This window comes from Numenius arquata, chromosome 2 (assembly GCF_964106895.1).
Source record: "Numenius arquata chromosome 2, bNumArq3.hap1.1, whole genome shotgun sequence".
NCBI classification, from domain to species: domain Eukaryota; kingdom Metazoa; phylum Chordata; class Aves; order Charadriiformes; family Scolopacidae; genus Numenius; species Numenius arquata.
The window spans coordinates 41,767,647-42,056,004 of record NC_133577.1 but is presented as its reverse complement, the minus strand read 5'-3'; the positions used below and the strand labels follow the sequence as shown (position 1 = coordinate 42,056,004).

Here is a 288,358-nt window from a genome sequence, read left to right as displayed (position 1 = left end):
AATGTTTATACAGTCTCGGAAGAGTACCTGCAGTCTTACACACCTAGGTAGCTAGATCTGTGTCCGGTGGAAGTTTTCAGCCCTTTTATGTCTTTATTCTGAAGAAAGTGGTATTGCTTGCTGGGAGAAGTAGAATATAGGACTAGAGAAACTATTCCTTTGATGCAGTTTGGCGAACTTCCTGACTCTAGAAAAGCCTAAGCATTAGACCCTGAAATTGCTTCAAACTTGGGACACTGTTCAAACTATCCAGATTTTGGAGAATTTTCCTTTAATGGTGTGATATATTTACATAATATGAACAGTTTTGAAAGAGAACAAGGCTACATTATAGCAAGTGATAAAGGCCTGAAAGCAACTGCAGTACCCTTCTCACCTGGTGCACAGTGACAATTTTACAGGCACTGAAGGCGGAATCCTACTGACCATTGCTCTTCTAGGGAGTCTGGGAGCTCCTGGCTCTCAGCTCCAGTAGGAGTACTGGGTAGTTCTGAGCTTCTGTGATTTGCATTGTCACTACAGGCTGTAGGCCCCAATGTGGCAGCTTAAATCAAAAGCATATTTTTCTTTCTTTTATGTCTGTCTTCACAGTGAGGATTTGCTCAGGCCCTGCAGAATCAGGCTCTTTAATCCATTGCCCTCATGTTAACTTTTGATGCCGTGTCCTGATTGGGCTGCTGCCAGGAGTAGCCTTTTGGTAATTCCAGCTGCAACCATTATTTGTGCCACCCCTTCCCCGGGGGCTAATGGAAGGGAGCAACAAGGCACGTAACTGTGCTCTGTGAAGAAACAGATGCTGTTTTGCTCCTGTTCAGGTCCCTAGTGCCTGCTTTGGACTTCATTGTGTTTAAATACAAATACAATAGTTAATAACTTTGTTCCATGCATTGTCCTCTTGATGTGAGTACATGAAGGGATTGGCTGGGTGGGGAGTTAATTCCATTTTTGCTGGCTGATTCGTGCAGTTTGTTCTGCCTTCTAAGTGCTGGGTAACTCCCCAGCAGCAGAAACCTCTCACTTCGAAGTAATAACAATTTAAACCTTGGTATGCTGTCACTTCCCTCAGCTCAGCCTTGGCGCTGGTGGTAGTGTCTAGGGTGTGCTCTTCCTGCTTAGCTGATAGTTGGACTTCGGTTTGTGGAAGATGGTGTAGCCTCTCCGTCTGCATCCAACACCAATTTTGCTAAATAATGATTAAGTCTCTGCCTGGCCTTCTAGTTAATGTAACTGTTGCTCCTGCCAGTACTATCTAACTGTATCTAACTGTACTGCCAGTACAGATGAGTTCCACCACTTATATGACAGCAGCAGCAAACCTATGCAGGTCACCTATCCTGCCCTCCCCCTGGAGGATCCCCTGCTGGCTAGCACGTGGCTCCCAGAAATAGTTTGACTCCATGTGCTGAGTTTTTGCATGTAGGGTGCTGCAAGGTCATGCCCTCCCATGAAGGTTCAGACAGGCGAGCCCAAGTCCCAGCTCTTCCGTGTGGGCAGGAGAATTCTTCCCCAGCCTAACCCGGAGGGAGTGAGGTATCTTTATAACTTGACTTCAGATGTAAGAATGTGACTGTCATTTTAATTACATGGTGACTGGAAGTTCAAGGGAAACTGTGCCTCTTCACCCTTTGTCTCGTCTTCCACACAAGTTGGCTGCTATGGGTGAGATTTCTGAAGGTGCTCAGCACCAACTAGTTCTAAATGGCTAATCCAGTAATGCTTTCAGGTGAAGAACAGACTCGAGGGGTGTGTGTGGGAGAATGTTCTCAGCTGAGGTGTTGATGATGGCACTGTTCTTTTTCTCTCCCTCCCTACCCTCAACCCACTCCCAATGAAGACACACAGAGCACTATGTCACTGGCATCCTGGTTCAGGTGGAATGAGGCCCCAAACCGCATTTCCCAGAGGAACCCCACAGAAATGGTCGTTGAGACGCTGATGATGGAGCTGAGCTGGCAAACCAAGCAGGCAGAGAAGCAGCAGCGAGAGCGGGAGAATGAGTATCGCAAGATCAAGACTGGGGTGGACTACGGCTGGCTGGTCAGCTACCCAAAGCAGAGCTATGATATCAGCCCAGGAGAACGGTTGCAGCTGGAGGATATGTGTACCAAAATACATCCTTCCTACTGTGGGCCTGTCATACTCAGGTACAGTAAAAGATGGGATGATACACACCTTTCCTTTCCCCCTCCCTATGATATGTGAGGGAGGAATGAGAGTTGTTAGGACCAACAGAACAAAAACTTGACATCCTGTATCATAAGTCATGGGACAGTGTCTATGTGGAAGAAGGAAATACAATGTTTTAAGTCAGTTTAACATGGTATCATTGTCTCCAAAAAGTTACTAAAATGCCTTTGTGCTCTGAGACTGACTTGAGTACTTCACGCGCTGAGCAGCCAGAGAAGCTTTATCTTGTCTGATGAACAGTTACTATTTCAGTATTGTGATGGCTTTTGCTTCAGCCTTTAGCATCTTCGAATAATTGAGGTTTAAAGGGACCTCTGGAGGTACGTACTTCAATCTCCTACTCAGAGTAGGGCCAGTTTCAAAGGTCGATGAGGTTGCTCAGGGCCTTGTCCTATCCGTTGTTGAGTATCTCCAAGGGTGGAAACAGCACAGCCTCTGAACAACCTGGTTTGGTGTTTATCCACTCTCATTGGAGCCTGCCTTCCTTAATTTAAGCTGTGCAGCAGATCTACTGAGGCACTTGTCCCCAGCGTCCAGGCTATCCGAAAGGTGTTACTGTGTTTTTCAGCCTGTGAGCTGGGTATTCCCAGAGAAAGGAGCAATTGCATGCTTCTCCCTGCCCTCCCTCCACAGACTTGACATGGAGTAGGATGCAGGTGGGGTATGCAGATGGCTTGAACAGCTAGATGCTGCTTCTGCCTTGTGCAGCATAAATGTAGACATAACCTCCTGGATTTGCTGTTGAGCCTTTCAAGTGCCAGTTGAGTAACTTTCTGTGAGAATGCCTTCAGAAATATATCTGAGCCTGCTGTATCATCCAAGCTGGAAGGAAGGGGGGTTGATTCCTTCTCTGAGAGGGTGGTTCTTCCAAGTTAAACCCGCTCACTTAGCACAGTGCAAGTGAGGAGTAGTGACTCTAAGTCCACCTAAGCCAAAGCAAAGTTGTGAAAAAGGCCTTTATAATCCACTTCCCTTGTTCCAACATGTTCTTCAGTTGGGATTAGAAAGAAGACGGTGTTGGCAGGCCATATACAGTAGGGTGCTCAGCAGCCTGCAGTGGTTCACTGCATACACTGGCACCTGTTTTCCCTTGAACAAATGAATCTACAGTTCTTCAACTACAACCATAAGCGGTTGGAAATAGCTGGTCTTACATTGGGGGTGGTCGGGAAAGGATGCCAAAGCTATCTCTCTAGCTCCCATTTTAGCCAGGGCTGAACCTTGGAAGCAAGCTGGCGTAGGACTTTGACTTTTGCAGATGTTGCCATGGTGGCAGAATCAGAGATTTGGGATCATTCAGTGGCCAGCTTCTCTCCAGTGGAAGTTTGCTGGAAACAGCACCTGCTTTGTATTTGTCTAACTCTGAGCTATGCTGTAAACAAGTCACTACAAACCCCTTGGGGTTCAGAGTTATTTTCACCATCCCCAGGGCCACTGAGTAAGGCTTGTCTGGCAAATACGTTATTTCCATGAGAGCAGGTTTCAGTTGGTGGAGCTGAGAGGCCCCAAGGTTCATCATCTCCTTCAGAAGAGAGTATTAAGCTGAGCTTTATGCAACTTGCTGCTGCTCTGCTTCTTTTTTTTTTTTTTTTTTTAAACTGAGATCATGCAAGATGTGTGATTCAGTGCAGCTTGTAGTGGTTGTTCACTGCTCAGTACTCAGCATACTGTTGACAGTAGATAAACATATTCGGCAACATTGGTGGGCTCTATGTGGGCAGAACTGAAAAAGGATAAAACCATCCTCTTAAAAATCCTCTTATAAATTGCTATTATAGGCCATCTAAATTGTATTACAGTGAGATTCAAGAAGTGGCATGTTTTTGTTTGTTCCATACTATGCAGTTTGCATGGTTAGCAGAGCCACATTAAACAAATGAGAGTTGCATAACCTTTGCTGGTTCAATTCCGTGATTGAGAAGGGAATGTCATAGCCACAAAAATGGCAGAATTGGATTGGGTTAAAGGTCTGTTTGATCTGATGTGCAACCTGTATAACAGCGTAAGGAAAAAAGAACAAGGCAAGCAAATACAACGGTATGGACAGTTACAGGATCTTGTGTACAGCCTCCAACTTACTGTGCCTTGTAACTTGGAGACTTTTGGAGCCAGAAGTGGTCCTTCTGTCCGTAATTGCCCTACGTGGCTTTTTCAGTAGTTTGTTTAGATTGTGGGCTTTTGCTTTTCTTTTACAAACTCACGTAAACTTTTGGCATTTGTGGCACCCCATGGCAGAGTTCCACATCTCAGCTACAACTCTGCTGTAGAAAACTGTATTTTGCATGTCTTAAACTAACATGTACTAGTTAATTTGATAATACCTTCTTGTGTTGCAAATGTGAACAGTTGACCCCTCTTCTTTTCTGTCTTCTAACCGAGAGCCCTATGGTTCAGAAATCTTCATTGACGATGTGGAAAGAATGGAAAAGAATGGGGCTTGCCACGCTAGGAGCTGAAAATGTACAGAGAAATAAGGAGCATGCAATCTAACTAAAAGACAGCCAAAATTGGATAAATGCTCCTCTCAGAAAGTGAGATAACATGGAAACTTCCCCTAAATTGCACAAGATGAGTATAACAGATATTCAACTGAAATCTTCACATTTCCACTGAAGTACTTTAATCACAAGATCATTGTGCTGCTTCCTGAATACCCTGTGACTTTCTAATCTATAGTAACTTCTAGAAAAAGCTTCCACCAAAAAAAAAAAAGTCTACAAGCTTGCAGTTGGAAATTCAAATGCAGAGCACGTACCTTACTGAAGCCCTTGGTTCTGTCTGAAATATTAAGCTTGGTCCTTCCCCTTCCATCTTAGGCATCTGAAAAGCTGAAGTCCTTTTTGATGTACTCGACAAGCATGTCATATTTAAATAACACAAGTAGAATGCATCTTGCAAGACTGCAGAGTTTGTTTTGTTTGTGTCATGCAAGGTCTCCTTCTTTGTGAGATTCTAAGCTCAGAGTCAAAGCCAGAACAAAACATTTTTGTATGAGTTGTCAGAGATGTCACTTCATTCTCCAAAGGTCTAAATGATTATCAGAATTTTTCTGTAGCTAGTCACATCTGTTGAGAGGCAGAGTTTCTACAGATTTGTTTCTTTAGATGTGGAGGAGGCTGGAAAGCATGCTGGAGCATTTCTTAAATGGGAGGGTTTTTTTCAGATCCAGTTTGCCTGTTTTGTATTTTGGATCAATAGAAACTTTTCTTTGAGTCTCTTGAAATTCTGAAGGATTCAAGTATACTGCAAATACCATCAGATATGATTCACCTCATACAAATAGAGCTATTGTATTCAGGTGTAACTCAGCTTTAGGTTACTGGGTTGGAGATCACTGACTATATTTAAAATTAAATCCTGGAGCCATTTGAACGAAATGACAGTGATTTTAGTGAGGTCGTTAGTACCTAACTGCCATGGTTAAACTGAACAAGTAGACTAGTAGCTTGCTAATACAAAATGCCAGTTTTACTCAGAGCTTTAGCTCTAAGCAGAGCTAGTTATGGTCTGTGTCATTTCTTTCAGTTTCAGCAAAAGCGAAACAGTGGGTTTATGTCCTTCTCTGCCCAGAGAGAAACAAACAAAAAACCTAATATGGAAACGTAAACCTACATTTTGGTCTTGCGTTGTTAATACCACAGGCTAAGGACTGTAATTTTCTAGGGATTGCGCATCGCTGATGTGGACTTCCTAGTATGCTTGAATGTAAGACAAATGACTAAAATCGGAAATGGGTTAATTTACAATTATGAGCTTAAGTTTAAGGTGATGTGACGTGAGTGTTGCAGTTAGTGTGAACTCCTTTGGAAGCCAAGTAGCCTTCTCTAGCAAAGCTGTACAATATAGACAGAATTCCTGCTCAAAATATAGATTCAGGAGTCAGCAGTTAATTATTAACACTAAGCACCCCACATTTTCTTCAGATGACTAAAGCTACTTAGAGCTCCCAGTTCAGACAGGCACTCAGGAATACAGTGAACTATAAGCATATTGTTTAAGTCCATGAACTTCCATTGGATTTAACAGGTCTTTAAAGTTCAGGCTGTACTTAGGAAACCTGCTGAACTGGGGACCTACAGAGTAACAGGCAGGTGACAGCACTTTAAAAAAAGCAGTGCCACTATGAACCAAGCGCAGCCAGATTCTTAAAATCTAATGGCCATATGAGGAAACTGAAGGGTCACAATTTAAAGAACAGATTTGTTTGAACTGCGATTAAAACACCGCCTGGATTGGGGAATGTGCTTTTCCCTGTGTGTGCATATACATGCTTCCCAGGCTTCTGTGCTGGCTCAAGGTGAGTTTTGTTGACAGTCACGTCTAAGACTGCGTGACTTGCATGATATACCTGGTTATACATGATATACATGATACAGGTTAGCTACCAGTAGCATCACAACTTCTTTCACAAATAAGATAGATAGGTATACTTTTCTGATGAGTAAGGAAGCCCTGCTGAGGGATTTCTAGATATAGCTGTGCAGTTGCCTAGTTTGAAATTATTCCATGCAAAAGTGTAAGGGCGTTCACCTGTGTTAGAAGATAGGTGAGCTTTGTGCAAGTTTGTGCTTAATTCCACTGAGCAGCTTTGTGTGGAGTTTGTTTCGCAGGATACAAGCCCATATTCCTTGATTACAGTGGTTTTACTGTTTCTATATGTTGCGTGTTTTGTGCAGAGAGCAGCCTGCTGGATCATCCAGCACATCAGCTGTTTTCATTGATAGCTGGGGAAAATGGCTTCAGTTATGTGTAGGTGGCTGTAGAAAACATCATCTATTTTGCAAGACAGACTGGATTAACTAGACCTCAGCCCCTGATAACCTGTCCATCCTTTCTGCCGAGAAATATTTGTGGCATGCACACCTTTTGGTGTGCATACGTAGGCTGTCCCTTATATGAACGTGCTGGTACCGAAGTTATGTGGGCATTAATAAAGGGGCAAAGTTAGTTCATCCTACTGGGGGAGAGGAAAAGCCCCACTTTCCCTTCTCCATCTGAATGAAAGCGCCTTTTCTTGGGGTGACAGGCAGACAGTCTGTTGAATTGCTTTCCCTTTGTTTCTTAGACCTGCTCAAATCCATATGAAGTAGTTATTGTGTTGGTCCTGAAAAGTCAGAGATAAATCTTAGGAGCAAAAGCAGACTTCACAAAACAATTCTTGCTGCCATACCTAAGGAGAGTGCAAACTGGTAGACAGCTATGAAGGTGGAAATTTACAATGATTTTAGAAAACTATTTCAGCTAGATTAGTTGGGAGTGTTATTTGCAGCACAGGACATTAGCATTAGAGCTCTGTGCTCGGGTGGAAAATTTGCCATCGTACCACTCATCTTCCCTCTTGTTTCTGGAGCCAGTCACTGGTCCAGTCTGACACATGCTGCTCTGGAGCCACAATCCAGCAGTGTGACACACACCCTCTAAAAGTGGAGGCAGTGATGAAGCCTTTTGAGTGCACAATTTCCAATACAAAAGAAGAGGATAGATATATATAGATATATATAATATGCCAGCATCTCTTTAAAATACACATGGAGATAAAAAACTGGAATGAGTCATTCGGTTCACCTCTGCAATAAAAATCCTTTGAAGGTGCTTTCCCTGGTATAATAATAATAATGTTACGAAGACTTGGGTTTTGATGGACTCATCTGTCTCTCTTTCTGACTAGGATAAAGGGAAAGACATATTTATTGTGAAAACTGTATTTTTGGCTCTTTGATAATGCAATTGAAGTGCCTCCTCAGAAGGGAGAATGGATGTTTGCAATGTACAGCAAATCTGTTACCACTGTTACGTGCTAAACCTCAGCAAGACCTAGTCTCTTGCTCTTGCAGGCTCTGCACAATTCAGTTTAGCATCATTGTCTAAGTACTTATGACCAGTGTGAACTACAGTGCCTCAGAGGCTTTTTGCACCCAAATGTTTAAAGTTTAGAGGGGTTTTTTTTTGGGTGGGGGGAGGGAGAGGTGGGGTGGAGGAAGGAGATCAGGAATTCATCCAAAGCAATTGAAATGGTTAAGGAACATCTCAGTGACTTTGGCCGGTTTTGTGTCAAACTCCTCTAGCTTTACCCTGAAAATGACCAGTGCTGATACTGAGTTCCCTCAGTGTGCAGTACTGCTGTCACCACAGCTGCACACAAAGCTGCCAATGCGTGCTGTGAGAGAAGCACACTAAAATATCTGGCACCAAGCATGATGTTAAGGTGTATGTCTAATACCAGGCCTCCACAGTAAAAGTCAAAAGGCATAAATGTACAGAGTCTTTTTGGTTTATCTCTGTCTTTCTTTCTGTCCTTACTATCTTGGGTACCCCTTGGTACATAATTAAGCAGTACAATTCCATAGTGCACTAAACTTCTTGTTACCTTCCTAGGGGTTATCAAAAAAACCAAGAGGCGGAATCTTATTCTACCAGCTTCTGCTGTGTTAGGCTCATTTACAAGCAATCCTACTGTTTTCCATCCTTGGCCAGTTCTGTTGCAGAAAAATATCAAAATGCTTACAGATCTTATATGCTTTAGCTTCAATTAAGTAAAAATACCTGGATTTTCGTGAAGTACTAGTTTAGCTCTGTGTCTGCTTGTAGATATAATTTCTATGTTAAGAACTTCATATTCATTAGAAGAGTAGCTATATTACTATCTGTCATAAACACATACTATTATGGAACAGCTAGAATCTCTATGTGACCAGTGTGTGAGCCTTGGGAGTGGATCCCATGCTCTCCAGACTGGAGACCAAATCATTCAACCAGGTGTCAGGAATGCTATGTTCTATTCTTGGCCCAGACAGTGACCCACTCAGTGACTTCAAGAAAACTATCCTGCTCTGCATCTCATCTTCCTCACCTGCAAAATAAATAGTGGTAATTCTTCACTTCCCTGGTGTTAAGCTAGCTTAAAATATGTCAAAAAAACATTTTGAGCTCTCTGCTGAGAAGGCACTGGAGTAATTCACAGTTGTCTAGCTACCGCATCATGCTGCCAATCAAGGTGTTATCAGCTGACCCAGTCCATTACCTTACAGAAACCCATAGAAGGATGAAATAGCACTTCACTGAAATTTAAGTACTGATGGACTATCGAACATATAACAAAGGACAATTTTACAGGATTTTTGTTTGTCTAGCGGCCATTGGGTAATGCTATGGGGAACGAGTACCGGAAACAGGGGAAATCTAGTGGGACTTTCCCTGGTTTATCCTCAGGTTCTGGAAAGCAGCAGTTCAGGGACTACTTGAACAAGGATTTGGACGATCACATTTAATCAGCAGTGATGAGGGTATTTCCCGCAAACTTGGCTAATCATTTTGTTTCTTAAGCTATTGATAGCACTGAGTTCTGATTTAATAGGTGTTGTGTGAAAAAAGCACTTCCTTCAGTTTCAAACTTGCCACCTTTTAGCTTTGTTTGCTGCTCCCTATTATTTCATATGCTTATGAGAAGCAGTGATTCATTGCTTCCTTACATTCTCAGGCTTGCTTGTGATTTTAGAGACCTTGAGCGTATCTTCATGGCCCCTCCCTGTTGTTGTTCCCTGCAGTCCAGGGAGTTCCATTTTGCAGGAGAGTGCAAGTTCCAAGCCTAGCACAGTGACTTGGCAGCAATCCCTAATTTGATGTTTTTAATCAACGTTGTGCCTTGGCTGTGCTTTCAGATTCCGGCAACTCATTGCTGAATATGAACCAGAAGTGCAGGAAGTATCCCGGCTTTTCCGCTCTGTCCTGCAGGAAGCTGCAGAAAAGATCAAAGAGGAGGAAGAAGCCAAGAAGCTTGCCAGGCAATGGAACACAAAGAACAAAACCAGCCTCTCCTTAACAACATTTAAATCCCGGTCCAGGATTTCCCCCTTCATCAGTGACATCAAGACCATCTCTGAGGATGTGGAACGGGGTACCCAGCCCACCAGAAGGGTTTGGAGCATGCCAGAATTTCGGAATGCCAAGGATTACTGACTCTATACTGAACAAGGTTTTTAGACAGTGATCTTTCAAAATCCCTGTTAACCCTTTTTTTAGCTCTACTGTCTCTTCTTTGTTGCAACTCTCTCTTCCTGCCTGTCTCTCTCTTGGAAGTTATGTCCATAGTAACTGCTACTGATGCCCGCGGTGTGTGACATGATTTATTACCAAACATGCTAGCCTTTCCTTTAATTTAGTAGCTATTCAGTAACCTTAAGGGCAAGGCTCACTTACTATCTCATTTTTATTACTGCTTTCTTGTGGAAAATGAATTAGTTTTGTGATGTCTGTCTTTTCCTTTCACCCTCCCCCCCAGCCTGGATGTAGTTATCTATAAAAGCTTTTGGCCCAAGCTAGTGAGAGCTGCTGGCTGGAGCAATCTTGCTGAAAGCAAGATAGCCACTTACATAAGTAAGGCTTGCAGGATTAGGCCTGTAAGTTAAAGCTAGTATCTGATTTGGAACCGAACTTCCTTTTCCAACTAATAACCCTCCTCACTGCTACAGGAAACTTCACAGGTAACCTCAGCACTGCTCTTGATCAGCTTTTTGCTGGCAATTTGCAACCCAACCTGAATAGAAACAGACCCAAGCTTTTTGAGATGAAAGACCAATATTATTCCACAGCAACCAGTTTATGCATGCTCAGGTTTCTTGGGTATTTTTTCTTTTGTGCAGGCAGAACCCCCTGAACCTTGCACCTGCAGAGTAGATAGAAACTTAACAACCTGCTGTATAGATATACAGGTGGATACATCAGTGCTGTGTCAAATGCTGTTCGTGGTCCTCAGTGTTCTGTGTTGCTGAGGTAAGTGCTCCACCCCGCATCCCAGTAATAATTCAGTGGGCTGAAATGAATGTTTATGGCTAAGCCTGAAAGAGTACCGAAGTATAGTATCAATGTGTAGAGAAAGTACAGAGAAGGGAATCAGCACTCATCTACAGGGCTCTTTGTACAGTTGCAATAGTTGAGATCATTTTAACAAGCCGCTGCTTTGAGTGACTGAAGGGCTCTGGCAGATTAAGTTTTGTTCCTTCAGTCTTCTCTCACGAGTGCTCAAAGGAGAGCTTTCCAGTCCCTCTCACAGGCTGATACTGTTGGCCAGTGAGCTGATACTATTACAAAAGAATCTTTAATGCAAACTGAGTAGCTTGTAGGCCAGCATGGCTCTGCTGAGACCTTGAAGAAACAGGAAAATGCCACTGAGGAAAAGCTACTGGGGCCCTAACTCAGCATCTGTAGGGAGAGCTCTCACCAGCAAAGGAAAGCAAATGGCATGCTGTGAAAATTACGGGTCCTGTAGAGAAGTCAAGAGCTAGGATGCTTTGTGGTCACCAACAGGAGATGGGGAAGGAAGAGAGGGATTTCCCTGGATGACTAGCTTGTGGGGAATCATCCCAGTGGGGTATAGCCTCCTGCAGGACCCTGTAGCTTTGTTGTTCCTTTGCCTGTTTCCGACTCTTTTCCCTGGGGAACTTTGCAGCAGCATGTGGGTACTACAGCCAAGATAAAACCCTTTGAAGCTGTGCCAATTCTGGGAAGAATTCCAGCACATGAAATCCATCCTAGAGTAGAAATGTGCAGTTTCTTCCAGAGATGGGGGAGAGCAGCATAAAACAAAGATCAAGATCAAACCTGTAAGAGCTCTCTAAGACTGTGAAATTCTGGCTCTTCCTCTCTCCCCTCTGGGCTATCTAAGATTGAACACAAGGTTTTCTTACTAGTACCAGGCTGTAGTTTCTAGTCCTTTGGTAAACTCTCCTGCCAGCAACCCCCCAAGGGACAGAAAGCAGAAGCTCACCTTTAATCAAAAACTCAGGGCTTCCAATTACAGCATCCAGTTTGGGACGGGCTGTTTCAACTCTAGGTCAATGAGGGAGAGTTTAAAGCCTTCTGACAATCAGGTTGGTGTTTTTCAGCTGTATGTCCTTGTGAAGTAATGTGATTGTGTATATGAAGTAAAAACATAGGCTTGACATATTTAGCATAGCCTTAGCTGCCTAGAAGATGTGGGATCTCTAGCAAGGGATCACCACAATTTGCAGAAAAATCCTTCTTTGGAAAAAAATTAACCATCTTTTTTAAAATATATTTCCAAGCCACTGTATGGTACTGAATGCTGAATGGATTTCATGCTATAGCTCTGTAATAATTTTATTTGCACTCACATTCTATTTTGACACCTTCAGTATTGACTGTATTGATGCAATATTTGATGGACTGCTGGGAGAGACAGGACATTCTGACACACTGACATAAAGCTCTTTGTTACAGCACAGTGTGTGTAATGTGCTTGCTCTTTCTTAAGGAGAATCCAGAGGAACTCGCTTCCCTACCCCAACGTACAAAGCCAAGGAAATCACTTAAAGGCTGTTCATGCTGTCACAGCATCCTGTGATCACACTGTGTCCTTCATTAACCATCTCCAGCCAGCAGATACCATTCTTGTTTAACAGCCAGGAAAGGGAGACAAATCTGACCTTTGGTCAAAGCCATGTATGTTATGGAGGCCAGGCTGCAGCAGTGCCTGCGACAGCTGTTGTGCCTCAACTTACCTATAAATTCTATTTCCAGAATAAAATGTATTCCAAACTTTTAAATGGTATTATTCTCCATGTACCTCTTCAGCAAGTTACACTTGGCTCACGGTAGTGTCTAATGATAAAGGGCTATTCAGATACCAAGCTAATAAGGTTTCTATTCTTACTACATGCTATCTGTTACTCTTAAAGGTATAGCAGTAGTCTCATGTTTGCCTGTAGCCAGCTGCCTGGAGACTGACTGTGATCTTCTGCATTGTGTGTGCACCGGCAGGTACTGAAGCAGAGCTGGGGAGGTGATTAGGATGCATGACTGATGCACTCTGCTTGTGGTGCTCATTCTTCTTCGGAATGCTGTAGACAACCATAAATGATCCTTTGGTCACAGAACATGGCAACAACTACGCACCCATGTTTGCCTTGTCCTAATTCCACATTTTGTGTGGCTAAGTTAGCATTTTAGTTGAAATCAGGAGCATGCAACTCATGACTGCCACCACCTACTGTGCTACGGGCCGTGGCACTGGGCAGGCAGTGGGAAAACTAGATTGCTTTTGGATGAAGCTAACCCAAATGATCCACTGCAGCTGGATCACAGACCATAAAGCTGGGCTAATACTGGTCTGAAATAAATCCTCATGAAACTTGTACTGTGTGAACACCAGGTCCTCACTGACAACGGCCTGACTCTACAGCTCTGCTCTTCCTGGGCTGCGCTATTTGCTTGTGTAGAAGAACCCCCCACATTTCTACACAGCCCTGATGAGACTCTGATCTGTTCTTAGCCCTTCCTGAGAGCTAGTCCAGTGTCTTCATTCTTTAAGAAGAACAACAAGTGAAATAGCAGCACAATATCACAAACAAACAAACAACTGAATAAGGATCATTCTAAATCCTCAATCCTTCTCTTAAAACTGCAGGTTTTGGTATCAGCCCAGAGCATCACTGTTGCCCTGTTGCTGAGAGTGCTATGCTGTCTAAAGGATATCGTTACACCCAAGAAAAAGCAGTCCTAGACTTACTATACATTCTAAAAAGTAATGGCAACACCTCTACAGCAGCTCAGCTGCACTGCTCAGCTTCAAGGGGCTAACGCTCCTCAGAGTCACTACTCACCTGGGAGAGACTGTGCAGCCCTGCTTCTGTGACTTCTACAGACGAGCCTGGCCCACAGGCTGAGGTAGCCAGCAAAGGTGTGCAGGAGGTGAGGTTCCTCACCCATATCAGCATATAGCTCAGACAGCTATCACGCCGTGGGGAACTGGAGTAAGCTTCACAGGAAATACCTGTCTGCTGAGATTACACTGTTTATACATTTCATCACAGAACCTCAGAAAATTAAAGCAAAGCTGTGAAATACAAAACAATTTTTTGTACTTCTTGTCTTTAATTAAAGATCTCCTGAAATATAATCTGTCCACATCTAGCCAAACACAACAGCTGGTCCACTGCCCTACTGTACACTGTGTAGGTATCAAAGGAGGAAGACAAGAATAGTAAAGGCACTTGATATAAACAAAAAAACCCCATCCTCTCTCTACTGGCTACAAATGCAGCTGCCTACCTTCTATCTTGCTACCTCTACAAAGAGATCCCAAGATTTAAGGTGATAAATAACCAGGATTAAACAACTGCAAAGGTCTGAAATTCTCTGAAACTAAGTGGTTTACAAATACAACCTTGAATTGAAGTCTGCATCAACATGCTTCCAAGCACATCTTACATTGAAATGAGAAGATATAAGCAACAAAATGGATGTTTTATCTCCAGATACTTTTCAGTCACTTCTATTGATTCTGTACCTGATCCTGGGTACTAGAACACCTTAATATTAGTAGATGGCCCCAGATGGCTCAGGGATCCCTGTTATAAGCATCATATATGCAAAGCATGCATATGTTAAACAAAAGGAAGTAATTTTTTTTCACCACACAAAGTATTACTGAAGTATGGATTGCCTCACTCAGCGTATTCTGGAGATCAGACAGACGAGTGGTTCCAAAAGGGGACTACACAAGTTCAGAGGGTTAGTAAACCACAGTAGCCAGGATGCAGCCTACAGCACTTGCCAGAAGCCGCCAGCACTTGACAAGCAAATCTCTCTGTGTTGTTGCTTACGCTGCTTCCCCAAAACATTGCTATAGGCCTCTCCAAGGAGGAAGACTATGGACAGCTAGGCCTTGACTGCATGGCCATTCTGATATTCCTGTGTTCTGCTGACCTCCCTGAAAAAGGATTGTAGTTTTGCCCCAAAAGCACTCTGAGAAGCACTAGACTGCATGAGTAAAACCTTTTTTGGTTGTGCCCTGCAATACAGGCAGGGCTATTAAACCTCCCTCAGTTCTACCCACCTGTGCCAGGCAGAGACATCGTAATTTCGGCGCCTGCCTTCCCCTGATACTGCTGTCTGTGCCATGGGCTGTCAGCACAAGGGATCTCTTGTTCCCTTTGTATGATCAGACAAGCCACGTTTCAAGCCGGCTTATATCAGAAAGATACTGTGCTGGCCCTGAGAGTTAGGTCTCAGGCCCAGGTCTCCCAATGACTGCCATGTATTTTCTGTGCAGTTGCTGCACAAAGATACGCTCAAACTAAGGGAAAATAATCTTTGCAGAATTAGATTTTAATAAACGTGACAGAAATGCGAGGAAAAGGGCTACAAGATGCACAGTGAATTATGTGGTGAGTTATGGTCACCTGTGTATACTGTACACTTCATAAAATTATAAATTCCTAGGGTCTTGACTGGGTAACTGGATTATAGCATCTGATCTCTATATTTTTGTCACAATTACATTTTGCCTCTACCAAATAAATCTAACCTGACCCAGTAGGTCAATACTGTAGAAGTGTGGGAAAGACCATGTGTGTTTTCTACGTCACAGTATCTACTCTCAGAATGTAATTACTGCTACACCTGTGTAGTGATCATACTGCCACATTCTCAGAGGCCTCTATCAGGTCATAGTCCACGTGCAGTACCTTTTCCAGCGTTATTCTCTGCAGTGCCAGATTGCCTAAACCAACAGATCACACCCGATTTAGTCTGAAGACATTTAAATAACCAGATGTGGTATGAAGCAGTGGCAGTGAAATACTCCTCAGATATTTTGTCTATTTTTTTTCCTATATTCTGGCACTGGAGGTCTGAAATTATTTCAGAGATGGAGAAGAGCAGGGTGCAGTTTCTGAAGAACCCAGCAGCCCCAAGTAGGGATGGTGCAAGAACATCTGGTCCTTCCAGGTCCCTTCCTGCTCTCAGCAACTTGCTCCTGTTGCATTCAGCTGCTTAGAAGTTAAAGGCTTCCTTCTGCCTTCAGCACACAAGAAGCATCAGGAGAGACTATTGTCTGTCCACAACACAGCCAAGAGCAAGAAATGAACAAAGACTAGATTAAATTCATAGGACAGCAGTAACAAATGTTCCCCATAAACACCACATAATTAGGTCTTTGCAGGCTAATTACAGGGTTTCAGAATAAGAAAGTGCAAAGCCACTGTCCAAAGGTAAAATAAGTAAATAAATAATAAAAAAAAAATCCATGACAGTCCAGCTGGACAGCAATGCCACCTGCTGGCAGACTTCCCACCAGTAATTAACCAAGAAACACGCAGCAACTTTCTAACCAGGCCTCTCCTGACAAATAGAGATTCCTGACTCTCCCGCTTCCTTTGCCTCCCACCACGGTCACTGCAGAGCGGCTCACCAACAGAGAGCAAAATGAACACAACTGATGATAGCTGTAGTGTTTAGGACCTTATTGGAAGACAGCACCAGTGGGCAGCATGCTGGTATCAGAACAGTTGTCATCTTAAATATTGTGTCTCTGCCATCAAAATATACTTATCAGACTGTATATTAATGATGATCTTCACGCTGCTTGAACAGGCTCAAAACACGCTTTCTTAGAGCTCTCAGCACCATCTCCTGCTCTCCCTCAGAAAACACCAGATGTTTCATACTCCTTGTGAATCACAATTTAAGACTGAAATTGAACAGGCAGGAAAAAATACCTGCTGTCAACCGCCAAATAAATCATGCTCTGTACAGTAATTTTGATGATTCGTTTTGTCCAGAGATGGAAACAGAAGGCTGGGTGTTTGGCAATAATTTAAAAAAGCAGCTCAAAAGCTTCTCACCCTACAGCTTCAAATATAACCAAGTAGAAGACTGGAGAATTTTCAGGTGTGCCCAGGACCCCATATCCTTCAGGAGGTCTCACTACCAGTTAAAATCCAGCCATTTCATAGAGTGCCCAAATGAGAGTGGAGCTCCCAAGGTTGAGAGCTGAGCAGGAACTTTGGAAACTTGTTTCTAAATGTGCAAAGACCAGGAGGAGTATGTTTAACACGTACAACAAAGCGTACCAGAGCTCCATCCACTGGTCAAGGCCTCCACCTGCACCTCACCAGGGCAAGTTCAGCAGGAGATCTCAGGGCAAGTTACTTCAGCCTCTCTGACCCCTGCTTTTCCCCTGCATATAGGGCTCACTCAGTTTTCCCTGCTGCAGGGGATGACTGGGAAGCTCTTATATTCCTGTAGCATGAAACATCCAGGTATATCAAAACAGCACAACTTGCCCAAGTTTAACCAGAGACAATAGTGAACAGGTATCAAAATTGCAGGCCCTACTCAAAACTGCAGGATGGTAAGTCTAAGTTCAACGGAACAAAGTACTTCCAAGACAAAGTGGTATTCAATAAGTATTTTCTCATCTTGATCTCTTGTAGATTTTTGCATGGGCAAAGGAGTCAAGCTCAGGCAAATCATAAAGGAAACGAGTAACAAAGAATTGCATTGCCCATGAGAACTATCTGAATCACTTAATTACTTGCATCAAACCACTCTTTCATGTTTGGGTTTTTCATTATTTTCCCTGCATAAGAAAAGAAACTTAAGTAACTGCATACCATCCCCTTCCAATAACTTTTGAGGCTATTACCAGTTGTATCAATTGTGGATGTATCTTTAGAAATACCTGGTTCTTTTCCCGCATCATGACAATTACTCACTAGATCCACAAGGTCCACATGAACACCCTCCACCATAAGCCCAATGAAAAACACTCAGCCATTTTACATTTATGCCTGTCTAACTAAAGCACACAAGCAGGAGGTAGGACCAGTGTGGTAGCAAGGGCTTAAACAGCAACAGGCACAAATCCCAACGGACCAAGTCTTATCAATTCTGCTGCTTGTGAAACATCATCTTGTAAACGGTATAGAATACTCAGAAAATACAATGTCAAGGAGGATGGGCATGGTGGCAGCAGCTCAGTGAATATATCTTTCCCCTCCTTCCTACCCCAGTGACTTCTGTTTCTGGAATTTCTGTTGTTAAAAAAAACATCAAGTTCTGTGTGATTCCCAGAATGGAAGATGGTGCAGGGACACAGAAAGTAGATGTGATAGGGAAGACTGTCACACACACACAAAAAAGTAGGTTTCACATCTGAAAGACTTCTATCACTCAGCATTTTAGCAAAAATCTCAACTTGTCCATCCAGCTAAGCTTCTGCAGCCCCTTATCACCTCACCTCTGCGCCATTCCGTGACCTCTGACAGCAGCAATCTCCCTCCATCCCTACCTCATACCTTTTCTATTGTTCTATTGTTCCAGCCTTCATCTTCCCCCACAATATACACCTTTTTAAGACCTAGTAGCAAGGCTATCAGTCATTTGCGTATCAGGTCGGCATCCCACACCACCTCACAGTTCCCTTGTGCAAATTTCTCGAGCTGTATTTCATCACATTCCTCTCCATCTCTTACCTTACTGTCATAACCTTCACATCTGGTTCAGCTGCCACACTAGTAAGCTGAAGCAGTACTAAGAAGCTATGCTTTAGTGAAAAGGTCAACAGAATTAACTTCTTTCCTGAGGCAGCAAGGCATGGACAATTATTCTTGCTGTGTGGGCCTTTGCTCACTAGGGAGTCTGGAACCTGTTGGCCAGCTCCAAACAGCAGTCTGAAAGACACAGTCCTGAGAAGATGACAGAGATCTCAGTGCTCGTGGGGAAAGATGGGGGAGGGAAGGATGCAACATGAACTCAAACCTCTTTAAAAACCTGGGAATCTACATGGAGATGGGCAGGAAAGTAAAGGAGGCTTGTAACAGCAGCAACTGCTGGGAAGTTTCAGACAGCACTTACAACTAACTGGACAGAAGAGAATAAAACTTAATCACTGCCACAGTACTTAAGCAGCGTGGCTCTCTAAAAGAAATGATAGCTTAGAAGTTAAAGTATTTATGTGCTGGCATTTAGGTGTCACCAAAGCATATCTAGTGTGTCAAAACCGAAGAAGAAAAATTCCTCTGTCCTGAAACAGCAAAAAAAAGTTGGTTGTTTTGTGGGGTTTTTTTAAAAGAAAAAGTGATCTGACTCATTTTTGTACAGTCAAGAGTTGGCAACTACAGTTTAGTTGGCAACCAAACCATAACAGGAACGGACCACATCATTTATTAATAAAAGTTCTTTACCTTTTCCATATTAGCATGGAACAGTGAAGGAGTTTTTATGATCATAGCCGATCTTGAATAAGGTAGCAAAAAGCAAATTATTTCAATCAAGTCTGAATCTTCCAACCAATGCAGTTCTTTACAAGTGATATCTCTGGCCTTTTCATTCCTATTTGCTTTCTAACTTCCAAATTTCTCCTTTTTTTTTCCCCCTCCTAAATTTTCAGGAAATGATACTGTCTTTACATAAAGTATAACCTAGGGAATGGCAAGGATGTTAGTGTCTTCTAAGAGTGTGTTTGGGATTAACCTTCTTAAGAGAAGTCCAGAGATAAAAGCTGCTTATCTTGGCAAGATGCTTTGGCATCTCTAGCTATAGATACCAAAGTAGCACAAATCAAAGCATTATCCCCATGAAACGAATGAGAAGGGGTTGGTTTGTTTTTTTCCTTACTGACATTTCAGAACAGCACTTCCAAAAAGCTTCCATCACCATGTTAGAAGTCAAGGAAACTCCAGTTCTTACCTATGTGTTTTCATGTTTTACATTCAAAAGGGTTTAAGGGCTTGTTCTTCTGGATCTGGGCTTTAGCCTCTAAAGAGTTAAATCTCTGCAACAATTGCAAAATATTTCACAAAAGAAAAAAACAACCTAGAGAAAAGACAGGATTCTAGCATCTTCAGGAGGTTTCACACATCAAAATAGTTTTAAAATTATCCCTTAAGAAACGGTACAAATCTTCAGATTTACTTAGAAAACCACGGCAGACACAGACACAAAGAGTTTTCCGTTAGTTTGCTCTTTAATGACCTCCCCACACCTGTACCCACTGTACACCTGATATTCTTGTCAAAGTCAACTACCCTTGGCTCCTTTTTTCAGGCATTCCTAAACTGTGGTTCCCAAGGAGCACCTGCTACACAGGGGATTCAAGCAGAACTCCCACATCAGGGTTACGAACACAGGGGCCTGCTGGGCAATCAGGAGCCAAAGCTCTGGAAGGAAGCAAGCATTGAGCAAACTACTACTGCTATCACACACACACATGCTTGAGTTATGCTGGGTTGAGTTATGAGACCTGTCGCATCTCCCAGTGAACTGTCAACACACCTGAAGGATCACTGTCACTGCCTGCCTCGGCATTGTTCCTATGGCTCTTTCCATTAGACTCAGATATGGGGTATGTGCCTTGTAGAGGAAGATTTGATCAACAGCTCACAGGATCACAAAGACAAGTCAGAACTCTAGAGTTTTTAGGTCTAGGAACAGCAGCTCCAGATGTGGGGGTAAACTATATATTTTGAGCTGCCTTTCAACAGCTGATCCAGATAAACAAACAAACCCAGAGATCCTTCCTGCTTCTATTTTGGGATAAAAATCATTCAGCTTCCATTATTGCTCTAGAGTATTTTATTGTTACACCTTCTAGTGAGAGAGAGTAATAAACTTTCCAAAGATCACCTTATAGCAGCCTTCCAGTACCTAAAGGGGGCCTACAGGAGAGATGGGGAGGGACTCTTTATCAGGGAATGTAGTAATAGGACGAAGAGTAACAGTTTTAAACTGAAAGAGGGGAAATTTAGATTAGCTATTAAGAAGAAATTCTTTACTGTGAGGGTGGTGAGGCACTGGAACAGGTTGCCCAGGGAAGTGGTGGATGCCTCATCCCTGGAAGTGTTCAAGACCAGGCTGGATGGGGCTTTGAGCAACCTGGTCTAGTAGGAGGTGTCCCTGCCCAGCGCCGGGGGGCTGGAACTAGATCATCTTTAGGGTCCCTTCCAAACCAAACCATTCTATGATATCTCAAACTCTGAAAGAAAATAATATATTAATGAATGAACTTTCAAAAAATCATTTATGTAAAAGCATGTTCTATTTACAAAGGTCAACTTGCTCTTTAGGACAAGTAAAACCACTACTGGAAAAAATATTCATATAGAAACGCCTCATCTTTCAAATAGACATTTACAAATACTCTGCTTTGTTTAAACTACTAGAAACATTAAGACAATTGAAATTAGGAGTGCGTTCTGCATGCAGTTAGGATAGAAATTACATTATTGGACTTCAGTGTGTCAGTTCTTGTCATTGGCAACGACACACTCTTAGGCTCTTCTAAAACACCACAGCCTGGCTATTACCTCAGGATCTCAAAAGGAGGACATGGATCTTCATTAACAAGTTATCAGTTACTCTTCGTTTTGCCATTAAAAAAGGACATCCCGATTGTCTTCACAGCAAGAGAGTCTGGTCTTGTCAAACTTGGCGTCCTTTTCCCTGAGTTTCCCTTTAGTGTTTTGCTAGGCATGATGATCGTTGGCTTGGTATATTTACAAGTCCTTGGTTAGCACTCTTCCCATTATAAGGCAGAGTTCAGAAATTCAAGGAGTTCTGCACGGTTCCGGTCTCTCTGTAGAGCAGAAAAGCAGAGGCAGTGGTTTAACACACCTGTACTCAGTGGACAGAGGCAGCACAACCTTGCTTTCTGTGGGGCTTTCACATCTCAGCACACTGCTTGACAAACACTACCACATTCAAACAGCTGGATGTGACCAGCTACCACTTAGGTGTGAGCGCCTGCAGGAAGCGCAAGGCAGTGGGTCCTCAAGAGAGATGCTAGAGGAGACAAGCTGTCACGGTCACTATTTCACGATGCATTTTCTAAGTGGCTCCCTGTGGAGGCTCCACTGGGTTGTCATCATGTAGCTCAAAGCTTGCTCAGGAGGGAACTCGCAAGCAGAACAGATGCAATTCTCTGGTGTCTGAGGCACCGTATGCACAGCAAGTCCTGCGCTCTGGGAAGTATTTTTTTCTATGCATAAGCAGCAGCTTGCAGCATAATAGAAAGGGAACCATGAATTTAGCTTCTTTGTTTACATAGGAGACAGCTCAAGCAGTCAAAACACTTGTTAACAGTGTTTTTAAAATGAGAATTTATAAAAAAATCATCGAATCTTAAAATATTGTGAAGAGTGGATGTAGTTCAATTGGGTGTGTTCATGACCACGGACACCAATCAAAAAAGGACCAACATCAAATATTTGACATCAAATATTGTAACACACAGGTTACCAGGATAAGGCTAGAAGCACTCAACATAATTTAACACAAACTTCAGTGCCACAGAAAGAAGAAAATGTATTTTTCATCAAATTTAACTTGGAAGGCTCAGGTCTGCTTTGGTAACTATAGAATGAACTGTTAGGGCTGAATCAGAATCCACCAAACTGGGTGCTTAGTAAAGTAAGACTTTTAACACATACTGCCTAGTACCAGAAGCCCTCTACAGATCACCCTGAGGTGTGGAAACTGCTGAAAAGAGTGAACATATTATTTAAGCGCCGAGTCCAAACAGCCATAGCAATAGCACAAAAATGCTGTTCATGATGTATGTTTCTCTGGATATCTCAGCAAAAGCATTTGGCTGCTTTGAGAGAATGCATGAGCACGTGGTCCTAATACTATGATCATCTTTTTTTAATTCCTCTCTAATGGCTAGTCTTGCATGTGTTAGAAAAACACAGTAAAGCAGCAATTACCACAATTGATCACAAGAAGATGAGGACAATTAAAACCAGTGCAAATTAAATCAACAGAGAAAGCCACAAATCAGCTAAACATTACGGACTGAAATTCTAAGAACCTGTATAAGCATCCTTTGGCTTATCTACTCACTCCTGAGTATTCCAAGCCCACTCATAACACAAAACCCACCAAAAGAATGAATTAAAATTTCTCAGATAGCATTATAGCCACATTAAAAGCTACTATCAATTTACAACTCCTAACTGTAAGATCTGCTCTCCTCCAAAAGACTACTATTAGGAAAATATTAAAAGATACATTATTTTCCCTTAGGGATATATAGAGTATTTTAACTCTTACCTCTTTATCCTTCTTAGTCTTCTTTATTTTCATCTTAATTTTCTTCCCAGTTATCATGCTGTAGTTTTCATTTTTCTTTTTGTTTTTAAAGAACTAAAATGAGATCACACATTACAAAGACATAAGCTTTGCTTTATTTTGTAATGTCACGAATGCTAAATAAAATTACAGGCAATGATCTTTTATGCTTCCTAACTATCCAAAACAATAGATACAGGTTTCTATTTGCTGCTGACAAAAGTGGTGGTGTTATAAACATTTTTATGACAGGACAGATTAAGTGTTCAGATGAGAAATATAACGAGAGTTCAGACTCACACAAGCATACCTTGGAAAGCTGGACAGGTCCTGTTTTCTCTTTCTTTTTCTTCTTTTCTTTCTTTTTCTTCATTTTGTTCTCTTTGGTCCTTTTCTACAAGTATAAGACACGTACTCTTATGCTTACAGATTCACAAGGGCAAAAAAGGGAAACCTACAAGTAGCTCTTAACACCCCGGCTAGTCCAGACGGCCACTACTGCTTGCCCTTGCCACTGCTGAATAGGCACTATCTGAAGCACAGAGAAAGTAATGCAGCAGGGTTAAGAACCCTTGAGATCCTGAGAATCAGAAACGGTCTGATCCCTGATTCTCTCTCTTTTAATGTAACCCCAGTTTATAAAAATCATTGACCAGAAGGTCCTAATAAAATGAAGAAGAAAAATTACAATGGCAAGAATCTACTACTCTCTCTCACTGACTACAAATAATTTCTTCTATCAGAAAGAATATAAACTTATTCCTCACTTCTTTCTTCTTCAGAGACCACTCTAAATTCTAGCTGGACCAGTAATGACTGGTATACAGTCAAGTATATGTCAACCTGTCAGCTCACCTGCTGTAACCCTGAAAAGCATGATTCGGATTTACATAGCGATAGACAAAAACGTTACGTCTTAAATGACATTGAAGGTTATTGAAATATGAAGAACTATTTTCTGTTTGTTAACTACTTATTCCTCTTAGTAAATATTTACCTTTTTGTTGTGTTTTTCTTTTTTCTTTTTCTTTGATTTAGACTTAGGAGAATCTAAAACAAAACAAAACCAAACCCTGTAAGTTCAGCATTCTGAAAAAGGCACTTAGTTTCACAGAGAGGGTATACAAAAATGCAAATATGCAAAACATAAAGAAGAAAATGGTTTAATTCAGCTATATATATTAATTCTGGTTGAAACTAACCCAGAGAAAAGCAACACATTAACTTACTGCCACTTACTGGTCTAATGTGGAAACTGAAAATACCTGATTTACTCCAGGTACTTACTTTATTTATACCAATATATTATATTAGTAGAGACAATATTTCTCTCTTCTTTCTGCAGCTGTGCTCACCAGAGTGCAAATATCTCTTTTATAAACTCACATAGAAGGCAAAAAAAAGTACAGCTGGGACTGACAAACCACTGAAAATATTATCCCTGTTCAAGGCAAATGAAAACCTTTTCCTACTTACTCAACTCACCTTCCAATTTCAAGGTTTTTAGTAAATTTTGTAAATCAGAAACTCACAAGTTCTATAAGCCTATTGTAGATTTTAAAGAAAACATTGTAACTGGTATGTGAGGAAGTTGATTTTGAAGCACCAACTTTGACCATGTGACTGTAAACCTAGAGAGATTGTGCAACATCTTACTAGTCTTCCAATAGATTGCCTTCAAGCTATCAGCTCTGTGGTTTCTTTACAATAAATTCCAAATAATTTAAAACAAAAGAGAACATCATTATCATTAAAATAAAACATAACATTATCGGAATATACCAGAGCACAGCCAGACTTAAAAGTTAGAAAAGTCTAAGGTAAGGCTGCCCAAGCAATCTTCTTTTGGCCTTCTGATGTCAAATGCAGCACAAGGATGTCAGAAGAAATGGTAATTCTATCACCATATTCAGTCTCTGGCTAACAGCAGACTGGACTAAGCACCCACAGGGGGTACACCTGGCCAGAGGGCTTTTACAAATACTTGCCAGCATCAGGAAAGGGGTACATTCAAGAACAGTGGGTTTCCTTCCAGACTCTGAAAATCAGTACACTATGATGAACAGACACTTGCCCAGTTTTATCCCTTTGCCCATATCTCTTCCAGGCTCAGTTTTTATCTCCCACCATCCTAACCACAGTTCTTGTGACCACAAACCCTAGAAGAACTTCTCTAGACTTCTGCACTGATCTGTTGACTTCCTAGGCCAAGCCAGGCCACCTTTTCCTCCTCTTCACTCTTCCCGAGTTGCCATCCCTCCACCATCTGGCCTCCTCACTGGCTCAATCTGTTTCAATACTCAGCCACCCTACCTCCCCAGTCTGAGTACTCATTCGCCTCCTTGTCTCCTGCCTGAGGGGAACCCCGTTCCCAGCTCCACCTAACAAGCTCAGTCCCAGTTTCTATATCCCAATGCCTCTTTTTCCACAGAACAGTGTGTCCTTTCTGCACTCAAGTTGGTGTCATTTTCCATATAACCTATGTTACCAGCAAGGCTGGAGAAGGGGGTGGGGGATACAACTCAGAGAGCAGAAGATAGTTTCCCCTCGACTCTCCTCTCGGTTTTGCCAGCCACTGCCCAGTGTCTAACAGCCAGAGTTACAGCTGCACTCGCTAAATAAGAGAAACACAGATTAAAAAATGCCAGCAGGAATCTCCATTTTGCTATCCCCCAGGAATGTTAACTCCACTGCTGCTATAATCGACACATCAGACCAGGGCAACCTTCATCATTCAAGGTCTTTAGCTGGTGGTTAGGAAAGCTATTCCACTGTTCTGCTTCTAGGATGTACTTTTGCTAGATCTAATTCAAATCCCTCCTGCTGCAATTTAAGGTCATTCTTCCTTACTCTGAAAGTCACAGAGATTTTTTTTTTACTCCCTTTCTAGAACAGCCACTACCTACACCTATCTGTCTTAGTTCAACTACCTCACATCTTTTCTTCTCTAGATGGGAGTAAATTGAGCTGTTTAAACGTGCCCATGTAGGACATTTTTGCTAGCTCTTCTGCTCTCCCCTGTGAACGGGAAAGCTTAGGGAATTTTTAGCTGTAAAGTTTTCCAAAATCTCTGAGCGTGCAGACTGACAACTTGGGCCTAATTCAGAATGATTTTTCCTCAGATACAAGTTTCTTGACACAAGATGATCAGAATCCAGAAAGATGAATCAGAAATCACGCCGGGGATGTTCACACAGTCAGTGTCTGACACAACAAATTAATTCTTTTTAGAAATGTTAAGAGTGTATCACACAGGATAAAATTAATTCAAGAAGAAAGGAAAAGCCCCCCAACCAAATTTAGAAGTTCATAGATTTGAACATTTTCAGAATATATTTATGTCAGATACATTGAATCAAGCCACTTAAGTATAAGAACAAGTAATATTTCCATACAGATATAAACCCACTTCAAGAGAAGCGGAACTATGTCTTTGTTAAACTGTGGGATACACAGTCCCGAACATGAGGTCCTGCACCAGATACTGAAACTTCACCCGACTCTGAAGTTAGAGAGTTTTCATCAGAACTCTGTTTCCTCTGGAAAAATATCCAATATCTCTCCACGTTCTAGCTCACATGAGAGTTCTTCCCAATCATAGTAATAAAAAGATAAAATACATTTCAGTGTTTAGCCTAATGCATTATATTAAAAATAAAATGGCAATTTTGCCATTTTGCCTGCAATAATACCAAATATTTTGACAGAGAATATCAAAGTAATGCAGTCTTGATATCATCAGCAATACATTCCCCTTGAGATCACAAGCTATACCCATAGAAAAAAAAATCTGTGCTTACTCCCAGATAGTAACTTGTTAAAAAAACTACCTCAAGTCCTCTTAGTAAGCAGCAGTGTAGTATGGAGTGTCTTAATCCCACATATTTTCATATATGTTCCCATTGAACTCAGTCATTGGTATTAAAAAACTTCATGAGAGTCCTCCAAGTTAAATGCCTGGAACTTTAAAATCAAAGTAAGACTAAATCAAAAACCTCAACACTGATCTAAATGGATGGGTAAATTAGAAAAAGATCTGTATTCGCTGTACTTTCAAAACACAGGATTTTAAATATATGCAGCATTTTGTTACAAAGTAACATTTCTTTGAATGGTAATTTCTATTTTGAAGTTATTTAAATTTAACAGGAGTGTTGCATACTGTGTGTAAAGAGGTACCTTAATACAGCAATAGGAAAGGGTTATGAGAGAAACACTCTGAACTCGCTGTATTGGTATTCTACACTGTCCCTTTGTGGTGATTCAGCCACCCTTAAAATAACCTTTAAATGTTTCCAGGAGTGCTATCAAAACTGGTAAACAACACGTGTGTGCATGGAGGTAGCTTACCTCTGCTACTTGAAGAAGATGACCTTGATGATGAGCGTGATGAGGAGGAAGATGTGGACGTAGCACTGGAAGACGATGTGGATGAAACGGATGATGATCTGCTTCTACTGCGTTTTCGTTTCCTTTTTTCTTTTCCTGAGGGTAACACAAAGCAACAGTGATAAGCCTGCTGAACAACTATGGTCTACAAAAATGACACTTCACAGAACTTAAGCACAACGAACCCCTTTTTTGAGGAAGCTTAGGGGTTTTTCTCCTCTTTTCCAGCATCCCACAGCTTATTACCATTAGCAAGTGCCAACGCTCAACATCAGTGTCAAACATGGTAACTGACATAAAGGAGAATACATCCAACGCCACAGCCACTGAAACTGATTAGCAATGCCTACCTCGGCCTTTCAGATCTTCTTGTGAAGTTGCGCAGAGCTTCCTACTTTTTTCATCCTTCACGTTATCCATATCTAGAGAGAGACAACAGTACATTCAACATAATTTCCAAAATACTTTGGGAGAAAACAAAAAAAAATAGTGCAGAGAGAGAGGAAAACGGCAAGAGCGCAGCCCCACCGCCGCTCCTATCAAACCGCATCGCGCCGTGGTGAGGTGCACGTTTAGACGCTCATCCTCTTGCACCCGGAATCTGAGGCCAAACCCCTCTTTTCCTGTCATCTCCGAGGAACGCGCCGCTAGTGCGGGCGCATGGGGTGGCTTTGCCGCAGCGGCCGCACCGCAGCCCGTCGGCGGGTGACAGGGTCCCGCCTGGCGCGGCCTGTAGCGTCCGGGAGGGCCCCGACCTGCCCTACACCCCCGCACCGGCACTCGCCCACCCGTTCGCCACCCTACACCAGCCCTGCCGGCAGCCCGCGGCCCGGGCGGGGCTCCCCCGCCGGGCCGGGCCGGGCCGAGCCGCTGGCCGGCACACGGGCACGGACAGGCCGCACCGCCATTTCCTAAGGGAAGACCGGCTCCTACTCTGCTCCCCGCGGCCGGCCCCGGCGCAGCGGCTCGCAGGACCCCCCTCTCTGCCCGACCCACCCTGGGAGCGGGACGGTTGCTCCCGCTCCGACCGGCGACCGCCCTTACCGAGGGGCGGCCCGGGCCCCGCCGCTGCCGGGCTGCCGACCCGGAAGTGGTAGCCGCTTCCTGCCCGGGGAGCCGGCGGCGGAGGGCGGGCGGATGAGCGGCCTGCAACCTGCCCTCCGCCGGCACCTCGCCTCGGGGCAGGGGGCTGCCAGGGCCTCGGCCTTCCCCACGCTCAGGTGGGCGCCGGGCAGAGCTTGAGGCCAGAGGGGCCCTACCAGCCCCTCGCCCGCCACCTCAAGGGCCCGCGGACGGCGGGGCCAGGCACCTCCTGCGAGGGAGGGAAGACACCTGGACTCCTGCCGTACCCCGAGCTCAAACGGGTGTTTTGAAGCTCCTGCTGAACCTGGCCCGCAACTGAAGCAGAAGTTGGTTATTCCATGTACCCTCTCAGAAAATCCACGGCTCCTGCCACCAGGCGTCCTCCCTTTCTCGCCACGCAGCCCAGCCTGCAGTTCAGCTCTGCCATTAGCCCTAATGGGCTGCAGCCCAGTGCATGGGCTTCCCACAGCTCCCAAGGAGCAGCCCTGGGCAAGCCATGTCCAGCTGTGGCTCTGGCAATGGAGAGCCCCCTCCAGCCCAAGCACCTCCCGCCATCTTCTTGCTGCACACCAGTATGCAGGCACGGCCTTTCTGCATGTCTTCATCTCCAAAAATGCAGATGCGAGTCAAGCAAAGCTGGCTGTACATCAGTTAAGGGAGCTGGAGTCCTGTCCTGGGACCTCGTTTCCCACTCCCTCTCACAGCGTGGAGGCTGCTCTCAGGCTGCCCGCAGCAGCACGGTGCTAAGGCTGCCCATCTCGTCCTCCCGACGCATGGGAGTTACAGAGCTGGGACACCCCGTGGCACTTTGGGTGTTTGAGCTCTCACAAAACGTCCTGGTTTGAGGTAAAACATTACCAATTTTTTTTCCAGTAATTTTACTTTTCAGCTAAGCCTCTTCTAAACTCTCTGAATGGGAGTCAGATGCTAATGTTTTCCCAGGATGATTTCCAACACTTTGGGCTTAACCCTGCCAAATTTTCCATTCCCATTTTTAGAATGCCATGTTCTCAAGCATGAAGTAACCATGGCATACTGAAACAATTCCTCTGTTACTGGCCTGAACTGAAACAAATCCAACCTCAGCTGAACCCAAACCTGCTCGAAACAGAAATAATGTCCCGTTTTGATTCTGATGGATCCTCAGACCTCATGGATCTTCGTCTGATCTAGCTTAGCTTAGAATTTACTGAACTTCTACGTGCAGCTGCTTTACGATACTCAAGAATAAACCAAAATATCTGTGAAGCACATTGATTCTTAATCTAAAGCAGTGTAAGGGTTTGGTTTTTCTGACTGTAAAACAAGCATCCTGTACCCCACATCCTTCTAAAAAGTCTGCTTAAATCCAGCCAAAAGGAATATATGCCACACTCACACCAGAAGGATGGTAAAATTATTTATTCTTACATTAATTTACATACACAGTGAATGACATTTGGCTAGAAAAATGCCTGTGTCATAGTAAGAGATATTCAAACAACTACAAACTGTCAATAAATACATTAAAAACATACTGTATGCTGATGTAGAAATACCCTATGCTCTTTTGGTTACTTACCCAGTACAGTATTATTGAAAAGTTTTTTGGTGGTTTTCATGCAACATCAAAATTCTTTTTGACAATTCATGCTATACAACATCTTTTTCTTTATTAGGAATGGGATGAAATTTAAAATCCTGTTTACAAGTAATAAAAATTGCTGAAAACTTCAACATAAACCTCTCAATTGTTGTATTAAAAAGAACCAATTTAAAGAAGGTTGCCTTAAAAAAAAATATTTTTTCAACTAATTTTTTATAAAACAGGCAGTATTTCAAAAGGGATGTTTCCATCCCCCATAATGAATCATTTGTGCTTCGAAATTTTAAAAGGAATATTCGTGGCAAAAAAATAAATCCAACTGGTAGGTAGACGAGAGATTGCAGTACAGACTGGCTGAAACTGAACATGCTTTCAACATCTGTCCAGGAACACACGAAACACTTATCCACGTCACTACGCCATCACCTACTATAACGATTAGAAATGGAGTTTTAATAATACTTAGCTCTTTTCATGCTCAAAATTCTTCACAAACATTTACACAGTCCTAACGCTTCTGCAAGTATTATTATCCCCATGGGGTGGTGGAGGTGGAGAGGGCTGGGAATTTGCCAGGATACAGACCACATCCTTTCCCTCTTGCCTCCCTTGATTCTCTTAGTTCTTTCTGTATTTTCCACTCAACGTACTGGGAGTCCCAGGAAACATGGGTGGTACGTTTCTGTCAGTTATTAGTGGTTATTATGCAAGTTGTGCCACTTTGAAAGTTACATGACAAATTTTAAAGTAATAATTGACACAAAGTCCACATCCGAGGCTTGGGACATCCCAAAATGCCACATCATTGTCAAACCAAGCTTGCTCTTCCTGTAACGAAGTGTTAGGGACACGAGGCCTAATTCTCTCTGCTGTACAGCCAAATTGACTCTTAAAGTTAGTCATGGCTGTGTAAAAGAATAAAATCTGGCCCTCACGATCTGTCCCTGAGAACACGGAAAGCCCCTACAGTGGCCCAGTACATCCTGACATAATACAACAAAAAGGACATCTAGATCAAAACGAAGGTTTCGGATGTAGCTAACTCACCATAGGGTACAGATAACAAAGGTCCCTTCCCTCCCGCCCCTGAATTTGAAAATATTTGTGTCTGAATTACGTCCTAGAAACTGTGTGGCAAAGTAAATGCCTAGCAACGAGATTGCAGATACAAAATGTGGTATTCTGCCTTCATCTTAGTATCAATCCTCACATCGTATTGTTTCAGTTCATATCAACATTCCGCACAGAAAGGGCATTTTTGGATTTTGTCACATTTGCCCTCTTGAATTTTCTACCTTATACCTTGCAGTCTGTGCCCTGTTTTGATTTTCATCCTGCCTAATTTACTCTTACTCTAAACCCGGCTTGGTTTCTTGCTGCCTCTTGGCCAGCTGCGGGTTTGCCCTGCCAGTGGACTGCAGGAGCAACGGGCAACGTTGCGGTGTTTCACTACCTGATCTGTGAGAGATGAGAGACACAAAATTCTGTCACTTGTAATAACAAAATGACCGAGTGTGCAAAATTACATCCCTCTTACAGGCACCCAAAAGGCTTTAAAAAGGCACATGTGTTCTTTGTCACTTGTTCCTCAGTGCCTGATCTTGGTGGTTTTAGTGCGTCTCCAACAAACCCCGTACAATGCACACGTTCCCTTGCAGTATGGAAGGAACTTGGAATAAAAATTAAGATCTTCAGATGTAGTTCATAGTCAGCAGTTGTTACACAGCAGCTGCCTCACCCTTTTACAAGGACCAGAGCTGCGCCACCTGGGAGAACTGCGTTCTTACAGCAACCTCACTCCCTAATCCATTTTCCCAAACATCCAGATTTCTAGCAGAGGGGAACAGTGCATGTTACATGGGCTTTTTCCCGAGCGGATATTCAAAGCTCTTCCTGCCTTCTGTAGAGCTGATAGGCCAGAAAACATCTCTTTTGTGCAGATGTGGGAGCAAAAGTACAGGAATTTTGCCCCTCTTCTTCCAGCAGCGCAGCCAAGAGCCGGCAGGCTGGCTGGGTACCCTGCTTCTGGCTGTGTCCTGAGAGGTGAGAAGCACCTGCAGCTTCTTTTGACTTCAGATGGGGACTGTGGATGTTTATCACCAGTGGAAATCAGTCCCAAGGCACTAGGCAGGAACGGAAAGGACGTAACAAAGCTATTGTGACTTGGGGGTACCCTGTACAGCTGAAATACCAGGCTAGAAAAGTAAGAGGCACTGTCATTTTCCTCTGGGTTTTCTGGAAAAAACAATTAAACATTAAAAAAAGATGCAAGATCCCTGCCTAACTGAAGCCATTCTTCCCACTTTAAAAATCCAGGAGACGGAGGGATCAAGATACATTGATTAAAATGTGCTAAGGTTGAAATGTTTCCATTTCAGACAGGTGAAATGCACTCGCACGCTTGGGCATGGCTTCAGTTCTGTGTGAGGGAGGGGAGCCCACAGGCCTGCTTGGGCTCCGGGGGGGCTTACTGGAGGAGTCTCATCACCAAATGCCAGTCCAACGATGGGAGCCAAGCATTCCCCCCAGCCTGGACTGAGCCAAGTCTGGATCGAATGCACGTTCGCATCAAATTGGACTTCTAGCTGCCTTAAAAACGCAGTCTTGGAAAAAAGGTTAAAAAAGGGAAGGCTGATGCTTTGGCAATTCATTGTCTGTTATGCTGTCCAAAAGCCTCGAGACATTATCAGTAGTAGCTTGACTAATGGCAATTTACTATTGCATGGCTGGTAGTCACCAAGAAAGCATTTCTTAATGGTTAAAGCAGTCCCATTGATAGGTTACGTTTTTCACAATTCCTCCAGATCTGTTAAATCCACAACCACTTTCAAAAACAGAGTGTCATCTCTGATGTAAGTGTTCTTTGTGTTCTCTAGGACCGTGTGCGGCACAAAGCGTGGACATCCAGAGGCAATATTCATTTCTCCGTCCGGCCTTTTGAAACTGCTGCTATTGGGGTCAGCTCTAAAGACTTCCACGATGTGATTTTTTTTCCCACTTTGGTCCAAAAGCATAAGTGTAACTTTTTGCTTGAAAGGCCACAGTAGCAGCGAGTCAAACTCCCCCCTCATCACTACAAAGTAGAGAGAGACGTGTGTTCCCTTTCCTGAGCCGTCCCCGTTCAGGTAGGCTCTTGCACATAACCTGTACCCACAGCGGCTGGTGTAAAAAGGCTGGCTGAATATGGAGAGGACACGGCCTTCCACTGCCTCTTTTTTCTTCATCTTGTAGTCTGTGATTTTCCAGATTAACTTCCCATTGTAGCACGTGCCTTCCAAAAGCTTAAATCGTTCTTCGTTTTTATTGAGCTGCGCTTTGTGAATATTGATCTGGAGATCGTGTTTGCTGGACTGACCTTCCAAAACAACTGGAAGAAAAAAAAAAAGCAGACACACACACTTGGTAAAACAAAACTGTCAGAGCTTTGGACATGAAGAGCAACCAGACTCGAACTGGCAACACTGAGCTACTCAAGTCCGAGTACAGGCCATTAACTAGTGTTACTACACTTGTTAACTTTTTTTTTTTTATTGTAATTGCAGCTTGTAGTTTAACAAGGAAAACTGGTAACTACAAACCAGATTAATGCCCGATGATGGATAGTACCACTGCCTCCATCGCAGTGCACCAGCCTGACAAAGGCCCACTCTCTGGACCTGCAGTGCCACAGGAATCCTGGAGACATTGCGGAGTAGGGGAAGGCTGGAGGATGCAGCACACACCGCCGTGGCTTGGTCTTAGAAAGCAAGAAGAAAGCCCTTCCTGGCTAATAGCTGCAACTCACTGACTATAGGACCAGAGGCTCTACTTAGCCCCTAGTGAATCAGCAAAACTCCCACACCCCTGCAGAAAAGAAACGAAAAGCCCCAACCCACCCAAGCGCTGATCGTATGTCTCCATCAGGGCAATCTTCTGTTTTACATTTTCGATTGTGTCAAACAGGGGTCGCAAGTCTAATTTGCTTTGCTGCTGGTTTGCCATCTGTATTAGCTGTTTCACTTGTGATTCCAGGCGTGCAGACTTATCCAGATGACTGGCCAGAGCCTTCCCAGTTCATGCCATTGGAAGAGGGTACACACCGAGACAAAAGACATTCATAAAATCAGCCATTTCATTTGAAATAAGATAAAGAAGACTTTAGCATGTCAGCAATATCAACTATATGGTGCATTCAAAAGTACTCCACTGGCTTAGGAACATACCCAAATGCTCCTTCACAATTAATTCAGCATTTAGTGACTGAGAAGTCGTCCCTTACTCAGATCCATTCGTACTGCATCGCTTCACTCAACTGATTATTCAGATTTACACCTGCATATTTGCCATGGGGATATGGCCAAGAGGATTTATACAGTGCTTTTTGCCCAGATCAGATACCCAAACTTCTTTATTGGTTAAAATAAAAAGACAATACTGTATTGTGAAAAACCAAGAAGGGCTTGTGAAGTGTCTGGGAGACAGTATTTTTTTATTGCCTTGCTATTAATAACAACTATTACTGGACAAACACATTTAAGGATACAAGAAAGCAATTGGCCAAAAAAGATAAAATTAATGTCTCACCTGTGTGCTTACCATCAAGTTGCTATTTTTACCAAACAGTTGTGTAAACTGTCTGAATTCTTTCTCACACTTTTTAATGGCCTCTGCTAGCTGCTGGATTTTAATCTCCTTACATTCCAGGCTCTTACACAGGTCAGATATCTACAGATGGAAAAAAACAGAGTAAAGACACTAAGGCACACCAAAATATACAATGATCAAATTAAAACATATGTGACTATATAGGAGACAGTGGTAAAGTTTACAATGCAAAGCCTTTAACTTAGCTAGATATAGCACCACTTAATTCACAATTTGTGGATAAGCACCAGCAAGAGTGGAACATAAGGTAATCATATTCTTTAATAGATCTGTGTGGCAACGTGTAAAAAGACTCATATCTCTCATCCCCACCGTGAAGATCCACTCGGAGGATAATACATACTTAAGTTCACACATGTTCATGTGTTTCTGTGTGTATGTATATACTACTACATTCTTCCCCTATACTAGGATCTAACCAGTAAAAGAGATGAGTCAGTGAGTAGTACTAACTCCAAAACCGAACTGTGGGACTTCGGGGCACTTATTTTTAGCATAAACAAGCAGAAGAGTAAGTCAATCATCAGTCTGGATGGATTCACCTCAGCAGCATTGGGCACACACCCAGTGTCACCTGCTGGGAGCTGCAGAAGCCATCACGAGTGGAAAAGTGCTTGCAACTGGCTCTGTACTACTACGTGCTGCCTCTACAGAGGGGGTGACTTGGGCGTGTAAAGTCTCCTTTCTGGAGCAGTCTGAGCAGCCACTGAAACATTAAAATGCTTTGTCTCCAAACCTTGTATCCACAGTAACCAGAGACCAAAAGCAAATGAGGTGAGCGATGGCAACAAACCTCCCACCATGCTTGGTGGAGACTATACGTGCCTGAGCATAGAGAGGTTTCCATCTAATTGACTGACTTTGCTAGAAGAGCTTATTCTGACTTTCAAGTGCAAAGATGATAAAAACAGTCTTTTAAAATGTAGCTGAGCTAAACCAGGCAACAAATGCAGAATCTCGTATCATCCTCCAACCAGCCAAGCACCGCTGAAGAGTGCTCGTTAAATATGACTTAGACTTACCTGTTCTTCCAGCCGGGAGTTCTTGTCTAAAATCTGCAGCATGTGTTCCCTCAAGGCGCCGTTTTCATGTTCGGCAAGTTTCCCTCTTTTAATCTTAGTGAGGCAGAGGGGGAAGTGAAAGAATAAAATAATAAGATACGCAGATTTTTGAAGCTGTTAGTAAAAAATTTATTGATTTTTTTTAAAAGACATTTAAAATGTCTTTTCTGTGCTTTGAAAGTGAGGGAATGGAAGTCCTGATTCTCTCATACAGCATCTTAGCCAATACTAGAAATGGTTGTGAAAGAACAAAAAAAGTGTCTTTTTTTTTTATTATTATTATTAATTACTTTGGTTTGGGAGACAAATTCCAGTCCCAGTACAGACAAAGGTCTATAAAACGATACCTTTACAAGACAGCCGTACTGCTTATATGGGCAGTCCACTTCTGCCTCAGGACACACAGCGTGGTGCTTCTCAATCTGCAGGTAGTAACAAAGAAACTTGCAATGAAATGAACATTAAGTAACTTGCCACACGAATAAAATCTCAGTGCCTGCATAAAAGGTGAATAAAAGCCAATGTCAAGACACCACCAATCACATAAATAGGAAAATGAGTATTCAGAGTCAATAAGCAAGCCAGATGTTTTTCCATACTGCAAAATGCCAAGGGTTTGCAGTGACCCTCACTTGTAAGATGGGCCGTATATCCCTTTTGGGACCAAAGAAAATACTTAGAGCAATGAAGTTTTATTGGCACAGACCAATGTGGTCTACAACATAACTTTCAGTTTTCATAAATGTCTGCGACCTGCTGAATGACAGTATATGAAAAAAATAATAGTACCTCCTTTTTCAGAATTATTTGTGAACAGTTTTGTAGACAAGGCACAGGATAATCAGGGCAGTCATTTTTCTCATGATTCTGGAGGGAAAAAAAAAAACCAAACCAAAACAAGGCAATGGTTTGTATTTTTGCAAAGTAGTATACAAAGAGGAAGATATGCAAAAAGTAATCCCAAACATACACGTGCAAGCCCCATATCACATTGTTGTTCATAAGTGAGCAACAGTAATTGGTATTACTTAAAGCACATTTATTATACTTTCTCCTTCAGCTACTCAGCCAAATTGTTTCAGGAGTTGTTATGCCCATTGCAATGCTGGAAACTTTTCACTCAGCAACATTAAGAGGAAACACGTGCTATGGATTCAGAGGGAATGTTTTATAATCTTACCTTTATGTTAATTAACAGCACGTATTTATTACAGTACTGACACATTTCTTCTCGAAATTTACAGTGTCGGCTCAAATGCTCTTTCAAGTCTTTCCGAAGAATTTGATCACAACATCCATCATTAGTGCACTGCACATTTTCAAACAAACACTGCTGAAGATGCTCCTGCAACACGCAAAAGCAAATTAAACCTTAAAGTATTTCATCGCATCTCCAGTTGCCCAACAGACCCACAGAAACATTCAGCAGTTAGGTAAAAAACAAAACTCCATACACTCTTTCCTCTGTAAACCTTCTCCTTTTCCAATCTCAAAACTATAGCGAATGTGAAAATTTGGAGAGTCCTTTGTATGACTTCCACTTTTCAATCAATTGACATCCCAAAAAAAGGGCCAAATGACCAGTATGGCTTGGCGAGACTTCTTGAATCAACCATCACTTGGTGCCTAAGCAAAGAGAAGGTATGTATAGACACTATGGATATACTAAAGCTACATAAAGCAAATGGTTCTTATTAAACAAATAACCTAAGGCAAAGCTGGAACAACCTTACAGCCATAATATTCTTGAACTTGTTACCTACAGTGTATAGCAAAGTCATAATCTATGTACTAAACCACATTGCTACAATAACTCTGAAGTTTGAAGACAATCGTTGGAATTTGGCTTATAATAAATACACAGAGTTTGCATGAAAATCAAAGGCTTCAAAATTTGATCAAGCAAACTAACCTGATATCGTCCCAGAATGATTTTTGAATTGCAGTCAGGAATGTTTTTGCAGAACACATGCAAGTTGAGAACTTCTCTTTTACAGCAGTTGTCTTTGAATACCTGTAAAGGAAGCAAACCAGCCCTCATATGCAGTCACATAGGATGTAATAATATAAAAAAGCAAAACACCACAACAAATCTTTTAAGCACACAAGTGTAGACTCCATAATTATGAGTATGGTTCTTGATAATTCATATTGAAAATTTATACTAAAAATATAAATTAAAACATATATGAATTTTACAATAAACATAGGGTTTCCCCCCCATATGATTATTCCACAGATGCTGATGCATCCCACAGCCAGCAGGATTAGTAGCTCAGGAGCTACAAAACTGCTGCCAGAGCCTGCCTGGATCTGGAAGGAAGCAGCTGGAGCTAACAGGCCCCAAAGGCCAAACCAGCTCTGTGCATGCAGCTCCGACGCTCAAGCACACAGTACGCCTTTGGGATGGAGACGATGCTGAGACACCCCTTCTATAGACTCTGAGAAACAGGAACATTCCCAGTCATGTATGCAGAAACAAATTAAGCCCCCAGAGCAAACTTTCATCCTTATTTAGAGATCTTCCTATAATGGGCGTCATAAAGCTGCTCACTGTTGCACTACTGCCGTCAAAATTTACACAAAGTAGAAGACAGTGAATGAAAAACAAAAGTCACGTGGACAGCCTGATTACAATTTCCATTTCCTATAGGAGCAGGAGAGAGAGGAAGGAGACATTTGATTTCACTAGAAAATTCATTCTGGCAGGACCAAGTATGTAGCATATTTATATGCCAAGACTTGAAAGTAATGATAAATGAATCTATTACCAAAAAAAAAAAATCAGTTTGCAAAATAGGAACCGTGAACATATCTTTTCCTCTAAAAAGTTATCCAAAAGTAAATTAAGTCTGCAGGGTTAATGAGATACAATGGAAATAGTTAAGGCAGCAAATTATAACCAAGTCAAAACAAAGACAATCAAATAAACAAGATTCCCCAGCAAGATGGGCCATTAAAAAGACAAGTCAATAAACTCTCCACTAAAAAAGACATCTGATGACTAGGGAAGATTTAAAACTTCATGAAACTCTTTGACAGTTTACTGGAAATATAAAGACTAAAATGAAATAAGTTCAGAAAATGAAGTATAAAATAAAGCTTTAGGTATACACCCATACTTCCTTTCTGGGAGAGCACCACTGAATACACTGCTTCCCTTAAACTGCTCTTCCCCTGAGGACTAACAGACTACGAGCTTCCTTGTTCTCAGCTCTCTTGCTTTTTCCAAGCAGATGTTGGCTGCTGAAGCAACTGCAACTATAGCCACTTACCTCGTGCATTTTTATTGTTTCTTTGTCGACAGGACAGGTGGGTACTGCGCTCAACTCTCTAGATCAAAAGAAGAGTCATGTTAACCCACAGAAAACTTCATTTATTTTACAAAATTGGGCTACGCTAGAATCTGACTCTGGCAGAAGTCGGGACTAGATACCATAAAAACCAAAAAAAGTTCTACGAAAACACTTTCATCTGGCAGCTACACACCCAAATTCTGCCTACAGCTCTAAGAGGATATTAAGCTGCGACAGTGAATATGTAACAGAAAGCAGAGTTTGTCCTACTAGTGTTAATAAGATGTTTTTTAATTAAGAGGACTTTGTCATTCTCTGGCCATCTCCTGCTCACAAATGTCATATCTGAAAAAATCCCATCGTGTGCACTAAACCCAGCCTTTGCCTAGCACAAGCAGCGCACTCCTTGCTACGCCAGTAAAAAAAGAGCTCGCGGCTCCTGTCTTAAAAGGACGATAAAGGACAATAAAATACTTATTGAGGCAGTGCAAAAGGGAGGCAACTCGGAGAGAGAAAGCGGCAAACACAACACATATAAAAACCATGAAAGGTAAATGGCGACATCCATCCACATAATCAGGCTCCCCTGCAGCCTCTCTGGGCCAAATCCTGCCCTTGGATACACCAAGCAGTATGTCATGTATCTCCAGACACCTCTGCAAGGTAAACTCATTTGTACCTGCAGGGTAAATCCCACGTGGATGGATGCCAGCAGCCTTGTGATCTGACTGTAGTATCAGGTAAAGCTAGCATCAGTTTTATAACTCCACTAAAATCTAAGAAATTATAGAGAAGCAAGTGCAAACAGCTTAATCTAACCACCAGTGCCGATACCGTGAGACATTAATGCAACAAATCCATCGGAACAGCACAATGTGAGACAAACAGACCAAAATAGCATCTCACGCAGTACTGCTTTAGTTTATATCAACAATGTCTTCACGCTGACTTCCCTGCAGTTACCAAAGTACTCCTCACCAGCAGCGGGTAAGGTCTTTAAAGCACCTTTAAAACACTGAGATCACAGTCACTGAGTTCAATAGAGTCTTTCCATTGACTGCTTTGGCGCTTTATCAGATCGGTACCAATATTATGGCACTCACTGCTGATTCACAGAAGGTGTTGACTTCTTTTTAGGAAGGGGAGGAGGGGGACCTTGCACTGACCTCAAAGAAAGAATGCACTGCTGGCAAAATCGGTGGCCACATCCCGTCTGGTGGGGATTGCGAAGGACGAGGTGGCAGTAGGCGCACTTGTACCGGTCTTCTAAGGTTTCGACAAACTTGTAGTCGGCGTCAGGCTCAAAGTCCAGAGAGATGGCGCTGGCAGAGTTCTGGCGCGTGAAGATGCCCGAGAGACCAGCGGGTTCGTCACAGGCCATGGGAGCTGCACTGGGAACCAGACACAGGGAGAATCCTTTCAAATATTGACCGGCAGTCACACCGCCTCAGCTACCCCCTGCAGAGGCTGCTGCTGGCAGGAGGGGTTTCATTTGCAGCAGGGTGTGATGGATTTTGGAGGGAAATGTGGTGCCAGCTATGGAAGAACAACAAAATGCTCAGAGAGACACAAAATGATGGTTATACAACAAGCACCAAAGCACACTTCTTTGGAAATGAGCTCCACAATCTCAAAATTATTCCCCAGAATAGAGATTTTTATGTTTTTTTAAATTTTCTCACAGCAGCTCTTAGTCTCAAAAAATGATAAGAGTCACAGACACAGTAGGGGAAAGCAGAGGCCAAGTCTTGGCCCTAATGTCCGCCAGGAAAGTCTATACTTGATGTAGAGGCCACCCACAGGACTTCATGAGTTCACTCCACTGGTTCAAGCGAGAGACAGCTTTGTGGTTTATAGCAAGGTGGTTTATATAAATAAAAAAAAAAAAGGCAGCAAGGGGATTTTACCTTCAGTTTAGTTGTTACAGGAGTCAAAGCCTCTTAACTTGACATCTTTCTTTTCCCAGTTGGTCACTCATTTATAGCAGTAAACTCTAATCCTATTTTTTCAAAGTTTATTTCATTACATGCAAGTTCTTGGCTGTATTAATCCTGCCTGAAAGAAACAGGGGGGAGAAAAAAAAAAAAAAAAAAAAAGGAAAAATTACAGTCAGAAGCGTGACATAAGTTTTTCCTCTCAACCTACCAAAGCTCATACACAGCACAGAACACAATCTTAGTTTTCCAATAGGAAAAATCAGCAATATTTGTTTCCAGCTCTAAGTCATAAACCTTGAGATTTACCACCAGTCCCTCAACCTTGCAGTAGTTTTTTTTTGCAAGTAGCTCAAGACCTAGAGCCACTCTGGTTTTCATTTCTTGCGGCTTTGCACTCAGAAGACATTTTTTCCTTACAGGATGTGTACAAAAGCACAATGCAGCTGAGCTCTCAGATCATTTCACGGGGGAAGTGCTCGATTTTATAGCTGTGCTGTGGGACTCTATTTCTCCTCTGTGTGCATCACCTTCCCTGTCAGTCACCCGTGTCACTCTTACTGGCATCAGCACCTCTCCGAGAGCTCTGACTCAGCTCCTGTAAGGTCACCGAGGGTATCTGCTGCTTTGGTAGGGAAGCAGGGCCAACACATCACCACTAATAACCTTACACCGGCATGAATCAGTATGCCAAGTGCTGATATACCGCCCTACATCCCTTCTGCAATGGATTCCTGGCCCACAAAAGCAGGGATTAGGGCTGTGCTACGCAGAGCCCAAGCACTGCCACAGACCTCCCGGCCTTCAGAAAGACACGTGCGTTTTCCTTGCTACTTTAAAATCTCATACTGGGCAAGGAAATCCTGCTGACAGGTAAACTACCCAATTCAAAATCAAGCCAAAGCACTTAACCAGCAAAAGGGTATTTCACAACAAACGCTTACGTGCTACTGTAACTCAGAGCCCTTGTTCATGGTTCTACACGGTATTTACCTGCCCAGCTTGCAAGAGCCTCCCTGCCCTCCACCAGGCTGAATGTCAGACTTGCTTCAGCACAACTGATCATCTAACACCGGTAACCCACAGGAATACGAGCCTGAATCATATCCCCAAGCATAAAGACTTACTATTCCAACTGGAGTTTGCAAATTACCCTGTTCGGTCCTTCTAAATGAACAGCCTTCTGCTTTAAACCAGAGATGCTTGGCCATGTTGCTCCTTTCATTTTTAAACAGCTCACCTTTTCTCCTCTGAAAAGGGGGCTCCTGGTTCTCTGAAGCTTAATCAGGAGCAATTCTATTTTCCTCACATCAACCAGAGACGCTCAAATGCAGCCTGAGGGATTACCAGCCTTGTGCCTGGGCTGCCTCGGTAGCAGATGCCAGCAACAAAGCCTGCCTGCTGCTTCAAAGGCAGATGGAGAGCTGCCACCGTTAACTTCCACGGCACAGACTACCTACAGGACAAATTTCCAACAAACTCATTCTGTTCGGTGAGAACCCCAATACACGTTTCCTTCCTCTCTTTTATTAGTGTGCTCTCCCGTTTACATGGCATCCAATTTCCCGAGTCCTGTTATACTCCAAGACTTGCATCATCTGATGGTATGGTTTAACAAGTAAATGCTGCACTGTGTAAAAACATGCAAAAAAAGAAATCTGTGTTTTACCCATTTTTGCCTTTAAGGGTCTACCTTAACTCCTGAAGTACTTCCAACAGGGTGAACAACCCTACAAATGTTTCAGGCAACAAAGTTATGGCATGTGTTAAGAAGAAATGCAGTCACCAGCCCAAAATCCCATCCAGAAATGCCTTCAGAGCTCTCGCCACTAATTAAATCGCCCACGTTCATTCCCATCTCCTTCCGCAAGGAGCACTCTGCTGTGGTACAATCCCTTCCAGCTCTCCTGCTGAAATGAGAGCCTTTATCTCCTTAAACGCCCTCGTGCCACACCAACATCCCCAACCCAGATCCCATTCCTAAAAAAAGAGACTCTCGACATCTCCATGAAAGCGCCTCCTCCCCCTCAGCCTCGCTCAGGAGCTCGTTGCATGGCTGAGGGCACCTCAGGACACAGGAAAGGGCACTCGAGGCGAGAGGCGAGCCTGCCTGCTCAGAATGGAAACCTCTGGGTTCCCAGAAGACGGGGGACGTTTGCCACAGCTGCCCACCTTGTAGGGGGTTTGCAGCTGTTCTGCTGGCCCCAGGAGAGGGCCTGAGCACGGCAACGCTTCCCCCGAGCTGGAGAGGCGCCCGTGTGAATCAGCCGGGGAGACGGGCTCAGAGGAGCCGAGAAACCGCAGCCCTGTGCCAGACCTACCGCCGGCCGGCGCTGGGCGGGATGCCATCCAAACCATCGCAGGCGGCACGGAGTTCCCGGCCCAGCGCCCACCGGTGACTCAGGGTGGATTGCAGCAGCTCTTCTTCCACTTGGGGCTTCCAGCGCCCGCGCCCGTGCTCTCTGAACTGAAACCAAAGGGAAACCGTCAGGGGAAAAAAGTGCTTTTTTGTGACAGCAAGAGCACCCGCCGATGCTTAACCGAATCAATTTCCTGCTTACGCTAATGCCCAGCCGGCGTAGGAGCCAAGGTATGCTTTCACTTCTGCCTGTTCACGGCTAAGAGCAATGGGAAGGCATCCCTTCTTTGTGTTCACTGTGATTTTCAGCACATGTATGAACTCTAACGCTCTTTTAAAATATTAGAGCATGGCGGGCTCACGCGGCATAACGAGGTTCTTGTGGCAGATGCACAACGCACACGGCGAAGGGATTTTCACTGCAACTCCACCGCAACAGCACACACACACAAAACCCCCAGTCTCTAGTCACTGAAAATCTACACATCAAAAAAAAATGGATTTCCATATACTGAAATAAATGGAATTAATTCTGACCACACATAGAAAAGTAGGACGAATCACTAGAAGCTAAGCCCAGGCCCTATAAACAGCCACCAAGGGGTGGGAGCTCAATGGCAGCACAGGACAAAGAGCTCCCAGCTGCCCCTTCCCACCATCTCCGCATCCCAGCCCTGCCTGCACCACCAGCAGCACACGCAAAAGGCTGCAGGGGCAACTCTTTATATGCCTGCGCTGTAGGCAAATGCTTTAACCTTGCTGGAAATAATCCAAAGGGGAGAATTTTCATAACAAAAATAAACTTTCCTGAATGTGGGCTAGCCTGTTTTAATTACCTCCACACCAAACTAAGCCCCAACGTCTTCCATTAAAATGCTCCACACGTAGTGTATCTTACTGTTCAGAAACCGAGTAAGAGACAAGCAGAACATGATAACAAGGAGAAAAATCAGCACAGGCACGACTTACTATGGTATAGAAGTTACATTAACATTTTCAAAGCCATGTTCAAACAGTTCCCCTCCAGCAGCGCCACCTCTGTGCCACCAGCAGTCAGAACGGAGAGAAGTGGCGTGCAATGCCGATTTCACATTGAACAACTGTGGACAGATTAACTTTTTTTAGCCACAAAAACATACTTACTGCACACAGAGAAAACCGTCCCTATAATGTGGTTGCTCTTTTGAAAGAGAATATGTTTGTCCTGTTTTCTCTCACATGAACCTAAGTCCCCCTGAAAGGTCAGCAGATTCGTTACCCCATGAGCTACGAGTGCACCATCACAGCAGGCTGCAGCACCAAAACCCCCAGGATGGCAGATCTGAGACACGAGCACTGAACACCACCACGTCTTTTAGACTCACAGGGGCAAATATGTGAATTGTTATCACAGGTTTGGTCATCATATATGGACAAGTCCGGATTCTTAGTCCTGCTGCCCAGCAAATAGGTGCTGAGAGCATGGCTTCTGCCAGGTTCACTGTGTGAGGGAAGGGTAATGCTCAGCTGCCCTCCAGGATTGGGGTATTGATCAGTAAAAAGCACTGTGATCACTTCCTTACTTATCATGCTTCCATGAAAGACATAGAACAGAGCATAGAAAAAAAGTCACATGTCTATCTTCCTATACACCTAGCTCTAGTGCAGCTCTATTGCTTTGCCCTTAGGCACCTGGTAGGGACAAGTCTTAGAAGATGCGCTGTCCCTCCCTCTGAAAATTATCTACTTTTTACAATACATCATAACTGGAAGCCCATCTTAGTCACGGTGGGGAAAGTTTTGTCAAATTTAGAAGTCTAAGATCAGTTCACTCCATTGGGAGCCGACAAGCAGAAATATGATGGAGGGAACATACCTTGCATTAAAATGAGCCTCTCCAAGCTGCCTTATAAACTAGGAAGATTAGCTGCCTTCAGTATTTTTGAATTAAAATAACAAAGTTATATGATTTACTACTAATATAAGCTCATCCACAAATACACTGCATTTTGGGGACAAGAAATATATGCCCCAACTCTTAACACAAGGAGCAGAACAGGTAACAGTCTCTTCTAAAGAATGACTAAAAATATCTATACAAATTGAAATACATATTTAAGATATAGCAGATTATACGGAGTCATGAGAAATCAGCAGACGATGACGTGTAACATCACTGAGGGATCATCCTTGTCTCTTCCAACCCAGGAAGAGTGACAACACTTTGCTGATAACGAAACGCACTTGCAGAGTCCCCATGGGGGAGAAGGACCCCAGCTGCATCATTTGTGCCCCCCGAAACCAGAGGCTGCAGAGGGAAAGGATGCCCTATTGCCCCAACACAGACCCACCACTGAGACTCAGGGCTCACTCCTGCTTCACCTGGCAGCAAGTCAGCCTGGGGAGCTGCTCCGCTGTTCTCCTACTCACTTAAAAACTGCAGCGCGGTGACCAGCTGGTACCCAGGAGACATTATTTCTAACAGCAATAATTTCCTATTGGAGATGTGCCTGAGGCCCCACAGGGGACGTTGCTGCTGAGGGCAGCAGAACAAATTTGTTTTCTTTTGTATACAGACAATGTTATCCCATTCAAATTCTAGTATTACCTTATTCTCAAAGCACAGTAAAGCCTTACTAAGCAAGCATCAATTTGCTAATTTCCATAGGCAAATTTTCACTAAGCAGAGTAAGACGGTAGGGTTTCCTTTGCATAGAGTTACAGTCAAGCATTACAATAAATCCCCATAAGACTAGATGACTTCATTGGTTTTTTAAAGCATAGATTACAACACAGATAGCATTTTAAAAAGATAAATTAAAAAATACACTCTTACAACTAACAAAGTGTGCCTGGTGCTGACGTACCTTTGATTTTATGGACAACTTGCTTATTGGCTACATCTGCTATTTTCCCTGGATCTCCCAATCATTAATTACTTTTGTATTATCAAGAAATCCCTCTGCACCTAATCAACACAATATTGTTACAGTAATACAGAAAACTTTTGTCTTAAAATAATCCCATTCGCAGCTGGAAAATAATTTTTGTTCCCATCACTTCTGTAGCAATACCTGGTTGTTTTACTGTCTTCCTGAGCACCAACAGAAATTTCGGTACGAATGCACCATCACTCACCCCTGCAGCCCCCCGGCACCGCTTTACCGGTTCAGGGGGTGAACTCAGTTCCTGGGATGTTTCAGAGTCTGCAGCCTTCCCCCCTTCAGAGCTGATAAATAATTCTAGCAAAGTTAGGCTCCTGCCGGCATTAACAAGACACGTTTTGGTAAAGCCGTATCTGAAAACCGTAGTGGGTCCTCAATGAGGAGAAAATGAGAGAGCGAAGGAGAGAGAGAGTGCGCCAGCGTAAGCTTTGTGGTTAAAACAACAGTACGAGCGTTTTAAAGCAGCAAGGGAGTGGAAATCCCCCAGCGTAGCTTTGAAAAGATCATGTCTAAAAACGTTTTAAAAGTGTTAGGACAAAAGGCAAGTCATTGAAAAGTATTTTCCCTTCCTGTGCTGAGGTAGGGACTGCAGATTTTACCATTTGGAGCAACACAAGGTTACCAAGAACTTTTCTCACAGTTTTCATCCAAGATACAGACGAATTTTCACCTTTCACAAAACCGGTGAGTGATGTGACCGAAGAAAAAATACATGGGCAGCAGGAGACACATAAGCAAAACCCAGGTCCAGCCCTGTGAAACCCTCCACAGCAGTCTGGGTGGACCTGCTCGTTGCAGGAAGCGAAGGGATGGCTCACAGAGGAAACAGCATGGGCTCGGTCACAGAGCGACGGCATCAGCACACGCTACAGGCTGCACGGGCATTTCGCATTCAAACCAGAACCCTCCAACTGAGATAAAATCCATTTTAAGAAAATAAATGTTTATATTTGGGTTTGTAATAATTTAAGTGGCCATAAACCCCAATGCTTTTGTAGCTTAATCGCGCACCCAGGATTCCTGCCAGCCTTCACCTCCACTGACCCTGTCTCAGCCTCCTTCCCCAGACCAAAGCGTGCTGCCCTCGCGCAGTGCCATGGGCTCCATCTCTAACCCCACTCTTTCCTAATTCTCCTCTACCCTTTCCCCTGGCTTTCTAGTCTCTTCCCCCGCTCCTTTAAAGTAAGGTATCTTATTTTCTATAAAAGTGGTAATTTTTAAGTCCCCTGTTAGTTAAAATACTAGTTTTCCAAAGAAAGCTTCTATTCTATCTTGTAGTAAAAGCAACACGTTTAGCCTTTTCTCTTTAACTGAGCCTGCTCCTATTTCTGAACTATTTCAATTTCCACCTGACCTCCCAGGAGGCATCTCAACCTACTGCATGTTTTCGTGAACCTTCCCTGAAGCTCTGGAACAGATAACTTATTGCTAAAGTCAGCGGCAAAGGGAAAGGCATCGATTCCATGCTGCTTCTTCATGGGATCAATTAAATCGATCCAAGTTGTATTTCTAGACACAGCCTAAGCTCACTTCTACAGTCAAGCTTTTTAAACTAGAAGATATTCTTTTGTCCTTGCCATGAACTCATGCCCTCAGGGTGCATCCTAGTCATGCTGTTGACTATACACAACCCTTGCACAGGCTGACATCAGAAAAGCAAAATAGCTCGTACGTGGCCTTTCCTTGAGCCTGGCAGCTCTGGAGGAATCATAGAATCATAGAATTGTCTAGGTTGGAAGAGACCTTTAAGATCACCTAGTCCAACCATCAACCTAACTCTGATAAAAAACCATCTCTAAATCATGTCACTCAGCGCTATGTCAACCTGTCTTTTAAATACCTCCAGGGATGGTGCCTCAACCACTTCCCTGGGCAGCCCATTCCAATGCTTAATAACCCTTTCACTGTAAAAATTTTTCCTAATATCCAATCTGAACCTCCCCTGGCGCAACTTGAGGCCATTTCCTCTTGTCCTATCGCCTGTGACTTGGGAGAAGAGACCGACCCCCGCCTCTCTATAACCTCCTTTCAGGTAGTTGTAGAGAGCAAGAAGGTCTCCCCTCAGCCTCCTTTTCTCCAGGCTGAACAACCCCAGCTCCCTCAGCCGCTCCTCATAGGACTTGTTCTCCAGACCCCTCATCAGCGTCATTGCCCTTCTCTGGACCCCATCCGGAAGGATAGATCCAGCTGGTTTCGTCGGGAGGAGGCAGCGCTGCAGAAAGCATAGTGCTCTGCGAGCACAGCTCCAGGAAGCACCATCTGCTTCTGGGAAGCTTTGGGGAAAACCCCAAATGGAGAAGTTGAGTAGGAGCAGGATCTTAATTTTAAACAATTTCACTCTGCAGATGAGTAGAGAGCAATAGGCTGGTGTTACTGTTCGTGGGCAGCCCTTGATCTCCTCCAGCACCAACTGCAGTGCTGAAACCCTGACCAAGTTTCAAGCAGGCTCAAGGGAATGAAGGTGAGTGAAAAGACAGGCAGCAACAGCATTTAGGAAACAGAATGAAGGAAAAGAAAGAAAGACACAAGAACAACATAAAGAAACAGAAGTTACTGAAAAGAAGTAACAATAAGGAATGGAGAGCAAGACAACTAACGGGGGTTGTTGGGTTTTTTTAGTGTATTGGAGCCAAAGTGAAGTCCTCACTTTTCCTAACAAATAACAAGTCATTAAACATTTTGCAAAACTAGGTCTTTTGGGGCTTTTACATCTCCTTCCCTGCCCCAAGGGAACACGCTATCCAGGACTCGGATCAGTTGCTTTGACCATTCAGTCAGTTTAGCCATGAATACCTACTCAAGGCATAAGAGACTCTTGCCACACCCCTGACCCTTTGACTTAGTCTTAATGAGGAATTTAATCAGCATGTATATAGGAACTTATGAATCAGCTCACTGGTTATTTATTCGAATTAGTTGGATGAACTCAAATTTTGCTAGGGCTGGCCACCCCCTTCTTCTGACGTGTTCCCTTGTTCCAGGGGTAAATGATTCCCCCTGCTGTGGCCCCAGGAATTCATGAGTTCAGTGGATTTTGCCCTAACACACACACATGTATTTGACAACATACAGACACATATTTTTCTAGTCACACTCCTCACCGAAAAGGTAACTGCTAATGTCAAAACCCCAAGGCTATCAGGAAACCCATGAACTTGTTCCTGGGAAAGCAGTGAGAGCAATGATTGCCACTGTTTTCTTTTCCTATAAAAACAGGGGAAAGGATGTATTCTTAAGAAGTCCTTCCCACGAGATCAAGCAGGACAGGCTGGAGATTTACAGAGGTATGAATGGGGAGGGGTGCCTTCACACGGCCCCTTCTCTATGTGCAATCTGCAGTCAAGAGCTGTGCTGCCACCCATCCGTGTGTGCAGCCGCAGCCGGACAGAAGCCCAGTGGCACAGCGATCCCCACCAGTGCCATGGGCCTGCATGAATGCCAGGAGCAAGGCACAGGGACCTGCCAGGAGGGAAAAAAAGGCAGAACTGTCCCTTTATGCATCAGGCAAGATGCCGTGTAAGAAGGATGCTAAACATGCCATGGGCAGCATCCAACCCTGCTCTCGCTGTTGGCATCAGTTTTAGCTTTATTGCTCCCAGCAGTTAACAACGTTGCTGCTTTTAGTGACCTCAAGGTGCATCTCAAGCATCACCAAGGTCCACATTCATAATTCCTCAGTAAAAAACTGCCATGAGACAAGGTTTAAAGTTGATGACAGTGAGACAGACAAATGGACAAGATTTTCTTTATGGATAATGCCCAGTAGCCTTCCATAGTATCTCTCATGGCATTTGTTATCTGGCAACTGTTTGAACCTGCTGTGTCTACGGCAATATTAAGAAATTAAATGCTTGATGTTTGTTTCTTTCATAGGTAGTAGGGGCCACATTCCAGTTTCAAGCGCATGGATATAGCAGACAAGACTGAAAACCGTATGCCTTAGCGCAGGTCTGATCATTGCGCATCTCACAGAGACTACTTCATGAAAAATCGCTTTGCAGATTGTTCCTTTCCTTAAGGTTTGGTTAGTCACTGGGTGGTTTTGTGTAATAATAGTAATAAAAACTAACTTTTACATTTCAATATTATCTTCTGCAAAATAAGCACACAGCAATATACTTACCCTGAGAGAATCCCTGTATGCAAATGTCAGTATACTACATACAAAAACTTGCTTTATCAGTCTCCCTTTCAGAGACAAATGTTCTTAACTACAGAGCGCTCTGGGCAGTCCCATATCAAAACCTCTGTGGTTTAGGGTGCAGACAGTTTCTCACACACATGTTTATTTGTCGCAAGACTGAGCTGGGGAGACTATGGAAATTTTTGCAACATTTTTATTAACAGCAGGCATGACTCAAGTTTCCTCACCTTCCCGAGCCCAACCACGCACCAAGGTAAAGAGGTTAGCCTCTTTTCTGGCCTGAGGGAAGAGGGTGGAACAACTGCAAATTGCAGGCCAAACTGTCCAGATAAGGGACTGACATCTAACAGTGTGAATATTAACTCTTCACAGTCATTTGCCAAGAAATGTGGACAGAAAAGGACCAGAAAGCAAAAGAAGAGGTTCTGAAATCCTCACCGCAACCCTGGCCCCAGACCCCAGGGCAGGCTGGCGGTAAGGCTGCGGAGTGGGCTGGGGTCCTGCAGCAGCACCCTGGGGCTGGGATGCTGCTCCCGGCAGGCTGCCCACCGCTGCTGGGAACCGCACCTCTGCCCGGTGAAAGAAACTACCTGTAGCACTGCAGGCACCACCAACTGTCTCAGGAAGATCAGGAGCCCAAGAAAAGTTACAACTCACACAGACCCCCTGGAGGGCCCGAGAGAGGAACACCTCTCCACAGTCAGGTATTTATTGATGATAAGTAACATCTATTTATGTAAAATCAAAGGGTCAGACACATAATTGAAGAAGATAGAGGGCTATAGGTTAACTTAAAAGACGGCACACAAATAAAGCCCAGGAGTAGTTCAAACACCCTACAAGCCTGGAGCTGCCCGCTGAAGGGATCGGGCAAAGTGACCCAAATAATACACAGCACAGAATGAAGAGCTCCTGACATGGACCGCAGCTCTGCGCTTTGGTGGCTACACAAAAACTATGCTCCTGTCTTAGGGAGCCTGTGGGGTGAAATAAAGAGCTATCTCATTTCTGCTCTTTGCACTCATTTGGAATTCCTTTTGTCAAAGTCTCCAACAGCAGCTTTCTAGCTTTAAAATCTTTCTCCCCCCTGGATGTCATTCCTCATCCTCTCTAAACTCCCAGTTACTCCTTTGGTGTATCCTCCTGTGCCCTCTGCTGTTTCTATGAGCGCCACAAGCTTTTCTTTTCATGCTTCCTTCCCGATGTTACTCTGAATTTTATCTTTCAGCAGCTTGCACCTCTTCAGCCAAAGTTTCCTGCCAAGTATCTGCTCACAGATGTGCCCTGTCACTGCAGACCATCTTCCTGCATAGGCTGAACTCTTGGCCTCTCCTCCGGTATCCAGGCTGTGGGTGACTACCAGCTTGGAGGTAGCTTGCTGCCCACAGCCTTCCCCAACAGGCCTTCTCATGCACAGCTCCTTGGTGTCCAAACCTGGCACAGCCAGCCCGTATTCCACGTAAGTCCATAACCTTCATCTCTCCCTCAGGCTTGAAGTGATAGATCTTCACAATGTCTCACCAACTTCTCCTGCTTCATTCGTATAAATGATACAGTATTTCTTGTTCACTTACACAAATAAAACTCTTGTCCATCATCATCCTCTGGTTTTCCAAACACTCATTTCTCTTGAAATGCAACCTTTTACTTATTTATCCACCCAGGGTGCTGCCGCAGGGATCATTTTTCTAAGCCACAGCTAAAACCACATCACCTCTCTGTCCATCCCTCCACTTCCCCACTGCATCAAAACCTCTTGACTTTCAAAGCCTGTGCTAGTCTCCCTCCACTTGCCCCTGCATCCCCTCCAGTGATTTAAAAGGGTTTCATCTCTGGTCAAATGATGATACCAGGCCCCAATGCCTGCTTGCTTTTGAGCAAGTGCGTCCTGGGAGGGCAGCCTTTTTGGAGGGATATTAGCAGGCTGTTCTATTTCAAATCTCTTCTGTAAAACCTCCTTTGCCAAGCAGCTGGCAACAGCTGGCTTCTGCCTATCGCACTGGTCTGGAGGGTCACACTGTCCCCTATTGCTCTCGCAGGCAGGCACGTCCCTCCCCCCTGCATTGAGCTATAAACCCCCTTTCAGCCAAGGGCTGCGGTTTTGCCCTCCGCTCGCACAGCTCCCGGCAAACCGGGATCCTCACCCACGGCAAACACTTCTCCACGTGACAGAAGTAAAAAAGGTAATCAAGGCTAACAGCAAAGGAAGTTACTCTGGGTGGTTTTAGGCTGAGCGTAACACGCGACCACCATGGCTCACACTAAAATCAAAAGCAAGAATGCAATGCAGTCCTTGGAAAAAACAAGATGAAGTGCAACACTAGCCAGGCCGGTACTTCTGCAAGAGAGCATCCCGGAATGCCCCAATTTTGTGTTTGTTGTTAAACCTTCGTTCTCTGCCTACAAGCAGCTGGGGTGGTTTAAGAATATGACCGTGTTAGAGCTGCCAGTCTGGAGACACGCCTGACCTGAATACACCCGGCTATTTTTAGCACATCGCTGTGCTCCCTTCAGCCATCCCGTATTTATAAAACGGAAGTTATGAGGAAAGTTGTTCTTGGCTGGCACTGGGAAGGCACAGCCAAGATACCAACAGGCAAAGCAATTCAAGAAGCGCAACAACAGGAGCTCTCCATTTTTCCTTCTAAATCTGAAGAGTGTTGAAAGTATTTGCTCAAAGCCTCCGTACGCTCCCTGAGTGCTGTTAATCAGGGAAAATCAGAGGACTGGCTGGGTCTCCCTGCACACACACGCACGGAGGGGAAACCCCCTCGCCGCAGCAGCATTCAGTTGACACCAGCGGGGATGCCTGGTACAGCTCCCTGCGACTTACAAAGCCCAGAGCGGCTGCAAAGGCATTCATTCACCCCAGCAGCCCCTTGCTTCTTTGTTTCCCCCCTCTCAGCCTCCAAAATTTCAGCCCTGCCACCTCCGAGGCGCACACCGGGCCTTCCCTTCCCTTCCCTTCCCTTCCCCCGGGAGAGGAGCGGGGAGCCCCCGCTGCCAGCCCGCCCCGCAGCCCGCCAGGCAGGGGCCGGGCTCGGCTCTGTGGACCAGAGGAAACCCCCCAGCGCCATGGAGGGGGGGGGGGGAGGGGGGGTTCTTCCACACCAACACCCGGGCAGCACCAAGTTCAGCTTTTCTCCACGGCCCTCCTTTTTTTAAGAGAAAAAGCGCCGTAAAAAGAAAAGACCTCCCCCCTCCGAGCCGGGGGGGGGGGCAGGAAGAGCCCTTCAGAGAGGCTGTCACCCGCCGCCCGGGGCCTCCCGCCCACCGCCACCACCGCCACCCGGCGCCGCGCCCGGCCAGCACCCACCGCCGCCCCCGGCCCCCGCTCCCCGACGCCCCGCGGCCGCGGCCCCGGCCCCGGCGTGACCCCCGCACCCGCGGCACCGCCCGCCCGTCCCCCCCACGCCGCACCTGCGCCGGTGCTCGCTGCCCGTCGGGCGGGGACCGTGGCGGGGCCGCGGTGGCCACCGCCGCCGCCGCCGCCGGCGGGGCGCGGGGGGTGCGGGGCCGCCCCTGGTTGCGCGGGGCGCGGCTCCGTGCGGGGAGGGGTGGGGGAAGAAGCGCTAGTGCCGCCGCCCCCGGCTGCTGCTGCCGCCGCCGCCGCCGCCGCCGGGAGCCGCTTTCGGTTTCATGGCAACCCCCGGGCGGGGAGACCCCGGCGGCGGCGGCGGCGCGGCCCCGCCCGCAGAGCCTGGGAACGGCACCACCCCGCTCCGGGCGCCGCCGGTGTTACCTCCGCGCCCCGGGAAACGGCGCTTAGCTTGAATGGAAGAGATGAGCTGCGGGCCGCCGTGGTTCGGGGAGGACGCCCCCCCCGCAGCCCCGCCGCCTGCTCCGAGTTCACCACGGGGCTCTGCAGCCTCCCCAGCGCTCCGGAGGATTTGGTAGAGGCAGGACGAAAGTCCTCCGCAGGCTACGAAGTTGGTTTTCCAGGACGAGCTCCCGAGAGCCCATGGCGAGGAGCGCCGCTGCGGTGGCGAGGAGCAGCAGGCTTGATCCAGCTCCTCCTTTGGGCCATACACCCCCCTCGCACCTCCCTGCCCGCCTGGCATGCAGCTACTCTTCTCCCTTATTGACATCTACGGTACTGAAATAGCAAAACAAACCCCGCGCTAAATCTATAAAGAACACAAGACATTAGCTGTTACCACTTGCCAGTAATATTGGCTAATTACTCAGGACACACCAAAGAATTTTTTACAAAGGCAGACAGCGCAGCCATCCTCCAGCCAACAGTAGCGATGCGACTGTTCTACCGCTCGATCCCCAGCGCCGGCTCCTGCACTTTGTTCTGTCCTTCACATGAAACCACTTCTGGGAAAACAAGTCTCTAAGGAAAATACCATGCTGACCCATCCACGAAAGCACTAAGGCTCATGAAAAAGAAACAATTGGAAAAAAACAATTAGGCTGCATTATCTGGGTTATCACAAGATGGACTCTAAAAATGATAGGAGTAAAATGGTTTCAGAGTCTTCTTTTGCTAAAATAACTCAGACTTGCCACTCCCAAGGGTGTCAGTCCATATGGCATTAAGATTCTAGGAGCCCAGCAAAGGTGTCGAGGTAGTTACTACAACAAAGACCTTTTGAAAACACTCCCTCTTGCAAAAATTTAGGACTTAACTGTTTTTCTTCTTAGCTTTTAGGAATGTCCTGATTAGTCAGGGTACTACTTGTCTGGGAAGTTCACAAGAACATCTATCACAACAACAGGCATTATGTTTCTGTAAGTAAATACTTATAAACACAAATGAAGAGTTTCTTTGGCGATGGGATCAGGTTCCCAAGACAGACGTTTTCTGCGCTCATGATCATCCTCCTGCAGAACGTTACAATCCCCAGAGCAGAGCTTGGTGGTTACAAAGATCCGTCAAACAGATTATCAAATATCAGGGTGCAGGCATTACTTTTAAAATCACAACTCTTAAGATGCAGCGAGCATAACAGGAGACCTGGTTTGCATTAAGACACAGTCATATCTCTGAAGCAGCAGTAGAGATCACAATCCCTGAATCTCAGTGCTTCCTTTTGCGCCAGTCCAAGGGAAATCTTCCATGTCAGTAACAGCAATTAGAATTTATTTTGTTAAAGTTCTACTTTAATATCAATTTTAAGGATGTCTGTTATAAAAAATGTTATTAAATAGTCCAGATAGCTACTTATACATTTCGTCTCTCTTCCCTACCTCGGTATAGATTTTTGATGCCCAATTCATCAGTAACAGACTAAAAGTGGCATTGAAAAAGTTCATATTTGCCTTTTGTATCTCACACAACTTCCTGTGATCTTAAAGCAGATGTGTGTTGCGACGGTGCCTGCTTTCAACTCGCTGAGAGAAAGGCAAACTCTGAGGTTTAGCTATTTCAACCTCAGGAAAAGCTGGAGGTTCACCACATTTATTAAAACTACGAAGTGGTACTCAGCGTAATTTTCAGTGCACCGTTATGCACCGGAGCTGTGGCAGCTGCTGACTCCTCTACAGCTTCCTTTGCCTTTTGAAGTGCACCTCTAAGCAAACGGCTCCGAGATGTTTGTCTTTGCCCCGGCTTTGTTTTTGCCCGACAACCACATTTCTGCCTGGCCGCAGCTGTAACTTCAGTCTATTCCCTTCTTTTGCTAGCAAGCGGCACAGCAGAGGTCTAGGATCCTTCATCCTAAACTCTTCCCTAGACTCTGCAGTTCTGCTCTATTCAGACACAAACTCCCACACGTATAAGCTACTGTTTTCTATGAACTGTGAAGTTTCCAGAGTAGACACTGTATGGTTTAAGAAAAATACCAACAATACAAAGACAAACAAAAACCTAAGGACAGAGGCAACTATAATTCCTTTTGCTCACAACCAACTGTAAGACAAATTAAACTGCTTTACTATGATGTGCAATGTTTAGTGATTGTTTTATTAATGCAGAAATACCTGCTTAACTTCATACCCATTCTGATTTAAAGTGCAACATTTAAATTTGATAGTTCTTGTACATCCATATTTTCCAAGTGTTGTTCCTAGAAGACATGTTGTTCAGACTATGCCTTGCATTTGTAAAATCTGTCATTTTTTAGTACCGTTTTGCTTTATTAACTAAAATAAACTGTACAAAAAGCTGTAGAGTTACATTAGCTTTGAACAATGTAGGATACACGTTCTCTGGCGAACTTTAGTGTGCAAACATTTTACATTTTTTTTAAAGTGACAAAATTAAGCCAACCTTGAAGTCAGAGTTCATTACTACATTACAAAACAGGAGACTAGACATGGCAAAAGAAATTCCCCACTGAAATCAACACCATTGTATAATTTTATTTCTAATTCTTAAAAAAATATAAATGAATTTAGAAGAGAATCACAGTATAAGGGCCCTAACATATTAGACCATTACAAGGTACATAAAAATAGAAGACACAGATTTCTTTGAAACTTTAATCCTTTGATTAAGCAGCAAGCATATCACTCTCCAGGCAAACACTGCTTAAAACAAACCCTACCCCCCAAAACAGGACGTGCAAACTGTATGCACATATTCTGCAAAGCACACAATAAAGACATTTTGCTATGTACATACTTATTTAGTACTACAAATGCTAGGAGTTCCCTACTGTGTGCTACAGTGTATGTAAATTAAGAAATACTACCTATCTCTGACCCTCCCTCCCCCCTTCAAATACAGCACCTTTGCCCAGTTATAGAATACTTAAACAAGATTAAACGGAATTACAATGTACTGAACAGTTTTATAGCAGTTGGTGGCGGCCAACTGTACTGCAACACCCAACATTCTGCATACTGAAGTCTATCGACAAGAGACAAGACAAAAATTAGCAAAGGTACAATCAATACACACACCTGGGAGATTCAATGCTAAAAGAAAAAAAAAAAGAAAAAAGAAAAGAAATCCTGAAGATGTATCTTATCACTGTTAACAATTACACTGTGATATTTAGGATGTCAGAATGTACTAGATCGGTTTTGTATCGGTTTTAAATTCTGGAGAGCAGCCAGATTTGTGTGTAGCTGGTGGGGGGACACTTATGACTCCCAGAACACAAGTTTCAGTGACCATGAATTCCTCGGTGCTCATTTTACAATGCTGCTTTTTCTTAGACAAGAGGTCATCTGATGCTCACGTAGTGGCTAAACATCTGCTTTGATGCAAAAGAAAATCTGTAAGAAGGACCTTTTGTACGAGACCTCAGCACACCAGGGAAAGCCGCCTGGAAAGAGAAATCTCTCAAGCTTGATCTGAAAATATTTTTAAATGAAGGTCAAAGCCTTAACTGCAATTCAGGCCACAGCTATCAAACTTTAATACTAAATTTACAAACGAAGTAGGACTTGATGCTGTAAAAACTTCCCTTTGCACATAAAAAAAAAAAAAAAAAAAAAAAAAAATCTTCGCCAGCTGCTAAACTGACTGTTAGACCATCCAATTTATCTGTGAAAAAGCCTAGGAAGAGCACATTCCATTTTCAAATAAAGTCTCATTTTAGTCAAGGGTAAATCTAGTTAATAACAGAATGGATTTAAAAGGATTTTCAAACACCATTTCAGCTATACGCAAAAATAATTTTCTAAATAGTATGGCAGTCAACATGAATGTTGTTACATAGTCAAGAATGCAGTATTGTTCAATAGCTTGATTCAATCACACAGCACAATCAAACAGTGCTACTCAAATTTGCAGCCTGGTTTACTTGGGGCGTAGAGGCATCTATATTTAAAAAAAAAAAACAAACAAAAAAACACACAAATGGAAAAACCACACCCACCCCTAAAACACTGCTGGGCATAAATCAAGGTTTCAGACAAGAATGCAGTGGAAAGAGAACCTTTCTCTCTCCTAAAACTTGGAAGCAATAATTAATACCCAAATGCAATTTTACTTAGTCAATAAACCAAACCAAAACAAAAAAAACTCACAACAGCCTCAGCTCAGGTAATCAACTCTGCCAGAAATAGCAGAAATCAGAGACAATCATTTAACTCTAAGACTGGGCTGGCAGCAGGTAACTCTACTGCCACAATGTTCTACTACCACCATCAGCCTCTATACTTCCCTTGTGAATTCTTAGGCAAGATATCAATGATCTAACACATACATGAACTCTAGACAGCCGTTCTCAGAGGAATGAAATTCTACTGTACTTAAATTAGAAGAATTAGTGGAATAACAAATTAAATTAATGGTTCTCGCTATATGGTTCCTCTCCTGTCATCCCCCTGGGTGGTGGAAATCGCTGCTTCTCTCTCCACCGCAGCCCACAAGAAATATTGCAGCAGGAAACTGGACTCCTGTTTTCAGGTAACTTCTGTGAGTAGAACACGCGTGAGATCTAGTAAGTTTGGTACAATAGCTCACTGAGTCTTCAGAATACTCTTTCAGAGGAGTATTTAATAAGACAGTACCTTTTTAAACAAAAAAATGTGTTCTGGGAAAAAACATGAAGAGAAGAAACACCTACATTTTACAAGTGCATGAAATGCTTCTACTGTTATCTAAACAGGGCCAAAAATTCTGAACCTAAGGCCATTATTTTTTTGCACTAAAAAGTAAAAAACAAAAAATAAATCCACACACAAAAAAACTCAACGCTACATTTAAATCTCCTACAATATTATCTATTCCTAGGATTTGCCAGACTACTTTCCTGTAGTTAGATGCTTGACTACAAAGAACAGTAATAAAATAAATAGAGTAAAAATCAGTTAAACAAAATCTTGGTGTGTTGAACATTTATTCATTTAAGAAGTTAGCTTCCTTCAACAGTCATTCTTATAGAGGAGGGCTGTATTGTAGGCATTGTTCTGCTGTACAAGTCTTCGACATAAAAATATTTTTATACAGATGGTCTTTCACGTGGTTCTGTTTCTAGTTATTAGCTTGCTCCTCTGTAAAACTGGTCTGACGCCTGTGAAGGCTTGCTCTTTTTCTCCCCTTCATTATTTGGAAAAAAAAAAAAAAGTACATTGGTACTATTTTTCAAATGTAGGAGTTAGCATAATTCTGCTTTATTTCTTCAGTGCAGAGTGGACTGAGATTCTGTCTGAATTCCGATAAGCGAGGGTGGCTGCTGGCCGCTAACCGTGGTTAACACTGGCCTTGGGTTTAGACGAGGAGGCATGGAATTAGCTGGGCGGATGAGCGGTGGGGGAGGCTGATTTAGAGTCGGCCTTGGCTGAATAAATCGCGCCTGCTGTTGGAGCGGCGGAGGCTGCCGGTGGAGAGCAGGAGCAGCAGGAAGCGCTGGACGCAGTAACGGGGGCGGCTGGTTTAAAGTTGCCATGGGAGTGGTAGGTGCTGGAGCAGATGCCTGTGCTGGAGGTGAAGGGCCTAAACACTGAGTGGCCGGAGTGCTTTGTGCCTGCACAAAGGACAAAGACAAGACCGCGTGAACAGCCGTCCCAGCCGGAACGCCGTGCAGTTGGGCTGCCACTGTCCACTACACAGGAAACAGCATTTAAAAAATAAAACCAAAAAACTGAGAAGTTACTGAAAAGAAATCACCAACCAAAACATTATAGACAGCAGAACTAAAAATATTTACGAAGCAAGAGTCTTCTTCTAGAACAAGAACTGTATTTTAACAATAAAACAGTAACGTGATCGTCACTATGAAAGGTGCAGTCCTGCTCCCAGCTGGTTAACGACATTGGCTGAAGTTCTATGCAAGCTCATCATCATTCTTTAGAATGCGGTTTGCCACTCCACACCAGTTAACCTTACATTATATCACTAAATAAAATGCTGTTCCTCAACCCATGCTTACTTATTTCTGGTACACAAAACACACCTCATCTTCTTCATCAGTGCTCTTTCCTGATGGCACATTAGAAGTATTTTTTGTGTCCTCCCCTAAAGCAGAAGCATCACCATTAGAAGCCAGGGTTCCTTGTTCCGCTTCCCATTCCTGCAATACCTCCTCTAAGTTAAACCGACGCCTGTAGTTTACAAAGAAGTTCTTCACTTGGCCAACAGTCTTGTTGCCAATTACATCTGCAATAGCTTGAAAATCTTTACCGTATTTTCGGACACCTGGAAGGCAAAGTAAATAACATAGCTGTGAAGAATCAGTCAGACACAGCTACGTGTGATGTATTTATAGAGAGAACCTATGGGACCTGCAAACCAAGGACTTGCTAATTAGGAGGACTTCTCAATTAGGAGAAGACCTCGATTTCCATTAAAACAAAATAATTTTAAATTGCACAGCTATCAACATACAAATCAAGAATTTTATTAAAAGGTCATTACCCGCTCTTCTTAAAGATCCTGGCTTACTCACCAAGCCTCCCAACTTAAAACCACAGAGATCTGGCCTCTGACAAATAAAGTAAATCCTTCAGTGTGCTTGCAGTAAGGGCAGAAGCCCAAGACAAGTTCAAGACGGGAGAGGGAGTGTGACCGAGCATGTGTGTATGGTTGTAAACAGGGTATATAACAGTGGAAAAGTCAAGTGACAAACACTGACAGCTTCTATAGGTTCCCTCCATGCCAGCTGCACACAGGTATTTCTTTGCCCATGACCTGTGCAGCAGGAGTGGTGGAGGGCAGCAGCTACAGGACCAAACACAGGGCAGAACAGGGGGGAGCACAGTTCCGTAAGTCACGATATACTGCTCATTCCTCCTCTTGTGACATGCTCTACTGAGGCTACGAAGAGCAACTGGCAAGCATTCACCTGACAAAGTCTTTTAAAGCTTTCATTCACCATTTGAACTGTTCAGGGTAGAACAACCTGAGGTTTTGGGAAAACCACCTTGGGGAATTGGTGTCTGTTTACAAGACAGCCCAGCACAAACCTCCAGGATCAAATCATCCAGCCAGAAGCAGCATGACAGAAGATCTTTGCATCATTCATTTTCATATTGACATCAGTAGGTCACACTTGTTTACACGCACTTCACAAGAAAATCCCAACATGTACTTTTTAAAGTTCTAAAACTACATTTGCATATAACACAACCCCCTCCCTCCACCCCCCCTTGACTACAACACTCCATAGCTTTTAACCTAAAATTAGAATTATAACCTAAAGTTTATTGATCTTCTCTCAGTTGTATTTAGGGTATGTGTCTAGTTCCTCCTCTCTCCTACTTAAGAAAAAAAACCTCAAACTTTCCATCCAGCATCCTGGAACACAGCTTTTAGCTCCACAAAGCAGATTTTTAATCACAAGTGCCCAAAAGTTTGGAGACTAAAAGAAATAAAACAGAGTTTTATTCCAGACTGAGCAAACAGAAGACTCATTTTTTGCTCTCAGCTATGCATGAGTGAATTACAATTTGACTTCTTCTGTGAAGCTCCTGATAACTAAACTCATTTGGAACATATTACAGTGCTTAGAGGACAGGCTGTCTCATTACTGAAGAAATGTATGCCTGATTTAATGCCTCACTTCAGAAAGTGAAGCAAAGGATTCAGAAAGTGAGAGTTGTTTCAAATCTGAAAGCTATGTTCCTTTTCAACTTAATTGTGAAGAGTATGACCTTCAGCTTGTTCTGCTCTTTTCTACTTTCTTCATTGATAGGCACTTCTGATGTGGTAATGTACACTCACTGCAATTTAAGAGAAAAGTTCAACTCCAGGATAGTAACTATTCCTGTAGCCGAAGCTGATGTTTCAACTGTCAAGAGCCCAGCTACATTATTTAACATCTTTTCTGAGGCATACAAAAGAATCCAACCATCCTGACTGCAAGAACCTTGGAAAGAAAACAAAGGGACCTATCAGCGCCACGTGGGAGGGCAGTATCTAGGCAAAGCAGAGACAGGGATTTGGCTCTGCGCTTTATCAGTTGTACAAGGTATCAGCTATACTCCTTAAAAGCCATGTGTGCCCACAGAGCACTCCCTCCAGCATCTTAATAATTCTTTGATTGCCCTACCATTAGCACCCTTACTAATTTACAATGATCATTACATGTCCACTGGAATATATCTAACATCCTGTACAATTAATCAAGTGAACAAAGTGCCCAGCAGAACAAAGCACATTTTTGTTTGAAACCTAATTCAGACTTTAAGTGACTTCAGCCTTTTCTGTTATTATGCTGTCTATACTTCTTCCTCCCCCTTAATCTACAAAACGACTGAGCTTGTTGGCTAACTTCAACTAAAGTTGTCAAAAATAAGGTGTTAAAGCATATTTCCAAGCAAACAGCTTGAAAACAGCGTACCTTGCCTTCACTCAGAGCCCAGTTATAAGAAATATCTAAAGAAGATAAAGTGTCCTTAGTTTAGCTACCAACAGCACTACTCATTTTGGATTATTTTCAGAATGTACTGCTCTAGTATCACTATGGTGACTTCTACACAATGATGTAGTAAAATCCTTTTAAGGTGCACCAGAAACAGAGGACATTCAATACATGTTTATGAAAGTTTTAAGCATAAGGTGCTGGCATATCTATAAGAGCTGAGGCCAACCCATCATCCCTTTTCAAGCTGGTGCACGCTACTTATACATCCTTATACAAATTCTGTGCTAAACACCACCCAAATTATTTCTGAAGTGTTTAATCTGTTATTCAATATGAATAATTTTATTAGGCTGCTGAAAGTGAAGCTCAAACAAGATGACTGCATAGCCTCACTTCACATACATGAATATCTTTTTCCCACCTCATTTGAAAATAGCCCTGATCGTGGGAATCCTTCAGGCTCTTCAAAACTTTGCCCAGCTGCAAAGCTGCACTTGAACACGTGCGTGCTCACTATTGTGGTGTTTCATCTTGACTGTCTAACTCAGAGAAACCCACAAATCCAAGTTTGATGCCATCTATGCTGCTAAATGTTGTGCAACACAGCAAACACTGAGAGGGACACAAAACATTAGCTTGGGTCCAAAGCAATATAGTAACAGGACCACAGAAATAGTTAACGGCAACTTCTGGGTTACGAGAGCTGCAGTTTCACTGTGATGGGATTACACTGCTCCTGGCAACTACCTTACGCGGAGTTAGATCCTGGTTGATACCATTGCAGTGGAAAACAGTTGGGACAAAGTCACACACTGCTTTTCAATTCAAATTTTGTTGTTTTGAACAAGTCTTAAAACATTTTTGCTATTGCAATTTTCATATGGCTGAGATCTTAGTTTGGAAAGGTGATGGTGCTCATACGTTTCTATACATAAATAAAGTTTGTAACTTAAGAACACCACAAGTGATGAACTGGCCCATTACATTCAATAACTATTCAAAGTTGAATAGTAACCTGATAAATTATACTGCAAAAGATCAGCTCAGAGGCTGTAAATCTGAGTACACAACCCCATTGCAGGCAGCCACGCTGCTTTTAAGATTACACACTCAGCGCTATTTTAAGGTGCGTTTTTCCCACCTTAACTTACTTCCCACCTTAATTACCTCCTCTTTAGTTACTGCCAATCTCCCAAGACAAGTTTTTTCATGTTTCAAAATTACATTATTTTACTGCAGATTATTTTCATTATTTCCATGGTTGGATTTAACGTCTGAATTCAAGTGAACAAATCACAGAAGTGTCACCTACCTGCTTAATGCTTACGACTTCTGTAAAATTATTAAAAGCACATGCCAAAATGTATCAATACATTTGATGAAATAAATCTACTTTAAATGTACAAACTAAGTGTCCCCATGCTCAAGTCAACTTCCAAGTTCAAGCCTAACACGCATTACGGTAGGTTTTAGTACAGCAACCATGGCTCCTAGGGCGAGGGCAAAAGACTGTGGCTCCTTCATGCATAAGCCTACTAGCTCAAGCAATTATTTTGAAGCAAGAGATCAGGGTCCTTAGGCTGAGGGACAGGAGGTTAATACCTACAGCACTCTCATTTCAGGAGTGCGACTCTATTACTGCGTAGTAGGCAAGGGAGGCGTAATAATACTTTGTTCCTTGCATCAAGGTTCTCTCTCACCTCCATTTTATCCAGTGGGAAAGGGAAAAAAAAAAAACCAAAATCCAAAACCAATTCATGTAAGAAGCACATGTAAATCCAATGAAAACAGGTTTCTTCCAGAAGACCTGATTTCTCAACCCACCCTTAAGTAGTGAGGCTGACTACCTTTATAAAACACAATATATTCTCTAGAGAAGAGACCAGAAGAATAGAACTCCTCTCCAGGGAGTCATCACCAATCCTCATTCTCTTTTGCCATGCTCCAGATTTATTATTTACCTTGTCGGTCACATAGTGCCATAGTTTAACAAAAGCTAAATGCATTCTTATTATTTCCCAAACTGATACTTAGTGAGCGCTCCGATAACTAAACTATGAAAATGCAAGACGGTTTGAATCCTTTCATGCTAAGGCAGGCACAATGAACCTGGATTTTTCCCTCTTCTCCAGCAAGCAATCTACTTACTAGACTATCATATTAAAGACAGGCATCTCTTTCAGTTGCATTTGGGAACAAAATAAAAAAAGTGAGCTTGTTAGCAATACTGAGAGGATGAACTTAGGACAGAAAATGGTTTGAAGATGCAAATCCCAGTCTGAGGCATATAAATTGAGAGGCATGACTTCAGACACACCATGCTCTTCAGTATTTCCATTCACACTTTAAAATAAACCTAACTTTACGTTCAGTCATTTGGCTAATAACTACCAGGTATGGCACATCTGACAACTTCACGCTTTTATCCTGATCCAACTGAAGGTTTTATAATAAAATTCAATCTTTCATTTTAAAGGTGAAGAATACAGATAAATAAAGCAGATGTGTATAACTGAGGTGATTATATTATCTTAAAAAAAGATGCTCCGCAGAAGTGAGTGTCTTCAAGACAGTGTTAGGCTCTCCAGATATTTCCCTTGCATGTTCCTTGATTAGGCAGTGCATGTTAAAGCAAGACAAGAGTCAATTTTCCTTCGTATAAATGAAACAAATTCAAATTAGCTCTATCAATAGCCTACTAGATAACGTTTTTTCTCCAATAAGACTGTTAGTCAAGTATCCGTATCCCGATTCAAGCTCTTAAAAGGCCTGCACTGGGTAGATATCTGCTCTTTTATTCCCTCATGAACAGAGAAAAGTAAAGTAACTGTAAAGCAATTTTACTTCTGCTTTTCCCTACTTTAATAAAATGGAAAGATGTCTTAATAAGTTTTTGCTTCAAATTTTATTACTTCAACTATTACTTCAGTCTTCCACTTCAGAGAAATTCATGTAAGGTGATTTAGATGATGATTGAAGGGACTTTTTGGTACTACTACAGTTGTTAAACCCAGATTTCATGATTTAATATGGGTAACTGAAAGACCAGTGTCATGTTGCTTGAATGAATGCCCTAAATATTCTCACTATTTTGCTGCTTTCCCAGTGGCTTTCTCATAGCACCAGATAAAATTTAGCTTTTCATTAGAGGTAAATACAAATATAAGCCTGAGTACTTCTTCAAATCCTTTGCATCAGATTTCAAGTCACTACTACTATTAACATACCTTGTACTGCAAGAAGCTGCTCTTCTGTGGTCCAACGGGCATTGATTTTCTGATTAGACTATTAAAATTAGAAGAATGGCACAAAGATCATTAAAATGTTTCAACAGCTGCAAAATATCTGAGCATCAGAATGTGTTTTCCTTGCACTACATTTTGTAACATAGGTAAAAAAATCTTGCTTATAAGCCATAAATTTATAGTTTAAGATTGCTTTCATGAAGAGGAAGTAGCATTTAAGGATTTGAGCTTAGAACTACACCAACAGTTTTTCCTCTGTTTTATTGCAGTTCTTAATATCAGCTCTATCATAACTTACGCACAAGCTAATGATCTTTATGCAGACAGAATCTGAATTTATATTTATATTTATCTAAAGTATTAGGACTTGGTGTCCGGACTGTTTTGCATTCATGTTATGTTTCATATCCAAGCCTTTAAAACAAGCAAAAAGAGGACTTCAGGAGTAAAAAAAATCATTCACTTCAGATGCCTAAATGTATATATAGTCATGATTTCACACAGAACATAGAATTTACTGCTAACGATCTACATTATCTACTTTTAATCAGAAAAAAAGACCATATATCAGGGCTTGATTTCAGCTCCCTATTGTCATGAACAGACATGACATTTCACTTTTTTTCTGCTTCTTTATTCAGCCAGTTGCCATGAAAAAGCCTACCACTAATTTCCTGTAAAGCAGCCAGACTCACCCCTGCATGTAATTCAATGGATCCTGTTTAAGTTGCTGTTGAAATGCAAACACTATACTGCAGCAAAACACATTTCTGTAGCTTCCCGCTAATGTAAGTGCAAGGCCACAAGTTCTAATATTTATTCTGATTTACCTCAGGAGGTTTGAATTCTTCAATCCCGCCTTCCATTTTCTGTTTAAGTGCACTGTTTACTTGCTTAGCATTTTGAACCTTGGTCAAAAACAACAAAGTTAATCAGCTCCACAAAGAAAGTTGGTCACTTTACACATATATCTTCACTAGGATTGCCACAAGTGTACCTCCTAAGTTAGAAAGAGAAATATTATGGTTTAAGGCTTCACTATTTTTAACTGTTTTTTTCTTAAAAAATAATATTAAAAAACACAGCAGTTTACTATGGAGAAAAAAATATTTAAGCCAGTCTTTCAAAAGAACAGTTTGTCTGCAGGAATATTAAAAGTAGGACATAACAAGCAAGTTTTGATAATGATGCATATGTTCTTGAAGAAGAATGCAGAATATTCTAGACACAAACTTCATTCTTAGAAATCTAAGGAAGATGTACTGTATACATTAACTTCTCTTCCAAAAAAACACTTAAAAAAAAAAAAAAGGTTTATGAGATGTTTCCAGTCGGTTCCTTCTGACAGACTGTTTTTTATTGACCTTAGATCACCATGATTTCCTTTAAGGGTGATTCTTGAAAAGATTTAAAATATTTAAATAAAATAAATAAATAGCAGAGAGCTTCGAAATCATACATATACATATCTATTAACCATTTAAACCTGACAGCGATGCACATAAGGTAACATAGGTAAGAAAATAGTTTTGCATACTATGGTGCACAGCTATTACAAGTGTTCTTAAGTTTGGACACAAAAGCAGACAACTCAGTGGGAGATTCCAAAGGCTGCATCTCTGAGATAACTGCAAGAAAAAAAGAGAAACACAACCTCAAGGCTGTAACTCACCTACACTTAGGCTAAAGAGTGAAACCCACCTATGCTATTTAGCCCCAGAGTCCTGCTGTGACAGAAAGAAGCATATTTCTCCTGTAAAAGAATACAAGGGAGCAAAAACTCCATGAAACCCTTCATTCACTCCATCATTTTGCAACATGGCAGCTCTTAGTGGTCTATAAGGAGGCAGAAATTCCTGGAGATAAGCCTTGACTTTGTAGCCCCATGGATCCTAGAAAGCAAGCATGCACATACTGCTGTACCCTTAGAAGCTGAACAGATCCTGTGTTTCAACTTTAAGTGCCAAAAGTTAATTTCTTCATGCAAAAGACGCAGGCAACTGTCCTCTTAAAGGTGAAGACTACAAATCTTCTCTAAATTTAATAAGAAGTAGAAAGCTCATCAATTCAAACAGAGAAATAACAAGGCCCGCGATTTCCCCCCCATCTATACTTTCATAGTATGTGGGGAAGGTCATCCAGAAAAACAGTTACAATTTTAAGCATAACAAATGTAACTTCCTCTGCTTCATTGGTCTTATTCTCACTTGTCGCAGAAATTTAACAAAGTTAAAAAAAAATAAAATCAAATGTGACTTCAGCTTTTTCCTGCCCCCAAATCTGTAACATTGCTTTCATGCCATACTCCCCCCTCTTGCCTCCACCCCCCCCCCCTTTTTTTTTTTTTAAAGGAAGTTAACTTGTTTCATGTTATCTACAAGAGCGGATGAACTTAAAAAACAAAACCAATGAAAAGCTAGTCAGACAGTGTCCAGCATTTCTGGTGATAACTGTGGAACAAAATTAGGAAGACTCACATTAAAGAAGTTTCAGAATCTTCACAGATACTCTTCAAAATCATTACAATCAGAACAATCTGAGATGAAAACAAAACAAGACCAATAACCCATGGTACCTGTCGCTTTAATGAGATTAGTTCCATATCCAGCTGTCTAAGAATTGTGTTGGCTGCATTGGGACTACAGGAAACAGCTATCACATCTTCCTGGGTCAGGTACATGCCTTTTGGCGGACGGCATTTGGAACGCTGAGAGTGGTGGCGGTGCTGCAAGCTCTGATATTCTCTTCTACCCAGACCTATTTTGCTGGTCTGAACAGGCTGCTCATTATTGCCCTTTAATTTACAAGAAACAAATCATTAAAGAATAACAGTATCTTGTATACAACTTTATTCAAGAATAAAGTATCACAGTGTTGTAATGTCATATTTATGACAAAGAAAACCTAAACTAACATCCTCCTCTGCATGTAGTATCTGAACTAAGTCTTGCAGATGAACTGATGGAGCACACCAGTCATTTATCGGATAAGCCTGCATCAGTCTTACAGAGGTCAGTTTTCAAAATTTTTTTTGACATGGCTCAAAATACAATAAATAGTACAGAAATTCCAGTCTGAATACTGTGTGAAAGGCCAAAAATCAAGAACCCCTTATGTATGCAGAAGGTAAAGAATATGTAAAGAATATATATATATTACATGTTTAAATCAAGTACTCAGTGAATTTATACATTTATTTCTGGTCAGGTATGAAGAGCTCAGGTGAAGATCAAGGGAAAAGAATGAGATAAAGTCAGTAAAGGCAGGCAAGAAAGCAGGATGACCCTTCTCCCTGCTGCAAGTGCTCTATGGAAAGCGATAGCACTATTTGCTTTGGGAGGGGATCTGAGATTTAGAAGAGAGAGGATGGATGTACTTTCGCAGTCATTATAAAAACCCATGTAAGTTAGTAAACTTAAGCCTTTGTTGTTTGCTTTTTTGAAGTGAAAAGGGGTAGCAACGAGGTGATTAAGTCTTTGTAGCTGCTGTTTTGGTATGTTTGGGCACCTAAACATTTCAGCTTTGTCTTCAACAGGCATTGCTGCAGTACAGCTAGTCTGCATGTATGCGACTCCCATAGAGCAACCAGGAAGGTTTCCTACAGACCAGGAGTAGAGAAGCAAAAATTACTTTCCCTACAAGCATTTTCCAATTCCAAACGCTTAGTGCCAGAACAGAGACAGGATTCAGGGTTTTTGCTACTTCAAGCAGCTCCCTACTGCTCCTCCCTGCTGGCATCCATGCAGGTTAAGAGGAGGTGGCCATCCGATCACAGTGAAGAGAAAACAAATTGCAGCAGCCATTATTATTATGTTCTGAAGCATTAGTACAGATCAGCAAACAGCATTTTGCTCCGCTATGCTTGACCTTCTGCCACATCCTCTTCCCAGCTAACGTATCATCTTAATCCAGTCCACAGATTTCATAGAGGCCATCTTACAAGCACTTAAGATATTAGCTCTTCCTTGGAAAGCTGATATAGAGCCCCACATCTTTGACACCTAAAAATTCTAAGGTTAAGTTTACTTCTGGCCCATTAGTACCATTTGTTTTTTTGGTTCTGCATTGCTCTTTCAGTATGAAATTGCAGTTCCTAACTGTTCAATCTGGATGTAAAGCGAAAATAGTCTCTCAAGCTTTTGTCTGGCCAAGCTAGAGTGTTTGGCTTATTTTAGTTTTCTCTGGTAACAGAAAGTTTCCATTACTCTGTGGATTCAAGCAGCCTCCTGGGTTTATATTTTGTTTAGGACATGAAAGTATGCAAATCCTACCAGAAATATTAGATGACAAAATTATCTTACGTAAATACAAATAGCTCATCAGAAAACGAAAACCTATTTGTCCTGTTCCTAGAAGTCTATGAACATACTACTTTCATTCTGGACTGCATGTAGTGATTCAAACAATAACCAAGGAAAGTAAATTGAACAAAATAGCTCTTATTTAGAAGTGGCTTAGGCAGCAACTCAAATCAGCAGAGTGCAAGGACATTGTTACAACAGCAGAATAAATTTTAAAAGTTCATTATTAGACCGTGTGCCATTTCAAGTTCTAAAAAACATATCCTGGCATGTTAAAAAAAAATTAAAATCTCAAACTTTTTTTTACAGAAAAGGGTAATTGTAATTGTCCTCCCCCCGCCCCAAGACAGTTAGGTAAAGCAATACATTGAAGGTCACTGCAAAGTTTAGATTCCATTCTCAGCTTATCAGTCTCTAACTCAACATAATTTTTATTAGAACTGCAAAGTTTTATTAATAGTCGTAGATACCACTTCACAGGAATGTTGAGGTTTTGCACTACCTCTCCTCTCATGTTCTCAAGAAGCATGAACTGTCCCATTTTATGAAAACCAAAAATGCATTAAGCTGACCAAGGAAATAATCAAACATTTACAAACTTAACTGTGTTTTTCTAGTCTTGTTCATAAATAACTTTATGTTGACCAAAAGAACCCCCAAAAAACCCCAAAACGTGAACATACTCCAAACACAGCACTTATCTGTAAAGCTAACAGTAAGTGCTCATTAGAGGAGACAAAAATGTTTTTTGCTACACTTATTAGTAGAAAACATCTCAGTAAAGCCATATATTAGTTGAAATGCATAACCTCACTGTGGCTTTGAAAGAACAAAAAAAGTTATTCTTGGAAAAATGTCATTTAATTTTAAAATGCAAAGAAAACATTTCGATTCCAGTGATTCACAACAAGTAGAACTCTAATCATATTAACAAGACAGAGGCAGGGGGAATGTTGTTTTGCCAGGCAGTGACAGCATACATCTCTTATAAAACTTGAAGATCTCTCAGAAGATAGTGAAGGTAAGAAGGATAGTGAAGAGATGCATTTATGTCCACAGAACAGCAAAAATGTACAATTAAATTTTGTTTTAATCAGAAGTTGTCAAGATCACCTAAACCCCCTGTGATTTCAGCAGGCTGCAAGCTAAACCTCTTTACTACAAGTCATATTCTTCACAGTAACACATTCACAGAAAAACAAACAAACTGACATTCACCATTAAGCTATCTGTTACCTCCTTTTTGGCTTCTTTTTTTGGATCATAATCACTATCATTTCCATCCATTGGATGAGCTTCTTCTACGTCATCATCACTGAGGACAGATTATAAGAAGTTGGTCATTTTATCTGTTTTTTAACCCCAAACATAAATATGTATCAGGGTGAGACAGAATTATCTACTCTAGGTACATGGCATCTCAAAGTTATTTGTAGTTTTCAAAAGAAAGCTGTTACAAACACATTTCCTTTATTGAATTCCAATAATTATTATAAACAAGCAATCCTAAACTGTAGTTTAAAAATGACTTTAAGCAGCATTGGTACTGATGCCAAAAAATTCGGTGTCACCTTTCTTCAATTCAACCACTTGTGCCAGTATGAACACTTACATGGTCAACTATACCAAGCCTAGAAATAACCTTTCATTTGTCACATCAGTTTGAATAGATCCATTTTCAAACTACTGCACGAGGTGCATGAATAAACCCTAACTGAAGTCTGCAGGGAGCAAAACTGGACAATATTAGACGGGAAACCACAGGACTGCTTTTGCACCAAAGTGCTCAAGATCTAGTAGTTTGGGGGAGGAAAGGGGTGGGGAGTGAAATGAAATCTGCTGAATTAAATCAAAGAGAAAAGGTTGAAAGGTTAACAGTTAGTTTAGTCAAGTCCAACTGAGTCGTTCACACAATATAACTTCTGAATAAATGAACGTAAAAACACCACAAAAATTTCTAGGTATTAAAAAAAAAACCCTCCCAAAATGCTGTATTAGAAGCAAACTGATTTTCTTCTGTAATTTTTCAGCTATAGGGACACTACGTAAGCCTATGAATTTTTGATTTCAGGAGTTCTTTTCAATAATATATAAATAGACCCTTTTGCCCTAGTTAGGCATTTTTTCCATAGACGTAAAATCATACTTTCCAATACAAATATGATTATTTACTTATACATTCAACATACTAATTCACTTTTTTAAAAGTGCAAGTTAATACTCAAGTATACTAAGTGCAATACAATTTTAATTTCATAGTAACATTCTCTAGGCAATCCTGCTTCAGCAGGGGAGTTGGACTAGATGATCTCTATGGTCCCTTTCAACTCTAAAAAATTCAGTGAAATTCAGTTCCGTGAAATTCAGTAACTAGGGAAAATGTCATTCCCTTCTATCCAAGACAATTTAAAACTATTTTGAGCTTTAATTCTCTTTGACTGATAGCGGTTCCAAGTCTCTTAAAATAAGATTTTTATATAAAGTTTTGTTATAAAACTGTACTTGGGCATTCTAATTGCTACAGCTCTTTATTGTGGATGATCTTTCAGTTTTAGTTCCATTCTAGTTAAAGCATTATTTCTAAACTACATTTCCAGACTTCATTTTTTTTAAACACTCGTTTTTACAGTTATTCATTAAAGCACTTAAGTATGTTATTAGAACTCACACTGACTGGAGTGATATAGTTCTCAAGCACAGGTACCAAACCCCTTGCTAAAAGCAGAAACATCACCACAAATGCTAGGTTTGCCTAAAAATATGTTTGATGCTGAAACAATGGCTGGAAATTATTCCGACACCTCTAATAGAAAGACTTCAGTCCCTGGTTAGCTACTTAAGAATATAAAACTTACCTGTCACCTTGATTATTTCTATTAGCTAGTTTTCGAGCCTGCCGATCCATCAAACTTGTTCTAGAGCGAGTTTTTTTCCAAGAATAATAATATTTTACAAGGCTTGCAATAGTTTTGTCTGGAAGCTAGAAGAATTCATTAACATATTAATACTTTTTAAAATTAAAATTCCCCCCAAGATTATAATTCTGCTCTATTTACAACCACCTTTACTCAAGTATTTTAAATACATGGATGAGATGGAAAGGAGTGATGTATTTTACATACATTTTTTAAAAGGGAGGAGAGGAAGGAGAGGCTTTTTTTATTAGACTGAAAAAGCTACAGGTCTAAGAGACACAATGAAATTAACTTAAATCTTATATTCAAGGTTGTTCCTGAAGCTTTTACACAGAAATCAACATGTAATTTAGCCCAACAGCCCCTTTGTTCTTAGTGCGTCTGAACTGTTTAATGATTTTGATTAAAATATTACTTTACCATTTGCTGGATCCTGTGAAAGCTCTTTCCATGGAAGCTAAAAGCTTGTTCAAATAGGACTTTATCTTCAACTGTCCATTCATCAGGGAAAGGAGTGAAGTTAGGGAGATCCGCAAGGGACTTCTCAATATTATGCTTATGCCAGAACAACATGCCGAGAGCCTTTGAAAAGAAATAGTCCCTTTTTGGATTTAGTCAACTTTCTAAAATGTTGAGACAAGTAAGTAAAAAAAGGCAATTTATTTATTTAAAATAAAAATTGATTATCAGAACCCCTTCTCAAAATGTATTTACAATTTTATTTGCTATATACTATAGGTTACAAAATTTTATTTGGAGATGATATGAAGAGTGAGCACATCTCTACTTTCTTAAAGGTAAGAAAGCTAGACAATTTAAGGTTGGCATGGCAGCAGTAATTCTGAAGTAGCAGGAACTAGGCTGATGGACTCAAATCGACCTGCTTTCTTCCTTTACAAGCATGTACCACATACACAGTTCCTTATAGGTCTTCAGGCCTTTATCACCGGACCACTCAAGAAAGAAAACAAAAATACTTTTCATCAGCCAGAGGATCATCCAAAATGCAAGTCTGAAAATTCAAAGTGAGAGTGGTCTTTCTACAACTCTTCAATCCACAAATAATGCACAGCTACTTCCACGTCATGTGCACCTAACAAGGAATGGAAATTTAATATACTTTCTTACATAGTTTTATTTCTTGATACTCTTTAAGAATTTTATGCTGATTAGACTTTCTGCCAGAGAATCAATGACAGATTTGGTGCCAAGTCTGGCATGGGAATTGGGAAATGTAATCCACTCGGTTTCAACCACACAGTGCAGACATGATCACCAGTTGTTCATCAGCTCTCCAAACCCCTGATTTCACATCTTCTAATAACCTGTTCATAGCAAACCTCCTTTCTTGTTAAAGTGGCAAGTGACAAGCACCTCTTGCAAAGATAGTTTTATTCCACTGTGGATGGGCTACAAATGTTTCGTACCAGAAGTTGTTTTGGAAATTAGTCTTTTTTGAAGACTTATTTTGAGATCCCTCATTTCCCTCTCTCCCCTAAAATAAGCCAAGACATAAAGAAACATCACCAAACTGTAGGTTTTCTGGACATTGTAACGTCGGTAGCCTCTTTTTTACAAAGCAGCTGACTAGCAAGTCTTTGCTGTTATGAGCTTCCATCCTCCAAAACTTGATCATACAACTTGTTTCCACTTGTACACCAAATATTTTTTTTTGGTAATAGATAATCTCACTTTTACATAAATTGGTTAATTGCAATAGAACTAAGTGCAGAGCAGCAAAGTTTTATCCTGTGTTTTTTACAGGATGGTGACTAAAGGTTATTTAAAAAAAGTGAACTTCTTTGTTACTGGCAAACTAGAATTTGATTCTGTTCTCCTGCCTCTGAAAAAACACTCACTTTAAAGTTGGTTTGTCTCTTCTTTTTTTTTTTAAATATGCAAGAAACCTTGCCAGTGCTGTCCCTATTGCAATTAATGGTTCAAAATTGTACCATATCTGAATGCTAATATTAAACATTCAATGTGAGCTGCCTTCCTAAGAAATTCTTTAGCTAAATACACACACGCAATTGCATGACATGCCCAGTGTATCAAGAAACATACCAAACCTTTCAAAAGTGCACATTACAAGCTGAGCATGTCATGAAAACAAAGAGCTCAATCTTTTGCAGAGAATCCAGACCACAACTGTATGCAGATCCAATTTAACTGCAGTGTTTGCTGCCGTGCCTGAAGAGAAACAGCGTTAATTAATGGTAACCAAGGGGGTGGGGGAAAAAAAAAAAAAAAGTTGTTATACTATTACATATATATATATATAAAATCCTTTACATGAGGACTCTCATTTCATAGCACTTACCTGTTCCACATTGTATCCATGTTTTTCCTTTGCTATTGCTATATATTCATCCACTGTAACAAAGCAATGTCAGAATTATTCTTTAGTACTTTTAGTTCTGCTATAAGGTGACACAGAATTAGCCATCTAACATGGGAAAACAGTCTTCCCATGCTTTACTACACTGCACAGGCCCAGGTCTCCCAAAACATTAAATATATTCATAGTTTTATTAATAACAAAGAAGCCCATCATCTTTCATCCAACATTTCATTTTATAAACTTTTTACACAAGCTAATTCTCAGTGAAAAAGATGCTTTACTTCACATTTTTACTACAACAAAGCCACAGAGGCTCATAATTTATTTATTTAAATCAGAGACTAGCTGTTCAGTCAAGGCTGTCTTCTTGGAACCCACTTCTAAGAAGACAGACACACTGGGGGGGTGGGGGGTGTCCAGACACCTGGGTTACTTTTAATTGAACTACTTCTACCATTCATGTTCCCAAACATGTTAAAAATTAATGTAAGAGGTCAATGATTATGCATGTCCTTTCTATTAATATAGTTTTCACTGACCAACATCAACTTTAACCATGGCATGAAGTCAGTTTTCAATAGAGAATATGAAAATTCAATAATTAGGTCATCAAATTCACCAATAACATTTTTTAAAATCATATTTGGCCACACGAGAGCCAGCTTTGAGTTGAACACTTTCTATCATCTTGCAATTAAGTCCTGCTAGTTTTGATATTCAGTGGATACTTTTATTTTTAAAGAAGCAAACTATTTTCATTCACCTCCTACAGTTCACAATTAAGTAGTAATTACATATAGTTGAAAGGAAGCATGATTGAGAAAAGGAAATAATTATATCCTCATTATTCAAATGGACCAAAGATGTCCTTGCCATGAACTACTGCAGCAAAGAGTTAATTGTACTCCAAAGGAATGAAGAAAGTGTTTAATAATCATAGTTGTAGAGGAATTTATTTCTAACTGTTTTGCAGTAGCAGAAGGTACGTTCTCTCAAATGTAGAGGGACACAAAACCCTAACTACTGGTAACAGGTAGAAATGGTCCCGAGGACCAGGTTCTCATGAATGCAACCTCAAAGTTTACTCCCCTATATTACATATGTGAAAATCTAGCATAGAAAGCAGGTCTAAACTAGATTAAACAGATAATTGATCACATTTAGTCACGACTCCTGTATTTTAGGTCACTTCTGAAGGGAAAAAATGCTCATTTTTTTTCATGATAAGACAGCAATAATAATTTCCCCTTGAGCTGGGCCTCAACACATCTTTTCTGAGTTTATCCACTGCAACTCCTGGCTTTTAGAAATTTACAGCAGCAAGTTCCTCATGTTTAGATGTTTTATTATTTTATTAATAGCTGAAACTTTCAGACACTGATGATGATACAACACAGGCAGTGTGATTTGAAACAAAGACTTAACTATAAAATAAGAGAAGGTTATCTTTCCTTTCCCCAGAGTTCTCTAAATAAGAAAAAATAAAGAGAAGCTTTGCATTTAATTTACTACCACTGTATGTAAAATAAAGAGCAAACAGGCACGACAGAAACAATTATTTAATTATACTTAAGCATCCAAATTCCTAGGCAGGAAAGGACTTACACTTGGCATCTGGAATATTATGATATGGAGACCATACAAGCATCCCTCCATTATCTTTATCAGTATATTTTGTGGCACCTGTAAGAAAACAAGTCAGTCTCAGTATTTATAAATATGATCTAGAGAACAACTATTCATGGGACAGTAAGTCAAACATATTAAGAAGTCCAGCCCAGCTACTAAGGGGAGGGGAAAAAATAAATCATTAATTGCATATTATTTCTTTAATACATCAAATGGCTACATTTGAACACTACTCTCATGAGGTTCAATCATAACTGGGTACTAGACAGGATCCTCGTTACCACAACTGGAGCATTAAAGCGCATTGCTAAAGTTGGCACAGATGCAAAATTCAGAGATACTTGTGTTGGAACATTCCTCCAGAATTTACGATTGTCTACTAGTACTCTAACATTTATCATTATCATAGCAGTATCAGGATCAACTGTGTGAAGTTAGGCTTCCTTAAAAAAACAACAACAACCAAAAAAATGAGATAGGGGTAGAATACAGTCACCATTCCTGATCCCTTCATAAAGGAACTATACTAACAACTATGCCAGAAAATTCTGTTCAACCCTCTCTAGTTTTGCTGTTCATAGCCATGTAACTATGATATTCATAGCCAACCAAATTGTGTAGCTGTAGAAAAAGTCTTTTGTTGTTGTTGGTTTCGCCGGGGTTGGGGTTTGGTGTATTTTTTCTGTGTGTGTGTTTGTGCTTCACCTCCACCTCAATGTAGCAAGGGAAGGAGTCCAAGTTACCTAAACTATCAGGAGGATAGAGCAATTTTTCCAATACTGATGCAACTTTGTACAAAGCACTAAATGACAGAGTCTTTGATTTTTGAAAACACACCATAAAAGAAAAGAAATTTCCCCAATACTGGAAAAGCATTAACTAATAGTTACTTTTCATGAATTATTTTACAAATGTATATAAAGCCTCCTGTAATCTATTTGTTTACAACAGTTTATCTTGCTAAGACATTGCTCAACAATTGAAGCATTTACACTTGTGTCAGTATGAATTCCTTGAAGAATCACCCTCAGAGGAACTTTCCTTGCATCCTTCTTGGAGAATGACAGATTTATTTTTTTTTATTCAGTGAAACAAATAGCTTTCCACACCATTTTAAGCTGTGACACTTTATATTCAGGTTCTACATCTTGTTGAAGGGAACAAAACAAATCAATGCTTTGGAAAAAGAGAACAACTTAGCACTTTCTAATTATGAACTATGTTTTGTTGCTTTTCCCTCTTTAGCTTGGCAGTGTATTGTATTTGCTATCATCTTTGCAATCTTTAGATCCATTATGACTGTGAGCTTGAGAACCAGTTAATTAGAAAAGCTAAAAAAACTTGTGAGAACTTGTGCATCTTCCAAAATGAGACATGTAAGACAGATAATCTAAATGCACCATAAACTCTGTAACAAGTTAAAAATGTACACACATTCATAAAGCACCGGTTTCAAGGCATAAGCAGTGCTAAACTCTGAAAGGGTTTTGCTATACAAGAACAAATTCTTTCATATAATATTCTACTTTAGAACAAAAAAAAAAAAAGCATGCCATTTTTAGTCATTAGGAACACACTATTTCTCGAAGAGTAATGCAGACACGTTACAGGCACAATACTTTTCTTGTCCACTCAGTTTTTATCACAAGCAAATGATCGCCACCCTGTGCTCCACTCTAAGAGTGAGCAGAAAACAGGACCACTAGACAATGCATCAGATTTTCAGGCTGTGAGCAAGAAAAGTCTAAACTTAACATGAGTATATCCTCAGTTTTTCCTTCCAAAAAAGATACCAGACACCTGCAGACAAGTGGATATGACAGACATTATCAGGTACTGAATATTCAAGTACTAAAGTGAAAAAACTTAGTTTCAGGGTCCTGTCATTTGTGCCTGCAGGAGATCATGTATACGGTGACCCTCCCATGACTAACAAGCAGCTCCCACCAGAACACCCCTTTTTGAAGCAGTGCTGTTTCTCCAGCAGGAATCAGACAAGTGTTTCCTTTCAGGTGGCACCTTCACACTGCCAAAAGGAAAGCAAAGATGAAAAAGTATGGGATGCATACAGGTAGGACTGTGCTTCAAGGAAGGCATCCTGTCCTCAACACAAGATGTCCATAGCTAGAGTACAGGGATCCCTCTATCTCCATATGCAGGACCATGATCTACCTTCATGAGATCTGCTTCTTGTCCTTTGTGCCCCAAGTATTCAAGTGAGCAGCACTCCCCCCCTCCCACACACACAAGGGCTGTGCTGTATCTCAAGGGCAACATGATCTTTATCTGCAAGATCCATTCTTATAATGGACAGCGGCTGGAAATATGAGGCAACAAGTTAACCAAAGCATGTTAGAAGAGTAGAGTTGTAAGGAAAAGAAAGACTGAGCTGCATCTCAAATATAACAAGTCTCTCCCTGTCCAAACCCCACACACAAGCTACTTAGGAAGGGGTTTCTGTACTCCTCTGCCAATACAACTCAGAAAACAGGGCTGGCTGAAGACGACCCCACAGGCACTCTCCACTGCTTCCAGAACAGAGAAACTGGAGGAGCAAACGGAGGCTTTCTAAATTCCAGCTTAGCGTTAGAAGTTAGGTAGACACAGATGAAGGTGTACTGAGAATAAAATAAAAATCTGGAGGCATACAAGACCACTAGGTCTGTATGGGGCATCATGGGACAGCATAGCAATTTAAAAGTATATCATTTTCCAGCATACAAAGTACCATCATCCACTTAAGACTAAGCTTTGAGAATAGGAACAGAAACTAACAAGAGGAAGAAATACATTTCTAGAATAAAGTATTGGAAATCTTAAAAATTAAGGGAACGGGAGGACAGATGGCATGGAATAAATGGAAAGTTTTACATACTTCACCTCACCATTTAATAATTTCAATTTAAGAAAGCCTGTTTTCATATAGGAAGATTAGAGGGAGAAAAGTTATGGATACCATTTCTGCGTACTCCCTTATAACTGACCTTAAAAGGTATAAAACATTCTTCTTGACAGCCCCCCAACTCCCTGAGAAGAGTGTAACTGGGAAATCAGTATTTCACCAATGAGTATGCAAAATTCATACTAAAGCCTTTGAGAAGTCCAAATCTGAGTAGAATAAAACTTCTCTAGCAATCAGCTCATGGGTGGATGACAACAATGTGGTGCATCTTCAGTGATGGCATTCTCCACTACCCTTTCCACAAAAATGCGAACAGCCCACAACATAATATTAGCTTTTTTAACATCCTGCTACATCTATAGATGGGTCAGAAAGTACAAGCAGAAACAATTTCACCTTAACAATATAAAGTACTGTAGGAAAACCAGCAGGAGGAGACAAAAATCTGGAGTGCAGGAGATGGTTTATTAACTCAGTAAATTAGGTAAGGAGATCTGGGATTTTTATTTTATTAAAACCATTTTTTTTTCAGTATGAAAATTTGTCTCATTGTAGCAAGATCTAGTAACAACTCAAAACATTGTTTCCCTTACAGCTTTAGCTGAAGGCTTGCTTGTAAAAAAGGGATGGTGGGGGAAGGGATAAGAAAGAATATGTCTAAATTAACTCCTAATGGTTGCTTATATCCACAATCCACTTCTTCCAAGAGACACTGAAAAACAGTTGATTCACTTTTTCTTTAAGCAACTTCTTACTTTATAAACAGGTTAAAAAAAAAAAAGTGTACTACTGACACAATTTTAATCATGAATATTTTGTTCCTCAGTGTATCAAGGTAGAGCATTGCTTACAAATATTTTTAAACACAGGCTAAGTGAGGCCAAAGGATTACTATTTATTCTACTCATTTTAGTATTCTTTCTGTGTGTGTACCAGAGGGCTGACTTTGTATCTTAGACTTTTGTCTAGTTTAATCCATCATTGATTCCCTTCTCCCACCTATTTATTTTAAGGGGGTTAAAAATAACAGCACTAAAAGTATTATAAATAAACCCACATTCTAATGTATCTGGAAAACCCTCAAAAAAAAGGGCATTAAAACAATTCCAAGAAGAAACAGCATTAAAGTTAGTAAATTAGATAGTGCCTATGTCCATATATGCAAAACTAGAAGTATGATGGAGTGTCTGTTACATCATTTGATACAAAAAATAAGCCACCTAAGTGTAGCTATGGTAAGAGCACAACTTTCTGTCCAGCATTACTTCCATCTCTAAGAAATGATGCCTCAAGAGTCATCGGAAAAAAAAACCCAACACAGATGAAAGCATAAGATCTTGCTGAAATCTCCTCAGATAACCAATCTGCTAACATGGTACGTATTGTATTTTTACATTGTATGGATCCCCGCTTTTTTTTTTTAAATTTAAATTTTATAAGACTTAGGTGTTCCAAAAAAAGTTACTGTCTTCTTGATCTAAAAATCAAAATAGACACACTGAGAAGAACAATACTATACATTATGCCTTTTACACAAGACTTATTAAAGGAAGACTTCCATCATTAAGGAAATTGATAAAGTAAAGGAGCATATATTAATCCCAGTTATTGGGGAAAGGAACATAGGTTGAATTCCATCTCCCAGGAACATTTAGGAGCTTGAAAAAGCCTGGTTATGAGAAAGGATAAAATTAGTTCTGTGGTTACAAATGCAATGATACTATTGCATATATAGTTTACAAAATTGAAACCACAGAACCTCAGTTGTCCTAAAAGAGGTGAAGAGTTCTTTTAATTAAAAGAAAAACAAACACTATGTTGTTTTTTTTTTTTTTCTAATTTAAGTGGCCTGTAGGAAAAACAAGCCCAGGCTGCAGGTTAGAAACGATCATTTTTATTTATGTTGATTTTTATGTAGGCAATGTAAAAATAAAGGGTGTAAGCGGTTAGTCTTATTAACAAAGAGCCCTAGACTACACGCTCCTTTCTAGGGGAAAGGCATTCCCTTATGCCAAGATCATGCATCCATTTAATCCCACCCTCCCCCTTTCTTTCCCCCGGCCTTTTCTTTGGCCTGTGGGGACTTGCGCCCATCAAGAGGGGCTTGCTCCAGCTTTAGGAGGCACTATATGAGCAGCTCTGGCCCAATCCTCTTCCGGTAGGAAATCATCTGACACCAATGGAGCCTGTTTGGAGAACAGGAAAGTAGATAGGCTTCATCTGAGCACTACAGCAAAACTGATAAACGCTCCCACGGTCTCACTGCTGAGGGTAGTAATGCAAGATACCATTCTAGCAATTAACTTGCTAAAACCCAGTACCAGGCTATGCGAGCGTACCCAGTATTCCTCGGGGCGGGGCTGATGGGGGGGAGTAGGGGGGTGAGGAAGGCGGAGGAGAGCAGCTCAGCCTGCAACAGCGGGGTTAGCGAGGCTACAACCGCACACAAAACCAGGGGCAGGAGTTTTCCCACCGAGCGCATCTTCCAGCCGGCGCCTCCAGCCCGCAGCCAGGTCTGCCCAGCTTCCGGATGGGCGCATCACTGCCCACCCCGCGCCCGAGGACCCCTCCATCACCCCTCGCCAAGTATTTTTAAATCACCTTGTTAATATATCATATGCGTTACGGCTTAAGGAGGTTAAAATAAAAAAAAAAAAAAAAAAAAAAAAAAAGCATCCAACCTTTTTCTGCTCCACCGCCTTCCGTCGGACACACATAATAACACGGCTGATAATTAAGTGAAAATTTCCCCCCGCGATGCCCCCCCCACCACCACCCGCGGGCGCACGGGGAGCAGACGCTGCCCCTGCCAGCCTCCCGCCGCCGCCACCGGATCGCCAACACAAAGGCTAGAAAGCAAAATAAATAGGAGCCCCGGCGCCGCCGCCGGGGGAGCGCCGACCCGAGCCCACCCCGGCCCCGAACCCATCCATCCCTCCCGCCGCGGGAACGGCGGCGGCAAGATGTCAGGTTTTACAGCCGAAAAGCGATTTACCGGGCTCGAAGTCAGGAATGCGCGCCTGGTATTCCGCTCCGACCCTCATTCCTACATCTGCAACGCAAAGAGGGGAGGGAAGGGGGTGGGGGGAAGGAAGAGAAATTAACGGCTTGGGTGTCCCCGACCGGCCAGACGCCGGGCGCCGTCCCAGGCTACCGCCGTGTGGCGGGCGGGCTGGCGGACGCGCCGCCCGGGAGCCCCCGCCGCCGCCGTGCGGAATAAGCCACCTCCCCCCTCCCGCCACCCCGCCCGCCGCCGCGGATTAAGCCCCCGCCGGCCGCCGGGGAGGAGGGGGGGGGGAGTTTATTTCAGCGGAACAATGGGGACGGCGGCGGCGGCGGCTCCCGGGAGACACTCCCCATCGTTAAGCACCGCGGGGCCGCCCGGCAGCCGCGGGGCCGCGCAGCGCGCTCCCGCGAACTCCCCCCTTTCTCCCTCCTCCCCCCCTCCCTCCCCCTCCTCCTCCTCCTCCTCCTCCTCACACGCGGCCTGGCCCGCCGCAGTACAGACGCGGCGGCGGCAGCGGCGGCGGAGTAACGGCGGCGGCCGCCCCGGCAGCGGTGCGGGGAAGGGGGAGGCAGCTGGGCTCGGCTCGCCGCCCCTCCCGCTGCCGCCGCCGCCACCCTCCCTCCCCCCGCTGGCGGGGCGGCCCGGGGCCGGCCCCAGGCTCGCACCGTGCTCGTCGCCACTGTCACCGCCGCCGCTCTCCGGCTCCGAGTAGTGCCCGTTGGAGGGGCTGCTGCTCTTGGTGCCGTTGGGGGCTGCCCGGCTCTTGCCCCCCAAGAGCTCCGCTCCCTTCTCCATCATGCCCGGCATGTCAGGGCTTGGGGTGGGGGGGGAGCGGGGGAGAGCGGCGGCAGCGCGGGCTGCCGAGGGGGGGAAGTTAATACGGAGCCGCCATGTTGCCCCCTCCCCGCCCCCCCCTCGGGCCGCCGCGGCGCCGGCACCTCCTCCCCCCTCACACCGCCCCCCCCGCCTCCCCCGGCTTCGCGCAGCCACCGGGAATCCCTCCGCGCCGGCCCGGCCGGATCTAGCCGAGGGGGCGGGGATAACCGGCAGAGCCCCGGCGGCGTGGCGGAGCAATCTTTCCTCCGCGCCGATATCGGGGCCTCTCCGGAGCGCCGCGGGGTTCCCCCGGCGGGCGAGGGCGGAGGGGAGAGGGGACTATTTCCCCCGGCGGCGCAAGGATCCTGGTCGGGAGGGGTGGTGTAGACCGCGGTGAGGGGCGGGAGGTGCCGGGCGGCCGTGGCCGCAGCCGCAGCGAAGGGGCTGCGCGGGAGAGGCGGGGGCGCGGGCGGGGGCTCGGCGGTGGGGCAGCGCCCGGGTGAGGCTGGGGTGGTGGAGCAGGGCCTGAGGGGAGCGGGGCCGGAGGGCGGTCACCTTGCGGCCGGGGCGGGGCTCTGGCTGTGGAAGGCGATGGCGGCCGCGGCCGGCGCGGTGAGCGGGCCGGCCGGCGGGGCTGCCTTCTGAGCCGCGGCCTTTGGGGAAGCGCTTCAAAGCAGGGATCAAGTCAGGCTGAGGGGATTGAGGACACAGGGAAGCCGGCATCAGAAAACGGGCGGCGTTGCAGGTGGTTCCAGGCGCTGCGGGGCGTGTGTGAAACGGTGCTGATTTGTCTTTCTAAATGCGCCAAATTATTTATTTATATGTATTTATTTAGCCTAATCCCAGTGTGTTACCAAGTGTTCAGGTGACACCATCCACTTCATATCAAAATATCCAGGTTTTAAGAGGGGAAAAAAAAAAAAAGGCTGAGATTGGCTCTGGTTAGAAGTTGAATTACAGACAGGGTAAGAGTCTTGTTACTTAATCTGGAGATGCGTTAGTCAGGTTTTGCTTCTGTCCAAATACATTTAATGTCATTGTGGCTGTACTTTAAGTATGTCTTAAGGATATGTTTAATGATGGAGTGATAGTTTGGCAATCTAGTTGCCTGATATATGGAAAAAAGTATAAACATAGCTGTTAAATTATCATTACTATATGTTGTTGTCAAGTCTCACGTTCCAGCTAAGACTGTCTGACACAATCTTTGTCACATCTCAGCCATTCTTCCCAAACTTTGCACTGGCAGCTCCCTGCCCCAAGTTGATTTAAGAGCGTTATCTAGAATGGCACAGCCGCTTTCTTATGGTGAGATTAAGGAAAGATGACTACTTGTGTCCCTCCTTGTGACTACTAAGTGTCCCTAGTGCTTTACAGTAGGATTGTAACATGATGCAGTTTACTATGTTTGCAGGGTGCTGCCACTTCAAGACATACTTGTCTTGAAGTTAGCCCAATATGGTCAAATTCTATACTTTTGAAAAAATTTCTGATTTACATGTGCTTCCTAGAATATGGCAGAAAAATACTGTCAACATTCTTTTTGCTCTGGGAATATCGTGGTCTTTGAAGAACCATCTTTGCGACAGCTTTTGGCAGCTGACCATTAAAAATGGGAGAAAACAAGCTCTGACTCCTGTATTCTTGTTGTTCTCTCTTTCCAAGAGTTGGAAAGAAAGTCTAGTAAGGCAAAGGTAGAAGCAAAGGTGGTTGGCTACCTGCAAGTGCCTCAACAATTGAGGGGAAAAAAAGCTGCAATGCGATCTCACATTTTAATGTACACAAAAGAATTCACATAAGAGAAAGCACTCAAAAAAACCAGAAACACAGGAAGATCTTCAACCAATGTTTGCAATTCTCTGACACAAAATCAATAAGAAAACTTGCAGGAAATTGGGCTTTGTTATTTTAGTTCTCCTAAAACTGAATATTTGAGGCTTTTTAGCTTTATTTTCTAAGGATGTGAGGTTTGGGCGTACGTGCAGCATTATGACTGCATATGTCTGTCAGTTCTCTAAACTGATAAAGCCACTGAAAATTTTAGTAAGCTATAACAGCTTTTGGGAATGCTAAACTGTTACAAGTGCTGTGAAGGTGATCCCCTGGAAGGAAGAAAGATTTATTGTCAGTATGGTTGGAAGGAGAATTGTCTGAAGAGCTTGCCCCTTTTTGCTTCTGTTATTCGTGTGGCTACTGTTAAAACTGCATTTCAGAGGTTACATTAAAAGAACATAGGTTCACTAAGTCAAGCACTGAAATAGTAGCAACTGGGTGCAGTGAGGTTCCTCAGTCACATTGAGTATCTGGGTGCTCCTGAATTAGATGTTGTACACTAAAGTAGACTGTTTCTCAGGTTGGTCCTGCATTTGTTATAGAAACTACATATAAGGAATTAGCTTATAATAATACCATATATATCCTTATTCTCAATTTTTCTTTCTAAACATAAACATAAACCCCAGAGGACAGCAAAGTAACCAGTATATTCAGAAGGTACGATTTGGGCCAGTCTAAAGATTTTTTTTTTTTATGAGCCCGGCAGTTTTTCGTTCTTGGAGGCAATGCATTTCTTCTTAAAAATTACTTCCCAAAGTCATAGATTCAGGGGGGAAATTTGTGTTTGGGCAGGAGGGGAGGGATTGCTGGAGTGCAAAGTGGATTGCAACAGAGAGGAAGGGAATTAAGGGATGGAGAGGTTGCAAACAGGTGAGGTGGAGCATTTGCTTCTTTTTTTTTAACAGAGTTGCTAAAAGGCTTTAGTAGAAATAGAAGCTCAAAGGGAAAGAGCTTCCACTATCCACGAATTAAATGAGCTTCAAACTCACATGGCTTCTGAGGTTGTTCCATGCAGATTTGAGGCCTCTTGCAGTTATCTTTCTTAGAACAGGTTCTTGGAATTCATTGCTTAAAATCAGGCTCTTAGACTGTGGACTCTTGCAATTTATTATTATGACCTTGCAGTGAGGGATAATGATAGTATTAACTCTCGGGTGGTGAGCTATGGGAAAGCAAAGACTGTTTATTCAGAACAAAATAATTTCTTAAAACACTAGATGTTTTCATATGCCCATATTACTATAGAATTGTTTAGGTCGGAAAAGACCCTTAAAATCATCAAGTCCAACTGTTAACCTAGCACTGCCAATTTCACCACTAAACCATGTCCTAAGCACAATATCTACCTGCCTTTTAAATACCTCCAGAGATGGTGACTCAACCACTTCTCTGAGTGGCCTGTTCCAGTGCTTGACAAACCTTTCTGAGAATAAATTTTTCCTAGTTTCCAATTTAAACCTCCCCTGGTGCAACTTGAGGCCATTTCCTCTTGTCCTATGGCCTGTTACTTGGGAGAAGAGATTGAGACCCCCAACTCGCTACAGCCTTCTTTCAGGTAGTTGCAAAGGGCGATAAGGTCTCCCCTCAGCTTCCTTTTCTCCAGGCTGAACAACCCCAGTTCCCTCAGCTGCTCCTCATAAGACTTGTGCTCTAGACCCCTCACCAGCTTTGTTGCACTTCTTTGGATGAGCTTCAGCACCTCAATGTCTTTCTTGTATATAATGTCCATCTCACCTATGACATTTCTAGCTCATAAAAGTGCTGCAGATCACATGCTTGGGCTTTTTATCTTATGGTGAAAGTTGTGTTTGGTTGTTGGTTTTTTTTGAAAGAGCATTTTGGCAGTTCCCAGGCTTGGGAATGTCACTTTATACCATTTAAAGTTTGTGTCTTTTTAGAAACAGTTCAAATGAATTCTTGTTGCTTCTTCAGAAAAATTACAAATGTATAACATGTTTTGTGTGAAACACAGAGAAAATGGGATGACCATGAGCCCCTTTAGCAATATCCAGCCTGGAAACTTGTGCTTCAATGTGGAGATTTATAATTTCCTTTGGTATGAATGTTTCATAAAGAAAAGTATGCTCTTTGTCTTCATAAACACATTAAGAAAAACATGTCTGGAATCAAGGTAATTTAAGATAAATTACACTGCTTGGAGTCTGTTCACTCCTTTGCTGGAAAATATATAGGTGTCATCTGTCAAGTAGTGTGTTTCGTTTATATTAAACACAACTTGGCCTGCTGGATGGTAAGTGGGAGGCTTAGAGTGGACAGGGTGAGATTTATTAGTTCTTTCAGACTGATGGTGCTTGCTGTGGTCCATTCAATATTCTTGAATTTTCCAAAGACTCCATGTTTTAGTGGAACCAGTAGAAGATGAGCACAGTCATGGATTTTCTACAGCTCTGGAAGGTCAGACCATTGGTCTCAAGCTGGGCACTTATTAGTATTTCTGAATTCTAGTATTAATGTTGTGTTAAGGTAGAAAATTTGTTCTATAACTGGTCTGTGAAATGCAACAATAAAACATTTGCTAAGTGACTTGCTGCTGTTAATATTCCCCACTTGAGACTTGAGATTTTTTTTCTTTGTTTGCTTTATTTTTGTAGTACTGTTTTCCAGTTGTAGGCTTTAAGAATTATCTGCTGTCCAAATCCCTATGGAATTCTTTTGCAGTTTAGTTAGCATCATAGAGTGCAGACTGTATAAGGACAGTCAGTAACTTATTCTTGGGAAATGGAGAAAATCATGTTGTATTTTCTTTGAGAAGTCTAAGAACTTCAGCAGTTGTAAACACTTTTCTGTCGTTGTTTCACCTCCCACCAGCTGATCAAATCATGCTCTTCTGAAACCTTTGCCAGAACTTGACTTAGGCTGTTTTATACAGTGTTGGTGGTTGATACGTTGAATGAAGCTGGGAATTTTAGGACTTGGTACTCTGTTAAAAATAGTATTTTGAAATGGTTTGTTGCACTGTAGGAAGGCTTATCCCAAAAGTAGCGTAATGGGTTAGTACTAACATCCATCTTGCTCAGCACTTTGATCCTGACAGTTACGAACAGCAAAGTCTACAGAGGAACTCATTTTCGGGCAGATGCCATAATCTCCATTCTGTCTTGGCAAGAAGCTATTCTTGGTCTTGTAAAGATTTATTGAAGTTCTGAAGTGTAAAGCTTATTATAATTTTGATTCCTTTAGATGTGTTATGAAAATATCTGTTCCATCCTTACGTATTTATAGGTTCTTGATTCAGTAACTTTCTATAGCAGTGAGTTCCGCTGACACTGTATGACAATTTTTTGTTTCTTCTAAAAGAAAATGGAAGATTTTAAAATATCCTCTTTTTCTTGACAGAAGGGACAGGTGTTCCTGAGCAGCCCTTTCAATCTCATTATTTAATTTCTCTACACTTAACCTAAATATTTGGCAAGCTGTACCATTTGCAGAATTTCAACAAAGAGCCCTCTTTAGGGCTCTGTGTCCAGTTGATTATTATGACACACTGTGGGAAAAGCTTGAGTTTAGCTGTTTTAGCCTTATGTTACGTAGGCAACTTGGGACAACAGGTCATTTCAGAAAGTCAGTTTACAGACATCATTTGACTACTTATGTTTGTCCCTATCTACTTCAAAGTAAATTTTGGTAACAGCTGGCAGTATGTCTTTGAATCATAACACTTGCATTCAGTATTGTCAGTGAAGTATCTCAATCTGTATATGAATAGCTCGTGTATGTGGCTGAAGTGGTGGCATCTCTTTACAAATAATTTGGGTTTAGGGCCAGTTATTTCCCACAGGAAAGAAAAAAAAAGGCATTATAATTGTTTTGTTAAGCTACTGTGCTTTTACTTTGTCCTGTCTTCCGCATATAGTTACCTAACCTACTTTTCATAGGACTGTTCAGTGGAAAGCAGAGCTCACCTAATTGATACTTAAAGCTGTTGGACTTCCGCAAGAAATGTAATTTTACTTCTCCTACATGGCATTTGGATTTTCTGTGTTAGTTTGGTTATTTAAAATGTAAAGCAAAACAACTGCTTTGATTTCATGCACTCAGTGAAATGTGTGCTAAACTTGTGCTTTATTCTTTCTCGTCAGGTTGTCCATTGCTGTTGTACCTGAAGAGGTGACCATTTGCTGTGAGTTAATGATGTTTATCTGCCCTCCTATTATGAAAGGAACATACTGTGCAAAATTTTCTTGCAGTTAATAGTACCAAACACTCACTTCCTTGAGAGAAATGTCCTTTAACACATACCAGAATAAAAAAAAAAAAAAAAACAAACAAAATGCTCTTGTACGTTACTATGTTTTGTGCCTAATCCTGAAAAGAGATAACCTTGCCCCAACAGTTTACTGTTTAATGAGGGTCCAGTCTGTGTGTAACCAACATTAGGAAAACCAAGGGAGAATAAGGGAAACAACAGTAATATGTTAATGTGAACAAACCAGGTCAAATTACTATAACCCTGTACTTCCCATCCATTTAAGTGACACAGTGTCATTGTAGGAGTAATCTTGAGGGATTTGAAAGAATTAAAGGTAGTAGTATTAAGCATCTCCTTTGAGGAAGGTGATACATCTTTGCATGTGAAAAAAAGGATAAAGAGTGGTGTAGTAACCAGTAGCGGCAGCTTGTTTTGCTGCATGTCTTGGGCCTTGCACTGTAATAACACTTTATGCTTCGACATACTGGCACCTGCTAAATTTTGTTCTCTATAGTTTATCATACCTGACTTCTTGTGGTTTAAGGGCAGGGGAGGTGTAAAGTGGAAAGTAACACTGACTGTGTATGACCAAAAGAAGGTTCCTGAGGTATTAGAAGAGTTTGTATTTTTGTTTTCCATCTCATGATTTCTATAGAAAAGTATATACTGTTTCTTAGAAATTCCTGTGTTAGGGAACTATGCTGGATTTTGGAGGTCTGTGTGGCTGAACTGTGCAGATACCAGAACATTATTGCTGTTCAAGTGTCATATCTTTTCCTACTGTAACTATTGTTTGGCTGATGTAATGATCCACAGTTCAAGTATGCAGTTTAGGAAGGATCAGTAGAAGTTCTGTTTTGAGAATATCTCTAAGATGGAGTTGCAAGCAATAAAAATATAATTGTTAATTTTTCTGAAAAGTGTTTAAGATTTATTTTCCCACATGGAAATTGTTATTATAATACCATTTCACTGGATTTTTCTATGTGTACAAATGGTTCTCTTAAGTCTGTTCTGTTAAAAAGCCCCAACTCAATGAACAAATCAATGTGTCTGGCTCTTCAGGTTGTGTTATGTAATGCTTTCAGGAGTGATAAGTCTCTCTTCTCCTGTCTGAGGCAGATAAAAACTACATAAATATAAAACTGAAATCCACAATCTTGCATTTGAGGGTATGGACATAAAGGGTCAGTCTACACTAGGAAAATTCTCCTTGGGAAGATTCAGCAGTTCACAGTATTTCTGCCAGAGTATTTTCACCAGGAGTGAAAACCAAAACTCAACCAATGTATTAAATACTCTTATACTGAAGGTGAGGTTTCAGGTTGCGCTCCAAGCCTGATGCTGGAGCTCCACTCCCTACTGATACTGCAGAACTGCCAAAGGTGTCTTTGATAGATGATGCTTCTGCTGGTGTTTCATGCATAAACGTTCACTTCTGACAAGCCTGTGTCCCACCGCAACCAAGCCTTCCCTAACTTCGTCTTCCTTTGTGCTATACACTGTATTTTGGTTGGGTGGCTGGAGATAGGTTTGGATATTATGGTGCATCTTTTTTAAAGAATGTCCTGATATTTCACTGTTCTGTGTGACTTTACATAGAAACTTTTGTGTCAATTAACTGGCAGCAGTTTTTTGCTTCACAGTAGTCAATGGAAGCACAAAAAGGAATCCTCTTCTATTTTTTTAAACACTTTGAGTTTCATAGAGCATCTATATTCATAACTGAACATCTTGTGAGCTCCTTATAAACGTGTAAAATGTGAGCTCCTTATAAACATTGTAACTAGCAGTGCCTGAGCTGAATATATTGTAAAAAAAATTAACCAAAATTAGAAAAGGCATAAAAAGCCCTCAGCAGGTATTCAAGTGTTTACAAAAATCAGTGGCCTGTCAGACTTTAGGGTCATGTGATATTTGTCACTAGGACTAGATATGAGACCACTGCCCACGAAGGTCCTGAGAAAAATGCTATTAAGGTAAGATCAAACTTCGAAAATGAGGGGTTTTGCTCAGTGCAACTGCGGAAGATAACAGTAAGAGGTGTTAGAATGAGAAAATCGGTGATCACTATATTTACATTTTAAATTTTAAAAAATGTCAGTACTAAGCTAGTTACAAAGTGGTTGGTGTTTTTTCCTTTTTTCTTTTTCTTTCTTTCTAGATTTGTGCTCATGAGTTTTTTGGCTACTTCTGCGTATCCCTCCCACTGTCAAAGAATGCAACAAAGTTCTGTCTGCAGAGAAAGCAAATACTGCAAGTAATCCAGCGTGTTGACAGGAAGATCAGTAAGTGGGAAATACACGATGAAATGTTAGACTCAGTAAAACTTTGAAATGAAGTGAGAAGAGTTTGGTTTGCTTTTTTTCCCCCTTCCCTGTTTTAGTTTTTTTTTTTTTTTTTTTTTTTTAAGAACAGGGTCGTGTTTTCTGTCTGTTGACAAACCTAAAATTGAAATCATACAAGCAGCAGATATGGTCAGTGAAGTTGTGAGGTAAGAGATCAACTTTATAAAATACGTAACTCCAAAACAGGAATTCTGAGCACGTGTAAGGCAAAAGCTATGAAATACAAACCCTGTGCAAGAAACTTATTCCCTGTGTTGAGTGTAGTTTTATACTGGGTACTTTTTGAGGTATGTTTCTTGGAGAGGTTACTGTGAAAGAGGCACTAGAGCTGTCATCACTGCTGTCAACTTTACAGGTAGGATGCTTCTGTCCAGAGAACAAGCAATGAGGTTTTTAGGACTGTTCTGCTTTTTAAATTAAACTAGAGAGTTAGGCTATACATTATAATTCGGGAAGTCTGACTCCATGTTATTTAGGGATTCTTCTTTGTATTATTTCATTCTTGGAAACTGCTGTACAGTAGAATCCAAGGTTTGTTCAGCAAGCTAATCACATGGTTTACATCAATGGCAGTGGCTAAAAAGGGGTGTTTTAGGGCCAAAGTAGGAAGAAAAAAAAAAAAAGAGATGGAAGACCTACTAGCTAGCGCAAGCATATTCCTAACTAGGAGTTACTTTTCTGACTCTGGGCCTAAACCAGCTAGTTTTTGTTCTTTGTACAGCATATTATGAAAATGTAGGATTAAAAGTAGCTTTTTCATATTGTTAAATCAGTGACTACTGGACCACAGTTGAGAGAGGAAAATGCAGTCAGTAACTTAACACAGTAATACAGCCTGCAGTGCTCCTTGCTGCTTAACAAAAACTGTCACCCAGAACTATGGGTTCCTAGGCTTGCTCTGGACAGGGCACAGATATAAAAATACTTATTAAAATTACTTAGTGGGGTCCCCTGCATTCTGTTAGAATTAGAGCAAGCTGCACCCAAGTTGCTTCAGTTTGCCTTGTTTTATATTGACCCAGACACAGGAGAAATGAAGCCAACTGAAGTACACAATAAAAATGTTAACAAAAAACCTACCAGACCTGGAACCAAAGAAACTGTGGTTAATTTCTTTTCCTCCTCTGGGTAATAACACTTCAGTGGGTCACTGCCTCTGCTTTGGGACTGAGAGACACCATGGGCAGGGCAGGGTTGAATCGAGAGGGCTGAATAGAGATGCCTGCAGTGAGGAAAATGGTGATAGTAGCTGATGTCCTAATTGGGGTCTGTGGGGACTTTTTTGTGTTGAGTTGTGGTTTTTTTGTGGGTTTTTTTGTTTGTTTTTGGTTTTTTTTTTGTATTTTTTTCTTTTTTTTTTTTTCTTTTCTAAATCTGGAAGGCCAGCATGCCACCTCTTGTTGAAATAAATGGAGATGGACATGCTGTCCAAATGGGGAATTTTTTTTTTCTATGCCCTTTTGAGCTGTTCTAAGAAGGAACAGTTCTTCCCTGTTAGCCCACACTCCAAATGTTAGATGTATAAATAAAAGTCTGGCTGTGTACTCTCATCAGTTTTATTTTGAGATTCTTTTTCTTCCATTCAGAACATAGGATTTTTTATTTTTCCATATTTGTTACCCATAAAAAGTCTGGAGAAAATTCAGTAGTTCCAAAACTGGAAAAATGTCTATGTATATTTTTTGACAAATTTGTTATGGCTAGTTGGAAATACTAAAATTTCTCAACTCTACAATCTACATCTACATCTACAATCTGCTGTGCAACTGGATATTTCTTTGAGTTAAAAGTTTCATTTGACTTTAGGCTGCAGAAATAATTGGACCTTTAGGAACTCAGGCTGAACTTTGCCAACATCTGGAGCATTTTGGTTAAAATTAGTTGTAGTAATAAATTGAACGGTTTCAGGAATATGCACAAGTGTTTTCCCAAATTCTTTCCTTTTGATAGACATGCACGTACTTGTTCATCTATGGACTTGCCTTAGTTTTAAGGTCTAACTTTTGTTTCTTTCTCATTGCTTTTTCCGTAAGACAACAAATAATGTTAATCACAAGCAACTAAGTATTCATGTATGTGTGTACTCAGATGGCGGCCTTAGCCTGCAGACTTCTGGGGATAAGAATTTCTAGAATAATAACTGCTTTATTGATTTCAATGTAAAAAAACCAATATAAATAAAATTATCATTGTTTTTTCCATCTTAATTTGGATTCAGAATTTCCTTTTGTGTTTAGCGTCTGTATGGCAAAGTAACTTCTGCATTACCTTCTTTAATTTGTTATGCTATAAATGAATGTATTTTATTTTGACAGGTTAGCAAAAACCATATGTTAGTATACAAATGGAACTCACTTTAAAGATTGCTTGTTCTTTTTATTTTCAGGCTTGGTGGTAGTTTGTTATAACTCTATTTTTTGACAGTTTACTTTTTCAACAAAGAACAAAAGGCAGTGTGAAAAACGGGTAGAAATCAAAAAGGCCTTGAAGAACAACGGTACTTTTCAATAGAAATTAATTAAATTTTAAGCATATGAGGCTTCCCTACCTACTGCGTTTCTTTACCGATGGGATGGTGTGAAAGTGAGAAGCCCCAAAGCACTGAGAGAGTCTAACAGCAAGTCTTGTGCAGCTTGGGAAGAGCTGGGTGTGTTCAGACCAAAAGGCGGCGAGAGCGAGCGGACAGAGGGCATCGCAGTAGCCCTGCCCCAAGTTTTCAAGTGCGTGAAGGGTTGGCGATTTTTGTGCCTGCAGAAGAAAGAGTTTTTACTAGCTTTAAAGACCAGCTGCAGATGACTTGGCAGTATTTTAGGGAAAGCTCTCTTATGAGATTTGTTGGATGTTGGAACAGATTACCTAGAGACGCTGTGTGGCTGACTACGGGGGAGTTTTTGAGGGAAGTTACAGTAGTATCTCTCAGGGGGGAACCTTGTGACAAGATGAAAGAAATGAGCTCTGTCCTGTTCCAACATTTTTATTTCATAGATGCCATGGGGTTTAATGACATTCCCACAAATTAGTGTCTGGAACTAATGTTTTTATTGATGATAGAGTTTTCAACATGTTTGTGTGTATCAACACTGGAAGTCACGGTCATGCTAGTAAATGGGTTGGCGTAAATACAGACTGCTGCCAAAAAGGGAGGTGTTTCAGCTGCCTTTCCTCATTCACCACCAGTGCTGGGTTTCTTTTCAGGCTGGTTTTCAATTCAAGTGGGGTGACAAATATGCACAGCTTAGATGAAGGCAAATCTGTCCTTTTTGCAGCAGCAGCTGCTGCTCAGAGTGACTGTGGAACAGTAGGTTAAGGCTCTGCAGACAAGGGACGGTCACTGGGGTGCTACTACAAGTCCTGACCTAGGGCCTGTTCTAGGGAAAAACAACAGGCTGAAAGAGCAGCATAATAGAATACAGTTGAATATCCTCTGTAGCAAACTATGACCTTTTATGGCCTTAAGTGGAAGTGTTGGGTATTAAGTTCTGTCCGTGAGGCTTTAGCAATCAAGCAAATGAAGAAATTCCAGTTTTCAACTTTCCAAAAAATTGATAGCTGGAGAGAGGCAACCATCTAATAATGAAGTCAGACAGTGTACGTGCGCTGCTTCAAGTGGGCCTTTGCTTCCAGCTTTCTATCATTTGGAAAATTTACCAGTAATGGCAAGAAAATGAGTATAGAATTCAAAATAACCACAGTGAAACGTTAACACAGTGTCCCCCTGCAGTAGTGGTGAAAAACTCCTATCACCAGCAGGGCAGTGGGGAAAAAGTCTAAAGGAAGTAGGAAAAAAAAAGGAGAAATCTTTAATCTGCTATAACATTTTATTCATTTGCAATGTTACAAGATAGGTGTAAACCCAGCCTAGCTAAAATGGAATCTTTGACATGGAGCTTGTATGATTAAGCATGATGCCCTGAAAAATCAGATAATCAGAGTTAGATAATTGGAGACTGGACCACACAATGCAACGCTAACTGCAGCCAGCCCACACTTCATGGAGTTCCAGAAGAAATACAGATTTTCTTTCTTATTCTGTGTCCCCTTGCTCCCACTTCTGTGTACTTGCTGATTCCGTTTAAAATCTTTTTTTTATTCTTTAAAAGCCTCGAAGTTTCTGCAATGTCTGCCAGCTGCCAGATGTCTCCAACTCACAGATATTCCTGCAGAGCCCAGCAGAAGCTCGGACAGCCGGCACTTACCTAGCCCTCTGGCACAGTGGCTTAGAGGAATAATGAAACAGTCTTCCAGACCCTGTTTTTTCAAAACCTCACTCCTGGTTGTTAGCAGTTGTATAAATTCAGTGTCAAAGGTTACAGTTACAATTTTTCTGGGGAAATTGCCAGAGAGTTTAAGATCTCTTCAGGTCTGGTCTGTGCTGCTGAAGCTAGCAGGAGCTAAACAACCTGAGCCCTTTCCTATACACAGTTGTTGGGGATAGATTTAGATGTGTAAAGGCGCACGTAAATGCTTCCATGGGATTTTTTTTCACAATCCAACAACATTTCGGGGAGAATCAGTGGCCTTTTTGCAACTTCAGGTGCTTGATTGTTCTCTCCTGGCCTGCCTCTCTTTGGCAGCAAAGCCAGGGACGGCCGGAATATGGTTCACAATGGGTTTAAAAGTGGCTCCCATGGCATTACCTGGGCGAGGGTTAGCTGGGCAGTGGCAGAATTCCATGAAAAATGCTTGAAAAGCCGGAGTGACGTTGCCCATCGTCTTTGTCGTGTCATATTCACTTGTGTTGTGGGACACGGCTTTTGCCCCGATGTATGGAAGCACGCTCGTGTCTTGAACATACCCTGAGATGCGGGGGGCCTCAATGCGCTGTGCTTAACGAGGCGTTACAGCAAGTAAGTGCCAACGCCAGCAAGAAAATCTGCCTTTTAAATTAAGAAGATCTGAGTATTTTCCATTTCCTGATAGAGTGGTAAGGGGGGAAGAGCAAAGTCGTTTTATCCCCCAATGAAAACCCGCTGCAAATTAAATATTTCAAAGAGCGCGAGGCCTGTCAAAGGTTATATTTAAACAGTTTATCTCGCCGCTTCCACTGAGCTGTTAATCAGTTTGGCCACATAGTACTAAGTAGCTAATGATCACAGCGAAGCGTGAGACACCGGCCGGGGCGGTAGCACCGGGGGAGCCCCGGCAGCCGCCCGGGGCTGGGGGCTCAGCGCGAAGCCTCCGGTGTCTGGCGGCGTCGTCCCGCCCGGGGCGGGAGGCAGCGGCCCCTCCCGGCAGACGAAGGTAACTCCCGCCGCCCCGGCCAGTCTGTGTGCGGTTTGAAACCGCTCCGAGTTTCTCAACACCCCCGGGACCACCAGTGAGGGCCCGCCGGGTGGGTGAAGGGGAGCGGGCAGAGCCCTCTCAGGCTCGGCCGCCGTTGGGCCCGCCGGCCCCTCGCTCGCCCCCCTCCGCCCGCTCGCCCGCCGCAAGGTTTCCCGCTGAGGCGCAGCCGTGAGCGGTGCCGGTGCCGGCTCGCCGCCCTGAGCTCCCGGGGCGGGCTCCGTTGCCCCGCCGCGAGCGCCCGGGCCGGCCTCCCCTCAGCGAGCACCGCGCCGCGCCCAGACGATGGCGCTGCAGCACCGGCCTTGCGGCGCGGCGGCGCGGGGCGGCGGCGGCCGGCAGGGGGCGCTGCGGGGCGGTCCGGCGGCGGCGCGGCGGTGGCCGCGGTGCGCGGGAGGCGGCGGGAGGGCTGATGCCGCACAGCCCTGCCGGTCCCGGCGGAGGCATGGGGCGGGCGGGGAGCGGCGCGGCAGAGCCCTGAGCGAAGCCTCCGGGTCCGCACTGCCGCGAAGAGGCCGCTATGGCCGGGGGAAGGCGAGGGCTGGTGGCGCCTCAGAACACGTTTCTGGAGAACATCGTGCGAAGGTCTAACGGTAAGCGGGGGACCGGGGCGGCGGGGAGGCGCCGCCGCCCGCGCCCTGGGGCTGAAGGCGAGCCCTCACCGGGGCGAAGCAGCCTGCCGCTTCCTTAGCGGGGGCAGCCCCGGGCGATGTGCCCCGGCCGCTCCCAGGCGGTTCCGCCGAAGCGGCGCATCCAGGTGGCGGGGCCGAAGCCGGTGCCGCCGGCCGGCTGCGCCGCCCAAGTCCTGCGGAGAGTCCCCGGCCCGGGCGGCGGGGCGGCCGGCTCCCGGCGGGGCTCCGGCTGCAGGTGCGCCGGCACGGCGGGGCGCCTGGGGAGAGCCGGGCTGTGCCCGGTGCGGGGCGGGATCCGCGCCCCAGGGGCGAACCGGGGGCAGCGCCGGGGCCTGACCCGGGGGGTGCCGGGGAGGTTAAGGGGGGGTCGGGCCACCGGTGGGGTCCCGCCATCGGCGGGGGCTGCGTGCCCCGGGGGGAAGGCGGCTTGGGCCGGGGAGGCGGTGCGGGGATTCAAGATGGTCTCTGGAAAGGGGAAAAGCCCGGTGCTGGGGGATCGGCGAGGGCTGCGAGTCTGAGTGGAAAGGGAAGGTTTGTCATAAGTGAGGAGAGAGTTTGCCGTTTTGGGGGCTGAGGGAAGACAATTATTTTTTTTCCTAGTGCACTGTAACCAGGTCTTTCTCTTGGAAAACTGTGGAGTGGAAAATGCCTCGAATTTCACAATTGCATGCAAATATGCATTAATGTTATCCAGATTCTTTCACTTAGGGACTTACCAAAAGCTGCTCCCTCAGTAAGTGTGAGACCATGCAAACGTTTATGTATTTGTTTAAACCTAGGCATGTGCATTTTTTTAAAGCTAAGAACCTAAGTTCTGCCATTTTTTGTGCTTCCATTGACTTCAATGGGGTTACTTATGGGACTAAGAACTTCTAGTATGATTGAGAATATGCAGGATCAAGCTCCTTTTGAAGACAAGATGTGTTAATTAAAAATATAGTCAGCTTGTTCTGATAAGGCAAAGACAATTAGCCCTCTTGATAAGCAGCTAAAAACTCAAATTATCCAAAGAATGACTTTTTTTTTTTTTTCTTTTCAATTAGGCACTATTATTGAAGAAATAGCCTTTGATAAGACCATATTTTCACATAAAATTTTGAGGCTCTTTTTATGGGTTGTTTCCCTCTGCAACTTTCCTATAGAAGGGAAGGGATTGGAAGCTGCATTCCTGAAAAAATACTCGCCATTCTTACAGTGAATCTCGCCCTCTTTTTTAAAAAATGAAATGTTTCATCACATTCAGGCTGCTTCTCTAATCTTCCAATACCAGTTATCTAAGGCTTTTCTCAAAACTGCCTTGAGTTTGTAGATTATTTTCTTCATTAAAAAACAATTTTCTCTTTTGACTTTCAGTGCCAAAACCTTGATGCAGTAAATCAGTTGAGCTTTGGAGATGGGGGGAGTCATGCTGCAGAAGCTATGCTCTGTTTCTTCCTCTCTTCCCCCATTATTAAGAAGGTGTTAACGGAGTGTGGTGCTAGACAGAGCAGGTAAAATGACAGCACTCCATTTCCAAATGCTCAGCAAGTCCCGAGGGCTGTAATCAATACAAGTTTTTAGATTAAGCCTGGTAGGAAGTGATGCACAGTTCAGACATGTTAGAGAAGCTTAGGGAAGTGACTCAGGTTTAGAAGACCATTTCTTCTGTAATGTGCTTTCTAGTTTTTGCTGCACCCAGTCCAGCTTTGCTGTAAATGTGATGCTGTCACATACGAATGCCATATGAATCAGTGCTAATGTGGGACCATCAGCCTCTTCTAACTTCCATCTTGTTCAGGAGACAAGGATAGTCTTCTTTTTCTCTTCTCATCTGGCAGGGCTATGCTGGCCAGCGTGGAGGCAGCATAGAAACATGCCGGTTCCTTGTTGCCTGTCTCGTCTTGGCCTGCCTACTTGGCCTTTGAGATGATTTGGGATGCCCACAGGATGAATGCTTAAATGGGCGCATAAAGCTTGAGGTTTGGCTCTCCCTTCTTGGTTTCATTTGACTGGGTAGTAACATGACCCGCAATGAAACTATCTAGGCCATTTGGGATTTGCCAAATAAACACTGGGCTTGTTGTCAAACTGTGTTGGCTGGCGCATGCAAGCAAGTTAAGTAGTGCCAACAGGTATTGAGTTGATACAGATATAGGAATTTTCCTAATTTGGTCAGGATTCCCTCTGAAAGGAGAGGAATTTGGTCATAGAACAGAAACAGATACTGAATAAGTGCTTCACTTAAAGGTACTTGTATAAGACATGCATCCACAGTCACAGGTGCACTGAGGAAAGCACATTCTCGCTACGTGTTATATTTCGGGGCAGGGGACGCTAACTCAGTGAAAGAGGCCGTATGGTAATAACAAAGTAATTGGCATGTAACCACTTTTGGAATCCTTGCTCTGAGGACACCGCTAATTATACCGTTTTTTTTACCAGCAGTTTAACAAGTAGTTGTTTGAACAGCCTTTCATATTAGATGTGGGATTCGTAAACTGATGCACCTTCAGTGGCTAAAGGTAATAGCAGTGTGCATAGGCATGCAAGTTCAGCGTTTTTCCTTTAGGGCTAGTATTTTGCTTATGTTTATATCACACCATCTGCAGCAAGAATCACTTCAAACTCCATTGGTCTGAATCATCTCCTTTAGAGTTATTAGAGACAAGAGCTTCTTCTTAGGTTGCACTTCAACTGAGACAGGTTCTCATGCACTAAGTGCCAGCCAAAAGCTGCACAGTATTTCTTCTCCACATGTTGGAGTAAAAAAGGAATTGAGAATTTCTCGCCCCACTCTGGGATAGGATGGCCTTACAATAGCACACGCAGGAAAGAATCCACTCATCTACTCTTGTCCACTGAGATCCATAGACCTCATCTGGTCCTCTGATTTCTTCTCACAAGAAGACCTTTTGGATGAAGTGTGAACTTAAGGCTCTTCTTTGAAATGAGGGACACCATAATCCTGCTTGTCTTGTGTTTAATGTTTAAAAGCTGTGTTTCTATACTAGCCACAGTGCTAGAAAAATAAATGTTGTATGTAGTGCTTGGTTGGCAAAAAATTGTTTGAAGCATTGAAATATTTAAAGAGCAGAACACCCAATGGGACAGAAAATGAGCCCGTGCTGTAAAACAGTGCAGTATGTAAAGAATCACTAGCCCCTGATGGTTACTGCTAATGTGATATTAATGTTTTTTCTCGGGTAATGTAATACACCCACAGTATACAAGGACTATAACAATAACAGTTATAATCTTGGTTCATGGCCAAGGCACCCAATTCAAATGGTGGAGTATGTTATAGAGATTCTTTGATTCTTTGTGATTTTCCAATGCTTTATCAATGAATGGAGGCAAAAATAATTTTCAGTTTACATAAATGCCAGATGGGTTCTGCAGTCCTCCTTTGGTCAAAATTCTAACTGAGGTACGTGATAGTTGTGCTTGTGTAAGGATGGCGAACATGAGCCCTGCATTTACATGGCTTTGTAATTTCAGTGGAAGTCACAGATGCTTTTCTGATTTATTGACAAAACAAGGAGATTGAAAGAAGGGGAGGTTAGAGGGCATAAAGCTTGCGTGAATTTAATCTTGCTTTCACTAAGTCCCGTGGCAACACCCTAAGGAGACACTAGGCATGGCAGCAAACCTGCACCCTTTGATGGAGAATGCAGCAAGTTCCCTGTAGGTGGAAAGAAAAAGCACCTTCAGACACAAGTCCTGAGAATAACAGACATTTCCATGATGTATGGCATTACTTCCATTGGAGACCATAAGGTCCCAGTACAATAAACATTCTGCAACCTGGGCATGCTAACCTTATACCATTGCCTGAGACCTAGGAGAGAAATTAACTCCATTATAAACAGCTCTGAAATGGAAAAGCCTGGTTTTGTGTTCAGCCAGAGAGAAATGTGGAGGAAACTAACAGAGAATGAAGAAGAAAACCCAGTTTTATTTTCATACTTTTGCTCTTGAATAAAATGTTCATTTGAACAAAATGCTTGCAAACAGTGGTTGCAGACAGTGCTGTGTCTGCTGCAACCTGCCCCTGCCTGCTTTCCCTTCAAAACCTAAAGCAGTGAGCATGGTATAGAGATGCAGACCTGGCTGCTGCTAATGCCATTTGGGTCCAGAAACAGTATAGACGTGCTTCCCTGAAGGTAGGGTTTACTATTCTTAAGTGTTGTGCATGTAATCACTTCCAGACTGCTGAGCTGTTATGTTGGTAGGGAATGCATACATGAATGCAAGCTCTGTGTCACTCCTCCATATGTGATGTGCCGTGGGCAGTCAGGTCCTGGGCATCACTGGGGTACCTCACACTAGTGCAACAACTTTCGGTAAATAGCATCCATCATCAACAAAGTATTTTCATACTGAGAACAGGACTGCTTTTGTTGAAATTAGCAAGCACGCTTTTTGGGTAGAGTATACTTTTCTGTTTCCTTTTGATAGAATATGTTTGATTTCCTGACAGTTCATAAATTTCCATAATTTTCAATGAATCTTCAAGCAACACTGGGTAAAATTCATTATTTGCAGACGATGAGCTCGGAAGCCTTGTGCTGCTGGTAAACACACATCCTGGTGTGATCTAGTGAGGCTTTATTGAATAGGGAAGTGCATTTTAGTGACTGTTTTAGACATGAAAGTATTGAAAAGCACAAAGTTAAGTGCGCACAGGGAGAAGCAATATTGAGGTATTCCTTATGAGGTGCAATGTCTAAGTTAAACTATCCTAGTTCTTAAAGCTCCCAAGTGGGCTGACTTGGAAGGCTGTAGCAAATATGCAGGGGGTTTTCTGCTCCATGCTGTCAATTTAAAGTCTCATCCACCTTCCAGACTTCAGTGGGTTAATCTCAGTATAAAAAAAAACAACATAATGGAATAGAGGGGTCTGGCCTGGAGAATGCTTCTCTTCCCTTGTATGGAAGGCTCTTTGCCAGAGTCACACCTTGCAAAAAACACATGGAAAACTGCTGGATCAATAATAAGATGGTGCTATATGTATAGAGTGCCTTTAGCTGAAGATTTTGTTTCCCTTGCCATTAGTATGGCTTGCCCTGTGCAAGGCAGAGTGAATGTTATCATCCACAAATCTGGCATCCAGTGGTTGAACCTGAGTCTGTACCCTTTTGTATCTAATCCTGCAAGACCCAGTTGATTCAAGATTTCCTGTAAAATCACTTCTGGCTGAGTAAAGTCCAGGAGTGCAGGTCTGTCTGTTGGCACTGATTAAAACAAGGCATTTAGCCATGAAAGCAGCAGACCTTCAAAACCCACAAGGGGATAACTTTTAGGTTCCGTGTTATGGACGTCTTCTTAAACTGAGAATGAAACAAAGAAAAGGGTTTTGTTTCTTCCTTCTTTTCTAAGTTAAAAACTGCAGAGACGCTTTTATTTTCATCCAGGTTTTTTATGCAATTGGTCAGTAGATCAAGATATCTATTCAGTATTGACTTTTTTTTTTTCTCAGTATCACCTGAATTAAGTACAAAATTTTTTTTTGGCTAGATTTTACTAGGCCATAAGCTTCTAGTTTTGTCTGTTCATCTTTATGCGTTTAGAAATGTATGACCTGATTTCCTTAAAATGACTTTTATAGATAGTAAGAAAAAAACCTGTACAACACAGAAATGATAGATAATGTGTTTTAAAATTAATGTTCTGAAAGCTCAAGAAGTTCTACTGTGATAATTCAATATATCAATCCATTTCTACATTAAATCCTAGAACAAGATCATAAAACAAATCTTAATGAAACCCATTCATTGGAGAATTTGTTAATGCATTTTTGTAACTCATATAGCTAAAAGTGAGCAGGGAGTTAGGTCTTGTCAAATGCTTTTAAGGCTTTTGATGGCTGTGGCTATAATCAGTAAATCAAATGGTTTCTTTAAACTGATGGAAGACCCATATAATCAATGCAACTAAAACATGCTTTTTCCTGGATTTCTTTTAAGATCAGATGGGGGAAAAAAATCCCAACCAATGAAATTGTGAAGTCTCACTGCTAAACAGTATTTTTGTCCCTTATTAAGAATGGTGCAATATGTGACTCTTACAACTGATGAACTTTCTAATTTATGGCATTTGTCTAAATGGCTTGTCTCTTTATTTTTAATTTCTCAGTATGGACAGTACTTCAGGGATAGGTGAAGAATGATGCTATGCATAAAATACATATGACAGCTTTTGTGCACTTTCCATTTCAACTATTCTTGTCTGTTATTCTGCACTATTTTTTTTATTTTTAAAATATACAGAAAATTATCAAGATTTTACTGGTGTTGGAGTGATGTATTCTTTTCAATTTAAACTTTTCTCATGGTAGAGGCCTACTGTGAAATATTTGCTATAACAATGCAAAACAACAAATGTTGAGATGAAACCAGTAGTTTTTATCTATATTGCTGGCTGAAATTAGCATTCATTTTCTGTAATGATTCAAAGTGAGTCACTTGAAGTTGTTGTTTTAGTTAGTGTCTCTTTTGTTACTTGTGGTAAGAATGATGAAATAAATTTTTAAATAATTCTTTTCAGCCGTTACTTGCACTATGCTCTGGAGTACACATGACAATGTAAGTCATGTTTGACTGCTGCTGTAGCAGCCAAGGAACTTTTAAATCCATTTTTGTTTCTGTAAAATAGATAGTTATACAAAACTTTTATAAAATACCTAAGTTCAAATAAACCTTTCTATAGGGTTTCATAATATGTTGAGGCTACAGCTTAAAATAATTTGTCTCTATATTAAGGATGTGCAATTTTGAGATCACTATATCATGATTCTATAGAGAGATCAAGTTGTTCAGTGGGATATTTAAACATTGACATACTCCCACTCTCGGAATGAATACAAGGAGATACTGAGTGGATATGTGTATCCATGTAACACCATTGACATCTACAGGAGACTGTGGGTGGAAAAGCAGAATTTTGTCCTGTTACTTTTATTCTACTATGTGAATAGTCTTTCAGTGCTTTGAGCAGCTCTGTACTTGCTTTGAATACAGTTACAGTACTTCTGTTAAGATGAAAATCTGGTCTTTCCTGTCTTTCCTCCCTGAAGTGTGAGCCTTGAATCCCATGTATGCAAAGAAAGGATTGAATAGATGCTTGAAATTCAGTTTGACTTATTTGTACTGATTTAGGGCTGTATTTTGATCTCAGAAGTTACATTTGAACAATGTAACTAATCAGTGTGACTAAATGCTGCTGTTTTACTTTTTTCAAAGGTAAGACTAAACATGAGCAAAAATTCATACATACCTTTCCTTTGCATTGTTATAGCAAAAGCACAGTATGAGCTGTGTGACTGTAGCAATTTTGACGGCCTACTTATAAACAATGTTCTATTTCCATTTGTTGTGTTCCTGACCAAAAATGAAACCATCTCTTTTTTCCCCATATCCAAATGATGCTTCTTGTGATGCAAAGTCACAAGTTTGTAAATACCAGAATTGTTTAGAAACTCATCTGTCCCTTGTACTTAAGCTCTCTGATACAGTCTTTAATCATATGACAGTTGCATGTGATTTTTGCCTACTGCACATTTCTATGCTGCTTTATGCCCAGCTAACAGAACAGCAGCTAAGGAGGCCGTATCCCCCACCCCTATCCCCAGTGACTATGGGTACCATAAGAAACCTATTTACTAAGCAGTTCTTTTAGTTCTGCTGTAGTAGTGGTTTGTGCTTTGTAATGCTAGAGGTCTAGCTTTGCTCCACTGAAGGTCCGTGGGAGGAGTTTGAGACATGATAAAAAAGACATGCTTGTCTCCATAAACCAGGGTTATGTCCTCACCCAACATGATGAAGGCTGTTGTCTAGAATGAGGAGCGGAATTTCTGTTCTGTTGGAGGCTGATGGGAGAAGTAGCAAGTTTGGTGTAGGAGTAGATCTTCCCATCACAGTGAGCCTGATTCTCCTTCCACTGACAGGGGAGTAAATTCGGAGCAACTCTTTTGAGTTTTGTATTTTTGTGATGACTGTGGGAAAAGATATTAACATATTTAAATGACATTTAACCTGAGCACACTTGCTTTGACAGACCTGCATACATATTTGAAAGTGCAGTGGGCACCAGCCTCTGTTGTTACCAAGGTCTGCACCACAACACGCTGAGCAGAGGTTTCCTCTTGGTTGCCTCTGTGTGCCTCCTCTGTGCAGACAGCAATGTGGGAATGTGTCTGGCAGTATTCTGGGAATGTGTCTGACGTTCTGCCAATGCGTCCCCAAAAAGGGCCTGTGCATCACTTGAAGGGACAGGGAAGGCAGAACTGGTGTGCTGGCCTCTGGAAAGAGTTGGGGGGCTCAGCTTGGCAAGGTCCACCTTACAGGAGCGGCTGGGATGCTATGGGTGCAAATGTGCAGCATTGCAGGGGAATGGTAGGGAGGAAGGATTTCAGTAACTTGCTCCATGCTCTTTGCAAAGGAGGAGACCTCTCCTCAGACAGCTGGTCCTGACCAGCTACGTGTCTGTGAGGTGGTGCTTCTTGGCAGGCATTTTGGTGGTTTGAGCAACAAAATTTAGTAGATACGGTAGCTTTGGTGAGGGTGGATGTTCCTAGAGACATGCTGCTGTTAGAGGATTGCTGTTATTCGGAAAAACATTTTCTGATTCTTCTGTGATGAGGTATTTTGTGATTGGAGGAAAGTATTGGTTTCAGCGGCTGAGCAAAATCCAGTCTTACCTTTTGGAGGGAATTAAAATGTTTTTCTTGTTGCTTTAAAGCCACCGTGACTAGTTTAAAGTGATAATCCAAAGCGGGTCTGACATTTGAGTGTGTAAAGGCTGATGTGTGGATATACTGCAGTGAACAGAACTGACTTGTGGAAAATGCAAGCTAGAAAATATGAAGTGGGGCTCTTCACAAAGTAACCAGTGCTGCAGACCCTCATCATAGAAGCCTGCCCTACTCATGCAAGTAATTTTGCTGCCTTTGAGATGCTACAGTTCTCACTTCTGTTTCTATAACATGAGGTGCTCTGTGCTGCACTTTACATACTTCTGTGGCTCCCAATGATCTTGCTCAGGCTGTGCCAAATGCAGCACAATCCAGAACCCCAACTCTTCTTTTATATGAGCCCCTCCTCTCCAGTTCCTAGCTCAATTCTTCTTGGAGCTGATAAGGTGGGCAGATGATACTTACAGCTTCTCCTTGGGCCAGGCAATACCACTAACCCAATTGACATTGTGATAGAAATTGATTTCCTGGTAAGGGAGTCCTTTGAGTCCTTTTGAAGAGGTGCCTCAAGTCACTAAACAGTTTGAGTACTGCAGCTATTATGTGTACATTTTACCCCAAGTCTTTGAAGAGAATTTAGCAGTGGATTTTTTCATGGTCTTCCTCTGACCAACTCCTTTCCCAGACTTGTTGACCCACTTGTGAGTCCCCAAGAGGCTTTGCCCTGTGATACTCAAAGAGTTCACTAGAGCATCCCTTGTGCTTGTTGTGCAACAAAGCCACAGCTGTTTCCTGGCCTCTGGGACCCTGTGTCCCTACAGATGGAGAGGCAATATTTGCCTCAGTGGATGTTATTTAATATTTTCTTATGTTAGGAACAATTGTTTAACAGATTATGAGTTGTCTCCAAGCAGCACATTGTCAGGGATGTCAATGCAATTGAATGTAAAAGCAATGAGAACAGCCCTTCTACCTCCGGGTTCTTTGTCAGAATAAACTATGCAGGGGAGTTATAAGTGGGAGTCCTTATTTTATGCTGTGTCTTGCCAGTGTTTGCCCAGGCAAAACACTGTTGTCGGAGACACTCCTGAAGAATTGTAGGCACAGAACCACCGTTGTGTCATTGTTTTGTCTTTAAAGAGATCTGGGAAGAGGAGTGAGTAACTGGAAAGAAATTCCTATTTGTCTCTGAGACCCTTTCTTTGCAGATCCTGAGGCTCTCACTCTGTGGGCTGTTAAGCCATAGCGAGTTAAAAAAAAGGAAAAGTGGGTACAGGAAGTCTGGAAACCACCAATGCAGATTGCTCTCCCTTTGCAACAAAATCGGGAACAAAGGAATTGATCATCCTGAGCCTGGTAGCCTCCCAAGGAAATCTGGCAGGGAGTGGTGGGTTTGAAACCTCTTTTCTGGCCTAGCGGTTTGGATGGTGCTACACTACAGATTCTCTTGGCTGCCTGGCTGCTGTGATCACAGGGGACAACAGCTTCTCTGCAGGTTTTCAGCTACATGGGGAGTTCCCAAGCACTGGCCCCTGCAGGGCATTTTTTTGGATCTAGGGATCAGCCCAGGGCAAGCACTAAAAAAGTGTGGCAGTGAAGCTGCAGGAGCAAGCTCAAAGATGAGTCAGGAATGTGGTGTTGGCTCCTGAGGTTGGGTCCAACTTCAGTTTTTACTTATAAGCTATGTAAAGCCTGGATGAAAGAAAGGTGAAGGTGCATGTGAAGTGGGAACTAGCTAGAAGTGAGACACTTCTAGCTAGAAGTGTCTTCACTAGAAGTGATCCCACACAGTGGGATCATCAAAACCCCTGTCTTGCTCTTTGAATTGATAGGTGCACAAGTTACTGCCTTTAAAGCTTTGTAGGTACGTAAAGAACACTCAGTCAACACTCAACTAAACCCAGCCTGGACTTCTCAATGAAGCATTCTACCTCCACCTCATGGAGAGGCTCACCCAGTGTAGCCTAACAGGATTGCCTAATAGGGATGCATAAAATACAGCGGCCGAGTTACACTGACTTAAAAACTCATATGGTGAGGATACTGGCATCTGTTCTCTACGATAGCTCGATAATTGTAACAGTTATTCAGGAGTTGAAATGAAGGCTGAGCTTTCGCTGCCCTCAGGTAGGGCAACAAAGACGATTAAGGGATTGGAGCATCTCCCTTATGAGGAAAGGCTGAGAGAGCTGGGACTCTTTAGCCCGGAGAAGAGAAGGCTGAGGGGAGACCTTATTAACGCTTATAAGTATCTAAAGGGCGGTTTGAGGGAGGATGGAGCCGGACTCTTTTCAGTGATTCCCAGTGACAGGATGAGGGGCAATGGGCACAAGCTGGAACATAGGAAGTTCCAGTAAAATATGAAGAAGAACTTCTTTACAATGAGGGTGACAGAGCACTGGAACAGGCTGCCCAGGGAGGTTGTGAAGTCCCTTTCTCTGGAGATTTTCAAGACCCGCTTGGATGCAATCCTGAGTAATGTGCTCTAGGCAATCCTGCTTTGGCGGGGGAGTTGGACTAGATGATCTCTAGAAGGTCCCTTCCAACTCCAACAATTCCGTGATTCTGTAGGCCCACATCTTGTAGGAGAGCACCCAAACTGCTAGGCTGTCAGTGGGGAGGGAAATATTTGCATGTTCTCTAAGCATCCTTTTGGAAACTGCCAGTCCAAAAAAATCAGGCTTACCTCAGAAGGTAAGCAAGTGGGAATGTCATTCTTTAGAATGTAAAGAATCTTGAGTATTAGCTGTGAGAACTATGGTTATGTTAAATATTAGGTATTGTAAATAATATAGGAAAGGGAAGAAAAACCCTTAAAATACCCCCCTTTTTCATTGTTTTTCATAGTTTAGCTTGAATCATAGAATTGTTAGAGTTGGAATGGACCTTAAAGATCATCTAGTTCCACTTAGGCAGGTTTCTATTTGTTGTGCTAACGTTTTTCAGTTCTATCTCACCCATGCACAGAGCTTCCAGCTCCCAAGTCTTTAAGAGCTCTGTATCTAAGGGCTAGACTGTAGCAGTCTTGCCTTTTGGTGCTTAAATCCCCTTGTGGACTTAATGATTTGTTTTTACCTGTAAAAAGGGGGTAAGAGCACTGTTGTACCTCACAGAGGCGTTGCAAGGTTAGTTAAAAGCAGGATTAGGACAGTAATGGTCATCCAAAAAGTGCCCTATATAGCTTTTAATTAAAAAAAAAGATTATTTATCCGAAGACAATGTTGAGGTTTAAGTGTGAAAGGAAGGCCACTGCTTAAGTTAATAGAAGCTCTTCAAGGAGCTCTTGAGGAAATGGAGAGAAGGGAAGATGGTGAGAAGGAACACATGCATGAAATAACACCATTCAGACTAGGGCAGGGCCTGGCTTAACATTTGTATTTGCATATTTTTTTGTCATTTTTTTGTACTTCCTGATGAAAATTTAAAAATATCCTAACAGTGCAATGCAGTGTTTATAACAGACACCCAAAAGCACTTGCTTTAGCAATGAGAAATGACTTGGCTTCCTTATTCATAGGAAAGGGTAAAAGACGTGTATTGTTTTTGGAACAGAGTGCTTCAACCAAGCAAAACCCATGGTATTTAAAAGAGACTGTGAGAAACAAAGCAGTTAAAGTGTCTTGAAATTATACTACTGGTATATTTCATTCTAAAGAGTGTATAAAGATACACTTAATCATGCTCATGGGATTGGGCAATGGATTTAGCTGCAGGAAAGTTTTATTTAAACCCACTTGAAGTTTGCAACAGGACAAAAGATTTTGAAAGGAAAAGTTAAAATAAATAAAACTCTTTGCAATTAATAGGTAAAATGTCTTGGTTTTGTCTCTTGGTAGCAGGAAGTATTAATGACAGCTATGTGTGTTTGAGCAGTTGGAGTTAGATCCTGAAAAGTAGACAGCATAGACTCCCTTAAAGGCTCTCCTTATATATGGATGCTTCTTAATCTTAGGCACCTGCTCAGCCTGTCTTTCAAAAGTCAGGGGGTCTTTGCAGCTGTGAAAGGAGTCACCTCCTCCTCCTGCCTGCCAGCGCCCAAGCACCAGTGCCGCTGTCTGTCTTGGCACAGGTGTAGTTTGTTAACTGCACAAGAGCCAAAGCAGCAGAGAAAAGCAAGGTCTGGGCCCAGCATTGAACATGTTCATAATTTGAATGAGAGATCAATCATAAAAAAAGTAGCATGCACAGATCCAGTGAGAATGTAGGTGTGAATCCCACTCCGCTTTTCTTACTGGCTTGTACAGCAAACCAAAAGTTCTTTCTACTGGTGTAAGTACTACCCCTAGTAGTCCGGTGTCTAGTTTGGAGCACTGTGCCGCACACGTCACACAAGAAGTATTTGAGCTTGTGTGGCTGGCAGTGAAGGCTCTATTGAGAGGAGCCACTCTGTCTATGTTCAGAAAGGAGAAATATTACTCAAGTGCTCTTTTGGCTGTGTGTAAGAGGTTTCACGTTCAAACTGAGTGTTGTGGTGGATCAGTGCGTGTGGCACAGAGGGAAACAGTTTGGTGAATCTGTCCTCAGTCAAGGGGTGAATTTTACCTGCTTAACCATGATGTGTTTTCCTTGCATAAAACCATCCTCTTAAGCTTTGCATGAGTAACTAATATTTTTTTAAAATAAGAATGTACATAAAATTTAAACTGGAAATAATCCTGTTGACTGCAATGGGAATAGTATCTGGGAAAAACTGTGCAGGGACTGAGTCAGTCAGGATTGGGTCCTGAAATGAGTATTTTCTCTAATGCAAGCATAGCCTTGTCTGATGTCTAACTGATGTGCTTTTTCTAACAGATACTAATTTTGTCTTGGGTAATGCCCAGATAGTGGATTGGCCCATTGTCTACAGCAACGATGGATTTTGCAAGCTATCAGGATATCACAGAGCAGAAGTTATGCAAAAAAGCAGCACCTGCAGGTATTTGGGAAGAGGTTTATTTTCGGTTAAATAGCTTGTAGTATTGTGCTTGTTGTTTGAGGAGAAAAGTAATCTGTTCATTCCAGTTTTGTCTTTTATCTCCTGGGGCTGCATCTGTCAAATACGCTTTCCAGGTGAAACAAAATCAAAGAAGGGCTATTTCTAAATAGGTCCTTTTCACACTGTAAACAAATGGCTTTGTGTCTTTATCTAGAATCTGACTCAAATTTCTTGTTTATTTATAGTTTTATGTATGGAGAGCTGACAGACAAAGATACAATTGACAAGGTCCGGCAAACATTTGAGAACTATGAGATGAACTCCTTTGAAATCTTGATGTACAAGAAGAACAGTAAGTAGTTGATTGGTTTGTTCGTTAACATAGGTATGTAAAGTTGTTTTAAATTATAGTGTAAGCTGCAAGTCTGTCAGCCTGAAGGACTATGCTTTTTCTAGGGCTAAATAAGCCCCGTACAAGGAAGAAATGAGAACATTAAGGATGAAAGTCAACTCAGGGAGGCAGATGAAGCTCTCTAATTTGTTCTGACGTTTAGAGCAATTTGTGTGTGATGCTTTAAGACAACACTCGAGATTCCATCAGCAATGATAATACACAAGCTAGGTTTGTGCAAATGGTTTCTGTTACAGAGAACATACTTTTTCAATTTTAAAAATTTGACATAGTAAAGCCAGTATTTAGATGCTGTTTCAGAATAAAAAGAACGCGTCTTTTGTTTTAGAAGCTGAACTACTTATGTCTTTCAATTAAACTGTCTTTTGTTTTGGACAAAAATTCCTTAATATGATTTTTGCCTAGGAATTTTAGTCTGTAACTGCATATGTCAGGAAATGAACTGCTTGCCCAAAATGTGTTGCCACATCTAGTGTTGACTGCGTCATGGCACAGTTACTGTCATCTACTTAAAGCCACTTGAAGTGTAAATGCACTGAGGTCTTTAGCCTGGCCAAATGTTAAGCTGAAAGTCTTCATTCTGTAACTAATTTCACTATTAACAATTTTGCCTTCTAATCATGAAACTGCTAGTGTCTGTGTACAGGGGAGGGTACCTTGCAGAAGCATCCCACTGGCAGCTCCTTCCTATTACAGCTGTGATGATCAATTTGAACATCAGTGGGCATGGAGGACTTTAACAACAAAATATAACATAAACTGCTATGATGTAATTTTTGACAGTTAATGTTGTTCCTGCTTTGTTTCTTGTTAGAAAGGCCAGTATTCTGGGGAAAGGTTATCCAATCTATCTATGTGTGTGAACTGTTGGTATTTCTCTTGAAATGACCAGCTAGTACTGATGGAGGTTGGTGAGAGAATCACAGGCACATCACAAAAGCTAAAAGATAATGCTTACGTATGCTAGTGCTGATCTGTGGATGTGTGGAGCTGCTTGTTTTCTATTAGAATTAATCTGTTCTTCTAAGAAGCGGTAGTGCCAAAGTACACGGAATTGGTTTTTGTCATTTTTTTAGAGAGGGAAAAAAACAACAACCCTTGAGAGGTTTTTGCTTCATCTCTCTTCTGGACTTTTTCTTCTCTTTTTAGCCTGTTCAAAGCATCATGACTTCTCACACCGTGCTGTTAACCAGGGCTCTTCTGGAGCACAACTTTGCTGGTCCAACTCATTTGAAAAGCTATATGTGCTGAGTGGTCTTGCTTTGTGCTTCTTTCCTTCTGGTGTTATCTGCCTCTAGTGTTTACCTATTTCTTAAAGCTGATTTCTGTTCCTAGCTCAGTTAGTGGCCATAGGGACATATGCAGCTCACATCTATGCATCCAAAGCCAAGTAAATAAGCTGCAGTCATGGGATCTAGGAGGGTCTGGAATTCTCTCTTAGTGAACAGTGATTTGGCACCAAGAGGCTCTGCAGCTACTCTTCTGTCATTGCTGCAGCATATGGCCTGTAGTAGAGCCTGGGGCCTCTCTGTCTTTTATGCAGATTAAAAGAAAGGTAACTGTGGAGTGAGGAATATTTCCTGCCCTGCTGTGCACTTCCCTGAGGAGAGGCGGCCTAGAACAAAGTCCAGCTGTGCAGAGGCTGTGTTGTGTGACACGCCAAAAAGCAGAGCTGCGATGGTTCTGCCATGTGCGCAGAGGGTCACAGGCATGGGAAAAAGGAAAGCATAGCACTTGCTTTTAAGTTTAACAAAACGCAGTGCTCTTATGTTTGTTAGATTCATAGCTTTAGAGGTACATTAACTACTGTTGCAGAGACTGACTAATAACACTGGAGAGTTGTAACTTAAAAATACTGAAAAGGGGACATCTTGGAGCTTTTTCTCAGAATCAGCCGCATCATAGAAGAATGTTGTCTTGTTTACAAGTCACTTAGCACCCAGACTGCTAGGTGGTCTTGCCGTCGTGGTCACCTTACCTTTCCCTGCAACTAGGCAGCTGCCTGCTTGGGCAATGAATGTGATTGCTTTCCACCTACTTTCAGTTTGAAGGTTTTGGAAAGGACCCTGAATTTTGTTAGACATCTTTTTTCCTGCTCTTTGTTTCTTTTTATTTGACTCTCTATTCTTCTCTTATTCTATTTTTCTTCTTCAAATTAGCCAGTAAATTAGACAGGAAATAGATTTTTGTTGTTCTTTACCTGTCCACTTCCTCCCTATAAACTAACAGTCATGATATATAGCAAGTTTTTCTTCCATTTTTGTGTTGTTGAATAATTGGTACATTTTTCACAGCCTGCACGTTTCATGTACTTCTAGCTGTTTTAACAATACGATCTCTCTCTTTTTGCGGGGGGCGGTGGGGGTGGAAGGAAAACAAAGCAGGAGTTTCAGGTTAACTATGATGTTGCTAGCGCGGGTCTATCTTCATCTTGTATCTTTATGTGCAGCAGTCATCTCTCTCTTTATTTGAGTAGCAATTATGTCCTGATCTTGTACTGGACATGTCAACAATGGATGGAGACATTTAATAATGCTACTAGAAGTGATCAGCTTTTTTTTTTGACACTGCACTCTCCATGGTGGTGACCCAGTGCTAGTCTTTACTTGGTTGTCTGATAAAAATACCCCATCCAGATGATGATAGGTACAGTGTATTCAGCAGCTACATTGCAATTCACAATATCAACTCTAGAAACAGCACAGGCTGTAGTATTCAGAAGAATGATACAATTTTCTGCCTTCATCATGTTTGTATTAATGGATACTGCCCCTACCCTGGCCTCCCCTTTCTCTGTCCAGCCCTCCTCCCATCCAAAATTGAATATCCTCCCTCTTTTCAGACTTGAAGTTAAGATGCAGTAGAGATTTGATGGTTGCTTGGGCTAGGCCCTTGATTCCTTAGCAAATGTGTGACGATCATTGTTATTCTGGAAGAATTGCTTCCTAGAAATGCAAAGCTCCTTCATCCTCCAGGATAATTGGAAGCAATTGGAGTGAGCAGGTGCACAGCCACCAGATTTTTGTCATTGAGGCTGTGATGCCACCCTGTTGCATTCAGTAGAGATTCATGGTCATACCTGGAAGGAGACAAAGTGAAAGCTTTCTTTAATCTGGACTGCAAAATGACAACAGACAGGTTGACAGTAATTTCATGTGAGAGCTTCAGTTCCATTGCTTGATTAGATGTGAGTGTTCAGTGATGCTGGATGTACTGTTTATTTTTATATGGGAACACCAAAACATTGCTAAGTCTCGCTGAAATCGCTTGAGTTATGTTAATTTACACCAAGAAAGAATATGGCCTAATGTATTAGAAAATATTTTGTATCTAGTCCTATTCGTATCTTAGCTTATCTGAACTGATGCAGCTTAAACATCTAGCTTCTTATGAGACTTTGACAGCCATTTGTTAGGCTTTTATACTTTATAGCCAGCCTCATAAATTAAAATGGCTGAGTAAATTAACCTTGGACTTTTCATTGCCTGTTTTTCCATCTACAACATAGGTCTGGGTTAAAAGCAGTGCAAAAGCAGGCTTCTTCTAGATGCACTTGCTTCCATTATTGCTGAAGTAAATTTTTGTAAGAGTATAAGTTTACTTGTTTATGTCTGCCTCTGAAGAGGTGGTGCCCATTTGAAATCTAACCCCCTTTTCTATGCAATGCTTGATCTGCTTGAGTGGAAGAATATCAGAAGTGGGCTGGACTCTTCAGAACTAAAATGGGTGAAGAGTTGCAAGGGGTCTTCAAGTGTTCCCTGTCTGAGCAAAGACCTTCCCATTGCTCCCCGTGCTGTGGAGAGTGGTGACACCTTTTTTTCTTAATTTATTTTTTATTTTTTCAGAGGTTTTCTATGGGTGAGGTCAGTGGAATGGCAGCAGCCAAAGGGTTGGCTCTGGGTAATTATTTTGCACACTGCAAAGTGCTTTGGATAAGCAGTAGCTCTTCTCTGAGCACCTATATTATGGTGAGAGTCCCAAAGGCTGGACTTCACTTTCAATTTATGCTGGGGTTCGCTTCCCTGGTTTTCTGGGTGCTTGAATGTTTAACAAATTTAATACTATGAATATTTGTGTGTTTTTTCTTTTTTGTTTGTTGGATATTTTTTTATCACATGCACCATCCTCCCACAATATATTAGAAGGCTTTTAGATGTCAAAGAATGACAAATAAGCCCAAGACAGTGATTTGGTAGATTCTATTTGCGCTTACCCCTGGGACCAGTGCTTTGCACAGAAGTTAAAAAACAGACAAACAACCCCATCCTAATTTATAGAGAGCAGAATTCACTTCAGGCTGGTAGACCTCTGATTGCCCACCACTAGGGAGAGTTTCTTATGATTGTTATTGGTTAAAACCATTTATATTTGTGTGTCCTGTGCCTCTAGTGTCTCCAGATGGAAACCTTTGCTAAACCAAACCATTGCATAGGACCAGAAGCAGGAAAGAGTGAAGGTGTTGGAGTGAAGTGGCACGTATCCTCCTGAGCCTCCCACTAAAATCTATCTCTGTATTTGTCAAGCAGTATGCACACCTGCATCTCCTCTTCTGTGAAATCCATCTCCATGAGTTCAGTTACCTTCAGCAAGGTCAAATCTAAGTATTTTGGATTCATAAAACTGATAATTCCCACTGATCTTGTCAGCTTCAAATGTGTTGGCAAACAAGACCTGCTGTCATTTCCTCAAACATATACAGAACAGTAAGACTTTCCAGTAGTAATCCTTAAGTATTTTATCTGGGGTAAATGGAAAGAAGATATCAAGACTTCCCTGTGTCTTCCCCTTCCTTATACTCACTTTCTGTTCTTCAGAGAACTCAGAATCGGCAAAACCATATCAACACCACTGCAGTACAAGTGTGTGTGTGCTGAACCTTTTTCTTACTATGTTGTTTCAGTATCACAGGATAACCCCTGTGCATAGCGATTCCACCTTTGGGGACTGAAATTGATTTTCCTTATCTTAGCATGTAAAGATCTGACCTTTAGAAGCATTAGCTGCCAGAGCATAGCAGCACCAGATGTGGAAAACATGAACGTAACAGCTTTTAAAGAGCTGGAAATGTATTTTAAGGTCTATTAGTATTGACACAGAGTGGTGAGCTACATACTGAGTTGGTTTGTTCTCATTCAGTGCACCCTTGCTGCTAGAAGGTAGAGTCTATAGGAAGACTTTTGCTCTTTGTCTTGCATGGTCAAATGTCAGAGGCTCCTCTGTGCTCTCACTTATAATCTGTGTGGATATAGTGGCTTGTCTAGCTTTCTGATCGCACGTCATCAGCTGGTTTGCTAATTTGATATTGGACAAACCATGTGGTCTGCATGGGATAGAGATAAACAATCTCCTGCTGGGTACCTGGCCATGAGTGAAACTCCAAAAGGGGTGACTGTAATGGTCAGCCGTGCTGTTTATATAACTAAAGTCCTGCTGTCTACATCGCTGCATGTAGGAGTTGGCGGAGACAGCACAAGCTTCTATCCTTTTCATTTCCATACTGTTTGACTGTTTACCTTCAGGGCAATACCTGTCTGATGCCTGTTTGACTGAAACATTATCAAGTAATGCAGAAGTTGTGCTGCTTTGAGGAAACTTGTCCCATTCAGTAAGGGCACCGAAGACATCAGCTGAATTGTCAAAACTTGTTTTTTTCATTATATTTATAAACTAATTTTGGTTTACTTTGTGGAAAGAAAAATTGCTTATTGCAGTTTTATTTAAGCAATGTGCTTTCTGTAATTTTGAAAAACAGCTGGTAAATTGACCTCTGATTAAATGGTTCAAAGTATGGGGAAAGAGCATATTTAGACAGTGATTTTTATATTCATTGTAGCCTATTTTTGTTTGACAGGAGGGAAAACTGAAGGAGAGGTCATCAGTATGCTTAGGGGGAGAAGCCAGAATATACCTTTAATGTCTCGTTCACTTTGATACTAGGAAAGTTTCTGAAGGACCTCAACCAAAGTTAAACAGCACGTTAAATGCTGGCGTTCCAGCTCAGCAAGGGGCTGAACATCATATCACTATTGAAATACACAGGACTGGAAAAGGGGAGAGGGACGAGACAGTAGTATTTGTGTTACAGATGGGAAATTATAAGGTGTAGAGACATTTACTGTGTTAGTCTGAAGAAGACTTGGGACCTGAATCGCAGCTGTTAAAATTGTCTTGCCTTTAAGGCACCACTGTAAGTACTGTGCTTAGGCCAGTGAAAACTATTAAGAGCTGCATCTTTTAATTCTGGAATTAGCTACATAATATTTGTTCCATGAGACGGACTGGTCCTATGGCTAGTCAGAAGTTCAGGGTAAATTTTGATTTCTTTCCAGTTGTTCATACTGCTTCTCCACCAGCTTTGATGTGACATTCCCTTTTCTAGCAGGATTGGTCCTATGCCATTAGGCAAACTCTGGATTCTTTCACTGTTGATTGCAAATCTAACAGAAGCCAGCGTGGCTCACGAGTGTTTATTTCTTTGTTTGCACGTTGGCATTACCATTGAACTTCGCCAGTGAGAGAGTTTGCCAGGACTGAACACAAAATGTAAATGAAAGTAGATGTATTGTTGGAAACACTGGTAAACAGTTTCTGCGCGGCTGTATGTCAATGCAGACGGGGGGCATATGATGAAATTACTCTTGTTTTGCTATAAGAGCTCTGAAACACGCTGCAGTTTCACTCCCTGAATAACCCATAGGCTGAATCTAAAAATCACATTTTTCATTAAAATGGCCTTGTTTGTGCCTCTTGCCAGTCATGATTGTCTGGCTGAGCAGGGACATTGGCTTTGACACCAAGTGTATGAGGGCTGCCTGTAGGAGGTTGAAATTCTAGTTTCCGACCTGATTTATAAGTGGTTTATACTTTAAGCTTTCCTGTTTAATAGTTAAATAAACTGTTTAATGTTTAAAAAGTAAAATTCTTCTGATAATTAAACCAGTATGTAGGAAAAAAGCTGAGCACAGCCACATCTTGGCTGAGCCTTTCAGTGTGTTCCCACAGTTCTGATCCCAGTCCTGCTATGAATGAGCTCCTGGTGGCAGAGCACTGTGGAAAGCCCATGCAACCCAGCGCTGTGAGCACTCACCTCATGATTGTATTTTTATATCCACTTGTCTCCTGTTCACACAAGAGACTGACAAGATGGTGGGGAGCACGCTGCAGGGAAAAATACTGAATAGTGTTGGGGAGGCAGATACACGGCCTGGCAGAATTTTTGATCTGCTTTTTTCTGCTATTGCTGTGTTACTGTGTAAATCCAAAACTGGAAGATGATTTACACAGACCACATGTGTCACCTTGACTTCATGTTCTGCCCTGGAATACACCCTGTTCATGGCACTCTGACACTCTGGAAATTATAAGGGTACTCAAATAGTGACAGTAATCAAAATAACCTACTTTTAGCTATCAAGGATATCTGGCTCTTTCATATTGCCTGTGGGTCACATCACTAAGATCTACACTTGGTTCTAGGTAAAACAGTGTTTTGTTTTCCTTTTTACTACAAATAATGCAGCACAGGAGTGGGAGTCAAGGGAGTCAGAAAGTAAGAACCCTGCTGACAGAAGCTCCTTGCCCTGCAGCAGCCTTCTACAGGTTATCGGGAAAAGTCTTTTCCTCTTGCTGCATTCAGAACATCTTAGAAAAATCTTGCAACAACATATCATAGGGTAATCATAAAGAGAAGATGACAGCATGTATCTGGCAAATAGCCAGAATAAGAGGGTGAATTGCATACTTTCTGTTTGTTTCTGTGATGTGTACAGCATCTTCAAAAGCAGGGTAATAAGTTCTTATAGCTGTGAGAGGCAGAGGTGAAGTTGAGTGTGTAATTCAGCCTCAATGCTATCAAGGTGAATATTATGAGCAGCCCATAGCAGAACGGCTGCAGCTTGAAGTAGCAAAACAATACAAAGTGTTTTTGGGGAGGGGAAAAAATCCCTAATCAAAAAAGCAAGTGCGTGTGGATGGAGATCAAAAAGCAAGGCTGTAGATGGAGATCCTGGCTGATTAAAAAGTTGCAGTGTTAGTCAAGGGTGTTGAAGTGGGCAAAATAAAAAACCATTAGTCACCAAGTACCAAAAGCAAGGTACGGATTTGATCAGCCTCAGGATAGTTCACATGTGAAGATGGGAAAAACAAGTAGGCAAGAAGAAATGGAGATAGGCAATTTTAGGAGCTCCTGAGAAAGGGTGAGGGATGTTACTGTCTTGAAAATTGCTGGTGGCTGCTTTGTGACAGTGTCTTCTAAGCTCATTAGCAAATTAATGATGATTTTACTGGCACTTTGCTGAATCTTTTCTTGCATTTAGCATTTTTGTTTACTCCCACTTTATTGGAAGGGGTTGTTCAGGAATGCTAATTCTTTAAAAAAAGTAAATAAAAAATAAAAAAATATATAGACCCCTGAATACTTTCTGCCATGCAGCCATGATCCAGAAATGACCATCAGTGATTCCATCTGGATTTCTCTGCTTTTTGAGCAGAGGCCTCCATGCATCATATACCCTGCTGTTTATAGAGGTGGCTGTACATATGGCATGGAATCTCGGCCAGGGTTTGAAACTGCCTGTACTATGCAGGCACAGTGGGAGCCTTAGGAATTGAACTTCGTTTATGGAAGTTTTCCATGGGTCTTGGAGATGCCCTGGCTTTCTGTGGCCAGAAAAGACGGCTAAGCACAGAGGCTGGGAAACAGCCAGGTGAGGTACTGGTAGCAAACAACCTCTTTTTTTATTAACATAGTTGATTAAAAAAAGCTGCCTTTTCTTGCTTTGCTGAACAGTACGTTGTGAAATACCTGAGGTTTCCCTGTGACCCTTTGACAGTCAGGAAGCACATGTAGCCCTAGTTATAATTAACTATTGCATGAAATATATCATGTAGTACTCATGTTAAAATAGTGAGCAATTCAGGTGAAAGAGAATCTGATCTCTAGCCTAGAGGAGGATCCTGTGATCGAGAAAGAAAAGAAACAGTCTTCTAAGATCACCCTTTCTAGAATAGGCTTTCCTGCATGAGTGACAATAATTACGTGTGGTGGTGTTTATTCTGGCTTTCCTAGATGGTTAAAATCCTGCTGGTTTTTACATCTTCTATTGGCCCCTAGTAGGTAGACCCTTCTCTCCAAGCATAGTTTGCAGGGGATACTCAAGATAAAAGTTGCTCCCAAGAAGCAAGCCTGAATCCTCTCTTTGGCTCTTATATGTTATGCCCGGAAAAGCAACCGTGAGGTTGTTTTTGTCATCGTTGAGGGTGTAGGGACAGTCCGAAAATTCATGTGCAAGCTCCCTGCAGGCCCGGGCCTGGTGACTCTGGAGTCTTCTGATTGCCATGTACCTCACAGCTGGAGCAGGAGTCATCTTTTTATGACCAAGGTTAAGACTGCAGACAGAAAAATGGTGCCTTCGAGGTGGATGTGTTATGACATGCAGGAGCCAACTGCTTTGTTCTGAGCCCTCCCATTGGCTTATACTCAAATGTCACTAACATTGGTGTGTTGACTCCTGTGAAACGAGGGTGGTAGATGCTGTCTTGTTACATGGAACTTCATTACTATCACTATGGTCTTTTCAGCAGCCTCAGCAGAACTGCCAAAAATATAGAAAGGCAGGGCTGACTGACAGCTTTTGCTCCTCAAGGTGATCTGTGTGGATAGATGTCAGGGAAAATTGACAGCAACATCTGAAGGGTCATTATCTCAGATCATCTTCTTCTGTGATGTGCAGGCTCTACTCTCTCAAGCAGTTTTCATTAGTAGTTTATCTACTGCAGTAATTAAAAAGTACAGTTCTATACAGTACAACTTACTGCTATCCACAGCTGATGGCCTGGTCCTGATGGCTTGTTCTTTCCTGAATTCAGTGGTGTCTTGCTTCACACTAGGGTGATTGTGAGCAGGCTCAGGATGACGCAAACTGAAAGGCAGCTTGTAAAGGATTTCCCTGGCATGGGAAGATTTGCAGGCTCGACCAGACCTCCCAGAGCCTGGCTCTTGAAGCCGGGCAGAGGCTGATGTAGTTGTTGGGGGATGGTGCTGCCTGTCTGCAAAGAAGGTTAAGGTCAACCAAAATGGTCTTGCTCTTGAGTTGGGGGTCTGTATTATGGTCTCGGTGTAGACACAGTTGGCCTGTTCTCAAGTCTTACACAGAACCAGCAAGACTGTTGTGTGCACCCTTTGTACATACATGGAGCTCTTCTTTCAGAAGGTCACAAAGAACTTTATATGTTCAAGTACACACTTTGTAGATGAAGCCCAGAAATAGTGATCCCTGAAGATTAAAAAGCTAATCAGAGACAGAGCAGAGAACTTAACTAACACTCTTATCAGCTCCTTTGTCATTTTTCCTAATGGGTGTCTGCGAAAAAAACAACATTAAAGTAACATTTACAGATGGCTGATTTTGAAGTGTAAACATCTAAACTCACACATTAACTTTCTGCCTACCATTGACCAACTTTTTGATATGTTTGTTTCCAGGAACACCTGTCTGGTTCTTTGTGAAAATTGCTCCAATTCGAAATGAGCAGGATAAAGTGGTTTTATTTCTTTGCACTTTCAATGACATAACGGCTTTCAAGCAGCCCATTGAGGATGATTCATGTAAAGGTTTGTCTTTTTCACAATTATCTATTAATGCTGCTTCTGTTTGTTTGCTCTGGTCTTGAAAGAGCTGAAGTCCTTTAAATACCAAAACCGAAGAATTAGATGTTAAAATAGCCTGTAGCTATGCCACTGGGGACTGCATTTGTGCAAGGAATGGTTGCTGGTTTCTTAAGCGAATTGGCTCTGGCCTGCACCAGAAAGGGTCATTGCTAATGAAACCCCCAAGTGCTTCAGGAAGCAGAGTTTACTTAGCAAATAGGTGCTGCTCTTCCTTTTAAATTCATTATTAATCCACACTCCAGCATAGCCTTCAAGTAGTCACAGTGTTGCTAAACAACCTCTTTGATGTCAGAGGGAACTGAAGGGTCTTGGGCCCTGCACAAATTGTGCGTGACACTGTATGCAAAAACTGAGAAATTAACCCTGTCTGAGTCTAGGAAAGTTCTCAATAATTTCATTTTGCCTGACTTCCTGTTATTTACTATTATTATGGGGTTCTTTAATATAAAATTCTGGACTAATTTCCTGTAATGTATGTGAAGAGATTCCCATTGTCTTAAGTTGGATCGGGTTTAAGCTGTCCTGGTGAGTGCAGTAGCATTGCTGTGTCTTGCTGTTAACCCTTTGCTGAGTTACACCCTGGAAACCTGAAAGCAAACTCAGTTGTGCCAGCACAAACTTGCGCTCAGGTTCAGATCCTATCAGAAACAGACCTTTTGTACCCATATGGAGAATCACAGAGACTTGCGTCCTCTGGGGTAAAAAAAGACGTAAGTTCTCCTGTTGTTTGCATTTTTGTAGTATTTAATAATATTTGTAGTATTAAATTAAACAGGAAACTTACTGTGAAGGTGAACTGATTTACATTTTTTCTCAAAATGTTATTCTTTAAAAACGTAGTTTCTCAAAGTGGAAACACCTGTTACCATAAAAAAGGAAGTACAACCTTGAGAAACTTAGCCTCTTCCAGGCTATGTGGATTATTTTTTTCTCTTTTTAATGCTATTTGTTTGGTTCTTCATTGCTTTAATAAAACTAAAAAATGTATCTTGTCGGAAAGGTTGGGTCTACAATATCTTTTTCCCTGCATAGTGGACTTCATTGTATCCTGATGAGGACTGACAGCAGAGATAAATCAGCATGATGCAGTAAAGCTGGCTTTCGTTTATTTGCTGGGAGTGAAGGCCCTTGCTGCATTTAGTCAGTTGATAAATAGTACTTTCAGTTGGGGGGGTTGCTGTGCCTTTTCTCCTTTTCTCTTTGCTTTCACACAAGAGCTTTAATGTGATAGTGATATGCACTCTTGTGAAAAGAGTTTGTGCTTTGCTTTCAACACAGGGAAACACTGTAACTTTTTTGTTTTCAAGAGAATATGTTGAAGGAAAAGTACCCCAATTTTTTTTTTTTTTTTTTAAATCTCCTTTGGATCTTGAATTTATGCTGTTCTTACAGTGATGATGGTAATTTTTAGCAGTTCCATATCTAAAGTAATATAAGCACTGAAGCTACACATAAATGCACCAAGTTGCAGAGGAGTTAAGATGATAATCAAAATTTCTTCATCTGGCCCACGGAAACTGACTAAGTGACTTCCAAAAGTTGCAGACAGAGCAGAAGAACTGGGCATATTATTTAAAGGCCACTGACTCCTTCTCCGAATGCTATGACTTTATAGTCATAGAAGAGTTCATGCACTGAGTCTTCCAAATATTGTTTCTCAATATCCTAAAATTAATGAAGTTGCACCAGTTTCATGCTGGTAAAGCAACTCTGTTGCTGTGTACACAAAACAAACATGATAAACAGAACATGCAGTTTCCTTTATATCTGTTTATCCCCTATGCCAGCCTTTGTTCCATAAGTTACTTGCTGTAGGCTAGCTTTGGAATTTTGATGCATGCATCTCAGCAAGTGGTATTGTATCAGTCACTTAATGATTAGATGGGCAATTTCTTGGAAAAGAAGAGCTGATTTGTCAAACAATTAAAGAATTTTACATGCATGACCATGTCTTTAATATTAGATCTCATTGCACAATTGTATACTGTGAGGGGGCGGGGAAAGGCAGGTATGGTGTGTCAGACAATTGTCTGCAGTGGACTCTAGGATTCATGGAAGGGAAAAACATTTCTAGAAGATCTAAAAAAGGTAAAATTGTATCAGCTTCCTCTTAGAATTATTGCTTTTAGAGACCTGAGCTTTGCAGAGGCATATTCTTTGTACCATGTACAACTTTACATAGGAATCTTGTAGCATGCTTTTGAAGGATAGCAATTTTCATAGGAATATTTCTCGTATTCTAAAACCAAATGAACTCCTAATCTGAAAACCTAAAACTGTGAATTTAGAGATTTATTGTTTAATTGAAACAACTGAAAACTGATTGTTAGATCAATTATTTTTCCTTCTTTCACCTTCAATCAGCCTTTATCAACTAGTTTTCTTTTACAGTGTTTGGATGTAAAATAATTTTCCTGTGCATATGACCACTTAATATGCAATATAATATGCAACAGACTGCCTGCAAATGCAGATATTATATTAACATATGTGCATAGTTGCAGACTGGCATAGCATAAAGTATTTGAGTTTTTCAAAATCAATGCCTGTATGTCTATGTAAAGACAAATTTTACGTAGTACAAGAACATGGTCAATTTAAAGAGCAACTACTCTGTCAGACTAAACCTGCTTAGCTGTGGTGTATCTTAGTTTTCTATCACCTGCTGGCAATTTCAAGCATTATTGTTCAGCTGCAAAAGATGTAGTGACTCCTTGAGTGAAAAGTGTTGAGCTCTAATGACAGTTGTTTGACTTGTACACAAAGGTGAATAGGCATTTTTTTTCCTGACGGTGACTCAGAGAAATAGAAGGTGGCAGTACCATTTTTCATTCTTAGTGATTTTTTTTTAATTATAATTTCAGACATGGGAATAGATGAAACAAAAAAATACTTCTAAAATAATATAAAAAATAGACTTCTAGCTGTAGCTTCTTTGTTATTTGATTCAGGTAATTTACTAGGTGTTTATTTTATGACTGACATAGAAGTTAAGTAAATTTGCTTTTAAATACAGCAGCTTTAAAAATAGTGCATTCTAAATAAAACAACTTAAAAATAGTGTGTCAGTGATGATATGATACAATATTTTTAAACAGCCTCTTTCCACTCTTCCCCGTATGCTTGCCCCTTTAAACAATCAGGAAAAAATAGGTTTACTAGAATAGAAGTAGGCAAAATCAAGCTATAGCATAGCTAAATTTGGCTTATGAAGTGGTAGGTCACCTTCTCAGCTGAATTTTAAAGTATATGCTATATTTAGAATTCATGCATTTTGACTGTATATGTCTTTTTTGGTTGAGATCTAACACCAAGTATGAAATGTTAGAGAATAGTGTGGAATGTATAACTTTACGAAAACATTACTTTGTGCAGACAAATAGAATCTGTGCATGTTCTCTGAGTAGCTACTAAGAAGTTTGCCTGAGCAGGTTTTGCATGTATGAATACAATGTGAACATATTCAGATGCAGCTATGCTGCTTTGTAAAAGTTTGGAAATTATGCTTTGGATCCTATTTTTTGTTTTTATACAAAAAGGTGATCAAATTTCTCAGGTGATCAACACTGAATCATATGGCAGAATGATTGTTAGCCTCCTACCTATTGTAACATCCTGTGTTTTGTAGCAATCATTAGTTATCATCTCCTCTGCAGAAGAAGCTTTATTTCATGTTGCAGCTAAGCTGTCCTTTATATCACAAGTGGGACTACACAAAAAATAATATTTTGATTGCCTCCTTCATCTTAATTCAGGGAAAACTCCAAGTGTTTCCTTTTTTCCTTTTTGTTTTTTGTGGGTTTTTTTGTTGCTGTCTAATTTTTTGTTCTGTTTTTAAAGATGTATTTATATGAGCAGAGCCAGTGTTTGAAATATTTTGATTAAGTTACACTCTACTTTCATCTGGATGAAATGTTTTCTTAAAAAAGGAAACAAATGAAAGGGAAGTGGTGAGTATATTAAAAAACTTTGGTATGCTTTTCCAGTCCAGATGGAAAAATAAGACAGTTTTAGTCATGAAGTTTCAAAGAGAAGGAGCATTAAGACTGCAGAGAGGCATATGGCTGTAAGCAGGAATCTTTGATATGCAAGAAAACAAAGGTGGTTTGAGTGTAGGTGAGAACTGCTAGAATCCTGATTTACACACATTTACACAGTTCTGTCTGAACGATAAACTCGTCACCAAATGAACTTATTCTCTAGCACCTTGTTCTAACTCTAGGGGTTGTGTAAATCATGGATCAGCAACTTGATAACAAGAATTCTGTAACTGCCACACTTCCTAATGTTTGAATTTACAATTCATCATTATCAAATTGAGAAGAGTGGTAGGAAACAAATAGCTACCTACAAATAAATAATGAATGTTGTTGTGGATTGAGTATAAGCAGATCATGCTCACCTCAAAGTACAGAAAATTGGTTTATTCAGCTTAAGAGCAGTGTTAAATGAAGCTTCAGTGTCTCAATGAGTTAAACGTCCCATCAAAAAGATGTATTTCAATGCCATGTTTCTTCATGAAACAAAGCTCAGGGGACAGTTTTTGTCCCTGTTGTAGGCATCTTGTCTTCTTGGGTGTTTCCAGAAGCAGTTTCTATTCAGCTTTTTGCAATGAAGTGTTGGGAAACTGAAAGAGCCTCATGGAATGCAGAACAGATGAAATCAGTGCTGGAAATCTTGAAGGCTCTTCATCCTTTTGAAGCTGGAGATGTTTTAGTGCCATCTCATTGCTTTTGCATGATGTTTTCTGCAGAACTGGAGAAGGAGACCAAACAATGACAGAGACACAGGCAAGCACAACCATGGGGCTGTCATCCAGCTACATGTTTTGTTCCTGAGTTCGAGCTCTCTTCTCTGCAACGTGAACTTCTGTCTAATTGAGGAATATATATGCCTATATGAAAATTAACTAGGGCCATTAGATTTCAATTTAATTTATATCTTCTCTATTTCAAGAGGAAAAAAATGGATGTAGGGATATACCAATTGCTTGTGTTGAAAGAGAACTTCTAAGCCATATCATCTGCCCCCCCGTCCTAGCAGGACTAGCATCATTATATTCCTACACCACTTTGAAACCTAGTTTCTTGTCTTGTAAAACTCCATCTCCTTCCTGTAATCAGCTCCATGACCCTTAGAATTTAATGTTTATGTTCTCTCCTGTGGCATTATTTTACCCATCTTCACTGGATAAATATCTGACTTACTCTAGGCTATATCTGTCCTTAGGCTTCTGGAGGAAAAGTTACAATAAATTCAACAGGTACTGCTGTCTTTTCAACCTGTATTGGATAAGTTATCATTCAATAGGATTAGTACTGGCATTCTCTCTCATTTTCATTTTCTTTTTCCTATGCCACAATCTGCAGGTCCACTGTAATTATACTTAAAAGTTCCCACATTTTTCTCTTCCTTTCACGAACACACAAAAGGCAATACGAGATGGAGAGTGTTCTGTCCTAAAGATGAGATCCATACACCTGGGACATTTGCACAGTGATTCAATGCCTGGTTTTAGGCATGCGTAACTCCAAGCTGAGCTCCCATGTGTTGTATTCAATGTGTGGAGAAAGTTAGAGTATATACTCCCAGCCTGCCATTTTCTGATCAGCACCGATTCGAAAAGCCCAGCTAAAAAGCCCGGCCTCTTGAGACAGTCTCTTGCCTGTACAGTTAGGTTGTTTTTAAATTGGAGTTTGGACTATGTTGTAAGAGATCTCATGGTCATGGGAAAAGTTCATTCATGTACCATTTATGCACCCAGAAATGAGATTAGCAACATGTAGGGCAGGGGGGTTGCTTACAAGGGATACCGGGGACAGAGGAATGGGTTAAGCTGTACCTTTCAAAAGGACATGACAGTTGGGGAGAGGGGGAGGTACCTGAAGGTGCTCGGCATTCATAGCCACAAACCAAGCCACAGAGATGTCTGGCAGTGCTTTTGTGCAACAAAGCTCAGGCGAGGTGCTTCCTTTTCCTCCTCTCTCACTTTGTCTGAATAGCACAATTCTTAGAAAACTCCATGGCAGGAAGAAAATAGACACTGAAAGTTTGTCCTCATGTTTTGAAGCTTATTTTGAAGCATGAAAATGCCCTACCTGTTTTGAATTAACGAAAGGGGATGCCTATATTAGCTGGCATTAAAAACATTACGTGTCTGGTAAGGGAAGCAGATTCCAACTTCTGTCATGTGAAGCTCCAACTCTGTCGTCTTTTGTCGCCAGGGCTGCCGTTTGCAAGCAAGCCCTGTCGGGCTGCCGCCGGCGCGGCGGCCTCGCTTCAGCACCACGGCCAGCACCGCGGGCGCTGCGCCGCCGCACCCCTCTCCCGGGGCCGGGAAACGGGGCGAGCGCTTCAATCCTCTTGGAACATATCCCCCCTCGGGCCTCCTCCGTCGGGACTTACATCGCTGGAATATATATCGATGCTTGTAGCCTTCTCCCATGGTCCTGTAAAACAGGAAGAAAATGTACTAGTGCTCACATAAGTTTGCGAAAGCAAAGTTTCAGGTTGCTGTAGTTGTGTTGGCTTTACAAAGGCTAGTCTGATTTATATCAGCTGAAGATTAGCTATTACCAGTGGTTTCCCCACCTGATCCATTCTTTTAACCTCTACTGGCTTTACTCTGAAGATAGTAAGGTCTTCAAGCCTTAGCCTATCAATTGTATCAGGATTTCTTCATGTACAGTAGAGAAAGAACACTCTTTATAAATGTATTTAAAAAAAAAAAAACACAAAACAACAAACCCAATCCACCAAAACCCACCACCTTCCATGGAAATCTGTTGTGAGCAATCAAGTGCCTTGGACAGGTTTATAACAGATACAAACTGACTTCACTTGAGGTTCTGTCACGTTGATTTATTTCTCTGATAAATAGTCCTTTAGTATAGTAGCTAATCTTACATGGGTTTATCAGGAAAGATCTGGCTTCCTGAATGGAAATCATTCAATGTGCTTGCTGCTGAATACTGCCTGAAAATGTTGGCTAATTCTACTCAACTTACTGGTGACAGACTTGCTTTAAAATGTGCTTTAAGGCATAAGAAAATCTTCCATTTTATTCTTGATAATGGAGAGATGTGATGAATTTGGTTCTCCCCTTTAATAAATGGGGTGTTTTTGCATATTCTTACAAGAGAAAATGCTAAACTCTCTTTTCAGGTCTGCCCTGAAAAACCTTGTTCAGTACTGGATCCATGGAATTTGTTTATTTTTTGTGCTCACCTCTGAAATTACTAAATATGTTTCTGCAAAATCCATAAAAATTAGATGTCAAACAAGGATATATTCAAAGTACTGGGCATTATTTTAACTACTCATGTTCCTGTACTTGTCATCGACCACTTTTAGGTTAAACTCCAAACTGGTCTTAAAAAATAGTCATGCTAGTAGTAACATTTCGTTTGGTGACGAAGCATAATGTGAAAGGAACTTTTCCCAGAACCAGGTTCTCATTAAGAACTGAATCTGCAAAGCACTGAGCATCCTCAGTTAGAGTAGGAGGTGAGACTGCTCAATGATTCCCAGGTAGTGCTAGTATTTTTCAAGATTGAGACTAAATGGACTGATGCTTTCCTTTCAGAGTACCAAAAATATCCAGATGTATACTCTGCCTGACTTTCTGTTATGGCAAAGTACTGCTCATAAAGGTTATAGTTATAACTAGCTCTTATGACTTTTGTTTAAGGCCTTCTATTTTGAGGGGTATTTGAAATGACTGTAAAAAATACCCTGAATCAAAATTCAGCATATGACTCCACTGCCAGAAGCTGCTAAATGTTTTATTAGAGTTCAAGAAAATTTATTTGTATATTTTCCCCTTTTGTTTAGAGAGGATAAAATTAATGATTTTGTTTTGCTTTATCTGCCCTGCTTTTTATTATCTTATGTATGTTTCTCTGTATACGCCAGAGCTATGCTTAACACATCTGAGGCCAGATTCGCTTCTGCCACAGGCAACTGTAATTTTTGTTGTGCGTGATTCTAGTTTTACATCTTGATTAGTCTGAATGTCTTCTGCTGTGTTGTGAAATCCAAATCTGACCATTGGATTTAATAGAAGATTATTGTAAAGTGGACATTTATCCTTACAAAAGATGCAGTTCATGTAAGAGCACTCTTGTAGAGCCATTGCATACAAAGTCACTGCAGTCATGGGTTTTATTAATTTACCACCCTAACATCTAATTTGTGACTTGCTTTCATCTGGTACTTGGTTACATTATACTCCCTTGTGGTCAGTACTAAAGCAGATTGCTCTGGTTTAACTTTTTTTTTTTTTTTTTTAGTTATGAGAGACTTTGTGGTACGCTTGCAGATTTTTTTGGTAATGTGTATAATCTTGCATGTTTTCTCAAGGTTGGGGAAAGTTTGCTCGCTTGACACGTGCCCTCACAAGCAGCCGAGGCGTGCTGCAGCAACTTGCTCCGAGTGTGCAGAAAGGAGAGAACGTTCACAAGCATTCACGACTTGCTGAGGTAACGTTTTCTTTCCCTGAGAAACCATAAAGAAATGCTTTTAACCTTTGTGGGTACATAGTCCCTACATGAGCCAAGAACTGTCTGTCCCCCTTGGCCTGAGAATCTGAAGCTTGGTGGCACGCATGGGAACTCAGAATATGGCATGTGCTGTGAAATGTGTCCCATGACAATGGAATAGAAATAGGTGTCAAAAAACTTCATGTAACCTAATTACAGTGTTGTGTTCCATATCTCAGAATGGCATTATTATTTAAATAATAATTTCTTGCTTAGTTTCTATTCTGCTGAGGATCTCAGTGTTAGTAGGATCTTGGACTATTCACTTATGTAAAATCGAGGTGAGAAAAACTCAGGGTAGTACAGAAGGATATTCTGGAGAATCCTTGATACGGTTGTTCTCTGCATTCATTTATGTCTAGTTCTTTTTCAGTGGGATCCCAATCCTGCTTTACAAACTGGTTAAAACATACGTTTGAGTTACTGGTTTTACAGACAGAACAGCTGTGAGATGCCACAAGCAACACTGCAGACAGATTAGAAAAATGAAACACTGTGATTTAAGTAGACCCTCAAAGTTTTGAGGAAATCTCCATGTGGAGAAGGCTCCTTGAAGCACTTAGGGTTTTAGGGCTTTCACCACGAGGGGGAGAGACTGTCCCATGTTTCCTGTAGCTGCTTCCTGGGCCAGTGGCAGGGTCTCCCTGGCCTAAAAACAGTTTAGGGCAACTCTTGATATGGTGTTAATGACAGCATGGCCAATATAAGATGGCACTCTTGTATCACCTATTGAGGTGAATGCCATGGTGGCAACTGTGACTCTTGTCATTAATTCTTAATCTTCCTGTGTAGCTGGAAGTGTCTGCCATTGATGGGCTCCATGAGGTCTCCATATAGTCAGTACTCTGTTAATTTTGCCCTGTATATGTCTTAGTTTCTATGCAAAATAAAAAACTCCCACCCAGACCTGTACTATTACCACATGTCATGATGAAATTCTCACAGACAGGAGCTTACCTATTCAGTATTTAATACAGATGCTCTCAAGAATGGAAAACTGATTGCTGTTGGAAGTGCAGAAATAACATAGATCATACTAGCAGAGAGGAGGGGCAGACATTCACATGGACACTATACTGTAGGAATACCATGTGATTATCACATGTCCACCCTGAAGTTACTTTAGTGTCCTGGAATTTGTACAAGCCTCCCTCCTAATCCCACTCAAGGCTTAACATCAAATAATCCTTCCTCCCTTTAGATGTCTATCCTTGAATTTTAGTTCACACTAAAATGTAGGCAGTAGAATGTAAGGCAGAAGGTCTCAAGTGATTCTGTTTGGCTCAGTGAACCTCTGGACCTAAGTGACTATACATTACTGAAACTTCTTGCAAGCTGATATGCTCAACAGGTCTTTGCAAGTATTCTAACTGGCTCAGCTGCTTGACTCATTACAAATAATAAAGGGCAAGTGTATAGTTTACATGTCTGAAATGAGTTTCTTTAATTGCAGACTGAATATTGCAGTCATTATTTTAAAAAGAACATTAGCCCCAGCTGTGATGTTAGATACCTTGTTGTGTATCTGCCGTAATTCCACTTAAGTCAATAGAACCACACTAGAGAAAAGCAGAGTGCAGATATCATACAGACAAGCCCGCTGTTCTTCCTTTGAAGACATGTGGGGTGCCAGGCTTCTTATTCTGGAAAGATCTCTCGATAGTATTGAACATGGGATCTCTAACTGTTCCCTGTTGTATTTTCAACATTTTTTTTCTTTATCTCTGCAGTAGCTTATTTGAAATCTTAAGTTCAAATTAAAATTCATCCTTTTTCTTTTCCTACTCACTATAGCATTTCACATCAATCTTGTTTGCTTGAGAAGGCTCTTAATTTATTGGGGTATTATTCATGTTGCTCTTAGTTCTTTATCACTTATATTTTTGAATATCTGAGGAGTCAGCTGTGTCCTATAACCTGGTGTTGTACAAACACAAAACAGGAGCCTGCCACAAAAGCTTACAATTTCTTTAACTGTTTATGAAATATTAGCTTAAGAAAGGTGTTAGTGACAAACCTCTTTGTTTTATTCACAGGCTGTGGGTAATACAAGCAATGTCTGTTTAGCCACAGTCTCCAACTTTTGCCAGTATATGTAGATTTGTTTAGCCTGACTTCTCTATTACCAGTCATATGAAAACTGCTTAAACTAATTATGCAATTAATGCAAGGGTGTTAGGTAACTCTGAGAGTACGTTTTGCAAAAAGAATATAAAGTAATTGATATATTTCTGTGGCTTTATCACCAAAGAGATGATTGTATGATTGTAGGAATCATTCCTCCTGATCACTGCATAGTACACGTGTCCTCTGCATCTAAGGTGTTAGCTGATGTATTCTGTATTTACCAGGCAGTTCTGGGTAAACAAGATTGTGTCATAATTTAAAAAATGTGATAGTTATGAGACATAAAAGCAGAAAAATTGTAATGGTGCTTAGCAGCACTGCTTAATAATGGAAGTTCTGGCATTTTTTTTTTCTAAACCTTGTTTACTAGGGACTTATAACTGCCATTAAAATCTACTTCAAGTTGAGGCTTAGCACCTAGCCCTTGGCTTGGGAGCAATTTGTGTGGGTTCCTGTGAAAACAAAAGCAAGGGAGAGTGAGAGAAAGCAAATATTTGTGGTTGAAAACACAAAAGGGAGAGATTAAGCTGAAAATGAGTGATTGTGTGGGTTTTTTTTTTCCCAGTCGTGCAGTCTTAAAAATCAATAAATCATCGTAACCACTTTTTGATGCACTTCTATGAGTCCTGACTAGTGATATATTCACCATTTTTTAACAAATCTAGGATGATTTTTTTTTAATTTTGTTATGTTAAAAAAAAATGAATGCAGCCTTGTGAAACCCATGATGAAATTTGTCATTTCTGCTCTTGAAATAATATTCTCCGTCTTTAGAGAGCTATTAAAACATCATGCGTCATTACCACAAATAATAAAGGCAGATAATACAACTGTAGTGGCTGATGAATCATAAGTAATTGGAATAATACTTTCATTAATAACTTTCTGAAACAAATATTTCTTTTACTATGGTATAACTGCCTAATAGAGAAAGATCTTCCAAAACCAGGGCTGTTTCCTTCTTCTAGAAAATGATAGTAATAGAATATTTGTTCAGTGCACATGGGTTGAAGCTCAGCATATTGGTTTATATAGTTGTGTACATTTTCTTCATGGTTATTTTTATATTTGTCTCTTGGGTTTTTCTCCTCTCCAGGAGAAGTACCTTTACGAGAAGTTTGAATCTAGTGAGTTCATGTGGGGGGGTAACCACACCTGACTGCTTCAGGTTTATAGCTCCTAATATCCAGATGACTTGTGTGTGTCTAGAAGGAAGATGAAGAAATAGGCTGCGTGTGGCCCTTGGTGTGAAAAGTGGCAAAAAGAGCTCTTCTAACGTCCAGTGCAGCAACCTGACAAAATCTAGAGTTTTAGCACTAAGCGGTGTGGACCTCTTTTCGTTATTTCTGTACAGCAGTGAGCTCTATTGTTGTACTTAATGCTAAAAATGCTTGCTTGTTCTCTGAGATAATTAAGCTTCGTTATAGGGTTTTTTCTCTTCCTTCAATGAAAAGAAGAATTTGATGCCTTTGAACACTCTTGATTGGTAGTCCCAGAAGCTGCAAGATCTTTGCTAATCTGTAGAGCAAGTTGCCTTTCCCACAAGAGGTAGTGTGAGCTGGGACAATGCTCTTATTCCATCTCAAGCTGTGAAATGACAGTTCATCTCTCTATCAATGCCAGCAAGATCTTGGAGTGGTTTTACAAGGTGTGCATTAATGATGTAGTGAGAGGGAGCCAGGGCTAGAACTTGTTACCCCCACCCCACCCAAACAAAAGACTGGAGACACCCCAGGCTTGCTGCAGGTGGCTTTCTCCACTTTGGGAGTGGTTGGTATCCCTACATCATTCCCTGATGCCCATCTCCTGTCCTGTCCCTGCCCTTCTTTTCAATTCACACCCATGCTGCTGGTGCATATCCTTCTACTGGAGACCAGCTAAAGTCGTGGCCCCTGGTCATTTTAAATAGCCATTGGTAGAGCTTAACCAGAGACTCCAAGGTGGTGGTGGAAGTTCAAAAGACTTATTAATAAGGTCGGTAGCCATTTGGATAGTTTAGAGTACATTTGCTTTCTAAATAAAAACAGAAGGAGACATAGATCCTGTTATTTTCCTGTGATGTAGCCCTTTGAATCTCAAACAAGTTAGGGGAGAGTGCTTTGTACTTGGTGATGACATTTTAAAACGCTGAAGCAGCAAAGTAGTTTATTTTGTTAATGAGTTGAAACTAGAAGTCTGTTTTTCTCTGCTTTCTGTTCAGTTTTGCATCCCTGCAGTTCCACTGGCTTTACTGTAATTATTTTTGATTTACAGCAAAACAATGGACACTGTAATTTAGCCCGTTCTTTATTGACAAACAGAGATTGTTCTTACCTTTGTTCCTGCTATTCAGGTATATGGGAATACGTTATTACATTTTCCATTAACTTTAGTTTTGATGATGCAAAATTTCCATGAGTTCTTGGAGTACAAAGAAACCAGTGGTGGCCAAAATGGAGTGCGTTTTACAATTCTTAGTCTAGAATTTATGTATATATAAGAATGAGTCTGACAAGAACTAGCAAATTTTTTTTTCAGTGCTTCATGGTTGAAGCTCCTATGCTGATTAAGATGGTTACCAAAATGTTTAACTTTTTCATATCATATCAGAGGCTACAAAAATAAGCTTTAGGAGATGTGATTCCAAAAGCATCAATTATGTTTTCACCTTGCATTTCAGGGGTGATACAGTCTCCCCCCGCTAGTAAGATCTCAGCATTACAACTGAAATCCAGTTAACTGACTAAAAAATGTTACTACATGATAAAAAGTGCTTAGTTTTGCTCATTGGTTATTCCAGTGAGTGAATATTGCAGAGAAGTCTCCTTGCCCAGAGAAGATTATTTCAGGCTTGGGATCTTAAGAGCTGCTACTCATGCAAATCTTCATAAAAGCCAGTAATAGCTCAGTGCTTTCTAACTGATTCAGGTACTGCCACGACGTACAAAAGGGAGAGCAGGAGATATTTGCAATTTTGAACTTGGGCTAGAGCTTTTGTCAAGAAAAGACATCCTAATGTTCGTCGCTGGAGCTGCAGAAAAGCCCTGAAGTACACACACTGAGTGCACAATCTATGCCTCTTCCAGTCACTATCAGTGACTTCTAGGGACTTCATTGGCTGGCCAGTGCCTCCTGCAGGGAAGAAGCTGCTTCTGTCTTGTACTACTTCCAGCTCCTCTCACCACAAAGTGACTTTTACTTTTTTTTTTATTTTTTTTTTTGGTAATATGGAGAACCTGGGTGAATAAATGTGAGGAGTGGCAGAGAACTTAATACTGCAGTGGACATGTCTGAGTCCTAGTTAGGTCTGCAAGGGTTCTACTTAGGGGAAAATGTTCCTTTTCCCTCTTTACTGTCATTCTAGAAACTCAGTGAAACAAAAATACTCATTTATCTCAATTTTTTTTTTTTTTTTTTTTTCTCCAGACTGTTGATGCCTCAGTGGTAACATGCAGGTCTCTCTGAGCAGGTCGTGCTGGAGAACATACTAGACTCAAAGTCAGCAGGCTTGCAACTCCCACTGTCATTTACACATGGGCAAGGGCCTGTGATCTGACAGTGTCTCACTTCTGTTGTGCGCAACAGTACGTGATTATGTGAGGTTCAAAGCAGCAGGGAACTTGATCTGAGGCTGTTTTGTCCAAGTAGGACTCTTGTAGCTGATTGTTTTCTTTTGTCCTCTTTGGCTTAATCTCTTGGAAAAAAGCCCACCAGTTCACAAAAAAAAAAAAAAAAAAAAATAAAAAGTGCTCAGAAAGGCCTGCAGATAAAAATGCGTGTCTAAATAATTGACGTTAAAAAAGCTGAGATAAAGAGCATGAAAGGAAGTCAACCTCCTATTATAGCTCTGTTGTCTGATCTTTTCCCTGAGAAGGTGGCTGTTTAATTTCCTTCCCTGCTCCCTATTGCTCTTAACTCTGTGTAAATAAATGTGAAAAAGGAACCATGCTCCTAAATAGTTCTCCCAGGTTCTATGAGTTTGGCATTAGCAAACACATCTCACTCAAGCAAACCTTTATCTTCCTTTCAGGTTTCACCTGTAACTCATCCAGGGAAAATTTCATTTTAAAATTTAACTTATCTTTATTTAGAGACAGTTCCTTCATGTTGGTTTCACCCTCATGTATACTGATAGATGTAAGCAAACACATTCTCGTTCATAGGTATGTAAAAGAAACTTTATTTCCCAAGAATTGAATACATGATCATATGCTTTTTGCACTAGTGTGCAGAACTGGGGTGATAGTAGGCTTAAAATAGGCAGCATTGACTGAGATTGCAGTTATGCAAAACACTTGGTGCGTGTGCTGAGCTTGAGGTCCGGGGTTTAAAACACGTGCTGACAGATCATCTTTTGCTGTCGCACTTTTTTGAATTCAGACCGAACTGCATTGTAACTCGACTGTACACCATCAGGTAGTGAAGACAGTAATCTTCTCTCAGTGAAAAGTTAGAGTTCAAAATAAGTTTATTGAAGCTAATGATAGTTATCCATGGGCTTTGGTCCTGCTTAGCCCAGAGAAGAGGAACAAAAGGGCCGTGTGTTCATGACAGATTGTATGTAGTGTAAGACTATTTCAGATACAATATAGTGAAGAGTTAAACAGACAATGTTGAAAAACAGTGTGGTCCAGTGGGCCCGGTGCTGGACTGGAACTTGGAAATTGCAATATTGTTCCTGGTTTTGCCATTGATTTCTATTTGCAACTGCTTTCCTGCCCATCATTTATCTGTCTCGTGCATTTAAACTGCTGAAGGAGCTGTCTCTTCTCTAAATGTCTTGGAGACCCAGCACATCAGGCTTAGTGTCAAAAAATAATTAATGGCATTAAAAAAAACAACAACTGTTCTTAGGTTGATGCTGGTTTGTTTAACAGAATACTTATCCTGACTTGCTTTACCGTTTGGTGGTGACAAGAAGGAGTTAGTGGACATATATTTTTATCAACTGTTGTACTAAGCTTGAGAATCTATAATGTGAATAACAACATTAAAAAATTAAGCACGTCTTCTTTTTCTCCTGAAATCTCTGTGACTACAGGTATTGCAACTGGGCTCTGAAATTCTCCCGCAGTACAAACAAGAGGCACCAAAGACTCCGCCACATATAATTTTGCATTATTGTGTTTTCAAGACTACCTGGGACTGGATCATCTTGATTTTAACCTTCTACACTGCTATTTTGGTCCCTTACAACGTCTCCTTTAAAACCAAACAGAACAATGTGGCATGGCTAGTAGTCGACAGCATTGTAGATGTCATTTTTTTGGTAGACATTGTGCTTAATTTCCATACCACCTTTGTGGGGCCAGCAGGAGAGGTGATCTCTGACCCAAAGCTGATTCGCATGAATTACTTGAAGACCTGGTTCGTGATCGATCTGCTCTCATGCTTGCCATATGATGTCATCAATGCATTTGAGAACGTCGATGAGGTCAGTATACTAGTTCCACTTCCACTCATTAATCATTACATAATGGTTGGGGGGAGGTGGTGGAGAGAAGAAAGAAGTGTATGCTTTTAACTATATTGAATTAGTGTATGTATGCCTCTATTACCTGCCCTCAGCGCACATAGAAGTTTGCTTATGAGTCCTAACCAGACGGGTTCGTCTTTAGCTGCACTGGGAGAGGCTGAGGTTTTTGGTGTCAGAAATCTGTGTTTATTTTCCTTCATTCTCCATCCTCAGAGTTCAGGAGGACAGGCAGAAGCAGACAGCAGAATCTCTGTACAGCACTGAGGAAAACTGCTTGATCTGACTTGCCATGAATAGCTTGAACTGCTGGGTCAGGATCATTTCTTGGGGCAGGGTTCTCTTGCTTTCACTGTTGACCAAACAGGGTATGTCTGCTGATGGCAATTCTTCACATGAACAATTGGGAAGTATAATACACTTTTCTCAGCTGCTTCTAATACAATATAGCAGGTGGCAGAGGGACAGGCAGTGACTCACTAAATCTTAGACCGCCAGAAAGTACTGTGTGGGCATCTGGTGATCCATGCAGCATTGTTTGGCAGCAGTTGTTTCAGAGGAAGGTGAAGCAATTGAAGATGCTGTTTTGATGCTTGTTTGGTAATTCCATAGTTAGAAGAAAGGATAGGGAGAAATCTGGAAATCTAGGCTCTTTCTTAATTCTTGCTTATTTCTTTGGGAACAGGTAACAAGCCAGCAAAAGAACTAACATTCAGACACTTAAAACCACAATAATATTCTGTTTGAAATGCATGTTCTCCTATTAGATCAGGCCACCAAGAAAATATTCCTAAACTAAATATATTAAGGTTCCATGCCTAAATAGTTCAGAGAGTTAATGAATTGTTAATAAAATCTTAAAGAGGATTCCAGCAGTCCACTTTCTAATTACATGTTATAAAACCTGTACCATCAACTAATCAAGTGTCTGTATTTACCTGTGACACATACTAAACCTGTAACATACCTACACATCTCATCAGTGCTCAGTATTTAATTTTTAGCCTGAAAAATGTGATTTTTATGAATTCCTTTAAAATACACCCGTGTTATAAAGGACAACCTAGCTATTAAAAGAAAATTATGCTAAGTGAAACATACCTACACATCTCATCAGTGCTCAGTATTTAATTTTTAGCCTGAAAAATGTGATTTTTATGAATTCCTTTAAAATACGCCCGTGTTATAAAGGACAACCTAGCTATTAAAAGAAAGTTATGCTAAGTGAAACATCTGGGTAAAAACATAAAACCGCATTACTTTTGTAAAAATACACTACATAGGCTTTTATCAGATTTAAAGTATTTTTCTCAATGACTTGAGGACAAGTAGACAAACTATTGAATGTAGTTGAAAAAACATGATGTTATTTGATATTTAATTCCCTAGAGAGGTTTTCTTTTAATATAAAGCTACAGACTGAAATAACACAAATGAGATCAAGCAAGAAAGCCTTGTGAGACCTGTCCTTAAATATTTGTTTGTCGTAAAAATGACCCAGGCTGCAAAGTACTTGGCAGGGCTTTCACGTCTTACTTTGCAGTGGCGCTGATAAAGCAACAGAGGGAGTGGCCCTATGTCATTTTCTGACATTTATACTGAAAGAGTGTGAAAAAAAAATTAAAGAAAAAAATTTAAAAAAAAAGAGAGGCAAGAGACCAAAAAAAACCAGAAGGAAGCTTTTCTCACCTGCTGCAGATAGTAGCAACCTGCTGCTGATTTTGCTGGAGGAACATTTCATAACTGTAGACTGGTGATGTGACCTACAGAACATCCTCGAGGAAAATGTCTATACCAGTGGCTGTGACAGCCCTTGAGCTGAGCACAGGTGCTTTCAGATTAATGGTAGCAAGTCTTCAGAGAAATTCTTGTTGTGTGAGTTTGAATTTCTCCAGGTTCTCCATCTCAGTGTTGCCTTGTAACAATGAGAAGCTGTTTGGTACTTCAGTTTTCCTGTGGCTCTTCAACAGGCTCCTTAATCAGTATAATGGTGTTAGTCTTAGTTACTCTAGCTATCGTGCCCAAGGAAAAAACAATTTTCTTGGTGCTATCCCTTCAAGAGGGTTTGTCTCTGTTTCCCCTAGTGGGTTCTGACATTTAGCTGGTATAAATCATTGTAGGGTCACTAGAGCAGAGTTTCCACTGGTGTAAATTGCTGTACTTCTATTAAGGGCTCATAGACTGGTTTGCATGACCTGAGGGGCTTTGCCAGTAATGACAGCAGAATAACATAGTGCACATCAGGTGGGGATTTAGGACAGTATATGCTGCTTACTGTTTCATGAGCTGCCTGTAGAGAGAAAGATAGCCTTTTATTAAACAAGAGGGAAAAAAAAAAAAGGGGACATTCAAGGAATCTTGGAAGCAGAAAGGCTTTGCCTTATATCTTCTTATCTGTTGTGTAGAGCGTTCCCTTGTGGGTCAACTCCCTTTCTTTCAAACTTGCTGGTTTAAATTTTACCTGTCTCTTACCCTGGATTACACATCATATTACTTCACAGTTCGATTAAGTAAGCTGCGAGGCTGTACTGCTGAAGGAGCCAAACTGGATTGTTAGCTGTGTGTCACTTTAATTTTGCTAAAGAGCATTCTCTTGGATGCACGAGACTGGAGTTAGTAGGTGGCCATGGCTGCAGCAGGTATTTTTTTTAGTCCTAATGTGAATACTCTTAAAAAAATTGCCAGAGATTAAATAATACCCAGTGTCAACAGTGGTGATAAAATGAGATGAAGAATATGAATTGCTATTTCCCTGTTTTGGTGTTTTCCATATATGATTTTAAAAAGGAGGACATAGAATCCTGAATTTGTTGCAGTCCCTATAGTGAAGGGGGACTGGGACATGTGGAAGTTCACTTTTTTTTCCTGCCTGCTGTCATTCTCTGTTAAAAGAAACGTCACTGGAGACACTGAGGATGTCATCGAGGAACTAACTTGACAAGTCAATTTGTTTTTAAGAATGCTGTAATTACTGTGATGGAGATGATGAATTGATTTGCAGGGGACATGGGACCTGGAGCTGAGGAAGTGAAAAGCTGTGTATATAGGGTGTTGAGGCTCTTTTGGCTCTGTGTAGTTTTGAGACTGTCCCATCACTTAGCTCTTGATAGATTAATAATGAACCATTTTTGTCATCTTTAAAGTGATCCACCAATATAAGGTTAATTATAACATATGAAACTAGAGTTGATCAATATTTTTGACAAACAGATACCAATTTTTAAAAATTCTGATATTGAATTTTTTTCTGTGTTGAAGTAACTTTTTGTTTTGCAATTTACTTCATTATTCCATTACAAGATATAATGGAAAATATTTTCTTGAAACAAAATTGAGTGTGACTTCTATGTTTTTCAGACAGTTTCAAAATTCTTTGGGTTTGTTGCAGTTTGGAACATTAGTATCTTTTCAATTCACATTTTTTATATAATTGAAATTCCAGTTTCCTCTCTGTACTGTTGAGAAAATTTTTGTATGCAAAAAATACTTTGAATTCATTAACTATTAATCAATACAACTATTAATAACTACAATTAATACAAGAGGCACTTGAGTATGAATAGCTACATTCTACAGATGGAAGAGGAAAGAAAAAAACATTAATCTCTTTGTTCAAGGCCATAGAATTAAATATGAGAATATATGAAGCTTCTGATCTCAAGTGCTGTGCTCAAAGAGACAGTACAGTATCTCATATTCAGACATGAACGGAATTCTACAAATGAAGGAACAAATAGCTGTAGAGAAATTTCCATTGTTACTCAAATGAAAGAAAAGTTAAAAATGTTTCTCCTGGCTTTTTTTTATGGGAGGCTATATATGTATATATATGAGATAGGGCTTCAAGAAAAGAAAATACTCTACCAATTGATGAATCAACTTAATTCTAACCTTAGACTTTCTACTCCTAAGACAATACATCATGCTGTAGTATAGTTTGAGTAAGAAAAGAAAATATTGCTCTAAATTTACACAACCCTTAAAACATGTGGTATTAGTCTGTTTTGAATTTGAAGGATCACAATAACATTTGTCAGTAATCTTTTACAGTAATTAGTATTATCCCTCATTTAAGAAAATACCACCTACTTTGGGGGATAATGTTATCTTTTTGTGTTCAGACATCAATCAGTAGATTTAATAAGAAACAGGCTTAAAGAAAATTCCACAATTTTTGCCAAGAACAATGCAATTTAAGACTTTGAATTCCAAAGGCAAGTTGAAGCATATTTTTGCAGTGTCAGCTTGAGCAATTTTATACTGTGGTTTTCAGCAATAATATCATAAGATATATTTTATATTGGAAAAAATTTGACTTATTACATGTGACACGGTTGTTGTGAAATCTCATGGTAGGACTGGAATCCAGTCATGTCACCACCATATAAATCTCTGAAATAGGGAGTTTGTAGTAGTAATTGCTATCTGTATTTGAATGGAACACTATGATCAATTGTTGGCTGATGCCAGATTGAGAACCTTATATCGCTCTTAGTAGTTGAGGTAGAAGAGAAATAAATGCATAGTAGAAAATCATCAGGAAAGATGTATCCAATATAAATGATCTAGTGTTCACTTAAGTGGGTGAATAAGAGAGAAGCTAGCATGTAGGCAAAGAAGATACACAGCTTTGAAAGGACAAAACTTATGATGATAAAAAAAAGGCCCAGAAAAAATCTCAATAGAGAAGTAATAGAAGTAAATTAAGCTATTTAGTGCTAAGTGAGCATGGTGTAGCTGGAAAGTAAACAATGGATTGTAAGAGAGGAAAAAATGAATGTGTTGCTGGTCAGATTGTTGGCAACTCTCTGAGGCAGTACTTTTGCAATAGATTAATTTAAACCTTATTAGTGGAATAATCTCTCATGCTAATACAAATTAGCTATCTAGGAATTACTGAAGTAGGTACAGTGAAAAACATGCAACTTCCCTAGACTTGTTTTACCATTTGCTTGCAATAAGGGGAAAGGGAATAAATTATCATATTTATAGTTTTATGGAATGAACAGGGGTCAGTAAAGAAAGATTTTGGGTTAGATGGATTTTGCAAACTGGAAAATATAATTCTTAAACTGTAAACAGCTCTATAATATGAAAGCTGTTTGAAATAGTGTGTAGTTCACCTCTGTTATTTGGATCTTTCCGATTAGGCAATACTGTGTTTGGCATGTGAGTCTACTGATAAATCTGGTAATGAATGAATATTTTGCTCTGGCTAATTACAGTTAAAGTAGTCATAACGTGCTTTCTATGTAATGCTTATAACAAAACAGGTAAATGTGACAGAGTATGATCCAGGCGTAGAGGAAATGTCTGCAAATCGTGGCTCTTGGTTGTAATGAGAGTAGATGAGATGGGATTAGTGAGACCCTCCCCGGACTGGGTGACCCCTTACTGGTGCTCCTGGGGAAGAATCAAACTATTGGCTTACTGTACTCAGGTGGGGCATTGGGAGTGCTGGAGCACGCACCTTGGCTTGGGGGCTGTGGTAGTGGTGGAGGTTTATTTGGTTGGGTGTCTCTTGTGAGAGACCCCTGAGAAACAGGGAAAAGCCCAAGGAAGGTGTGTGCTCTGGGCTGTAACCTGCCAGATGCCCTTGGAGCAAAGCTAGGGGAGTTCTTGATAGTGTTGGTGGCACCTAGGTGGTGCTGGGAACTTCAGAAGGATCTTGAGGTCCTTGACCTGTGGAAGAAGGGGAGTGCAAAAGAAAGAAAAGGTGGTCATGGAGGAGGAAGGCTGCTCATCTGACTTTTGTAGGTGCCTCTGTACTGCAGCATGGAACCAAGGGGCTGTGCCAGTCAGGAATTAGTCCTAAACTGGCAGGTTAGGTGGAAGGAGTATTTGGGGAAATGCAAATGCGGTAGAGCAGATTCTTCAGTAAGTCTTCAGTAAAGTAAACTGCCAGGACATAAACCAGGGAGGCAAAGAAGCTCTTGTTCTCAGTGTCTTGAGGATTTGTTTCAGGGTGTCTCCCTTTGTTGCCTAAACGTTTTTTTCCTCTCATTTTTCAAATATGAGTTTCTCTGACTTCCCTCCTTGAAAACCTAACCTCTGTGCTACTAATTAAGTGCCTCTTTTATGCTACCCTCTCAACAGGCAGGCTGCCTTTTCCCCCCAAATCCTCTGTTTTCTGAATTGTGTTGGTGTTGTATATAGGTGCTGCAGAGCTCTTCTGCCATTTAACCCATTTAGGGTTAAATTCTATCCTCTGCTCCAAGCCTGCTTAAGGTGTTTAGTTAATTTAAGTTCCGCTTGCTTCCCTGGTCTCCCCCAGGTTCATACACTTTGGTGGCTCAGAGACATCTATGCTGTCTGCTGATGGATAGCCCCTCCCAAAAGTAAATACCAGAGAAAGATGTGCCCTGCCCAACACCTACTCTGTAGGTTCTGCTGTGGCTGTTAAGATGCCAATTACCTTCTCTTCTGCACTACTAATGTTCAGATTAGTCTTTTTGCTAAGTCACAGATAAGTAAGGGTGTTATTGGGTTTCAGGGCTACTTCTTCATAGCTTTGAAAAGCATGACATGATTTATCATACTGTTAAAGAGAGAACAGTAGTCTACATAAGCTATTCAATCTGTATAAGGCTAAAAGAATTAAAACGCTGAATTACATTTTCAGTGATAATGTATGGTGATAGCCTTTGTCCAAGGAGGAGAGCTAATTGAATATATTAGATTCTGAATTATTTCAAAAAGCTGCTGTTAGAGTGATACTTGCACTGCATATAAAGGGAAGCATGTTTCAGAGGCGGGAATCAGTTACTCTGTTCTTTTTCCCCCCATTCAGCATTCTTGTATCGATCTGAGGCAGAAAGTCAGATGAGACGGCAAAGGGTATTTATTTGAGTAGCTAAACGGTTACTTTATAGTCTATTTCATATTAGGGATTGGATTAGAATTGGAAAGATGGAGTGATATTAGATGCCAGTAACACTAAATGTTGTTTGGGTGTTTTTCCTCTTCAAGATAAGTAAAATGCTTCTGGAACTGATGGCTTCTTTGAGTCAGAAGCATGGGGAAGCAGATTGCCGTCTCTCAGGGGTAAATTTTTTATAGTGTGGAAAGTTGGATTTCTTTAGGTTACTTACGTGTTATCTTTATCCTTGTTCTTCTTTTTCAAAGTAAAAAAAAAAAAAGAGTTTGTTTCCTGGATTTGTTGATTTTCTGAGTGTGCATATGTTTGTGTAAGGCAAGCATGGACATAGTTTTATAAATGAAAAATTGGTCTTTTCCATCTCTCCTCACACCCCATGCTCTTATACATGAATTATTGCTGTTTCTCCCTCATTTCTAACCAAGCTCGCAGATGTCTGACTAAAATAAGCTTTGTGAGTCTAGAGATCTGCTTTCTTCAGTGTTGAAAACCACATCAGTAACCAGAGGCTTTAGATATTGATTTTGACCTGTGTGCATAATGTTATCTGTTGGCTGCTAAATATGGCAATCTGTAGGAAAGGTCATGTTCTCAGACCTAATTAAGAAAATCAGAAGAGGCAAATAACAGAAATGAGAAGTCCTAATAATGGCCTGACAGGGCTGCCATGTTACTGTGGAAGGGCAGAGCCAGGCTGCAGCACAGCTGACTTCAGAATCAAATGTCAAGAAAGAAGGTGGTGCTTTCTGTGGCTCTTGCCTGGCTTATGGTAGTGATAAATTCAGCTTGTTGCCCCCCCCCCCCTTTTTTTTTTGATAATTCAATTTTTTTTGTTCTCTTCCTTCTAATTCTTTTAATGGCTGTCTTTTAGTCTCCTACATCTCCCTTTAATTGAGATGAAGCCAGAACTTTAGCCGTTACTTGTGAGAAGAAAGTGCTGGAAAACAGAACAGATTTGTGCCAATTCTGAATATTTCTCTTTTTTAAAATAGATATAGGTAGGAAGTAAATTACACTTCCTTTGAGCCTAGAAAAAAAAACCTTAATGCTTGGGTTAAGTGCATTTTATTTCTGTACATGTGGAAAGTAAATAATGGCCTAAAAAGTGGGTACTGTCATGCAGATTGAATCTATTACTAAAGTGCTAGTGCTACTATAGCTGTAGGAGGTGGAATGAAGGTTGCATTTTAGTTCTTTCCTAAAGTTGTTCATCCTACATCTTGTTTGGAAGGGAAAATAAATTTTTTCTTACTATTTTTTTCCCCTGTAGTTAATTTTTATTGATTTTCTTTAAGCAATTTGTATTTTTTTTTTTCTAGGTAAAATTTTATTATTCAAGACTTGAATGTAATTTTGCTTGGCTAATGAACAGCAGCAGTTGTTTTTTATTGGTCCAGTGTCTAGCACTTTAATGTCCACTGTTACTGTTCATGGGGACCATAATGACACAAGTAATTAATAATTACTTTGCTACAGCCCCTAGGTTTTCAAAACACTTCACCAAGTACTTCATCACAGCATCTCTTCTTTATCTCTTTTTGTGGATATGAAAGTAATGGTACAAATCTTATGTTGTCTGATGAATAGTTAGAGTCAAACCATGGGTATCGTGGATCCTGTGTTTGGAGATAAGATTGCTTACATGGCTGAGATATGGGTGTGAGACGAGGGGTGCCCTGACAGTAGATCATGTCTTGCAGAAGACAAGGAGATACAGCAGCAAATCTATGTAAATCTGCACACTATCTAGTGAGTAGGTCTAATTAATGACAAATTATACGTGGAAATGTAGTTTTGACAGTATTTCATGCATAAATTTCCAAGGCATTCTCCTTGAATGTAAAATGTGGGTCCTGCTTTCCTCCAGGCATCAGGCTGATGTGTTTTTCTGTTGTGTTTGAACTGCAGTTCCTCTCTGCAAAGATGGCTCAGGAGGAGAGGAAGGGGGAGTGGTTGTATTTATTACTTCAAGGCCTTTTGACGTTCAGGTTTGCTTAATCAGTGAATACAGAGTTATTTCTTCTGGCTCACAGTGCTTTGAGCTTGCCCTTTGGTTTGGGGGGGACTTGCTACGGATTCTTCCGTTTTCACGCATCAGCCATCACTGACAATGAAACTAAAACTGCCAGCATATTAAATATTTGTCAACAACAGTATGTAGGTATCAGCAGTAGAATCTTCATTTAGTGTCATTCAGTTACTTCAATCAATTTGAAATACACGTGTGAAATTCAGCATTTTCTGCCATATTTGACTAAGTGCTGCATATTTAAGTAAGTGCTGCACACAAGTTGTCTCTGGAACAAAGCATAGTAAAAATGTACTGGTTTTCTACCCTAAACATATGACAGTTTTCTTAGCTTCTGCGTACTCCCAGGGGAAGAGATCTGCTGGATAGAATACTAATAGGTGGAAATGTGCCTGCGTAAATCAGGCCCAGGTGGGACTTTGTGGGTAATTACATGGCCTTGTCCTTTCCCTGCCTGCCACACAGAAGCTCCTTATGGTCATCCTTTCGAGGAGAACGTGTTGGGGTACCTGTTTGGGACCTGCAGCGCAATTGCTAGCTCTTTATGAACTGAGCTTCATCTATGTCCTTTGAGCCAAAGGGGCTCTGGGGGTCTCTTAATTTGCCTTTCGAAGGTTGTAGGAGTAGTAGAGCTCAGAGAGTGGGACAGGCATCAAGAGGAGTAAATTGAGTTCAGGTTCTTTTGCATGACATCTTGGAGCCATCTGTATGATAAAAGCATAAAAATAATCTGCACTGATAAGAGCATTAAAATGGACAATAATCTAAAAGTACAGTTCTATTTTGGAAAGTGGTAATCTAAAAATGTCAATTTTGAATCCAGCAGATCTATTCCTGTGAGTATTAAAATATTGCTTGCTAAATTTGGTGATAAAAAGTACTGTTTTAAAGTATTGGAGAATGATCTTTTTGTACTGTATCATCTATGAAGCAGTCTATTAAGTTTCCGTTGTTTATACCCATTTGAAATTCTGTCACTTAGAAATTTTTAAGATAGTTGTATGAATAATTATTTCCCTAGGCATTTCTTCCTCTTGATATTGATCCATTTAAGATAGACAAATCCTTTCCTCTGAGAAAATCAAATAGAAAATACTGTTAATACTGAGATAAAAATAAATTATTTTTTTTAGCTTTTTGTGAACTTTTAGAATCTTATTGGCAGTGCAGTCTGGTAAAATATTGTGGCTAACTTGAATATTAAATGCATCCTTTCAGTGCAACCAAGTCAAATATTTCTTTTCTGTAATTAAGCAAGTTATTTCTGTACAAAACCCCCTAATTCTCTCTACCTCTGGTCAGAATTTGATAGAATCACTTTTTTCCAAATTATGCAGTTCTATCACGTTTTAAATGTTTTTACAAAATTTCTTTTCGTAAATTTCAAAAGGGAAATTAGGATAAGAGTACTCTGAAAGCCAAGCAGTTTGCCTTAAATGTTTTAAACCTGATTTCAATATTTTATTTTGTATTCCCACTTCTCATATCCAATTTCTTCAAACCCCGTTCAGTGATTATTTTTTATTTTGTCCTCAACTGTTTCTAATCCTTGCCTATATTTTTTTTTTTCAATTAAGAATTTACCAATTTCCAAACTTTTAAGTCCTTCTTGAATCATTATTATTATCTTTGTCTTTGGTAGGACTGCCACTGACAAAAAGCATATTTATTTTTTTTTAAGTCCAAGTTGTGAGTATTAATTTTAAGAACAAGTTTTGTACCACTATTTTTGAGCAAAAAAAAACCCTAGTATTTAGAATGTTGGGATGGAAAAATTTCCTGCCCTTGCCTGAGACTTGTTAGCACTTTTTGATTAAAAAGTGTGGCTTTGAGACTAAAGCTGAAACCAGGTCATTACTGGAGACTTTTCCAAATGTAAAACATTATTGTTTTGCTGTTAAAGTCTATAAAGAGGAAAGGGAGAAATGAGCATTGGTCCTGAGGAAAAAGGCTGGAAGACTGTGTTGTAATGTCAGAATGCAGATATTTAGAATGTAGAGACTATACATGCTTGTCACTCAGGGACTTGTGTATCCAGTTCTAAAACACGGTTATCGTGTTAGTTTTTTGTGTTTTCTCCTTTTCTTTTCCTCTCCGTGCTGAGTGTTCAGATGTACCTGCTTTCCCTCCCCTGGAAATGAAGGCCTTATGCCTTGTGTGTTGTATTCTCTGAACTGGCATCAAGGCTTTGCTCCATTGTTTACAAAACAAATCCGGGTATGGAGTGAATAGGAAATGGAAATAAATTTTTTACTTTGTGAAGGAATTTTTGCATCAGTGACTTGAAAAGTTTGACATAGAAAATCATGAAAAGATCATTTGGTCTCTTTTAGATCTCTGCAAACATCTCTGTTTTAAAGGAAGGCTGCTTTTTTTTTTTTCTTTTTGTTCTTCCTTTTTCCTCCTCTTCCCCTGGTTGTGTTAGATCTTGTCCAAATACTTAATAGAAATTGATAGTGTGTTCCCAGGTAACAAATTACATCTGTCTCTGAAAATGAGTCAATGTAATCATGACAAATTCATGAAATAAAGGAGAAATACATTGCTGCAGTCCTGGGGAACATGAGTCAATATGCTTTATGTAATTATTTAATAAAACATCTCTTCTAGTGCATTGAACCAGCCTAAGATACCAAAGCAGTTGTATTTATGCAGGAATAAACAAACTTCCAGTAAAAGCTGGTGACCAGAAGTATGCAATTAGGCATTTCCAGAAATACTCATTAAACCAGTCTGCTTAAATTTTAATCAGACTTCTATGTATGAAACAGTCTTGATAAGAGGGAGTAGAAAAATAAGAAAGATTTTTATGAAAAGCTATTCAGATTTTCCAGTGCCCCAAATGGCTTTGAATTTTTTTATTTAACTTCCTGTGTGTGGAATTGCAAATCTGTCTAAAAGTTAATAATACAAAATCCTACGTGTTGGTTTAATTCTGTTTTAGGGGAGCCATATTGGTATCAGCACAGAAATACTATATTGATAGCAAAGCTGTCATAAAAAGAATATGATGTGAGGATTAGATGGATATTTGAAATAGTTAAGCTTTGTGTAGTCCATGTGAGAAATGTCAGAGAACTGATTATCAGTGGGTGCGTTCTTATATGAAAGTAAAGTCATAGGAAATTCACTGTTACACTGAAAAATTACAAATCACCAGGTACTACCAGTATTTTTTGGCCTTCCCTATTTATCTTCCTGGTATGTCTGAGCTAAATAATGCAAACTGTGTTATATCTGAGACATGAGAAGACATGTGTTGCCCAGGATCATAAGGAAGTCAGGAAGAGCCATAAGAGGTTCATGACTCCAGATGCTGGAGTGAATTCAATAGGTGTCTGGTTATGTTCTTTGCAACATTAAATTTGTATAGTTTAATGGTCAGTGACTTCTGCTCTTATTTCCAGTCAGCCTAAAGTAGCATCAGGATGCTCATGGGTGGTCTACATGCACAACTGGGCATGCAATAAATAGCCTGTCACTTGAAGCCTTTACAAACACGTTTGTAGACCTATTTGAATAATCTGAAAGAGGAGCTCAGAGAGCAACTCACAAAATGTTAGTGAATAAAGACAAGAGAGTGCATATATCCACCCCTGAAAAAGATCACTAGCCTTTTCATGTTTCACAATCTCTTTTCAGGTGTTATCTGATGACCATCTATTTGTGATGGATCCCCTCATGTCCTTGGAAACTGCAGTTATGAATATTGTTGCTCTCGTATTAAATTCTAATGGTCACTGTGCTTTATCCTTCCAGGGCATCAGTAGCCTCTTCAGTTCACTTAAAGTGGTCCGGCTACTTCGGCTGGGTCGCGTAGCTCGGAAGTTGGACCACTACATCGAATACGGAGCAGCAGTCTTGGTTCTGCTGGTGTGTGTGTTTGGCCTTGCAGCACACTGGCTGGCCTGCATTTGGTACAGCATAGGAGACTATGAAGTTATCGATGAGGATACAAACACGATCCGAACTGAGAGCTGGCTCTATCAGCTGGGGATGTCAATAGGAACACCTTACCGCTTCAACACATCGGGCTTTGGAAAATGGGAAGGCGGACCAAGCAAAGATTCGGTCTACATATCTTCATTGTATTTTACGATGACCAGCCTCACTAGTGTTGGATTTGGGAACATCGCTCCGACGACAGATGGGGAGAAGATCTTTGCTGTTGCTATGATGATGATTGGCTGTAAGTACTAGAGATTCTGTTTCTCACACACACAGTGCCAAATCACTGTGTGTCATGAATACTGATATCATAATAACATCTGGAATCATGTAAAATATGCAGCTTAAAATATTTTTGGTGGCAATATAGTTATTACACACTTTCTTATTGGTTAGTTTTAAAATCACCAGTTGGGAGTATTGCTGCGACTAGCAAAAATTCAGTCATTTTGGAAGCAATATTCTGTCGATATTCTTTCAATATTCTTTTGTAATTAAACTTTAAAACGTGTAAAGCCTGAAGTATTAGAAATTAATTCACCTGAGTGGGCACAGACAACCTTTGTGCCTCCATTTGGTATTTGGCAAAATCTTTGTATGTCTCAGAGTTGTATATATGGGACAAGTGGGTGGGTGAGTGGGAGGAGGTCCCAGAGCATCTCATAAGGGACAGAGAACAGTAGCTCTCTAGTGGCCACGAACTCCATTGTGGGCTTAGCGTACAGTCAGGTCCTAAAGCAACTGGGATGATACTGGCCTTGGGCACCTCTGGCTCACATTTCTTTGTTGCAAGGGATTCATATTGCCAAGCTGTCGAGTTTTCGGCCATGTTGTAGAGTCTGCACTCAAAGTGCCATGAGAGCTACTTGGAGTTAAGAACCATGCAGTGGCCACCGTTAAAATAGGTCATGTTTTTCTAGAAAAAAGTGAAATTTGAACCAAAATAAGGAAAAAAGTATCTACTTTGTACATGGAAGAGCATATTATTATATGGAGAAAGAGAGAAGCTTCTGTACATTAATATTACATCTAGAGGAGAAAAAAGTCAATCTTTGCTAAGCAGGAAATTAAAACCAAATATATAATGAAACCCAATTAGCAGCACAGTGCCTGCTATGGTAGAAATGTGAAGCTTTGATTCAGGTGTGTCATTTTAAAGCATGTGCAGTGTTAAGCAGGCTGAAGGTTAGTGAGAAGACAGCAAGCATACTTGATCTCGTCGGGACTGGGATATTTTAGCTATAAAAATTGTCAATTTTGCCCATCTAGCTTTTTCCACTGCTAAGTCCCATCATCTTAATAAACCACCCGCATAGCATAAGGGAAATGTATATAAAACTTGGAGACAATTATGCGGTTTCCTCATGAGAAGGTGCATTAGACAATGTAGCAGTGTAGTACAAAATATGCCTCCAAACATTTTGTGGTGAAGTTACCCGTTTCATAGGAAATATCCTGACCTTTGGCTTATCGTTCATTGGGCTATGATCATGATAGTAGCTAGACAACAATAGTTAGGATTATTCAGTATCGTTATTTAGTACTATGAATACTGAATTAGCATAACCTTCATAAAATCAAGAGGTACATTAGAGTTCTAAGAACGTTTGGAGTTCTACCTGCTTCAAATTCTGTATATGAAAATGTGATGGAAAGAAGCTGAATTTATGCAAGAGTAATGTTGATAGATATCTGCTCTGAATTCTAAAATGAACTTTAATTTCAGCACTTGTTTTGGCAGTTTTAAATCTCATGAATGCAATCACATTTGAGGGAAACAATTTTGTTTCTATTTGGACTTCTAGAACGTTATGTTTCTAACCCTATAACTGTTGGTGTATCTGAGCACCTTTATCCTGTGAACAACTACTTGGAAAACATCAGGACTGTTTGCAATATATGTTTGCAGGAATGGCAACTAAGTAATCCAGTCTTTGAATTTACCTCTCTGGCTTTTGTAGGGTCTTGATTGCTTTCAATGTGCTGAAGTTTTGAGCTGTGGTCATTCCTCAGGATGGGAGGAACAAAACTGATTTGTTTACTTTGCAGCTATTTAGAGCTTAATTGTTGACAGACATTCTTCCACGTCTGTCATAAAATTTTATGTTAAAATAACACTGTAGAATTAAGCTTTCAAACATTGATCTGAGTTTGAACTAGTGCTCTTTTATAAGAATTTTGTCTGATCTGTTGGGAGTCTGAAAGGTACATAGCAAATGTATGGGAGATAGCTGTGGGGAGGGAAAAAAAGTTTCCTGGCTAAAGGTTTTTTACATCACTCAGAAAAATTCATATTTGTCTTGGCCAAGTAACATGTTTGTTATGAGCTGAGCTACTCACTAATATCACAGTTGGTGGCTACAGGTTCCTGTTATGGTCCTCATTTTGCAGATGTCAGATGACATAGGTTTGCGCACGAAATGGATAGGGGCTGTGGTTGTCCAAAGCATCAGAAATAAGCAATTTCAAATCAGTTCTGCTAATGTGTTACTGCCCACTAGTAAAAGGAAAGAGTATATGATTTCTCATTTATATTTTGCCATTAACACTGCATTTATTTTAACACCCATCTAGTGATGCATTCTCAAAAGCTACTGCTATCTTTCGGTAGCACAGGGAATGCCGTTATTTTTTTTTCTGTGAAGGATGCAGACAGGGCCTAATTGTTTGACTATCTAAAATTCCAATTGAAGATAGGTGGGATTTGCTGAATCCAACCTCAAACATACCACTCCATTAACTTGTTCCCTGCTAGAGGGTATGTCTCTAAGAACTATGTGAATTTATCTTGGTTTTGAAGTGGCTGGGTATAGTCTGGGCAAAAATACATACCTGTATATTTAAATAGTCCAGTGAAATAAGTGAAGTTATTTTACAACCTTTTCTGTATTAAGTGGAAACAACACTGTTACTTTTTTTGGAGGATGTTATCATTTTTGTTTAGTTAAGACAATATGTTAACAGGGTTGGTTTTGAGATTCCAAAATGACACTATAATGTCATTAAAAAAAAAAAAGAGTATTTGGGGACAAATATATAACAGCCAGCGTTAATATTTCAAAGTGATTCCGGAAAAAATTTTCTTTAAATAGGCTGGAAATTTTTAATAGGAGGGTGATTTTTATCCCCTTGGGCCAATTAACCTCCTGTGAATAAATAGTAAAACTTCCATTAGCCTGATGGGGACAGATTTAGATGAGCGGAAAGCAAATTATAACATTTCCTTCTCTTTGTGCATTTTATCCTCCATTGTTTTTGAATAGCAATAAGCACTGTGTGAAAAAACCTAGTGGCTTGTTAAACAATACTGTGGCCAGCTAAGCCCATGGTCTCAATTTTATTAGCAAGATCACCTTTGAAATTTTGTCCTTCTCTTTATTGTAAAAGAAACTGAATTGTCTTGAGATGGAGATGGTGGTCAACATGTGAAAACAGCTGTGACCCCCACCTTCCTTGTGTTGGCTGTATGTGTATCTGCCCTACAGGAAGTTGGGGTGCAGGTCCCACTTCGGTGCAGGGTAAGCACTTGCCTCCCACTGGTGGCATGTTTTCTTCATGTTTGATAATCTAGAATTATTTTTAATAGAACGGATTTGATTTTGAAAAATTCTTATATCTCTGGGGAAGGCTGGACATGGTGTGTGCTGCCCTGAAGTGCATTACCAAGTGGGGTGCGGTTTTGCAGACTTTCTGGTCCTTGTTTCTAGCAAACTTAGTTTTTTGTTTTGTTTTGGTTTACTTGGCTGAGTATCTTGAATAGTTTCTAGGGATGAAAGTTGTGAATAGCAGCAATGCTTTGTTCCTTTGGTCTTGGAGTGTTGGCTGTTGTGCTTGTCTGTTTTAGGAGAGGAGTTAACTGTGTAAGCAAGTGATTTTAAGATGTGTATTGCTGTCTTTTCCACCGGTAAACTGACTGAAAGGCTTGTGGTCAACAGTCAACACAGGACCATTGGTGACATCCAAAGAGGATGTTTGTGTCAGAAGGGCTCAGAGTATTTGAAAGCATAAGCAGTTTATAACTAGTGTCCTTCCATATGTGTTTAGTATTCTTATGCACAGAATGATGGAATTAGTACTTTGCAATTATGTTCCATCTTCTGTAAGACAAAATTTGGTTTCCTCTGCTGCTCAGCCACTGTTATGTCCCCTTCTGCTCACTGCTTACTCCCTCTGTGAAGTTGATCCTGTGGCAGAAAAACATGTGTATTACATTAACTCTTTGTAGCCCTACTGACCACTAATAATAGTACTTTGCTACAATGTCAGATAGCTGTTTAAAAAAATAAGTAAGACCACTTCCATTTTCCTTTGTTACTCAATCTTTCATTATGATAAATAATAAATCCAGGTAACTTTTAATTAAAAATTTAGAGTTACCTTAGTGGAACTGTCCTGGGCCAGGGGGAATTTTGGCTGAGTTGAGTGCAAATGTTGGCCTTGTAAAAAAGTTAAAGGTATATGAACTTGCAGAAGGAAGGGTGGGCAAGTCATGTTAACAGTTCATAGACTCTGGGAACGGATGACTGAGGTGAATCAGCTGCGTGTGGGTATTGAGCCTGTGGGGCTGGCTGGGCTGGTTGGTTTTACACTTGGGACAAAGTACAAGAAAGTGTGGCTCGGTCTTAATAGCCCTGGTTTCTCCTTCGGGGTCATCTTCTGCGGGGAGGTGCTTTCAAATGCAATGTATGCGCATGCTGTCTTACTGACCTCATTGTGGCTGCGGTTTTCTGGTACAAAGTGTTTTACTGTTGGTTATTTTGACACAGGGAGGTGCAAGCCCTAATTAGATTTGTGAGGGACTGCGGCATACTCATTGTGTAGCCCTGGGGATGTATGGCCCATTGGTCAGCTTCACCGCAGGGGGATGTGAGTAGGTGAAAAATGCTCCTGATTCTTCACCTCAAGTAATGCACGTCTGTTTTGGAAGAACAAATTATTTTAAAATAGAGATGAAGTATCCAGTGGCTGCTCTTAGGATTTCTGTTCTGTGGAGGCTTGATGCTTCTGATAAGATAAGCAATTCAAATTAGTATGTAGCTGTTTTTCTTGAACATATGGTAAATTATAGTTTTGTAAAGCAAACTGTCTTCACATCTCTCAATGAACTGACCTGCATGGTTTTGCCTCACTTTATTTATTGAGTGTATGTGTATATATACAGAGAGGAGTATGAGTGTTACTACTGGAAGTAAAACAATTAACTCCTCAGCTTCATTTTAAAATGAATCAAAACATATTTGCTTATCCCTTTTCACAGATGATCACTAAATTGCTAATTAACAGGGAATTCGTCTACAGACAGATCTTCCAGAGAGGCTGATATTATATAAAACCAGGTTTAAAACCACTGTCTGGGTCTTTAGAAGGACATATATTTTCCATTTTTAATACTTGTTGGGAAAAAAAAAAAAGCTATTACAATTTTTAGTTTCTTCCCTGTGGAGACATATGCCTTGAAATAACAGTTCTTGTATATTTTGTTCAGTGAAGCTGTCAGGTTGGGTTGCATATTGTTTATTTTTCCTAAGCAATAGCAGAAACCCAAGGACTTCCATTTGCAGTTTTCATATCTGGGCACTGTGTCAGCAATCCCCTTGCTCTGCAGGTGGAGTAGGGATGAACAGTTCTAAAAATGCTTTGCATTTTCCACTTTCAATATACCATAGTACTGATGGATGCTTGCATATCTGGATTTTGAGCATCTGAGCAAAATCTATCATTTCAAGAGCCTTTTGTTAGTGTTCTCAGTTTCACTGAAAGATCCCAAGCTTTTGGTGCCTGTTCATGCTAAATTCTCCTTGTTAGGTAGGAACTTCCTGGAACTACAGGGCTTGACTCATCCAAAGTATGAAGTTCACTGAGGAAAAGACACATGTTTGAATACTAAACTAAATAATAAGTTCTCCTGTGAACATTATAGTTAGACCAGATAGTGAGAGGGATCATGGAAAAAGAACAAAAGTAGGTGTTAAAAGGTCAGACTCAAGGATGTGTGTGCTCACCTACTGTAATAAATTTTCAGCCACTGAGTTCGTGAATCAAAACAGACCAGAGACCAAAACCACTCATCTTCATTGATCTTGTGGAACACCAGCATCGTGCAGTCCTTCAGTACTTCACCTGTTGTCTCTCATTAAGATAGACACAGATCCCAGGAGCGGGGAGTAGCTGTCTCAGTTTTGTTCAGCTTTGTCTGTGAATAACTTCTTTCTCATTAGACATAAGAACAGGAATGAGGATAACATTAAGTAAGTTTGAAAACATAATTAGGTAGTTTTATTTACAGCACTCTTGCTGAAAGGAAAAGAAATCTGCCCTAGTAATGTGAACGTCTCTGTGAACTATGAGAAAATCTTGGTGGCTGGTATCATGACACATAGGTCAGCCAGTGTTGCTCCTTCGCAGCCCCACAGAGGAGTAGAGTGCTTTGGTGACCCCCGGCAGGGTAGAAAATGTTCAGAGGCTCTTGTGAACAAGGATAGCCAGGAGCTGATGAAAACTAGACTGTTGTTATCAAAATACGTGAACAAAATACAGATGCATTGCAGCATCATGTTTGATGGTGTTCCTGAGGCATGATTTTCCCCTTGTAATGCAGTTTATCAGTTGTTAGAGCAAATGGATGTGGCCATGCTGTGTGGGTACTTACCAAACACGCATCTAATCATAAGAGAAGCGTGTGTATCCCTAGTACCCCTTTTAGGGGATAGGGGACAGCGGTACATTGAAATTGGTTTTGCTGGAGGTTGGTGGCCTGAAATTGAGGTTTGTGGACTAGGTTGCTGAGGAGATCATTCAGAGGCTGAGCACAAAGGCTTATGAGACCTCAAACCCAAAGCAGCTTTTTCTGTATTTGTGGTTATTGCAAATGTGATGTTTTGAATTGTGGACGTGCTGGGGCAGGAAAAAGAAACCTTGCCTTGTGAAAGTGGCAGGTATCTTGGATACCTGGTCTTTTCAGTAACCCTGGCAAGATGATAAAAATCTCTTAAATGCTACAGACTTCAACTTCTTGCTAGCCGCTGAGGTTGGCATGCTTTCCATATGGCTGGTAGTTTTGCATTGCTTTTCATTCTCATCTGTCTTAGTCATCAGTAACACTACCTGAGCTAGTAATTCCTAATTTAAAGGCCTGTTTTTTAATATTTTTTTTTTCTTTTTAATAAGTAGGAACAGTCTTTTGAGATCTATTCCCTCACCTCTCTCTGCTGTGCTTTATTTCTTGTTGTTTGAAGCTAGTCATGATATTTGTAGAGCTGGTGTGTTACTGCTATAATTGTTAAGCAACTGTTTGGGATTTCTGAATGTTATTTTGCTTGGATGCTTTCTCTGTCTGAATGAACCACCAGAAGTGTCATGGATATGTTTTTCAGTTACACCAGGTTTCAACAAAGAGGAAGGGGCAGCAGAAAATCTGGATAGAATTTTGATGAAGGTTAGAAGGAGGATTTGGATATTAGGGTAGGATTTGTCCTGGTTATCTCTAAATATGAGAATACTCAAGTTTTTCTTGTTAAGAGTAAAGAATGAGTAAAGCAGTGAAATAACTAAACCAAAGCAAAAGCAAAAAAATACCCCAAAAACTCAGGCAAAAGAATCCCAACCCCCCAAAAACCAACAACAAAAAGCCTGTAACGAAATCCCCAAGTCATTGTGATAAAAAAAAATGGGTAGACAACACGATTTCAGGCTTTTTGGCTGTATAAACAATCCTTCAGGCGGTTGAGTCCTGAGGGATGCGTTTTTCAGTAAAGCACATCGCTATCTCTCATTAGTAAGCATGGAACTGCACCAGGTCATGATGGCATTTTCGGACCCATGGATGAGCTGAAGTGTCTGGCCTGTGCAGAGTTACATCATTGATATTCAGTACAGACAGGGCAAGCTGGAGAGATGCCGTCACTGCTGGCAGACTTCACAACATCGCAAGCTCCAAACTCTGACCTGTAGCTCTTAAAAGTTGCCTCCTCTTCAGATAAGGATGTCTGAGGCCTGCAGGTTTTTTAAGGATTGCTTCTATTGAAAGATAAAACTCTGGTGTCAAGGCCAGCAAAAGGGCAGGCTTTAGGTGACATGTATGTAAATAGCGAACTCCTACAAAAATCGTTTTCTCCAGGCCAAGATGGGCTGGAAAGTTTTTTCAGGTTCACAACACCAGTGTTAATGCTGTAATAAATGTCTGAGCTAAGAACCATGGCTATATGAGGAGTGCCCCATTCATATGGGGTTATCCATCTCCTTACCACAACACACTTCAAAGCAATATTTATAGAAGAAATAAAATGGTTTTTTAAGTATATTAATGTGGTAGTAATTTGTTTCCTGGCCTGCTTTGGGAAAACATAAACTAACTCTCTGTGAGATGTTATTTCTTGCTATGCAAAAGTGAGTAAGCAATATTATTTTTCTTGTTATTTTAAGTGTATATCACCAGATTAAAGCTAGATGAAATTATTGCTATTAAATTTCCCACAAAATGCAATTTGCAAATGGCAAGGGTAAGTTGCCCATGTACTTTTGGTTGTGGGGGGAAAAAAGAAGATAAAAATTCCAGAGCTATATCACATATATATGCCTGATGAATCACTCCATGATGTGTCATCTTGCCTTAATGACTTTAAAAATTTCAGGCTGTACTTCAGCCTAATGGATCTAGGGAATGACCCTACCTCAGAACATACTAGAACTTAATTGCTACAACAGTGCCAGGAAATTTTACTCCAAATCACTGTCAGTATCACGCAAATCCAATCAGAATAATTTTTAAAGTGAGACTTTTATGAATATTTTTAATTCTCAAGGTTCTTAAAATCTGTTGTCTCCTGCAGAGCTTAACCTTGGTCTCCAAGACACTGGACAACTTTTGAAAGGGCTGTAAATGCAAATGGAGAAAAAATAGTTCTGTTTGACAGGAGAGAAGATGAAAGCTGTAAAGTGCTAATGGTTTAGTTTTTTTGGGCATGTGGGGGAGACCTCACACTACAGTAATGTTATAGATAATTGCCTTTTTTCTTTGTTGCACAATGTTTCTAAATTTTTACCTTGAATTATTTAATAGTAATGAGGAGGATAAGGAAAAAAAATAGGCATCCCAGCAGTGGGTGTTTCTCACCTGATGTATTTCATATCACATGCTGTTTCATATCACATGTGTAGTATTTGGCTTTCTTTAGGCCATTTCTAACATTTCTTCCTATAAATAGGTTTAAAACACGGAAAAGTGCTAGCTCTTTCAAACTCTCATCAGCACATGCAACCAGCTTGTTCTGAATTCTGAAGGAACATCATTAACTCAAGTTAATGTTTGAAAGGGAAATGCCCGATGCCTCCAGAACATGGCCTGAAAGGGCAGAGGAACATAAAAGGAAAAAAGAATATTCCAGGCAGGTGAATCGGGATAATATACAAGAGTTTTGTTCCCTATGAAAAAAACCTTCAGAATCTGCAGGAGACATTGTGTTTTGATATGCAGTTCAGTTTGTAATTTTATTCTTAAATTACTGAGGCACACACATACAATCTCAAAGAGCATGATTTGTCTTGTTGGAATTCTATTCTGGATTCTCACCTGTGAAATTGCCTAGATAGCTATAGTGCACAGAAGGTGTGACAGATTTTTCTTTCCCTTTGCAGTCCTGGGAGCCCTTTTCCTAGGCAGCAACTCTATGTGAAAGATAGAAATCTTGGGCAAAGATTTGGCTTTACATGAGAAAAATCTGTATTTCAAAGTCAATTTCTCTCTAAGAAAAATCCAGCTAGATAGCCATGGGAAAAAATAGCAAAACAACACATCCACTCATATGACACATTGTACCACTTATCATCTAATACGTGCAATATGACAGAAGATCTGAAGCATCTTCTAAACACCTTTCACTTCTGCATCAGCCTCAAAAAGGTTATAGTTATTTTACTGTCTAATTGCTACTGGACTCAGACAGACCTGCTGTAGGTTACAAAATGTTTTGGGAGGAGGAGCTTACCTAGCTGTAGTATGTAAGCGTTTTATGGATCATGAGATGTCCCTAACCACGCAGATGAGCTATCTCATGACATCTTGAGAATGAATAAGGATTAATTATGCTTGCCAGATCACTGAGTTTTAATACATTTAGCTGTTTTTATATTTTAAAGAATGATTTGTCAGTTTATAAAAAGAGTAGTAAGCAGTGGTCTAGATGATATCGATTTGGATCATATGTGGTTTATTTCTTGGAGCTGAGAGGTCTGAAATAGTCTAGATCTGAACTTGAGTTACTGTCTGAAGACATATCATATTATAAACAGCAGCAGCCTGATGAAAGAAATTCTGATCCCCAGAGAAAATATGGAATATTTGTGAAAATGTCAGTATCTTTTATCCACAGTACAGCAACTCTTGCTGCAACTGGTGTGAAAAATGTGGAAGGAGACATGTAACTTATTAATAGGACCCCTTGCCTGGAAGGAAAGTAGAAAATTTATTCTTCCAACCAAAGGGTTTTGACAGCCAGTAGGGTCTAAATGACCCTTTGCCTTATGGTAAAGAATGAACTAGTTGAGATATTAAAGCCTGCCTGTTCTTACTCACATCAACACAAATTAGGAGTACTTTTTATTACACCTTTGAAATCAAATCAGTAAGTGTACCAGGTGGCATGGAAGTAAATTCTTCTGGTCAGATAATAGGCAAATCTTGCCCTCCCTTGCCACCATCTCAAAAGCAAAAATGGGTTGCTTAATAAACATAGGTGAGTGGGGTGATTCATGGTCATGGTTTGGTAGTTCTTCAATGTTAATGGAAAGATCCTGAGGGATTTTCACTACAAAATAAGAGGGAGCTGGAAATTGGTAACATCTTCTAAGTGTTCAGAGGCCAAATTGAAGGAGAGAAAATGGGACTTAAGACAAAGAATTAAATTCTGTCTTTGAACTTGAATGAGGTTTTTTTGAGAGTTATTTTCTGGTAAAATTAAGATTTACTACAAAAATATGGAAAATAATGCCAGTGTTTTCCATGAGGATCTTAAACAGTCTCAGAGCTTCTAGGCAGTTCATTAAGTGAATTCGGAAAACCCTAAACTTATTTATTATAGTTGTATCACTTATTGACAGTTTGTACTTTTAGTACAATTTTTGTGAAATATAAAGTAGCACACTTTCTCCCATTTTGAACCAACCCTATTTTAATTTTCCTTTTTCAAAATCTGTCACACCTTTCATATGCAGAGGCCAAATGAGTGGAATTCTACCTCCTAATGGTCAGGTCTACTGTGACACTTTGTGTTTATGGTCCTGGACAGAGTGCATCCTTTTGCATCAAACTCTGAGGTTTGGCAATGATTTTGTGTTGTTGTGTTGGAAATAACACAGTATCCACTGAGAACAGTTTGCAGAAGTGCATCTTAGCTCTGATGTGGCCATTCACCTATTTCCAGTTCTCTTTCCTATAATGGACCACCAGTTCCTTCCTCCTACTTTTCTCTCACTTCCCTGCATAAACCTTCATTTCTGGGCCTGTCACTGCTCTGAGGTTTGCCATCCCACACTAGCAGCTTCATCCTGTTTTTTTTCTGACAGAGAATTTCATAAGAAACAAGAACTGGAAAAGATATTCAGCTTGCCTTGTTCTTCCCCTTTGCTTTCAGAGAGGGAAGTTATTATCTGTAATTCCTTGAACTGTAAGCATTTGTTTGACTTTTAAGCTTCTCATTCAGTTTGGTGCATTTAAATGCAGAGGGAGGAGAAAGGAAGGTGATTTCCTGTATTGCAAATTGGCTTTGATTTCTTGATTCACTTTTAATTGCTTTTTGGTTTTAAATATTTTTGATTCTACTTATTCTTTCTTTATAAAAGCCTTTCTTCACATGACTGGAAAAACTATAAAATCCATTTTATCAGGAATTAAGTATGCCAAAACTAAAATTTCCAGGAACTGGCTTTCTCACACTCTTTGCAAATAAGTTGACTGCGGGTCAATAGTGAGGTAACAGAACAGAATTTGTGAGGGGAAAATGAGCATTTTTCTGGAAGGAAGCCTTATTCCACATAAAGTTAGCAACCTCCTGTGTAAATTGTAGAGGAATTACCAGATAGGCAAATTACTTTGAGCAAACCACTGCATCATGTAGGTGCCACACTAACTGTGGGCAGCTGAAAGGAGAAGACCTAGCTATGTGCCACGTTTGGCTTATTATGCTATTCTGACCTGCTCATTCAAAGAGAATAGTATCTAATGCTGCTTTGAACCTTCATGTGTATAACAAACTTAAGTAACAGGAAGCTGTGTGAGAAGCTGTCTGGAAGAGGCACTGGGATCCAGTTACTTGTGCCCTGTAGTGTGACACAGAGGAGCTGAGTCCTGTACCCAGCTGAGGTGTTAACCTGTGGTGTTACCTTCCATAACTTATTTTCTCTTCTTTGTCCTTCTTATGTCTTTAGACTTTTTGCAGAGAGGCAGGGAGAGACCTGCCTCTCAAAAGAGCATCAGTCTTGACTTGAGCTTGAAGTTCTGCTAAAATGCAAATAGGTGTTACTAGAGATACCCACTACAATGGCACCTGTGTTGGTTTACCCACTAATCATGACCCATAAGTTCTCAGCTGGCACCTGAACGATCCCCAGGCAGAGCTCCATGCGTTCAGCAGCTCCCTCAAGTAAAGGGGAAGTCCCCTTCCTTGCTCTCCCAGCCTGCCCTTTCTGAAGAGCCTATATCCATCTGTTGCAGGATTTCAATTGCGTGAACCACCTCACCATGTCTCCAGAACCCCAGTGAAGTCATTGCCCTGTAACTGCATGTAGTCTTCTAGCTCCTCCTATTTTTTCCCCATGCTGCCTGCAGTGGCATAAATGTTTCTGAGAGAAAAGAGTATTTCCTAAGAATGCTGATTCCCCAGTACAGGCTGAGAATTGCACTGGAATATGATGTCTGACCATGATGGGAGCTTTCTGGAAAAAAAAAAAAAAAAAGAAAAAAGGGAGAGGCAGTTGGGTCAGATTTTTTTTTTTTTCCCCTCACTGGTATAAGAGAAGACAGCGCACTCCTTGTGAAAACTTCGATAGAGAAATGAATCAAAGCTTCTCTGCTTGTGTTTAGAAGTATGGGAACAACAGTACCTGCAAGGCAGAGATCTGTATGACACTGCCAAGCATCTCCTGGGGTATGACTTGAAGCTGCCAAGTGAATGGATGTTCTTATTTTCCAGCGATGGCATCAGAAGGTTGTCCTTTCAGGGCAGTACAGCTGACCATCTGCTTTTTGGGCTCTTGCTGGTCTGTTAGTAAAAGCACTGACAGGTGTGAGATGGAAGAATGTACCTACTGAGTTTGCTTTGCTTCTTTTGCTTACATGCTGGGATGTGTGTGGGTGGACAAAAGGGGGAGCAGGCACTGAGAGAAATAGAAACTGAAGTTAAAACTAAGGTTTCTTCTTTTTCCTTTCCAAACTCATAAACTTCTTTTTTGACTGCTTGCCAAAATAAACAGAATCTTACAGGGTGCATGTTTAAGATGGTTGTTTCCTCATTCTGGTTACAGAACTGTAGTCCAACAGATGAGCAGTATGAATGGTTCAGTACCTGGAGTACTGCTATGATTGCAAGGGTCCACAGCGCAGTGAAATGGGCAATCTGGTAGTTCAGTGGCCAGTGAAATACTTGACCAGATAAGACATTCAGAAAAGCAGGGAAGATAAGAGAGCTTGAGGGCAACCACACTTCTCAAGCTGTTCTCTTTCAGTTGGGAAGGACAGCCGTCTGCTATGAAGCTTGTCTTATCCTGATGCATTGGGGGAGTAGCTGTGGTAGAACTGATCAGGAACAGAAGTAACTTTCTAGCCTTGCACACTCTGCACAGGCATGCATAAATCAGTGTTGATGACATAAGTACTGTCCTCGTAGTAGTAGTAATGCATTTTTCTTCCTACAGCTGTTTTGTGAGACGCGTCATGACTCTGATCTCTCTTCAGCAGAGATTCAATTTGAGATAGTATCAGAAGTGGAGAGCAGTGGGGAAGGAATCTGGGAAAGCATTTGGCAGCTGCGCATGAATGAGAAATGCTGTTTCCTGTAAGCTTTTGACGTTGGGTGTTGCCAGATATCCCGTACAATATGCAGCCCTAGTGTACCAACTGGGTAGGGCTTGGGAGGGGTTGGGGCAGGCCCAGGCTTCAAGGTGATACTGCAGATAAGTGAAGAGTTCAATTAGTCTTGGGTAAATGGGCAGTGAAAGAAGCTGCTTCCCAGAAGGCGCCAGTATTCTCTGGGTGGAGAAAAATAAAGAACTTACATGCACAAACATAGTGGTCTCAGATATATGTGAGCTGCTAGCATTGCTTTCCTCCTGTAATTGCTGTCTCTAACCTTATACTGCCAGAGAGTAGTGCTTTATACTTTCCAGAGGAAACTATCTGGTTTTGTACCATTTTCTATGCAGTGATGCAAAAAAAGGTTGATATGCAGTAATGTCTGCCTGAGGCCGCGCAGGCAAATTCCCCACTGCTTGCTAACAGGAAGGTTTTGTCCTTCAATAGCTACACAGTAGTACTTCTGTTTTAACAGCTTTGGAGGAGCTTGCCATTAGTCACCTGTTGCTGGTGGACCAATTGCATTCCTGTAAAGCAAGGCTACTTTCCCAAACGACCTGCTGTTTGAACAAGACAAACTCAAACACAAAAAGGAAGCCTGCAGAGGGTGGAAGCAAGGACAGGTTGTCTGGGATGAATACAAAGAAATTGTCTGAGCAGCCAGGAATCAGGTTAGGAAAGCTAAAGCCTAGATAAAGTTAAATCTGTCCAGGGACATCAAGGGCAACAATAAAAGCTTCTACAGATACATCACTGATAAAAGGAAGACTAGAGAAAATGTGGGCCCTCTCCATAAGGAAGTAGGAGATCTGGTCACCTAGGATATGGAGAAAGCTGAAGCACTCAATGACTTTTTTTGCCTCAGTTTTCACTGGCAAGTGCTCTAGCCACACTGTTCCAAGTTGCAGAAGGCAAACGCAGGGACTGGGAGAACAAGGTACTGCCCACTGTAGGAGAAGATCAGGTTTGAGACCATCTAAGGAACTCGAAGGTGGACAAGTCCATGGGACCTGATGAGATGCACCTGTGGGTCCTGAGGAAACTGGCAGGTGAAGCTCCTAAGCCACTATCCATTACATTTGAGAAGTCATGGCAGTCCAGTGAAGTTCCCACTGACTGGAAAAGGGGAAACATAAGTGCCATTTTTAAAAAAGGAATAAAGGAAGTCCTAGGGAACTACAGGCCAGTCAGTCTTGATTGCTCTGTGCCGAGCAATATCACGGAGCAGATCCTCCTGGAAACTATGTGAAGGCACATGGAAAATAAGGAGGTGATTGGTCTAGTGAGAGGTGTCCCTGCCCATGGCAGGGGGGTTGGAACTAGATTATCTTTAGGGTCCCTTTCAACTTGAACCATTCTGTGATTCTGTTAAATGCCCATTAATTGCAGGTCATTTTAGATACTACAGAATTGATTACTTCTCACAGTTCACCAGGCTGTAGATTCATCTAAAGTGCAAAAAGAGCACTTGCTGTAATTACAGCTGAAAAACAGGAAGTTTCCTCCAGAGTCTCTGCTGAGCCACATCTAGGGTGGGTAGGGAAAGCAAGATGCCCTTCTGTGCCCCAGTTCTCAATGATCAGTTCCTCTATAAGAGAGAGGGCAGCATATAAATGTGCCAACTGAAGGAAATAATCAACACACAATCCACAAAACCTTTTTCCCTAAGGAGCAGATTTTACTTTTGCACATATTTCTCCTCCACTGACTCCAGTGGTGCTGTTCTTGAAGTGTTCTGGGAGGAGTTTCAAAGGCTCTGGCCCCACAGGAGCTGCCAGTGTTTTGAGAGCTTTTGCAGTAAAGGCAGGCAAAACATCTTTCATTGAGGGGTTGGATTTCTTCTGAGGTTGACTCAGAATCTCTGCTTGTAAATATGTTTTCTCTTCCTCATATAACGTTATTGGGGCAGATTTTCAACTTATGCCACTTTTGAATGTTCAAACCAAAAATTTCCTTTTGACAGAAGTGGAGGCTATTTCGTGTGCTGTCACATCATTTTTCTGTTACCCTTGGCAAATTTTGACCAATATTTTCATGGGTGCCTGGCAATTTTTGTTTTAATTCTGATTTTCTCCACTTGGTACATAGCAAACCTGATTTTGTTGCTAAGCCTTTGAAGCAAAATAGAGCTATGAGTACTTAGTACCTATAAAAAACAATGAACCTTGAATGGCCTTAAGAATTATAACTATCTATACTGGTGACCCACTGGAAAACTCTGACTTTGAATGACAGAAGATAAGACGGGCATAAGAGTATATGATTTTTCAAGTTAACAATGTACATGCTAGATGTCAATGGCACCTATGCAGGATGTTTAGCAGAGAAAATCTAGATGGGACTGTAAAAGTTAAAATGTGACTGAAAAACATTAATAGAGAAGCCTAGGAGCATAGGCTAATTCTGCCAGCTTAAGCCTCCTAGTTATTTGTGGAAACCACTGTGCTTTCAATGCTGGTATTAATTTTTCTGGTCCTGTCAGGAAGGAGCTGCAACTTGCAGATACGCAGTCTCTCTAGTGAGAGAGATGACTGCACCTTCCCAGTATCAGCTGATAAGCTCGGCGCTGGTGTCTGTGCAACAACAAAACCGTACTGTGCTTCTGTATTCCTTGCGTGATCTCTATGCTGTTTCTGTGTTTTATCATTGTGTAGTGAATACACTGGGTATGCTGTAATTCAGACTGTGGACTTTAAAAATTACAATCAGACAAGTAAACAGAGCATAACGACTATGATCATCAATTCAAAACAGCTTGATTGGACCAGTGTTTTCCCATTAGAAAGGGAAAAAAAATCTCAGCCCTGAAACAATGAGCTTTTTTACTGATGGCTTTGTGCCTTCCACAGACTGATGATGTGTTTTATGTTGTTGCTTGTGTTCTGAGTCCTCCCTACCGTTTCTGATTTTACTGCTATTATCTGTCTGCTGCCATCATGATAGTATTAGAAACAGAGTGTAGCGACATCTATAATTAGGGTTGTCTACACATTTTCTTTCTGTTTTCCATTTGACTCATGTTCCTAACTTTCTAAATCTTTCAATTTCCAAGTTGAGATAATCAAGGTCAGCCATTTCTGAGAGCAAGGGTTTGGTTTGTCCATTTAACAAAGCAAGATTTTGATATTAATAACATATATGAGAACAGCAGGGCTGGAAATCGAAATTTGGAAGCAAGAGAATATTCATAGAGAATTCTTGAAAAAATCTGAGCATTCTTTTAAGAAAGATACTACAATGTAAGGACCTTTAATAGTAACCCATGGGAAAATGCTGACCTTGAAAGACACAAGATTATGCAATTACTGAGCTAGCCATATACATAGTTTAATTTCAGTGGAAGTGCTGAATAAACATAAAAGTGTATGTGTTGTCCTTGCTGGATGAATCACAAGAGAATGAATCATGGAAGTGACAGGGAGATACCTGACTTTAGTGTGATTCAGAAGATGGGCATGTTTAGCTCCTTAAAGCCACTGCCCTGAGAAGAAGCTAAGACATATAGGCACCCTTTAGCTGCCAGTGCCTGTAGCCGAGCTTGGCAGGCTGACCACATCTGCATGCCACAGGAATCATAGAATCATAGAATGGTTAGAGTTGGAAGGGACCTTAAAGATCATCGAGTTCCAACCCCCCTGCTATGGGCAGGGACACCTCCCACTAGACCAGGTTGCTCAAAGCCCCATCCAGCTCCCACTTCCGGGGAAGGGGCATCCACGACTTCTTTGGGCAACCTCTTCCAGTGTCTCACCATCCTCAGAGTAAAGAATATCTTCCTCATATTTAATCCAAGTCTCCCTTCTTTCAGTTTAAAACCATCACCCCTCGTCCTATAACTACATTCCCTGATAAAGAGTCCCGCCCCATCTCTCCTGTAGGCCTCCTTTAGGTATTGGAAGTCTGCTATAAGGTGTCCCCAGAGCCACCTTTTCTCCTGGCTGAATAACCCCAACTCTCTCAGCCTGTCTTCATAGGAGAGGTTCTCCAGCCCTCTGATCATCCTCGTGGCCCTCCACTGGACCCGTTCGAACCGGTCCATGTCCTTACGGTGCTTAGGACTCCAGAGCTGGACACAGTACTCCAGGTGGGAGGCACCCACTCTGGGAGAAGCAGCATGGGCTGGGCACCCGGCTGCAGTAGTGGTAACATCTGGAGAAGGAGTGGTGCTGCTGGAGCCCAGGGCACATGTGAAACTTAGGAGCATCTGGGACAAGGTGGTAGGTGATGGACAGAGCGAACTTTTAAATTTTGGACAGTATGTACCTACTGGGTTAGTTAAGCTGATCTTTTGTACCTGTATCTCTGTAAGCTTGCCTCAAAGAGCACAGACATGGTTTTCTGCACAGTCAGTTCTGTACTAGACCTCACCCAAGCAGTGTTGCTATGCACAGGTGTTCCTTAGCATGTCTGCTTGGCAGCCAAGTGTGACTTGTTGGTGTATTTTGTATTGTCTAAAGTTGGAGCCCTTTGCTCTATTTTGTTTGCTGACATCCTTAAAAGCATCCTCCTTTGTGTCTTCTATTGGGGATTGATTTTCCTTCTGCTGGGTTCCTCTCTAGCCCACTGTGCGACCAGAGAGTGCTGTGTGCACTTCATTTCAGGCACTGAGTTTTAGATGTGGGACTGGCAATTTGTGAGTTAATTGGTGAGGTCTGTATGCTGCAATTAACCTAATTATGGGTTTGGTTACATTAATTAAACCCTTGTCCTGGATAGCAGCTGTTTAATCATTGCCTTCAGGCTCCCCCTCAGTTGGGGTCACTCTGAAACCTGCTGTTTTGGGTTGGCAGAGTTGAGTAGTGAGCGTGCGATAGTGACACAAGTGTGTTGGCACCAGTGGTACCCTGCCTTTTTTCCCCTTAATCTTAAACTTTCTCTTACTAAAACCCTATTGTAAAACTTCAAATGTCATTGATCAACTTCTATACTGCTGTTCTTTGGAAGCTCTTGAAAGTGTGACTCTTTTCCACTGTGGTGGGAGAGCACCTCTTGCACCAGTTTACAAAAATTTGCCTGTTGGTGCACTTTGTGTTAGGGCTTATGGATGCTGTGCTGCATGCACAGACCCTGAGAGAAAAACTAAGTCTTGCTTTGCTGCTGTAGCAATTTTTTTTTTTCAGTACAATTAGCTGGTTTGCATCACAGCTTGTTTTGGAGAGCTGTTGACTTGTAAAGGGGCAGGATCTGGGAGCTGAGCTATAATGAACTCCATAGTCAGCTTTGGTGGAACCAGCAGTGCCATAGCATGGTAGGAAAGTGAAGGTACTGATTTGGGGCTTTATGAGATACTCCCATCTTCAGCAGCCATATTGAAATAAGAAGTGAATTTTGGCATTTCTGCTGTTTAGAAAGTCTGCAGAGGTCTGGTGCAAATCAGTAAGGATGTGGATTCTCAGTGGAAATCACTTTTAGAATTTATTTCAAGGTAGAAAAGAAATGCAGCATCTTTGACTTCTTGGAAGTGGATAATGGCAGAGACTCGCTGATTAAGTCTTGGACTCTTCAGTTTTGGTTGCTTCTTCTTTGTCTTCTGCATGGAGATATTGCAGTGGCCGTTAATTCTCATTGCAGAAGAGTCAGTGTAGTGGTTCAGTGTTTGTCAGCTGAAGGGTGCCAGGCTGATGCTCTTCTTGGAGTACCTATGAGGGAGGGAAGGACTCGGTCAGTGAAGAAATTCCTTACCTTCCTAACTCATTGTGTTGTCTAGCTGTTTCTCTGTGTGAAAGCTCCAGCCTTTGGACTGACTTTTTAGACCAGATAACAGCAATTCAAGCACAGTGCAAGTGTTGGGCTGTTGAATGGGAGCGTGGTGATAGACTATCATTTAATGACATGGTGGTTTGTGTTAGTTCTTCTTGAACTGAGTAGCCTTCATCAGGAGCACTTTGACAGTACCTTAGAGGGATAAGGAGGTGTGGATGTGTGGAGATGGTACTAGTTTTAGAAATTAGATGTATTGCACATAAAGCCAATACTAAAGGTTTGTGCCTTGAAGCTGAACATCAGAGATGGTAGCTAGGTTCAGCTCAGCCGAGCACCTGTAATCCAACCACACTTGTGTCCCCTCACAGCAATTCACTGAACACACAGCTCGGAAGGCTGGGTCAGATTGTGGCTTCCCTGAAAGCAAGGAGAAATGTAGGTCTTCTGTATGGACTATGTTAGCAGACAGAAAGCAAGGAAAAAATGGTTACTTTAGAAAGAAAAGACTGTTGTAACTCTGGTGTAGCAAGTCCTGTGGCAACATTGATGCCACTACACCTTTTTTAGGATACCTCAGATCTTTTAGGTTTGAGTACTTAACACATGCCTAGGACTGGTGTGTCCAGACCCTTGTAGCAATTGTAATAATTTATATGCTTATAAAAATTTCCATGCTGATTTTGTAAGCATGTTTTCATCCAGTCTGTGCAGAACAGTGTAAGTCACTGCAAATGAAGCGAAAAAGGAATAGGAATGTATATTATATGGAAATGTAGACTTCCCTGACGCTGCACCACTAGCTTAGCTTTTAACGGTCAGGGAATGAGCAGAAAGAACTAATGCAGGAACTATGTTGTCTTAATGGTGTATTGTTGGAATTGGTGACACACACACAAAAAGGAGGAATTTAGCTTATGTGTGTGTAGACCAAGTATTTCTTCTTGCTGATGACTTCGGTTTTCCCCTATTTTGGGGTTCTGGTCTTTTGGGGCACTCAGAAGTGCTATGTCATTTGGCTTGTTTCAGCTGAGGGTGCTCTGCAGCTTGAATTATCAAGCCTCAGGTTAGAAAGATTGCTTTTCAGAACTGAAGAAGCATTTTAAATTGATGGCACTTTTACAGTGAATACCTTTCCAGAAGACTGAACAGCAGCAAGCCTACAGAAGCCAATTCCTTTATACATTGCCTTATCCCTTGTGATTGCTGTGACGATTAAATAACTTCAGAGTAGAAAAAGTTTGAATGGCATTTGCCTTGAGCATTCTTGTGCAGTGCTTTTTTAATGAGCTCCCACACTTCCAGCTTGCAACTTCTGGTATTCAAAGCTTTCTCTGTGCTTTCGCTTTTATTTTAGTGTTGATGAGGTGTGGTTTTTTTGAAAAAAGACTTTTATTAGCAGTTTTTCTTCTTGTGTGGAGTATGAAACCACAGATTAAGGCAAGTAAAGGTTTTATATTCATTGCAACTTAATTCCTCTCTAACTTCAGTCTAGCTGGAAGTATGAGTCTATCAGAGAGTACAAGGGTAGTATAATACAGGAAGTAAAAAACCCTGACAATGACCACTCAAACATTCCAAAGTATTTTTTCAAACGCTTCACAAAATATTTATAACTGTTCATGAAACTGCTGGGACAACACATTCCCTCTGTCATACTGCTGTTGGAAACACTAAAGGGCATTGCTCATCTTCTAAGGCTGAGGAAATGGAAACTGTATGCAAGTACCAGCAGAGGGAGTCAGGACTGGGCATTAACTGCTGGAGATTTTCAGATTGTAGTGGTCATCACCTGGAAGGGGAAACATATTCTTGATGTGTGGGGTGAAGTATAAAAAGACTTCCTTTAAGAATCTTCTGCCTTCTGTGTGATACACTGATGTTTTTTCTCCCTCCTGCACTTAGGTTAGGAAAATGAAAACACATTCCAGCCAAAAATGGTTTACTGAGCATTTTCCCTCTTTCCCATGCCCTTCTCAGACCATGCTAATATGAAGCATGGAATGGGGTAGCGTTTAGAATTGTTTGGGATTTCACATCTCTGCCTTGTCAATGGTGGAAAAATAATGTCAAATAGGAAAGGCTTCTAGCAAGGTAGATCCACACAGCTGGAGAGGAAAAGATGTTGGCAGTACGCTCAGAAGAACCAGTATCTCTTCTTCTAACTGTGGAGCAGTGATCTCTAGGTGGATGGATGCTGTTCCTGATGGCACAGGGACAGGCACAGTGATGAGGATAACTTGGGCAAGTGAAAATGCTGTTAAGAGACTTGTGGCTGTGCAGAAGCTCTTGAAGTTCTTTTCTGCCAGTCTGCAGAGTAGCACAAAGGACTTTACCCCTCCCTTTCATGCCCTGCTTGTGACAACCTGTTTACTTAGGTTTTGTATGAAGGATGCTGTTAGGACCCAACATTTTTGTTCTCTTTAGTGCCCTCTGCAATAATCTCTCTGGATTTGTTGTCTAGTCCCCTTGGCTTGTTCTAAAGTGTTTATTCTTTCATCCTTCTGACTTATTGCCTAAGCTTTCAGCGTTGAAAAAAATGGAGGAAAGTAAATAAAAATCATAGAGTATTTGCTTTAAGGTATAAGAAAAATGAACAATTTATTTTCATTAGCCTCCAGCAAAGACAACATTCTCACCGTACTATTTGTTATTACAGGCATTGTGTTTCTCTGGTCTGACTTGAACAGTCTAAAGTGTCTTGCATTGCAGTCACAATGCTGACACACTCTTCAAACAAAGCTTTTGGGGATGCTTGTTAGCCACAGCTCAGCCTACTACTGCTGCATTTCACTTATTGATCTTAGTGAATGGTTTCCTAACTCAAACAGTTTCTTGACTAAGCAGCCTTTTAGTACAATTTTTTTTTTTCCTGGAGAAATGGAGATTCACCTAGAGACAGTGTTTCTCTTTTCTCCTGGGAGCTGGTTACCAAATGTTCAGAGAGAGTTGGTGCTTGTTAGCATCTGGAAGCTGCAGAAGGTTCTGGACACAGAAAATGGATGTTATGGCCTGCAAAGGAACTAAGATGATAGGCAAAGGGCAAAGCAAAAGGTGAAAAAAAAAAAACCTCAAACATGCTGCTTATCTCATCAATGCTGAAAGATATTGCAAGCACAGTGCGGGAGCCAGCAGGGGCTAGTGCATAGGGGAGATGACCTGAGCTGGCAGGTTTGAGCTGAGTTCCCAGCTCTGTCACACACTCTCCTGTGTGACCTTATCCAAACTGCTCCATGTCTCTGCTTTGCTACCCTTGCCTCTCTAACTCTTCACATCTTACTCGTACAGAATGTCTTTTACTATGCTCTGTACATACCATAGCAGTGTGTAGCTATTCCCTCCCTCTGAAGTGCTGCTGAAGTCTTTTTGACGTCGAGGATATTGGTATCAGTAAAGGCAAGCCTGTCCGGAAAACTGGATGTTTAAATTCTCTCTGTATTTTTTACCAGTTCAGCTATCGTCTGGTGCTTTGTGTTCCACATTCCTAACCTCACCTAAGTTCCTTCTCTGCTTCTTTACCCCCTCTCTTACTTAGGCTCACATCCCTGTACTTCTTCCTCCCCTCCTCCAGCCCATGAAGACTCCCTGTTCTTTTGACCATCTAGTTTAGCTTTGATACCCTCCTAGTCATTAGACTTCTCTATTGAGGCCAGGAAGGTCTGGCAGCCTCTTTGATGGGTCTGCTAAGCTGTTGATTTAAATTTTGCAGGCTCTGTGATGCAGAGAGACTGCTAAATCACTGCTCCCATGACAGGTTTCTGAAGGCTGGAGGAAGACAGAGTATTGAACAGAAAATTGGAAGAGGTGAGAGAAAACAGGAGGGCAGAACTTCTGGAAGGAAGTATGAAGAGTAATATTGGGCCAGGTAGATGACAAGAATTTGACAGTGGGAAATGGTTTAAAGAAGAGTGGGGGGGGGGGGGTAGAAGAATGGTTCAAAGAAGAGTGAGGGTAGATGGAGAAAGGCAGGATAGGTGGTTATCCATCAGAGGGACATTTGTCAGAGGGAGCTGAGACTGTAGTGACGGCATCCTGAATGCTCAACATCAGAAGGGATATTTAGGGACAGCTTCAAGAGACGCTTATCCAGAAAATCTAGCTGTGTCGTTGACAGGCTCTTTTACGTAAAAAAAAAAAAACCAAAATCCACCACCAAATAACAAAGCAACAAACCAAAAACTTAAAAAAAAAAACAACCCTACACTGAGGCTGCATGCCATTCAAAGCATGTCAAGTGAGCTTGACAGAAAAATATTTTAATAGCCTGGTGCTCATGTGCTGATTGATTACAGCAACAGATCACAGATAAGTATTCTGTCAAGAATCATTAATATCTGTCAGCCAGTAGTAGCTATATTATATAAAAAATTTGAGCTGTTGAAAAGCATTCTATCCTTGCCTTGTTCCTAAGACCAGTAAATGAATATTCATGGTAACATACACAGCTTAACGAACAGTTCTTCAGTTCACGTAGCTTTTTAAAAGATAAGCATGCAGGTTATTACCACAATTTGTTAAGTGCTAAAATGAGTTCCTGCATTTTTACTTCTTTATAATTTGATAACTTCAATGCCTGTAAATGACATGGAATATATTTACCACAATTGTTTGCCTAACTCCTACTGTTAGTCTCCAATTACTGTATGAGCTGTAAGATCTTCTTGTTGCCTCCATCAGTGGGAAGATCTGGTAGATGCTACTTAGGTGATACTGTATGTGGCAGAGAATTATTTCAGTGCTTGAGCAAGGGACAGACTTGTGATAACTGCAAAATCTCCTCTTCTGGAAGCCCTCTGATATTATGAAAGTTACCCTTGATCCACAAGAATTATCAGGCAATGCTTCCTTAGTATGAATGCCTTGGGACTGCTGCATGTTTAGGCTAGATCCAGTATTGTGTCAGCAGAGAGTAGGTATCTGAACTGTCAGGACTTTTTGTTTTGGAATCTAAAGATCAGGATTTAAGTTCAGGAGAAGCCATTGTTCTCATATTATGTGCTCTGTATCACAGTGATGAACAGTTTACTCTGAGGTTTGATGCCTGATGGTGTATTACGGCTAACTTTAACCGAGATTCTGGCTACTTCTGCCAACTATTGCAGCTACCTTGTATTGCTGTGGTCCCTAAGATTTTGTTGATACACACATGTGAAATCACTTCAACCAGTCTTAGAAATTACTTTTTTTCCTAGGGTCTTTTGGGAGTGCTAGGATAGTAGGTGTTCTTCACCTCCTGGGGCTGGCCAAGTAAAGCTTCCCTGAGCACACCTGCCAGAAAATGCATTACTCTGTGGAGAGGTAAGAGCAGAGAGGTCTCTGTGTTTATGCCCAGAGATATCTGCATCTCCCTTTCTAATCAATTACTTCACGGTTCAAAGGCTCCAGGGATAGGGAAATGTTTGGTTCATACCCCTGCTGTATTTATGGAGGCTGGAACACATCTAACAGTAAAAACTCTTTTCTTCTCCTTTCTCTTTCTCTCAAAATACCCAGTTACCTAAAGGTGAACGAACTGTCTAGGAAAATGGGAGACCTGAGTTCAGGTCTCTGTTCCTGCGGAGATTTGAAACACAGGCCTGTTGTATCCCAGATGTACACTGGTTGCAGGGAGTACAGTTGGTCTCCCCCAAGCAAGGAAAAACTTTGTGTGCCTAACTACTGGATGAGGTTTGTAGCTGCAAATTATTGACAAAGGTATTTCATTACCTTTGAGAGTCCTCTGTACTTTCTGTTGGCCAGCTTCACCTTATTAGCATCTGCAAATGCCATTCTTGTGTGTCCCACTGGTTCAGGCACTGCACAAGCAGTATAGTTCTCTAAAAAGGTCCCAATGGGATACTACTACATCATTACTTCTGACTGTATAAGCTTGTATATGTGCAAATATATTTGCATGTTGTGCTGGCTTGCTAGCAAACTCACCAAACCATAAAACTCAGCTACCTGATATTTTTTGATCTCAGATGATTTCTATGTAATGTTTACTTTAAAAAGAAATTAGGCAGTATCTCTTAAGCAGTAACATCTACCCCTGAATATAATGATGCATCTTTTTTAGAAGTTAGATATGGAGCTCCCAGCTGTATGCACGCTTACCTTTACTGCTGCTTTTAGTGCTGCTGAGTTCTAATAAAACAGCAGAGTCAGCCTGGGACACAAAGCATCTTCAAGAATGGAGCCAAAGGAACAGTAATGATTACCCATTTCTGAAAGTTAGGCTATAACTCTCTTCACTACTCCACAGAAAAGTATTCTTCTCACATGCAGTCATCTGTGGTTTCTCATTAAAAAACCAAACAGTTGCTTCAGATATTTTTGATAAGCCATATGTGTCTTCACTAACCTGTCACTTCCCTCACTAGTAAAGCAGATCCCTAGAGAAGCAACTGTCTATGAGCTTTTCCCATTTCACATTCCTGTACATACTGTATGCACCTTTTGATTTTGGTCTGCAAGCACATCTATGATTAGTGTGTGGGAGGAGCATGACTCAGGCCTAGTCATTCCAGTGACAATTACTCTTTAACCACCTCAAATTAGTCTTCATCTGTGAATGGCATCTTTATCTCAGACCTTATTGACTTACTCAACGTAATTAAAAACTTCAGTATTCTTATTTGTGTTATAAACACCATTAAATATTTGTAACTGTTTAATGACACCAGAAGAGGGAAGCTTCTGGACCAGTTTGTCTTTAGGTTTGTTAGGGAAGTGTTTGAAAACCCTGTATGGAATGCAGTCACATAACTTGTTTGTACTTGTTGCACCCAGAAATAAAAGATGCTTATGTGCTAGATGGGATTGGCAGGTCACTCAGTGTCGGCTGAAGAGCATCTTGCAGTCTTCCTTTGGTTATTGAAGTAGTAGCACTCCGGGAGCCTGGCTGACCAAGGTTATTACATCAGAAGCCTCAGAGCCCGAGCTGCAGGGAAGCGGAGCGGTCAGGTACAGCACAGTCCTTCCTGTACGGGTACAGCTTTAGGGGCTTAATTTCACAGCGAAGTTCTGTACTGAGAATTAGTTGTTGTCCTTCACTCAGGTATCCAGTCATCCTGTCAGGTGCAGGGGTGCTCTTAACTCCAGCTGGCTGGCCTCTCAACTGAACAGGCTTGACAGCTCCTTGGTCATTAACACCACCTTCCTGTGCAGCCAGTGTATAGATCACTGGTTGTTTTGCAGTGTGACTGCTTGGAGCAAAGTCAGCTTGAAGGGTGCTCATAAGTGTAAGCCAAGTAAGCTACAGAAGACCTGTGCTTTGTCTCAATTACACACTTGCTGCTGCTTTGAGGGTTTTGTTTAACTAGTTTTTAGGTTGGGGACAATGCGGTTAATCTGGAAAAGTTAGTTCTCTCTGGAATCTGTGGGACAAGGGATGTGCAATTTTTACATCAGCTGGCTGGGTGAGGCCAGCACTTTACCACCCACCTCTCGTTCACTTTACAATAAGACCATAGTACTTTCATCCCACTCTGCTTTTATATTAGGATAATTTATAGATATTAAAATTTTACCTATTCTTTTGTTCTCAGAGAAGACAGTTTAAAAAAAGACCGTGATGTACTTGCTACATAGACAACAAAAGCTTTGTAAGTCAATGGATGAGAGTTAGTGGTCGAAGAGAGCTGCTTTGTCTCAGTATTTCTCCTAAATCTGTCAACTTTAATTACAGGCCTACATGCTCACACCTGTGGAGTAGTGTTTAAGTGCATAGATGAGTTGAGGTTTTAAGCCTAATGAGCCTTGTGGAGGCCTTGGGTCCTTCCTCCTTGTCATCTTACTGGTGGATTCAGATCTGAACATACTCAGCAAGAAATGCAGCCAGGTACCAACTTCCCACATGGATGCTCTAGTGGGAGTAGAGGGAATCTACTTGAATCCATTTTTTATTGGGAACAAAGGATTACTCTAAATATCTCACTAAAATGTAAGATACCTTAATTAAATGAGTTCTGGAGCAATGACCAAAGGGAATCACACTGGAGAATGCCTCTTGGGTGGTTGTCAGCAAGTGGCTTTACCCATCAAACACTTGTGCTGCATCAATGATGGGGGGAAGCGCAGCCCAGAATTCCATATGTGTAAGTGCTGGATGATCGCTTTGGTGTGTAGAATTCAGACCCAGTGCTGAACTCTCAAAGGCCACAGGTAGGTTATTGCAAAATCAGGCTGAGGAATTACCAACAGGAATGGGCCTGAGCCAGCAGTACAAAGCCCAGCAGAACGTGCAGCATTGTAGGGAAAGGGCCAGAAAGTTTGGATAAAAGATGATCTCCCTGAGCCTCTCTAGAGTTCCCTCCTGCAAGGCTTTGTGGAAGGCATCACACAAATCTTAGAGGAAATAGGGTAAATGGAGGAACAACAAAAGCTACGAATGTAAGCAGTTTCACATGAAAAGAGAACAACTTTTAATTTTTATTCACTCCTTTCTTTAATCTTTTCCTAACTGTTTTTTTTTTTTCATGTGTAGCTTTATTTCGGTAATAGATTTAAGAAAAAAAAAAAGGGGAGTTTGCTTCTAATTGGGGATAACCATTTCAGATAAGTTCAAGGTAGACAAAAAACAGCTTTCAAAGCAAAAGCCTTCACATTGGTGCAAGTCAGTAAAAACCTAGAAGCAGTATCTGGAGATTTAATTTTAACCAAGTAATTGAAAATGGCCATGCATTACCCTGTATAAATTGTAGAAGAAAAATGATGCCTTTAAATGGCTCAGTCGTCATTTAAATGGTGATCTGTTCATTAGTGCTGGGAAATGAAATGGAAATCCATTTCAATTTTCCAGACAATTTAAATTTTATTGTCCATAAAATTCTACAAAACAGTAAAATAGTGTCCTTTCTTGCAAATTGTAGAGGACTTAATCAGATTTTGCCATTTTAATAATTGTCATCATGGTAAAACCTGCTAGTGAATACATTGAGCTGAAGTCATCCCTTGTTGATAAAAGTGTCCCACTGGTGAGTCTGGCCTTGTATGTTTGAAATACAGATGGTTTTTGCAGCTGTAATCTGTTTGTACAGTTAGTTTCCTCTTGATAATCACATTGACTTAGTCTAAAGCAAGGCTTAGCATTCACTGAAGTGCACATGCTTAAAATATAGAGCATCATCAAGATCCCACTCCACATTTAAAACATTTTATGACCCTCCTGAAGATGCTCTGATAAAAATCTTGTTCTTTACAGAAATTGTAGTTGTTTTAACTAGTTGTGAAAATCAGTACATTTCCTCTTATCTTATCAGAGATGAACCTACCTTGTGGGGGATAAAACATGGAGAGGTAACTGGGAAGTATCGTTTCTGTGGAATTATCTTTTTTTCTCTAGTCTTACTTTTGAGTAATCATGCTGACTTCCCCTTGCAAATCTTCTTGCCTGTTGCTCTTGGTCTCCCATATTGTTGTATTTTGACTGGAATAAAATTTGATTCTGCAGGAGCTTTCTGTGGACTCATTGATTAAACTGTAACAGTTCTCTGAAAGTCTTTATTGTATCAAGGGCTAAGGCCCTAATTTCAATTAAGTACTAGGCATTACTGTGTTTGCATTTAGTCATGGCTATCTGGCAGGTTTAAGAATTTGCCTGTAAGTTGAGGCAGAACATATATGTTCATATCTGGTTTATGATGCACCTTTGGATGTAAAATGATATTACCCCAACGGGACTAACCAGTCAGTGGAAGTACACGGCCTTGCAGAAACATTGATGCCTTCAGGTAATTTAAGTGAGAATAGTCAGGTGAACTAGTTGGTCTGCAGGTCCTGTTTGTTTATAGATTAAGAACATGTAGCCCTGTTTTCCTGAAAGTGAGAGAAGCTCATGATTAGGGATTTCAAAGTCTAGCAGTTTGAAGTTTCTCTGTATCCATGATGCTCTTCTCTTCAGTTCCCTTCAGTGTCATGCTCATGTTGTCTTCTGTTGGCTTCCCTTTACAGCACAAATGTAATGTATGACCAGAGTCTTACTCCTTAATTTTGCAACCAAGAACATAGCCAAGTCCTTACAGGCTAATTCTGACTTGTTGTGCATCTGATTACTTATTAATCTGCTTTTCTGCAAGCATATTGGCTGCAATGGAGTCCGTGGCTGTCATTAAATCCCCCTCTGGATGACTGTTAGTGCCTTTCAGTGTAAATATAATACTAAACTGTAACTGTCAAAACAAATGAATGATGAGTTTTGGGAACCAGAAATCTTGCCATTTTACTTGTTTGGGTACTTCCTAATTTGCCAAAATCCAGACTTTGCAGTGTTAGTTAGTGGGATTGTGTTAATTTATTCAGGTGCTGTACAGAGGTAGAAGCCTTGGCCCTGAAGGTAACAGCCACCCTTCCTTTGTATGGATTGCCAGGGGGCCCTTCATCCCCTCTTTTTATAATTAGGCTCTTGGATCCAAGATGCAGCCTTTCATAGAGTGCAAACTGGTGTTGGCCCTTCACTGTGACTGTAGAGAGTGCTGTTTGTGTTGGAGAGCTTTCTTGCAGGGCTGATGCTGAAGTTTGTTTTATTGGCTTGTATTCACTTTGGCTCTGATCGGTTTTGGTCTGTTCGCTTTCCCATGCTGCTTATCTCCGCCCAAACATGCTGAAGGCAAAAGCAAAACCTGTTAGAGATTTGTGCTGCCCACAATGCCCAGGCTTGTGAAATTCTTGTGAGCCAAAACACCTGTGATTGCTGCTACCAGCTGTGTGGGTGCTACCAGATCAAATCAAAATAAAAACCCTTGCAGTTTTAAAGCATCCTTAGGGATGCTGGAGCTCAGCATCTTTGGAAGGCTGTTTTTTTACCAACACTTACCTCTCTTCTTCCATATTAAGTCTTAAACTGGCAAAATGTAAGTGGCTTCAAGTCCCTGAGATAGCAGGAGGTTATTCGCCTCTGGGTCTGTGCTGCTGTTGCAGCAGTCTGCTTTTTTTTGGTACAGTTAGGAAAGGGTGTGAGGAGAAAAGCAGTGGGAGCTGTTTGTGATATTTGTTCCATAGCTTTCTTAACTCTTCCCTTTCTGCCCTTACACACTGCAGACAGCCTATTTTAAGATGCACAGATGTTTCTACTACTCTAGTCCTTGGTAGTTGCTTAAGTGGCTTCTTAGAGCAGCTGTTCCCTTGTTTATGTCTCTGACTTTCATTTCATTGCAGCTCTTGTTTTTTTGGGTGATGGGAAGAGGAATAAAAATCATGTCTCTGATGCTCTGTTGTTTAGCCCTTATCAACTGTGTCCTCTCTGGTGGCCTATCCTTCTCTGGGGCTCCTTCTATTGTAGCTGGAGCCCAGTGTGGTTCTTCTATGTCCCATCTGTCGTCAGCAGGGTGATTTCAGCAAATGTGATGATAACTGTGAGAAGATTTGCAGTAGGATTTGACTAAGGGTTTAATAAAATTTGCCTGTGGTCTCTCATCTTTCATCTTAGAAGTCAAGTGGTTCTGCCACATAGCTTGATGCTCATGTCCCTCATGGCCTATTCAGGCTTTCTGCTTTGCTCTTTGCCATTGAATTGATTTTCAGACTTGCTCAATTGATAGTAGTGTGCCAGTTCTTTGATTTTTCTGTTGCTACTGACTTCCTTTTACTTGTGGGGTACCTAAGCTGAGGTGCAAATTACAAGCTGGTGGAGTGAAAGAGGAGGGCGGTGGAGCAGTGTATCGGTTCAGTCTGGGAGAATAGAGAGCTGTGGGAAGAGCAGGATCTAACAGTCACTGGAGCAGCAAGGGGGAGAGCTCCTCTGGGAATTTACTTTCACTTCAAAAAATGTCTTTTTCCCCAAGTTGTGGAATTCAGGAATTGACGTACATGCTAATTTGCTTTATACCCTGTGAAAATATTATGTAAATATATTGTGAAAATTCATAAAGTGCATAATGTTAATTGCCCTATTAGATCATGGCCAAGTTGTTTACATTTATTCTTTACTAGCTAAATTAAATGATATCTCTATACATTGCATTAATAAAAAATAAAAGGTAGATAAAAGATTACAAATAGGAAACTATAATATACAAAGCTTTCCAAGAAGTAGCAAATTAAGCAGTTCTGCATCTTTCCTGATAGAAAATGGGGCAATCTATTTAAATTCTGTACTATTCTAGAAGGTTGTATAGGTACTCAGTAAGTAAATCTAACTTTAGATGCTTTGGTTTCAAGTTGCAAATAATTCTATCAAAACTAGTGCTGTAAACAGTTCATTGATAGATACCTGTTCAGTTTGGTATTTGCTTGCCGACAGAAATTAACACTTCAGTGTTTTTCTTTTAACTGCATGCTCTCTCCCCATAAGTAGGCATAATTACCACTAATCAAGACCCCTAATCTCAAGCAATTATAAGATCTTACATTGTTCTAATTTCACATTTAAAACCAATGTGGTTTTCTCATATAATTATGTTATAATTCATACAATTTTTAATTTCTACTTTTCTTTTTATCTGATCAATGTTAATTTTGTGTGACCTCACAACGTGTTATCTGAAAAATACCTTTGAGGCATGCAATTTTTGTGGTTAATTTATGGTTAAGTTTCATATTCAGCGAGAGGTGATGCAGTGCAACAGGTTTTCAAGGCTGCGCATTCTCTCAGCCATCTATGAACTCGATAATTTGTTATAAACTGGGAACTTGTTAGTGAAACAAAACTGCAGTTATACGTTTAAATCGCCTACTGTTTGTAAATCCAGGTGTTTACTCTTTAATAGTATTTAGGTTAGCACAAGCTGCTACCTAAGTATGTAAAAGGGGTTTGTTTTGGTTTTTTTTGAATTGTTAAGTGGAACTTCCATACAGACGGACAGACTGACTTTCTGGATCAGCTTTCCAGAAAGTGAAAAAGAAGGCAGTTCGGTTTTAGAATCTAGTGCAAGTCTTGGGGGCAAGATGTAAGAGGTCGTTCACTAGTTGATGTTGTTCTCACTTGTTGCTGCATAGTTCTTATGCACACATTTTGTATGCAAGGGCTTTGGATGAGTGCATTTTGAACAAATCATCATCAATCTGATGATTCATCTCAGGAACCGCATGCAGCACTTACATCTGTAATTGGGGTAATTGCAAACCTCTCATTCTTACAGATAGAAATTCTTCCTCTTATAATCTAAAATCAGATCCCAGATCTTTTACTGTGATAGCTGAGACCTACACTGACTTGTATTTATTTCTCTATTCTTATTTGTTACATCATTAAAAGTAGCAGATGATTTGGTGACCTTTCCAACCTGTATCTGACCTTCATGATTCACTTGTGCGGGTAATTGGCTATTGAAATTACTATGCTTTTATCTTTGACGTTATTTAAACACTGGTTTAAATGGGGTGACACAGACTGTATTGTAAATAGGTAGCCACATTGTTGGGGACAATGTGTTTTTCTTTATCTGTTGTCAGAAAAGAATATTAATGTTGGGGAGGGGGCTCTATCTTTTCTGAGGGATCATGACATTCATGGAGAGGAGGTGTTTGCTGTCCGCTTGATGTGCTGCAGCTTTGTGTGCAGTGTTAGACCAGGCTATTGCTTGTTTTGCAGAAAAAATTTTCTCCATGGTTGTTACAGGCATAGTTCCTCAAAAACCACTGCACAGCCTTCATCCAGCTGATGCATCCAAGGATGCTGTGGGGGTCAGATTAATTTGTGACTTTTTTGCATGGTGAACTTGTGGCCTGCCTTGAGTCGAATCCATCTCATACAGGGACATTTCCCCCTCCCACCCTTTTACACCCCTTAAAATAATTCTCCTTAATTCCTGCGATCCCCTGTACATAGGACTGCTAAGGACTTGATAGATTCTATAGAGTCTGTAGGACTACACTACTACTACACACTCTTGCCAAGGGCTCCAGGGACTTTTCGATGTCGGCATCTGACCTGCACTGTTGCTGTTACAAGGCAGTGGTCTAATGTCAGGGTTCAATCAGTCTTGAAACAAGGATTTGGAGATTTTGCTCTGTCATAAATTGCCCAACTTCCTTCCTGTAGTAGAGTATGTGTTTTTGAAATCTTTCTGGGGCTGCAGTGTACTGCAGTGAGTTCATTTCATTATTCCTTTGAAAAGAAGGAAAGGCACAGAGCTAGCTATTTCTATGCAGAAGAGGTCAATGTTTAATATGCTAATGTATCTACTCAATATTCAGCTGCAAAAATCCTTGGCTTTAATGTGTCTTTAATAGTAATAAAGTGGTTAGCTAATGATAAATTAAGGTTTGTAAGTTTGGGGATTTTTTTAAAAATAAAAAATTAATGTAGGCAGGAATAATTTTTCTTGCCAAGATAATTTTCATACTAGAGCATAGTAGCTGTATTTTGCAGTAGAAAGTGCTCTAGGACTGCTCACCTCATAATAATCAAAATGAAGAACCAAATTTCTGGGGTTTTTTTAGGCTTCATTTAGCTGGACAGTAATGGGACAGGGCGGGGACTCCATTTTACCTTTGCTGGCATAGAGTTATACATCCCAAGATACTGAACCAGCAGGTCTCACTCTCCACCAGGGAGCAAAAGATAGATGTATGTGCACAAGTATGGTTGCTCAGAAATCTACAGATAAGAATTTGCTTGTGACCCTCTTCTTAATGTGTCACCTATTTTCAGCATTATACTGGCTGGCAGAATAATGATGTTTGTGGGCACCTCGTGCTGCTGCAGTGTCCTGCCAGTGGGACTTGGCAGTTTTGGAGGGCCTGGGTTCGGTTTCTCTTAGGGAACCTGGCAAAAGTCCATATAAGTAGGGCCTAAGGTAGCATTATTGTAGGGTTGTGTTTGCATCTGCATAACAGAGAGCAAACAGATGTAGTTGGGGAAAGGTAATGCTGTTCAAATACAAAATACTCACGGATCAAGGAGTATTTATAGTAAATCTGTTTTAAAAGCATTTCTTTAGTATTCATTGCTTCGGGCTTTCTGGTATGGTTTAGCCCAGGCACAAGTTAAGGTTAAACAGAGAAATAATCTATACATTTCTGGTCACTGTATCCCTAGTCATACTGTCCAGTTTTTTAAAAACTGGATTTACACATTTATATATATATATTTTATACTCATCTGTACAGAGGGGTAGTTGGAAAAGGAGGAAAAAAAAAAAACGGTTCTCTACAGGAACTCATAAAAAGAAAAGAAGTCATGTAGTGTCAAGGAGGAATTCTGTAGAGAATCAGCTGTGTAAAGGCCTCGAGCAAGTCTAAATTTAAATTGCATCTCTTGATGATGAGGGAAAAGACAGTCCTGTAAGTTTCTTTTGCACATTATCAAAAGTGTTTTGTGGGTCATAAAACCCTAAAACATCTTATTTGGCTTAAGGGTATCTGCCTGTAACACTGACCTGAATAAATAGCTGCATTCTCAAAGGAATGAATGGGATGAGGAATTTTTTTATTTTATTTTTTTTTAAAGAGGGGGCGAGGGAGGAAATAAAGAGCAAAAAGGGGTATTTAGGTAAGGCAAAATATTATCTTATTTTTTATAAATATGATTTATCAAATATTTATTTTTATCTCGTGCTAAAGAGATACTGACAATTTGGTGCCTGTTTTGGGGGACAGGAAATGATAAAGAGGAAGAACTTCCTCAGCACGCCAGAGCATTTACTGGTGGCTATCAGCTTATCTGCCATCTGACTGTTCCTCTCCCTCTGCAGCCAGCCTTTCACTTATCACTGACCTGATTCACAACATAGGAAAGCTCCTTTTGAGGCTTCCTGTCATTCCCTTTCATTCCGGGCTGGATTGGCTGGAAGAGTCTCAGCCCCAGCCTCTGCAAGCCATCAAAACATGACCATTGAGATTTCCACCAGCCTGCTGTTCTGCCTTGGGCTTCAGCAGGCGGATCTTCTCAAATGCTGTGTGTTTTCATCTGCTTCTCTCCACACCTGGAAACATTGACTTTTTTTCTTTCTCATGTTTATTCTTAAACCCATCTTGATGAACCAGCTGGCTTCATAACTAGGCTGAATGAAGTCAGAACGGCTGTGCAGCATTTGGTCTGCGTTTGAGGGCTCTAGCTCTTGCCTCAGGCCTTGCTGTTCTTCTGCCTGAAGAGTATAAAACGTAGTGTGAGTTTTCATGTATTATTAAACTTACATCTATAAATCACTGACCCATGGTAGCTGTTTATTACATATTCCATCTTCTGCTTTGATGCATTGTTGTTGTCACACTGAGGTGGGTAATGATGACTCGGCTTACTACTGTGGTAATGCACTTAAAGCTTGGAAATCTGTCACTGATGGCATTTCAACACAGGCACTATAAACCAGAGATGAAATTTTAACGTATTTGCTGTCAAGCTATTTGTCTTAAAATTCCTGTGTCTTCTATTGTGGTTTCGTAAGGGTTTGTATACTACTGAGTTGTTTGATGGACAAAGACCAATAGTTGTATTTCAGGAACTGTGTGTTGCACGACTTGCCATCACAAAGGTAGGTGGTGGTCCTTAACTTGTAGTGCAGAAGGTGACCTATAAATTTCTTGTGCTCATCAGGCCTTCCTAACGAAGCACTGATATTACATGCGTTTCTCTAGGCCTGGCATTTCCAGTCTTAAAGCACAGTGGAACACAGGCTGATCTTCACAACTTATTATGTATTATATCTATTGTTTTTCTTCTTTTTTACAGCCCTTCTGTATGCAACCATTTTTGGTAACGTGACAACCATATTTCAGCAAATGTATGCTAATACAAACAGATATCATGAAATGCTGAACAGTGTCCGGGACTTTCTAAAGCTCTACCAGGTCCCTAAAGGACTGAGTGAACGTGTGATGGATTACATCGTTTCCACCTGGTCAATGTCCAGAGGAATAGATACTGAAAAGGTAAGTAAATTAAACTGCAAGGAAACAAGTCACATCCTGAAAGTATTTAATTAAAATAAACAGGAGGTACTTTCTTAGTAAAGACGACAAATATTCTTTAAATAGTTCCAAGTAGTAACTTCCCTTAATTTTAAACTTTCAAATACAGTATTTCACCTATTCTGTCATACTGGCATATGTTGGTGGTAAAAGTATGTATGTGTTGCTGGTGACATGTCATGAAATAGTATAACAATGAAGACAGAAAGAGCTTGTTTTTCAGTAAACAAAGAAAATGATTAAATTAAAAAACCCCCAAGTTCTAACACAACCTCAGAATTTCTTCAGATCAGATTGTTTGCAGTATTTCTGTTGTGTGAGGTTGTTTGCAGCTCTGTGGGCCTGAATACAAAGTAAAATTTGTTTTGTCTTTGTAGAAATTGAACGTAATATTCTGTGTGTAGGTTAAAGATATTAATGAAAGCTGGAAGTCATTAATGTAATAATAATGTATTGTTTGAAATCTGCCTTATGTGAAGCAAATGTTATCATCCTAATTCATTGAATTTACAAGTAAGTTCCCATTTGGTCTTTAAAAATAATAAATGGCCTTTCACCAGAACAAATGTACAAAAGCAACTTGCCACTTTCATATTAGTTGCCAGCTTTTATGGAGATAGATACTGCTTTTCTTCTGCTTGTAAAGAGATGTGTGGTGGTTCATTCAGGAAATCATACCAATGCTCTGGTCACCAGCCTTCTGGTTGGCAGCTTAATTTAGTATTCTAAACGGTAGATGATGCAGTTAAAGAGCAAACAATCTCATTTCTGTCTAGCTGTTAAAGCATCGTTATGAAAGAGTAGAACAGATGTGGCCTTGCACTGGGCTGTCTGGAGACCAGTGGGTACACAGGGCACTGTTTGCTTTCCTAAATGGTCTTCAGTATATCTGCCATTTAGATCCCAGACCATGATTCTGGGAAGTGCTGTCCGTCATACAAGCTTTCAGAAAGAAATGGTATTTTAGAACAGAACAGTGCTGATTAGAAGCTGCTCTGCCTGTTTTCTCACAAAAATATCTTTGCACAGGGCTATGGGTTTGAGGTAGGTACATTTGGGGAAGGTGGAGAGACAACATCTGAGGATGTATAGTGTAATGAATGCTGGTGCTTTCATTCACCCCCCAGTACAAGCTGCTTTCATCATTTTAACAAAGCAACAAGAAAACATTGCTATGTAAAACATGTTTGTTTTAGCTTATCTTCAAAGTTCATTCTTGGCTTACTCTGATAAGGAAAGAAATGCTTTAAGGGTGTCTTTGGAGACAGCAGGATAACCAAACCAAGCACAGCTCACTGGAGAATTATCTTTGAGAATTATCTTAATAAACAGGAAAAAAAAACCTCTCCAATTGCCAGGACATCAAAGAGCTTAATATAGTGTTGATTTCAATAACTGGTGTGTTCATAGCTGAATTGCCAGTAGTGATGATTGTAAAACCAAGAAATCAACTTTCATCTGCATAGCAAAATCTAGCAGATGTAAGACTGACTAATGGCTGTGCCAATCCATAAACTCTCAGGTCTGAGCTCCATTGGTTCGACGCCTGTATATAACTTCTAGGATGTCATGCAATGAATAAAACATGTATTGCTCCTGTGACAGAACAGTGGTAGTTGTGCTGCTGTGTAATGCAGTGCAGCTTTCTACAGATGAGGCGGATATTTAAGGATGAACTTAATGCCAAATCAATCTTCTCACTATTTTGTAGGCCACAAATTTGTCAATTCAGTGTTAACTGCAGGCATGCCAAGGAGTGAATAATCAGCTAAAAGCAGAGTCTGTAACTCTAGAAAATGCCAGTATAACAAAATTTAACCAAGAGCTGCTGAAAGATTCTAAAATTAATTCATGAAGATATGTTTCTTACTTCCCATACAAATGAAAGTCTTCTGCCATTTGTCTGTAACTCTCAAATGTCTGTAATTCCTTTAATTGTGAAGTCTGGAGGCAACTTCTGTAAATGGAGAATGGAAAATAAGTTAACTTCCTCTTACACTGGAAAACCAAGGGTTTTTTGGATGAGAGCCTCATTTTAAATATTCTCTTGTATATTCAGGTTTTCTTACTAATATTTCTGTTACAACAACCCTTTTTGTGCATGATATTCAAGTAACGGTGAAGTGTGTGTGTGTGTGTGTAATTCCAATAGCAAACTTTGGCAAGCATCTGCAAATGCAGAATGTTTTTGTTGCCAGAGTAAATGAAATAATTGCAGAGGCAGCTACTGCCGCTGCCTGTGTTCCATGTTAAATGCTGGTCTTGCTGCCCCAACCCGTTCCTGTGAGCCTGGAAAACTGAGAACTGGTGGGTTCAGCTGCTGCTCCCTGTGGGGCAGCCGAGAGATCATCCACGAGTGCCCTACGTTTAAGCACTATAGAAATTTATCTTTTTCAGAAGTAATATCTGTAATGGCAGATCTGCTTGAAGCTCAGCCAAAGATGATGGTGTCGGTGGAAAAGCCATTTGCCTTTGGAGTAGCAAGTGTAGTGTCTGGAGGCAGTGCTGTGCACAGAGTTAGGAGCTTGGTTCTCTGCTCAGATCTTGCACAGAGCCCCATTGCACGGTGTAGGCATATCCATAGTGCTTCCTACATTACCTTTATGTTTTCCAGGAGTGTTTGCATTGAAGCAGCCATCTCTTTCCATCCAGAAAAATGTGTGGGAGTGACTGTGAAGCTCACTGAGAGTGCTCCTTAATTGGATGGAATAGTTACTGCTAAGAAAAAAAATGGGACCTGTACGACTCTGTTTTTTTGGGGTTTTTTTCAAATAACATGCCCTGAGATGTACTTCATCACAGACTATTCTCCAAGGATTTTGTCATCCCCAAACCCTGTTTGTGTTATGTATTTCCAGTGTTTTTGCCAGGAACTTTTAGTCTGTACATGGAGTAGTAATTCTATATTTTTTCCACTTGGCTGTCTGTATTATGTTTAAAACCTTCAGAAATGGCCCTGACTGGTACCTGCTGTGCTAAGCATCAGTTTCTGTACCCATAGGAGCACACATCATGAATTGCTGTGAGGAACACTGCATTTGGAAGATCAAAAGTTTCCCAACACAGTAACATACCTTAAAGTCCTTTTCTTGTGTGAAGACAAAACTTGTTACTGCCACTGAGGGGTGAATTTGAATACCTTCAAATCTCAATATTATGAGTTAATGAAACTTCTAATAACTTTTTCCTTTTCTGAAGGGATATGAGATTACACTTCTCCTCTATACAATATTCTCTCACATGGAACATGTAATTTCTGCAGGCTTTTTGTGGAATCTGCCTATCATAAGTGTGACCTACCCTCTAGAAACAATGCTTCAGGAAGCTTTTCTCCACCACGTTCTGTTCTGCTGTGCTCTCAGTTTTATTGTCTTAAAAACCTGAGGCCTTATTCTGGTAATTCAATATCCAGCAGAGCATGTTGCTGAGATGAAAACATTATTTTCCTTCAGGTATTGTAAAGTTGACTAAGTTTGTATTGTGGCCTATGTGTATAAGTAATATAAAAATAAATGTACAGACTGAGATTAGAAATTTTATAAGGAGGAGGAAAGTAGTTCTTAAACTCTGTGTAGTAAATTAAGCATAATAGGCACATATAAGCCATGCATAGGAGTTGATTGCCTAATTTCCTCCTCAGGTTTTGCAGATATGCCCTAAGGACATGAGAGCAGATATCTGCGTGCATCTGAACCGCAAAGTTTTCAAGGAGCACCCAGCCTTCAGGCTGGCGAGCGACGGGTGCCTTCGAGCGCTTGCCATGGAATTTCAGACAGTGCACTGTGCCCCGGGAGACCTGATCTACCACGCCGGCGAGAGTGTTGACAGCCTTTGCTTTGTGGTTTCGGGGTCTTTGGAAGTAATCCAGGACGATGAAGTTGTTGCTATATTGGGTGAGTTTCACAGCTAATAATATGCATTGTGCTCTATACAGATGCATAGAGCATTTTTATAGCCTCTCCTACTCAAGCACTTAATGCATTCTTTAAAAAGCTTCAGTGAAGTTAGGCTTGCCACAGCCTGGTGAGGTATATTTTAATGAACCTGTCAGCTGTGTGGTGTTAGATGTTTATTGAATGGAAAAATCGAAAGAGAGAGAAAAAAAAAAAACCCAACTTGCTTAATGTCATGTAGGAGCATTGCATAGAGTCATTGACTTGTCCTTCCTGTTCCACATAGGTAAATAAGAAGGGCAATCATCTCATCTCCAGATTGCTTCAACTGTATTTCTTCTGGTCAATGGAATCTGTACTTGAGCATTGGGATCCTGGTCATTCTTGGGGTTTTCCCTGTCTCTCCACATCTCTTTTCATTAGAAATTCCACTGAGGACTTCAGAAAACTTATTTTTAAAGTACTTGGCTTCCCTGCCTCCCTCCCACCCCCCAATAATAATCCACTTCTGCTGAAAATTTTCCAAATAGCTTTATTTAAGATCTTATGTTGAAGTATTATTTATCTCTTTTACAGTCAAAGTAATATAAGAATCTAGAGCCAATTTGTGTTAACTTGGAATGACAGCTTTAGGTTGGAGGCATTAAAAAGAAGCTGATAGTGGTGTGAACAACATTCTGAAGCAAAGCTAAGAGAAGAAAGTGTGGTAATCCAATAGATGTAGATGAATCATGGGGTGGCTAAAGCATTGAGGAGGTGATACTTATAGTTTGATTTTGTCAGACCTTTATGTGATAAGGTAAATTCTCACGGTGGCTTAATCCAGTACCTGTCACTCAGAAGCCTGGAAAAAGAGAAGAAAACAGCTTGGAAATCTTACTCTTTCTGAACACATACACCCAACTGTCCAACAAGGAGTGTCTACTGGAGAATGAAAGGGCTAATAAATATGCTGAGTTTAGTTTTTCTCTACTTCTGCACAGGATTTCATATATAGCATAGGGTGAATTTAGTGTCCTGAGGAATCAAGTTCATAGTATTTTGTGCCACACAAGAAACTAAAAAGGTGGAAAGTTGGGGAATAAATGATTCTCTTTTGTTCTGGAATCACCTGTGCTCTTCAGTGCTACATGATACTATCAACTTCTGCTTTTCTAAGTTGCACATCAAGAACTTACTACCTTTAGCCATGTTGTGCTCTCATGAATTAACATGAAAAATATAGAACAAACTAAAGCCTCTCAGTTTGTGTTACCTTTTATCCCATAATGTGTCCTTCTCTGTCCATCACAAGAAGAAAGCCTCAAAATATCTATTTAATCAGTTTAGGTAAAAAGCACTGAAATAGAATTTTTTAAAATGTCCTTTAAAGATACCGATTTTCTCCTCATCTTTACCAGTAACTTATGTGTTTTATCATAATAGTCGCTTTAGAAAATACTTAGCCTAGATTCCTTGAGAAGTCAGCGTTAAGGAAACCGAAACCCCTAATCTCTGCTCCTTGAGAGTGATAGCTACAGATAAATGAGACTGATCCCTTGGTATCTGAATGAATAGAAATATTATGTTATTGCTGTTCACCTGGGACAGTAATTATTGAACCTCTTCCCTCTACACCTTCATTTTTTTTTGGAATTTGGGACCAGTTCTCTGGCTTCCACTGAAGTTGATGAGCTCTGTCATTTTCTTTGTGAATATTGTAATCAGAGAGGAAAGTCAAATGAAGTGGGATCTGTTTGTGATTCTGTGAGATTTCGTTTTGGATAAACGTGTATCAATTTGTGTGTTTCAGTTTCTGAATTAAGGAATTCCTTTCCTTCCACATTCCTTCCTTACCTTCCTGGGGTACCTTCCTCCCCCAGGCTGTGAAGCCTTCTGTTGAAGGTTTCTTTTTCCTCATAAGAAATTATGTGCTTAACTAAGTTTTTGACTATACTAAATCAGTCGGACTTTCTTCTCCTTCAGTATTGCATAATGTAACCACCACATTACTGAAGGCTGCTGCAGGAGATGGGCCAGGATTTCCTCCCTAAATTCTTTGTACTCTCAGTTTTCTTACCTGTAGAATAGCAATGAATTTTTTTTTTAATTTAATTTCACGTTCAGCCAAACTTGTCAAATTATAGATAAAAGTACAGCAGATGAAGCGAGGCACTGCAAAGGGAAAAAAAAAAGTCTATATTGTACAAGAAATGTGATTGTTGCTGATCATTCAGCCAGAAGAGCCTGTGCCGTAAGTTTTGTTTACCAATGACAACGAAGCATAGCTGTGAACATCAGGCATGCAACAGCATACCATGTGAGGAATTCTGTTGGGTAATTTAAGTTACCAGGTAAGTTTGAGAGACTGTGATCTTATCTCAGATATTCTTTAAATAAAAATAAAAAATAACTGCATAAATTATTCAAGGTGAATTATTTGCTCAGCTTTGGCTGTCACTTAATAAAGCAGCCTCTGCCATTTGCAGTGTAGCCAGTATCTTTTTTACAATGGAGAAATAAATTGCATCTCTAAATTAGTCTGTGTGACTGCTGTACAGCATTACATAAACCAAAAGCAAACTAAGCTTAATCCTTAAAGGATCCAGTTCATATGAAAGGTTTTCAAGTTCTGAAATCATTTAGCCTTGCAGACTAGCATATAAAAGTGTATTGTGTAGCCCTGGAATTTGGAGTGTATTGTGTACACTTGCATAATATCCTTCCAGATCAGTTCTGTAATAGCCAGGAGAGAGGTATATTCTCAGTTCAGGCTTCTGTTCTTATCACAAAGCACTGACTTTGATTTACTTGTATTAACATGAGGACTGAGTTGGAAGAAATTGCACACAGGCCATCAGTGAAAAACAGTACAATTTTTTTGTGTCTCCTAAGATTGCCTTCCCCATTAATTTGACTTAGAGACAAACACATAAATCCATAAATTTTAAAGAAACATTCTTTGCAATGTTTACAGTAAAAATTTAAAGAAATTGGTGCATTTTGTATGACGTTTGATTTGTTGGGATGAAAGACATATTTTTGAATTCTATCCAAAACTGCTGCTAAAATAAAGAAATTACTGATCTTTATGCAACACAGTCTTTGGATTTCATATGTCAAAGTAACAAAACTAAAAATGTAGAAAATTAAGCCAGGTGATTTATTTATTTGTGATTCGTTCCCATACAAATGGGTCAGAAAAGGAAGACAGCAAGAAAAGCTACCGTATTACTATGGTTTCCTATGTTAATGTGTAAGTATATGAGTGGGATTATGTAGAAGTGAAGACTAGCTGGTGGGAAGCTGCTTGGGTGAAATACAGTTCTGTTTTCTGTAGTTCACTCTTCGTCAATTTGCACCATTGTTATTGCGTAGGGTGAAGTGCTGACGATCGCTCAGCACCCTCTGGAAGACAGAGACAAATCACACAGTCCCTGCCCTGAGAGAATTGAGCAAAGCACGGGTTGGGCACGACTTCCATTAAGAGGCTGTTTTCAACTTGTCTTTGCTTTTAACTTTTCTAAGCCTACCCATTTGGGCTGATGCTGCTTTATCCATCTGAGAGTGACATATCTCTTTGAACTACTCTTGCTTAAAAACTTACCCATTTATCCAAATATGGTTAGAGAACATGGGTTGGTTTGTCACTGTTAAAAACAATCAGCCATTTACATTCACTTCATTTGGCAGCTCTAGTTCCTCTGCTTTGGAGCAGACCTTTCAGGCTGAGCCACTGCCCATCTGAAAATCTGACCTTATTGTGGGTCTTTGAGAAGTTAACATTTACTCATGCTCAGGAGAGATTTGCTACATTTTAATTTAACGAATATCTTCTTAAAAGATTCCTCCTGAATTAAATATATTCCAGGCAGGGACCACAAGGTCTGGCTGCAGCTTTCTTTGAAATATGCAGGGGAAAAGGGATTATAGCACAAGCATGAAGTAAGCCTGCATACCTCGTTGTTGTTTCTTAATTTAGGGAAGCCTGGAGACCTAAACTGTCTTTCAATTGACTTTTTATAGTTGTTTTTTTTACACTATGAAGGTACACATTTCCTTAGTGCAGAGTGAGAATGTACATTGTTTGGAACTGCAGTAGTCAAGAAGCTAATGTTAGAAGTGCAGCTGAGCAGATGACATGCCATTGCTGGGTCTAACAGGGTACTTCTCTACTCCTCCAGCCTTTTAGTCTGGACCTTTTTAATCCTTCCTCACCATTGCTAGAGGAAGTCCTAGTTCTTGTGTTGTGTCTGCAATTGCATGTGTGCATAGATAATTAATTGAGAATTATAGAAAATAATGGCATAGTAGCAACATTAACTTTTTGTTAGTATTTTCTGGAAATACGTATAAGGACTGGATAAGAGGCCTTGTTAAAAAAGAGATTTATATTGTGTTAATGTGTATGTAGAGATATCTGAATGACTGAGAAAACCATTTTTGATCTTACTAGACAATAATTCTAAGTTAGATATGACTGATGTAGTTGTATTCCAAGATTGAACAGAAAATCCCTCTTCTCTAGGAAATCTGAAGGAAGCAAGTGATTCTTGGACCCAGGTGGGTTCCAAACCTTTCTGCTTAAAATTGGGGTAATCTTTGAAATGTAGGAAAACATCCCAGTAAAAGACTCTAGAGAGGAAGGAAAAGACCCTTGAAATTAGGGTGGCAGGCTTTTTTGTCTAGATAGCAGTGGGGAAAGCAGTGTCTTGTCCTTAAATTTTCAGACTGCTGCAAAATTTGTCAATTAATGACTCCCCAAGGGCCTGACTGAACAGCAGATCTTCACTGAAGTGAATTGTTCAGAGTTGGTGAATGTGATGATCCCTGCAAGGGGGCCCTCTGTGTATGGATGGTAAGACTGGAGATTTTTCTTGCAGATTTGAGTTTGTCTCAGTGAGTTTGCATTTGAGTTTGCAGTGAGCCTTTAAGCCTTTTTTTAGCAATTAAAAAACAAAGCCTTGAAAACCACTGCGATCTTCAGACCTGAGCAATGGATGAGAAAAATAACATTTACTAGAAGGTTTAGTTAAAAAGAATAAAACACATCCCACCCCCCCCCAACAGTTTATCCCAAGAGTAAAGCAGTTTATCCGGTGTTGCATCCCAGCTGTTGTGCATTTATTATGTTCTTGCCATCCTTATTTGAGCTAAAAACTTTAAAAGAATAAACTTTTTTATTGACTCTTGGTTTAGCAAAGAGTATTAATCATAGAATCATAGAATATCCTGAGTTGGAAGGGTCCCACGAGAATTGTTGAGTCCAACTTCTGACTCTGCAAAAGGCAGGGAAAGGGAACGAGACAGGAAGGGAAATCAAGGCAGTAATTTATTGTGAGCAAGGAAAAATCATTGCCCTCCGCAAGGATAGTTTGCTGTTGCTATTCCTTTTGCTGCTATCAAAAGCTGAAGGGAAATAGCAGAATGTAGACATTATATAAGTATGAAAGTGTGCAGTAACAGAGTGTCAAGAATGGGAATTTATAGTCTAGACCTGGCTGCCTTCACCATCAGGGGAAAGTGGGATATATCACTTTTTTTTTTTTGGGGGGGGTGGGTGGGGGCTTAATGCACATAGATTTACTTTTAAGATCACCTGTCAGCTGAGGAACTGAAGATTGGATGTCCCTGAAATGCAGTTCTTTAACCATTATTTACAAAGCTATAACATTGACGAGATTGGAGACTGTGATTTTAACATGATATTGTAGGAGAGCTTGGTGTGCCATGTTTTGTTTCAGCAGGATATTAAATGCTCCATTTGCTTTGTGTGGAGAAATTCCTGCTGATTTAATTTGATCTAATTGCAATCTTAAAGGAATGTTAGAAGAATAATTGTTTGTTTTCTTTACAATTGCTTTAGCTCATTCATTTAGCCATAAGCATTCCATTCAAATGTAGACACAAGAGGTTTGATTCAGATTTTGGTGGGACAGATTTGCATCCAGACAGGACAGTGCAACCTGGGAGGGCAACTGCACCACAGGGATGGTTTATTTTAGAGGAGGGAAAATAGCAGTTGCAGAAGTATTGTTTGAAAAACATTGCATCTTCCACACAATCATGTGAAGATTGCTTCTCAGCAGACTTGAAGATGTCAGGTAAGTTAACTCTGCTGAGCCCAGGCTGCTATCTTTAGACTGTCCCCAGTAGCTGAGCTAACTCCGGTTTCCCTAAAGTGAAATGCTTTGTGTACAACTCCATTTTCAGAATTTAATTGTGTGTTTGGGGGCCTATTGTTATTTAATGCCAAGTTTTTCAAAAAGTCCCTTACTTCTCTACTTCATTTTTCACCTGACTTTTAAATTTAGGTACGCCTCGCTGTGTTAAAAATGCCAAGCTGTGCTCTTAGGCTTAAGAAGTGGTTGCAGGATTATGGATGGCATTAGAGTTTTCTTATTATTTTCAAACACAGTATCTAACGTCACAGCATTGTTTGTGCTATTGAATAAGAGTGTAACGTGACCAGTGGTGCTTTGAAAAAACAGTGATTGAAATTAAAATCCAGCTTTATCTTCAATAGTTCTATTGTGCTTTTTCTATTTATAGTTTAAAGCTTTTTTTTTTTTCAGATTGACATATATAGGCAGATCGGATGAGTTGTACGTTTTTGTGAAGTGATTCAGTGAACATCAACTGAAGAACGATTTCAAAAGTCTGATTTACTCAATGTGTGTTCAAGCAAACTATTAGCAAAAGAATTAGAAGTGGAGTTCAGGCTAAACATTTAAAAAGACATTGGCATAAAGCAGTTTAATGCAAAATTTTAATTTCATGGGGGATGTAGGAGCAGCACTAAAACTTTTATTGAGAAATACAGGTTTGTTCCAAGTGGTGTTTTTGGACAGAGACTATTTCTTATTCCATGCTCCAGACATCTAGAAAATGTAGTGTGAGGTGACATCAGGAGTTGCTTATTTTGAGACTTCAGCCAGACATTACTTGTTCTATGTCTATCTTCTGGTGGAGCATGAAAAGTAGGAATCACCAGAGTTCCTGTCCACTGATATCTGTAGACAGTCTAAGACTGTGCAGGATATTGGAGAAACAAGACTTTAAAACACTTGATTAATTACTTGCTGGAATAACTGGGAAAGAGGGGAATTTCCTGTGAATAGAGGTATCACAGAATCACAGAATGATTTGGGGTTGGAAGGGACCTCTGAAGATCATCTAGTCCAACCCCTCTGCCAGAGCAGGTCCACCTAGAGCAAGTGGATCAATACATTTTCTTTCTAAGCAAGGGCATCTTTCTCATCTCTATTTCCTTTGATATCCAACTATTTACTTTTCTCCTTTGATATTTCCTTTTCCTTTGCTGTAAGCACATCTCCATGCACTGCACAGCAAGTCAGTAAACTGACAGGGCAGAGATGACAGTAGTGATGTTTCTTCAAACAGTGACAACCAACCAAAAAAATTGAAAAGAACCAATTACTGCTGACTTTTAGCAAGAGAAGCTGTTATGTGAACACACAGGAAAGGTATGAACTTCTTGGCACTTCCAATTAGTTGACATTTTTTGCTACGGTTTCATGTTCTATTGTTGCAAATTTATGCAACTTTGCATAATGTGCTCTTAAGTAGTCAGATGCCACCACATGTGGAAGAAGTCCCCTTTGGAAGATGGTAACGTCTGGCAGGTTGCTGGCAGCAGTGATCCATGATGCACTGACAGCTGATATTGAGATGTGGTAGACATGAGTCTCTCTGTTCCAGCATGTTCCTTGGTATCCCTGTGTTAGGAAGGCTTGCCCATCACACTGTCTTCATACTCCAAAAAGAGATGGAAAGAGGTAGGAATTATAATTTAACAAAGAAATCAAAACTGGGCTTATAGAAAGGCCCTGATTCTTGGCAGGTGAACCACTGAATTAATTTTCTTTCTGTTTTGGGTAGGGTTTTGTTTCTGTCTCAGAATTTTGGAGGAAGAAAATTATTTGATTTCACTGAAAAGCCACATTAAAAAAAATCCAAGAAATAAATCTTCATGGAACCCTTATTTTCTTTGTTTTCTCGAAGTTTCAAATTAAAACTGTTTTCAGAGGTATGTTTCTGAAACATTATTAAATATGTTCTCAGGAGTTCCTAGAAATATTAAATAAAATGCAGTATTCTATAGCTATGAACTTTGTGAGGTTTTAAAAATATTTACTTGATGTATTTCAGAAGGCAAAACCTACTATTTTAAACCCTTTGAATGCTTTTATCTGAAATTTAAAAAAAAATAAATCAAATTTTGGGGCTTTAATGTAAGCTTCAAGCAATAGATATAACATGAAGCCAGTTTCTAAGTCACTGGGGAGTAACTCTGAGGATATTGCAATTTGAGCCTCTCCTATAGAGTTTTTGATCAGAGAACTAGCATTGTCCATGCAATGACAATACAGACTGAGCTGTGTTTTTCCTTTTACTTAACCAATACCAATAAATTCAAATACATTTGTGACTCTAGTTATTTGAGCTGGCAACTTCCATGTCTTCTGAGTTTGTAGAAACTGACCACATATTTATAACATTTTTTTTTTTTACAGTAACCATTAAAAAACAAATAAGGATAAATGATTCGGATTCTGGTGAAGCCTCCTAGCTTTTTGTGAATAAGCCTGGTAGGGCCCAGTTGTCATTTTAAAACTCTTCTTCTCATCACAGTAAGTCAAGTAGTGAAGCATAATCCACGCTCTATTCAGAGAGGCAAATAAACACATTAATTATGATAATAATAGAAATCTTAGCTGTAACTAATTCATGTTGTTGCTACTCATCCTGTGCTCTGAAATAAATGTTTTTATTTTGTCTGTACAGTAATGTGCTTCAACAGAGAAAATTGATGCAGTTGTATAGTAAACTGTCTGCAAAATGTTGCCAAGCTGTGTTTAAAACACCAACGGATACACTGTGTTTTCACTTGTGCACCAGACATATCACCGCCAGCGCAACTTCAGTTTATTGTCGCTGCAACACTTCTTTTGGTTTCTGTGGCACTGATGCTCTGGCTTTTTTTCCTTAAGGTCTTATTTTAGAGGAAAAGAGTGATTAAAACCTCTGGTTAATGAAAAATAGCGTATTCCCTGCAGTGCAGTTGGTCATTCACTTCTCATTACGTGTCTCAGTTTGCACTGAAGAAATCTGAAGAAAATCCAAAGCAGCAAATCACTTCAATGCATTATCTCCTGCCAGCTGTACTGTGTTGGAGGACCGAACTACAGCTATTCAGTGGCTGGCAAGTTGTGCAATTTATCTGTGGGACAGATACTGAATACTCTGCCTTGATACAAAACGTCCAAAACGTCAGCTCTTTTTTTTTTTTTTTTTTTTTTTTTAGTGGCTGGCAGATATTGGTTGCCTTAAAACAATGCACCAGGAGGAAAAATTTTTTTTGCTCTAGTGCCTCTACTTTCCTTGAATTTGTTTTCTCTCTGTAAAATGGGAAAATTTAAATTGCATGCCATATTTGAATATGGAGGAGATGAGGGAAAGATTTTCAATTGAAGCCAAGTAGACACGTGGTGATTCTTTGAGAAAGAGAAGGCTGGGGAGGGGCGGATCTTATAAATGTTTATAAATACTTAAAGGGTGGGTGTCAAGAGGATGAGGCCAGTCTTTTTTCAGTGGTGCCCAGGGATAGGACAAGAGGTAACAGGCACAGACTTGAACATAGGAAGTTCCATCTAAACATGAGGAGGAACTTCTTTACTTTGAGGGTGGCAGAGCACTGGAACAGGCTGCCCAGGGAGGTGGTGGAGTCTCCTTCTCTGGAGACATTCAAAACCCGCCTGGACACGTTCCTGTGCAACCTGCTCTGGGTGGATCTGCTCTGGCAGCAGGGTTGCACTGGATGATCTCCAGAGGTCCCTTCCAACCCCATATCATTCTGCGTGATCATTCTGTGATTCTGTGATAGTAGAGGGGGTTTGACCCCCTCATATCACTAGCTTTGAATACTAGGGATAAATACACCGTCCTTAATGGAATTATGCTTGAATGCAATTGGAAGGAGTCTGTGGCATGTACCTCAGATTCTCTGGTTCTGTTCAAATCTGTTCAGGATGGGGCTTAAAAAAAAAAAGAAAAATCAGGCCAAGTTTTTTGTTTATTTTTAAATTTCAGCAGCGTTTTAATGAGCAGCCATTAGAATAGAGACCAACACACAGAGAATCTGTGTTTGCCTTTACAGCAGTTGGTGTCTCCCACTGCTCAGAGGTGGAGACCAAATCCTGAGGGCTCAGACCAGTGTGGGTGCTTCAGGGGGCCGTGCTGAGAAGGTCATTGTGCAGGTGCAGCAGCTGCTGTGGATCAGCATCACAGATAACAGTATTTGCTAACACCTGATTTCCAAGATATGCCTAGTGCTGCGTTGCTGCTGAGGTACCATCAAGCAGTGTTTGGTCGTTCTAGCTTACCTTTGGGTCTGCTGAGACTGTCAGATCACAGTTCTTGTAAGGTTCAAACATGCAGATGAAAGCAGATCTGGAAGGGACCTGAGATAGATTCTGGTGTTAGAAGCTGTAACAACTACTACTATTGATTTGAGAATAATTCTAACATGAGAATTTTGTCTGATTATTGAAAATCAATGGATATGTATGAATCCCATCAAAGTCCGTACTGAACTCGGAAGACCTTCAGCACATGAATCCATGGCCTTATCTTCTCACCCAGCTGCTATCACACCAAAACCGCACCATGACTCCCAGACACCCAGAACCCAAAGGTGAACTAAGTAGGTTATCAGTCAAAATATTCCACATAGAGTCATGTTTTTTCTGAGTAGGGTGGAATATCTTCTCTCAGAGAGCTCTTCAATACTCCTTTGTTTATAGGAGTGAAAAAACTAAGGGCTATTCTGCTAGGAACACCAAGGCAATATGGCTGTAATGTGCAAGCGTGGTTTTTTTTTTTTCTCGAACAGAATCAGCAAAACACTTGGCTAAGTTGCAATAATCAGATCTTCATTACTGGTCCTGCTTTCAGGAGACAGAGTGGATGTGGCTTGACCTTTTGCCTGACTCAGTCTGAATTTGCAGTAGTAACAGCAAAATTCTCTTTTCACTTCTAAGATAAATATGAAATTTTATATGAGAAAAGATAGGGAAAGAATAAATATGGAAACAGAAGGTGCTGGTTTTATAAAATAATTCTTCAGTGTTTAAATATCTCAGGGTTTAGGGACTTGTTATTATAATTAAAACAAACAAGCAAACATAAAAGGCAGAAAACTACTTGACTTTTTAGTGCATACTGAGCTGAGAGTGGAAAAGGTCCTCAGCCCACAAATCCAGCAGGGAATATAAATGATTGATGGTAAAAGCTTAGATCATCCACTTTAAGTGTGATTGACAGATAGTGTTCCTGGCAAATGTCTGGAATTCAGTAAGCTGGGAATGAGAAATGCAAAGTACTGACAAACAAATGGCCATCTGCATTTCTCTAGCTTTTTAATCTTTCTTCAGAGATAAGGTGAAATATATAAAGCCTGGAGTTATATGTAAAAAGAGGCTTTTGACTTGGGTTCTCTAATGCAGCCACTAGACTTTGCCAACCACCTTCTGACACACTTAGAAGTCTCACCTTACTCTTCTTGCTTTCCAATTACAGATATTTTTGATAAAACAGCCATTTAATCTGCCCTCTTTCTTTTTTTCTTCCTTTTTCCTGAGTGATTGATCTTACTTTATGGAGAACATATAAACGAAGGGACATGGTATGCAGTTCCTTATCATGTATACGAGGACAATTGTTTTAATCCAGTGCAGATACTCCTGAGTGGAATTTTAATTCCTGCTTACTATAAAGACTCCCTACTCCTCCTTTTTCCCCTCATTTTTCTATGAATTTCAAACACAAGGGTTTCGTAGAATCTGACAATCTAGATTGATACTTTTGGTATGCATCATTTAGAAAATGCACTTGACAGAGACAAAGCAGTGTGATGCTTGCATGTGTGCCTCACTTTGGAAATTGAACTGTAATGTAGGATTGATTTGTCGACTAGATCACTGGCTGTTAACTCGATTAAATTAAAGGAAATTGTTAATGATAGAAAACAGTACAACTTCTTGGTTTAGCCTGGTTTGTATCTTAAAAACTGAAGCTTCTGTGATCTGACTCAGCTTGTGATTCATGTGTTGCTTTTCTCTGTTTGGTTTGGCTCTGTGGGCACCCAGCAGACGTAGCTCCTCCGTGTGCTGCTCTTGCCATGAATGGGAAGTGGCTCACTGGGGTGGCAGGAAACGGCAGGTGGGGGAGTTTTTCAGGAGTCACAAATAGCAGTGGGAAATCAGGGTTGCTGCCACAGGTGAAGGACACAGTTGTGTCTGTGTTATGTGAAAAGCAGAATTAAATTTTTAAGGGTAAGATGTAACTAACTTCTGCTGCATGTCATTTCATATGTAGGCAAAGCAGCTCCATCCTGTTTGCACTTGTACTAATAATTCTTCATCCAACTGTAGGACAGTAAAATAATTACTGTCATTTTAAGGCTGGAAAAGTTGTCTGGAAATGTTAAGAAATAGGCTTAGAAATAAACTAGAATTCTTCTCCCTTATGCTTGGACTACCAGCTTTAACTGTTGCTCATCAGTGATGGCACATTTCAATACTTGATAGATTCCGGAGCGTTAATTAAAACAGTTGTTTAGCTAATTGCCTGGAAGATTGTGAGTAAAAGCATATTTATTCCAAAGGCAAACAATCCATTTTTACCCAGTGAAGCGTATCAGTTTTTATGGTGCAGAAAAATTGTTTCACTTCAATTTTGAATATATTGTGTGTTTGTCTGTCTAAAAGCCTTGTAGATTATGATCTATTTTAAGTGCCTGGAAGCTTTTTTCTTTGGCCATTTTTAATGTAGCTACTGAAAGAGCGTATGTTTAAATAATTGAAAATGGAAAAGTCATTGCCATTAAAATGAAAAGTTGCTTACTGTACCGGGCGATTGGACTACCACCATGCTTACTGATATGCAGCCTTTGTAGTATTTCTGGGTGTTGGCACTGTCCTATGTAAAGAGACTAGACAAGGAAGAAAGGGTATCATTATGGTGCCTTTGCCTAACTTTGTGGGGGAAAAATGTCCTTATGGAACAGCTGTTTTCAGTGTATATACACATTTAAAATGGAAATATAGTCTATGCTCCTCCAAAGTGTTCGGAGACAAAACTCGTCCTGGCAGGTGGACTGCATAGGGCTGTTGTGAAAGACTGGGAGCACATCAGTGTGAACCACAGCTTATTGCGCTACCGCGTAGCTTACCATCAGGCTGACAGCTTCTCCTCAAAGAGAGAATGCTTATCATCTAGCGGAAGAGATTATGTAATGGTGGAAGTACAGCTCAAAGGCTGTGATGGGAGTTCTGGGTTTAATTTGGAAGTTTTCTTGGCCTCTTCACTCTTGATAGTTCTCTTGACTTTCATATAGGCTTTCATACATGACCATTTTTTTGGGGAAGAAATTTAAAAGGGACAATGTGAAGTCAATAAACTAATGTGTATTTTGATGCTTTGGCATTAAGAATTGCTACAGGCAAAGTATTATGTGTAAGACAAGGGACCATCTGGTCCATCCCTCCCACAACTTGATAAACATTGTGAATGTATTTCTTTGTTGTTTGTCCTAAAAGTGATATGCAGGGGTGGTATTTCACCACAGCAGAGGTTTAGAAAAAAAATACCATTCAAAACAAGAATAGTGTAGTTATTCATTATCAAGACAAGAACTGAATATTCTTGTTAGCATTATATGTTGGAAAACTGGAAAAAAAAAACTATTACTCTGTAAAGGAGCTTGTAACTTTCTTTTAAACACTCCTTTTTGTGTCCAGCCTGAGCTGGAGTATAACCAGTGAAATCCTGACTGGGGGGCACCTCCTCAGGCAGATTTTGGTGTACTTTCCTTGCGTTGTAGTGCCCAGACTGGTGCAAATTCCATCGTTTCAGTATTCCTCAGTAGGGATTTCACTGGCTGCCCCAAGCTTGTAGAGACAGGCATGGGAAGGTTGTAAGCAAATCGCCATGTTTTCTTTCTTCCAAGGTGTGACAGCTAAATATTCTTGCCTTGTCAGGATTATCTTGGTGATAACTAAGCTGTACTCTTCTTGTTTTGGATTACATGGTTACCTTAAACCTCCGCTGTATTATATAGGGGCACACATGCACAACTACTGATTTTGTTGAGACTCTTACTAGCTGAAAAGCGTTAGAGTCACCGGGATTGAAATCTACTCTTTTATACTGTTGTAAAGACAGACTTTTCTGGTGATGACCTAGCGAACTAGGGCAAACTTACTTTAATACTGATGTATAGTAGTGTTTCGTTACAGCCTGTAACTGCACTGACGTATTATACAAGATGGTTTTATTGACACAATAGCGGGTAATTGTTAGCCAGATTAAAAAAACTCAACAACATTGATCTAAGAAACAAATCGTTTGCGTGGTAATTAAAAGAAGAAAGGGAAAAAGCATTTCCTTTTAATTAATCTCTTTGAAAGGGATCAGAAGAGAACAGGAACCAAGAATGAACTGTTTTTCTTGATTTTTAGAGGAAAACCTTTACTGATATTTAAAGGAGACTTCTCACATGAAACATTCTTTGATCATGGTTTATTATACAATTTTGCTGGGTTGTTGTAATTAACAAAAAGACAGTGGAAAAGGTTATCAATGAAATATTTGAAAGTTTTTTTTTTCCAGGCAGAATTTTTTTCTGACCGCGTAAAATAAAAGAACTTTGACTGCATAAATGAGATGTATGTTCTTTTTTATTTTTGATGGAAATAGTACTGTTACTGAAAGCAATGCTGCTGCTTTTCTCTAGGCAAAGGAGACGTTTTTGGTGATGTGTTCTGGAAAGAGTCTACCCTCGCCCAGTCCTGTGCTAATGTAAGGGCTTTGACTTACTGTGATCTTCATGTGATTAAGAGAGATGCCTTGCAGAAAGTGCTGGAGTTCTATACAGCCTTTTCACACTCCTTCTCCAGAAATCTCATTTTGACCTACAACCTGAGAAAAAGGGTGAGTAGCTTTGATTTTAATATACACCATATAAATGATCACTTTTAAGGACTCTCTGTGTGAAAAAAACTGAATTGCTTGAATTCTGGCATTCTTCATAGCCTCTTTTATAAGAAGGATTTTCAGAGCTTGCCTAAGAGACACTGTTAGCATGTAGAGTCAAAAGGCCATAAGTATTTATTCCAGTGGTAGTTTCATGGGGAGCTGGACTGTGTATATGTGAAAGTATTTTACATTTCTATGAAGTGGACAGATTTCAACATATTTGCAAACTGTCATGCACTTGTGACAAACAATGTCTGCTACTTCCTGCAACTTTTGTTTGCAAAGCAGCTAAAAAGATGCTAGGGGTGTTGCCTAAAGTTACAAGGAAAATAGAAGGAAAGGTATGAAATCTAATATATGGAACAAAAGTCAACAACAGTAATCACAATGGAAAAGTAATATGAACATGACTCATTCTACCAAGAGTTGTTTCTTTTAGTATCAGTCACATTTTGGAATTACTTTGCGTATCTATAATGTTTCCATTTTCTCACCCTTGATTTTTTGGCTCTTTTCATTTCTTCCTGTGTGCCAGTTCAAGTTATCCTGTCAAATGTGAATCATCATAAACTAATATCCCATTTTAAATTCTCCATGTAATCTTCAGTGAACCACTGTAGTTCTCCCTGGTAACTTCCAGGTGCCAAGTAAGTCCTAGATAATTACACCTGAAAAACTAGAAACCTTTTCATCTTTGAAGTCTGTTTTGTAAAATCAGACTTTAAGACTAGTGTATTGATTTATTTATTTATTTATTTATTTTGTACCTGGGGTTGGCATACTGAAACTAAAGCCGTATGATGTTTTCTTTCTGCATATGTTATCAATATCAAAGACTTCAACCCATTCTTCTTTGCCCTATACTGAAAATCTATCCACAGTTTGGTGAAATTAATTGAAGCTCTGGTAGAAAATTGGTGTAATTAAAAACTAAGAAGGAAATTTATACTTGAGGATTTCCTCATAAGACTCTTTTTTTCAAGTGACATTGAGTTCCTGTAGGACAAGGAGACGATACACAGCTGCAAGAAGGTTAAGAGCAATGTCCTGTTAAACACTAATTTAAAAAACAGGTGTTAATTAATGTAAGAAATAAAAGGAATGAAAGAATTTGATATTGAGATCACCTAATGTATCGGTATCACTGACTGGCATATTTAAAATAACACAGTGGGTAGTGCGGTAAAATGGTCTAAGAATATATAACTACTTTTTTTTTTAACATTAGTAGAAATAACAAACTTCAAGGCATAGAAGGACCAACTCTCTTAAAGCTCACAGTAATGCTAGCAGAGTTGCATCATTTTGGATCTGCTCTGAGCCAAAAGTCCCAATTTTAGAATTAAATGCCTACTCTAGAAGTGATTGTCTTTTCCTCCATGTTCATCGGTGTTGCTTTTCCCAGCCCAGGTTACAAAACACTTTTTAACCACACTATCATAATTCCTGGGTGTCAATTTTCTATACAAAATGTTCCTACTAAAAGGTATGTTTTGTGATAGCAATTTCCATCCAGTTATTCAAATAATTGGAATTTAATTGAGTTAAAGTCAGCAGAAAAGTGACATTGATTGATAATGGAAGTGTGAGGTTGATGGATCTAGGTTAACAGACTGTAATTTTATTTATTTTATTGAAAGAAGGCTGATTGCAATCAGAATGCAAATGTTAAATAATGTAAATAATATATGCTTTTCGAAATGCATAAAAGGTACGACACTTTAGAGACTGGAGATGCTGCACATTAAAAACCAACTTTTTAGAGTTTGGAATTTAATCTGGTATAAATATCTGTGAATCTTTTCTAGAAATAGCTCCCCAGCCTGTCGCTTCTGACACTTCTCCTGGTTTATTTCTGCAAATGGAATTTTGTAGAATTCAGATGAAATGGTACCTTCTGTGAGTTACGTTTGTGATGTATTGCATATCCTTCAGAATATAAATACCAGAATTACACTTTTCATTTCAATAAACAGTTTCATCTCTGGCTCCAAAAGTACTCAACTAGTTGAAGTGTAGATACTGTGTATTCATCCCAAATATATCCATACAGATTCCAAACACATGAAAAAGCAGCTTTGGGGATTTATTTATGCCTGAAGGATCTCATGGGTATATTTTTAGACTTGGTTATTCCTCTGAGGTGTCCCCATCTCCAGGGTGCATATGCCTTCACTTGGCCACATGCAGAGTCTTACTGCATAGTGCAGGGTGCTTTCTGGCCAAGTTTCACCCAGCTTCAGCGAGCTTTGGCATTGGTCCCCACTTTCACCATGTTCACATATTCCTTGGCCGCTGGGTCTCCTCCAGTGACCCCTTCCCTCGTGGAGATGGGACTCCCTGTCCCAAACCCTTCGGTGCCAGTGAGCAGTTCTGACCTTCTGGACGTCCCCCACACTTACTGGGGTCTGGGTCCACTTGCTAACAACTGTGACAAAAATAAGCAGACACGCAGAAGCACTGCAAGATACTAAAACCAATTGGTCTTGTCATTAGCTAATTCTAGAGCTGGATTTAGGCAAAGTGAAAAGCATCTTCACTCCATTCCTTGTGCTGCTCTTCCTGCTGGTCTTGAATGTGCTTTGAGCAGAGCTGGGAGGGCAGGATGCGTCTGTCTCTGTCCCCCTTATGCCCTCCCTAGATCAGGGCTGCAGTTAGGAAATGTTGCTGCCTGTGACGTCTGAGGACTTCGTGACCAAGGGAGACGCTTCCAGTGCTCTCTCCCTGGCACGCTGTGTCTGTCCGAGTCTGTGCTGTGAAAACAGTTTCCTTTCACTCACTTTCTCGACAAACGTGGGTGAAATATCCTTCTTTCTAAAACTGTCAGCTTACTGTCAGGTAACTCCCTGAGCAGTTTCCTCAAGTGACTAAAATCCCTCCTGAAGGTATTAGCTGTCTAGTTACCTCTGGCTGGAGCTCAGACTTAGAAAACTAAGAAATCTAGTTTTCTAGAAAATTTTAAAAACCTAATTTTTTCCTAAAGGGGAAGAGAAAGGAGACCTTATAATTAACTCTTTCTGCTACTGGTCATTGAAATTTTCATCTAACTGGAAGCAGGGGGGGAATCAGCTGCTGCATCTCTCTCCCCAACATCTGAAGAAACTGGAACTGCAGTGTGTGGCTGCAGGTGGCTGCATGGCAGGCTCAAGGGCTTTGCAGCTAAAAGGAAGCTGACAGAGGATTTCTCAGAGCACTTCCTTCTCTAACACTGTTGTAAAATTAAAACACGTGAACTTGGTGTTTCTCTCCATTTTTGGAATCCCAGAGAGGAACCAGAGTGTAGACACTGAGAGTATGTGGGATGGTCAAGTGACAAACTCTCCCTTATGGAGGCTGTGCTAGACGAAAGAGAAATATTGCAGGTTTGGAGGGCAGCAAGATTCACAGGCTGTATGGAGGTCTATTTTTCCCCAACAAATATTTAGACATTCTGAGTTTCCAGCCTGGGCTTCATAGCTCCTGGATAGTAGAAGCGTAAGAAGAGAGAAGCTTGCGTGACAGCTACTTGTCGTTGTCTTTTGCTTGTGATAAGGTGCAAGTTTTCTGGCACCTTCTTTAGGAACGTGAAGGGCCTTTGGCAGTGCTTGCAAGTGCTCTGGTTTTGGCAGATGTTTCTTTCCCCGTGTATGAGCTTTGTGACCAATATTAACTTACACTGGGTTGTACCACAGTGTATTCGTGCAGTTCATTCTGCTGCAGCCATAAATGATATTACAGCTCAAATGATCGCACACGCTACATAAAAGAGAGAATTCTTATACATAATTTATTAAGCTGAGATTTCTCTAGTAAGCCATTTTAGCCTGGATAGAGATTAAATGACTAATTCTGAATGCTTTGGAGTATCATGATAGAAAGTGCAAGTAGCTTTTCCAGAAACTGAAATTTGTGTCCTGGAATAAAAGAAGGAATGCAGTAAGATGTAGATGTTTTATTTGGGATTTTGTAAGACTGAAAGAAATGGCAAAGAACACCCCGCATTTTTACAAAGCAAGCATGATTTAGTGATTTAAAGTCAAATCTCCTAGTCAGAACATATTTCTTGAGAGAGCAGTGATTGCAACAGAGTAGTTTGTCTCTCTGCCTGTATAAGATTGCTTGCCTTTGTACACGTAGTGGTGTGATTATTCTATGCCATTCCAACTGTGCCAGTGGACAAAGCTCCCACCACCTCTTTCTAAAAGCAATTTAAAAATATAATTGTGCTTTCCTCTTCAGCATTAGCTTCACCTTTCTTCTTTTTATACTGTAACTAGAGAGACATAACCTCTCTCAGATCAAACATTTCAGCTAGGAGTGCTTCGAGCCTTGATTTTAAGTCTCACGGGAGTTAGCAGCAGGTTGTTTTCAGAGAGGCAATCCATGGCCTTGTATTCTGCCTTTCCACATGACAAGTTTTCCAATTCTTTTTTGTGATATAGGTTCAAAATGGTATGCCAGAATTCTTTCTGATACGGAAGGCTGAATTGCTGGAATATTTTAACAAAGCTTTCTTAAAATTAGAAGAGTGAAAGGTTTAAATTTTAATTGACCCATTTGATGATGGATTTCATAATGGTCAAACCGACAGCCTGCTGCTTTCTCTTGCATTTGTACTCACCAAAACAATCCCACAAGTCCTGTGGGAAGAGGAGTTTGATGGTTGACTGGCATGTGTCCTACAGCACTGAAGACCCAGGACATTGAATATGACTGAGGCATCTGGGTGGGTCTGTGATTTGGGAGTTACACCGCATTTGCTGGCCAGGAGGCAAAGTGGTTATTTTCCAAAAAACCTTCCAAATGTAAATAAACACTTAAGTACTCAAATCTGTTCTTTCCAATGCTGCCTTTTAAAAGCTGTTCAGGTAGTTGAACGTTATTATATTCTCTGTTTCTCTGTGCCAATCTAAGCAAAATGTATTTTATTCAGTTTCCTCATTGGTAGATTCCATATCGCATTTTTGCATCTTCTTTCTGGCCTTGGACAATTTAATTAACCTTTATCTGTCTCTAGCAGTTAACTGTTTATCTAGCTCACAGATTTTTTTGTGCAAATCGTCTTTACACCCTGGACTGAAAGTGCTCTGAGGCATGTTGCATGTTGTTAGGTTTGCGTGTCTGCTATGGATAATTTAAGTGATATGATTGTCAATGAGTTGAAACCCCAAGCTCTGAGGAGGATGCGGCCTTGGATTTCTTCCTTCTCCACTTCTGCAGCTTGTTGGACCCCTTCAGGTAAAGCCTTAATACCCAGACTTGGAAAGGATTTGACCAGCTGCAAGCATTTAACATTCCTATTTCTACAGTGATTCTAAGCATTCAGCTGAGAGTAACTCTGTTACCTTTCAGAGACATCCTCTTAAAGTTTAGTTTCCAAAACTTTAAAGTTATTTCTGTTCTATTTCAGTCTATACGACCTTGATCCTTAGGGTCCTGTACTTACACAGAGGAAGATCTGGCTAGAGACAAGTAGTTTACATAGTGGGGCTGAATATGTACAATAGAAGACAGAATTAACTAGGAAGTTCTAAGACAATGTGGTGGGTTGACCTTGGCTTGTTGCCAGGTGCCCACCAAGCCACCCTATCGTTTCCCCTTCTCAACAGGACAGGGAGAGAAAAATAAGATGAAAAGCTCATGGGTCAAGATAAGGACAAGGAGATCACTACCCTAAGTCAAGTTTATTTTGCCCGTGACAGTAATTGGTAAATTAATTTAATTTATTACCAAGTAATCAGAGTAGGATAATGACAAATAAGAAGGGCAGTAGGGGGACAACCTGCATCACATGGTCTTCACCATGTTCATCACCATGGGCTGCAGGGGAATCTCTGCTTCAGCACTTGGAGCACCTCTTCCCACTCCTTCTTCACTGATCTTGGTGTATGCATAGTTGTTTCTCTCACATATCCTCACTTCTCTCTCTGTGCTGCTGTTGTGTAGTGTTTTTTACACTTTCTTAAATATGTTATCACAGAGGCTCTACTAACATTGATGATTGACTCAACTTTGGCCAGTGGCGGGTCCGTCTTGGAGCCGACTAGAACAAGCTCTATCCAACATGGGGACAGCTTCTGGTGCCTTCTCACAGAAGCCACCCCTGCAGTCCCTCTGCTACCAAATCCTTGCCACCTAAACCCAATACAGACAACAAAACTATTGCTTGTATTAGTACATTTTCATGTAAACTTCATGTACATTTACATTTTCATGTAGATTTTAGCTGTAACTTAGATTAATCTATGCGGGTAAGTAGTAAAATGCTTCTTTAAAATACTTTTAAATGACTCATGCCTTCTAAACTGATTTGATTAATTCGTCACTTGTTTGAGATGCCTTCTACTATGAATAATGAGCAATTTGGCATACATTTAGATGCTATAGTATAATGTTTGTACAATTGTTATAAAGAAATAACTTACTATACCATACAAAAAAAGATGTGTATGTCCCCAAAGGAGTATGAAGTTGTTGAAATTCTGACAGGTCATTCACTAGTAAATCCCATTAAAAGTAACCTAGGGATCCATAGATATTAATAACCATCAATAAAATAAGTTGATGGAAGAGCTGGTAAGAGGGAATTTTGAATTACAATTCAACTTAAAATAGATGAATATGATTCTTTTACAAAGCTGATACTAAAAACATAATTGCTTTGAAGTATCTTCAATATTTCCTGTTCTCTCCTATTGTAGATTTATAGGTTTTCCCACAATGAGCACTAAAGTCACTAAATACTTAACGATCATTTGCTTTCTGATTACTGAATTAGAAATTAAATTTGTACAAACTGAATTTATAAAATTAGAATTTTAGCTGTTTCCCAATGTGTTTTCTAAGTATGGAAAACTATGTCAATGTTGTATCAATGAAAGACATTCCAATTATATGTCAGTACTTTGAAAAAAGATGTGGTAAATGCAACAAGTTCTGGTCGACTTGAAATTGAGGTTAAGCACTTCATTCATTAATCCAGAAACAGGATTTGATATTTTGTTTGTTTTATCACACTTTGAGTAGATGCACTTGAATTGGTTTTGAAAGGGTTTTTTTCTCAATGACCCGTAAAGTACTCAGCCTTAAATATACAGGAAAAAAATTCTGACCTTTTCAAAATCTGTAGTATTCATAAACTCTTCCCATATATGGTAAAGCTATTCCGAGTAGATGAAAAATACAGTTAACAAGGTTGATGGTGAATTAAAATAAAATTTGTTTTCAGACTATTTTAATCCTAAAAAAAAAAAAAAAAAGAAAAGGAAAGGAAAGGCACATTTGGCTTTTGTGAAGATATTTTCACACGAGTAATAGAAAGTTAGCATTTTAAAAAGGGTTTTCTATCATGCACAACCACCTACACCAGCTTGTTTATCCCAACAGAAGAAAATGGATTACTTTGATTTTTACCCTCCTCAACCCACATAGACTAAAGCATAAAAATAATTTTAATATAGATAAAGGTTACTCAGCGTGTATGAGGATTTCCCAGAATAGCTCCCCTAAGCCTTTTCAAAATAGGAAATGAATTTCCTAGGAACTGGGGAAATTCTAAATGTTGGCCCACCACCAGGGACAGAAGATGATAATCCGAAAGACAGTGTAATTGCTCTTCCACAGTCTGGGAATCTGGTCTTCATTGTGAAAACAGTGAAATGTTCACTAGCATTTTTACAGTAAGAAGGATCAGTCCTTAGTTTAAGCTCATGTTTTTCTTACTATTGTGTTGACTTAGATGAATAGAAGTGTAATACAGATGCACAAGGGAGGCTGAACAGCAGTCTGTCTGTGTAGCGTGTTCTCATTTTCACTATGTGCATGGCACACCACTTAGCTGTGAGCAGGTGGTATACTGAGGTGCCTTAGTCCGCTTTTGGACCATGCTGGTAAAGAGGAAGGGGGTGTTCCATGGGAATTCAAAGAGCTCCTACCCTTTCTCCAAAGATAGAAGTCTGTCTTCTACTGGTTGCCATGACTGAGTGGCCAGAGTTTTGAAATCTCTCTGTATTTCTAATTTATAAAAAAAAAAAATATATTTGTTATTGGTACCTGTCATACCTCTGTGTGTACATGCGTATATACATGTATAATGACTGACATGTTGCTGACTCTCTCAAGTAATTCTAATATTATGCACTTTTTCTAATATATGGATACTGTTGCCCAGGCTTTTTTGCCTGTATGCACCATGTTCTATCATATATTATAACTGAACTAATTTATGTCAATGGCTTGGCTACCTCTGTGCCCTGCTGATTGTAATTTCTGATAAACCCTGGTGCTTCACACACAGTGGAGCTTTACTGACCAAGCAAAAGGCAGAACAGTGACCTAATACCCTCCTGTATAATTTTTTTACAAAAATTAATTTTTTTCTTGTGCCTGTGGTCTGGGAAGCAGCTGACTCTAGGACAAACCCTTACTAAAAGGGTGTGATTTCCTGGCATAACAGCTTTCTTCTGGTCTTCTCTAAGGTAACTAAAAGCCAAACTCATAGGACTGCAAATTCAAAAACTCAACCGGTCCAAGGCACTCCGTGACGAAGAGAGAATGTAGATAGCTGTGCAATATGAAAGCTGAGTTACAGTGGCAAACCTACATCCTTGAGCAATCAAACTTTATATTTTAAGTTCTGAGATTGTTCCTTTCCTCAGCTCTTCAATGAAAGCTGAAAAAAGAGCCCCCTACAAAAAAAAGAATAAAATTCTGGACGTTACTGCTAATGTTGCATAGAGACTTTACGATCCCTGCTGCAGACCAAATCCTACCTACAGGTCCTCTGTTTTCTTGCTTCATTTGTAACTGTGAACTCTTGGACAGCAAGACAAAGGAGGTCCTTTTCCTTTTTGCGTACCTGAGCCGGGTCTCCACAGCTCCTCCAAGAAGTGTCTTTGATATGCACCATGATGGGCATAAAACAAGTAGTTCACCATAAGAGAGAAATGCTGTTAAGATTGTGTGTGAAACACAGCAATTTCCCAACTTGAGTTATAAAAAATGGGAGGTGCCTACTGTATTTGTCTCAAACTATCCTACATGTTTATACAACTGATGTTTTTCCTGTATCCATCCTTGAAAATCAGCCTTCTAGTTGCCTTTGAACAAGTATCTTCCTGAGGGGGGGATAAGCCAGGAGTGTGCCACATTCCTTAGTCTCAAGCCTTCTGCAAGAGTGTCACAGAGGTAATGTGGTGTCTGATGTCAACCTGCTTTACAGGCTGCTGCCCATTCCAGTGTGACATTGGAGTGTTTGACTGCTGAACGTGAAGTGGAGTAACTACTAGGTGTGGCCTTGTGAAAGTTTTTGAGTCTGAAATCCAGTAAGCTTTACCATCATGGGAATGAACCAATTGCAAACAAAACTTGATAGGGCACCTTGCCAATCATCTGCTATGACCGTAGCTACCGACTGTTGCCACAAGTCAAGTGCTAAGGAGGCCATTGTGTTGGGGTGTGGCTCAGTGTGTGAGAACTTACTGAAATACTTTGGGAGTAGGATCATGAGTCAGCCCTTCGTTATTTGGTATTATTTTTGTAGCAGACAACTGGGTTTTTCCTTAAGCTGTGAATGATTCCTTCCTCAAAAGGATGTGCATTATCATGTGAAACACCTGTTTGGATTCAGCTTTTCAAACAGAAATGTGGAACCTGACACTGACATAAAATATTAAAGCCCTATGCAAATGAATGTATTAAGTGTTTTTAGAGTAATTTTTCTAAATTAGCGAGCTGCAGAGGGGACTTACACTCAGCTCCACCACTTTAAAACACTGTCAGTGTTCTCCCTCTTGCTATCACTTTTTTTAGGTTCCCATTCATTTTCTCTTTCTACCTGTTACGTTCCAAAACGGGATGTAAACTTCGGTATCTTGTGTAAGGGCACTTATATACAGATGGAGTTCAGTAGTAACTCCTTCAGCTGAAACAGGATCATACAGTGGTAGGCTACTCTGAGTATACTCAGTGTCCCAAAATGCTGTCCATATTGGACTTGGAATAGCACTATCCACAAACAACTGTGCAGCTGGACATGAAGTGATCTTAATTAACCACGGGTCCAAATTCATTGCCCCTCTGTGCAGCTGTGAGACTGCATAATGTTTTCACCAGATTTTTATCAGGAGCTAAGGCTGCTAAATCCATTTTTAATTAGTACAGCTTTATGAATGTGGAAATCTGACCCCCAATTAAATTAATATTTGAGACTTAATACTATGTACTTTTATTACCATATACTTAGATGTTTCTTCTTTTTATCATCATCTGCTGGGGTCTTTTCCAAATACAGAAAGGAAAATGCTCAACACATGCCTTGTACCCAGGTTGACCCAAATAGATAAATCTGTGTCTCTGGTCTTTGAGGTTGATGCCTGTTTTTTTTTATAAAAAATTTAAATAAATCATGTAAACTCTAGCATTCTTTGCATGGTTGCCAAGGTGAGGCATGTTACAGTCTTCCTCTAAGTAAGAGGGTGGGCAATTTTTAATTTTTTTCTAAGGTTTCACTGTTACTTCACAGTAACTTCACAGTTACTTCACACTTCTATGGCCAGTTATTATCTTGATTAACAAAAACAAAATTGCTGTTGACTTCCATCACATACACGATCAGATGGTTTAGGCTAGAGATAAAATATGAGGATGCTGTAACCTTTCCTCATATTAAGATACAAAGCAATAGCAGAGGAAGAAAATAGCGTTAGTTGTAACAAATGGCTAATGGCTTTGGCATTAGAACTTTGGTGTAGTCTAGAAACATATTATTAGTCTTTGATTTCCCTTGCCTGCATTTTTCAAATTGCTCAAGCAACAAGTCTTGTAGGAGTAAAAGTTGTATCAGGTAGTCCAGCGTCTTACGTGCTTCAGTGATTATCCTGCCCTTTCCGAAAGAGGGGATTTGCTTTGACTCCAATGACAAATGCGTTGGAGTAAGTGGAAGAAGTAATAATGAAAAGTTTTTATTTGGGATGTCATTTGGGAACAGTTCTATCCTTTAACAGAAAAGCATTATGATGTTCTTTGTCAATTACATTCAAAACTGTAATTTTGTTTTGACAATCAAGACAGTTAATAAATGACCTTCATCATTCATACCCAAACCATCCTGTAACAGATGCAGCCATGAAGGGAATTTGAAAAACTTGTGGCTTCTGGTTTGTAATATATTCTAGAAATTTAGGACAGTTTTTCTAAATTTGTTGTTGCTCTGTTAGTTTTATGATGTCTTGCATATTTGTTAGTGATATGAATGCATAACTTCAAAAATACTGACAAGGTGTTTCTTATTGTGCTCTCTGAAAATCTGTCATTCAATATTGCATATTGCTTGGTTCACCACATTTTCCAATCAGCAAGATTTTCCAAACCCCATCATTGTCACCACAGAGCGCTTCAAAAAGGCGTACTTTGTAGAATTAGTCCCCTGCCAGATTACCTTCAATAATATTGTCATTTTCTTGCATGTTGGAATTTCCTTACTGAACATTTTAAGGTATACAAATGGAGCCCTTCATCCAAAGATCTCATGTGGAGTTTTATTTCTTTATTTTTTATAAGATGTTGGATAATTTCTTGTCCTTATGTGAGGGGAAGATCAAATGTGGAGGATTAAGTGACTTGATGAATTGTACAGTGTCTGTCAGTGATGGTGAGGACCAGAACCAGGATTTTCTAGCCATATGCTGTACACAGCATAGAAGAACTTTGAAGGTCTGCAGCGTGTACTGTAACATGTTGAATTATGCCACACGTAGTGGAAGAGTAGACTCAAATTTTGTGCTGCAGTCTTGTAAAAGGCCTTTAGGCCTGCTCTCTGTCTGAAAGACAAGCCACCCTATGAATAATAAGTATTTAATAGTACATACAAAGTGTGCTAAAGGAAGCAAATGAGTGAGCAAAAACAGGTGGCCAAAAGAGACTAGAAAAATGGTACTTGGAACATAAGCTTGTCCTTCTTCCCCTGTTGAATTCTGCATGTACAAAGAGAGCCTCTCAGTAGATAAGCAAGTTAAACAGAGAAAGAGGCAGGAGAGAAAAAGAGTGGAGCATCTGGTATCTCTCCATGGAGAAGGGTGGAAAAAAATGGATGAATGGAGCAGCTGGTGGTGTGTGATCCCCAAATCTGGAGGACAGCAGTAGGTGATCGGGAACAGAGTCAGCTCATTCTCTTCCAGTGTTTTCCTAGACCAGGTGGACACAGTAAAAGCAATAAAGGGCAACCTTAAATTGTCTTATTCATCAACTTTTCCCCTAGCTGGCCACCAAGGAAACCCTTCTGATAGGCTGTCAAATGGCGCAATCTGCCACTCCTTCCTGCCAACAGAAGTTGCAATACAGCAACATCTATGCTCTCATAATCCCCGAGGAATATTATTAAAGCAGCTAACAGAAGGAGATGAAGAAGTCAAGAGCACCTTCTACTGACATTACTGCACTTGAGGTGCTTTCTCGGCTATCTGGATTACCTAGTATCCAAGGTTGCTCTAGTACCCCAGTCTAAACCTATCAACACACTGCCTTCAAGAAAGCCTGATGTGAGACCACAGCGGTGCAGGCTGTATCATGTCTCACTACTACTATGAAGTATCCTAGAACCAGGGATACCCCACACGCTTCTTCAAAAGCTGTGCGAATGGATAAGGAACCCACCTCTTCCACTGGGCAGGTTGTGCTGCTTGGCCTGTGCCATGGTGAACACCAAAAGCAATCTTAATTAAGTCTTAATTGGTATTTCCAAATGGTGCATGATTGATCCTGCTGCTCCTGCTCCTCCCATGTGAACATGAGTGACAAAGCTGCTTTAAGGACTAGAAGAGATATGTAACACTCGCATCCTGCAGCCCTCCCACCTTAGAGAAACAACACGTGATCACGCTGGAGGCTGCTGCTCCACAGTTGCTGGATGAGTGCCGAGTATGTGTTTGTCAGACTACCCAGACTCCCTTAGCAACCATGTGTGTGCGCGGGATGTGCTGAGCCAGTCTCAGCACACCACGCTGCCTACCCCTGCCTGGGTACGTCGCCAGGTCACGTTTTCCCTTGAGATTTACTCTGCTTGTGTGTTTTGCTCTGTTCTACCAACCAGCAGGTGAGCCCCGCACCTTTTGAGTAGCCTTTGAAGGTGACCTGGGCCGGCTGTGTCCATTCAGACAGATGGTACGTCTCATGCTCTGTGAGCCCTGTCATATTGCTGAGTTGTGAGAGCATCTTATCAGGAGAAGAGAGCTCCAGTGCTAGAGCCTAGAGCTCGAGGAAGGGGTGTTCTGCCCCCATGTGAGCAGACAGGTCTGCTGGGACAAGCACCTAGATGTCAGTGGTGGTTGACTTTTCAGCTGCAGCCCCTGATGGGCCTTTGGGAGGCAGATGAGGAAGGCTGAACTCTCTCTCAGAGATCTGAATCTCTCCTAGTTCTGATTTCTTTCTCCATTCCCTTCACCTTTCCCAAAGAGATGCTGGCAGGTAGCAGAGCTAGGCAGGACCCCTGCCATATGACTGCGTTGTGTTATGGGAGTGTGCATGGTGTGGACTAAATTGGCTTATCTGCAAAGGATGGTGGTATCTGTGGCAGTAGGCGCCCTCTCAGAAATGCACTGAAGACCTGCTGGAGCCTGCTAGAGACACCAGGTTGGCAGCAGCAGAGAAGACAACATTCATGCTCCAGCCTGAGGCCATCTTCTATATGCAGTACTCAGGAGTGTTCTGAAAGGGCAGTGTGACACTGAATATTGTTAATTTTACTGTAGGAGTGTCAACATTAATTGATCTGGAAGAAAATAAGCTTTTTTAAAAGGGCTACTGTTCTTCTGAGCTATTTGGAGGTTGCTAGCACAAACTGTTCAAAACATGAACTGTTACTTTGAAATCCTGCACAGTTCAGTGCAGGGTATTTTGTGGTTCATGGAGTTGTACAACAGACAACTAGGAATAATTCTTAAGGTTGGGAGCCTCCTAAAATGGATCTGAAATCAGTAGAGAACACTTCTATTGAAGAACTTCCTTATCCTTCTCGTCCTCTTATTTTTGTACGTGTTGAAGCAACTCTTTGCATAGTCAGTAAGGCAAGGGTGAGCAGATAGGAGTCGGATGGAAAGATGTCTTTTAATAATAATAATAATAATAAGCTTAACAAATTACTTTTGTAATGGATGCAGTGTAAAGGTAGCTAATGTTAGTTGCTACTGGGCTATTGCTGGATCAGTGGCACTTTTGTTCCCATATGCTTATCTTAAGCCATTCTAATCATCAATGCTTTAGAAAGCTTTCCATTCTATTTTTCCTTCAGGGTATAGATATTGTAACCTGCATTTAATGCAGAAAGAGAGTGAACAAGAAAATATTTCAGAAAGACTTTCTTAAATAGCATAATGTTAATTGGTAAAGATTGTTTTGCAATACAAATATTCTTTGTTTACTATTAAAAAGCTTCAATTGCCTTTAGACATCCTAAGTGATTTAGAGAAACAGACAAATGATTTAATTTTGATTTTGTTTTATACTCTAACGAAGCAAACAACAGATTTGGAACAAGCTGCTTGCTAGACCTTGGAAATTAAATGGCTCTTTTTACTGGGACTGGTAAAGTGTCTCTGCCTTTCCTGATGGCAGACAAGCCTGGAATACATTGACTCACGCTTGTTAGGGTTCCATCAAGCTCCTTTTATTTCCTTGATTATGATTCTAGTGCTGCTGCCCAGGCAGGAGCTCCCGCTTTGATTTCCCTTGAAACCGGTGCTTTCCAGAGAACATCTCCCCCCCTGCAACCTGGAGTGAGTTACATTGTGAGAGCCCAAGTTACAAGGCTACGACTTGTCTCCAGAAAGCTATTTAATACAAAGCACTGAAGCTTTTTCTTACCCCCTTTAAGGGGGGATCTCTCTGCATGCAGCATTAGGCGAGATTGGAGCAGGGTCTTTGGAAGACAACAATAGTCTAATTCTAACTTATAAATCTAACTGTTTTAATAAGGCCATTGTTGAAATCAGTGTTTTAATGACTGAATGTGATAACTTTGAAGCACTCTTGTTCATGTCGTTCTTGGTCCTTAGTAAGTTTTCTCAGATCTCCAGGCCAGTAGTCAGCAGCTTTTCACAGAAGTGTGGGAGCTTCAGGTAAGTGAACCACTAACCTGAGTACCTTGAGTAATCATGAGTGCTTCTTATCTGACTTGCTTAACGCACTCTAACATTTAAAGGCAGACTTCTTGCTTGCATGACACTTTTTCAGGCTCTAAAACTGCTATTAATAACCTGTTTTCACCGAATTAGTTTTAGCTCTTGTACCACTAAAATAGCAATAGCATATTTACCTTTATTTTTTTTCTTTAACTTTAGTTCTACTCAGGTTTATACAGGCTCTCATTCTGCCTTTGTCACCATGTTATCCCAGTGTCTTCTGGTGAGACATAAAGCAAAAACATTAACATCTCAACATCCGCCATATATAGTTTATTCTTTCTTATCTCTTTTCCTTGGAGAAGTAAATGTATGTTCAGTATTCTGATTTATTTTGGTAGAGTTTGTTAGTTTGTCTGAGTTAAAGAAAGTGGAGTCTACGCACCAAGAACAGCAAATTGTAATAGCTTCTTAAAAGCAAGGTGAGGTAAAGCCCCGTCTAATATTATACATAATTACATTTTCTTGATGAGATGCATCTTGCGGACAGTATGGTTATTTTCCCTAGGAGTGAAGGGCTAAAAGGTCTGGAATTACTTCTGTCTTTTAAAAGACAAACTATGTTTGCTCTCTATGTTTCAAGAGTGTTACAAATATAACTATGTAAAGATCAGCAGATAACACAGTGGCAATCCAATGAGTTTTTTTGTTTTATTTTAAGAGAAACATTCAATAAAAGAATATTCCAATCTTGGTGTTTCACAGGACATAGTATTTGATATTTCTCTTGATTTTGCAAAATTTGAGTGAAATCCCAGACTGCTAAATCTACCTTATGTTCTTCGTATTAATGTGGCTTAAGACAAAAAAAAGAAAAAAATGTACTTTCTGGCATGAGAAGATTAATTGTTGGATGGTCTATTCAGTTACTAGTGAGAAAAGAAAACTGTTACTTCCAAAGTTGCACAGTTTTTGAAGATCCAGTTGTATCAGTTGCTGTATCTTGGTAATGAACTGAGCACTGCCAAAATCTGTGGGGCTTTTTAACTGATGTGCTTATAGCTTCCCTCTTTTTTGTTCTGACTCACATCTTGGATGTTAAATTGTGTAACCTGCCAGCCAGTTGCCTGCTATGAAAAATGTTGTAGCTGCAGGGATTATTATTAAGTATGTCTAATAATTTTCATATTTTAGTGATCTATTTTTGGATCATTATACAACCCACTACTCAGTGGGACTAGGCAGAAAGGGATAGAGCAGTATTGGATACTGATAAATATAAACCATTTCGTGTGCTCAGCCAAGCAGTGGGGGTCCTCTGGGCACAGGTGGTCTGTTTAAAGCTGTCTTGCTTTGTAGCAAGTTGCCATGGTCTCCCCCAAAATACAAAGCCATTTCCTCCCACTTAAACCCCTAGGCACTGGGGACAGAAGGGCTTTCAGCAGCTGCTGTATAGCTATCGGCAGGACTCTCCTGCTATCAGGTAGACTTGACCCTAAACATAAAACACATGTATTTATGTTTGTGCATGTAGTAGGGAAGGATTTAAGTGCAATTCAAAATAGTGTCAATACATGCTGGAAACTGCATAGTAAATCACCATATGTTCCAGAGGAAATGCCAAACAAAGTCATGATCGCTTTATATGTGCACAGCTGACTGGCAAGCATAAAGGCAGACTCATGATGGGGGATGCCATCATATGCTTTTCTTCTTCTTTGCTATATTGGAGCATGATTAGAGCCCATCTGCTTCCCTTAGTGCTGGGGAAGGGTAGGAAAACATTCAGCCCAAAGTTTTGCTGCTGAAGCATACACACCAGGAAAAAGGAAGCTAAATGCAAGGAGCTCTCTCAGATGTGTTTGTTTTCCATTTCTTTTGAAGTACAGAATTTTAAAAATTGCCTTGAGATTCTCTTTCTTCTGCACTCATGCTGCTCTGGCTTTACGTTCATATTATGACAGCCTGGCGTTTGCTAGCAGTAGTTCGCGGACCAGGCAGGTCTGGGAACAAACCTCAGCCCTGTGTGCCAGATAGGCCGGCTAATACAATTGGGGAAGGGGTAGTAAGCATCTCTGTTCTTTTTACCTGTGCCAGCACAGAGCATTTAATGCCTCACTAAAGCCCTAAGTGCAGGTGTAAGAGTGGTGGTATTTGCCGACATGTTTGGCAATCTGTTTGGTTTGCATTTTTTCCAAGCTCTTTAAGGATACTTGAAATGTCTGATAGAAAGTCGTATAAAAGACTAATGACGATTTCTTTTTGTATTTTTTTTTTTTATTAAACCCCTTTTATTTTAACTACAGTAATTTAGCTTTCTTCAAACTAGATACCTATGTGGACTGAAATTGCTGTACAACGATAATGTTGAGTGCTGTGACACCTACTGGTCGAGCTGAGCTGAACAAGGGAAAGCCCATGGGTACTGGCTCTTTCCTCTTCCTAATGATAATTCCAGGTAATGACTTTGGCTCTTGGGGCAAACACAGCAGGGATGGTGTCTCTTGGAACAACTGAGACATCTTTCAATCAATGTCTTGGTACTCGGTGCATTAAAAAATTTAGATAACCACTTTTCTTTTTGCTTTTAACTTCTGTCCTTTCCATTCCTAGTAGCTCTTTAATCTTCACCCTCTTTGTTTTATCTGTCTTATCTTTATTCAAGTTTCTTTTTTATGACCCCCTAATAGTATTGGGAACTGCAAGGAAATCACTTTGAAGTCTTCTCTGAATTGCCTTCCTTCCCTAGAACTGTTCTATCTGCATTATCTGTGATCATTTCTTAGTGCTGGAGACCTATTATCAGTCTTATTGCCCTGTTAGGCATTCCACTCTTCTGGGAAAGCCATTCATGCAACTCCTTCCATGAGATCTCATACCTAAGAAGGTTTTGTGAGTATTGAGAAAAATGGAGCTTTTCTGTATATATAGAAATAAAGATGTTAGTAATTCACAATAAAAATCCAGCTTTGCATCTCCATTGAACAATGAAGAATGGATAAAATTTCATAACTGTAGGAAAATTTTCTGTATGCTTTTTCAGAGGGGTAGTTTTTCTGCACTCAAGTAGTGCTGCAATCTTCTAAAAATGCATTCTCCTGTGTGTCATTCCGGAACATACCATTAATCCCAAAAGTTACAGAGGGCTTCTCAGGTTGTTCTTCCTTTGAGGCACTTCCTTTGAAAGACAATTTATAGTCTAGAAGCTCGAGTAGCTTCAAGTAACTTAAAATTGCATGAGGTGACTTGACCTGATCTAGTAGTCCTCAGTGGCTGAGAGGGGAGGAATTCCTGCTGTCTCCTTTTCCCTGTTTCTGGCTGCACACTTATTTTGTGTCTGGCAACTCTGATACTGGTCAGACCCCACTGCAGGCCCATTCAGTTCACTAACCTGGCAAAAAGAGAGAGCATCAGTTACGGGAATTCCAGTCTGATGAGCACCATTGGGTATCAGCCAGGGACAAGAGGTCACTGGGAAGCAAGATTGAGGAAGGAGCTGGAGCGGAAAGCAGGTTAGTGAGGTCTTCCCCTTTTTGGCAGCAACAAGCTGATAGATTCAACTGTTGCATGTAATTTTCCCTACAAAAAAAAAAAATTGTCATCTCTTGCTGACTTTTTCCCCTTCCCTGGTCTGCTGGCTCTTTGGAGTCTTGCTGTGAGCTGTGGGACATGCTGCCATTCCTCCTTCTCTTCTGTTTTCTCTGATTCTGGGCGGGTTCTTGAGTTACATTTTCAGTGTAGGGTTTGCTCCCTGTCTAGGGCATTTGCAACCAACATACCTTCTTTCTCTCCTCCTTTGGAGGACAGTTGGGTATTCTCACTTTTCACTGTATATTTACTTTTTTTTTTTCAGATGTGGCATTATTCTTGTTAGAAAAGGCCAGGGAAGGAGCTATCAACTTTAGACTGAAGGTTGAAAGGTTTGCGAGGGTACTTTTTCTATTGGCATTTCTGACCCTTGAGAGACCTTCGTGTCTTATGCAAGTAGGCTTTGCCTTTACAGTATGAAGTAATTCCATACCAACGGACAGCAGATTTTACAAGGATCTTCCCCTAGAACTTAAAAGGTTTTAACATACCCCTGGAAGTTATTGAGCTGAGGAGAAAATGGGAAAGTAAGCAAGATTTTACATTCCTTGGGAATTCAGTGAAAAGTTGAGGTTATATATGCTATTATCACAAACGATTATGGTGCTGAGGATTTGCATTGGTGGTCTACAGTAATTAGAAATTGTGCATTGTGTATCAGTCTATAGTCTAATTAAGAATTAAATGAGATGAGTAAATAAGCTCAGCGTTGGAGAGAAAAGGATAGAATCTCTGTGAGACAGGTGAGTTGGTCAAAGTGTTGCACGTGATACAGGCTACTCCTGAGCAAAAGAATTGACTTTGCTGTGCCATCCAGAACAAGCTTATTTTGTTTTTCAACTTCAAGAGATCTGGTTCAGAACACAAAATACGCCAGGGCTGGCTATTTACTTGTCTGACACCATTCCGACTCCAGAATTCATTTTTAAAAGTTGGTTTTGGGCAGCAATGTTACTGCAAGGTGCTGAAAAGTTCCTGCTTACCTGTGTCCTCACTGAGGGTTGAGGGCAGTGGCTGTGATGATGATATTTCATTATATCAATTCAGTAACAGTGAAATGTCCTCAGCAATTTGAGACCCTTGGACTCGCCTGTTGCTGCCTGCAAGGAGCAGTCAGTATATTGTTATATATTATATTATATATATTATATTATATATATATATATAATATTAGAGATATTATATATCTCTCAGTCAGAGATATTGGTCTGAAGCAAAACAGGTTAAGGCAGATGATGCACAATTCCTGTTGTAATGATGGGGAATTAATCTCTCTGTCTGAAGAGCTGAAAGTTACAAAGGAGTTCAGTACCTTGTAGGATTTCCTAAGCCTGTCAAGGTACAGTTGCCCATAAAAGTTGCTTAACCTTATTAATAATTTTAATCTACATCTTTCTTATTTTTGATCTCTTGACATTAAATGACTTGCCGAAGTTCATACAGGAAATCCGTGACTGACAGGACCTAAATCCAGTTGGCCAGATTCCTAGTCTAGGTCTTCAGGCAATTTCTGGGGCGGCTTCTTTGTAAGCTAGATCCTGAAAAAGAGCCTGTCAGTCAAGTGGCACTTCCAGCAAGCCATAATACCTCTTAGACTAGAAACCTACAAAGTAAACCTGCATTTTGTAGCCATTTTTTGCACAGTATTAGTGTGTCTTTTAGTAATACATCACTAAAAACTGTCATTTGAAATCTTGAATGATAGAAATCTCTGAGTCATTTTAGTCGCAATCCTATGCTTTGCTGGAGAACCTTATGCAGAGAAAATTGACCTTGACTTTATATATATCCACAGTGCCTAATTTGTGGTGATGTCATTTGTCTGATGGTAAAGTTTCAGAGAGTGAGGGACTGCAATTTAATTTCACTGTTGCTTCGTGCTGTTGTGGCAGTTTGACTTTGGCCTCGAGATGTAGTGGGGCACTGTGTCCTTTAGAGGTTTCTCTATGCCCTGGCTGGAACTAGAGTCTGCTGCCAGGTTTGGGTACAGCTCAGACAGTGAGGCAGAGCTCTGTCACCCTAAAGGAGCTCCAAGCAACACAGTTCTGCTGTCTCCAGTGCAGCCACTATATTAAAATACTTTTTATTTCTTTTGAATTCTTGCTGTGAGATTGAGTATTAATTACCTGGAGTAGGGGTGTCCAATCTGTGAATCTCCAAGGACAGTTTGGTTGGTGCCGTACCCAGCTGTGGTACTCTGTTTCCTGAGGGCCCTTCAGGAGCAGAGCAAGGGCTGGCTGAGCTTTTCCATAGTGAGCTTCTGTTCACCATCTTTCTTTGGGGTGTGAAAGTACCTATAGCCTCACTTACAATTACAGGCTCAGATACAGCATGCAGGAATGTGCTAGCGTCCCTCATACCTTGGTGACTCTTCTCTCAGTTCACTTGTTCACTGAATCACAGACTGGCTGGGGGTGGAAGGGACTTCTGGAGGTCAGCTTTTCAGCCACGCCGTGCTCAAGGAGGGTGACCTAGAGCAGGTTGCTCAGGACCTTTTCGTTATTCCTTAGTGACAGTGACAGCCAGGAGCCCACAGCAAGTTCTCAAGTCACATCCAAGAAGGGAGCAATTTGGAACAGACTGCACAGGAGTCCCTTGCTGGCTGCAGCCCATTGGAACTTCCCACTTTCCAGGGACCCCATGGCACGTGTAGCCCTCTCTGCCCTGAGAATGAGCTGTGGGACCCAGGGTGCTGATGAGATGGGGCTGCTCAGTGGACATGCCTCCTGCTCACAGTGTGAGGAGGTAGGCAGCTTTTCCTTCTCACACTAAGTCTCCTTCATGGCATGGTCTCTGCAGAGCTCCAATGAAGAGTTTGTCAGCACGCCTGCTAAATGTTTGCAATCAGTAAATGGCAGTTGTTAGGCTTACATGCGCCCCATGTACTCAACGTCAGAGGCACCAAAAATAGAACTGTGATTTTCTTTCTAACCTTGTGCGTCAGCCTGAATAGTAAGAGATTCTGTGCCTTTGTGTTGCATTCTTCTTTTGCGTTACTGTAAAGATATCTGATTGAATATCAAGTATTGCTTATTATATCGAAAATCACAATGGGATGCTCTTGCAATCTGTTACTCTTATGTTGAGCCTCTTTTTTTTTGTATTGCAAATAACAATCTCTTGTTTAAATTTTGTGCCTGTTGCAGCATCTTTCTGCTTTCCTCTCAGATCTTTGTGTGATGGCAGTGCATTGCCTATAAGCAATGAAGTAAGGAAGGATTTTAAGAAAGTCTGGGAGATTGTACATAGCTTTTTGGTCATATGTTTTCTAAATAAGAATTAATAGACCTATGAACTGTTAAAAATGAATAAATCTTATCTCTTTCTGGCTTCTGCTCCTGTGCAGAAGAAGCAGGACTGGAGTAAACTCCAGAGAGCTTGCAGGGACATATGCTGCCTACTTCCAGCTCTTGTCTAGGGTTTGTATCATCGTATTAGAATTTCAAGATTACAGAACAACATGATAGGAGCCATTTCACATGTCAAGATAAAGTCTGTTAAGTGTAAATCCCTAGACTTTGGGTTACTTTCTCTTTCTTTCCTTATTGACACTCGGATTTTTTAATTTACACTGTGGCTGAAACGGAAGTCTCTGCTTTTTATGTTAGTTACCTTTTTAAAAAGCTTTTATCAAGTTCTTAGGAAATACGTAGTCTTCCTTAATAAGTCCAAAGTATATTATCAGTCTACTGAATTTCTGATGTAAAAGTTAAGCAAAGTTAATTGTGTCTGAATACCGGTAAGTGCAAATAATTATTTTTCCTAAAAAATTTCAAGATACACAAACTAAGAGCTGATGAAAACCTGACTTACAATGTTATAATTCAAACTTGGTAGCAGAGGCAGCTCCAGGGTTACTCTGCATTCCTATCTGCCTGCAAGCATTAGCATGCAGGGCTTTGGTGCAGTTGTGCTCCAGATCTGTGCATGCAATCATTCAGTTTGTCCTGATAAATGAGAGTGCTTGGGCTTGCAGTTTTACCAGCACATCTTTTGAGAATATATTTGAATGCCACAGTTTCTAAACCACCTTCATTTGGGGGGAATGCAGTTTTGCAAAGCCAGTGAAATTACTTGGTGAAGATAAAAGTGAGATCTCTGCTTTTCTATCAGTTATATAAAGCAGAAAGTCAAATGAGCGTGGTCCGGGATAATAGTTGTGGAATCCATAGTTATGTGGCTCTAGCTGGTTTGGTATCTTACAATGAATGTTTACTCAACCTCCTTAAGAGCATAGGTGCAAGCATAAAGTGATTTCTCCTCTCAGAGGTCCATCTAACCGTGTGTCTGGCATTGGAGAGTGTCCAGCAGTACTGTCTAGGGGACAGCACAAGTGCAGGATGAAAATGTCACAGTACGTTTTGGAATAATCTCCTGGCACCCAACCAATTAGGGGAAAGGATCAGAAGCAGTTTGTTGGTATTTCATAAGCCTCTGTGTGGTTTTCTTTTGTGACTTTGTCCTATTACCTTTTGAATCTCCTTAAAGCTAAAATTAAAAAATTCATAAGGCCCATGTATGACAAGGAGATCTGAAGGTTAGTCACCAGCTGCATGAGAAGAGCTGCCTTTCTTGTTTTGAACCCGCTAATGTCATTTGATAGCCCTTAATTCTTTTATCAGAAGAGAGGGTGAGCAACTGTTCCGTGCCCTCTGCTGTGACACTAATGATTTTATAGCTCCCTGTAGACCCCTTCGTGCTTTCCTTATTCCGTTCCTTCCCTCTCTTCTCTTCCTCTTCCCCTCCCCCAAGGTAGATGTGAGACTACTTGTCATTCACAGCTTCATGCTGAATTTGACTAATAAAGCATGATGAGAAAAAATGATGATGTAAAATTGTTTTCACATTTTCGTAAGTCAGGTGTTTCATTTCATAATGGTTTAATTTGGAACCACAAAACAATATAACTAGAAGAAAACCTTTGGGAATAAAATGAAGTATTTTGCTTGACTCGAAGTAGATCTTTTGAGGGTGTTTTCGGGAGCTTATTTCCATGATAAACCAGCATTTTTTTGAGTTTGTACAGTGCAAGACAGATAACAGGGGATTTTCCTCTTTTTTTTTTTTTTTTTTTTTTTGAGAATTGCATGTTGTCTCCCAGTCCTTGTTCTGTCTAGCAGTTCTCCTGGTCCTCAGACCCGTACCTGTTCCACAGAGGGAACCAGGTCAGACTGGCAGTGCTGGCTGGCTCCACCCCAGCTGTGGGACACCATCTTCTAACCAAAGTCCAGGATGCACGGGATCTATATGAAAACAGGTTTCACTACAAAGAAATTGTTCTGCCTGCAGCCTTTATGCAGATCTCAGTACAAGAGCTTTTGGTTTTGCTGCTTCTGGTTTGGATTCATACCTTTTCTGCTGATTTAATAACTAACTAACGGCTCAGGGTAATCATTGGTTTAACTCAGTTTCAGTCTGCTTATTAGAAAGTCAAAAATAAAGCACAAAGAGCCCCCAGTTTAAATCTTGTCTTTTTTATTTTATTTTTAATATAACAATGCTACCGAGAACTGCAGACAAATATGGACACAAGGCAATTTAGTCTTCTTAAGTACAAACTGTCAGCTTCAGAAACCACAAGTACGTCATCAGGCTCTTCGCTTAGCTTTAATCTCTTTTTATAGCTAACCTGCAGAATCATCAAAACTTCTCTGTGGCTCTGCGGTATTAATTAAATCTGATAGATGAGTTTTATTGATAAATGTTAAATTCTCTGCAGTTGAATACATTATTTGGCTCCTGCCTATGATGGCAGTTGTGTCCGTAGAGGTTACCTGAACACTTAAGGCCAGATACATCTGATTTTGGGGTGACCAAATCTTTGATTGTCTGGTTGGAGACATTTTGCATCTGGTTATCAGAGAAACTGGGACATTTCTGGAGCTCCCTCCATACCTGTCTTGAACCAGAGGTCTAAAATGGACTTGATCAAAACAGAGATCACTTGGAAATGTTGAGTGACCTTTCTCTTACTCAGTTTACAACCAGGTGAAATAGGAAAATGATGCCATCTGTTCCACAGCAAAGTAACAGTTATGATGCTTAATTATGTTTTAGATAGCAATAACAAATATAATGAGAATAGTGAGAAATTTTTGGTTAGTGATTCTCAACAGACTTTATGCATTTAGAACTTTCTGGAGGTACATGGAGGCTGAACATTTAAGAAAATTATATGGGGACTGATAACGAGTGATTTGTTAAGCCATTATTGCTCAGTAATTTCTTTCTAATGGAGAAAAGTGTGAGAAACCTGATTGAGAGGAAAAGGACTCTACATACATTTAGGGAAATGGTTGTGCTCTATAGGTACACCAGTGCACCTCTCAAGCCAACTGCCATCTACAAGATTAGCACAAACCTTCTAAGAAGTACCATGAAGACTAGTTACATTTTATCTTTTACAGTTTCTTCAGTGATGTGGCATGTCAAAAAGCTTAAAGTGGTAAGCCAGAGCCCCCATATTTAAGAAAACAAAATGCGCTCAGCAAACTCTAGAGCAGTTAGTATAATAAAAAGGGTGAGCAAAATCTGGAAATAGTGCTAGATGGGGGATACAGAGATGAAAATTATATGTTTTTTTATATATAAGTTGTGTATGGGCTGAACTTAACTATTGTTTTTCGTTGCTGGCATCTTGTTATTGGAAAGATGTAGGAAGACAAACTGAAGGAAGCTCAATAGAAATTCGGTATATGAATTGCATGGAATGTGGCATATGATTAAGTACCTTTAAACATTTTCTTTTGAAAAATGAAGTCTTTCATTCCAATATACAGCAAAATACAACCAGTAAACAGGAGTCAAGAAAGAAAAAAAAAAATCAAACGGCAGAAAACAAGAGCAAAAGAAGCAGCGGCTTGTCACTTTTTTTACTGTGGAAAGTGGCACAGAGCAGCACAATGTTTGGTGGGTTTTTTAAGTACCACAAAGTAAAACTGAAGAGATTAAGATGAATCTCTGAAGTGAGGGGAATATTTTACGAACTGACAATATGCAGCAAGGTAAATTGGTTAGATGGGTAAGTGGCTACAAGCCCCGATAACTCCACCTTGTATTTTGTCCCCTTTCAAAAAGCAAAGGAGTTAAATTTCTGTTCTTGTAACCCAAGAGGGAGAAAAGGGTGCAAAGACATGCAAGTTCATGACAGGCTGTTCCTGTGCCTGAGTGTTTAGGGGCTTCAGCTTAGATGCTGGCTCTATTTTGGAGCCTGCTGTCCCCTGGCCTCACTCACGTGCACTTCTCCGAGAGGAAAAGGACGGAAGGGGGCTGCCTGGTGTTACGGTGCGGTGGGAGGGCTCGATGTGCTCGATGTTTGGATGTCAGCGTGCTCTGAAGCAGAGTGTGGGGTCTCCGTCTCCTGCTCTCCTCCCCTGAGGCAGCAAAAGAGTTTCTGTGTTTGAGCCTGAGTGGACTGGGTTGAGCTGGAGGGGGAAGAGACATAAATGGTGCTGCTGGGCTGAGCCAGGCTCTGCCTCCTTTACTTCTGCAGAGTAATACCTTGCTCTGTTAAAAAGAATGGAAATATTTGCAGAGTAAGGTACCACTTAGTAGTCATAAAAGAGCCTGAGTCCAGTCTTATATTAATATTTATTTAACACCACAATGTTAAGTGAATAGTGCTGTAAAGGAGGGAAGCTATTTATTTTTCACACAGCAGAGGCATTTTGAAAACCAAGAGATGGTAATGCAGAGTTGCTCAGAGGAATGAGCAGCATGAAAGCTGGACGTGTGTGTAAGAAATTTTGGAAGCACGTACTGCTTTCAGCTCACTGGGTAGAATTAAAAACAAATAATCTGTGTGTCTCTGTGGGATAGCAGAGAATAATTTTGGAGCCTGCTGTTGTTTTCAGATTTATGTTTTTATTAATTTACTTCTTGATTTTAAACCGAAAACATAGCTAGTACAACAGTAGGCTTAATAATACTTTACAGTAGCACCTGGGATCTTTGAAAGGGTGAAAAGACAGAAGGATATCGTAATCTGATTTTGGATTACACTGCCCGACTGTCCTTCAGTCATTGTTTTCCTAACTCTCAACAGAAGGATGAAGTGTCTGGGTAGGATGTGCAAGTAGGTATGTCAAAGCAGAGACCTTGCTTTATATTTCAGAAGAATTTCTTGTAGTCCTTCTCCCCCTCTGGAATATATGGATTCCTTTTCTTTTAAAATATTGGAATTGCTTTTCCAGTTGGAAAGCTTTTTCACTATTGCCTTGAAGCCTTCTTAACCTGTGTCTTTTTCACGACATAGTTGAGACTGAGTGGCTGGTTTTGCCCATGAAGCAAATGTATGGAATTAGATCTGTTTGCTGTAGCTGAAGAAGGCTGACAAACTTCCAGAAAAGTTTAACCAAACCCTTTCTACTTTTTTCATCATGAGGTGGTTTGCAGAGAATCCCCAGGCTATAGGGACAGCAGAGAAGGTGGTCTGTTGCTTGTAATAATTCAGAGCGTTCAGTAAAAGCAATGGGATCAAACTAAGCAAGCAATATTTGATGCACACACTATATTTTGAAATGCTGCTGCCTTGGAAAAGTCATCTTTCACGTGGTTGTGATTCAGCCCAGAGATGAGTTCCAGGGAGAAATGAGAAATAGAAATGCACATATTGGCTGGTAATTGTGTGAATAGCAATGAGTGGGTAGTTCAAAGCCAGCATATTTCAACTATTGGGTTTCTCCCAGTTTGCTTTTTCACAAATAGCAATAGCGGCAAGGGACAAGCACTTTTGCTTGTTACTTTGTGGGATGTGAATTATTTCCTAGATGGACAGATGTTAGTCTGCAACATGCTAGATGATAAGATTTTCTGTGTGCCATATTTCAGCACAGGTTCAACCAGAAAAAAATTCTCTTGTTTTATTATTTTATGCAAATTATTTCCTGTAGCAAGAATAATTTCAAGCATTATCTAGGTCATTACTGGTAGAATTAATTAGTTCCTTAAAAAGTACCACAAAAGAAATGTAAATCACAGTGCCCATCTATTCTGGGCAGACCATTGAACTATATACTGTTAAAAAAAACCCCCAAACCCAACAAACAAAAAGCTTTTCTTGGCTTAGGAGTGGAATAGATGGTTAGGCAGTTCTTTCCCTTTTCTGTTTTTAACAATGTGATGGCAGCCAGTGTAACTCATTTTGTATATATGAAGACTGAAGTTGGAATATCACAGCTCAATACAATTCAGAATTGTATTTGCAGAGAACTAAAATTATATCGAAGATGTGGACTTCAGTTTCCATGGCGTGGTGATAAAATATGTGACATGATCAATGTTTCCTTGCTGCTGCTAAGCAATTCCTTATCTATGGTGAATACATTTACCTGTGTTTCAAGTTTAGCACTTTCATTTGCGTTTGACACAAAAGTGTGGTCAATAGTGATCATGCTTAGCAGCCATGTCACTATGCTTAACTGCTTGTATAGGAGCTACGTGCACTTTTGGCGGTTCATCCATGGTGATAGCAATAGAAAACCATATGCTTCCCCAGGATCAGGCTATCTGTGGACCTCTTACTGGCAGGGCCTGAGTCGACCACCTCTCCTCCTTGCAGTGGATCTCCTTTATGGAGAGATGAGGTGGCTCAGCCACCATTGCAGTGACCTTCATTTATGATTCCACATTATTTTGCTTAGGGCAACATTATGCAGAACTTAAGTGTACATTCTATCTCCTTCAACACAAACCTTTCATTTATTACTTTTTTTTTTTTAAATTGGAAAAAATATTTTACTTTACGGTAACCGTTCATTAAACTGTGAGGTTAATCAGTACTTTCAGAATCTGTGAGATGATGAACAGTGTGATATTAAATTGTGGTCTCTCCTAGGAAGTTAGTACTTTATGAGCAAATATCAGAAATCAGACTTGGTCTGAGCTGTGAAAGTAGTTGCAGCTATAGTCTAGCATTTTCTTCATAGATTCAATACTGCAAATGACCATAAAGTTTACTTATCTCCTTGCAAGTTTTCAAAGGAAAATAAATATTTCTAGCTGAAAACATCCTTATGAGAATTACCTTGCAACAGAAAACAAACAACCAAACAGAAATGCTGAAAAAAGAAAGAATTTGGAAGGACATTAAAATAAAATTGTCCTTTCCCCAGTTTCAATTGTTTTTCAATCAGTAAAATTAAGGACCTAACCAGTTTGGAAAAGGAACTTTTAAAAATAAATCTTAATACTAAGATTAGCACTTAGATATGCATGGCAGTGCTACATCTATTAGTTATTCTCCCTTTTGTCCTAAAAACACAACAACCCAGACCCCTACTGTAAATCTTACAAGGAGCAGAGCAGAAGTTTTGAAGGAAATTACTAATGGGGAACATCTTCTGAAACTACAAAAGTATTTGAAGCTACAGGGTTTTTTTTTTCCCCAAACATACTCATTATTATGTCTTCTAAATGAAAAAGGTTATTTCCGTACTTCCCCAAATTAATCCTGGGCTAAGTAAATTTTTTAACAATATTTTTGAACATATGTGACATATTTAATTTGTCCAATTCTGAAAAATATATGACCTGTAACATGGCGCAAAATTCAAATGATGATAAAATGTTCATGATGGGCAAATTTATTTACCGTATTTCTCTTGGTTGCATCTGAGTTGTGCCATTGAGATTTTCAGAAACAAAAGCATCAGATGAGATTTCTGCTTATATCCCTTTGTGCTGGGAAGCTAAGCATTCTGCAGATCCGTGTCAACTTCTTTGAGGTGATATTTATAAGTCTTTGATAGAGAAACATATTCTTTGGTACAGAGGAATAAGTTTAACAGCCAAGTTCAACCTCAGGTCTTTGAGAATACAAAAATACTTGTCTGAAATAAATCTGGAAGCTGATGTAGAGAACAAGGGGCTCAAATGTAAATGTGTTGGTATAACCTGCTGATGCCATTTTGCAGCACTTTCCTCCCAACATGTGCCATTTAAAGTCTTCTGGACATACCTATAAAGAGGCAAACTCTGCTTATTTTCCCTCCAGTTTTGAGTGTTTGGCTTACAGTTTTCTTTCTCTGATCCCCCCCCCAAAAATACTTCATGTTGCTAGAATGTGAGCATGGAGTCCTCTTCTCTGGAGATTTCCAAGACCCACCTGGATGCAGTCCTGAGTAATGTGCTCTAGGCAATCCTGCTTTAGCAGGGGAGTTGGACTAGATGATCTCCAGAGGTCCCTTCCAACTCCGACAATTCTGTGACAATCCATGACAATCCGTTTTGCTGTGGGATACCAATGTCCTTCTAGAACCATGTTACTTACTCCACTGTGTGCAAATCAACATTTCCAGACAGAATAAAACACACAGTTGTTTCACAGTTAGGCATACATTGTAATTAAATTGCATATTTATTGCTGTTCTTACCAATTTTTCTAACAACTTGCTTACAATTTTTTGGCCAATTTATATGTTCTGTGATTTCCCATCAGAACTTTCCAGTGAGGAACAAAAAGATTCATACAGAAAAAGAAAGCATACTTATTAAAACATAAAGAATGAAACAAAACCAATCTGATAACAAGTTGTGCTTTTTTTCTCATTTCTTTCAGGATAACTAGTCACAGCAAGGATAATTTCAACCTCCCCCCCTTTTTTTTTCAAATGTAAATGCAATATCATAGCGCACACATTAAACTGGAATTAAGGATGATGATTGGGTATTAATTATGCAGAGAATGCCTAGTAGTTTAATGGTAGAGTTTGACAACTAAAATTAGCAGAATTTGTACCTTGTCAGCACTGAAAAAGAAAAGCCACTTGCTGTGTTTATTAATTGATTTATTACTTCTAAAAGCATCTAATAATGCAAGAGCAAAATGTTTATTTATGAAATGAAGTCTGTAATGAATTCATTACATTTGGTTGCAGTCAGCAGTATTAGAATCAGTTGTTTTGTCAACAATACTGAAAAAAATTGTACAAAACGAACAGTGGTCTGGACCATCTTTTGCTGTTGTTAAAGTAGAGCTTTGGTGAGCTGCTGAACACGGGGAAGGGGTGAGCTGAAGTGAACAAGCTGCTTCAAGCGTTTTTGGAGAATCTTCTGAGTAAAATAGTTTTTGCAATGGACAGTGGTCAGGTCCCAGGCCACACAGCCCTGTGTGGTCTTGTTAACACCTTGCCGTACAACCAGAAGTGATAAGGAAGCTCGATGTCAGACTCTGTTTGATAAGGGCTTTAGTGTTTCCCCCACAGCATCAATACAATACATTATTCAGATGCTCCAGACTTCATCTCCTGGGGGTGGTGACCACCCTATGTTTTTTGTTGTTGCCTGGCCCTGCTGCCCCTCCTTCTCTCACAGCAACAGCGACTCCAACACTGGCTTCCCCCTCCTCCATTCCCAGCCCCTTTTACCTTCCTACACTTCTGTCTTCTAATCGACATTCTCCATGGTGTCCTCTAGATATATTAGATACACTGATTAGTCTTGGGGAACGTGGATGAGCAAGTTGTCTGAGTAATTCCTCTGGAACTGAAGTCATTGATGTTAGTAGAAATGGCTTTAATTTGTTTCTTTTCCAAATGTACCTTATCGTGGTATTTAAAATTGAATTGACTTCATTTTTCTACAGTGAAGCCCATGATTTTGCTTATATCATCATAATTCTCTTTGATATTACTTTAAAAGCCTCAGTGCTGAGAATCTTCCAAAGTAGGGAAAAGTAAAATTAAAATATTGCAATATAAATGTTTTGATTTTTGGTATTAGCTTTAAATTTTTAATTGTTAGAAAAGGTAAAACATACTTGGAATTGTGGAAAAGTCTGATCCTAGCTGAGATCTGCCAAATAAACCACAAGGCAGCCAGAGACTGACAGCAGCACACCAGCGATGTGGGATAAAGCTCTTCCTCTTCTACTGCGCTTCCTTCCCCCATTTGTTTCTGTCACCTGTCGCAGTCAGCCTCGAGGTTACGCTGAGATGTGAATGCTGCATGAAATCTAATCCTAATGCAGAACTGCATTTTCCTCTGAATGGTCTTTACACCCAAGGTGTACTTCACTTTTCTAAACCCACTTGAGGCTGGCTTAGTTGCTTGAACGAGGGGTAATGAATCTGCAGACACAGTCCCCAAGCTGTTTCCTTTTTTCCCTTCTCTTGCTTTGAATTATTCACATTCTGAAGCTGTGATAATTCTCAGTGTTTTTTCCATTTTTTGATGACTTTACTGTTTGCCTCTATTAAAAAAATCAGGTATTCTTTTTTGCTTCTTAATTTCCAGTACTGTTTCTGTGCACAGACTCCAGATGATGAATGGCTTGAATTTGGCTGGTTTTCTGCCTTTTCTACACTGTTAGGAAAATGAGAGATATTAATGAAGGAGTTGGAGGAAAAAAAAGGGCATTTGCCCCAATGTTCAGCAGCATTGCTTCTGCCTCACTAGAAGTTGAAGGTGGTGGCCGAGCCGCCTTCATGAGAGAGGAGAGGTAGAGCAGATGGTATTAGATGAAGGGTTCAGGGTGGGCCAGAAATCTCATTTCACATGATGGTAAAGAATTTCTTTACTGCGCATTTAAACTAACACTTCTGAGTGCTAGCCAACCTACCACTGTAGACCAACAGCTAGTTCTTTCTTTTTGCATATTGAAAGTATTTTCATTTGCAGGCACTGTTTGATTCTGAGAACTAGGCGATTAAAAAAAGCACTTTATAGTTTAAGATTCACAATAAAATAGCAAGAGCCGCAGTACTTGCCAGCTCCTGTAATTTCATGAACAGACTTCATTTGGTGCTTTTTTCCCTGATGGCACAATTCCTGGAGACAAGCATCCATGCAAGAAACCTAACTCATATGTTTAGGAATCCCACAATTATAAATCTTTGGAAATGTGTATGATACAAAACCTGAAAAGCAGGGTATTTTTGGTTTTTAATCTTGTGAATTCCAAAGCTATTCTTATGGCCTTTTAATGGTGATAAGCAATAATATTGTTGATAACAAGGTCTTCTCCCTGTTATGAAGAAGAGAGGAAAAAAGCAGTGAGGTTATTTTACACACTTCTTAGCGTTACTTTTCAAGGTGTTTTATTAATCCTGTGTTTTATATATAGCCAACTTCTTTTAAATCAACAATTTTATTTTTATTTAAATTAGGCTGTAATTTTAAAAGCACTAGAATAATATTTAAACTTTTATATTTGTTTGCTATAAAATGTATTTATAAAATAGCTGCTTCAATATGAAATAAGGGAATGGAAAAAGGATCTAGTCACAAGCCATAGGAATTTCATTAAAGACTTCTTAGAATCATAGAATTGTCTAGGTGGATATGAGAAGGTTTTCACAGACGTGTTTTGTTATTCTGTTGTAAAGATATAGGCATACACTCATATAGCAAAACTACATTTTACTTCATGCAGAAGTATAACATATATATTTGTGCATGTGCAGTTAACTTTTGTAGGCATCTGATTGAAACACTGAATAGGAACTCTACTAGACTTACTGATATATTATTATTCAATAAAATGCCCTAAACCTTTTTTTTTTTAATTCCACCTACTATATTTACTTGAAAAACAAACACACACACTGTGACAAGATGTTTTAGGAATATGGTCCTTCTTTTATAACTAATAAGTATGAATAGTACAAAAAACCCCAAGAAATCTACCTGGAGAAACTGTGGAGAATTCCCAACAATTTCCCAGTAATAGGAAACAGGGTACTGTGTCTTAACAGATATGAAACAACTTCACTGCCAGCTGGGAGCCTGCCCTTGCTGCCAAAGTTGGCTTCTTGAAAATGTTTTCCTGGCCACAATGAATGTTTCACAGACTGATTGGAGGTCAATATGGCATCCATCAGTAGTCTTTATTTTTCACGTGCTGGTCTTTTAAGACATACAGTTCTTCCAACCCTTTTAGAGTTGGTGGTCAAATAGTTTTCTGCCAATATATTTTCTTTAATTTGAAAGCAGAGAATGGCATAGAATTTCTTTTGATATAAAATATTATAGTGGTGAACTCCAAGAGGAAATATAATGGGACGTCAGGACCATTACTTACTAAAGAAAGAATAAGGCTTATGCCAAATAGATCTACATTGATCATGGATAAATTTAGATAGAATTCAAAATAAGGTTTCTAATTATTGAAAGGATGAGATATTGAAACTGGGTTTTGAAGAGGAAAAGTCAGATTAGGTCCAAGACAGAACTTGTTAAGCTGATGGAGCGGATGCAGTTGGCTGTGACAGCGCAAAATTGGACTTGGAGGAGCTGTTATTGCCCTCTAAGCCAATGTTCCCCTGTCCTGCTGGCAAGAACTGTTTTATTGCTCTGCTTATTCCATGTTATTGAAGGAATCGCATGGACCCTTAGGACTGTGCCTCTGTGAGGGTGTTTGTTGATGCTTGAGGTGCAAAGTCTGAAACTTGCTGAGTCAGTTCCGTGTCTTGAAATATTTCCGAGCCAGAGGTGCTGGCAGAGCTGAAAGTGACCAAAAAGTTTGTTTGGCGTTTCCCTTCTTCACATCTTCTTCCTTTGCCCTCTCAAATCTTGCCCTTATTACACAGACATGTCTGTGTGTACAAAACTCTCACACACTGTTATGGAAGAGTCTTTGGCTTGAGGCATCTATAAGCCCTGCACTTTCAGCCCGTGTCCCAGCATGGCTTCTTTCTGTGCATCTCTAATTGCTCGGGTTTCTTCAGTCTTGAGATATCAAGTCAAGTAACTTTTGCAGCAAATGTCCTTCCTGTGTTTGTGCATCAATCACCCCTGAATTGTTACACAAATGCATCTACTAACTGCCTTATTCTGCTCTTAGTTATAATTACTTCCTTAAATATGCAACTTGAGCTGAAGTGGCTGCATCTTTTTCTGCACGATTATGCGATAGCGGGGTGTTTGTGAGTGACTGAAATCACTGCATTGTGCTAAACCTGCCTCTTGCCAGTGGACTGTCTGGCCTAGGCAATGAAAATAGGTTGAAAAGGTAATGCTGATTTTAATCTACCTCTAATGTGATTCCTTGCCAGAAGAAGATTAAGCTAAGGGATTTCTGTTTGTTCGTTTGTTTGTTTTAATTTAAGAAAAAAGAGGTGAAATCTTTCTCTTACAGAGTAGGACAATAAATTACTATGTTTTTAGTCCATGCCATTTTGCTGTCAGATAGTATATTCTATAGCCTGGGCTAAATTCTCATTTGATTATAACTTAATACATTCTCTAAAGCAGCATTTTAAAATGCAAAAACAAGGTATGTTGTATTTAAATGGTGGTATTAATGGATTTCCAACTGTAAAAATAACAGCTTTGTAAGAATTAGCTTCGCTGATAAGGTTGCAGTATTGCAGTATGGGAAGTTTTTCTAAATCTTGAGAGAAAAGAGCCTCATGACAGAGTTGTGTTGATAGCTAATTTTAAACATGGCTTTATTGCAGTGGGATTCGAATACGTCTCAGGGAAAACAACTACCCCAGCTCAGATTTTAGGAAAACTGGCATTTAAAAAGGCTAAATGATTCTCTGTCACTTACCCATGACTAGAAAAGTCAATGTGAAAGGAATCTGATTTATACTGTGGCTGTGACAACAGTAACAGTGTCTTTGTCTTGATGCTTTTGCCCTGCTAAAAAGCAATCTTAGCACACCATGCATTAAAAATGGCAGGTTTTGTGTGCTAAGTTTGAATGTATGCTGTGATGTTTTGGTGACACAGAAGTATTCCTGACGAAGAAATGTTAAAAAGACGTTTTGTAATTTAACTCTCCATTGATTGCAAAATGAATTGATTTTTATTTAGCATATTTAAAGCGTGACCCAGTAAAGAAAAGTGATGTTGCTACTAATCCATTTCTAACAGTGGTCTTGTTAGCGCTCCCCAAAGCATTGCTATCATGTTATAGGTAGAAAAGCACAGAAATGTGTCTATATGAACTATAGGGAACTATAAGGAACACCTCTCCTTATTCCCTCCTGCATCTCTGCCCCCAAATCAGCTCTTCATTTCCATTCATTTTACAGAACCAATGCTCTGCCTTGGAAGCAAAACATTGCAGTAGCTTGCATTGTAGTGCTGGGGATGGACAGGCATTTAATGCAACAAAGAGCTGATGTTTAGAATAGCATTCACGACCAAGAAAACGTGACTGTGGACAATTAAATGTCACAGGGAAACTGAAAAATATTCCTTAATCACAAATGTCATCTCTGCTTCCATGGTTCCCTATGGTGGGCCACTGTCCAGGAACCTCAGTTGAGGACCATCTATCAGCAGTCCCAAGTGTGCGGTCCCTGCTTCACGGTCAGTGTTTTCCAGGGAAAGCATGAAAGGTGAACAGAATTGGGGAGAGGCCATGAGTTTCTCAGGGGGATTTTGGAGGTCTGTGCTGCTTTGTGTTTGAAATGTTCCTCTGAGAGAAGCGGAGAAGTGTGTTCCTGTTCGGATTGGGCACTGGAAGCAAGTGGTGGTTTCAGGCAATTGCCAATGCAGAAAGACCCATGGCTGACATGAAGGGAAGGGATGGGGGAGAGGAGGAAAAGCTTTCTGAACTCTCTGTAAATGATATAAAGATGGAGGTAGTGGCTGTGCTTAGCTAACTGTAGGGGGAATCTCCTCCACATTTACATGCACATTTTGCATAGGATAATGACACTGCAGTACTCTTCACTTGTGGCTCAGCGCGCCTTTATGTTTAAATCACACAGGGTTAGTTTTGCCTTCTGTTGCCACACAAACTTCTGGCCTACCCCCATTGAAAGCTTCCTGAAAAAGTCTAAAGGCTGAAGCACAGACTGATGATAATACAAATCTTATGAGAGGGTAAGGCCCAATATTTGCAAGGTGTGTTTAGCCAAAATGGACTTTTAGAACAAGAAAGGTACCTTTATAGAATTATTTGAGAAATCTATTTTAAGGTTTTTATTGATTCTCTGTTGTAGTCATTAGGAAAGGTCCAACTTTGTCCTCTGGCAACATCATAAGTCTGATGTAATTCCAGTAGGAGAAAAAAGCAGAAAAGAATGCTTGGTTTGTGTCATGTAAATAGAGAGGTGATGGTATGGGCAGAAAGTAAGTATAAGTTTTGAATGACTCTAACAGATAGGAGGATGAGTAGGGAATTTTACATGGAAGAAGAGCAGAAATCATGATCTCAGCTTAAAATAATGAAAAATGTAATCCCAGAAACTCTAAAGAGTAAGATCTTTCTGGCTCCTTATTGGACAGGGAAGCAGATAAGGTAAATCCTTAAATCTACAACAACTGAAATATTCCTCATTCCTCATTCCAGGTGTTCCATTCAGCATCAAAGTAATAATTTAGGAACTATAGTACAAATAGGTACAAAGAATAAAACTGCAGTCCAAATGAACTATCAGTCTAAGCAACTTTAAATATTAAGAACTCCAACAAATCCAGTGAATGATAGAAAATGACACCCTCGTCAAGAATTCATTTGCTAGAAGCGTGCTTTAGCTCAGCTAATCAAAAATGTTTTCTATTACTGTCTAGGACTGTCAGCAGTCAAGCAAAATAAATGGCTTGATCCTCGATGCATTGGAATGTGTTTGGATCTTAGTGCAGTTGTATCAGCTATTTGAAGATTATGAATGATAAAAGGATAAATTTAATGGTGCTGACTTCAATAAAGAATAACATTAAGGTAGCTGCAGGCACACAGCTTTTAAGATGTTACAGCATAAAAATTTGCCTTTATGCCTTTATAGTGTATGCCTGCAGGAAAACTAGTTAAAAAGCAAATAAACATTATAAAAGAACTAAGAGAAAAGCTTTTTCTCATAGTAATTGAGAGAAATCTGTTATGAACTGTTGAATCTGCAATGTAGTTTAAATATATTATTTCCTTCTCAAATTAGAGTCTAGGAGCTGCTGCCAAATTATCCTTGTTGAAGATTGTGACGCTGTTGCTGGTCTATGCTTTCACCTTTATACATACCTAGAAGAGAAGTAGTCACAGGGAGATATGTAATTTCTTTAAAACCTGCTTCTAGAAGGAAGGATACTGTCTGCTGACTTGGCGTAGGTGAGGTCACATCTCCTTATAGCTGCCCTTTCACCCTCAAGAAGTTCAGAACAAGTGGTCTGGGACCAGGCAGTAGCCATGAGACCGGTAAGATCAGTCACAAGACCAGCCACAGCTTTTGCCTTTTTCTGTGTGTGACTAGCACCCCTGGCCCAGCCCAGCTCCTCATTGGGTGTCTGTTCGCATCATGCAACAGGACTCATGGCAGAATGATGCCATTTGTTCCAATCTTTTGATGAAACCTGAACAGGACTCGTAGGTTACACAAAGTTTTTCCCTTTAGCATCACTCCTCAAGAGATCACAGCCTCCTCTTTTAAAGGACTATCAGAACAATACCAGCAGCCCCTTTTTCAAGTGAACTGTATGTCACACAAAACCAGAACCATTAGTTGGTTGTAATCTTAACAAATGTAGAGACACTTGATGGTTTTAATAAATGTGGTTTGTTTACACACAGCTTGAGGAGAGAGAAATATTACATATCGTTCTTCCAAGTCAGATTTAAGTCACATTGGGAGGGCTGCAAAGGAAAAAGCACTGTTGTTGCATGAATTATACCATAAGTCATAAAATACTAAAAGAAGGAGTGCTCCTTTGCTATGTCTTCCACTCCTAGCATAAGTAGAGAACTCGCTGTTGAGTAGAGGGTCATAATGCCACAGATTTCTATATGTTGTTAAAAGGGATTTGTCTAGTCAAACTGGGCTATTATCTCTTTCAAAGACTTCTTTGTAAATGGAAATCAATATGGTTGTTAATGATAATAGGTTTCCAACAGTAGTATGAACGTACCTGGTAATTTCTAGGCAATTGAGTGATAAAAACAAGGTCTATTATACTTGATTGCATTTATTTTTTTGTCCTCTTCACAAAAATGCCTCTAGGAAACTTGTGAATCTTGGATTAGCCAGCCAGTCTGGTTTCAACCCTTAAATGAAGACCAAGGTAGAAAGCTGTTAGTTCTTTGTGTATATAATCAGCTTCCACCTTTTTCTTTTTGAATATTGGCAAAATCTATAATTCAGGCTCTGCAGATGCGTATCGCTAATTTCTGGAACTTTGCACCAAGTTTAGGTTGTCACTAGGAGCAAAACAAAACTTCTGTGGGAGATCATCAAGGCAAATGGTGGAAAATAGCTGTTTCCAATTAAATGCTGTGACAGTACTGCAAGGTTCCTACAAGCCTGAATTTTACTTCAAAGAACAAAGGGACTGAACAAAGATCTTTAATTGCAAATTCTATGTATATACATTTCTATACATCTATTTATTGATAAAATCCCTGCAATAAATGCTGTAACAAAATATTTACATGCTCCTTTTTGATACCCAGATCAGCCTCAACATTGTTTACAAAATACTGACAGTAAAGGTGTCTCTCTAAAATGGATTTTGACACTGTTGTCTTCCGTTCATCGGAGCATAGCACCAGTAAATTGGTATGAATTTTTACAGACAATGGCATTTAAAATAATCCTTGACTCAGCCAACAGCTATGATTTATTGTCAGTCAGTTGGAGGTGCCAAAGCACCAGAAGCAAAGAAATGCTTTGGAAAAGGTTTGCATGGGTGATGTGCCTGCTTTTTGCCTCTGTGGATGGTGTTGACTCCAGTAAATTCCAGGAAAGAATTTACAGGAGAGTGATGAGGCCCAGGTAGAAAAATAACCATCAGTGAGATGGGGTTTCATTTACATCACTGCAAATTGGTAGATAGATCATTGGCAATGCTGTTGCTTATCAGCAGTATCCTGCATTACCGTAGGCTGTCCGCTCTGTCTCTTCCCCTGTACTTTGGTTAATATTTGTTTTTTCTGACCACCTGTGTAGGGGGGAGGATGAACTTTCTTTAACTTGATGTGTCTTGTAGCACTGAGATACTGTTTTCTCACTATGAGGAAAACATCATGAGAGCGAGGCTATATTTTTCCTGTTCTTCCACAAAAAGTATTAACATTTTTCCCTATAACACTGTGTTAGTACTGGTAGTGCTACAGGCAGCCTCACCACTGAATCAGCTGATTGTGATATTCAGACGTTAAGGAAAAAGATCCAACAAATGAAGTTTTCACTGTAACAGTCTTGTATGATTACTGCTGTAGACATCTTGTAGTGATTTAATCTGTTTACTAGAGACAGAAATGTGTAGCTGTTGCAAACTGTCTATAATAATTAGTTCATGATAACAAAGTTATGCCTGGATGATTACAATGCAGACTCCTGAGTGCATTTTTATGGAAAAATATTAACCGTGCTGAGTTAGATGAAACTGAACTAATCCTGTTGTTATCTATTCGATTTATATTTTATAAGCAAGAGCTGTCAGCTTGACCAATGCAATAGAAGTGACGTATATACAGTTATTTATGAAATTATTTGAATGAAATCTCAGTGGCAGATAATGTCCCTGTGCTGAGGTTTGTGTCAGTGGGTGTTTCCTCGAGATCTTTCAGATAGAGGTACCCCAGTTTCTCCAGCTAGGCTACTTCTTGTCTTCCCTGAGGTCTGCACTAAAGATGGCTGAAGGTATAGCCACAGTTTCTCATGCAAATAGACCTTGCCTATTGTGGAAGGTTATCTACTGTGGCATTTTTCCACTAACACCCTTTTTCCTGGCATTTCCCCCTTCTGATGCAAACTTGCTGGGAGCAGCTTTGCCATCCTACTGCAATGGTTCTGAAAATGCCTCCTGTGAGAAGCAGAAACTGGTTTTCACCAGAATTTTCCATTCGTTTTTTGAAGGGAAATAAATTGATCCACAGTTGTTAAGACCATCTCTGTAGCATATATTTGAGAAGCCAGCACATAGAGAAGGATACTCGTGGTGCTTTCTGTGGTATGGAAGCAGTGTCTAAAGCCTTTTCATACTCTAAAACCCTGCCACTGAGCTGAGAGAAATAGCTGCTGCTCCTTGCATGTCGTATGGGAAGGCTGGAAGGCCTCTTACCGGTGTCTGCAGAATGGTTTGCTAGAAACCAGGCACCATGTTTTGGGTTTTTTGAGGGGACACACTGAAGGCAGTGTGTTGCTTAGGGGTCAGATGCTGCATGCTTACACAGGTGGATTACTCATTTCTAATTTTCTACAGACAGCAGTGGTGTTTGGCATTGTCTAATTCAAACATTGATATTGTCTTCATCGGAAATGGAGTGAGACTTTCCTGCTTTCTGAAGATGTAGGAGGAGATGTTCAGCCAGGAGCTGACATGATGAACTGCACAGACATTTTAATGCTGTTCGGGACAGCAACGGTAACTGAAGGCACAGTTTCCTAACTGAAAAGTTTCCCTGAAAAGGTGACTTCTGGAGAAAAGTGCATGTATGTCATAGGCTTACCCTTGCACAGGTTATAGGTCCCAAAAGAAGGACACAGCAATACTCGGCCCAGGGCTTTACAAATCAGATTGAGCTGAGCTCCTCTTTTCTGCTTGCTCTTTTCCTGCTGTCCCTTTGAGATTTTCCTAAATGGTTTCCCAATCCAGTGGCAGTTTCTGTTGTACCAGTGGTAGCCAACTGCTTGGTGGTTTCTCACTGAGAAGGGTACCTGGGCTATTTAGGTCTTTGTCTGACAACCGTGTGGGAGGTAGGTGTTCCCTAATTCAGGAGAGCAGTACACCTTCCAGGAGACGAGTTGACTCTGCTCCAAGAAAGCTGCTGTGGGACTGGAAGGAGAAATAAAGGTCAAGGACCCATCTCTTCCAGCAGTGGTTCACAGGAGAGGTGGCTGGTACAGGGAAGATGGGGGGTAGAAGGAGCAGGGAGAGCTCTGGGGGCCACAGAGATCCCACTTAATGGTGCAGGTGCTCAGCTTCAGTCTCTGCTCCTCCGTTTGCTCCAGCTCTGCTCCTCTTGGAGCTGGTGCCAGGGGAAGGGATTTGCATGTCTGACATCTTTCAGCTGGTTTTAAAGCAAAGCCAGAAACAGCTTTTGGGGAAGGAAGGAGAGCTTAAAAAAAAGTTTCATTTGCCCTTCTCTAAAACTGGCCCTTTCTGACCAATTATTTTTCTTTAGTAATTCCTTTAATATGGGAAGTGTAAGTGCAATTGGATCATCAGGCACTTGTTGCTAACATGTGGTTTAGCTGCATGGCACTTTTAGTCATAATAGAGAAAACGGAGATCAGACACTGCCTTTGGGAGAGCATGTGCCTCCAAGCCAGCTGTGTGCCCAGGGAGTGCCACGTAAGAGCATTCCCTGTTTTCTTAAAAGTAAGGGTTTTAAGACCGGGATAGAATTAAGCAAAATGTTAAATAGTGATTGCAGTGACTACTTTAATCTATTTTTTCCATTTGCATTTAGAAAATACATTTATAATACTGTTCTTTATAATAAAGAAGCAGTGGATTCCCAATACTGTAATGTTTCAGCAAAGTTCAACTGATCTGATATCTTCTGTTTCACAAGTCACTACAGAAATATTAACTGGGTAGCCTAGCCATACATTTTAGGCCAAGGGAAGTCTCTCCAGTGTCTTGCCATGTGCCTGTGTGCCTGTTAAGAGATAGGTTTGAATAAAGAATGAGATTCCCAAATGTTCAAATGGACTGTCCACTCAGCTAAGCAGTTAACTGCTCTAGATTTTACATTCGTTGGTGTCATTGCTCATTCCTTGGTTGCAGCTGCAGCTGATTAGAGGTGACAGAGCATTTACCTTTGTCTTCTGAAGTACCTTAAGATGTCAGAAAATTAGATTTCCTTTGAAATCAAAGCAGTGAATGTGCCCACTACACTCGTCCATTGCTGTGTGTTTTGCACAAAGTAGGCTTTTTTATTTTATAGATTACTACAATAATTTATCTCTGTATAACTCTGTGTCCTGGGTTGAGAGACACAGGACTAACTTTTCTTCTAATGCTGGGGAAAATTACACTTTTAGAAGACTCTAGTGTCTGAATTTGTGAAAATATTTACTTTATAGCCAGCCAGGCTCTGTGGGATCAAGGTTAGTGTTTTCGAGCCTTGCCGGGTGCAGGGACAAGGAGGAGCAAGGCCTGGGCATTTGACCCAGGCTGGCCAACAGGAGTGTTTCATACCATGAACGTCACATCCGATATAAATTAGAAAAGTTTGCTGCGTATCGGGCTCTCTCCCTGATGGCGGCGGGTCCAGACAACTCCTTGCCCTGGTGCTGAGGGAAGGCTGAGGCCTTCCCTTCCTCCTGAAGCCATTGCGCTCGCCGTGTCCGATACTTGCTGTCCCCTGCTGGGAGTGCACAGCTTCCTACTGATATAGATGGCTGAGTATAATTTCTGTATGTCTTATATCAGTATTGGGATTAATACTGGTTCTTTAGTATTATTGTTAATTATTTAGTCTTAGTCTATTAAATCTATTTATATTTCAACTCTTGTGTTTCTTTGTGTTCCCCGATTCCCCTTTCCGGGTGGGGAGGGGTCATCGGGTGATAGAATAATTGTCTAACGACAATAGATTGTTGTGGGTTCTCTCAAACCATAACACTGTTTTTGTAGAGTAAGAGATATCTGTAGCTGTGGCCAGTTACTTGTTATTTTACGTTGCGATTGCAGTTCTGCCCATCCTGGGGGGGTCACACTTTTCTGTGCTGAGCCGAAGTCGCAGTTGTCTTTGGGGAATGATGACAAGAACCTGCTATAGCTGCCTCAAGGCAAATTTTGTCCTATCCTGTGGGATCTCGGAGAACATAAAGTTTGCTCTGGCACCATTTCTGTAGTGTGTGGGAGGGGCAATGTCTTTGCAGCTGGGTCACTGGATAAGTGAGATATTTGGTTGTCTAAGGCAAAACCAATTGCCAGGTGGGCTACTGTGAACACGGGAAACTTTCCTGTTACCCAGATCATGTGTTGAGGGTACATATGCAGGAAGCTTTTAGTACAGGATGGATTTACAGGTTGGGTCCCTTTATGCTCCTCTGCCGTGCCCCTGGAAGGAGGCTTGGCCAGGGCTGCAAGAGAAGGCATTTGGTACAGGGGACCATGAGGAGAAAGCCTCCTGGAAGGCCTCATACCTGCCCGCAGTTTGTGAACCAGTCTGTGGCCATTGTCACTGCAGATGTCACTGATGCTGTCCACTGAACTGTTCTCAGTGGTCAGCCCTTTGAAGCTGTTTGCTGGGCATTGCAATCGCCTCTTCTTTGGCCAATCTCTGGTGCGTGGCAGCAGCCAAGGAGACAGGGCAGGCTGTTGGCATGATGCTTTATGCTCAGCATCCCTTGCTGTGCCATCCCTGTGCTCTCCCTGGCTCTGCCGTGGTACCTCGGCGGGGCTCCTGTGGTATCACCACTTGTCCGTCCCCATGCCATGACTCACAGGACACAAGACTCCTGTTGATTGAATTACCTAATAGTCTTTAGAACAAATGGTGCAAAACTGAGGTACTACAGGGCTCTTGAATCACTTAAGGTTTTGCTTACTGGGGGGTGTGTGTGTGTGTGTAACATATGTGAGGATTCAAGGCTTAGTTCTGATCCTACTAAAGTAACATAAGGCCTAATCCTGTTCCTACCGTGGCAGATTTATCAGAGCATGACTGTTAATGCTCTAAAGCTGACTGAGAGACAACTACGTGCTGCGGACAGACAGCAGCCGAGAGTTCACTCCTACAGCCACCGTGGGAGCAGGAAAATAGCGATGAGTAATAAGAGTGAGTGGGGAATTTACAGCAATTTAACAGCAAGCAAAATGAATGTAAATTGATAATGTGTGCCCCGCATTAATATTAATTATTTCTCTCACCAAAATAAAATGAAGAAAACATTGTAAGCACTCATTTTAGAATTTTAAGGCTATAATTTTAAGGCACTTATGTAATGCATTTGGGACCTGCTTTCCTGTTTTATATCAGAAATAAGAATTTTGGCACAAGAAAAACAAGTGAAAAGGAAGAATAATACTCAGAAAACTAAAAGTCATGACAATTTCTCCTTGTATTCTTTTTTTCCTTTTCTCCTTCCTGTTCAAGATGCTGCTCTGCCACTGTGTGTTCTGCAGTTCTTATTCTCTGAGAGTGCGATTGATTGCAGTAGGTCTCTTGCTAGAATTCAGTCCTGTAGAAGGAGTGATTTAACTTGGGGAGTATGGGCTTTGGTCACAGTTCATAATCTTTCTGTAAATTGCAGTATATAGCTGTGCTGCCCCTCACAGCACCTTAGAAAAGATTTGCCATCCAAAAAAAAAATTATCACTTCCCCACTTTATTCTGAGAAAATTGTAATTTGCAGCCTCCAGGAGAAATGTTGCACGTTACCTGTCCTGGCTACCTGCCCTCTCCCCGTGCTGGGTGGCTGGTTCACCAGGGCAGGAGGTGATGGCTGGCTCCCTTGTGTTTTGTCCCTGATCAGACAGGCAGGCAGCTTGCTTCTCCACATGTGTGCTCGAAGATGTGAGGAAGCAATTCAAGGCTCTCTCTGTGTGGTAGCCATCTAATACAGGACAGAACGCCTCACTTTAACCCAAGGATTTTTCTTTTTTACGTGACTCTATAGCACGCAGCATTCTTTGGGCCATGATTAAACAATCAGCAATGACAGTGACATGTTCTGATAATAACACTGCAGATACATGCCCATCAGCTGTCAGAGATGGATTGTTGTTCCTCCCCATCTCTCTCTTTGCTACTGGTAGGTGTTCTTAAGTGCTGGACCACATCTTAGGTTCATCATAACCCCATGCCTGTCACTAAAGTGGATGATGTGGCTGTACTTTGGGGTGTAGGTACAGACACAGGCAGAGACAGTCATCTGCCAGTGCTGAGCAGTCCTTCTCTGCGGCTGTTCCCAATCTCTTCTGAGGAAAACGTAGTTACCCAGGTAGAAAAAATCCTGAAGGATCAATTTGGCCTACACAATTGCCAGCTGGACCATACAGATCTAGGCTAAAGTCTTCTAAGCATGCTGAAGTCATTTTCAATTTTCCATTGCAGAGGAAGAAAAAAAGCTGGAAAATCAATATATTTTCTGTTTTCCATAGGAGACAATGGACAGATTGTATGCTGTAAGGTCAAACAGATGTTTCTTCTTGAAGCATTTTTTTAATCCATAAAAACAGTGGGAAAATATATAAAGAGGAAAAATTGTTCAAACAGATTAAGGGTATATTTTTGCTTTATTGCAAATATTTTAAAATGTCATCTAGAATGAAAAACATTTAGCTTTGATTTAGCTAATAAAGTCCAGTCATTTTCAAAGCCGTCTCTTTCCTCCTTTTTATACAGAAGCAGGGCGAACTTTCTAAGTCACAAGTATGGAAAAGGGGGAAGATTATGATTTAATTCTTGTTAATAATTGTCAAAAGATGAGATTCTAAAATGGCTGGCATTTTGGTATTTAATATCAGGCCTAGTTCAACAACTTGAAAAGGTATATGCTAAAATACTTGGAACAGTTGTGAAACCAAAAATTCTGATAGCACTCTTTAAAATCTCTCTACTAAGAGAAATAGAGAAAGCAATCTATGCATTACATGAAAATGGCAATGTATGGATAGCGGTATCAGAGCTGTCACCAGAATGTATTCACTGATTTTTTGGCACATTTAAGTTTGCAGGTGCAGCAATGTGGGGGTTTAGAGCATGGAAGTATGAAGTCAGTGTTATCCTGATTTCTGATAAATACCTGTGTTTCCACTGGGGTGATAGCTTATCTTTCTCTCCTGAGCATTTAGACCAAAGCTCATTGTGGAAAACATCAGCTATTATTTTGTGCTTGTACAAAGCCTAGTGAAAGAGCCCACATGTAGATCAATGGTTTCTTTCTAGCTTCTGAGCCCAGACTAACCTGTGCACTCAGCCTTTGAGTCAGGAGCTGGGGCAGCTAAACTTCTTCACAATGCATCTTCACTGGGAACTTGTGCAGACAATCCCAGGGACCTGCCGGTGATGTGTGATGTAGACTAAGGGAATAATGTGTCCTTCATCAGGGTTGTGGTAAAGGCAGCACAGTTTAATATACTCTGGTCTGTAAGGTTTACAAAGACTTTGTTCAAAAAGCACTCTTGTGTGCCCTCTGCATTTTCTACATCAGATAAGAAGCTTTATAACCCTGAATTATTTATAGGTTGGTAATACAGTATATCTGACCTTTTTATAGGGTAGCATCGTGCAGAAGGGAATGAAGTATTTTAGCACAAGGGTCATGCACACAAGGCACAATCTTCGTTTCAATTGTAAGGTCCCCTAACTTTGCTCTCTCCTAGCCATTTTTTTTTTTGCAATGGCATTTCTTCTGTCTTATGTGTGAACTGAGGGCAAATCATGCAAAAACATCTCTTAGATTTTGAAGGAGAGCTTTCCCTTTCAGCTGTGATTGATCAAATGCAGTGTTATAAAACTTGTTTAAAAGTTGTAGCCATTCTGCTCATCTCCTAAGGATGAGCAATAAGGCCTGTATTTCCCAGTTTATTGAGCCTGAGCAATATCATTTACCTCCTGTAATGCAAAAGCACTGAATTGAAGAAAATTGGCATTGTACTCCCATGAGTCACCAGAACAGTAGTGGAATAAGATTTTATCTACAGCATAGGAAATCCAGCGTGTATCTCTATATCTCTAAAAAGTGTTTTAATATGATCTTTTGGATTCAGAACCCACAAGTGTATGATGAATCCACATGCCTCTCGAGTGCTGTATTTTAGTGCTGATTTGCACAGATACTAGCTTGTAAAAAAACTCAACCAAACAAAACCAAAACAAAACCCAAACCAAACCTCTCGCTTTTAAAAACTCCCAGGAAACTGTCATATGGGGTAGCTCGTGCAAGTACAAGTTCTGCTATTTATCATTGGCATTAATGTATTAAAAGTCTTTCTTGTTTGCTTACTAATTGCTATTTTTTATATCTGTTGGCTTTAGAATGTGCCATATAATTGCTGCTTAGTCCCACTTCAGGTCAACCAATTTCTTCATTGCATCTTCCAACACAAATGTAAAAAACACATGGTCTGGAAATTTGCCTACTCTTCTTTATGAGAGACACACAGAGCAATACACAGAGATTGCTGATACCCCACTAAAAACCACATTTTGAACATCTGCATCTATGCTTTGGAGCAGCCCAACCCAGAAGAGTCCCTTTCTAGAGTGGGAAGAGGGCCTGGATACCCTGAACGGCAAGTGTGTGCATCTCCTTGCCTTCCTCTCAACCTTTGACAGGATTTCAAAGGCAGGACAAAATGGTAATGTGTTAGGTGGGTTTCTGACTACCCTAGAGTTATTTCTCTGCAAAACTCAGGCTTGCATTTAGCCTTAGCATATTAAATTTGTAGCAGATTTGCGCTGCAGATCTGAAAGTAGATTGATGCTTTCGGGCTTACCTCAGGTGAGGGAAGCAAAGATAAATCTAATAGGAAGTAGTGTTACTCATTTGTGCACTGCTATCAGTAGGACTTTTTTACTTATCTAGCATGGTAGAATAGAGACACTAAAGATTCAGACTGAGGAAAATGTGAATGTGAAAAAGCCATATTTTGTCATTGGCTTCAATATTGTAGTGCAGTAAGGAAGTGATGTGGGTCAGTGAATAAAGGCAGAATAATGACTGCATGTAGGCAACTTTCAAACATTGCTATAAGATGCTGTTAGATACTTGAAATTTTTAATATTTTTCTTTTTAATTTATCACAAAGCCTTTTTTCCTTTAAAAGCTTATGCTATAAAAGTATGTGGCACTTCAACAGAAGTGCTGGTGACTTGTAGGGAACTCGCACCTGTAAGTGCTGTGACTCGGGTGTCCTAAGAGCTCCGGTATGGCTCTAACTACAGCTGCTTGCAGTACTTGGCTTCCCAATTTCAGCTTGCTGCGGAGGTTATTTCAACTAAAGCTTTTAAGATGTTTTGTAACACTTCTGTTGTGATACTGTGAATCTTCTTTAGAGAAATTAGTAAGAGAAATATGATCATGCCAAGCTCTGAAGTGAGATAAGGGTTGAATGTCTTCCAAAATCACTCAGATATTTTTTTCATTTGCTGGATTTTTATATAGCTTTATTCTTACTACTGAAACCAGGGGTTTCAGCGATTGGTTAACTGCTTTTCTCTTTTGGAAGTTCCAGTAACTTTAGTGAAGCTATGCTGAACTTGCACCTCTGAAGGATGTAATCTGAAGGAGTTTTGTATGCTCCTTAATCGGGCTATTTTAAGGGCTGGAATGGCCCATAGTGAAATTTAGCAGATCTATTGCCCTATCTGTGTTATGGCAGCCTCCCAGGCCTTGTACCACCTGTAGCAGCATTGCGTCCTTCACAGAGTTTTGTGTCCAGAATTGTTTTCTTAACTTGAGTGTCTGCCAGCGGCCATGCAAGACAGCAGCCTGTAGCTTATGTCCACCTCACTGTCACCAGAGGACCTTGTTTTGCTGGCACTAGGTTTATAAGGCATCTTCTCAGCATCCTTATCCTTATCCTTTCCTGCAAAATAAAAGAAGTGCAGCCAAGGCAAAATGATCTCCTCTAAGATTTTCATTGTAAAGGGTGATTGAACCAATGGAGATTAGGTTATGTTTTGGACAAAATAATTAAAAAGGTGTGAGATAACTGATTCCAGTGTAGCTGGAAAACCAAAACAAAGCAATGACAACTCTGAGGGATTAAATAGACTTCTGAAAATGTAATTCTGTTGCACCAGACAAACAAAGAAGTTGCCTTCTTGATGTGCTGAGGATTAGGTATCTTGCTTCAGCCATTTGTTGGACATTTAATTTCACTCTGGGTTAAGGAGCTCAGCTTCTGCTCCATATCCACCTTACAGTTTTCTTTTAGGAGCATCACAATCATGTTGTGGTACTTCACAGAGACATTCCAACTATGTTTTCCTAAAACTAAGAATAGGAGAAAATGAATGCAACTGATGGTGAAACAAGTCTGGAGAATGAGAAAACCTGTAATGTTTTGAATTCTCTGTGACTGGTCTCAGAAGTCTGGCCTTTTTGTACTATCTGAGATGAGCTACCTTGTTATCCCACATGGATACACGATGAAACAAACTTTTAACTGGGAGTTTTTCCCTCAAAAGTTATCTGTCCAGGATGTACTTCAATTATACTGTTGTCAGCAGTAGAAGCAGCTCCTCACTGGAGCTCAGTGGTGTCTGGCTGCCTGTTTTTAATGAAATCCCCATCTTGTGTCCATTCTCCAGAGTTACAGCAGGTGTCTGTTGGAAAGCTGACAATTCCCTCTTTTCCAGGTAAGGGTGGCTTTGCACAGTGTGGGCATTGCAGACCATTCTTTGCTTGGTGTCAATTGTATTAAAATAGAACAAATTACTTTTTTCAGTGTAGGAAGCACTTTCTTGTTCCGGTTGGATGAAATCTTTGCAAACAATGTAAATATATTGTAGCATATAAATATCTTATACAGATTTCCATACACATATGCTGTATAAGAACAATGTAGCATCACTCATCTCACTATGCAGGGTTTTTGCAAAACACCCATTAATTCTGTCTGATCATTCCGTATTGTATAGATTGAAAAAAGTATAATGTTCCTCAAGTTGCTTGCTTCTGGCTGCTTCTGTGTTTCAGAGGTTCTTCAAGCTCTCTAAAATCAAGCAAAAGATGGATCCTGTCCTATTGCTGACTCATGCCTCTTATGTTTCTGTCCTGTTGCATGGGGTTTTTAACATTCTTCAATATAAATGTATCAAATTGATAAACCAGACATTTCAGAAGGTAAATTTTCTTGAGTTATAGATATTCTCTGTCTCAGTTTTCTTTAGGCTCAAGAAAAATTTCTCCTGCCCTAGCATACAAATGTCTTTGGAGAGGGGTTGTTTTTCTTTTATTATTGTATTTTCACAACACTGGTTCTCATTACAAAAAAAAAAAATAATTCAATGCACATATGGTTTTCTTTCTTTTGGATTTCTTTTTTTTAGATTTCTTGAAAATAGATTTTTCAGTCTTAGGAAATCCTTTGCTTCTGACTGCTGTTTCTTCCTTGTATCTATCGCTTCCTTGAAGAGCGGCCTAGAAAAAAAATTACAAAAAGCTATCTTACAGGAAGATAGATCACAGTACAGTTTGATGGGTTCTCCCTAAATTCTCACTTTTATATATATAAAGGAATATGGGTTGAGGTGTATGTGTATTTGTTGCATTGCAATATGCTTTAATAATTTCCAAAATCCTATTTAGTTTCTGGCATTCCTGAGAGGTGCACTTGCACTGACACTAGTTGATTACATTTCCCTCTTTTTCTGACTACTTGAAAATGTGCAACTTCCTGTACTTCCGACAAAGTCATCTTTCAGGCTCCACAAAATCCATACAGCTGTTTACAGACTGTCTCAAGCCTTTTTGTATGCATAGAAGTCAACCAGTTTTGATCCTTATTGATTTAAGGTAAAGGATGAACTACATGCATTGACATTAAAGAAGCAATCTGCCTTGATTATAAAGTACGAGTGTGTACTAGGAGCACTCGTGCAATCTTTCTTCTGCAGGTAAATGGGTAGTAATGTCACAGGGCATTGAAAAGGGGAATTCATTAATCTTTGGAAAGGATAAAGCTACTGTAACAAGAAAAGCCCATGAGGACATTGCTCTGTTGGTTGTGCAGGGTTTGGATGCTGCATATGCTAGTGGTTGATAGACCAGGTCATGCAAAATGCTGTGAAAAATAGCACCTGATGAGCTCAGTGCTGCTCATAAAGCAGAAGCCCTGGGTTAGAGGGCAGAGCTGTCACAAATAATGACCATGGCATAATGGGAGAGTTGTCCGAGACAACCAGGGCTTGAGGTTTCTTAACCCCCCAGCCCTGCCTGAGCCTCGTGCCAGCGCAGAGAGTTTCTGAGCGTGTGTGTGTGAGAGAGGGCAGGCTGCCTGCAGAGGGTTTCACAGAGCCTGAGAAGCAGTGCTTGAGGGCAGCGCCGGTGCTGGGCACTCTGTGTAGCCACTGAGCTATGGGGAGGCTGAGGGTGTCCAGCTCCATTGAGAATCCAGCTGCTTAAGCTTGTTTAGGTTTTTAAATCAAATTGGTTTTGAATGCTGAAATACCCCAGCACTCAGAAGCTGAATTATCATCCTCTGGCGATGGAAAGATATGCAAATTACAGACTTTATGTATGCAGTATTTTCTACCTGAGAAACTTCACCTGGCAATATGAGCTTCTTTACAGCAATGCAAATTTAAGGGACCTGCACACCATTGTGGGAGTGAGATCGATTTGCATTTACCTGAAGTGAATTTTTTTTGTCTGTACATAAGTCTAATAGAGCATGGTCAAATGCTATAAATGCAATGCTTGTGGTTTAGTCCTTGGATAAACTAACTCCTCTCATTTCCATTACAGTGGTAGCAGTTAGAATCACTGCTTTATCTTCCTTTTTGCCTGAAAGCAGCTGAGTGAACTAAACGCAGTGACCACTTATTCCTACTGCGTAACACAAGTCAAAATCATTTATTTACAGCACTGATAATTAAATGTACTGTATATAGCTGTTCTGTAAGCGGATATGACTCCTTGGAATATTTATTCTTACAATGAATGTCCTGTATTTCTGTGAGAATTAGTATTGCTTTTCTCTCTATTGCAGGCATCTAGTATAAAGGCTAGGCTGATTATTCACTCTCTTCACTCTCCATCCAGGCAGCAAAAGCAATAATATTTTCCTTGCCTCAGAAGCTGTTATGAAGTTGAATCTACTTAAGATTTCCAGGTAAAAGGTGGTATTGAAGTGGACAGAAACTATTTAAGAGACTAAATCTTACGCCACAGCCTAGAGAGGTAGTCCATAAAAAAAGAAAAAGGTAAAGTTGACTGTTGTTTATAAACTTTGGATCAAATCCTAAAGTACTTATTTTTACTGGGATTTTTTAATGATTGTGTGCAGCAAGACGAATGTTTTGATAGTGCTCATTAGTTTTCCGGTTGAAAAGAAGGACTTTACATATACCTCCTGTCTTCCTCCTCAGTGTCATTACCCCAGCAGGAACTTTTCAATGCTTTTGTCTTGGAGCCTCCTGTGAGGAGGACAGTGGCTGCTGAGCTCCTGGAGCACACGAAAGTATCTTTCATGACATAGAGACTATAGCTGGAGCTTTTTATTTTGATCTTAAAAAGATCTTTTTAGATGAGGGGAAAAGGCCTAAAAAATTAAATGACATGTGTTTAACTGTCCCATGGAGGGGTTTAAGTATGGTGATTCATGTTAATATCAAACTAGCTGTAAAAAACACACTTTGACACTTACCTTAGTTGAATTATTTGTGGGGTTTTTTTTTCTCCTTCTGACTGGTATTTTTGTGTTGATTCTGGGTCTATTTCCTATATATGACAGGGTGCAGGAGACATTTCAATTGCGAGATATTTACATAATTGATAGAAAGTGGCCAGGAAATGAAGTGGTATGGATGATACCTGCTGCTTCAGCTGAAGGCCAGGATTTGGCCAGGATTTGATTTTCTGAGCCTTCTGCTTGTGACACATACTTCCTGCCTGTTATGAAGCAGAAATCGTTATCTGTTAAACACTTTGAACTTTGTCTCTATTCTACTTGGTTGTGTAATGCTAACGCAAACTGGAAATGTTTTCAACAAAATCATGATGCTTTAAAGCTATGTCCAGCAATGTGTTAGAGGCCATAGTGACATCTGCTTGCTGCTTAAAACTGCCAGTGCTAAGAGGGTGCCATCAGCTATAGTTAGACATGAAATTTAGGCCTCAATCTGGCAGTGAAGTGTGGGAAGAGAGAAGACACATCTAAGTCCAGACCCTATCTCCACTTTGACAAAGCAAAGGAGAAAGTAGAGCTGTCACTTTCTCCTGTTCAGGCATTTAGGTTTCCTTTTATAAACAGCTGACTTTAAAAGAGCTAATTGGAGCAATGGCTTCATCAGAGGTGATGGATTTTCCCATTGCATCTTCCACTGCCCAGGAGTGCTTGACCCGCCCAGCTGCAAGCTCAGCTCAGTCCTGACTCCCGACCTTAGAGCCTTTGGTAAAGCCAGATTAGCAAGCAATGAGAACAGCCAAGCTGCTGCCATCAGCCACAGGGAGTCAGAAGTATCCTAGTCCTGGTTCCCTTATATGCAAAACACATCTCATTGCAGTGTGTTATGCATTCGCAAATTTGTTGCCCGGTTTGCTCCTGCAATTAAAGTGAGGACATAGGCCAGACAATATTCCCTTTGGGTATTTGGTCTGTGAATTGTTGCTGTGTTTGGAGCCGTTTTGGTGAGCCAGAAACCTTCTGAGTTTAGCTTCTGTGTGTGTGTGGCTGTCTACAAATCCAGCAAGGCATAGCAGGATCATCATATTCCTACATCAGCCTATTGACATTATGCAGCACTATGCAGCATTTAGGTCCTGCAGGACCTCTGCAGTGGCTGGTATTACTGGGTGTGTAGAAAGATTCTGATCAGTTAATCCCAAACCTATAAGAGGAAAAGGGACCTTTCTGTAGTGCATTGATCTGAGACTTGGGAGATACTACTCGACTTCTCTGCTCTGCAAAAAGATTTCTCTGGTAGCCTTTAACAAATAATCTATTTTTGTCTGTCTTCTGTTCCTTCTCTATAAAATAGTTATGGCATCATCATGCCAGACTGCAGCTAGGAGAATTAATGGTCTGTGTGTATAGAAAGGATAACGTGTTTTGTTCGGAGTTTTGATTTCATCTGTTTGGCAGGTGTCGCCACAGCCGTCAAAATGTTTTCATGCAGTTCAGGAGGCTAGTTTGTGTTTCCTGAGGTACCCAGAAGGGAAAGGGAGCAGCCTTGCCATCGGACTTCCATTTCATTGGGGTTGAACTAGAGGCTGCAGAGCAGCCGGGTCACATCTGTGATGTGTGATTGGTGAGTGAATTGCTGCATGGAGCTGGCAAGAGAGGAGCTGTGCTGTTTCCTCGCCCTGCCACCCATTAGGGGCTGTAAACACAGTTAAAGTTCTGGATACAGCAGTAACTGGGTAGCGCTCAGTCTCTGACAGTGTGAAAAACAGAATCAACTACAAAACCAACAGCAACAACAAATTTTGGGGTGCCTTAGCAAAGGGTGGCGTGCTTCCTCGTCGTTCACTTGCTGTCAGTAATTGCTTGTTGTAGCTTAGTCCTTGAATAGGTTTTGAATGTGAATAAGCCTCTCTGAGAACAAGAACAGCATGTTGTATTGAAACATGTAAAAGCCTTGGAAATTCTTAGGCGGTTAGTAGTGGCTCACTGCTTTAGCACTCGTACTGGGGATCATTTGGCATGATGCAGTTTCAATAACCAGTGCATGCACAAGGGCCAAATATTCTCAGCGCATGGAGGCTTCGCCTAACGCAGTGTAGCTGGATGTGGTGCAGAGATGTGCCAAACTTCTCCCTGCCCCCAAGGTACAGGCTAAAAGTATTCTCACATTTAACTAAGTCATCTTGTCTGCCTGGTAACTGCTTCTTCAAAGCTTTGCTGTGGTAGATGCGTCCAGCAAACGATGGACTCAAGAAGATAATAAAATACAACATGATATGCCAAAAATCTATTAAGACAGAAAAACTTCTGCCTTCTCTCTCAGGAAACCTGTTCCCTTGGGTCAGGTAAAGATGAGGTTTGTGTGCTGGTTAATTACAATGCCCCCTGTGAAGTAACTTGCCTCAGCTCACAGGGAGCCATCGCAGCATCCTGTGCCTCTGCTAACTCCTTCTGGGTCTGCACGCTACAGCAGCAGCAGGCAGCCAGCTCTACACCCCTTAATGGCAAACCTGGGGCTCTTCCGAGGGAGAAGCTCTAATAACAAAGTTAAAAGGATCTTCTTTTAATCACCACTGCACCTGAACAAGGTTGGAAGGTTGGATGCATGTGATCTAAGCGTAAAAAAACCCAAACAGACAAAAAAACCGCCACCAAAACCCAAACCAAACCAAAGAAAGAAAAATCAGATGATGATGTAACTCATATTGCCAGCAAACTCAGTTCCAGACAGTCTGTGCTGAGGACAGCTGCCTTGCAGAACAGGTGATGATACATAACCATATTTAAGATAAATGCTGAAAAATTGCATGAATTAAGTAACAGCTTTTCAACTTAGAGTATTCCAAGGATGATGATTTTGAAGAGAAGCAGCTTGAATTTTACCTGTTTCAACCCAAACTGATTAATAAACCAGATGCTTTATTCCTAAGAAGTCATGTATGAAACAGCAAATGCTACCTAAAAAAGAATACAAAAGACAAAATCTTGTTAAAATTTTGGATCTGGCAAATTTTCCTGTTAAGGAAATGTCCAATAGAGGCTGAGCTGGGCTTTTCCTAACTGGCTGAGAAAGATTGTTTGGGGCAAAGAGTGAATTTGGAAACACAACTGAAAAGATTCCTGAGTTGCAGTTCTTCAAAGGATGTTTCCGCTTAGTCCAACTTCGCAAGTGAAACCAACTTTATACTTCGGAGCTGCTGTGGAAGTTATTGCATCTGTCTACGCGGGAATGCCTGTTAGCAGCTGAGCTCATGTTCTGCTGTGGTCTGCAGTCAAGCACTGCACATCTGCCTGTAGACCACCCACCACCCTCCACATCACACCCAGCCGGGCAGGAGGAGTTAGGGACACATCTCCCACTCCTCCCAATGCCCACATTCAGCCTCCATGGTACGTTTCTGACAGAGCTTCCCCAGGGCCTTCTAAGAGTTGAGAGGTCAAATATGAATGATTATTTCAGGGGGGCAGGGTAGGTTGGTTTTTTGTTTTGTTTTGGTTTTTTTTCTTTTTGCTTTCCCCAGAAAGCTCCTTTTAGAAGTCTAGTCTGGCACAGTGTTAGAGATAAAGGGACTTCAGGTGAAACTGGTGATACCCAGCATTTCCCTGTCTGTCTGTGGGAGAGGGGCCTTGTGGTGGAAAAACATTTTGGTGCCCTGCCTGTTTTGCTGCTGAGCTTTAAGGAATGGAGAGAGAAGAGGGCAGCTTGCAAGTATTATAATTCTTCACCTCTTTTGATGCAAGACCTGGCTTCAACAGAGCAAAGGCAGGTAGTTTATGTGCTGTTCTCACTCACTTTTTGGAGGCAGTGATAGCATGTGAGTGGGCCACCTCGCCCCTATGCCGCCCTGTGGTGAGAATGTCCCACCTGTCCTGTGTGCTGCTGTGCCACCCTCTGCTGTGGGGCTGGTGGTCCCAATGGCTCTGCTCTGAGCATGGGGATAGCCGCCTAGGTGAAGTGTGTGGTGGGGCAGCTCATTTACCCACCACTGAGCTAGAGGACAACTTTTCCATGAAAAGAAAGCATGAGGGGCATCAAGAGATGCTCCAGTATTGGCATCCTGCCAAGTGACTCTTGTCCTGAGTGCTGGCATCAGATCCAAGTTACAAGTGAGCAGGTTTTGGAGTTCAGGGGGATTAAACGATCTCTGCCAGCATTGCCACAAAATCCTTGATGCCGTTTTCTAGAGCCTTCTGTCACCGAAGAACAAAAGCTGGATTCTGGCAGTTGCCTGGTGCTTCCATCCCTTTCAGCCAAACAGGCATTTTGGACTGGATGCCCCTGTAGCACAATGAGAATAATGGAAATTACAGCTGATTTACTAAGCAGCGATGCCTCAGAGCCAAATGGTTTCCATCTGAATATGAAGCAAATTTGCCAGCGCGCTGGTGTAACGAATGCACGGTCTCTTTGCCCTTTCTGTGTCTCTGTAGTCGAATGTTTGCTAGAAAGTCCAGTATTAGATAAAAATCGGGAGGGGTAGAAGTCACAACTTTAAAAATTAAGTTTCTCTGGACTTGACTTAGTATATAATAGTAGATCAAGGTGTTGGGAAATGGATAAATTAGAAGGATGCAAACCTGCTTTGTGCAGAGTAGCCCAGGTGTGTGCACGTGCCCCAGGCTGGCTTCAGCAGGACCAACGGGGAGTCCCCACACCAGGAGCTGTAGGGGTTGTGTTGTTTCACCTCAAGATAAGATGTTTGCTCCTGCGGCCTTTGAAAAACCTGCTTGAAATCTGAAAGCGCTGTAGCTTCTTTTTATGAATCCAGTGCCAAAACCTCTGCAGCGAGGCCCCTGTGCCATCAGTAGCAGAGAACCAGTTAAAGCCCTTTTAAGGACTTAATTTTGCAGCCCGATATAAATCTATACCGTGGGCAGATTGGTGATAAAGATGCATGTTGGGAGAGTTCAGGGGCATTTGAGAGGACAGTGGGGGTGGGGGAGCAGATGCATCCTCGATGACCCTCTGAGTCCTCTGAAATCTGCTAGTCCTTCCCAGCCCCCAGACAGCCTGCGATTAGAAAGACACGACGATGGCTCGGGTCCCTCCTGCTCTTGAGCTGTGCTGTCAGTTCTACTTCTCTTAGAGAAGTGGGCGCACAGAAGTTAGGTGGCAAATCCTAATTGGCGGGTGAGTGCCCTTGAGAAACAGGGTTATGGTGTAGTAAGGGAGATGGTCCTAAAAGCAGTTCATTTGATTAGGATGTCATTATGCAAAAAACTAAGAGCACTTTTTCTTTATGTTGAACGCTGACGCTATTGCCAAAATCCAGCTTTCGGTTGCTGGTGCCGGTTGTATAATGATGACTGCTCTGTGTTTCTGATGATTGTAACCTCCTAGTTGAAAACATCATCAGGAAGAGGCTCTTCAGTGTTTGCTGTACGTGCAAACACTTTTATTTTCTCTGAGCTCTCTGTTAAGTTGTTCAGCTGTGTTATATGTACACCCAGTGATAACAGGTTGATCTAAACATTGTTTACTCAGAGTGATAAACTGGGCCATTTCTGCTGTTGTCTTTGCTTGAGTTTAGATGTCTAACATTATTTTGGATAATAATGGTTTTTTGGTCTCTAATTAGAATTTTCCATTACATTACTCTTTCCAGTGTATTGAACTACTCTCTTCAAGGAGTCTGGTGTTATTTCTACATATACTTAAGTGCTGAAGTGTCTGCTGCACTCTTCAGTTGCTAAGGAAATAGTTTGCTTTTCTCCACATTTTCATGTCTCAGCTTATGCCTGTGGTATAAGATCATCCATCTTCTCACTTGAACATATTTAAGTGAGTTTTGGGACTAGTAATTCTTGCAGACTGTATGTGTTATAAAGGCATAAGAAAGAGCAGAAAGGAGAGGAGAGCTCTCACAGAAGCAGGAAGAGAATGATTTTTGTGTTTGTTTGCTTAATTCTGAACAATTCAACAAATTTGTACACTGTAGTCAAATACAATCATTGTCATAACAGCATTAGAGTGTCCACTCTTAGGTTACACTTTGCTTTGGGAACTCTTCCCAACTGGATCTCAAGTGCATGAGTCCCTGGCTGTGTACCCCAAGTTGTATAAGGTACATGGCAAACCTTTATTTCCTCTACCCATGTACAACACCACAATGTGATGGTGACAAAGCAGAACGTCACAGCACCTGCTGATGCTCTACGGCAGCGTCCAACTCACTGGGCTTCCAGCAGTTTCTCCAACTGTCTGCATTTCTTCCAGTTTTCAGGAAAGTAAGTGTATGGGATGCTGCTCACAGCCTTTACTCTTGATCAGGATGATTTATTTTCATATTCCTACACTTGGGATAAGAATCCGTTTGTGTGAAATATCAGACTAGACAATGGATAGCATAAAACATCATATGACAACCTCCTTGAAAATGCCTTTCTCTTGTTTTAAAAATAAGAAAATTAGTCACTGTAAATATAAACCATAAATACACATGGAGAATTGAAGAGCCTGTGGTGCAGTATAAGGGGGAGTTAAACTGAGATTACAAGGCTTCATTGCACTCCTAACCTGAGATATGGCTTTGATGGTGTCTTCTCTTGGATACTGGTACAACTCTGAAACTCAAAATAAGCCATGTTTCAGAGAGGATCAGATGTTGAGTTACCGTGCCAGTGTTACCAGTGAAAGACAGGCAGCTTGCTCAAGGGCAAGCTGTGTCATGTCTCTCTCTTTCCTCATCTCAGAACAGTGGATCAAGGAGAAAACTGTTTTACGGTGCTCCTTTGGAGGAAGCAAGGAGATGTCACCCCAGCTATTTAAGTTTAGCCCAATGTGACATTAGAACATGGAAGAGGTAGAGATGGCAAAGCACGATAGTTAAACGATCAATATTTTATTGATCACTTAAAAGCGCATAACCACGTCGATGTACAGTCTGTGCTCTGCCTCACTGAGCAGCTGAACTCTTAAAACCCGCCTCTGGAACAAAAATTAAACGTTTTGCATTGCCTCAGTAAAGTGGAAAAACAGAGGAAAAGGAGAAAGCTTAAATGAAAAGCTGACTATAAGATAAAAATAAAAGATTTTAGTTTGGGGAAATGAAGGGTTAGATTTGCAAAGCAGAAGAAAGTGGCTATTAGATAAAACTGGGTTATTAGATAAAACTGGGATAGCTTTCAGGCCCAGAAAGTTAATTTTCCCCATTGATTTGAGAAAATGAAGAGAATGGTGAAACTGCTGTCCAAGGGGGGGTTCTGGGATTCACCAAACCAGAACGCCCTCGAGCTGAGACTTTCCATTTTGAACCAACGGTGAGGGTGTTTGCTAGAGCAGGAGCCAGAACGTGAGGATCCCACCTCCCAGTGAGGGTCTGTCTCCAGGCTGGATCACCGTTTCTGTCACCTGCCTGAGGGGAGCTGGGGAATCTCAGTTCCAATCCCTGCTTTTGAAAGCAGGAAGTCTTCCTTCAGCCCTTGCTGTTGGACTTGTTTGGAAACTTATGTGGTGAAGAAGACAGAGAATGGCTCTGTAGGCTGGAAGAGAGGATGGCCTGTTGCGTATCTGAAGTGAAACAGCAGGGGAGACTGAGAGCAGCTCTCCCCAGAGTAACCTCAGCTGTTCTGGCCTGTGTCTTGCTTGCAGCGAGCGGGCACCTCTTGTCACAGTTGCCTCCTCATAGTGCGAAGCTCTGGGGAGGGCGGGAAGGGGAGGGAGAGCTTCCCTCATTGCGTCTCCATGCATCTCGGAGCTTGAGTTTCTGTGCTGGCTGGGCAACCCTGCCCCACAACGTGGTGACGGGAGCATGCTCCTGAAAGGGGTCTTCAAATCCTTTTGGCAGAGGGGAAACGGGAATTTGCTTTCTACTGTCTGTGAATGCTCTCGACTACTCAGGAAAAGGGAGACAACAGCATGACTGTTTAGTCCAAGAGTCAGATGCAAGCACATTTTTTTCTAAACGAAACATTTTAACAAAAGTAGTTGCAAATGCAGCCTGAATTTATGATGACTGAAATAAACCATTGTGAACATGTATTTGCCCACATCTCTATGCAAATGGGAGAGGTGTGATACAAATGAAGGCTGGGCCAAAGGCAGCTTTTAGGCTCGCATTTGCTGGTGCCAGGGAGTCTTGAGTTTGAGGTTCCTACTGGTCCTGGTAATAGCGGTTGGCACGGAGAGGTTTTCAATATTCAGATCTAACTTTGGCAATTTTGAATGCTGTACACATGATCATAAATATTTTTTAACTTAGTGTATCAATCTACTTGCCAGGAAACAATACGCTTGTGCTGAATTATCCTGGTTTTCCTCTTCTAGAGCCACTGTTTTCTTCAGGAGAAATTCATGAATGTTTAAGTTAAGTGTGTTTGAAATCACAGCTGTTTTGACAAATTGTATTCAGGGTCTCCTATCTGGAATTTGTAAGGGTGAACTTTTACCAGTCATAACAGAAAGGGACATCTTGCACAAGTAACGTTTCAAACTGTTCATAAATTTTTGTGTGGCTGACAGCAGTCATCGCGGTATGTGCCAGGCCTCTGATGTCTTCCCATGAAACAGGACATTTTGCCTCATTGAATAATGGCATTTTGCTCTACGTGTGTGTATAAACCAAAAGACTGATACAACCCTAAGCATTGCTGCTATGTAAATAATAAGGAAAAGTAATGGCATTGGTCATATTTGGAGGATTGAGGAATTGCTGTTAAACACTTGGAGATGTGTAAATGAAATACACTGATAGGATGGAAAGCATCTACCTCTGTCAGTGTGTGAATCTGTATTGGCCATGGGACCTAAGTGTCTGCTTTTACAGGATAAAAATACCTCCAACAAAATCAAAAAGTACAGCTTTAAAGGATTCTCTGTGAAGTTATTTGGAGGGATCTGACAATTCTTGGCTATTTTAATTAGTTCACCTGTGCATTTACCAGAGGGGGGACAGCTATCAGTTTTGACACTTGACAAGGAAGACAGGGCCATCACTTATCACCAGCTGGAACTGGACTGCGGCAAACTGGCAGAGACCTACTCCCAGCAGCTGCTAGCTGAGGGGAGCTCCTCGTAATGAGATCTGAGACAACTCGCTACAGTCAACTGTTTTCTTCCCTTCAAGGTTTTAAGCTCCTGGGTGTTAGTTAGGGCTGAAGAGATTTGACAGATGCTATGGGAAATAGCAAGCAATGTGTGTTTTATTGCTGATTCTCATTCAGTTATTAGCAGTTTGTTTCATTCTCATGTGATGTTATCCAAGCAGTGCTCTTGAACAGGGAAAGGACAGACCAGCTGAGTGGCACTGGGCGTTTGGGTGTGCACGGCTGTGCTGCCATCCTGGGTTACCTAGTTTGGTAGAAGATTTATTCTCTTTTTATGCAGAGCTGCAGGTGAGTTTGTTTTTCTTCACTATTACAGTTGAACTTTAAGCCTGTTAGCTCAGACAGAGACACTTAGGAGGAGTTCATACTGTCTTAGGCAATTTATGCAAGCAACTTCAGCTGAGCTTAATGTAATTCTCAGTTTATAATTTCAAGAGCTGCACAAGCCTTGCACGTCAGGGACACGTCAGCTTTGTGCTTGTGTGGATTGGTTTGTGAGTGGGCATTCCAAGGTAGCTGAATGACTCGTGAGCTCTTGGGACTGATGGTGCCTGATTGATTTGAATGCATTTGAAAATATATCTGATACTCTCTTGGAAAGTAAAATACCTGTCAATCGCTTTAAGCCTAATGAGAGAAAGCAGATAAATGAAACCTGGGGAAAAAAGTGCACGTAAGAAAGACACTGGCTAGGAGGAAATTATCTTAATGGCAAGCTAGTGTCTGAAATGTAATCACTGAAAACAAACTATACAATTTAACTATTATCTCAACACATTATTGCTTTCTTCAGCTCTACAACCTCTGCATCCATTTCAGATCTCAGGCAAAATTGAGGGGGGAAAATAACCTCAAATCCTTGACTCACACAAATTGCCTGATTTCTTTCAGGAAACACTTGGTAAATGGCAGTAAGCCACAGGGAGCTTGGGGAAACTCTGGCTCTTGCGAAGGCGCGTTGTACAGTTTATATGACAGTTTGTATAGTTGTAATTTAGGTGACGGAGAGGTAAGTTCCTGCTGTGCCTTGGGTTCTCTTTAAAGCAATTTTTGAGTCAGCGTTGTCTGCCCAAAAATGAGGGTAGTATGTTGATCTGGAGTAAAAGATGAGTCTATATGAGCTGTTTGTGTATCTGATGTGTGTACATAGATACAAAAGCACCCCGTGCGCTACAAATGCAAAAAAGGCACCCCACCCCCCAAAAAAAAACCCCATGAAAACAATATTTTATAGGTGTTGCTGCTAGGAACTGCTGAAATTTGGCAGGCAGGAAGCAGAAACATTCTTTTCTCCTCATTTACTACAAACAAGAAGTTTCTACAGAACATTGCATGTTTTGACGGACATAGTAGTTCTCAAGCGGTGAGAGAACCCACTTGACATCTGGCAGAAATTCCCCAAAGCCCTTTGCCTACACATCAGCTATTTGCTTGTAACAGCAACTTTTTCTCTCAGAAATAATGAATTTCGAGTAGATCTTTAGCAATATCTATTTCAGTCTTTTTCATATTATTATTTTTATAAGTTAGTAAAGAAGGTTGCTAAATGAGCTGTAATGTGCTGTAATTGTGAATGTCTATCCAAACTATTGACCAGCGTCAATGGTGTGGTTTTTAGTTTTAGTTGTGTTGTTGCCTAAGTTTACTGATGACAATGTTTTAGAGCCTGTTTTGGGGAAGAGACATCTCCTGATGCCTCAAAACTTGCTAGTGGACCTGTTGTAGGTCAGGCAAGTTTTGTCTATTATTTCCACTAATTGCTTTGGACATATAATTCTGTCTTATTTTCAGTGGTATTTTTGTAAAATGTTTTTCCTTTTCTCTCAACCCTAGCATAGCCTGTAAACATGAATTAGAATGAGGGGTTTGACATAAAGGAGTAGAGTCTTGAGTTGTGCAGAACTTCTAAATAAATAATGGTGACATGATTAAACACTAATATTCAAGTCAGTATTTCTAGAATTTGTAATTAGGCTACAAAATACGCTGTCACAGAGAACGGCTTCAGTACTGTTGAAGCTGATGGTGCTCATGACAGTAACAGCCCAGGTGTTGTTCTGTAGACTAAAAACCTTGTTACCTCTATTCACCTGGGTAGTGTGGATGCTCATTAAATTATGAAGTTGTGTTTCTTCCAAATACTTGTATATTGATGATCCAGCAGTGCACAGAAGTCTGATTTTCTGCAAGTAAGCAGGTACTGCTCTGTCTGAAGGGTTGGGTTGACTCCCTACAGGACAAAGACTTCCTGGACATCCAAAAGGGCTGTTCCATCCACATGTGAGTTCTTGGGCTGTGTGTGCCCAGGTGTATACCTGAGGTTTCCTGATACCGACATTCCTGATACCAACACTCCTTTACGGCCCCACTGCCAGGACCTTCCAAATCTGAGTTTGCTTTGAGTTTTCAGATTATTACTTAAAATGTTTGGGAGTGCCCTGCAGGGATGTGACATTAACTGGAGAGAAACCTGTTACTCTTCAGAAACAGAAACCAAATTTTGCCGTTATAGCCACTAAATCTAAAGAGAACTTACTGACATCTGCAGCATTAGTGCAGACTTGTGCTTTTTTGTGTGGCCCTAATTCCCATGCACAAATCATTTGCTGAAAGCCAGGGTCAAAGCCAAACATCATGGGATTACAAACTGGGTGATTTGCATCAGCCTTTTAACGGGAATGTGGACTTTGAGGATTGTGCCTTGAAACTTGAACTGCATAATGGCATCTGCACTCTCACCAGTCATAAATGTGACTCGTGTACTTGTGTATCTTCTCACACGTATACACATCTACATCCCAGAGGTGCAACTAAGACCAGAATTTAACACAGGAATTCTCTATGGTAACAGATAATGGAAGTGAAACTCATTGTAGATTTTGATGGGAAGCTTCACAAGCCTGAAATATTGATCCTATATTTTGTGAGAAGGTAGGACCAGAAATTCCCTCCTTTCTAACAAGCAATGCCATGTAATTGCAAAAGACATAGTCTCCTTTCTCCACCATTTTCCCTGACACCTGCTAATACACTGTTGTAGGATATATGTACTATAGACTGTTGATCACATGCAGCTTTGGTTTCATCAGCATCCAAAACGTTTTTATTGTCAAGCCTTCTGTTTCTTTCTCTTTTCTCTTTTTTTATCTCTTGCTTTCTTTAAAAAAAAAAAAAGAAAGAAAGGTTGGATCCAATTTTCATCGGACTAACATGAGCCTGAAGATATTTTAATCAGTTCTTGGCAGATGCTAGATGGACTGTGTACTAATAAATGACTTCTTGTGATTGTTTTCCTCACACCTAAGTCCATTTTCTGTGAGCACCATATGAAGTAATTTTAAGCTTTTAATTGTTTATGATATCTGGCACTTCCAGACTCTGTGGATGTTTCTGTATCTGTGAAAGAGAATTATTAAGCACCAGAGAAAAACGCTGCTATGCTACTTGCTGTTAATGCTGAGGAAGACCTGCCAAATCTTGCAGTATTTGTGCATGCTACAGAGGTGGAAAGAAGGGAAGCTTGCAGAGCTAATAATAGCAGCGGCTCTGTGTCCATGAGCCTCATAATTGTAACTCCATGATGACAGTCTGATTCAAAACATGATGAAATCCGTATTTCTATCTATTTCTGTGGGTCTTGTATTAGTTCTTACAAATCAAAGTTGAAAAGAAATTTGAATGTTTTTGCATAAGACCAAAAGATCCTTTCCACTTCAGATGCAGGATAAGGTTTTCAATATATTCATAATGTGTTTTAAATGAAGCATCCCCTGATCTTTAGGACTGTCTCATGCAGTGTTGGCACAGTGGTTGCATTTACAATCAGATAACAACAAGACCAGAATACAGTTGCTAATACAGAGTTACTTCTGCCTTGCCCTGCTCTCAGTTACCTTCCTGGGAGTGTGCAGTGTTAAAGAGCATGACTTGCTATGGTTCGGTAGGCAGCATCATTCCACTACGTTTTGTGGGTTACCAACAGTTCAGAGATGGTGAAACCCCTCACTGGGCTGTTCATTACAAGAGTAACAAGAGACAGTGGACTTCTTAATTCCCCACGTGCATCAAGCGGTCTTCCCTATTGTACCAAAACAACATGCCGTTTTCAGTTGTTTCATTCGAACCTGGGCAAGCTCCAGAGCGATGTCAAATCTACATGGTACTACATATTAATGGCTCGTTGGTCCTGCCTCTCCCTATATGCAAGTGAAGGGTGCAACGAGAGTAAACCTTTGTCTGAAATACGTGAACAGCCTGCTCAGATATTTATGGCTCAAGTCTTTGAGTCTTTATTTTCTTCTCATGCTTTTCCCTCTGGCACTTCTTCTATCACCTGTATTGGGTATGTTTCCTCAGTAGTGAGTGAGATGGCAGTTCCAGATTTGGCCTATGTAGTTATTTAGGATTGCCCAGGGATGTCTAAGGAGACAATAAGAACAAAATGTTCCTATGTGGCAGTTACTACAAATATGTTTGCAGCTTCCAACTATTTTTAGCTCCTGAGGATACCAGTTTTGTTTGTTTGGTAGCCCTCAATGGCTTTCTCTACCAAGTATTTGCCTGGTCTATTGAATCTGTGCAGACCTTTTGCATTCAGAACGTCCTTTATTAACATCTTTCACATGTCTAATACCTTCAGATGACGAACCATGAACTTTGGTTTGTATGCAACTCCTCTTGCTGTCATTTGATGCTGTAGTTTTCATATTGGGTAAGACACTCCATAATCAATCCCTGCCTACCCCTGTTCATGCCATGTCTGATTTTATACACCCCTGTCATATTCTTCACGCCCTCATCCCTGTCTTTGTGTAAAGGAAGTAGGCACTTAAACTACTGCATCTATATTTGCATCTGGTCAGATGTTTGAGCATTTCAGCCTTTTATCTTGTTGCAAGGCAGCCTTCAGTTTTAATGGCCAGCTCAGCACAGTTTCTCTGAAATGTCTTCATGAAACAAAGTGAGTACCGCTGTGCCCATTGCACTCTTATTACTGCTCAGGAAAAATATTGTGGAGCTATGCTGCATAGTTCTGGAGAAACATCAGCTCAGTGCAAGTAGTGAGATAGGAAGAGCAGTGGGTAGCAGAGTGAGCCAGCAGAGGGAAACAGCTGGAAACTCATTGTAGTATCAGTTGTTTTACTTGACTTCTTAAAAGGAACCTTGCATTGAACTATATCAGCTACATATTCTAGCTCTGGGCAAGAGTGAGAATTTAAGCACTGAGCACCACCTATTAAAGATGCTGGAAGGTAGGAAATAATTCAAACATCTCCAAAGAGTTAAAATTGGAAAGCTTAGAGTTAAATTGAGAATTCCACAGGTGTGAACTTTGCCTGTTTCATACCAGTAAAACTATTGTCTAAATCTTTCACATTAGTAACTAACTATATGTAATACTTCTGCAGAGATTTTTAGACATAGGACTCTAGAATCAGTTTCTAAAAGTGAATTTTCAAGTGTCTGAGGGAGCAAGGAACAGAAATGTCACTGATGTCAGACAAACTCAGTCTTGAAGCAAAAATTGCAGGAATCTTTTATCAAGATGTGATGATGTGTTCTTTATTGCCGTCAAACAGGATTTTTTTCTAAAAGATGCAATCTAGCTGTAACAAGATTCCCTTTGGCAACTGCTCCTTTAGAGCAATCCTATGGCCTGCCTTATGCTGGAGATCACATTGCAGTCTGTTCTTCTGGTCTGATCATAAAGAAATTATGGAGGTCATATTCATGACAAATGTCCATGTTGTGTTATTTAAATGATGCTTGGTTTTCAGTACCGAGCACAGGAAAATCCAAGTAACAGTTTCTGGGTGCTCCATGTTTGACAACCAAATAAGATATTTCAAGTATTCATTTATGTCCACCTAATTTTTTAATACTTTGGGGAGAAATCTTGTCTAAAGGCATTGATTCTACACATACAGATTGAAAATCCTTTGACGATTAAAAAGAGGCAGAGTCTTCCCCAAAACCTACTAGAGACTGTGGCACTTTCGCAACTAGTTAATCCTGAGGAAAGGGAAACATGCTGGGTGTAACCTCATCTTTCTTCCTTGGACGCAGCTCATGCACAGGCCATGTCCAGGAACGTGGCCACAGGGAGTGTGCTGTCATCAGTCAGTGGGACATGTGAATGCAGGAGTGCACCAGGTCATGTCAGTGCAGTTCTCCACTTCTCTGAGTGCATTGTCCAAAATTAAAATTGCTATTGAGTCATCATAACTGCATGTCTCAGTTAAATGTTTTTACGATTGCAATAATCTGTGCCTAGCAGAGCTATTTTTCAAGATTTTAGCAAATCTTGGCTGATACCCCCACAATACTCACATTTCTGGCAGCTTGGAAGACTCTGTCATGGAGCTAAAAGATTCAGCACCTTTTTAATAAAAACAGAATTATGAAACAGGACTTGAGATTGGGTGTGTGAAGTATGCACTTTTAGGCCTAGTGTTTAAATTTCTAGTTATTTCATCTCAGTTCAGGTTCTTCGTCCTTATTTTGGTCATTACATTCTGTTAAAATGCTCCCACTAGATTTTTTTCTGTGTGCTTAGGTCTTAAAGATGGCAATGTTACGGAGAACTACATCGCTTGTAAAACAGACGTCCCCTGTGTTTGTGTGGCACATATACCACATACCACATGGGCTGTGAGATTTTGAGGGTACAAAGCACTGTCCCTTCCCAGACAAAAATGAATGCTTGTAGAGAGAGAGAAAGAGCAACTGCTTTAAAAACTGTCTTAGGATCTTTGCCATAATATTTTGGGTTTTAAGTTTGATTAAGATCTGTATTTGTAGCCCTATCAAATTTCACATGAAAATTGCTGAGTAGGTCCAGACTTCTCTTCCTTATAACAAATGAAAACTTGTTTTCTTTTCCTTTGTACTCTTACTCCTTGTGGGAACAGGTGTACATACATCAGCATAACAACCACATTTTCTGAATACTTTGGATGCTGCTGAGGCTGTTTAACCACTTAAAAACTGCTTTTTCCTCAATGATTGTAAGAAAGCAGTCCATTTAAAAGTTATTTGTATTTTTATTGATAAGGACTTGCATTTAATCTTAAAAAAGATGGAAAAAATCCAAAATGCAGCTATGTAAAGTCTTTCCAATTACTGCTGAGCTTCACATAGTTATAACACTTTTGCTTAATACAAAAATACAGAGCTGTCTTGAGAAAATATGGCTTTGGGGAGCTTGCAAGAAAGGAGACCAGTGACAGCTTTGCCTGGGCTTCCCAAAGGCAAGTTGCTCTCTGACACATATTTATCCAGTGTCTTAGGAGTTAGTTAAAAGAAGCCAGCCCAAGAGTTGGAGGCTGTGTCCCCTGGCAAACACACGTAGGTTTGATTTGCAACGCATGAGTGCAGCTTGTCACATAAATGTATACGTATAAAAGATGTCAAGCAGGATGGGAGACCTGAGGATTGCATTTCTGCATTCACGCAGATGATGGCTGCTGCAGTGTACTTGCCTTGTAGCTGCTGTAAGGCGTCATGTGGAAAATGGAAATTAGGGGTCTCATTAGCGTGGCAGTGGTTACCCGTGGCAAAGGCAGTATTTATGTAATTGCTCCCTCCGCTTCTGTTCCTGTGTCTGTTGCAGTCTGATCTCCTGAAGGTAAAGGAGTGAAGGTATGTCAGGGGCCTGAGGCTGACCACCACACAGCGGGAAAGCTGATGGCAGCTCCTCCGCAGCCGAATTTGCTGAGTATCAGCTGGGCTCCTCTGGGCAGTGCAGTGGGAAGCAGCGGGGAGATAAGCATGACCAACAGCTTGTCTCTCGGTGTTCACCTTTTTGCATTTGGTAGTGAATTTGCTTCTCGTGTACTCCAGTATGGAGACCATGCTAGCAGCTGCATGAGATGCAATGGCTAGTACAAGTATTGGTTGGCTAGACTGTTAGTAAGTTATTGCTTGAGACTTGCTCCATTGCCCTCTCACCTGTATGGTCCTGTAGGAGGGGCAACTTCTGTCAAATAACTGACCCATTTATGTTATAAAACAGTGGTAGGTACTCCAGTGCTGACCAGAAAAGCTGCCGAGCAGGCTGTGTGGAGCAGGGGTTGGACTAGACATGGAATCTTCGAAGCAGCCTGGCTTCTAGCTCTTTCAAGCACCTAGGTGCCTTCCTTGCTGACCTCTGTGAGGGTGACCACTGCACCACCCAGTCACGCTCCCCTTCTGAGCATTTAAGGAAAGCAAGCAGTCCAGCTCCACAGGTCAGACGGAGACTGCTCACGTACAAAGACATGCTTATGTGCAAAGTGACACGAGCTCGGTTAACTGCGTGACCATCTGGCACAGCACCGTGCAGGACATGGACGTCCACACCAGCAGCAAACATGCAAGCACCAGGAGACGAGGGGGCTTGGGGACAGAATTTTGCAGAGACAAATCAACCTGGTTTATAGTTGCCTTGGCTTTTGTGGGCTTGCTGGGGCTTTGTGCCACCAGAGCCAGCCTCAACTGGCTGCTGGAGTGACCCCCTGAGACCCTGCCCGGCATGGCCAGGCTCCAGCAGAGCAGCCGCCCTAACGCTGGGCTGACGATCTTCCTTCAATTAAAGTGGGGGCTGCCAGTGTGTGGGCAGCCATTAGCCTGGAGCATTGTATTGATTCTCCCTTCTCAGTGAGTAAGAGTGCTATTCTTTCACTTCTAAGGATTATGCTGCTTTGTCCGCTTTCTACTGAGCTCACTGCAGACCGAGTTTCCTGGGGAAAAAAAATACTGTCAATTACCCTGTTTTCTTATTCTCATCTCACATTTAGTTTCCTAATTGCAGCTTGGAAATAAAATATCCTTTCTGCTAATTTTATTCTTTTGTATTTGGGAAATGCTGCCAAGTCTGACAACTTCTTCCTTCCAAAGACCCAGTGTTAAGATGTTTTTTTCCCTGCTTCACAATGACAAATCTGTCAAGAAGCATTGGAGTCAGGAGAAACATGCATTTTGTGTGTGCCAGTGAAGCAGGGCTTATTATGTTTAGTTTAATTTAAATCTGTCTGCAACAGAGGGACGGATTTATTTACACATTTCTTAATAATGATTTGAATCTGAAAGTTATTTCTGCATTGGAGTATGAGGACTTTGAGTGGATTTTTCCAAAAGCAGCTAAAGAGATTAGGTATCAGCAATCAGTAGAAACTGGGGGCTACATCTTTTATACTCTATATTGAAAACTTCAGCTTAGGGGACCTCGCATTTTCAAACCAGACTACTTACTGGTTCTCCTTTAATATCTCACTGGAGTTTTTTGCTTGGAAAATACCACTGCCAATGTGAAATGCATGGAGCTTTTGAAAAGGATGTGTTGCTATCATGTCCAGGGAAGAAACATTGCCTTGCTGTGCTTTGGGGTTGTACAGGGGCGCTGTGAGTCTGTCATCAGTACCGTGAGACCCTTGGGCTGCTCTCAGAGATCGCTTAGCCTACAGGCTCAGGAATTAATAATTAATTAGGAGAGTATGTTGAAAATTAATGTTTCTTAGTGTAAAAGTGCCTTTTTTTCCATACAAATAAAGAAAGAAATCAAGACGTGAAACTGTTCGAGCTGCTGCAGTAATCAAACCATGAGCAGCCTCCCCATGTCTCGCAGAGCCCATTCCCCGCTGTCCTTGTTCCCTTAACCATGGGACTGCCTTGAGCTTTGCCTCATCCATAAGCTGCAAGTTGCTTCTAGAAGAGAGTACTGGGGGGAAGGGAGGGCAAGAAGCACTTTGCAAACTGCTGCTGGAGAGTCCAGAGTGGTCTCTGCTGCACTGACCCCATTAGTGGCCAAGCTGCACTAAAATAATACGTTTTGCATGGCAGGTAGTGAGCGAGCTCTGGGCTGAGACTGATGTAAGACATGGGAATGGTTATTTGTAATATTAGAAACTTGGTGCTAAATCACAGAGTCAGGAAAACAAATTTAAGAAGTCGCTTTTAACACAAAATAGAACAAGCAACTTTCTGGGATCATTATATTTACAATCGTGCTGCCTTGCTGACCTCTCAAAATGGGAGAAATCATTTTCTTCCTTTTTTTTTTCTTTCCGGTGTTATAAGACAGATGGTGTATGCTCTTAAATAATGAAATAAGCCATGTTCCACACAAGATAAGACACTTGAAAATGTTGCTATAAATGCGCGGAGGTTGTGCATTTGTCAGTTCAAATAAATTATTTCAAATAATTCTTTCTCTGCAACTTTTCCCCCTCAACAAACGTGCAGTTAATCACAGAGCGAAATCTCTTTCCCCCTGTAGATTGTGTTCCGGAAAATCAGCGATGTCAAGCGTGAAGAAGAGGAGAGAATGAAGAGGAAGAACGAAGCGCCTCTGATCTTACCCCCGGACCACCCTGTCCGCCGGCTGTTCCAGAGGTTCAGGCAGCAGAAGGAAGCGCGGCTCGCAGCAGAGAGGGGCAGAGATCCGGATGACCTCGACGTGGAGAAGGGCAATGTTTTAGGGGAGCACTCCTCCGCCCGCTCGGTGGTGAAAGCCAGCGTTGTGACTGTACGGGAGAGTCCGGCCACCCCTGTGTCGTACCAGTCTGCCTCAACCTCGGGGGCCTCTGACCAGGCCAAGCTGCAGGCCCCAACATCGGAGCACACGGGATGTAAAGTGTCGGGGGACTACCCCCGGCGAAAAGGCTGGGCCAAGTTCAAAGACGCCTGTGGGAAAGGTGAAGACTGGAACAAGGTCTCTAAAGCAGAGTCCATGGAGACTTTACCAGAGAGAACTAAAGCTTCGGGAGAAGCTACCCTGAAGAAGACAGACTCTTGTGACAGTGGCATTACAAAAAGTGACTTGCGCTTGGATAACGTCGGGGAGACAAGAAGCCCGCAGGACCGCAGCCCGGTCCTCACCGAGGTCAAGCATTCCTTTTATCCCATCCCAGAACAGACTCTTCAGGCCACCATGCTAGAAGTGAAACACGAGCTGAAAGAGGACATCAAGGCTTTAAACACAAAAATGACCAATATAGAAAAACAGCTTGCTGAGATACTTAGGATATTAACCTCAAGAAGAAGCTCCCAGTCGCCACAGGAGTTGTTTGAAATATCAAGGCCCCAGTCTCCAGAATCAGAAAAAGACATGTTTGGAGCTAGCTGAGGTGTTTCTTTTTAAAAGCAAACAAACAAACCAACCAACAAACAGCCCCCCTAACATTTTAAATTTAATCTTTCTTGAAAACGAGTGAGGGACCAGTTCACTAAGCATGTTCCCTGTGTCTAAAAAGGTACGGTAACAGGAATTGCAACCTCATGTCAAGATGGCAGCTGACTCTGAAGCCTTTTTGACAGCAAGGGTACAGTTTCTAAAGTTTTTCTTTTCTCCGTTTGTGCCCATTCCCCCTCGCTCCCCCTTTCTCCCTCGAGATGTTGGAATAAGAATTCTGACAGCAGCAGCCACCCCCGTGAGCCCCAGGTGACCTCTGAGGTTTTTGGAGCATGCCTTACGTCGTTAGCTCGGGTTTTGCCTATATGAATAAGCTCTTGCCAGGGTGCTTGTTTTCAGCATTTGGTGGGTTGTTGGTTTTTTTTTGCTGCTGCTGTCACAGTCTCAGTCAACTGTACAACATGTTAAATGTCACAGTATATTTTCATATATCTATAATAATGCAAAGAGCAGTAGGAGATGTGTATTTCATTTCAATAGAGCGTGTGCTACTCAGTACTGAAGTTATTTTTGGGTAGTCAAGGAACAGCTAAAAAGATGAAAAAAATGGTACTTTTTAATTGCAAATTGACATATTGCTAAAGCAATTACGTTTAACCTCACCAATAGCCACAGTATTTCAGGTCTGTTAATAAATGGGATCTTCCACATTCTCATTCACTGAGTCAAGGATACTGGGTTTCAAAAACTTACTGTGTGTCTCAGATGTCTTTGAATGTTGTTACCTTTGCTTTTAACTCCAGGGATGGGAGGACAGAGGGTTGTGTGTGCAGTGTACTTGAGCACAGCCCACTGAGCATCAATAACAAGTCCTGCAGATTTGCCTCCCCATGAAAATATACTGTGGCATTTATGTCCTCATTTTGCTATGAATCTGCTCTTTTAATTCTTGATAAATTATTATTCAGAAGTTTCTGTTTTGATAATGTTCATTGTAGCCAAAGGCTTTCACAAAACTTCTAAAGATTTTAGATTGTGGCATTTTTCTCTACATCCAGATGTATTGTTCCTGATCTAATCTTGTTAGTAAGCAAATGGATAGTAGAGGTAGAAATACAGTGCTTACTGTATACAAGTGCTATTGTAGCAAGGAAACAAAAAGATCTGCTTCTTAAAGAAGGAGATGTTTCCAAAACTTATATTTTCATAACTTTTTTTGGAGGAAGATTGAAGCACTTTACCAAAACTACTGTTCATTATTCATTAGATAGGGTAGCATAGCTGATGTCATCGCTTGGGTCATCACCTTGGAATATAGGTGTATATTCACAGTATATTCTCTCCACTGATCCAGTATGTTCACTATTTATTTAACAGTAGCTTAGAGCACAGAAGCTTGGTACAACACTTTTTTGGGTTTTCATTTTTAATGGCAATATGTCTTAACACAGCGTGGGAGTAGTTAAGTCTCATTCTTTTTCCATGGTACTAAGTCATTTACAAAAAAACACATTATTTTTTTGGGAAGATTTTTGTTCATGTTAAGTAAGGAAGAGGCAAGAAAAATGACCCATTTGAAAGGACTTCTGGTGGCCTGATGCTTGCACGGTGCAATGCAGAACTGTGTCAGACGTCCCTGGGGAAGTGTGAGGTCCACTGATGAACCAGCACAGTGGTGAGGCCGTGCTGTGCAAAGCTACTGGCTCGGGTCTTGAAGTCACTGTATTTGTATCTGTTCCTGCGGTAACTGCCCTGCTCTCACAGATACTGGTTATTCCAAGTGCAGCACCATGGTTTCCAGGTCCAGAGGCAGCTGGTTCAGGGTTGACTTTCGATGGTCTTATGCCTTGGTTCGGTATGGAAGTGCCCACAGACTGTGAATTCTTACCCAAGGAGTGAAATGTTCCCGAGAAACAACAATTGGGATCAAATCTGTAGGTTACCTTTTCCCCTCACCCCAGAAAAGGCAGTAGGGAGGTGACCTTACCAAGGTGCCGATTCCTTAATTTATTTCTGGTTCCATGTCTAGATTTTTCCTGTGGTAACTGGTGCCTTTTACATTCACACACTGCAGACACGCAGTACTGAGGAAGGCTCTCTTTTACCAAAGTCACCCTGTGGTTTTGGTGCATTAATCACTGTAAGTGGCAACAGTTACCTGTAATAGCTATGGCATGATTGCCGTAAGAAATCCATACATCAATGGTTTCAGTGAGAAACGATTTAATGATTTTTCTTTCTAGTCTCCTCGGTCAGTAAATTCATTGGATAGTGAAAGTATGGCTAAGTAAATCACAGGTGTACAAGGATTTATAATTCACGCCCAAAAGTTCCAGCAAGGTTTTAGAGACTGACTTGGAGCCAGTTTCCTAATCCAGGCAAATTGCTCATCAGCATTATGTTACTTTTGAAAGGCTGAAAGTCTTGCTGAATTTAGCAAGCACTTTGCAAAAGTGACACTCATCATACCTGCAGGTGGATAAATGTGGAAATTAGCTTATGCCAGGTGGATGAGAGAGGAAATGTTTGTAACTGCCAAAGAACATGCCTAATATCTCCAGCGTTGTAGTGCAGAGATAGAACTGAACGTGCAGTTGGAGGTTACCTGGCCCTTTGTTGCTGATACTGAGTTGATGTTTCTCAGTGGTATTTTTATGTGCCCTCAGGGGTGTGTTAGAGGTTATTCTGGTCTTGCTGATTGCCCAAGCATGGAGTCACAGCAGGGTCAGGCTTAGAAGCCCCATAATTAGCCACACCTGTGAATAAAGGAACCCAAGTCCCCATTTGCTGGGGCGCTTCTAGAGCAGCCTGAAGTCCAGTAGGATATTGTATTTCTCCACACCCTGTCTGACAATGGGTGGGTGCAGCACGGAGTCCATTTGTAAGGCTTTTATGAGGCTCTTATAAAGGCCTATAAAGCCATTTATAATCCATTTGTAAAGCCTTCAAAGACTGTAATATATTCTGGAATTACGCTTAAAATTTAATGTCTTTGAAGATTATGGCCAAATTTGATTTTGTTACAGTCATGAAACTCCAGAGAAACTCTACTCCTTAAGAAAACACCTTCAGGGTGTCTGCTCCAGGTCAGCGCTGAGAGTGGTCAATGTTATTCATATTTGAACAGCTGTAACTGAGATCAGACCCATTTTATGATGATTTTATGAACTGGCAGGTGCTAAAACTAGTTGTAGGAGACTGCATCATCCCTCAATAATGCGTATATGTCGTAAGAGAATTAAAAAAAAAATATATACCGTCTAGGATGAGCTTTGGTCTTTGGATTCCCTGGGTTACCGAGCGGTTAAAATGAGCAAAACCTTGCTCGCTACGGGACATCACTCCTTTGAACCTCAGACTAATTTGGACCTGTGCTGTAGTGCCTGGGCTCTGCAGATGCAGCACGTCTCCTTTAGAGACAGGTTGAACACACCTGTGTTACAAATCTGTCTTTCTTCCTTGAGCCTTACACTTAAATGCCTACAGCTGGACGGGGTGCGTACCCACCGTAATTGTTACTTGTTCTTTCATTTTATTTGCCAGCTTTTCCTTTTTCTTTTGTTTCTCTTTACATGTTGGTTAAGACATTTCACTTAAATTGTTTTCCAGCTTAGAAATGAATGATCTCTGAACATGAGACTCTGCCCCTTAACAAGCAAATGCTTGTACATGCTATAAAAGAAAAGAACAAAAAGCCTCAGTTTTAACTGTGTTCTGGCATAGTGCTTCTGCCATTTAACAGCCTGCTAAATAACCTGCATTAATCTAAAAAAGATGGTGTGTTCCATTTTTACTATATGATGGAATTAGATTTCAGTCGAAGGAAGGTAGTTGAGAGAAAGAGCCTGGGTTATGACTTGGTAAAATGGGAACTTCTAAAAGCTCATGCTCAAACTGTTGGAAAGAATACTGATGCGCAGCACAGGATTAAAAATGCAAAACCCAATTTTCACCCCTACCGTGTTCAGATACATTTACTTCTGTCTGGTATTACATGTATGCTTTTAAAAACACCATTCTTGCTTTAAATCTCTTTCACAGTGCTGCCCTGAATCCCAGTGAACACCCTGTTTAACAGCTTCGAAGGTGATGTTCTGCTTCTACAGTACTTCACTTTAATGAACCGAACAAGATATTTACTGTGAATATCTGGTGATATATTTTCACTCACTCTTAACCAGTCTGTGAAAGAATTTAATACATGATTTCTCTTTACTATTTAAACAACAATGTGTATTACACTTGTGCAGATGCGTGTACATACACATCTATATATAATATCTATGTATAGATAAGTCTATGGATTGCATTTCTGTTAAGTAAAAGCACATCCCTCATTTAATGATTCCAGTTCAAGGAGGGAGCTTAAATCTTCCCAGTAGACATCCACCCAGTGTCCTACTGAGTATCTTGTTTGTTAACTGTTGAACTTTGAAGGCCATGACTTTTGGTTTCCCTAGTTGGCCTCTTTTATGCTGTTAGTCTGGCGAATATTGTGACTGAGAGAAGATCTGTCAAGCATTGTGATGGTCAGGAAACAGAAATACATGTGAAAATGGGAAAATGCTGTATCATAGTCGACGGGAATAAGGCTCCTAAGCCACTCTTTGTTGCTCGCAGTAACTCTGAAGCTAAGCTGCCCTGGTAGTGGCTTCTCCTGCAAGAGAGATGGTGGAATAAATGGATTTCTTTTTTCCTGGTACGAGGGGCTGTCTCAAAGGTGCTGAGCCTGTCCTTCTCATGGGCACACGTGGTTGCTGCACCTCTGCTTTCTTGTCCTGGTGTTAGGTGGTGAAAAGCATCTTCTACTGAATTCTTCATTTCCATGTAGTCTCCTGTGGGTGTATTGGCAATAACAAAGTCTGTGTTTCAGCTGCACTTGTGATTCATTAAGACAAACCTTTTAGAGGGAGTCCTGTGCAGGGGAAGCTCCAGGAATTTGAGGTGAGGCACAGCAGGTTACTGTATCCTCCAATCTGACATAGTTTTGACCACATTGTTGTGGCAAGCATTTGATTCAATTAAATAAAAATAAAGCTTTTTGCAATAAGATATATCCAACATGTAGCCTTAAAACCCTTTCATAAGTGATATAATTCAAACTGTGATTCCATTCTCCTTCCCTCTTAATGTTCTGTAGTATTTACAGTGTTGCCTAAAGATGAAGCACTTTTTGATTAGCTTTCTAAATCTAATGGAAATCACTTGCTGGTAATCACATCTCTTTCTCCACTTATTGCCTTCTTATTAGAATAATGAATTACTCCAATAGCCCTCTCCCCTCACAAAACAAAGAGACGTAACTATTGTCTAAACACTTTTGTGTATCAGGGAGCCAACCTGTCATATTGCAAAAGTGTTTGTTTCAAAGAGGTTTTTTTACAGTTCCACAAAGCTAATGTGAATTTACCTGCAACTGTAATTTGTTTCAAGCTGATTGTTGAGTGTTGTGTAAACATATTTGATGTGTAATCCCAGTACATCTCTGTAACTGGATCTAAATGCCTAATGTTAACAAAACAGTTTGGGGTTTTCACTAACTGTTCTGAAAAGCTCATGGTTTTTTTTTCTTCTTCCCACTGAATCTGTGACCACTAACATAGAAAATGAATCATTTTAGCTGTAGATGAAAGAAGTTCAATAATCTTGTATCAGGATGAACTGCTATATAAAGAAATACCAAGTTTTCTAATGAATGTGTTATATTATTGTACCTACATGCAATCAATATTTGTACATCTGTTGGAGACCTGTCTGCGTTTCAGTATTTAGCCACCACTGCATGGACACTTTATTGATATGCAGTTAATGCAGTTGCTTTGGCGCTTTTCAGTGTATTTCACTTGTTTTTATCCTTTCAGAAATCCACCAAATACTCTTGGTTCTTTTTCTTTGCATTTGTCACTTTGTTCAATGAAGCATGACTAGAAAAAGAGAACGAGTAGATACTATTTTTGTGGTCAGCGAAGCAGCTGCCAGTAGATAGACAGTGAGTGTATGTATGTATGTATGTATGTATACGCACTGTCTGGGAATGGTTCAGTTACAAATGCAGGCACCTACATTAATGATATCCCTATTCAACATTTTTAAACAAGCACAAATAATATTTGTAAAAAAAAGTTTAATTTTATTTATTATAGTAATAAACTATTTTATACATTATGGTTGCTTTGGTGTGCTTTTCCGTGTATTGAGTATTGTAAGATCAATAAGGGGTTTTTAAATTACTCTCTAGAACTTCTGGCTAGCCATTTTGTTCCTGTTGTTTTGTATCTTGAGTGTTATCAGTAGAGAAGTGTGATATTACTGTTTTGGTCATAAACAACCCAGGTTGTTTCCTCAGATTTCTATATGCCGTGTATCAGTACAATCAGGATTTACACTCCCACTGTAAAGTGAACTCAGGTGTCCTAGAAAGTGAGTATCCTGGCACCCCAGGCAGTGTCCTGCACTGTGGACTCCAGTCTGGGCCAGGTGTCTGCTGAGCAGGAATGAGATCACAGGAGGACTTGCTGTGACCTGTCTAAAATATAGATACCCTGAGGGTCCATGTGTCTGTAGCTGGTGTCTGGTTTAGGTGGTGTTCACTATTGCAATATCTGAGAACTATTACAAAACTTCTGGAAACCAGAGTACTATAGATCAAACAGGCTTCTGCTGTCCCATCATCTGCTGCAGAAGAAGGTGACCTTACCGTGGACTTACATGAAGAGAAAACCATCAGGAATGAATCCCCTAGGTAGTGTGTCACCTGCCAGTGACACCACTGCAACGGGCAGCAATGAGTATTATTTTGTTGGCTACCTCAGCAAAGAAGTTGATAACCAGAGGTGACAGGAACAGGAGATCCTTTCAGGTCATAGATGAGAGGATCATGCACAGCAGCCGTTCCTGTGGGCCAGCAGCCACTCCGGACCCGTATACAAGGTTTTAGTCTTCAGGATGTCAGCCGAGACCCCGTGAGCTTCGCACCCATTTTTGTGGTTCATTCTCCATCCTCTCATTTGAGGGTCTGGTGAAGGCGGCTATCGCCTGTATTAAGACACTTCATGGGACTGTGAATCTCATCTTCCAAAGAGCAGCAATAAAGCATAAGCTTTCAGACTGTAGAGCTGAGGCTCAACGGTACAGAAAGCATCCAAGGAGCACAATGAGGAGATATTTTTAACATCATTTCTGCATCCACTGTACTATGCGGTGTGACAGGATCTCCAGTCACTAGTATTGTTTCACTGGCCAGTACGAAAATCCAGCTTTCTTTCGTCTAATGTTATGTACAGTCTTCCCTGTACTTATCAGAAAAGGGAAAATTACCGTAGTGAAGGCATGTACTTTTTTTTTTTTTTTTTTTTTTTTTTGTGGTCTCTAGAGGTGGCTGTTCTCATTTTCTGAACTCTCCATTATTTTCTTTGCTCTGGCTTTCCCTGCATTCTCAGCAGCCTCCTGGCTTGTGCTGCAAGTGTAAATCAGTGGAAAAAGGGGTAGCATTGCCTGCACAATGTTACCCGTCCCGGCTTCCCTCCCCTCATCAGCCCCACAACATTTCAAACCAAAGGTTATTAACTACAGCACCTTTGAGCCCAGGTTTGTGTGACAAATTGCAAAAGCTCATGTTCCATGTGCTGGCCCGTCGGCCCAGCTGAGCAGCAGCGGTGAGTGCCCCTCTGTCCCACCTGCACCAGCCCCTGCTCATCATTCACTGCACCTGGGAGCATGTTCGGGGCAGGGACAAAAGGTTCCCAGACCGTGGGGTGTGTGCTGTGGCTTCTGGCTTCTCTCAGCGATAACCGCAGGTGTTGCTGCTGCTGTTTTGTTATGAGTGAGTGTGCAAAGGGCAGCGCCTACGAGGTGTCTTAAGGTTGGGGAGCCAGAGGAGCTCTGAGGGTTGGAGCATGTGTGATGAGGAGCAGCCTCCCTGGGGCTGTAAAGGAGCCCCTTGCTGCTCAAACTGCCTGGCAGAGAGTCTGGACCCCATGGAGCCTTCCTCGCCTCTGTGCCACTGCCTGTGTGGCAGCTGCAAGGGACTCTTACCAGGGATGTGGGGGCTATACCTGGCCAGGTCTGTGGC

At 40.9% G+C, this 288,358-nt stretch overlaps 4 protein-coding genes across 7 annotated transcripts in view; 2 read left to right on the top strand and 2 right to left on the bottom strand.

Annotated features, from left to right (window-relative positions):
- RD3 (RD3 regulator of GUCY2D) overlaps nucleotides 1-10,956 on the top strand; it is an 18,749-nt gene extending 7,793 nt beyond the window's left edge. Inside the window, exons 2-4 of the mRNA XM_074168039.1 lie at nucleotides 1,835-2,144; nucleotides 9,846-10,159; nucleotides 10,827-10,956. Of these exons, the coding sequence (XP_074024140.1) occupies nucleotides 1,849-2,144; nucleotides 9,846-10,143 (594 nt within the window). The 5' untranslated portion in view covers nucleotides 1,835-1,848 and the 3' untranslated portion in view covers nucleotides 10,144-10,159; nucleotides 10,827-10,956. The remainder of the gene's footprint in view (nucleotides 1-1,834; nucleotides 2,145-9,845; nucleotides 10,160-10,826) is intronic.
- A 21,789-nt stretch (nucleotides 10,957-32,745) lies between these two features.
- TRAF5 (TNF receptor associated factor 5) lies at nucleotides 32,746-40,498 on the bottom strand. 2 transcript variants are annotated; one of them, XM_074168937.1, is made up of 10 exons: nucleotides 40,280-40,498; nucleotides 39,093-39,150; nucleotides 37,730-37,831; nucleotides 36,998-37,162; nucleotides 36,607-36,684; nucleotides 36,165-36,239; nucleotides 35,779-35,871; nucleotides 34,676-34,816; nucleotides 33,988-34,156; nucleotides 32,746-33,479 (listed from the first exon to the last, which is right to left on the bottom strand). In XM_074168937.1, exons 1-10 carry the CDS (start codon nucleotides 40,492-40,494, stop codon nucleotides 32,902-32,904), a joined length of 1,674 nt encoding a protein of 557 aa, XP_074025038.1. In that variant the 5' UTR covers nucleotides 40,495-40,498; the 3' UTR covers nucleotides 32,746-32,901. The 2 variants fall into 2 exon arrangements, with proteins under 2 accessions (XP_074025038.1, XP_074025039.1); XM_074168938.1 differs by having other exon boundaries at nucleotides 39,093-39,146; nucleotides 40,276-40,494.
- Nucleotides 40,499-56,365: 15,867 nt separating this feature from the next.
- On the bottom strand, nucleotides 56,366-83,947 carry RCOR3 (REST corepressor 3). Of its 3 annotated transcripts, none has more exons than XM_074161809.1 (12): nucleotides 83,686-83,947; nucleotides 83,009-83,065; nucleotides 77,088-77,165; nucleotides 75,462-75,514; nucleotides 73,562-73,723; nucleotides 73,082-73,206; nucleotides 71,445-71,541; nucleotides 68,501-68,719; nucleotides 66,756-66,833; nucleotides 65,908-65,965; nucleotides 60,272-60,513; nucleotides 56,366-59,842 (listed from the first exon to the last, which is right to left on the bottom strand). In XM_074161809.1, exons 1-12 carry the CDS (start codon nucleotides 83,825-83,827, stop codon nucleotides 59,498-59,500), a joined length of 1,656 nt encoding a protein of 551 aa, XP_074017910.1. In that variant the 5' UTR covers nucleotides 83,828-83,947; the 3' UTR covers nucleotides 56,366-59,497. The 3 variants fall into 3 exon arrangements, with proteins under 3 accessions (XP_074017910.1, XP_074017919.1, XP_074017928.1); XM_074161818.1 differs by having other exon boundaries at nucleotides 71,463-71,541; XM_074161827.1 differs by lacking the exon at nucleotides 60,272-60,513 and having other exon boundaries at nucleotides 57,983-59,842; nucleotides 71,463-71,541.
- A 14,083-nt stretch (nucleotides 83,948-98,030) lies between these two features.
- KCNH1 (potassium voltage-gated channel subfamily H member 1) lies at nucleotides 98,031-280,281 on the top strand. The gene is made up of 11 exons (XM_074164863.1): nucleotides 98,031-98,103; nucleotides 111,608-111,731; nucleotides 111,977-112,083; nucleotides 122,627-122,755; nucleotides 131,174-131,292; nucleotides 138,500-138,892; nucleotides 151,597-152,026; nucleotides 188,139-188,338; nucleotides 192,018-192,270; nucleotides 207,068-207,264; nucleotides 279,433-280,281. The coding sequence occupies exons 1-11, from the start codon at nucleotides 98,031-98,033 to the stop codon at nucleotides 280,279-280,281; spliced, it is 2,874 nt and encodes a 957-aa protein (XP_074020964.1).
- The last annotated feature ends 8,077 nt before the right edge of the window (nucleotides 280,282-288,358 follow it).

What these genes read in the sequence shown, in the direction of transcription:
- TRAF5 (XM_074168937.1), bottom strand. Translation starts at nt 40,494, where the DNA reads ATGGCCTGTGACGAACCCGCTGGTCTCTCGGGCATCTTCACGCGCCAG. An exon ending in TCATTCTGGGACGATATCAG is followed by an intron (nt 37,163 to 37,729) that starts GTTAGTTTGCTT and finishes TGCGTGTTGCAG; the next exon opens with GAGCATCTTCAGCAGTGTTT. An exon ending in AGTACGGCTGTCTTGTAAAG is followed by an intron (nt 35,872 to 36,164) that starts GTATCGTTTTAT and finishes TGCCTCACTAAG; the next exon opens with ATTAAAAGAGGGAAACTTGC.
- RCOR3 (XM_074161809.1), bottom strand. Translation starts at nt 83,827, where the DNA reads ATGCCGGGCATGATGGAGAAGGGAGCGGAGCTCTTGGGGGGCAAGAGC. An exon ending in ATGGATACAATGTGGAACAG is followed by an intron (nt 73,724 to 75,461) that starts GTAAGTGCTATG and finishes TTCTTTTCAAAG; the next exon opens with GCTCTCGGCATGTTGTTCTG. An exon ending in GCACTGATGAAGAAGATGAG is followed by an intron (nt 59,843 to 60,271) that starts GTGTGTTTTGTG and finishes TCCTTTGTGCAG; the next exon opens with GCACAAAGCACTCCGGCCAC.
- KCNH1 (XM_074164863.1), top strand. Translation starts at nt 98,031, where the DNA reads ATGGCCGGGGGAAGGCGAGGGCTGGTGGCGCCTCAGAACACGTTTCTG. An exon ending in CTTGATGTACAAGAAGAACA is followed by an intron (nt 112,084 to 122,626) that starts GTAAGTAGTTGA and finishes GTTTGTTTCCAG; the next exon opens with GAACACCTGTCTGGTTCTTT. An exon ending in CATTTGAGAACGTCGATGAG is followed by an intron (nt 138,893 to 151,596) that starts GTCAGTATACTA and finishes TTATCCTTCCAG; the next exon opens with GGCATCAGTAGCCTCTTCAG.